The 236,472-nt window shown below is 51.7% G+C and overlaps 11 protein-coding genes and 3 long non-coding RNA genes across 20 annotated transcripts; 4 read left to right on the top strand and 10 right to left on the bottom strand.

Moving 5' to 3' along the window:
* Window positions 1-42,402: 42,402 nt before the first annotated feature.
* HOXB1 (homeobox B1) lies at window positions 42,403-44,935 on the bottom strand. Its single transcript, XM_086685608.1, has 2 exons — window positions 44,246-44,935; window positions 42,403-43,740 (listed from the first exon to the last, which is right to left on the bottom strand). Exons 1-2 carry the CDS (start codon window positions 44,829-44,831, stop codon window positions 43,412-43,414), a joined length of 915 nt encoding a protein of 304 aa, XP_086541734.1. The 5' UTR covers window positions 44,832-44,935; the 3' UTR covers window positions 42,403-43,411.
* A 9,299-nt stretch (window positions 44,936-54,234) lies between these two features.
* HOXB2 (homeobox B2) lies at window positions 54,235-57,029 on the bottom strand. Its single transcript, XM_025917486.2, has 2 exons — window positions 56,085-57,029; window positions 54,235-55,317 (listed from the first exon to the last, which is right to left on the bottom strand). The coding sequence occupies exons 1-2, from the start codon at window positions 56,464-56,466 to the stop codon at window positions 54,659-54,661; spliced, it is 1,041 nt and encodes a 346-aa protein (XP_025773271.2). The 5' UTR covers window positions 56,467-57,029; the 3' UTR covers window positions 54,235-54,658.
* A 3,255-nt stretch (window positions 57,030-60,284) lies between these two features.
* HOXB3 (homeobox B3) lies at window positions 60,285-116,745 on the bottom strand. 3 transcript variants are annotated; one of them, XM_086687082.1, is made up of 5 exons: window positions 116,616-116,745; window positions 85,684-85,861; window positions 67,088-67,175; window positions 63,516-64,114; window positions 60,285-62,638 (listed from the first exon to the last, which is right to left on the bottom strand). In XM_086687082.1, exons 4-5 carry the CDS (start codon window positions 63,961-63,963, stop codon window positions 61,806-61,808), a joined length of 1,281 nt encoding a protein of 426 aa, XP_086543208.1. In that variant the 5' UTR covers window positions 63,964-64,114; window positions 67,088-67,175; window positions 85,684-85,861; window positions 116,616-116,745; the 3' UTR covers window positions 60,285-61,805. The 3 variants fall into 3 exon arrangements, with proteins under 3 accessions (XP_086543208.1, XP_086543210.1, XP_086543209.1); XM_086687084.1 differs by lacking the exons at window positions 85,684-85,861; window positions 116,616-116,745 and adding an exon at window positions 80,644-85,525; XM_086687083.1 differs by lacking the exons at window positions 85,684-85,861; window positions 116,616-116,745 and adding an exon at window positions 75,676-75,839.
* LOC147574307 (uncharacterized) lies at window positions 63,643-65,297 on the top strand. The gene is made up of 2 exons (XR_015244101.1): window positions 63,643-63,837; window positions 64,580-65,297. It is a non-coding gene; the product is annotated as an uncharacterized LOC147574307 (long non-coding RNA).
* LOC147574306 (uncharacterized) lies at window positions 68,012-71,095 on the top strand. The gene is made up of 2 exons (XR_015244100.1): window positions 68,012-68,238; window positions 68,891-71,095. It is a non-coding gene; the product is annotated as an uncharacterized LOC147574306 (long non-coding RNA).
* Window positions 88,588-90,489, bottom strand: HOXB4 (homeobox B4). The gene is made up of 2 exons (XM_086687086.1): window positions 89,805-90,489; window positions 88,588-88,935 (listed from the first exon to the last, which is right to left on the bottom strand). Exons 1-2 carry the CDS (start codon window positions 90,259-90,261, stop codon window positions 88,637-88,639), a joined length of 756 nt encoding a protein of 251 aa, XP_086543212.1. The 5' UTR covers window positions 90,262-90,489; the 3' UTR covers window positions 88,588-88,636.
* Window positions 102,491-118,584, top strand: LOC147574302 (uncharacterized). 3 transcript variants are annotated; one of them, XR_015244099.1, is made up of 4 exons: window positions 102,491-102,724; window positions 112,665-115,565; window positions 116,055-116,177; window positions 116,707-118,584. XR_015244099.1 is itself a non-coding variant. In XM_086687092.1 (4 exons), exons 1-4 carry the CDS (start codon window positions 102,581-102,583, stop codon window positions 116,724-116,726), a joined length of 384 nt encoding a protein of 127 aa, XP_086543218.1. In that variant the 5' UTR covers window positions 102,491-102,580; the 3' UTR covers window positions 116,727-118,584. The 3 variants fall into 3 exon arrangements, 1 of the variants encoding a protein (XP_086543218.1); XM_086687092.1 differs by having other exon boundaries at window positions 112,665-112,761; XR_015244098.1 differs by lacking the exon at window positions 112,665-115,565 and having other exon boundaries at window positions 102,497-102,724.
* Window positions 103,402-107,741, bottom strand: HOXB5 (homeobox B5). Its single transcript, XM_086687085.1, has 2 exons — window positions 105,326-107,741; window positions 103,402-104,640 (listed from the first exon to the last, which is right to left on the bottom strand). The coding sequence occupies exons 1-2, from the start codon at window positions 105,885-105,887 to the stop codon at window positions 104,393-104,395; spliced, it is 810 nt and encodes a 269-aa protein (XP_086543211.1). The 5' UTR covers window positions 105,888-107,741; the 3' UTR covers window positions 103,402-104,392.
* HOXB6 (homeobox B6) lies at window positions 107,901-111,349 on the bottom strand. The gene is made up of 2 exons (XM_086687091.1): window positions 109,864-111,349; window positions 107,901-108,803 (listed from the first exon to the last, which is right to left on the bottom strand). The coding sequence occupies exons 1-2, from the start codon at window positions 110,276-110,278 to the stop codon at window positions 108,544-108,546; spliced, it is 675 nt and encodes a 224-aa protein (XP_086543217.1). The 5' UTR covers window positions 110,279-111,349; the 3' UTR covers window positions 107,901-108,543.
* Window positions 118,585-119,399: 815 nt separating the features above from the next.
* HOXB7 (homeobox B7) lies at window positions 119,400-122,832 on the bottom strand. Its single transcript, XM_025917638.2, has 2 exons — window positions 122,305-122,832; window positions 119,400-120,240 (listed from the first exon to the last, which is right to left on the bottom strand). Exons 1-2 carry the CDS (start codon window positions 122,702-122,704, stop codon window positions 119,987-119,989), a joined length of 654 nt encoding a protein of 217 aa, XP_025773423.1. The 5' UTR covers window positions 122,705-122,832; the 3' UTR covers window positions 119,400-119,986.
* Window positions 122,833-124,121: 1,289 nt separating this feature from the next.
* On the bottom strand, window positions 124,122-130,370 carry HOXB8 (homeobox B8). 3 transcript variants are annotated; one of them, XM_086687087.1, is made up of 5 exons: window positions 130,226-130,370; window positions 129,401-129,459; window positions 126,944-127,170; window positions 126,192-126,663; window positions 124,122-125,292 (listed from the first exon to the last, which is right to left on the bottom strand). In XM_086687087.1, exons 4-5 carry the CDS (start codon window positions 126,613-126,615, stop codon window positions 124,985-124,987), a joined length of 732 nt encoding a protein of 243 aa, XP_086543213.1. In that variant the 5' UTR covers window positions 126,616-126,663; window positions 126,944-127,170; window positions 129,401-129,459; window positions 130,226-130,370; the 3' UTR covers window positions 124,122-124,984. The 3 variants fall into 3 exon arrangements, with proteins under 3 accessions (XP_086543213.1, XP_086543215.1, XP_086543216.1); XM_086687089.1 differs by lacking the exon at window positions 130,226-130,370 and having other exon boundaries at window positions 129,401-129,591; XM_086687090.1 differs by lacking the exons at window positions 126,944-127,170; window positions 129,401-129,459; window positions 130,226-130,370 and having other exon boundaries at window positions 124,122-125,289; window positions 126,192-126,927.
* Window positions 130,371-133,161: 2,791 nt separating this feature from the next.
* HOXB9 (homeobox B9) lies at window positions 133,162-138,569 on the bottom strand. Its single transcript, XM_086687080.1, has 2 exons — window positions 137,946-138,569; window positions 133,162-135,203 (listed from the first exon to the last, which is right to left on the bottom strand). Exons 1-2 carry the CDS (start codon window positions 138,460-138,462, stop codon window positions 134,968-134,970), a joined length of 753 nt encoding a protein of 250 aa, XP_086543206.1. The 5' UTR covers window positions 138,463-138,569; the 3' UTR covers window positions 133,162-134,967.
* A 4,042-nt stretch (window positions 138,570-142,611) lies between these two features.
* Window positions 142,612-147,221, top strand: LOC147574299 (uncharacterized). The gene is made up of 3 exons (XR_015244096.1): window positions 142,612-142,771; window positions 143,399-143,504; window positions 145,062-147,221. It is a non-coding gene; the product is annotated as an uncharacterized LOC147574299 (long non-coding RNA).
* A 64,269-nt stretch (window positions 147,222-211,490) lies between these two features.
* HOXB13 (homeobox B13) lies at window positions 211,491-213,385 on the bottom strand. The gene is made up of 2 exons (XM_086685607.1): window positions 212,746-213,385; window positions 211,491-211,748 (listed from the first exon to the last, which is right to left on the bottom strand). The coding sequence occupies exons 1-2, from the start codon at window positions 213,347-213,349 to the stop codon at window positions 211,495-211,497; spliced, it is 858 nt and encodes a 285-aa protein (XP_086541733.1). The 5' UTR covers window positions 213,350-213,385; the 3' UTR covers window positions 211,491-211,494.
* Between the last annotated feature and the right edge of the window lie 23,087 nt (window positions 213,386-236,472).

The raw sequence follows: 236,472 nt of genomic DNA, 5'->3' as shown, positions 1-236,472 counted from the left end.
ATAAAATCCTGCATTACCAGTAAAAAGGGAAAGAAAGCAAGCAGTGAACTGTTTAAGGGGAAGGATGAGTGGGAGCTCAGAACAAAAAAGGCTAGAGAAGGAGCTAGCTGGGAAGTCATAGGGTTAGTGACACATGAAGCCCTAAAATGTTGGAAAAAAACAGACATTTACAGATCAACTGTAGAGGAAAGTGCACTGGGCCAGGGCCAGAAAATGTATGTTTGAATTTCATCTTCAATGCAGACTTTAGATGTGTCATTTCCCACAATTTTTCCATCTGGAAATTAAGAGGGTTAGACCAGAACTTAAAGTCCCTCCCAAGGTTGACATTCTAGAATTCCTGACTCCCCCAGTCAAAACCACCCTGTGCAAGTCTTTTTCTAGTCCTAGCTCCCCTCTGCGTGACTGAACCAGCCCGGCCCTCCCCACCGGGCATTTGTTTGCATGTCACGTTGCATTTGTGTTCTGGTGGGTAGAAGTCTCTGGTTTCTCCTTCAAGACACAAGCCTCTGAAAGACGAAACTGTCTGGAACTCCCAGCTCTTGGAGCCTCCGCTATAGTGCTTTGCTGGCCTAAGAGGCTCTGTGAGGTCCCCAGGCAGGGATGTCTGTCCTATCACGTGGCCTCCTCTGTGTCCCCGAAGCCGCCCCTGCCCTGTCCCCAGGACCCAGGGCCCGGCTGGCCAAGAGCAGAGCATGTCGGGAGCCCTCCACAACTGCACATTAATCCTCCTGGAGTTGGAGGCCCCAGCACCCCAAGGAGCTGATGTTTCTTGATGAGGAGCCTGGCTGCATTGAGTAGATGAAAAGCTGTCTTCGCAGTGGAGTGAATTCCCTCAGACCCAAAGCAGCTGCTCCTCAAAGTCTCCAAAAACACAAAGTCCTCATGAATAAATATTAGGGGACGAAATGAGGTTTCCCAAGAACAAAAGCAGAGTTGAAGAAGTTACTGAAAGAAGCTGGGATCTTTCATCTCACAAAATATGTCGCTTACGTGTCGCCCCAGACTCTCCTTGCCAACCCCCCTCCCGTTCCACTGATCTGGAGCCACATCCTGCTTCTCCCTCACATGGAAACAGGCAGCACCTAGGAGATCATCTGCTCAGACTTTCCTTCAGAGGAGAAGAGAAACCGCAAACAGCTGCCCCATGAGCCGTCCTGCCAAATTCCAGCTCAGACCGGGGGATCTCGATGACCTCATCGGTATCTGAGCTGGAACTCACTTCTCCGGGGACAGGGGGGCTGCCAGCACCCGTGCAGAGTCCCTGGCAGAAGAAGAGGCGCCATGGTGGGTTCACGTCTGTGCCATACTGGGAGAGGTGGGCCAAGATCTGCACCCAAGGACTGAGCCCTGGGCCAGGCCCTGCTTTGCCAGTTGGCAGCTTGGGGTGAATCCCTCCACCCCACCATGTCTGCCCTGCTCCTTCCAATCAAAAGAGAGCCCAAGTTAGAGCCTCAGTCTCTCTCATCTGGATGCCAACAGAAATGCAAATACCCTTGGGAGAAAATGTGTCTCTGCACTGATGGATTTATCAGAGCCTGTCCAGAACAGTTTTGCTGATCGCTTCTCGGCCTTTCGGCTAAGATCAAGTGCAGAACAGTTTTGCTGAAACAGAAGGTGTGAGAGAGAAGGAGGACCGATAGAGTCAAGGGGTCCAAAGGTTCAAATCTCCTGCAAGGCCAAGGCCAGAGGAGGAGCCTTAGAACTCATGTTAGAACAAACCCTTCATGCCGCAGCTGGGGAAACCAAGGCCCAGAGAAGGAGACCATCTTTCCCGGCGTCTCATGGCAAGTCAGTAGCAGAAGCTAGATCTCCAGGCTCCAGACTCAGCCCTGCGCCAGCTGCAGACAAGGAGAGCCCAAGGCCTGAAAGCCAAACCTCGCCTGCTTCCCGGGTTTGCCAGCTGACCGCTCCCACGACTCTGCCTCCGGAATACTTGGTTCCCCCCCCCCACCCCCCCGGAGTGACCTCTGGTCTCAGCCCTGAGCCCCCGCAAAGCAGCATGAGCCGGCAGAAAGGGGTTGGGTGAAATGGAAGACTGGGGCAGAGATCTTCCTGAAGAAAGACCTAGGGAAGTCTGCATCTTTAACTGCATCAGACTCTAATTGTTGTTAAATCTTGGGGTGCCTCAGTGGCTCAGTCGGTTAAGCGTCCGACTTCGGCTCAGGTCATGATCTCACGGTCCGTGAGTTCAAGACCCGCGTCAGGCTCTGTGCTGACAGTGGGGAGCCTGGAGCCTGCTTCGGATTCTGTGTCTCCCTCTCTCTCCTTCCCTCCTGCCCCTGCCCCCCGTGCTCTCTCTCTCTCTCTTTCTCAAAACTGAATAAACATTAAAAAAGAATTAAAAAAAAAAAAGATCTTAAATCTTGACTCGGAGTGGGGCTCGTGGCTAGTACTTGTCTTTCTGGCCCCAAATGCGCCCTCCAGAATAGTAAGGCTGTTATCTTTGGATGCAAAGATCGACATGCTAATAAATTATTCCTCGTCTGGACTCTTCGAATGATGCATTCCTTTCCCTCCTACCTGATAGTTGTTTTTGCGGTGGAAAAGAGTGGGACCTTAGAATCAGACCTAGGGTATATGGGTTAAACTTCAAAAATTATTTTTAACTGCGGTAAAATGTGCATAACAAAATTCACCGTCATTTTTAAGGGTGCAGGTCAGTACATTCACGTTGCTGTGCAGCCAATCTCTGGGACTCTTTTCATCTTGAAAAACCGAAACTCTATACCCATGAAACCACCGACCCCCACTCTGCCCTCCTCCCAACCCCCGGCAGCCATCATTCCACTTCCGTCTCTTATGAACTCGATGACTTTGGGTATCTCACATAAGGGCAACCGCACAGAATTGGTCTTTTTGTGACTGGCTTATTTCACTTAGCATCATGTCCTTAAGGTTCATCGGAGTTGTAGCACGGGAAATGCAGAATTTCCTTTTTAAGGCTGAGTGAGACTCCGTGGATGCACACACCACATTTTGTTTATTCATTTGATCTGTTGATGTGCACCTAAGTTGCCTGCACCTTTAATAATGCTGCCGTGCACAAGGGCGTGCTTTTCAGTTCTCTTGGGTATATACCCACAAGTGGAATTGTTGCTTCACAGGGTAATTCTATTTTACATTTTTCTATTTTAAATTTAACTGCTATCTGATTGGCTTAAACTGTTGGGGCCTTTAGTTTGAGTATTGCAAAAACCATGTGCATAAAGCTCTTGGCTTGAGGCTCGGTACATGGTAGGAATTTAAGAAATGGTTGCCCCTCCCCCACCATGAACTCTTGAGAAAAGGGCTGTGTTTTGTTTCTGTCCCCTAAGCATGTAGCATGGTGCCACACATATACAGCAGGTGTTCAATATACGACTGTAAGCGAATGAATGAATAATGAATAGAATAATTTCTATACATTGTAAGCACCCAATAAATGTTGGTGGAATGAATGAATGCATGTAATATTTCCTATAAAAAACCCTCCTCCGTCTGCAGCCTACTACGTGAGAAAAGGAATCCGCTCACATCTCTAAAGTTCCTGGCAGAACAATGGAGAATCAGGTATCTGGCTGACTGCCGCTCATGCCAATGCTGATGAGAGCTCCTGCTTTCTGGGGCCCCTCCTTTTCCTTCACCCTTGGCAAGGGAATTCCACTGTGCAAGGTAGGTAAAGGTGGGGGCGCCTGGGTGGCTCAGTCGGTTAAGCGGCCAACTTGGGCCCAGGCCATGATCTCACAGTTTGTGAGTTCGAGCCCCGTGCCGGGCTCTATGATGACAGCTCAGAGCCTGGAACCTGCTTTGGATTCTGTGTCTCCCTCTCTCTCTGCTCCTCCCCTGCTCGCACTCTGTCTCTCTCTCTCTCTCTCTCTCTCAAAATAAATAAACATTAAAAAAAAAAAAAGGATGGGGCACCTGGGTGGCTCAGTCGGTTAAGCGTCTGACTTTGGCTCAGGTCATAATCTCACGGTTTGTGAGTTCGAGCCCCGCGTCGGGGTCTGTGCTGACAGCTCGGAGCCTGGAGCCTGCTTCAGATTCTGTGTCTCTCCATCTCTCAGCCCCTCCCCTCCTCATGCTCTGTGTCTCTCTGTCTCTCAATAATAAATAAACATTTAAAAAAATTAAAAAAAAAAAAAAAAGGAGGTAAGATGGATCTGCATGTGAAAATACGCAGAGCATTTCCAGGCTGCCCTGGGTTTGCCATGGTTTCTCTCTTCCTACCATATTCATACAACACATACCATGAACTCCGAGGTGGATTGCAAAACGGAGCCATCCAGTTCCAATACTGTTGGCCCATGCAACTCAGATGGTTTTTTTTTTTTTTAAGATTTCATTTTTAAGTAATCTCAACACCCCACGCGGGGCTCGCACTCACAACCCTGAGATCAAGAGTCACATACTCCACCGACCGAGCCAGCCAGGCGCCCCGCAACTCCGAGAATTTCAATCACCCGGCCCGAGTCCCACAGCAATGACCAGCCCTCACCTCTCAGCAGCCTCCCCACTCTGGTCAAGCTCCCTCCTTGACCCAGGAGGCTTATCTGCTCTTATGTTGGAGCCCAGGCCCTTTTTCCTCCCCACCAGTTTGGCTTCCACTTTTCTAAGCACTTCCCCCAATGCATCCAATGTAACTAACTACTCAGCTCCCTAGAACCTATTTATACTGCTTTCCTTCTGAAACGTCCTTTCCGTTCCCAGGTATATTGGTCAAAACTTGCCCACAGTGGTGACCGGAAACAGGACCAAAGGAAGGGAAACTCCCTTGCAGGTGCATACATTGAGGACTCATTTAGGGCCTCCACCCATAGGACCTGGCATACAGTAGGAGCTTAATAAATATATGTTAGGGGCGCCTGGGTGGCGCAGTCGGTTAAGCGTCCGACTTCAGCCAGGTCACGATCTCGCGGTCCGTGAGTTCGAGCCCCGCGTCGGGCTCTGGGCTGATGGCTCAGAGCCTGGAGCCTGTTTCCGATTCTGTGTCTCCCTCTCTCTCTGCCCCTCCCCCGTTCATGCTCTGTCTCTCTCTGTCCCAAAAATAAATAAACGTTGAAAAAAAAAATTTTTTTTTAATAATAAATAAATAAATAAATAAATATATGTAAAATGGATAAATACTGGTGTAATATATCATATTCCTATATGATTTTTTAGACTGTAAATTCCCCAAGTATGGGTTTAAGAACTAGGTCTCTCTTCTCAGATAGGAGGTCTCCTGACCCAGAGGCACTATCTATCTAACATACGTGAGGCTTCTGAGAGCAAATTCTTGCCACTTCTCCACGCTCCGTGAACCCCGAAACTTCACCAAACACCTTGCTAAATGATGACTTGGACCAGGGTTCCTCGGCCTTCATATTATTGACATTCTGGGCCAGAGAATTCTTTGATGTAGGGGGCCGTCCAGTACATCGTCATCCCCGGCCTCTACCCGCTAGATGCCAATAGCGACCCCCTCCCCATCGTGATAACCGAAAACCCTCCAAACAATACCAAAGATCTCCTGTGTTTGGGTGGGGGCGGGCCACAAAATCATTCCCACTCGAGAACCGCCAACCTAGACGGAGACAGAAAGAGAAGCAGTCGCTCTACGTTTCATTGCCTGGTGGGAACAGAAAGTATTTTTCTGGTAGAGGGAAAGTTGCATATTTATTCGATTAAGAACTGATGAGTAACGTACTTCCAACCCCAGGGGGTTTCTCAGCATTGAAACGGCGGGCCCTCCAGGTGAGATAATTCCTGCCCGGGACAAAATTTCCATGTCAGGTCATTGGGGTACAGAATGGAATGATAGGAGAAGGAAGTGGAGAAGGATGAGGACGTGCCCCAGAAGTTACCAGAAATGACAATTAAGTACTTATACTCCTCAGCTAGGACCAGCCAGGGCTCCAAACCTGGGGTCAAATACATAAGGGCCTGCTCCAGTTGGATCCTACTTGCTTGCAGAAACTGGCGCCCAGAGAGACTGAATGACTTTTCAGATATTGCACAGCACATGAAAGGGAAAAAAAAAAAAATCAGGGCTTGAACTCCTTTTGAAGTTAAGACATCTGAAAGTCAAGGGGATGGGGTACACCCTCAGCCGCCCAGGACCTGTTCTCTCGTCTGCTCTAATCTGACTCTGGAAACACAGACTAGACCAGGACGAGAGGGAAGAAGCGTCTACTGGTGATCTCTGCTGGGGGTAGGAATGGGGCGGGGGACCGGACAGTTCACAACACCAGGCCGTTTCCCAGGATGCTCTGGGTTGCTGGCTTCTGAGCCCACTATCTCACTTTCTTGTTGCTGCATGGAGATAAGCTATCGGCTTCTGCACAGGATCAACTGAGGAAGTCAGGAGGGAAGGGAGGCCTTGGCCGCTGGCAGGAAAAGGCTGGCAGAAAAAAGAAAAAAACAAAAAAAAAAAGCAAAGCAAAGTATCCTGGGGACAAAACTGCTGACTGGGCTAAGAAGGAGGGAAGAAGAGGCAGAGTTGAAGCAAAGGGGGAAAATGGGAGAGGGAAAAGGAGAGAAAGGCAGAGAGACCCACAAAAACTAAAATGACTCAGCAAAACAGAACATCAGGAGAGAGTTTTTCTCCTCTTTCTATTAAAATTTTCTCGGGGCGCCCAGGTGGCTCGGTTAGTTAAGCGTCCAACTCTTGGTTTGGGTTCAGGTCATGATCTCACAGTTTATGAGTTCGAGCCCTGCATCGGGCTCCACACTGAAAGCACGGAGCCTACTTGGGATTCTCTCTCTCTCTGCCCCTCCCCTGCTCGCTGTCTCTGTCTCTCTCAAAATAAATAAACTAAAAAAAAATGTTTTAAAAGATTTAAAACCAGGTTGCCTGAGTGGCTCAGTCAGTTAAGCATCTGACTTCAGCTCAGGTCATGATCTCGAAGTTGGTGAGTTCAAGCCCCACGTCGGGCTCTGTGCTGACAGCTCAGAGCCTGGAGCCTGCTTCGGATTCTGTGTCTCCCTCTCCCTCTGCTCCTCCCCTGCTTGTGCTCTGTCTTCTCTGTTTCTCAAAAATAAATGTTAAAAAAAAAAAGATTTAAAACTGTGTTTTCTCATCAGTTTGTAGTGTGCCCTTTTAAAATGTGCTTTCCTGCTGTCTTGCCTTCAAAGAGTTAATGCAAAGCAAATATTCCTAAAACTCATTTGTGATCCCATAGAGAATCAAGCCTTTAAGAGTGATTTACTGTGTGACTTCAGGAAACTCATTCAACTATTCTGAGGCTTTATGCTCCCCTCTTATTAAAAAAAAAAAAAAAGAAAAAGAAAAAGAAAAAAGAATGCAGAGATTACCCCAGCCAGCTATAAGGAGAGGCCTCGTGGTCTAACTCACTAGAAGTGCTAAAGAGCTGTTCTTTCATCTGGAACTACCTAGGGAGAGATTTTCTTACCAGGAGCTTTTACATCCTCATTCATTTGAATTGGCGCTCTGGGAGCCAGGCAGGGAACAGGTATTTTTATCTTACTCTAATGGATAAGCAGTGGTATAACCAGTAAAAAAAAAAAAAAAAAGGATCTCTCCTTTGCTACACTCCTCCGAATACTATGGAAAAGCCCCGGACTTTCTCCTTTGAGCAGGATTCCAAGACTTGGCTGAGCAGACTGGATTTGGGGGAAGGGGATCCTGCTCTTTGGAGAGGAGAGGTACCCACAGACTGGCAGAGAGACTGCTGTTAGCATCAAAAAGCTTGAATCAGGAGCCTCTCTCTTAAAGCCAGCTGCCTAAGCCTCTCGCAGTTACACGGGCCCTCGGTATGGACTGCCGTGACTCAGTTTCAATGTTGGAACTAACACAGGCGACTACAGTCCGTAACGCTCTGATAGAACAAGTCACAGCTGGGCTGGGAAGCAAGGTTAGGGTTAAAACTTCCCAGGTCTGTGCTCTTATCGAGAAAGAAGAGTTGCTTCCTCTTCTTGTTCTGTCTTCCATGTTTGCTCTCCTTTTTACTTTCCTCCAGGCCCCTTCTCCTTTCCCATCCAACTATAGGCGGCAGCGCTTTATTTATCCTCTTTTCCAAAGCCCTCATCCTCCAGGGGGCCTACTCAGATTACACCTGCCCTTGAGGAATCCTTCCTTTACTTTGTTATTAGATCCCCAAATTTGTCTCTGAGAACAAGACCCTGCACACACAGAAAGACAGCAGTAAATTAGGGGTGAGTTATATGTCTAGTGTAATGTGCGTGCTCGTGTGTAAGTTAATACCACATGGATGAAATCTACAGCTGCCCCTGGTGATGCACTGCCTTGGGCTCTGAAATTCCCATTTTTATTTTATTTTATTTTATTTTTTATTTTTAAGTATTTTTTTAATGTTTATTTAGTTTTGAGAGAGAGACAGACAGACAGAGCGTGAGAGGGGGAGGGGCAGAAAGTGAGGGAGACACAGAATCTGAAGCAGGCTCCAGGCTCTGAGCTGTCAGCACAGAGCCCGATGCAGGGCTTGAACCCACAAACCTGACCTGATCATGACCTGAGTCGAAGTCACATGCTTAACCGACTGAGCTACCCAGGTGCCCCCGAAATTCCCATTTTTAGAGAACTGGTTTCTGAAGAGTGGAAGGGACTATGATTCCCCTTGGTTGTTATTCCTTTTCTAGGTCAAACACGGCCCTGGCCCTAAGCCCCACCGCCCAGGACAAAGACCAAGCTGGAGAAGGTACCCCAATGGATAAGGACTTCATCCAGAACCATCCTGTGATATCACTGTTCTGGTTGCTGTTGAAGTATCTGCCTCTCTGCTTTGAAGTCCAAGGCAGGAGAGTCTCCAAAGGCAGGAGGACTCCCACATGCAAAAGAGGAAGGGAAGTTCCAAGTTCAAGTCCAGGAACAGGAATGGAGAGGAAGAATCATCAAGCAAAAGGAGCCTTTCCCTCCTTCGTGGAAGGACACAAAATCACCAAGGCAGGAAAAGAATTTTCTCCTTTCTCTACCTACCTGAAACCCAAGACCCCTCCCCTTCTGCCTCTCCTGACCTGGGCAACCAGAGAATGTTCCCGTGACCTTTCAGGAGTCCCCTGAGCCAGGCTGAATCAAGGTGACTACAACCCGAGGAAGCTCCCAGGCCAGGGAAAGCGTGGGAACATCCTGGCCAGGGGTCCTCTCGGGCTCCTGCAGCCGCCGGATGGGTGCAGCAGGTGCGGGTACCCGGCGGGACGAACGGTGCCTCTGCTCTTGGCAAATTCTTTGCAGGGGTGTGCGCTGGTGGGAGCACGAGTGAGCCTGAGTGAGCCTGAGAAGGAGAGAGAAGCGGGAGGGAGGATGAGACGGGGCGCCTGGGAGAGGCAGGCCGCTAGGGTGCAGCTGTGTGCTGACCGGGCTCCGGGACCAGGGCGGAGCTGGGCAGGACAGGGGCTGGCAGCAGCCGAGGCGAGGCCGTTTGGGTGTTGTGTTTCCACTGTAACTATAATTAGGCAGATTCTGTGTTTATTTAGGCTGAGAGCTCTAAGATAAATGACAGCTTCGAAGATGCTTTTCAGCACTTCATAAATCACCCACCGGCCCAGGCAGTTGGCTTCTGCCACGTCTGGGGTCGTCCTCGCGCCCTGCCCCCACCCCCACCCTCGGGGACGAGGGCACACCCGGGGACGACCCCCGCGCTCCCGGCGCGACGGGCAAACGGTGCCCGTCCCTCCCAGAGCTCGCCGCCGCCTCCTGAGGTGGTCCCCGCGGCCGCGCGGGGCTCCAGTTGACAGGCAGGCTTGCCCTCCTCCGGGAGAATATGGTCTCTAATCGGCTCTAATTCAGGCTCTCTTCCCTGTGCCTGGCTGACACATCTGGAGATTTACAAGAGACATTTGAGAAGTATTTATAGCACAGGGGACTTCTCTTCCCCCTCCTATGTATGACTGTCTGAGCCTCTCTTGGGGGCTCAGGGTGGAAGCTTCCTCATCCTTTCCCATGGGAGAGCGCATTCCTGGAGAGGGGTTGCGGACAGCAGGCCCTTTCCCAGTGGGACCTCGGAACTCCCTGGCCATGAGGAAGGGCGAAGAGCTGACGGTGGTGACCCACCCTGTCTAGCCAGGCCTGGGTCAGGTCAGTCCCCTTAGCAGGAAGAGGGAGCAGGATGTGGGGAGTCGAACACCGGGCCTATCGAGCTTTGACGAGCCGCATGCAAGCGGCCCGCGGAGGTGATAAACCCAACGGAGACGTGAACATGGTCTGGACCAGACACCTTCCCGTGCAGGGGTTTCGAACCAAAAAGGCACGCTGCAGAGCCTCGGGTCAGATCTCAGGGCCAGTGACGCGGACTCTTCTCCCAGTTTAGGAGTATGGGTTTGGAAACATTGGCCTTAGTTTAAAAAAAAAAAAAAAAAGCAGACCAACGTGCAGTAGGCAATAAGCCACAATAATCTGATGAGACCCATGCTACCAGGCGTAGCTCAGTCATGGTCTAGGAGGTCCAACCAAACCCGCAAGGAGAGGAAAGGGATTCCCGGCTCCAGACGTCAAGGTACTGCTGAAGGAAGGATGGGTGTCATACCAGCCGCTGCCCAGTCCCCCCAGCACAGTCTTCTCCCCAGGAGGGGTCTGCATTACACCAGCCAACGAAGCCATCTTCCCATGCGGGGCACTGCACCGCCAGGAAACCAAGCAAAGAGAGCGGATGTACTGGATCCTGTGCCCAACTCGGGAGCTCTGTCTGAGTAGACGTGCTGAGCAATCGTGGAACCCTCTGATCTCTACCAGAATTGCGTTCCTCTGTTTATTTATTTGGTATCGATTAGGCACCGTCTCTGAGCCAGGCCCTGGGCTAGGTGCTGGGCATGAAAAGATGAAGACGCAACCCTTTCACTCCTAGTCCAAGTGGGATTTGAAGTAGGCCCCATGCCCAACGTGGGGCTTGAACTCACAACCCTGAGGTGCTTGACTGACCGAGCCAGCCAGGTGCCCCACGTCCGAATTCCAATTCTGCCACTTACTAACTGTATGATCTGGGGCAAGTTCTTTAACTTCCCCGTGCCTCTTCTATCAAATGGGCACAATAATAATAATAACTATGATGATTATTATCGGGCTTACCTCACGGAGTTGGAGTGAAGATTGAATGAACGCATATCGAAGTGCCTGGAACGTAGTAAGCGATCAATAAATGTTAGCAATGGGGAGGGAGGGAGAGAGAGAGAGAATGAGAGACAGAGAGAGAGACAGAGAGAAGGAGTAAGATTGAGAGACACTGAGAGACTTCCTGTTCCAGCAGGAAGGAAATCTGAAAAAGTGCTCAGGTCTCCTGAGTGAGAAGGAAGCAACTTTTACTCAGCCACTGCTATCTCCTCCGTACTTTCTAAGCATTTTCTCATGACTTGGGAGGTTTTGGTTCTTGTCTCAGTTCTTCCACAGCTGCTGATATGTTCTTGGTCTCTGAGCTTCAATTCGTCCTTGGTAAAAAAAAGCAGCAGGTGACTTTCCTTCTACAATCTTCACTTCTAACATTTTATTTTATTTTTTATTTTTTACATGTTTATTTACCTTTGAGAAAGAGTGTGGGGGGGGGGTGGGCAGAGAGGCAGAGAGAGAGGGAAACACAGAATCTGAGGCTCCAGGTTCCGTGCTGTCAGCACAGAGCCCCGACGTGGGGCTTGAAACAGCAAGATCATGACCTTAGCCAAAGTCAGACGCTGAACTGACTGAGCCACCCAGGCATCCCTACTTTTTTTTTTTTAATTTTTTTAATGTTTTTACTTATTTTTGAGACAGAGAGAGACCGAGCATGAGCAGGGGAGGGGCAGAGAGAGAGGGAGACAGAATCTGAAGAAGGCTCCAGGCTCTGAGCTGTCAGCATAGAGCCCGACGCGGGGCTTGAACTCACGGACTGTGAGATCATGACCTGAGCTGAAGTCGGGCGCCCAACCGACTGAGCCACCCAGGCGCCCCATGAAGTTTATGTTATTTATTTTGAGGGAGAGAGAGAGTGAGCGGGGGAGGGGCAGAAAGAGAGAGAATCCCAAGCAGGTTCTGTGCTGTCAGCAAGGAGCCTGACACAGGGCTCTATCTCATGAGCTGCAAACTCATGGTCAGAGTTGAACGCTTAAACCAACTGGCCACCCAGGCGCTCCACTTCTGACGTTTACGATTCTGTTCAAGAACGCACACAAAAATGAACATGAATGTATACATAGGTAATTTTACAAATCAATGGGAAGAGTGTATTGTTGCGAGAGTTTCCAATCAATGCTCTATCACTGATAAATGTCCTTTGTGGCACTCAAAATGATGATAAATTATCAGCCGTCCTCAGTCCTGACAAACATCTTTGTGACGTTATCAACAGCATAGCAACCACACTGAGGCTGTAGCAATGCCAAGGTTGAAAAGGTCAAATGTCCAAACCCAGGACCATTTTGGAAGTTTACCCCGGGTCCAGGCTACTCAGAAGAACTTAGACCTGCTGTTTTTCTGAGACCTGATCGCTCTGATTGATTCATCATTATCCTTTCCACTGCCCTGTTCATCCAATTTAATGAACGCTGCTGAATATCTCCCATGTGCTAGAAAACTTGGCTTAGGCTAAAAACAAATATGACAGGGTGCCTGGGTGGCGCAGTGGGTTGGGTGTCAGACTCGAGTTCGGCTTAGGTCATGATCTCAGGTTCCTGAGTTCGAGCCCCGTGTCGGGCTCCATGCTGGTGGTGCAGAGCCTGACTGGGATTTTCTCGCTCTCCCTCTCTCTCTGCCCCCCCCTGTACAAAATAAATAAAGTTAAAAATACATATATATGACTCCTTCCCTTAAGACATTCATTGTCTTTTACGTGAAAATACATGCAAACATAGCAAATAAAGGCAATGAAATGCTGTTCAATGTGGTGACAGAAGTCTGAATGGAGGCCACTGGGGGTGCGAGGAGGAAGTGGTCAGCCTATACAGCGTTCTACACGTTAATGCTTGTTGGATGAGTGAATCACCCAGCAAATAGCCTGGGGTAGGAGATTTCTTTGAGGGGCGGTAGGGAGGGAAGAGCAGGAAGGAAAAGAAATCTACCTCCCCGCCAGCTGTGCTATGAAACAAACCAACCAACTCAGTTAAAGGAAGTAGGAAGGGGGCTACGCATCTCTGAGAACAACCACTTGAAGCCGGAAATAGACATAGCCTGAAGCTAGTGCTGTCTTTCTTTCTGCTCCAACTCTTCCAAAATCCCAAGGCAGCAGATTTCCTGGCCAAAACAAGTTGAGCAGGGTTGGGGCAAAGGGAGGGCTTTCTTCCACCCACACCAGAAGAGCTGAATCCCAGCCCTACCCACTGTTATGTGGAAGCCAAGTAGTCATTTTGCTGACAAAGGAGTTGGATGAGGAGGAACCAGCCTCTCTAATGTTCAGATGATCAAAGGCCACATTGCATCTTGTTGCATCTGGGGCTCACTCTGTAGCTTAGAATCCAACGCGTACAAAGGAAGACAGAGTTACGGGTTTATCTGTCTTATGGCTCGCAGATTTCACCAGACACCAAGAGGGCTGGATGAGAACATGTGGGTTAAGCAGCACAACCAGCCCTACCCAGGTGGAAGAACCCCCAAGTATGTGTCCTGCTCAGAGAGGGTGAGGATTGACAGCTTCCTTGTAAAAGACAACATATTCCTTTCACGTATGTTTTGGTGTAAGATACTAAAATGCACGCAGAAGTGTTATAGCTGTCAAATTTACTAATGGGATCTGTCTTTATAGCCCAGATCTTCAGAAAACTTCTTACAGGATAACAATTCAGCCCTCCTCGGAGCTTCGCTTCATTTCTGCTCTCCTGGGGAAGCAAGCAAAAAAAAAAAAAACCTAGGCATTTCCTACTCAGCCCTGTGTCATTAGCTGCGCTGAAATCCTCTGTCTGGTTAACTTTAGGTTTTTCCCATTGTCAACAATCTCGGAGGAAGCCTCAAACTTCAGCCAACTTTTACAGGCAGATCGCAGTTCCTGTCACCCAGTAATATCTTTCTGCTGACCCCTGGCTTCAAACTTGGCTCAGTCGATGCTCTTGACTTTTCCCACACTGGATGCTTCCAGTCAAAGAAAATGCGGCAAAGCCTGTTTTCCAGTGTAAGCATGTAAATTCCACACTCATCAACTCCAGGCATTTGCAGCTCCTGGCTTGGTCCCTACTCAGGAGGCAGACACAGACAATGGAATTTGTTTTTAAGATCTGCCTTTCGGGTTAAGAAGGTGGTGCCCCTAATTCTTGTCAAGAGGCCCTGTAATTTGAATGTTTCTCTAGGACGAGAGAGAGGAGCCACAAAGACTCACAACACTCCTTCACCAATGCACCTTGGTAATCAGCAGCTGCAAGCTCTTGCTAATGCTAGGTAATTCTATTTGGCTCAACAAACATTTGTGGAGTGCCTACTAAATGCCAGGCACTGTGACAGGTGCTGGCAATTATTGCTAACAGCCTGCACTTGTGAAGCAGTTGGCCAGGGTTAGAGATGCTGTTAGATGGCTGCAGGATAGAGGACAGAAGGGACGACCGAGCTCATCAGCACAACGCTCCCTCCTTCAGAGAGCATCTTACGCGTGAGAAAAACAGACGCACAAAGGGGTCCCACGATAACTCATTTGCATTGCATCAACCGCTCGTCTGTCCTTCAGAATCATGGTGTAGTAGACAGAGCCAGGGATCTAAAGTCAAAAGATCTGGATTCAAATTCCAATTCCTCCGTGTAGTTGTGTGAGCGGGGGCAAGTAACGTCACCTCCGGGTCTCAGTTTCCACTGATAAAATGAAAATAATAATATCCACCCTGCCCACCTCACAGGTAGAAGAGAAAATCAGATGAGATAATGTAATATGAACCAGCGCCTCTCAAACTTTAATGTGCATATGGATCATCTGGGGGTGCTGTTAAATTGCAGACTCTGAGTCAGATGTAGGTTGGTCTGAGAACCTACACTTCTCACCAGCTCCCCGGTGGTGCTGCAGACCCTGGTCCATGGATCACGCTTCGAGTTGAAGGCTATGGACTGTTTACTAGTCAAATGAAAAGGATGGTGATACCAATGAGCATCGCCGTCTAAGTAAACATCCAGAACTCATTCAGAATTCAGTAGAGTCTTGCTAAGTGATTGGAGATGTATGAGCAGCCATGTTTGGGGCAATGGAAGAAACTTATAGCAGGGCTCCTGGGTGGCTCAGTGAGTTAAGTGGTCCAACTCTTGATCTCAGCTCAGGTCTTGATCTCAGGGTCGTGAGTTCAAGCCCTGTGTGGGGCTCCACACTCCCCTGCTCCCCACAAAAAGAAAGAAACTTATGGTATGTCTTTGCTTTCTTAGGTGAACCATTAGAGAATAATACCAATCCATCCAAACTCTGCAGCTAGGTGAGAAGAAAAGGAGAGAGAGAGAGAGAGAGAGAGAGAGAAATCTCCTATCTCTTTCAGTTAAAAACATTTACCCTAGATGTAAAACATTGAGATTAAAATCAGAAGGTCCTTGATCCTGCCAGATCATATCCTGTACGTTGTAACTATCTCCTGCCAAATTTCTATGGAATCTTAAAGCTGTTGGAACAGATATGCTTGAGGTTAGGCACCTCATGTCATCCCCAGTCCTGACTGGGCGTGGGCCTTATCCTAGTGTTTAAAGACCTTCCTGGGGTCATTTCAACCTGCTTCTGAGCACTGACATTACCCCAGATGAGAAACACATATCTGTTTTTCAAATGCCTTCAGAAGAAGCTTCTTCATTTTCCTAATAAGAATGATGATTCACTCACACCCTCGGGAATATTAAGTGTTAGTTAACATGTGTGTATCTCTTGCAAGCTCATAGCGTAACCTTAGTAGTATGCAACTTAGAAGAAAGGAGCTTGAATCTGCTTGTCCTACTTACCTACAAAGAGACGACCCATTTCTTAGAATGTTCATGACCAGGTCTCCAAGGGCCAAACCAAAGCATCGGGTTGAGAGAATTACTGAGATAAATAGGAGGAGAGATATTATAATGAAATATTCTTGGTGGGAGGCAGGAGTCCCAGATTTTAGTCTTATCTTTACAACTGCTCTGCTGATCTGGGATGGGGCTTCCAACCACTCTAAGCAGAATTGACCCATTTGTAATGTGCAAAGGAGATATGAAGGGAAAAAAGAGTAGTAAAAAGCAAGAAAGCAGAACACAGAAATTTATTTTCACACAATTCCGGAGGCTAGAAGTCCAAGATCAAGGTGTTGGCAGGGTTAATTTCTTCTGAGGTCTCTCTCTCCTCGGCTTGTAGATGGCCATCATTTTGCGTCTGCACATGGTCTCCCCCCACCCCCCACCTGGAACATGTCTGTGTCCTAATCTCCTCTTTCATATAAGAACACTAGCCGTATTGGATTAGGACTCACGGTAACGGCCTCAGTTTACCTTAGTTACGTCTTTAGAAACATGTCCACATGGGTGCCTGACTGGTTCAGTCAGTAGAGTATGCGACTCTGGATCTGGGGGTCCTGAGGTCAAGCCCCACATTGGGGGTGGAGCTTTCTTAAATTAAAAAAAGAAAAGAACGTATCTGCAGATACTCTGAAGTACTGGGAAATATGTTTTTTTTAAGTTAACATTTCCCTAGTGGTTTTTACCTGTATTTTTCAGATGGTTGCTGGTTTCCTGCTTCTCTTCGGGCCTGAGAGTTGGGTTCATTGGGAGCTAAGGGGAATCAGACAGGCTTCTCGTTGGAGGTGACTCCAGAGCTTCCCCGGGACTGGGGGACATTCCCCCAGAACATTCCCCGGAAACCAAGTTTGCTGTGCAAAGTGGAGAGTCCTTCCTGGAGAAGGGAGGGCTGGAAGGAGTAAGTGGCGACAGTTTATCTGAAGCTGGCGCTGGGTTCATTAAGAGGCCTGGTGCAGTTTATCTGCTTCTTGTCCACAAGCCTCGAACGCAGAGTCCAGGCCCTGTCACCATCCCAGCCCAGGCGGCGTCGGGTTGGGAGAGTGCGAACCAGTGGGTCCCCTCCCCCCACCCCAATCTCCCCTTGTCTCCACCGGTCTGTCCTCAAGGGGTCAGATAGGAGCTGCAGTTGTGGAAACGAAGCTTGAAGGCCTTCTGTCAATGCTTCCTACCCCTCAGTGAGGTCCTGGGAGTTGAATTGGCTGCTCCAATAAAGAAGAGACCCAGAAAGCAGCGGAAAGAGGTAGAGAGAGAAGAGGCATGCACTTACCTTTATCAAAGCCACCTTGCCTTGTATGTAGCTGACACTTATTTTAAGGGGTCCCATTTGTCCTTGTCCTTGTCACATTTTAATGATAGGGAACGGGATAAACATCTTTGCTGTAGAAGAGGAGGCCCAGGGATTAAGTCAAGCCCCTTTCTTAATGTCTCGCAGCAACCCAGCAGTAGAATCAAAAATGGAACCCAGACCTCCTACGTCCTAGACCAGCCTTTCCTGGGACTGAGGCCCTGACCTGGCCTGATGTTCCTTCAATGCAGGGGGTGGTGACTTAATCCAGACAACTCAAAACCTCCGTCCCGGGACGGAGGAGACGCCTTCCCGGAGGGACCACGCGTCATTCAACCATTTGGAGTAGACTCCGCAACCTGAGATTATTAACTTCCTGCATCTACTATCAGAGTTCATTTTCAAAGAGTTACTGACTTTTTTCCAGGAAGGTGGAGGGCACCAAGTGGATTTGTCCAAGTGAAAAGGAAGCCGTTGTTTTGATGGGAATCTGCCTCATCAAAACCCCCAACGTTGTCAGCGGCCCCGTGGTCTCCTGCCCCCTCTCCAAATTCAGCTTCCTTGAGAGGCCCGTTTGCACTCCCCCTTTGCTACCCGCTTCTCCGAACTCCCCACCGACGTCTGTTTCCTCAGTCCAGGTTCAAGGACCAGGGTGTCACCGAGTAGAACCAGGCACCGGTGTTCCTAAACGCAGTGGCCACGATCTCTGTACTCCCGACTCGGTGGCCCGCTACACATGCTCGTTCAAGGTCAGCATGGTCGTTCAAGGCTTGGGACCCTGGAGCCGAGCTATCTCGTGTTTAATCTCAGCTCTTCTTACTGGCTGTATACTTAATCTCTCTAAACCCCTATTTCCTCAGCAGCTAAACGGATGCAATAAGAGTATTTACCTCTTGGGATTAAATGAGATCAAGGGCTTAGCACAGGGCTTGGGCGCATGGTAAGCACCCCATAAACGTTAGTTATTATCATGAATGTCTCTTTATCTTCAGGGACTTTTAGGGAGGGGGCTTCCAAGCCCTCTGCGCCCACCGCCATCCTTCCAGATGGTTATATCTTAGTGAGCCTTTCTCTACTTTGTCCTTGTCCTTCACAGACCTCACCCTTTGCCTAGTAGATGCCCTTCCTCTCTTACCCCCATGGAGGCAAAAAGAGCAGATGGGTCATTTGGCTACCGATTTCCCAAATCGGTCAACTAGAGAAGGAGCACAATGCCCCGCCCCCCAGGTAGCCGGAGTCAAGTCCACTCGACCTTCCATCTAAGCCCTCAGCGGCCTCTGCCCCATCCAGCCCTGCTGCCCCCAGACTGGGGTGGGGGTGGGGGCCGCGGCGAGGTACGCAGGCCTGTACGTGGCTCTCCCCAGCCCCTCAGCAAGCTGCTTTTCGGGGACTGAAACACCAGTCCAAGCTGCCTTAGGCCCAAGCTTGCATGACAGCAGGAGCTGCCTGAGAAGAGAGGCTGAGATAATGAAGGATCCTTCAGACCCGTCAGCGTGGGCCAGACAGAAACCAGGTGCGAGGCAGTGAGCCTTCATCTCTTGTAAACAACCTTCCATCGCCCACCGCAGCCGCCTGAGCCCGAGACGGGGATTAGAAAGCACAGCTTCTGCAGGCCTGGGGCCTCTCAGCTGGACAGCAAGTTAAAGGGCTCACAAGATAACTCGCTGCTGGGAAAGATGCTTGAGGAAACACAGCCATTCGTCAACAGGGGGTTTGCTTGACCTGGCAGGAGAGAATCTGATATCTAAACAGTTCCCCGCATCCCCAAAGCTCTGAAAGTTCTCCAGCTAAATATTTGATATCACACCGGATAACAGCCCAAGGCTCTTCCCACTAGTGCGAGAAGGCTCGACCTGAGAGAGGCCGCGCCAGCCCTGAATTTGGCTGAAATCAGGCAGGTCTCAAGGTGGACGCGTCCCAACTAGGATGGTTTTGATGTCCTTTAACCCAGGCCGGTCCAATCAGGGGACAAAGGGCGGTCTCCTGTGAACCCGCGAAGAGACATGGAACCTGGAATCTCTTCCAAAGACAGTCGTCCCCTTCCCGCCCCGAACCACTTGCTTTCCCACGTCTTTGGTAGAAGGTTCCGCTTGCAAGACCTGAAAAGCTAACCGTGACCCCTGTTTTCAGCTTCATCCACCTGAGATTACAAAGCAAAGTTAAGTGCTTGAACCCCCTACGGGAGGTGAGGACAGACAGGCCTGGCTAAATGAAAGAGTGCTTCTGTTTCCAAGTCCTATGTCTCCAGCATCGGGGCTAAGACAGTCTCCAATCCATGTTCAGAGTTTCTCATAGGGGAGGAGAATGAAAGCACATTTCAAATAGTACTGCCTCCAAGAGGGTGCTCCACTGATGATGGTGTGACTCTTGATCTCAGGGTCATGAGTTTGAGCCCCACGTTGGGTATAGAGTTTACTTAAAAACAAAATCTTAAAAAGAAACAAAAAAGGTGGGGCACCTGGGTGGCTCAGTTGGTTAAGCATCTGATTCTTTTTTTTTTTTTTTAAGCATCTGATTCTTGATGTGGGCTCAGGTCATGATCTCGAGGTCCTGACATCAAGCCCCGAAACAGGCTCCACACTGAGCATGGAGCCTGCTTGGGATCTCCCTCTCTCCCTCTCTCTCTGCCCCTCCCCTGCTTGCACTCACTCTCTCAAAATAAATAAATAAACATTAAAAAAAAAAGAATCGGGGCACCTGCGTGGCTGAGTCGGTTGAGTGTCTGACTTCGGCTCAGGTGATATCTCGGGGTTCATGAGTTTGAGCCCCGCATCGGGCTCTCTGCTGTCACCGCAGAGCCGGCTTCGGATCCCCCGTCCCCCTCTCCCTCTGCCCCTCCCCCACCGGCGCGCGTGCTCTCTCTCAAAAATGAACGTTAAAAAAAAAAAGAATGAAAGATACGGCTCTCAGGCTGGACAGATACAAGTTCAAACCTCAGGTGTGATATTTACTGAAGGTGTGGTCTTGGGCAAGTTCTGTGACCTCGCTAAGCTTCAGTTTCCTCATCTGCAAGATAGGGATAGTAGCACAGTCACAGGGTGGTTGTGAGGTTAAATGGTGAGACATGGAAAGAAAGCACCGACCAGAGTACCTCATACAATAAATACTAGATAAATGGCAGCCATTATCAGCAATGAGATCTCAGGCAATCAAGAAGACTTGGAGATGGGAAAGTGAGATTTACCTAAGAAGTGTTTCAAAGGGGTATGATTTGAGCACACAGCACAGGTTTATTCTTTTTTTAAAACTTTTTGAAATATAATTTATTGTTAAATTAGCTAACATACAGTGTATTTAGTGTGCTCTTGGGTTTGGGGGTAGATTCCCATGGTTCATCGCTTACACACAACACCCAGTGTTCATCCCAACAAGTGTCTTCCTCAACGCCCATCACCCATTTTCCCCCTCACCCCCAGCCCCCCATCTACCCTCAGTTTGTTCTCTGTATTTAAGAGTCTCTTATGGTTTGCCTCCCTCTCTGTTTGTAACTATTTTTTCCCCCTTCTCTTCCCCCATGGTCTTCTGTTAAGTTTCACAAGATCCACATAGGAGTGAAAACATATGACACCTGTCTTTCTCTGACTGACTTATTTCACTTAGCGTAATACCTTCCAGTTCCATCCACGTTGCTGCAAATGGCAAGATTTCATTCTTTCTCATTACCAAGTAGTATTCCATTGTGTATATAAACCACATCTTCTTTATCCATTCGTCAATTGATGGACATTTAGGCTCTTTCCATAATTTGGCTATTGTTGAAAGCGCTGCTATAAACATTGGGGTACAAGTGCCCCTATGCATCAGCACTCCTGTATCCCTTGGATAAATGCCTAGTAGTGCTATCGCTTTTTTTCAAGTAATTTTATATTATTGTTATTATTTTTTAAGTAGGCTTCATGCCCAGTATGGAACCCCCTGCAGGGCTTGGATTCCCAACGCTGAGCTCTACACCTCAGCTTAAATCAAGAGCTGGACGCTCAATCAACTGAGCCACCCAGGTGCCCCTAAAACCTTTCATTATAGAAAATTTCAAACAGATACATAAATGACAGGATATAACGGACTCTCATATGCCCAACAATACCCCGTTTCGACAACTTGATCGATCAAGGCCAATCTTCTAACGTCCTTGTCTCCCTAGGCAGTTATAGTCTCTTTCAAGCTAGCTCTTTGGGCCACAAATCTAGGTTGTTTTTTTATAGGGGAGGGAACAGGGGATTTAGAGCCTGAAGACGTGTCCCACTCTTGATTCGCTGTATGACCTTGGGTGGGTCACTTAATTCATTAAATTCTCAGATTCTTCACCTATACAATAATAATGATAATAGGTTAACTCTTGTGGGAATGAGACGTCTTGAAGGGGCCTTGTAAAAGGAAGTGCTATGCAAACACGGGTTAATGCCTCACCTCTCACTGTGTGTGATACCATTTATGCTGTCAACAAACATTTACTGAGGCTGTTGTGAAGTGCGAGGCCATGCCAAAGAAAAACCTGTTCTTCGATCTTAGGTTGTGCCCCTGCGCCCAGCTGGTCACACTGCAAATGCCGTCACGAAGTCACCTAGGCCAGACAGAAAGGATTCCCCCGGGTGTCTCAGCCCCCACCTCGGGGAAGCCCCTCAGCGTGTCCTGCTGGACCAAGAGAGTCACTTCTCATACCACACGTCCCGGTTCAATGTCAAGGCCTGGAAAATGTCAAACCACGTCAAGTCTCCAGGGCTGTATCTCCGTTAAGGTTCAGAGTGAGAATCGCAGAGACAGTGGGACCTCAAAGGTTAAAAACCTCAAAATCACATCTTGAAAAAAGAAGCTGTTGAGGACATAACCCAAATCACCCTTTCAAAAATTATTTGGAGAAAAGTCTTACTCCCAGAATTTAAAGGTGTGAGGGGAAACTAGGAGCGGATGCCTGACCCAAAGGTTGGCCTGGCCTTAAAGCTATTTGGGCGGCAGCTACAGAAGATGCTATTTCTCTCTTGTTTTTCTTCCCTTCAAAAGAAGAGAATTCAAAATTTCATCTTGGCCCCAATCCCTGCCTCCTGGTGGCCCATGAAAACAATATTTTCCTGCTCAGCAGGGCAAAACCTCTTATTTCCCGCTGTCCTTTTCCCATCTCCTAGCTCCACACTGGACTCCTCGCTGCAGACAGATTTCTCTAGCAAGTGATTCTCCCGCCACTGAGCCCTGGCTGTTCAGCATCCCTAGAGCACGTCAGGGCCAGAGCAGAAATGAAAGGACCGAGGCAGTGTCAGCTGCACTGGGGCCCAGGTCACTGGTGATCAAATTTTTTAATGAACATGGAGGCCAGGGACTTGAAAGGAAGGTTGGGGTTCACCGAAAGGCGAGCACAATATGCTTCTGGATTATTAAATCCTGAACGTGCAGACATCAATGTCCTTCCAACACCCATTACTCCCAGGAGCTCAGTGCTGCACTGAGCAGCCAGGCCCCCAGATCTCCTGGGAAGCCTTTGACTTCATGCTGTCAGAGAAGTATGAAGGACATTTGACAATAGGGATAGGCCCCAAGAGTCAGTATCTTGAAGAGATGTCTGCACTCCCATGTTCATTGTGCATTACACACAGTAGTCAAGATATGGACACAACTCAAGTGTTCGTTGACAGGTATGTGACAAAGATGTGGTTTGTACATACAATGGAATATTACCTAGCCATACAAAAGAATGAGATCCTGCCATTTGTAATAACATGGGTGGATCTTGGGGGTATAATGTTAAGGGAAATAAGTCAGACAGAGAAAAACAGGCCCTGTGTGATTTCACTCCTATGTAGAATCTAAAAACCAAACCCAGGGGCGCCTGGGTGGCTCAGTCGGTTAGGCGTCTGACTTCGGCTCAGGTCATGATCTCGCAGTCCGTGAGTTCGAGCCCCGCGTCGGGCTCTGGGCTGACAGCTCAGAGCCTGGAGCCTGTTTCCGATTCTGTGTCTCCCTCTCTCTCTGACCCTCCCCCATTCATGCTCTGTCTCTCCCTGTCTCAAAAATAAATAAACATTTGGGGCGCCTGGGTGGCACAGTCGGTTAAGCGTCCGACTTCAGCCAGGTCACGATCTCGCGGTCCGTGAGTTCGAGCCCCGCGTCAGGCTCTGGGCTGATGGCTCGGAGCCTGGAGCCTGTTTCCGATTCTGTGTCTCCCTCTCTCTCTGCCCCTCCCCCGTTCATGCTCTGCCTCTCTCTGTCCCAAAAATAAATAAAAAACGTTGAAAAAAAAATTAAAAAAAAATAAATAAACATTAAAAAAAAATTAAAAATAAATAAATAAAAAACCAAACCCAAAACAAACCCAGGAACGGAATCATAGATACAAAGAAGAACAAATTGGTAGTTGTCAGAAGGGATGGGAATGGAGAATGGGTAGAAAAGGTGAATGCAATTAAAAGGCACAAACTCCCAGGTCTTAAATAAATAAACCGTGGGGATGAAAAGCATAGGAAATATCGTCTGTGATATTGTAATAGCCTTGTATGGTGACAGATGGTAACCACACTTACCATGGTGAGCATAGAATAATGTATAGAGTTGTCAAATCACTAAGCTATACACCTGGAACTAATAGGACATTGTACGTCAACTGTGCTTTAATTTTAAAAATAGTAAAATAATTTTTAAGTTATATATAGATTGCGATGGTATTAAGCCATAAAAAAGAAAGAAAGAACTGCCATTTGCAGTTCTGGAAGAACCTGGAGGACATTACGCTAAGTGAAATAAGCCAGATACAGGCAGACAGATGTTGCATGATCTCACTGATATGTGGAGACTAAAAAAGTTGAATTCACGGAACCAGAGGGGAGAGTGGAGGTTGTTAGGCACTGAGAGGTAGGGGGCAGGGGGAGACAGTGCTCATAGGATAGTAACCTTCAGATCTAAGACGAATAAGTTCTGGGCAACTAATGTACAGCATAGTGATTATATATAATTAATAACATTGTATTGTATACTTGAAATTTGCTAAGAGAGTAGATCTGAGTGTTCTCACCACATGCGTGCACGCGCATGCACTCACACGCACGCGCGCGCGCGCACACACACACACAATGTGAGGTAATAGATGTGTTAATTAACTTGACTGTGGTAATAATTTCACAACGTATATGTATATGACATCATCACATTGTACACCCTAGAAAATCACGCTGGGCTACCTAAATTCCTACAATCTTTATTTGTCAATCATACCTCAATAAAGCTGGGGGGGGGGCGGAGAGAATGAGATAATATATGCCTACATTATCTGATGATTATAAAACATTGTACACACGCTTTCTAATCATCATCGCTCTCCTTCTTCTTGGTCGACCTCCTCTGGATCGCTTCAGAATATTCGGCTACATTTAATATTTGTTAGTTCACTCAGAACCTGTGAGCCAAACACAGGAAAACAAGGACTAACAAGATGATCCCTGCCTTAGCATTAGATCTCTGGGGCGACTGGGTGGCTCAGTCGGTGGAGCGTCCGACTTCAGCTCAGGTCATGATCTCACGGCCCGAGAGTTCGAACCCCGCATCGGGCTCTGTGCTGACAGCTCGGAGCCTGGAGCCTGCTTCGGGTTCTGTGTCTCCCTCTGTCTCTGCCCCTCCCCTGCTCATGCTCTGTCTCTCTCTGTCTCAAAAATAAATAAAAACATTAAAAAAAAATTAAAAAAAAAAGAATTAGATCTCTGCCGTTAGAATGCATTGCACTAAGGGCTATAGGGGAGGCACATGCAGAAAATAAGGATGTAGGAGAAGAGCTCCTAACTCAGAGTGGAGGAAGTGACAACAGGGCTGAGTCTTAGAGGAGGCATAGGAGTCAAACAGACAAAGGAAACTAGGGGGGCTTTGTAGGCAGGGATGAGACCATGCAAAGCCATGAAGTTTAACTAAGATAAAGGTAAGCTACTTTGAATTTAAGAGTCACTGTTGCATCAAAGGACACAATCAGCAAGAGTGATATCATCATATATCTGAGAAGGATTTAATAACCAGAATATATAAAGATCCCCTACAACTCTACCACAAAAAGGGAACAGCCCTGTTAAAAGTGGACAAAGGACTTGAACAGACATTTCCCCAAAGAAGATGTACAAATGACCAATGAGCACAAGAAAAGTTGCTTAACATCACTAATCATTAGGGAAGTATAAATCAAAACCACAGTGAGAGGGGTGCCTGGTTGGTCAGTTGATTAAGCCACCGACTCTGGATTTTGGCTCAGGCCATGATCTCACAGTTCGTGGGTTCGAGCCCCTCGTGGGGCTCCACACTGACAATGCGGAGCCTGGTTGGTGTTCTCTCTCTCTCTCTCTCTCCCTGTCTCTGCCCCACCCCAGCGTGTGTGTGTGCTCTCTCTCAAAATAAATAAATAAACTTAAAAACAAAAACCCACAGCAAGAAACTATCTCACACCCATTAGGATGGCTACCAGGAAAATAAAAAAAAGAAAATAACAAGTGTTAGTGAGGATGCAGAGAAATTGGAAAACTTGTACACTGTTGGTGGGAAGGTAAGATGATGTAGCCACTCTGGAAAATAATATGGCAGTTCCTCAAAAAGTTAAAAAGACAGTTATCATGTACTCCAGCAATTCTGCTTCTGGGTATATGCCCAAAAGAATTGAAAGCAGGGTCTCAAAGAGAGATTTGTTCATAGTAGCACTATTCGTAATAGCCTAAAGTTGGAAGCAACTCAGGCGTTCATCAGCAAATTAATGGATCAACAAAATGTGATACATATGTGCAATGGTATATTACCCAGCCTTAAAAAGGGAGGAAATTCTACATTTCCCATGCTGCAATATGGATACATCTTGAGGACATTGTGCTAAGTGACATAAGCCAATCATAAAAAGGCAAACCCTGTATGATTCCATTTATAGGAGGTACACAGAGTAGTCAAATCCATAGGAACAGAATGTGGTTGTCAGTGGCTGGGGTGGGGGGGGGGGAAGGAAAGTGATTGTTTAATGGGTATAGAGTTTCAGTTTTTCAAGATGAAAAGAGTTCTGGAGTTGATTGCATATTATGTGAATGTTCTTGACATTAGTGAGCTGTATGCTGACAAGTGATTACGATGGTATATTTCATGTGTATTTCACCACAATCTTTTTTAAAAGGTATGTTGGGAAAGGTAGAAAAACTTGATATGCACTGGATATTATTGCTGATTTTTTTTTTAGGTATGATAATGGTACCGTGGTTATGTAGAACGCTGTCTTCATTCTTAGGAGACGCGCACTGAAAAACGTAAGATCGAAGTACAACCTGTTCTGCAATGCATGGATGGAAGGACGGATGCATAAATAAAGTTACACAAAGCCAACCTGGCAAAATGAGCACAAGTGAATTCAGGCGATAGATGTAGTGTTCCTTGTACTACCCTTTCAATGTTTTCTTAATATGTAAGTGTTTTCGTAATAAAAATTTGGAAAAAGAAATGTTACAATCGCTGTAGGGACCCAGCTGGAGAAAATACAACCAAGCCACCATATACGCAAAAATAACTAGATTTTTCCATGTGCGTTAACTCTGGTATGACTACCAAAAAAAAAAAAAAAAAAATCCAACAAAACAAAAAAATAACCATTAGCTGTATTAATAGAAATGGAATATTTGTGGTGTGACCCTGGACAAGTTATTTACCTTTTGTAAGACTTGGATTCCATAGGATGCAAAATGAGAATTCTTTTAATACCTTTCCTCTTTGGGTTGTGACAAGAATTAGATGACACAATGTATGTAAAGGCTTGAAGCAAGAGCCAATATTCAATAAAGTCTCCATAAGGAGCTGGTGGGAGCAGAAGAATGAGGAAAATATTACAATCCTAATCGACTGTGCTGGTGGTGACACCATGAAACACAGTGTTCTCACAGGGTTGTCCTCTGGGTCCTTCCTGGGTGATACAGTCACGTCCTACAATGAGCAGCTGAAGGATAAGGGGGTTGTTTCACCTGGAATGGGAAAGACTGACTTTCTTCTGGGAGTGGAAAAACAGCACTAGGAGCAAAGGGTAAAAGTTTTAGTAAAACAAATCCCATCTTAAATAAGGAAAAGCAGTCAAAGTAGTGGTGAACAGAAAAGTAACTATCTTGGGAAGTTGTCAGCTCCCTGTCTTTGGTAATGGGTGGGTGGTAATCAGGCTGAACAACCACTCAGTGACAAGGAGATTGGGGGGGGGCACCTGGCTGGCTCAGTCGGCGGAGCATGCAACTCTTCATCTTGGGGTTGTGAGTTCGGGCCCCACGTTGGGTGTAGAGAGTTCTTAAATGAAAGGAAGAAAGAAGAAAGAAAGAAAGAAAGAAAGAAAGAAAGAAAGAAAGAAAGAAAGAAAGAAAGAAGAAAGAGAAAGGAAGGAAGGAAGAAGAGAGAGGAGAAAGAAAGAAAGAAAGAAAGAAAGAAAGAAAGAAAGAAAGAAAGAAAGAAGAAAGAAAGAAAGAAAGAAAAGCAGATCGGGTCAGACAGTCTTTATGGTCCCTTCCAAGCCAGAAGGTCTAAGAATGCTTTTATTTTATTTTTTTTTTTATTTTTTTTTCAACGTTTATTTATTTTTGGGACAGAGAGAGACAGAGCATGAATGGGGGAGGGACAGAGAGAGAGGGAGACACAGAATCGGAAACAGGCTCCAGGCTCTGAGCCATCAGCCCAGAGCCTGACGCGGGGCTCGAACTCACGGACCGCGAGATCGTGACCTGGCTGAAGTCGGACGCTTAACCGACTGCGCCACCCAGGCGCCCCTAAGAATGCTTTTAAAATATGGCATCTGGGGGGCGCCTGGGTGGCTCAGTTGACTGAGCAACTGACTTCACCTCAGGTCATGATCTCACGGTTTGTGAGTTCGAGCCCCATGTCGGGCTCTGTGCTAACAGCTCAGAGCCCGGAGCCTGCTTCTGATTCTGTGTCTCCCTCTCTCTCTGCCCCTCCCCCACTCATGCTCTGTCTCTGTCTCAGAAATAAATAAACATTAAAAATAAATAAATAAATAAATAAAATATAGCATCTGATGGGCACCTGGGTGGCTCAGTCCATTAACCGTCCAACTTCAGCTCAGGTCCTGATCTCGCAGTCCATGAGTTCAAGCCTTGTGTTGGGCTCTGTGCTGACAGGTCGGAGCCTGGAGCCTGCTTCGGATTCTGTGTCTCCCTCTCACTCTGCCCCTCCCCTGCTCGTTCCCTCTCAAAAATAAATAAATGTTAAAAAAAATTTTAAGTATAAAATAAATAATTAAATATGGCATCTGAAAGCGAATGCAATGCAATAGATATGAGTTAGTAAGATGAATATCCCCCTTAATGTAATCACTGGTATTTAAACCTTAAAAATCTTTATATTATATGAAGACAGAAAACCAAAAACTAAAAGAACTTGCTGGATCTGTCAGTTATTAGTATTATGCCATCTATGCTGTTAGATTGGTCTTATCTTTTTTAAAATTTTTTGAATGTTTATTTTTGAGAGAGAGAGAGAGAGAGAGAGAGAGAGAGAGAGAGAGAGCATGAGCGGGGGAGGGGCAGAGAGAGAGGGAGACCCAGAATCTGAAGCAAGCTCCAGGCTCTGAACTGTCAGCACAGAGCCTGATGCGGGGCTCGAACCCACAGGGCATGAGATCATGACCTGAGCTGAAGTCGGAGTCGAAGTCGGACGCCTAACCGACCGAGCCACCCAGGCGCCCCCCACACTATAAGCTTTTAAGTATTTTTTGTCCTTCCAGTTATCGGTGAGATTGAAGATGATTTGCAGATGTAACAACCTGGAATTGGTCTCTTCCTGGTTGCCCATTTCGTATATTTGACCCCTCCTGCTTACTTTACATTTTGATGGGCTTGTGTTGGATCCTACATTAGATCCAATGTACAAGGTTGCCATGTGCAGAGTGCTTGGTTTCTTCCAAGAACACCTCCAATTAAATGAAATTCTTTGGCCTCCATTGCTTTAGTTAACAAGCAACACTGATGATGGGGGAGATGAAAGTAAGAATGGAAAGACTCATGAAGCCATCACGGGACCTTATAAAAAGGAGTGCTAACTGCCTCTCCCCCTCCAGACTCCCACTGCTGTCTAATGATTTTTACTGATTCTCAGCAAAAATTGATATTCCCTTTGGTTAGGGGGCTAAGTGCCTATCCGCAAAGTAAGTGAAATATGGTGTCCTTGGAGCCCCTTAGCTTGTGAAATTACCAAGACCCATTATTTCAGCATGGTTGTCTCCAGGCCGGCTCCAACACATGACAAAGGAACCGGTAAGATGCCTGGTTCCTGCCTTCCCAGAAACTCTTTAATTTGTTTGACACCCCTTACTGGGAAAAGCTCAGGTGGAAAAGATTCTGAAGCCAGACGAGGGCTGGGATCTCTAAATATGTTGAAAATGTTATCTGTCTTTTCTCAAATATGTCTCTCTCATTCAGGTATTTGCTCTGTGATAGCCTTTTACCTTGACAGCCGCTGAGTCTCTGTGGCTTGTATTTCAGAACCGATAAGGAAAGGCAAGATCCCCCCATACCGCTCGCTGAGAGCACCTGGTGAGGAGAAGCCATATGTGACTGGGGCTGTGTGGCCTCACAACCAATGCTGACCCACCTCCCCCTTGTCGTGCGTGCCTCACTCATCTAGAAAGAAGGTAACAGAAAGGAGAAAATAAATGGACTCTCTCTGAGGGTCTCACACACGCACTCTCTCTAGTGATCTTCTCATCTGCAGACTTGGCAAATTCTTTACAACTTCTGATCAAGGAAGGGTTTTTTTAATCTGTTTTGTTTTGTTTTGTTTCTGCACCTTCTCGATTTACTGCCCTGCTGCTGGGCTATATGTATGACGAGATGCCCCTATCAGGAGCCCCTTCAGAACTCTTCAAAGTCTGCGTCTATTGAAATAAACAGAGGGCCAGTCTCAGAATGTAGCTTCTTTGGGGCTAAAGCAACATTTGCGTAAAGCGAGAGAGTAGATGCCAGACCCAAGTGATCTACTGCCCCTAATCTGGCTCTGTGTGCCTCATGTACCTCACCCCTCCTCTTCCTGTCTCACCCCAGCCTCCCCATCATTCTATCGTCAGGACCCCTGACAATAGGTCCCCAGGACCTGGGCTGAGTTATAGGATAGGAAGCTGCTTATGGCCTCCAGGTTTCTGCCTCCCATCTGCTTTGTGCCTGGCTCTCCAGACCAGTGCCAGGAGGCTCACAGGTGGAAGGGGTTGGAGATTTGGACTTTTGATCTGCTTATTCCTCAAAGTCTTCAAAGCCCTGACTATATGTCTGCCATGACCAGGATCTTGAACAAGGCCTGGGGGAGGAGGATGGCGGGGAATGGAGAATGTAGAAGAAAGCTGATTCCAATGAGAGCAGGCACCTGGGCAGTGCTATCGTCTCTAACTCCAGGGCTAAAACCCCCTACTTCTTGACTATCCGTGTGTTATGACTCCCATCTCCTGTGAAGTCCTAGCACCCACACACCCATCATAAGAATTTGGCAAGATATGTCCTCAAAAAGACGCTTTCCCAAATTCACATTAAAAGCCCCTTTTCCAGTTTCCCCAGGCTTTCTATAATATACCAGACTTGAGCCTTTCAGCTTCAAGATCGGTCATGTTCAAAGTGCCTGCATCTTTCCAAACTGGGAGAAGATCATTCCAAGGGGAGGATCCCTAAAGCCAGACCTCCCATCACGGCCAAACTCTGGACCATTAGAGGTTTTCACAGAATCTAGGAGTCAACCGATCTTTGATTTGGACTCTATTTGCAGAATTCTCCATCTTTAAAGGTTATACAGAGGGAGAGATTCCCTAGTTGAAGCTGGTGATCTTGGATATTTGAGTAGTCTGCTTGATATCTGTTCCCTAAAAGGAAAAAGGCAATGACCTAAGACCTTGAACAATAGCTAGGGGTACAGTTGGGGCAGGTGGAATAAAAGCCATCATCCTAAATGCATTGCATATGCCAAATATGTGGACCAACATATAGATTCTTTAGGGCCAGGGACAGAAAAAGAAAATCACATGTTGCTTTTCATATATGCAGTCTTGGGTACTTTACTTCTCTGAGCCTCGGGCTCCCCTGCTGTGAGGATAAAGATCATACTAACCAGGTTTCTGGGTGGCTCAGATGGTTGGGCGTCCGACTTCAGCTCAGGTCATGATCTCCCGGTCTGTGGGTTTGAGCCCACATCGGGCTCTGTGCTGACAGCTTGGAGCCTGGAGCCTGCTTCAGAGTCTGTGTCTCCCTTTCTCTCTCTCCTTTCTTTTTTTTTTTTTTAATTTTTTTTTTTTTTTTTTTTACATTTTTATTTTTGAGAAACAGAGTGAGACAAAGTGTGAACGGGGGAGGGGCAGAGAGAGTAGGAGACACAGAATCTGAAGCAGGCTCCAGGCTCTGAGCAAGTGGTCAGCCCAGAGCCTGATGCGGGGCTCAAACCCACGAACTGTGAGATCATGACCTGAGCCGAAGTCGGACGCTCAACCGACTGAGCCACCCAGGCGCCCCTCCCTCTCTCTCTCTCTGACCCTCCCTCACTTGTACTCTGTCTCTCTCTCTCAAAAATAAATATCAAAAAAAATTCTTTTTAAAGGATTATACTAACCTCCCAGGGATGTGATGAAAACTAAAGGCTAACAGCAAAGTGCTGTCTACAGGTCAATAACAACAACAATTGATCGCAAGAAAGTAACTGCTGCCCTCAAGAAGGGGGGTCAGGGTGAAGCACTGTGAAAGAAGTAGAGTTACCCGGACAGCGAGTGATAAGGACATGCAGACCCTGAGCAGCTGGCTTAGCCCAGGTCACCTGTGCTTCCTGCCCTTGACATAATAGAGCCTCTCCTTCCCACCTGTCCATGTGGTTTCTCTACGCTAACGCTCCTTTCCCTTCTCACAAATTACACAGACGCCACTCAGCAAATGTTTGTTCCCCACAAATGACTGCCAGTGTGATAGTACTGTCCTGGAGCTTGGGGATCTGTATGGATTATGGTACAGATGCCTGATGCAGCCCTAGAGGTCAAGTAGATGGACACAATTTGCAAGAGATAAAGAGTTCCTCTAATTTCTCACCAGCCACCAGCCTGCCCTGTTACCCTCTCCTGCCCAAGCCATGCTGCCTGCATCAACAGAAATATAGTGGCCAGCCCAAGGGTTAAGATATTCTCACTCTACTTAGAAGTGACGCCGTCACACTGTGGATTTTCCGGACACTTCGTTGTATAGAAACTATTAACTAAGGAAAGAGGAGCAGGATGGGGAAAGTTGTGGAAATGAGGTCTTAGGAGAAACAAATGAAGGAATCAGGAATGTGTATCACTCTGGAGAAGGAAAGACCCAGGGGCACACATGAAAGCTGTCTTCAAATATTTGGAGAGGTAGCACGTGGCAAAGGAATTCAGAGTCATTCTGTTGGCTCCAGAGGCAGCAAAGAAGTAAGGTCAGCGGGCGTGAGACCTAAAGAGTCAAATTCCTATTCCATATACAGAAATATTTCCTATCATTTAGAGCAGTCCAAATTGGAGGAATCTTCCTTTACAAATAGCAATTTCCCTATTGCTAGAGGCGTGGGAGCCCAGCACGCGGTCGTGAAGACTGGGTGAGGGTGTAAAGTCTATACAGTCTTTTCCATCTCCACGTTTTTCATTGTTCTTTTGCTTTGATTTGCCCCACCCTCATTCGCTAAGGCCATGTCAGGGGGGTACAAAGCGGAGAATTCCCAGCAATTGACTTCAGCGCTGTAATGTCCCGGGAAATTCACTCACCGGAAGGAGAAATAAAAGACTCTTGGGCTATGTTGAGGGGGTGCGTGGGGAAAGAGAGAAGGGAACAGAAGAGAGCGAGGCAATGCAGATTCCTCAGTTCTATGGGCTAGGAAGCAGCTAGATGGTCAACCAAAGGCAACATTGATCTGAAAGCCAGAGTAGTATCTCATTTGGGGGCAGGAACTTCTCTTCACATCTGCCAAAGGCCAGGAGAAAAACACTTCTCCCTGTTGCTAGAAGCAGATTTACAAGTAGCTTACTCCTCTTCTGTCTCCATTCCCATAAACAACAAAACTCCTCCATTAAGTTTACAGAGTTGGGGAGTGTGTGTATGTGTGTGTGTGTGTGTGTGTGTGTGTGTGTGTGTGTGTGTATTGGGAGGAAGGGAGAGTCCTTTCTCTCCAGGCACACTTAGTATGGAAACACCTGCTATTCAGACCTTCGGGGACCTGTGAGCTTTTCTCTCTCCTCTCCCAAACAAGGGCTTCAGACTCCACTGGGAACCACACCCTGTAACTCAGGAAACTGCTCCCAGAATGAAGTGGGAAGGAGGGACTCTGGGGGTGCTGAGTTAGATCCTCTGTGACGGCAGGAAAATTCTTGGCATCTTAAACCTTGCCTCAGTTGAAAGGAGAGGTTGGGAGAGGACTCCCCCAGGCTTCAACTGACCTGAGAGAAGAATCTGAGTTATGCCTCGGCAACTGAGCAAACATTTACACTTGTCACCAAAAATAAATTTGAAAACTAAATTTAAAAGATCTAGGGGGGAAAGAGAGAGAGAGAATCAGGGCTTCTCTTGTTTTCCAAAGGAAGAATCTGACATTCAGTTCAGCTCAGCACCTGGCAAATGCAGAGGACAGAAGAGCAAGAGGTTTGTGTACTGATCAAATTAAATTCAAACCTAGGATCCTGTTTTTCTGCTCCGCCTTGGAGATTTGTGAACAAGAGAGCTGGAGGCAGAGAAGGAAAAAGAGCAAAATTTGCTTTAATTTTTTTCCAGTCTCCTGTATTCCTTTGACTTAGAAAATCATAAAGAGGTAAAAGGAAGACCCGTATCTATTGTATGGGTCTTTTCTTATTCAAACAGAGGGATTTTTAAAAACAGGGTTTTCTCTAGTGAAATAGAGGGGGTTTTTCATAAAGGCAGGACTTAGGGACACACTGAGGTTATTTTTGTTAGATTAATATAACTCACATTTGATTATCTTGATTTTTTTTTTTTGATGTGATAAGTTTGATTTTTTTTTTTTCCCAAATAGATTAGGATGTTGAAGAACCCGAAACTGGGGTTGGTAATAGGCACTAACCGGATGCTATTTTTCTTGTATTTTTGTATCCGTACCTTTGTTCTTCATCATTAAATTCTAGGGATAAACACAAGTTCTTGCTCTTTTCCCTGGTCAAGGCAGGAAGACACAGGCAAAGCCTCCTAAACTGTGGGTCCAAAGACCCAAATGAAAACCAAGGGGAAGAAAATCAGCTTTGCAGATCTTTGGTATTTGATGAAGATATTGTAGGAGATCAGCCATGTTTGGGACTTTTTGTTTGTTTATCTGTTTTGCTTTGTCTTCATTTTTGCTTTCCCTCTGAGCGCTTAGCCACACATCACCAAACTTGGTGAGCTGATTAATTTCCCACCAATTTCCTTTTCATTTCCATTCTGGGAGTTCTGTAGAGATAAACTCCACCCAGGGATTTTTCAGCAAAAGGCCCTCTTCCTTTTCACCTGTATGCCTAGAACGCTTCTGTTTTCCACTCACACTTCTCAGAAGTTTTGCTTTGCACCACTTACAGTCAAAGTAGAAACTCAAAGAGTGGGAGAGAAAGAGGACATTTTCATGCAGGCAACATTGGCTGTCTCCCCGGGAGCCCGCTTTCTCCAGCTTTTGCAGCCACGCCTGCAAAGCTGTGTACTCGATTTTTGGTCGAGAACACAAGTAACAATGCTTGTTTAAGCGTGAGGGAGGCCAGCGTATCTGTGGGAATGTGTCAAGGTGTGGATTTCAATAGGTTTTGAAATGTTCCCACTGTAGGTGGGGGAGCCTGTGAGCATGCAGGCACTTTCAAAGGCATCTTCGCAATTCTCCGTTTCCAACGCACCTAAATTGCTGGATTTGAATTGCTGAATAGAGACCCCATGCCGGATTCAGCACCCCACCCCCACCATCCTCCGGCTGGCAAAGCCGTTGCCTTCCTGCCCGCCTCTGGCTCTTGGTAGCTTCAACCCCCTGGGTCAGATCTCTCCTGCCAAACCCCAAAGGTGGGGATTGAACACTGAGTTCTGGAAAATGACTGAGTGTAAATGGGAGACACCGTGGAATGACTGGAGGTGGTGGAAGGGGCGCGGGGGGGGGGGGGGGGGAAGAAGTTTGGAACCGAAGAACAATGTGGGATAGCTCGTCCACCATCTACCGGCCTGTGTTTGCTTCCATATACTCTGAAGACTCTTCTCCTGAACAGCATGTTGTCCAGATTTTGCCTCTTCAGACTCCCCGTCCTAAAAAACAACAGCAGCTGGCAGAGGCTGTGGCCTGTTTGAAGTGGGGAATCCGAGAACCCTGGCCAAAGGCATTAAAGCCATGCCCAGGACCCGTGGCCCTTGACGAATCTGCAGGTTGCTGCTGAGGCATTCTTTCCCCCAACTTTGTTCCTCCTAAGGGACCCCTGATCTAGAAATCTAGCCCCAGGGTGGAACAGAGGGTGCAGGGGACTATTGCTTTTCCTAGACGGTTTTCCCTTCCCTTTCCCTTTTCTGTTCCAGGGTGGAACAGAGGGTGCAGGTGCCTGTTTCTGTGATCAGGATCCATGTGTGTACCTCGGTGGTAGGAATGATCAAAAGGATGTCATCAATAGCCAACAATTTCCAATGATAGCAACTGACCAGGCTAGGCTGGGTGATCTTCCCGAGAGCGGGGAACTTCCAACAGGCGGCCATCTTTGCCCGAGTTCCGTTAAGCAGTGAAAGTAATGCTTTCCCGTGTTGTTCCCTTTCAGACCCAACAAGCCCATCATCCCCTGCTCTGTGCCTATTGGTCCCAGAAAGGGAAGATATCCCAAGTGTTTTTAGAAAAGATAAAAGGAAACCTTAGTCTATCCATGTCTGAGTGACCCTAGACTCTGTGGGGTTGAGTTGGGAGATGGAGAGGGAAAAGAAAGGCTTATTTGCGCCAGGAGTGACTCACTGGGATCTCCTCACCTGGATCTCTCTGCAGAAGGACAACTGCTCCATCCCTTTTCTACCAACGTTTCTACAAATCTAAACACCCAGGGGCCCCTGGCTGGCTCAGTCCCTAAAGCATACTCTTGACCTCAGGGTTGCGAGTTCGAGCCCCATGCTGGGGGTAGAGCTTACTTAAAAAGACATCCAGCTGGGCCTTCAAATCCCTTACATTTCCAAAGTTGAGTCTTTTCTTGAGTTTGCTAAACTAAAGGAAGCCCAAATAAAACCTCTGCGGGTGAACCCTGGGAACAGACTAACCCTGAAGCTACAGAAATCAACTCTCTCTGTCATTTGCCAGAGAAAGACACCTTTATCGTACAAACGTAGGAGAAGAAGAAAATGCCTCCCGAGTCCCCTCCCATCCGCAACCTTACTTTAATTACCCTCATGGTAACACGTCGATTATGTTAACAAGCTTGCACTAATCAAACACCTGAAACTGACATCCTTTGAGAGCACCATTTTGGGGGTACCTGCCTTCTAGACAGGAGCATTTTGCTTCACTAGTCACTTTATCAACAAATACAGCATCTACTCTGTGCCAGGCACTAGAAACGGAGCCAGGTACAAAACAGACAAAAACCTCAGCCTTCGTGGACCGTAAAATCTAGAATGTTAGGAGATAAGAGACTGTTCTCATATGTGGCTGCTGGAAACTGTGTGTCGCCTCATTATGTACAAGCGCTTTTAGTGTCTTTGGAAAAAGAGCCCAGACTGTTACGAGTTTACCGAGTGTCTCTACGATTAAACATAGCCCATGATACTAATCACGTGCAGAGACATGACCCTTTGTAGCCCTGGACCGGCTCCCCAACCCAACGGGTCCATTTTAGTCCAAAAAGACCATCGTTTGCTGAGTCGTCTCTCCTCTGGGAGGCCCCGGTTGCTTGCCGGTCCAGCAAGAGTGGAGAGACCAGGGCATGACCCCACGACCGGGGCCCTTCCCCTCCCCTCTTCTGGCCTCAGCAATCCCCTGGACAGGCAGCTCCGCCAGGGCTGGGGGTGGGGGGCTGCTAGCCATTTTAGGGCTGAACTCTCCATGAACCAGGAAAGGAAGGGGGGGGGGCCGCAAAGCAGAGCCAGCAGGAGCAGGCTAGGGAGGCCAGGCTTCTGGGCAAACCTCTCTGGCTGGGTAAATATTGAGCTGCCTCATCTCCAAGGTGGGGGTTGAAATGGAGCTGTCAGACCAGAGTAAACTGAAGGGAGCTTCAGGCCCCAAAGGAGCAGAGAGCACATGCTTTGTGGGGCTCCTTCCCTCCTAGGTCCTCTTGCAGGCAGAAAGGGCTGCAGGACTGAGAATTGTCTGGACTCAGGCCAGTGATCTTGAGAGCCTGGAGGAAATGGACTGGGGGTAGGAAGAGAAAGAGTGATTTTAATTAGCTCTAACTAGGCCAGTAGACTATATCCAACAGGATGATTCCTCCACCCACCCTCCCACCCTCCGATCCCCCCACTAAGCTTAACATTCTTTCTTACTTATGTCTTCTTCTGTCCTCAGATGAAAGGATGAGTCAAGCTGCAGTGGGATAATCCAATTTACATCAAAGACTGGGAAAGCAGGCCCAGAGAGACTGGGTGACTTCCCTGAGGACGCACAGGAGTCTCTCGATAGAGTAAACTTGCGTCTCCCGACTTCTTACAAAATTCTTTCTTTCTCTGAAGTATCTGACCCGTTCATTTCCTAATGAAGAGAACAACCGTGGACAAGGGCCCAGGAGGCCTTTGAGCTAAAGTCTACAGCTGCTCGAGCCTCTCTGTTCTCCCAAGAAGGGACATTAAATAGCTTGCATCTCCAACTCCTGTCCCACCCAGGACTCACTCTGATTATTGAAAGCACTGAGAAAGCCAGGGAAACAACAAAGCTGAAGCCTCTGGAATATTGCGATTGAGTCATGCAAAGGAGGTCATTCAAGGAAGTCCTGAGACTCCGGACTGAGTCATCAGACAAAAAAAAAAAAAAAAAAAAAAAAAATCTAGTACAACTGGAGAGGGTGCCAATGTCGTGGAGTATAGTGAAAATGTGCTCCCAGAGTTCTGCAAGAAGGCTATCCTGCCAAGAGCATGACTCATCGTGACACTGGACCAGTATTCTGTGGGGCTACCCTGAATCCTTTTGTTCGTAATCATTCTATTCCCTCACAGCAAGTCCCGTGGTCATGGTACCAGGTGGGTCTGTGGGTGCAATGCAGGAGGACCACGGCTGGAGGACGTCTGCTGCCATCATGCCAAGACCAAGAACAACTCAGCGCAAGAAAGTAAGAGAAAGGTCTTATGCGAATAGAAACATAACACAGAAAATCTCTGCTGAATCCACTATCAGGCAGTGTTCTTTTTTATTATTATTTTACTTGAGAGAGAGAGAAAGAGAGAGCTGGGAGAGGGAGAGAGAGAGAATCTTAAGCTGGCTCCATGCTCAGCGGGGAACCCGACGCGGGGCTCAGTCCCAGGACTGTGAGACCCCAACCTGAGCTGAAATCAAGACTCGAGACGTTTAATGGACTGAATCGCCCAGACGCCCCTACCAGGCGGTGTTCTAAGTAGGTCTCATATACCTCCTTTATTCCTCAACAGCCTCCATTTTATATCTGAAGAAATGGAAGCACAGGGAAATTGAGTGACCAGCAATAGCTCACCCAGCTAATAAGGGGGGAAGGGGGGGACCGCATTGAAAATGAAGTGACACTTTAGAACCCTTGCCCTCCACCAGTGTAAGTCGGGAACTCAAAATGTCTGCCTTCTTCTTGCCCAGCCTCCCATAATGGGAGGGAGAAAGGTGCGGAGGCCCTGAGAACTGTCCCCCTCCATGGGGGAGTGCCCTGAGACCTGAAGGAAATGAGAGGGTCTTAGTCAGACCTGCTTGAGCTGTTCTCAGCTGCTAAGGAGGGAATCCCTTCTATGGACCCATAACTTGCCCTTAGACCCCTAGACGTATCAGGGATCCAACAAGATCCGAGTGTGACAAGTAAGCGTATGTGTGTGCAGTCCTGAAGGTCCAGATGTGCCCTGGAATAGATTAAGGACCATAGAAGTGGGAGAGGACATGTCCCTTATCATGATGACAATTACTATTAGAGCTCACGTTTATTTATTAGGGACTATTCCAAGTATTTTTCACATATGAACTAATTTAATCCTAACATCAACCCTATGCGATAGGTACAATTACAATCCCCATTTTGTAGGCAGGGAAACTGGTCGCAGGGAATTAGACAACTGGCCCAAGGCCACCAGGCTATGACAGGCGAGGTTTGAAGGAGTTGAACCCAGGTATCCCAGACACTTCCCCAAATCCTCAGCCTTCCTTCCAGACTCATCTGGATCCCCACCCACCCCCATCTGAATCATCCTGAGATGCCCCCAGCCTCCCCATCCCAACTCCCCTCCAGCAGCCCAGCGGTTTGGGTGCAAAGGAATGTTCGTAACAAAGAAACTAACTTAAAAGTAAGAACTTCAGGGTTTTTTAAATCTCCTTTTCTTGTCTCTCTTGTGCAGGAGATCAAAGGGCCTCACGTTGGGAGAACAAATGCTGAAGAAGAAGGCAAATGAAAGAAGAAAAGTTCACACTTCGGGCTGAGAAACAGATGGTGTGGAGGGAGGCTTGGGTGGAGTGGGAAGGCTCCACCGCCCCCCTCCCCCGACAGTGGGGGAGGGGTGCGGAGATGCTTCTCCGAAGCCTTAACAGACTTGCAACCAGCCCTGAGAAGAATTCTGTCTCCGGTGAGGAATCAAGGGGAAAAAATTCTCTTAACATTTTAATTTTCGGGGCGCCTGGGTGGCTCAGTAAGTTAAGCGTCTGACTTCGGCTCAGGTCATGATCTCAGGGTCTGTGAGTTCAAGCCCCGCGTCAGGCTCTGCGCTGACAGCTCAGAGCCTGGAGCCTGCTTCAGATTCTGTGTCTCCCTCTCTCTCTCTGCCCCTCCCCTGCTTGCGCTCCATGTCTCTCTCTCTCTCTCTCTCTCTCTCAAAAATAAAGGAACATTAAAAAAAAATTTTTTAAGATTTATATTTTCAAAACAGGAGATTTTTCTCGAGTTGGTCGTGGTAAATGGAGGTGTGGGGGTGGAGGGCTTTCCAGTTCTGCAGAAAATGCACTTTCAGATCTCCTGGTGAATATAATTCTCCTCGCCCCCTCGAGGGCTGTGAAAAACCCACCTTTCTGAAAGCCACAGAGGAATCCATGAGTAAAGCAGTTTGGCATCTATTCTGGAAAGTTTAACAGTGAAAGCCATCAACATACTTCAATAGCGGAAAAATGTGTTTCTGTTTGTGTTGCCGTCCTCCTCCTCTGTCAGTTTTGATAGGAAAATGCACAGCGACCTTTTCTTTACCCAACTAACTGCCTTCTGTGTAGACCAGTCTGGAGTCCGAGTGGGATTTAGGGGAGCGCAAAGTGGGAACGATGTTTGCATCTAAGGAGATAGGAGACTCAGGCTCATTGTGGATTATTTTGAGGCGCCCCGCTGTTAACAGAGAATCAATTTGCCCCTCACCCTTCCCCGGGGGAATCTGAGGGTTCCTTCTGCTATGACCAAAATCAAATGGGCCGGCCTTCGCCTTCCCTCCTGTCTCCTCCATCACGCTTCCCTCAGGACCTGTCAGCCCCAGTCTGAGGTCCAGCTCCACCACCCCTGTGGTCCTGCTCTAACCACTGCTCCTTCTCCTTCCCTGCATCCTTGCCCGTTTGCTGGCCCCAAGGTTGGAGGGTCCACAAATCCCTCCACCAGAAGGCTCTACCGGCTTACAGTAAATGGCTCCAAGCAAGGGCAGTTTTGTTTCCACAGACACTTGCTCTGTCCCCTCGGTCAAGGTGACCCCCTTTGGGGAAGCCAACCTTGGTGGCAATTTCAATTCAATGCAGAAAAGCAGTTAATAGATTTTTTTAAGGACAGAGGGCAAGACAGCAGCCTCTGGGAAAGCTAAGCACACACTTCCCTTCCCCTCCGGCTGGGCTGTGCAACTCTCGATAACGTTGCCGCTACTATAATGGCATCGTTTTCATTAGGAAGCAAATGCTCAGCGTGTCTTACGGACGCTCCTAGTCCTTTTCGCAGCCTCTCTTCCTCTGAGGTCAGAATTAAGTAGATGGGGTGGATAAGACAACCCCTTGGTCCCGCGCCCCCACCCCCATGCCCAGCTGTCCGCGCTCCGGGGCCTTTGGACTCCCCGGGTCACCGGAATCAATAAACCGGGCCGGAACCCGCAGGCCGATGTCAGCTCGACGGCACTGCGGGGCGAGTGAGCGATGGCGGTTTGGTGGCCGTCGCGGAGCTTCCAGATCCCCGGCCCCCCGCCTCCGCCGACCAAAGGTTTGTCAGTGGGACCGGCCAGGAGACAATAGCTGCCCCCGCGGGCTCGCTGTTGGCTTGTTTGGAAAAGCCCAGAGGCGCTTCGAGGTAAAAAGGTCAGCGCGGGATTGGGATTTACCTCGGGGGGGTGGGGGGGGGGCCTCTGCTCCCCGCCCCCAGGCCCTCCCACGTCCTCCAACAGGCCCGCTGGGCGCTGGGCGGGCTACCTGCCCTTCTCCCGAGCCCCACCCCTCCCGCCCCGGTCGTGGCCGCCTCCCCTCTGCAGTCCAGCGGCCTGGAGACCCAGGACGTTCACCTTGAGCCAGGGAAGGGCCCTTCGGAGGCGGGCCGGCTAGGGCCAGAGTCTCCCAGCTACCCTGGCTTCCTTTGTCCCGATGTCCCCATCCCCGTTGGTTGGGGGCTTGCGGGTGGGAACTGCGGGCGTTAGGGGGTAACCCGTGTGCCCTTCTGGAGTTTGTCATCCTCTTCCTCTGAGCAAGAATTGATTGGGAGGGGGCGCCTTACACAGCCTCCCCACCCCCACCTCACTCCTTCAGCAAACTTTCAGTGTGAAGGCCCACGCCATGCCAGGCCTCCCTCTGGGCCTGGGGGAGAGAGCAGGGGGGAGGGGGTAGAGGGCCTTTGCTTTCCCCCACACTGCCTCCTCTTTTTTTTTTTTTTTTTTTTTTTTTTTTTTAAGCACCTTTTCTGTTCTCTCCAAATAATGTTTCTCCCTCTTCCTGCCTCCCTCCCTCTCAGGACCCTCTCCGGGCGGGCGATTTCCTTCCCACTCTCTTTTTCCCACCTCTTTCCTGGCTGCTCCAGTGACCCAAGGACTGACCACAGTCAGACCTGGAGGCTGGGCTGGGGCCCAGTTCTGCTTTGGTCCCACCCAGTAAGTCCTCTTTATCCAGCTGAGGTCTTCCAGCTCAAATCTTTCCAGCCCAACCAGCATTCACCAAATCTTCTCCCATGTCTCCTCAGGGCTCTTGGAGTATGACGCCTCTTCCACCCCGGGGCGGGGGGGGGGGGGGGGGGGGGTGGAGCAGACGGAGTCGGGAAGAGGGAAAAACACAGACTTTATTGAAATGAGGTAGCTGGAGGTACAGAGAGAACCCGGCTCGCTTGGGGCTCAGGTTTCCAGAAACTCCCGTGGCACCTCCACTGTTTCTAAGGTTCAGAGAAATGCTTGCTGCTTTTGGGAGCTCTCACTGCACCTGGGCCTCCCTAGGCTGCCCCAGGGGTAGAGGTGGATGGGGAGGAGGGTCCTGGGTTTTCCAGGAGGCAATAAATAGGGGAGGAACTAGTGGGGGCGTGCCTGCGCCTTCCTGGTAGAGGCTTGCTGGGGGCAGGCCTCGAACAACGTTCCAGAAGTCTCCGGAGTACCAAGTTCCAAAACACTTTGGTGGCTTAGAGATGAGGTCGCCGGTGGAAGGAGGCAGGTCTCAGAAAACAACTTCTGGAGGCTGAGTTAGTGCAATACAAATGTGCCAGGAGGGGGTTAATAAGGTTGGGGGGGGCAGTTTTTTGGTCTGTCACAAGGCAGCTGGTGCTGTTGTAAGGTCTGTGGTGACTGGAGAGATTAAGCATCGGTAACAGGCCTGCACCCAAAAACCTCCCTCAGGAGAAACTTCAAGGCCTTCCCTCTGTCCCGGCCTAGAAGGGAGAGTTAGGAACCGAGGGTTCCGGAAGAGTCCTTGAGATTCAAAGGCACTAACTGAACACGCGGAAGTTGGAAAGAAGGGAGAATTCAGGAGGGTGTGGCTGGCTCCTACCCCACCCACGTGCTGGTCCCCAGATGAAAGGCGGAAGGAAGCCCTTCCCTCCACAGTTGACACGTTCCGTGTCTCCCATGCCTCTGGTCCTGTAGGGTCCCCAGCCATCAACACCCCGCCCGGACCAGAGAAAAGCGTTTCCCCAGTCTCCCCAAAAGCAGCTGTAAACGAGCGCCCGGCCTTGGTGACGGGTGGCTGGAACGATGAAGTCGAGGCCTGGCTTAGGGAGAGCGGAGGAGAGGGGCTGGACTGAGGCGCTCCAGAGCGGAGGAGCCCCGACGGTCGGAAGGTTTCATTCAGGAGGTGATAGAGCTGGGCGAGGCCTCCGGGGAGGTGCACGTTGACTGGTCGGAGGCGTCTCCAGCCGCCTCCTTGGGACAACCCGGAGGGGCTGGGGGCACCCGGCCTCCCTCCCGCTCGCGCTTCTTCTGCTTCATGCGCCGGTTCTGGAACCAAATCTTGACCTGCGTCTCGTTGAGCTCTAGGGTGGCGGCGATCTCCACCCTCCGGGCCCGGCTCAGGTACTTGTTGAAATGGAACTCCTTCTCCAGCTCGGTCAGCTGCCGCGTGGTGAAGTTGGTGCGGAGGCCGCCGGGCGCGCCAAGGCCCAGCTCAGACACCTTCGCTAGGGGGGGCGGGGCGGGAGAGAGAGGGGGCCACGTCAGTTCTCTCAGCTCTTTCTCCTTCCCCTCTCCTCCTCCTGGGTCAGCTCTAGCTAACCACCCCCCCCCCCCCCCACCGCTTCCTTCCAACTTCAGCTCTCAATGTGCCCTTGGATCACCAGACACCCCCAAATTCAGACCAAGCCCCCTTCTACCTCCCCCATCTCCCCCCCCCCCCCCCAACATAAGCAGGTCCTGGGTCTGTGCTGGGCACACAGATCGAGAAGCAGGGGAGTGCGGGGGGGAGGGGGGCGGTGTGGAGACTTACTCCTAAACGTAACCGGGCACTCGCTGGGCACTCGCTGGGCAGGGAAACCCCAAGTGACCTGAAACTGGGCGGAGCGCTCTTACCTGCCTCTACTGGACTGCTCCACCTGTCCTGCCGTCCCAGGCCTAGGACACCGTCAGTGCAGGAGAAGCAGAGCTGTTTGGGGCCCCGGAGAAGGGGTGGCCACGCCTGTCTCATACCTGTCTTGGGTGGGTTCCTCTTAACCTTCATCCAGTCGAAGGTCCGGGCTGTGGGGGTGCTGGGTTCTGACGGGCAGGGCGATTCCTTGTCCTCGGAGAGGAGATCAGCATAGGCCGATGCAAAGCTCGCCGTCTGCTCGCTCCCAAAAGAGGGCTGCGGGGGAGGGTAGGGCCCCGGGCCCGCTCCACCGGTTCCGTAGCCGTCCGACAAGCCCCCTAGCTGGGCCCCGTAACTCGAAGGATGGTAATAGCCTCCGTCTCCTTCGGGTTGGCCCAGAGGGTAGTACTGAGAGGGCCCGTAGCTGGGGCTGCAGGCGGCCGGGGCGTACCCCGAGGTCGCCGAGCTGGGGAAGGGCACCCCGAGCGCAGAAGGCGGCTGCTGGGGGGGATAGCTTGAGTTCTGCTGGAGCGCGGGGCTGGGCAGTCCCCCGCCATAGCGGGTCTCCCCTGCGTAGCTGTCAACAGCCGGAGCCGAGCTGGGGGGGAAGGAGGTAGGGGCGCTGTGGGCGCTGTGGGCGCTGTAGGCGCTGGGTCCCCGGTTACAGAGTGGGTACTCTAAGAAGGAGTTCATCCTATTACAGTCCATGCGTGGAGGCCGCAGGAGGGTCGGCCCGTCTGGGGGAGACACCCTCTTGCCCTACAACCTTTCGGCAGTATGTCACAACGCTGAAGCTTGCATCCATGGCCTGGCCCAGCTCGCCTGGGCCAGGGCTCCCCCAGGAAGGGGGTAGGGAGTGGGGGTGGAGGGGCGCATGTGATCTCTCCCAGGCCAATGGGCGCAGCGGGCCAGAGTTTGGCAGCCCCAGCGCCCATCCATCACCCCCCAAACATTAGCATGACAAAGACACTTCAATCACCCGCAGCCCATCCATCTGAGAGCGACGTGGAAGCGTCAAAAACATCTTTCTTCAAAGACTTTTGGAAAGAAGGGACCAGAGGGAGAGGGGGTAAAAGTTAGAGGAATATTCAAGACTTTCCTCCCCTCCCAACCCCCAAGGCCTTCAATAGGCTCCTGGGTTATTAGATTTGGACAAATTCAACCCAGCTGCCCCTCACTCTTTCCACCCCCCAAAGGACTCTTCCCCCCCCCCCAAGGCTGTAGACTGGGAGGTGGGGTATCTAGCCTCCTTACTTTGCCCAGAACTCCCACTCCTGGTCTCTGTCTCCCAATTTATCTTGGGGTGATGAGCTAGGACAGCAGGGGGGGGGGGCGGGGGGAGGTATGTTATCTTGGGCCAAATGGATACCTGTGAAGGAAGGGGGTGCAAAACACCCAAGGGCGAGGCAGGGCCTAGAGTCTAGAGGGAGAATTCATTAACCGAGAGGTGGGAAACGCATTTCAGGGAGCAAGACAGGACGACAGAAATGTGCAGAGGGGGGCGAGAAACGCCCCATTTCTCCCTCCACGTCTCCGCATAAACGCTCTCTCCTCATTCACACATCCATTCCTCTCCCTCAGCCTCACTTTATATTCTCTCTGTCTCAATCCATCTCTCCATTCGTCCGTCCGTCTCTCTCCATATTTATATTCGTTCCCTACCTATCCATCACCTCATCTCTCTAGATGTATTTATCCTCTCTCTAGCCATCCATAGCTGTAGCTGGCTCACTCACTCAGACTCAAATAACTCCTTGTATCTCTCCAGAGAGCCACAATGGGCACAGAGCTAGGTGATGTTTACAGGGGGAAGAGGAGGGAATTTTTATTCTCTCTCTCAAGTGTTCGAAACTAGCGTAGCTCCTGTGTTCCCCCTGGTTGCCTCCTCCCCCTCTCTCCCTCACCGCCTTCCATCCCCTGTCCCTGCCCCCCCACCCCACCCCCACTCCCCCACCCCACTCCCATCCCCCCATCCCCCCACCCCCCCCCACCTCCCGCCACCGCCAATCCCAAACCTCAAATTCCCAAATTCAATACCAATTGCAGCTTAAAGATTAGTCCAGTTTTCAGGGAACTTTCTAGAATAGGGCGAGGGAATTTGGAGAATGGGAGACTCAGTGTGGAGGTCCTGAGGTTCAGGAGTGGAGTCTCACCCCTCGCTGCTCCGTGTCTGTCGGGTTAGGGTTGGGGGAGGGGAGGAGAACAGGAAGTGCCTGCTTCTCTCTCTTCAGACCCAGATGGGCCTGGAAGCGAAGCTCTTAGGTAGACCCCATTGATTCTCCTCCTCCAGACTCGGAGGACAAGAGCTTGGCGCAATCCAACACCCACGCTCATTTGTAACCTGTCAGGGTGTCTGCCTGACCCGAGGCCTGGGGCCGGGGCTAGGGCAAGTCCAGGAGGGCAAGAGTTCAGGGAAGGGATCTCTGTAAACAACTGAATTCAGGAGAGGAAAGGAAGCAGGCAGGTGAGACAGGTCCAGAGAGGACCCTCAAAACTTCTCAGGTTTCCCCACGCCTTAAAGGGCAGGGTGAGTACTCATCCTTTGCAAAGAACCCCAAAGCTGGGTCTCTCTCCCAGCCTCCGTCTCCATATTTCTGTTTCCCATTTCCCCTCACTTTGCCTGTGCCTTATGGTCGGTCCCTTCTCCCGCTTTCTATCTTTATCACCAGAATCACACTACCTTTCTCTTCTCTTGATAACCCTTCATCACTGCATCGCTTAGCCCCCAACTATGAAAGAGCTCACAGGCCCCTTGTCCCTTTCGCTCCTTACATGTACTCTGCTTGGGACCCTGCTTCAGACCCGAACAAGTTGGGGGGAGGGGGACCAGCTGGTAACTTCTTTAAGGGAGATACAATGGGGGAGGGGGAGAGAATGTTCACTGCCAAAGGGGTGAGGGCAGACAAAGGAAAGGAGCCTCCAGATGGGGGGCAGGGGTGGCCTGCAGGGGGGTTGAAAAGAAAAGGAGTGTGGAGGTGAGAACAAGCCTATTTTTTTTCTGTTTCCTCTTCTTGGGTTTACAGATGTCCCTAATGGTTCCCTCTCACTTTAAGACATTCTCCACCGAGACCTTTGCAGAAGAAGGGTAGATAGAGGGTTAGGATTTCTCATCTAACCCCAAATCTGATTGAGGCCTGTGTCTGACCTGGCTGCCCAGCCTCTGAGAGTTGTCACTTCACTCTCTACCTTTCTCCCTCTACCCAGAGAGAACCCGCTCATCTCGTCCCTTGCTTTTCCAATTAAGGGAACAATTTGAGGTCTAGGGGAAGCAGTGAATTCCAAACCAGTTTAATAAAACAGCAGAAATCTGTCTGGGAGTTGGGGAAACGCAGCCTCCCTGTAACAGCCCAAGTGACCAATAGTCTATCACTAATGACAAGATGAAAAAGGTTGGGGAAAAAGTGTCTCAAGTGAAAAACCGTGGATTGCAGAGATGGTTTTGGCCTTAGCTCTCCAAATTCAGTATAATCTCTAATTCATCCCTGAGTCTTGCTCCCTTCCCTTGTGTAGCAGAGAGATTAAAACTTCCTCAAATTCCTGCTGGCTCTCCCAGCCCCAGCAGAAATGACTGGGGGGAGAAAAGTAACTTGGCTCCCTATGTGTTCCCAAGTCCCTTCCTCCTCAAAAGAAACCGCACCAGACTCTGGCCTGAGGAGAAGGTCTATGAAGCCTGAATTCTTTGCTAAATTCACAGCTGATTATAAAACAAAACAAAACAAAACAAAACAAACAGAAATAATCCATAGCTGGAAAAAAACCTATGGGTGTAGGATTTTCTGATTGACCAAACTCAATTCACCAGAGAAGTTCTGGGTAGACCCAACACGAAAGTGAAATAAAGCGGATTGATTTCCTCTTTTATATACTGTGTCTAAATAGTGGAGCAAGGGGAACATAGGCATGTTTAGAACTGAAATTATCTTTGAGAGGTGCCCCTCCTTATCACACCCAGGATGCAGGCAGGGGGGCCATTCTAATCAGAATGGGGGCCATTCTAATCAGAATGGGGGGATGTGTTAGAAGTTTACACCTGATTCTGGCCTCTGTGTGTGTGTGTGTATGTGTGTGTGTGTGTGTGTGTAGGAAGCTGCCTTTGCTGGGGGTTAGCAGGAGCTATCTGCACAGTTTTTTCATAAGATCCCCAAGTGTCTCTCTGCCTGCTCTCCCCAGCCCAGTTCTTGAAGGCCAAGACCAAGATCAAAGGTTGGAACTTAAGAATTAAAAGGGTTGTCATTTTTTTTTTTCTCTATAAAAGATGGCTGTTTGAGGAGAGGTTGGAGTCTGAATTCACTGGTGTTTCTTTTAATACACGCTGATTAAATTGTCACAAATCTGGTTGAGAATCATAGACTGTGGGCAGTACATATCATAAGGGAAGACTAGTAGTTTGGGGGCTGGAATACTTGGGTTCAAGTCCTTGCTTGGCCATTTCTTAGCATTATGACTCTGGACAGATTTCTTGGTCTCTCTGAGTCTCAACCTCAGAGAAGAAGAATGGGTTTAATTCTACTGACTTCACTGCATCCTTGGTGGGATTAAAGCAAACAAGAAAATATAAACAATAGAGAACTCTATAAATGTTGATATTAACATTACATTCACATTCTAAAATACTATGAGACAGTTTTCTGCTTTTTACTATAACTGGCATATTAAAATCTGGACAGATGTGATAGGAAAGTAGCATGTGTGCTGTATTTTCATGTAACGGATAACCATATATTATACATATATATTTTATCATATGCAAATTTCATCAAGAATTGAGAAGTTTGGCTCTGTTTAGGCACAGGATTCTCTTTTAAACTGCAGAGTTCTTTGGAAACTAAAGCTTAATATTATGTAATCTACAAAGAACCCAAAGGATTAAAATTATAGCAGGAAGATGAAGTTCGATATTAGCAAGAATTTCCTGATCTTCCAAATATTTGGAAAAAGTTTTCTAAGGAGGATGTTATCTCTCCTTCCTTGAGGAATGTAGCTTAGAAACTGCCTTTCTGGGTGGAGTAGGGGTTGAACCTAACTTCTGTATTCTAGATAGATTTCATCTGGAATGAAAGGTAAATCAGAGAGTTGGAATCTTCCTAAAAGGAAAGATTAGAGTGACACGAAGAATTGAAATAATTTTCTCCTTAATTGGGTTTCTCCAAGTGCATTAGTTGTGGCCAAAATACCCACTTCGAAAACTTTATAGAACAATGACCAAGATGAATTTGTACCTGGATGACTGTCCAGACTGTGATTTTTCTGTAGTGTTTGGGAATTAGAGAAGGTTTGAGGAGGGCTTTTTTACTTTTGACTCTGTTCTCAGGAGGAAGCGGTTTTTTAGATGTCCTTCAGGCACTAAATATCTGCTTCCCAGCTGAGTGTGAAGAGGGGGGTGGGGGTGGGGACAGGAGGGCAGAACTAAGCCTGAGAGGTCAAGGGAGGATTTGGGCCACACCAACCACAGGAGGCGGAGGGGATCCCATGGGGGCTAGAGGCCACTTTCTGCAAACTGAGGACATGTATTTGACTAGAAAAAATACATCTCCAAGAAGATGTACAGCACGGCCACAGAATGCTTGTCAGAAACTTAGGGGAAAGGTGGGCAGGTGAATTCAGCAGGGCTATTTAAGGAGACCCAGAACTTGTACCTGTGCTCTGATGCCCCAGCACTGAGACAAAACCTGTCTAAAAGGGACTTTTAAGATCTAGTACACCGTGTCAAAGAAGAAGTTTCGTGGCTCTTTTTGTATAAAATGTCCTACTGTTTTTGAAACAAGAGGAAACATAACCAAATGTTGGGGAAGGTGACAAGGGACGAAAGTCAGAGGAAATCTTGGTTAGGACATTTTGGAATACCCATATTTATTGAAAACTTGACACATAACACTATACCCAATTCATGCTTGCTGAAAAGGTTTCTTTCTCTACTAGTTTAAGTAATGACTGGCAGGGGGGTGCCTGGGTGGCTCAGTGGGTGACTGGGTGGGGGACTCTTGATATCAGCTCGGTCGTGATCTCACAGGGCTGGGATGAAGCCCCACGTTGGGCTCAGTGCTGAGCACGGATCTTGCTTGGGATTCTCTCTTTCCCTCTGTACCCCTCCCCTCCTTGTGTGGAGGTGCGCGCGCACACACACACACACACACACACACACACACACACACACATTTTCTCTCTCTCTCTCTCTCTCTCTCTCTCTCTCTCTCTCTCTCAAAATAAATAAACATTTAAATAATAATAATAATGATTGGGGCATGATGGTTGGTATTAAGTCACAAATTCAAAATTTGTTAAAAGGGTCCTACCAGATACTTGGGAGGCGGGTTATTGTCAAACATCAAAAGTCACCACCTCCATTTGAAAGCACGTGACACCAGCCATCATAAGTACTTAATACGTTGTTCGCGAAGACTAACAAGTATTACTTTGGTCGGATATTGATGCAGAGGATATTAGAACGCATCTAGCTCTTCCACTTATTGTACAGATGGAGAAACTGAGGTCTGGAAAGTGGAAGGGACTTGGCCAGGCATAAGTTAAATTTTTTTGTCAATGACTCCGGGTTATCATGATTGCAAATAATTCCTCAGTCTAATGGTCGTTTGCTTTCACCATAATATTGAGTCATTCGTCTTAAGAAATGACTCACCGATGATGGGGGGTGGGAGGGAGGAGAGGGTGGGTGATGGGTACTGAGGAGGGCACCTTTTGGGATGAGCACTGGGTGTTGTATGGAAACCAATTTGACAATAAATTTCATATATAAAAAAAAAAAAAAAAAAAAAAGAATGGGAAAAAAAAAAAAAAAAAAAAAAAAAAAAAAGAAATGACTCACCGAGAGCAGGGCAGACTGATCCGCAGTTTTGGGGACTGCACTGAAACCTTCCCACTCCAACCACAGCCAATTTAGAACTAGTCTGTGCTCCAGACCACTCACAATGGTCCTGCCCCAAGAGGAGCCCTGCCCCAATCAGAATGGGATAAGTGAGTGTGGCCGCCTGGTATTACCTTCTAGCTCACCATCACTGGTGGTGGGGCAGAAGGGGGGTGGGGGGGTCCGGGGAGAGGGTCTACTGCTTTATCTGGGAATCCCTACCTCTTCTCCTTCCTTCTCCAAAGCCAGCTGGGAAATCTCAGGCTAAATAGGATGGCCGCAGAGATGAAATAAGGAAAAGGAGCTGATCTGGGACACAGGGGTCCCGAGTACCAATCCTTTACGAATCCCAAATTGCCAGACATTCCTTTGATTTTGAAATTGGGTGGGGAGATTGAAAACAGGAGTCATTTCCTTCTGGAAATGCATTGTCTCTTTGTGCTGCTGGAGGGGCATCGGAGACGGTGAATTTTGTGACTATGGAAAAATAGAGACAGAAAGTGTCCTGGGCTGCCTGTGAAAAGAGTTCCAACTTCTCTCTAATAATCAACCAGGGGAAATGCTGGCAGTGCTCCTGATTCCCTGGATTCATTGCTTCCCACTCTCAGGATACACAAAGTACCTAAGTCTAAACAGGTAGATCCAGCCTTTGGCTGGACTCCCCTGGCCCTCCACTCACACTGGCAGGGAGGAATCAGGACTGGTGCAGCCTCAGGAAGGAGCTGAGATTCCCTATCCTTTGGGTCCACTGCTTTGAGTTGGGGGAGGACTGGGAGGGATCAGCTGGGTAGAGAGGATCAAAAATTCTCAAGCACGGGAGGAAGGCAGGAAGCAAGGTGGCACTATGATCTAATAGTGCTTCTCAAATTTTAATGTGCATATAAATTACTTGGGGATCTGCTAAATTGAGACTTTGCTGCAGCAGACTTGAAGTGGAGCCTAAGGTTCTGCATTTCTAAGTAGCTCACAGGTACTGCTGATGCTGTGTGTGGGTCCGTGGGGCAGCAAGGCTCTAAGAGAACGGAAGCCTCAGAGGCCCCAGAGTGTTACAGACCAAGCCATGATCCCAGGATGTGAATTCTCTCCAGCAGAGCAGATCCTGTATTTTTGGCATTGATGAAGGGTGCCCTCCTCTTGGCCACCAAAGAAAGCTGGAAGGTGGGCAATTAGCAAGATCCTTCTGGTATTCTTGATCCTTGTAACAACCTGCTGTAGCTGAAAGAGCATTTTTAATTAGACCAAATTATCTAGTTTGGCTGTCCATAGAAATCAAAGCCCCAGCTGAAATGTCTGTTTCGTTTTGTTGGTGTAGAGATGTCTATGTGCTGCGATCTTTAAGATGTTAAGCACTGCCTATGGGCATATTTTATGGAGAAATAAACACACAGCCCAATGAGATGTATAGTGTGGTTTTAATATATTGTATATTCACTTATTTATGGGGAAAATAAATACGCGAGCCAATAAGCTGTGTATTATTACTTTAATATATTGAATTTATTTCATACCTATATATTTTATGAGGGAAAATAAACTCATAAGATACATGATATTATTATAATAACACATCTAATTGTTCTATATTAATTTATGTATGAAAGAAATAAGTGCAACTTAACATGACATAAGATTATTTAATGCAGGAGATGAATTCTATATTAAGACAGTTTAAGGGATTCAGTTCCAGCTGAATAAGATGTGTGCACTTCCCACACTGAGGGGCCAGTTAAAAAAATATGCGAGAGCCTGTCTAGTCCTATGTGTCACGACCTGTGCTGGCTCCTGGCTTTTCCTGACAGTTGTTGCCTCCCCGTGCCTGGTACTCCAAGTCCCCGTCCTGCTGGTCCAGGGGAAAGTCTGGGAGGCCCAGGAAATAAACTGCTTTTCGAGAATGGCAGCATCTGCTGGGGAGGTAGCCCTGCGGTGTCTGTTTCTGAGCCAGAGAAATATTAAGTAAACCTAAGAAGGATGGATGGCTTTCCAGGGCCCTTTAAATCTCCGCGTTCCCCGGAACGAACCAGGAGGCAGATGGGGGAGATCGATCCTGGCTTCCCCGCTCGCCGGGTTTGCAAGCAGCCGGGCCGGGTGCGGTGGGGGATAGGAGACAGAGCTGAGATGGCAAATGAAGCTGTCGGTAAGACAGGTAGGCCTGCATCTGGAGGAAGCGGCGGCCGGGCTTTAGATCCCAGAGCCAAGGGTGCACAGTCAGACCCCGCGAGGCCGACCCGGGCCTGCAGACCCGCCGCTCACCCCTGCGCGGCTCACCCCTGCGCCGCCCACGCCGCGCGCACTCCACGTCCCCCGCGCGTCCTCCGCCTCCGCTGGCCTCTTTTTTTTTTTTTTTTTTTTTTTTTTTTAACACAAAAACGAAAAGGAGGCTCCTGGCTCCCTTTCCTCAGGGGGGCCTGGAAGGTCCGGAAAGGAGAAGGCGGGCGCGGGGACAGAGCCCCGAAGCGGCTGTCATGGCGGCCACCGACTCTCCCCGCGCCCTCCCTGCAGCCCGGCCCCAGCGCCATTTTGAGCATCTTCACAGCTGTCCTGTCGCCCTCCAGCTCTCCTCGCTCCTCCTTCCCGCCCCCGGAGGCCTAGCGCCTGCAGAGGCGGCGCGGGCCTCCCCGGGCTGGCGGCCCCGCCGCTCCTCGGACGCCCTCCCGACCCCGAAGCCCTAGAGTGGCTGCGGGCACCGAGGAGCACTGGGGTCCGGGCCTCGCTCCATTTTTCCGCGAGCCTCCTTCCTGGCCCGCTTGGAAACCTGCTTCCCGAGAACACCCCCCACCCCCCACCCCCCACGCCACTCGGCCCACGACCCCTGGCCTCGCGTCCCCAGGCTTCTTGTGTTCCCGAAAAAGCCTTTCCACCCGGCTTGGGGGCACTGAAGCCAGAAGCTTGGGAAACCCTAGGAGCCCTCCCGCTCCGGCTAAACCTCTGCGCCCCCTGCTACGACCCCCGGTCGCGTCCCCGAGGCCTCCTCTCCCTCCACCCGCCCACCTAGATCTCTAAGCAGAGCCCCGGGAACACCGACGCGGGACCCAAGGCCATCTGTTGGAGGGTGTGCAGGTGGCAGAATTCCAGCAAACTCCCCACTCCTCTCGAGCTGCGGGTCGAGAAGCGGTGGCCAAGTAGGGTCGCTTTTGTACCACCCGGACTTAGCCGACGCGGGGTCGGGCAGCCTCGCGCGGGTCCCGAGGGAATGAGGGCCGGCCTAGGGAGGTGCGGGGCAAGGGGCTGGGGTTCCAACACAAACACTCGTTTTCGTATTATAAAGACATTTATTTAATCTATGAAAATAATGTACAATAAATACTTTCCCCTTTTCCTATTATTAAAGAATTTCAATAAATAATCTACGGGTCTAAAACTTAAAAAGAGAGAGAGGAAAACAAGTTCCTCTAGTTCTTTTTTAAGAAAGCCCCCCCCCAAGAGTTTAATTATTCCTGAGATTTCGTTGGAAGGAGTCTACCGAACGGAATTTGTGTGTTTTAAAAAGACACCCGAGTGCCCAATATTTTAGAGAGGAACGAAAGGAAATGGATTAAACACGAATTCAGTAATACCTGAATTTTAGCAAAACACAGAAAGAAGTCTAAGCGACTTGGGGGAGGGGGGGTCCTCGGGTTTTCCAGCAGACGGGACGAGGGGACGGGGGTCGAAGCGGCCGGGAGGAGGAAACAGGTTAGGGGAACTGCAGGTCGATGGCACAGAGGGTGCTGGTGAAGAAATCCAGCTCTTCCTCGGAAAAGGGAACCGGGCTGTCGAGCGAGCCCTGCAGGCTGGGGGACAGGCCTCCGGACAGCTGGACACAGGAGTCGGCCGCGAAGAAGTTGAGATCGGGCAGGAAAGGCGAATCCTGCCGCTCGGGGAAGGCGTCTTCGGGCAACGGCTCGGGCTCCAGCCTGGCGGCCGCGCGCAAACTACCCCCCACGTGAGCGGTCAAAGGCTGGGGGCCCTGGGCGCCCGGGAGGGCCGGCGCGACCTCGGGCGGGTGACAGCAGGCTTCCCGCGCCGGCCGGGAGGCGGAGGGGCGGCCAGGGCTGGCCGCGGGCTCGTCGGCTGGCTCGCCGGCGTCCTCCAGGGCGCCTGGGCAGGCCGGCTCCCCGTCGGGCGGCTCGCGGTGCTGCGTCTGCCGCTTGTGCTTCATGCGCCGGTTCTGGAACCACACCTTGACCTGCCTCTCGGTGAGGTCCAGCAAGGCCGCGATCTCCACGCGGCGCGGCCGGCACAAGTACTTGTTAAAGTGGAATTCCTTCTCCAACTCCAGCAGTTGCGTGTTGGTGTAAGCAGTGCGCAGCCTGCGCGCCCCGCTGCCGGCGGCCTCCGGCAGTCCCGGACCATCTGCAGGGAAAGAGGGCTGGGTGTCAAAAGCGGGCGGTGTCCCCTGCTCAACCTCATTCAGCTTAGGTGAAGACCACCCCAGCCGCCAAAAACAGTATCAGCAGCACCCCCCCCCTTCCCGCCTACCGAAGCGGCCCGCTCTCACGGCTTTTCCCGTCCCCCTCTCGCCGGCAAACCCTGCCCGGGTCAGGGCACAGCATTCAGAGAGCCGCCCACGGACCACGCAGGGGGTAGGGAGCGGCTGCCTTTTGCCCCCAGAACCTCAGAGCCTCCATCCCGAATCATTGGCGTGGAGCCCTCAATTCGGCATTTTCGAGCTTAACCCAGAGAGAGGAGGTTCATTAAGAAAGATTATTCCTCACCTCCTGTCCTCCCTGGCTTTCAAATTCCCCTCTTTGAAAGCAGGGAGAAATGGGACTGAATCTTTTCCTGAGCCCAGGTTCAATCCCCAACACCGCTTTGATTCCTCCGTACAGATAAAGGTGAAAAGCTAAATCAAATCCTTTTTCTAACAGAGAAAAGGCTCTTCCCCAACCAGCCTCCAAAATCTGCTATAGTGTTGAAAGAAAGAAAGAAAGAGAGAAAGAAAGAAAAGAAAAAAAAAAAAAACCAGGCCTGAACCCCAGCAGTGTATTTTTCTTGTTCATCCCTGGACTAGACGGGGCAAGGATCCCCAACAGGCTCGACACCCTTTTTACCTCCCCCATCGCTCTTTCTCCCCCTCTCTTCTAGCTGCCCCTCACCCCACCCCTACCCCGCTAACCGACCTGCTGGCGATCCGACCCCGGAGGCCGAAACGGAGGAGGCGGCTGGAGGAGACGAGGCGGATTGGCTGGGTTTCTTGGCGGATTTCTTCTCTTTCATCCAGGGGAACTCGGGGACCAAGGGGGCGGCGGGGAGCGGCGGCGGCGGCGGCAGAGCGGGCCCATCTTCGCCTCGCTTTTGGCTCCTGGGTCTCTGAAGGGTGGAGGCGCCGGGCTGGAGGCTGGGGAAGGTTTGCTCGAAAGGAGGAGGAGGAGGAATTAATGTCGACTCCTTGATTGATGAAGTTTGAAATGTCTCCAAGACAGCGGGGAAGGAAGTCAGACACTCGGCGAGCGATGGCTGGCTGTTTATAAACCCAATCTCCCTCTCAAATTCAAAATTCATGGCTTTCAATGGTGGGGGAGGGGGCCTGCTGGGGGGGGGCGTCAGGAGGGAGGATCGGAAGGGACCCCCCCTCCTGCCCCCCCCAGGTTTATGTGATGGAGCGATTTTGGGAGGGGGAGATTTCGCTCTTTCTCTCTCTCTGTTTTTGTTTTTTTTGTTTTTTTTTTTTTTATTTTGGGCCTTTATAATTGTATATTGCTGATAAATACAAGCGTATGGGGACTCTCTCTATTAAACCCAGGACTCCGGCGAAATTGCAGGGAATTCATGGTCACGGGACTGGCCTCGGCCAATCGCTTGTCTGGGCCTGGTGGAAAACAGAGAGCATTATTTGCTTTAATTGATTCAAAAACTCTAGAGAACCACGACCTGGACACCGTGAGCCCCCAGTCCTACACTCCCTCTCCCCAGTGCTTCCCTTTCCCCAGAAAAGCTAGAGGAACCTTTCTCTCACCCCCTTCAGAAGATGGGAGGCCCCAAAAGGTGGAAAACAAGAGAATCTAAGGGAGAAGTCTTCCTCTCTTCCAAATATTTTTAATAGAATACATTAGTGCTTTCTTTATAATGCCAGCCGTATTATCTTCCCCACTCTCCCCCCATTAAAAAAAAAAGAAAGAAAGAAAGAAAGCTGAGTAAGGATCTCAGAGTGAAAGAAAAAGATAGTAGAAAGAGACTTCCATCCTTTGGGAAAGGTCGGTGTTAAGGTGCAATAAGGAAGAGGAGAGATTTACAATCATCAGCACCTCCATCCCCATCCCACCCCCCCAAAAGCAACAGATAAATCTTAGAAAATCGACAGACACTCCCAGGCTGACACAGAGGAGTGAGATAGATGGTGAGGGGCTCTTTGGGGCCTCTGGCAGCCAAAGCTGTGTGGTCTCAGTTCCCTTCTCTGCCCAGTGTTTGCAGCACTTGTCCACCTGCCTTCCTCACCTGGAGCCATCTCACTCCTTTTCAGGACCTCACAACAGCCAGGGTGTAAGGTGCCTATGCTCTCCCTCAAGCCTCAAGCCTGTATCTGTATCTATATCCAGGGACATGAACAAGAACCAAGGTAGTAGGAGATTTAACTTAGAGCACTCTCAAACCTCAGGCCAATGTTTGGGGGGAAGGAATCCCCGCCCAGGACAAAGAGAAGCCCCCTTCTATTTTTGCCAGTGTACTAGTTTTAATCATCATCATCATCCCTGGCAAGAAAGAATTCTCTGAGCACGGAGAGGGTGGCAACAATGACTACTGAGATTATATTCCATTTAGGGGGGAAGGGGAGGATTTTTTTTTTAATTTTATTTTGAGGGGATCAAGACAGTCTGAACTTTAGAGAGTATTGTAATGTACTGGAGAGAGGGGACACAAGACTCGCCCCCCACCCCCACCCCGGAGCAATTGGTGGGAAACTAGATCTCAAAGCAGAAAATGAAAAGTCGATCTGGGGGAAGATTTTTAAATAAGTGGGTCAGAGGGACCGAGAGGAGATGAGGCGATCAATCTTAGCCCCCTGACAGCTCCCTCCGATGGCATCAAAGAATTTGGCTCTTTGGGAAAGCCGAGGGAACAGCCGAAATTCCACATCCCTTTAAAAGGCCTGGGGGTGGGGGTGATAGCAAAAGAGAAAGGTGATTCTGGGAGAGCAGGGGAACAGATGGGCAATGGGGACAGAGGGAAGGACGCTGAGTTGGGTGGAAAGTTTGTGTGGAGAACTCCCACGGCTCTGGCCTCCCCTCCCCCTCCTCCTCTCGGCTGCCCAGCAAGGAGGAGAAGGCTGGTTAGCAGAGAAATGGCAACTCAGCCGGGAGCTGGAACTAGAAACTTTCTGTCAATGTAACAGCCGCGTGGGTGGCGGTGAGTATTCATCCGCGTGGGTGGCGGTGAGTATTTAAAAAGGACCGAGAAGGCCAGAGGAGAGCCAGGAGAGAGAAAGGGGATTTGTAGGTGGGGGCTGCAGGGACGCGAGGTGGACCGCTGCGGAGGGCTCGGAACAGAAGGAGCTGCTCTGAACTGGGCAAACTGGCCAGAGACCGTTGTGTCCAACTCCACTCCAAAGAAGGCACTTTTCGCCATTTGGGGGGGGGGGGGTGCGGATGGGGCGGGGGAGGGGAGGTGGGCACAGAAGAATCCGAAGAGTAGTTGTCTGGAAGTTGTGCAGGGAGGCCTGAAAGAGGGTGCTCCCTCCATTCACCCCCTTGAGAAGCCCTGGAAGTTTTTCCGCAGCCTCTCCAGCTGGCTGCAGGGTAGAGCGCTTCTCTCCGCATCAGCTCAGGCCGAGACTGTCCCTGCAGGAAATACGGCTCTCTTTAACCCTGCTGACAGATTTTATGGCCAGATTAGAGAACAGCAGAAAAGTTGGGTGTTAAAAGGGGCCAAGAGAGCCCTCCTTCCCAGAGACACCGCCTCCCCGCCTCCTGTTATGCTGTGAATCTTACAGCACAGATATTTTCCCCCACGACTTTGGCTGCTTAGCTAGAGCCTGGAAGCCCGCAGAAAGAAGGGCGGAGGACACCAAAGCCAAGTGGGCCCTTATTTTTCGTTTGCAATTCCAGCTTCAGGCCAAAGCTCTGTTTTTCAAACTCAAGCTCAATTCCTTCTCTTGGCCTGCCTCTCTCGTGCTAGATAAATAATCAATCCACTCCACCCCCAGAGCCAAACATGGCGCTCCATCTAGTTACATCATTCAGAAAATGTTATTCAGGGAAGAGGAAGAGAGAAAGACCGAAAGAAAGAAAAAACCCTTGAGCGTTATTTGATCCCAATCAAACTTTGCACGCTCTTATGCCTTTAAATTATAGCCTGACCCGATGCTAAATTGCTTGCTGCTTGGATGAGCCGAGTCCAGTTAAAACCCTACTTGGTGAGGGGGGGGGGTAGAATTCAGGTTGCTTTTTTATTGTTATTTATTGTTGCATAAAGACTGTAATTACTAACCTTGGACTGCCAGGATGCAACATAAAAATGAAAATCAGCCCTCGCTTTAAGGCTGAGGGCCTGGAACGATTCTCACTGACACTGCCCCCCCCACCCCACTACCACCAAATATATGCTCCTAATTAAGCAATGCGGGCGCATCGCTTACAATTAGAATTATGCATCTCTTCAGCAAGCAGCCATCGCTTCTCTTTCAACGAATTAGCTCCATATTTCAGCCGCCCTGTCTCTTCGCTCTTATCGGCTCCAGCGACGCGGCGGTGACATTTCATCTTTGACAGACCCTCTCTATCCTCGCTCCGATGTGATAAAACTTTTATGGAACCACGACTAAGAAATGAAGTTTTCCCAAGGATCGTGGAAACGGAGCTGCACATTTGCCTGGGGACCATTTTATTTACGCTTGGATCCCACCGCCTCGCCCTCCCTCCTCCCTCTCTCCCCTTTCCTTGGCAGGGAAAATCTAAAGCGCCTCCTCTCCCTCCGCCCCGAGTTTTATTTAGTGATTTAATTTCACTTTAGTTTTAAGGTTTGACCTGAAAAGTCTAGGCCTCAGATTTTTTTTTTTTTAATCATTTTCCTTTGTTTTCATTTTAGACCCAATGGTGGTTGGGCTTCGGGTCACGTGACGACTTCTTTGTAGCTCCGGAAGAGAACTGTGAAGTTTAGGTTCCTTGGAAGAAGCAGTAAACGGCCAGATGTTGTTGTTGTTGTTGTTGTTGTTGTTGTTGTTGAAGGTGTGGCCAGGAAGTTGTGGCCAAAGGCACGAGAGGACAAAAGGTCAATGAGAAAAACGGAGAGGCCAAGATAGGGTCTTCGACGGCCTTCTTTCCTTGGGGGAAGTTTGGCAGTCAGCAGCCTCCCCCTGCTATGTAAATCGGACCACCAGGACAAGATAAAATTGATAACAGAAAGTTTATTCAAGAATTGTTTGACAGACAACCCTTTTAAGTGAGGAAAAAAGTAACTACGGAAGAACAAAGAAAGTTTCGAGAGGGAATTAACTCTAACTCTACGAATTCAGGACTATACAATGACAATAGGAGCTGAGTTCATGCCTTTTAGAACTAATTACAATTGCTCATAAGTACGCGTTTAACATAAATCTACAGCTCTTTTCTAGAGTACAATAATAACTAAAATAGCTGGTTTTACATGACAGGAAACACAACGTCCTTTATAACAAGTAAATACTAAAAAAGTACAATTTGTCATTTTTTTCCCTCATATAAATACATAATGTAGGGGGGGATAAATAATACAAAAAAGAAAATATTTTAACAGGCTATAACCAATAAATATATATGAAAATGTTCACTAGAACACACACTTTTTGAGCGATGCCGGACTCCTGCAGACCCAAGCATCTCTCACAGTTGTTTTTATATCCATTAAAATGTAAACTCTAAGTGCAACAAAAGTGTCCTGACAGGGGGTTGAGCGAGGCGCACAGGCCCAGCTGCAGCCCCTGCCTGGGACAGACAGTTTGTTAAAATATACCCTGTTTTCACGTTAAGTCAAGAGAGCAACAGAAGAAAAGAAAAGTGTAGAACCTCGTGTCGCCCGATTGCTTTCTGTGGAGAGAGGGGGATGGTCCTGGAGCTGAGATGGGAGACAGCAGAATGGGCAAAGCTTCAGTCCTGACACCTTGCCTGCTCTGACCTCCCAGCGTTCCATAAAAGAAAAAATATATATATTTATAATATAGACAGCTCTGACTTTCAGGATCTCTCGCCATCCCTGAGCCCTCTGAAAACTGTAATAGAGGGGGGCGGGGTGTAGACATGAATGTCCTAAAGCAGAAACTATGGGGCTAAAAATGGAGGGAGCGCCCCCAGAAACCTCACATGGGTGGGAGGAAACTTGAGGCTTCAGGAAAGTGGGAGGGGAGGGTGCTTTGGGCCCTTGGTTTTGAAATGGGCTCTCTTTTTTTGTTTGTTTTTTAAAGGAGAACTGCAAGGAAAAAAAAAATCAAGATTTGGAGGAATTACTCACAGAGATGGAAGGTAAGTTGGTTGGTTGGTTGGTTGGTTGGTGATGGCCTAGCCATCTTGTCTGCTTTTTAAAATGTGCTTCTCTGCCTTGTTTCCCTATCTCCTAACTGGGTATTGCTGGAGGCCTAGGGTTGAGGGGATCATCTCCACAGTCGGCTGTGGATTTCTCTCCAGTGGGTTGGCAGGCGGACCGAACAAGGACTGGAGGACCTTACAAAGCAACTTCTCAGGCCAGGGGGAGGGGAAGGGGCTCCAGCCCGGGTCTTCCCAGCAGCAAGTGTGGCTCTCGCCTCTTTGCCTCCCTATTTCAGACCTCCAGGCTGCCCCCTCAGAGCGCACGGCCTGCGCCCCTCGTAGCTCTCACCCACCCCAAGACCTCGCCCCTCCGCCGCCCCAGCCCCCCCCCCACCCGCCCCTCTCCGATCACAGGTGTGTTAATTTGGGCGCTTCTTGGATTCTACCCTGAGGAGGAGGCGCATGGTGAGAGGAGAGGTCTGTGTAGGTAGGGTGGGGATCGCAGGGTCCGTGGTGCTGGTTGGGGGCCATAGGGGGCGCCCCATTGTAGTCCAGGTTCCCCGAGGGGTGGTGGGAAAGGTGGTTGAGGCCGTAGAGGGAGGGGCCGGCAGGGGGCGGCAGCGGATCCGCGTAGCCGCCCCCGCCCACGTACACGGGGCTGCCCTGCATGGTGGGCGTCCCATAGGCGCCCCCGTTGGCTTGGAGGACGTGGGGCTCGTAATCGGCCGCCGGAGTCGGGGGGTACTTCTGCGGGGCGCCGCAGCCTTTGAGAGGGGGCTGGTAGTTGGAGGGCAGCGCGTAGGCATTCTGGTGGGCTTTGCCGAAGGCGGGCGGGGACGGGCTCTCGTAGCTGGGGGTCATGGAGTGTAAGGCGTTCATGAAGCCGGCCGTGGACTGCATGGGTTGCGGGGGGCTGCCGGCAGGGGAGGGGCCCCCGGACGATGAGGCCAGGCCCTTGGCCTTCTGGTCCTTCTTGTACTTCATGCGCCGGTTCTGGAACCAGATCTTGATCTGCCGCTCGCTGAGGTTCAGCAGGTTGGCCATCTCCACGCGGCGCGGCCGGCACAGGTAGCGGTTGAAGTGGAACTCCTTCTCCAGCTCCACCAGCTGCGCGCTCGTGTACGCCGTCCGCGCGCGCTTGGACGCCGCCGACCCCGGGGGGCTCTTGTCCCCTCCCCCGCCGCCGCCGCCGCCGCCCCCGCCGCCACCACTGCCGCCGCCTCCGCCGCCGCAGCCCTCCGCTGGATCCGAGGGGGAGGGGTGGGAAGGGGACAAAATGAAATAAAAGATAATTACTGAACACGCCGAAATTGAATGCATGGTTTCTTAATAAATCCAGGCCTGGACTCGGAGCCCCCGCCGCCCTCCCCTTCTCGTCCCCGCCTCCTCCTCACCACCACCCCCCCCAACGCCCGTCGCATTAGCGGACACTCTATAATAGTGGCATTTATTAAGAGACCTGTTCTCCTCTTGCTGCCCCAGCTTATGAAAATTTGATCATGTCACGCAGACAGAGCCGCATGGCCATTTATTTAGAGCTGGGTTTTCTCGCGCGCGCTTTCTTCCCCCATCACCAACTCCAGGTTCTGGGAAGACACCCCCCCCACACACACACACACACACACACAAACTTCCTGCCGGGGTCCTGTGGACTAGGTGGGCGGCCGAGGAGAACCCCTGGGGGAATCTGAACATTCGGGGGCAGGGCTCGGAAGTGTGGCTCGAAGAGGCTGCCTTGCCTGGAGGCCGGGACCCCGGGCGGCCCGAGCGATTGTGATTAATACCCACAGTAATCATACTTAATAATAATCAATCGTGGACGACTCTGCGTCTACTGGCAGCGGCTCGTGGCTCTGCGGCCTTGCAAAGGGCTGAGTCCGAGCGCCTGGCCTTCTGGAGCTCTCGGCAGCTCAGGTGAAGGGTGGCTGGAGGGAGAGGGTGTTGGCGGGGTCAGGGGTCATCAGGTGGTGGGGGCTACGGGAAAAGCGCCGCTGCAGGGCCGCCACCTGATATTGTTCCCCGGCCGCCGCCTGGGCGCCTAGGGGCTGGGTGCTAGAATAACAGTGACATTCCTGGCCTGGACAAAAGCTGACGACGAGGAAGGCAGAGAGCTGGTACCTGTGCCGGGGGAGCTGTTTTTCAGCTTGGACGTTTGCCTTGACTCTTTCATCCAGGGGAATATCTGTTTGGTGAGGGTGGAGTTGGAGCCAGGAACGCACTTGGGGGTGCCGGTTTTGCTGGGCCCGCCCCCATTATTGCTGTTGCTAGTGGTACTGGTAGGTGCGGCGCTGGGCGGGGGTGAGCCGGGCGGGGCGGGCAGGGGCTCGGGGGCCAGGCCGGGCCTCATGCAGCTGCCGTTGAGCTCCTTGCCCTTGGCATGCGGGGCGGCGTTGCCCAGGGACTGCAAGGAGCACGCCGAGCGCTGGTAGTCGCCCTCCAGGTGCGTGGCGGCCTGAAAGGGGGGTTGGGGGGGACCTTCGTAGCCGAAGCCATTGCTGCCAGGGTACGAGGAGTAGCCTCCGAAGAGTGCTGCCGCGGCGTTGTCGTAGTAGGTGGCTTTCTGCATCGCTGGGCGAGGCCCGGGCAGTGGGTGGCAACTTGCAAGAGCCTGATACCCTCACGACCGGACATTGGCACCCGCGGGGGTCACGTGAGGCGCCGGACCCCCCCCTCCCCTTTCTGCCCCCCTCCTCCCGAGTCCGTTGGGAGCTGCTGACCTGTGGGGTGAGAGAAGAGACACAAGGGGGAGAAGAGGACTGGGGCTCGAATCCATCTTAAGAGCTGAAAAGGGAACTGACATCAATAGGGTTTTTTCTTCTCCCCAACCCCAACATCTTCAAAGCAGATGCTGAGGCCACTTTCCTGACCTGAAATGGATTTTTCTTATTTCCGTGCTTTAATTTAAAAAAAAAAATTTTTTTTTTCCACTTCAAAAATAAGGATTCTACTCCTTCGGGGACTGCCTAGGTATACAATCTTACTACTGGAAGGCCATTGCTTCTTTCCCGCCTGCAGGCTAGTCCCTGACCTCTCCTCCTCCCTCTCCCTATCTCCCCTTACTAACTCTGGGATAGGGTGGCTCAAGGAGGGGGGGGGGACTAGGAGACTCCAAAATAAAAACATCATCAACACCCTCCTGTGAGCTGAGAGGCCTTCTGCCTGCTGTCTTTGCCTCCCTCCAGGTCCATCTAGGTCTGTCACCCAAGCAGAGTCTAGCCTGGAGAAAAAAAAACCCAAGGATCTCCAAAAGAGACAGGAAGGAGAAGCAAGTTGAGCAGGGAACCTTGTCCTGTGAGGGATCCTCTCTTTCCCTACCCACCTCACGAAGAAGACAACAACAGCCTGACCTAGAAACTTCCTGAACATTTTTAACCTCCAGAGCCAGCAGAACCGAGCCTCCTCCCTGGCCCTGGAGGAACCACCACCTCCAGTCTGAGTCTTTGCTCAGCCAAGTCTGGGACCCAGCAGCTAGTAGCTAGCGGCCCCCATGGGGCCCCCAAATGGAGCAGGATTGTTTCTATTTCCCTGGCCAGACGGATTGGTGCAGTGACCATTTGGCCCAGGTCTCTCCCCGCTCCATTTTTTTCATCAGACCTAATTTTTTCCCACCCTTTCCTTGACAGTCTGTGTCCTTTGATTTCCCCAAAAGAAGAAGAGAGAAAAACTGGATAACTGCTGGACTTTACTACCAAGAGACGCAAAAGTACTTCCTAACTGAGGACATCTTCTCCCAAAGGAAAAAAAGTCCACAGAGCAATTAGAACAATATGATTCTCTGGGTTGGAAACAGGGTACCTTGTTTACTGAAGTTTTCTGAGGCAAAAAAAAAAAAAAAAATCATTATTTTAATGCAGACGCTTAAAACTGTGCAGAAAAAAAATAAAGGTTCGTGCTGTCATAGGATTTTGTATGTTTCTTCTAAAAGTTCTGACTGCATTTTTTTCCTCCCTGTCTTCCCCAATTTCTCATCATCACATTTCATAAAACCTCCAGAGTGACCCTCTCTTCTGACATGTGAGTTTAGACTACTTAAATCTCATTCAGCCCAGCTGTTCAACCCCAAAGAAAACTAAAAATAGGCAAATAAAATAAAAGGAGTGCAGGTGAAGAAGTCCCTCCCACACATAAATCCCCTTCTTAATGGCACAGATACACATTCAAAAGGGAGCCGGGGAGCCCTGAGTTCCGATTGGTTTCTGGGAAGAATTTGTTTCTGGGAAATACACATGGGTCTGCAAACAGCAGGTCCTTCCAGGGAGGAGAACTGGACTTCAATTGACCAGGCTGACCCAATCCCTTTATTATTATTACCATTAGCCTCTGATGATTTAACCAAAATTAGCTTCAGAGCAGCCCTGGATGAAGGGGGAATTAATTAACAGGCGTCAGTTGAGTTTGTTATTAATAGAGAAGAGAATGAAATAAAAACGTTGGAAGGGGTTGGCTGGCTGGGCCCTGGTTTTATTTAGTCTAAATGATTGTTACAGCAGTAATGATGATGATGATGATGATGATGATGGTGATGATGATGATAAAGCAATAATCTGACTAGACGCCTGGGGCCGAAATTCCTGTCGTTCCCCCTGCAATAAACCTGCAAACCATCGCAGGACAGAGGCCAGGCGAGTGTGGGAAGCGGAGAAGCCAGAGACGTAACAGGAAAGAATGGAGACTCCGCTGGCGGCGAGAAAGGGCCGGGAGGTTTGTGGACGGAGCTAGCCCCTGGCTGCCGCCTCCGGGCTGTCTCGGCCACTGCTGCCGCGGTGGCTGGTGACTAGCTATGCTGGCCCAAGGAGGCGAAGAGAAAGCGTTCAGGACGCCTCAACGGCTAGCGGCGGCAGGTTCCAAGCACACCGGGCGGAGGGCAGCAAGTTTGGGCGCTGGAGGTAACCGAATTAAAAGGCGCCTTAGCAACTCCGCTCTGGGACTTTGCCAGGCCCGGATCGACCGGAGGGCGCAGAGGCCTGGCTGGTGGGACAGTGAGAAGAGGTGAAGGTGCTGAGGGGATCTGAGATCTGGGGATCCGGGAGAAGAGGGGGTGGGGAGCAGCTCTACCAAGCCAAACATGTCTATTTCCCTTGCCTCCATGTTGGAAAAATCCAGGCTCCATATGGCTTCTCGGGAGAGAGGGAGGGAGGGAGACGGTGGCTCCCGGCTTCCCCCCAGGGTCTCGTTGGAGGAGGGCGGTGAGCCACCCCAAGAACCCCACCTGTCCAGGCACACCCCTGAAAAGAGCCGAGGACAGTAACAATAGCTGGGGAAGCCCGGAGAGAGGGGATAGGCCACCTTCCAGGACTTAAAAAAAAAAAAAAAATTAGTGGAAGGAAGAAAAATAAAAGAACAAGAAAGGAAAGGAGAGAAAGCTTAGGCTCTTCTTAGCAGCCGGGGGAAATTCAGCTCTGACTCTGGCTGCTGAAAGAAAAAAGAGAAGAAAAGGAGAGAAGCAAGAAGGGAGAGGGAGAGAGGGAGAGAGAGAGAGAGAGAGAGGGAGGGAGGGAGGGAGGGAGGGGGAGGGAGAGAGAGAGAGGGAGAGAGAGAGAGAGAGGAGAGGAGAGGAGAGTCGCTGCGTGGAAGGAAGCTTAAAGCTTGTGAACTCTTCTTGAACCGAGATTGGAGTCATATGGGCCATAAATCATTGAGACATACTCTCCGCCATTCACAAACTGATAGCCTATTTCAGTCCAGCTTACCTTAGCCACCGACGAGGGGAGAACAGGCAGACATAATATATATTCACATCGAGCCCCAGCGCGAGCGGCAGGCGAGAAATCTCCCCTCCTTGAAGGCAAAGGAAAAAAAGACCACTGTTTAAAGCTGCGTCGCCCCCCCCCCCCAGTAGCCACCCCGGCTGGGGAGCCCGAGGGGCAGAGCGGCCGGTGGAGCCGCGCGGCGTCCGCTTCAATTCACTCGGCTTAGGAGCGGGGGTGCGCAGGAGGGAGGGGGGTGGGGGAGCGGGGGAAAAAAATAGAAGAAGACCGAAAGGTGCTGGAGCGGCTCAGCTCGCTGAGAATCCAGCTCCGGGCTCCGGCTTGGCCAAGCCGCCACAGTGTGGTTGCCCTACAAGACTGGTACGCCCTACTCTCCGTAACAATGGCCTCTGCTTTTGCACAGGGAAAAAAAAAAACCACACACACACACACACACACACACACACACTCACACACACACACAAGCTCACACACACACACCCCCACCACTCCCCCTTTAGTAAGCTTAGATGCCAGATAAGGAGGGAAGGTGGTGGTGGTGATGGGGGCGGGGGAAATTTTTTAACGCCCCCCCCCCCGGAAAAAAAAAAGTGAGAAAGGAAAGAAGGCAGAGATGTTTGTTTGTTTGTTTGTTTGTTTGTTTGTTTAAAGAACAGGTAAATTTTTAAATTGAGATTTTGGCGGGGGAGGAAGAGGAGAGCACGGGCAAGGGAAAGCTGGTGGAGTTCACAGCTCCCCCCCCTCCCGCCCCGCACCCCACTAATAAGCCATTATGCTGAGAAGTAGGTGGGGAGGCCTAGTCAAAGGCACCCAAGGTGTCTGGGGGTGGGGGTGCTGGGTGCCTCTCTGCATTCATTGGCAATGGCAACACCAAGGCTTTTTTTTTTTTTTTTTTTTTTTTTTTTAGTAGTTTCACTCCTCTGGGACTGGTGGCTGGGTCTCCCGCCCTCTCACCCTGGCTTCCCCCCCAACCACACTCTGAGTCTCCCAGTCTGTCTCTTCTCTTCCCCCACACCCTCCCTACTCCTCTTCTCTCCCTGCAAGTCTCCAGGCCCAGTTTCCAACCGGTAGGGGGGACAGCCAGACGTTTTTTAAAAAACACCCCCCCCTTTTTTGAGAACAGACAACAAGCGGTGAGTGATTATTTTAAAAATCCAGACCATCTTGCAGCAGGAGGGGGGTTGAGGAGAGGGTGACAAAAGGGGGACTCTGTTTAGCTCCAGCTCCAGACACGGCTGGCAATAGAGAGGCTGTAAGAACTTAACAGAGAAGTTTCTGTTAAGATTCTCACCTCGGGATAGGCAGAAGGGGCTAAGAGGTGATAAGGACATTTGTACTTCTGAGAAGGTGAGAAGAACTACCAAAATGGCTTCATCTTAAATGCGCTGGCAGAAGAGAAGGGTGGTTATTAGTATTGTTCCGAACAAACCTGTTTGTTTCTCTTAGCTCTGCAAGATTTATGACTCTTGGCACAAATGAGGAAGACTACAAAAGCTAAACTTTTCTTAGGGTGTGTTTGAGAAGGGCAGGAAAAGGCAAGGAGGCCTGTAGGAGGGAGACAAGAGCCAAGAATGTAGGTGTCTGCAGATTTGGGGCGGGGGTGGGGAGAGCCATTCCCGCTGGAGGAAACAGACAAAAAAGAAGACCAGGACGTTTCCCAAAGCAGGAGTGTTTGCAAGTCTGCCTAACTGCTGAGTCGGGACTTAGGGGATGAAATAGAACGCAGAGAGTCTCTCTTTTCTACAAAGGCAGCTTGGAAAACTTGTTCTCTTTAACTTGGAGTAGACAGAGCCAGCCACTACCCTGTGACCTCCTGGTTAGAATGCTTGGCTTTTGCCTTCTCCCATCTGGACGCACCAGAGGAGATGGGACTGGGAGAACAAAGGTGAGAGATGGTTCCAGCTATTGTCCCCCTCCGGGAGAGGGTGGCTGTGTCTGGCAAAGCTCCCCTCACACCCTATTGCGCCCCACTCACAAGCTCTGCTTTGGGCTGAGAAAGGGTCCTATTCTCCCAGGGTCTCCTCCAGCTCCTACCTCTTCCGGGCCTGCTAAGTCAGTTTTCACGGGCTGGAGCAGCCAGTTTTGGGGGGCCTTGCTGAACGGGGTGGGTGGGACCCATGGCCTCCCTGCCCTCCAGCAACAGGAACCACATGCAGAACCTCCCACTGTGATGCCCCAAGGATTCTACTACCACCTGCCTAGAGAGCTGGTGGCTGAAGGAAGGGGGGGGGGATGTGCATGAGGATGAAGGGTGGGGGCCATTTTTCTGTTTATCAGTAGTACCAAGAAAAGAAAATGCTCAAGCCAGAGCCGAAGTTGTGGCTCAAGCCAGGACCCTCAAAGAGAGCCATTAGGGCTGCACAGAGCCTGTCCTGAGATTTCCAGACCCTGGTCAGGGGCCTACAGTGTTGGTACCTATGTAGCTTTGGGCCTAGTGGGTTGGGGACTCAGCCCAGGGAGGCTTCCAGAGGCTTAAGGGAACCAGCACCTTTGGGTCTTTTCTCTGACTCCCCCAAATTAAAAGTTGAAAATGGACCTCAGACCCTCCAGCTCTCCTAGCTGTTGCTACCACTGGCTAGAGAAGGTCATTGCAAAATTGAGAGAAGAGGAGAGCCTGGTGGCTATGGGGCTGCACGGCTTTGCTTCAAGGAATAAAAGAGAGCCTAGAGGGCACCCAGCCCAAGGCGGGCCTGTGAGACTGGGGCTGCGATGCTTTCCCCAGACAGTAGCGGACCCCTCCCCTCCCAGAGCCTCCTCAACTCATTGTGGTCCCTTCTGGTGACACAAGGAGCTGGGGCACGGTGGGATGGGGGGCGAGAAAGAGGACTGGGGCTGGAGAAAGCTAACCTGGAGAAAACTTTCAGAAGACACGCACCCCCCAAATGCGGTAAGAGATGGAGTGGGGGCTTCTTATTAAACCTGGAGAACAAAGTCCACTTGAAATGCTTGGGAGGCAATTAGATCCCAGTTTGATTTCTTTCTTGCCTTTTTCCTTCCTTTCTTGGAGATTTCTGGCGGGCCGGTTGCCCCTGATCGGGGCTGGGAGATGGGAGGCTGATGGTAAAGAGGCAGCCTGGCCGGCACCCGGCACCCATTCCACTGGGTGGGCAAAGGCAGGGCAGTGAGGAGCTGGGCCAGGCGACTCGGAGTAGGAGACATCAGAGGGGTGTGAGGGAAGACCGGAGTCTAGAAAAAGACAGGGGAGAGGAGTTTCTCACTCCTGACAACGCAGTGGTGATTTAGGGGCAGACCAGAGGGAGGAGTGGCCAGTTTCTCCCTGGACCCAAGAAGGGAAACTTGGGCAACTTACCGTGTGCGTGTGTGAGAGAGAAATTGAAAAGGAAAACTCGAGAAAAGATCAGGACAGATTTTATGATAATCTAACAAAGGCAGAAATTAATAATAAAGGTAAATATTAGAAAGAAGAGCCCCCTTCATGGGCATAGTTTCCTCTTCCACTCCCTACAGCACTCCCCTCCTCCATTCCTAATCCCTACTCAATATCAGGGGACAAGGAGCACTTTAAACCTCTTTAAGCCATTCCTGGCGCCCACCCTCCCAGGCCTTAGAGGGATCATGTCTCTTTCTCTCCCCCCTCCCAATAAAACCCATTAAAGAGCAAACGAAAATTCTCCTCTCAATAAGGACAAAATGGCTGGCTCCTTTAAAATCGATTTCTGGTTTCAGCTTTGGGGTGACCAAGGATCTGGCCCCCAGCTCAACCAACCCCCGGCTCACTGAGAAGCGGGGACCTGGGAGCGGGGCTGCGAAGCGATTCGAGATCTGTTTCTTTCTGGTCCTGTCTGGGCTCCGGGTCCCACACTCTTCCAGCTTCACTGCCCCAACTTTGTGGCCGCTGCGGACTCGGGGTGAAGTTCACACACACACACACACACACACACACACACGCACCGGAATGTCCATCTCTTCTTGAATATTAATAAAGATTTCAAAGCTGGCGGTTGTAAAATTAAATTGCTAATGAAGATGGCTCTTGGTTTGTGGATTCCCAACCCCCACCTCTCTAAGATGCCCTTGCGGGAGGAAACAAAGGGGAAACAACGGGGCAGGAGAAGATTCGGTGCCTCCGCGGAGGTCAGTGTAGACCCGGCTCAGCGAAAGCCGGGATCGAAAGAAGACGGAGTACGGTCAGAGAAGAAAAAGGCACGCTGTGTTCTCTCTGCCCCGAAAGTGTAGGGGCGCGAGGGGGAAGCAGGAAAAAAAGGGGGGAGGGCAGCCACGTGGGTTCGCAAAGTGTCTCGGTGACCAAGGAGGCCGCCTGAATGCGCTGACCATACGGAGCCGATGGAGGTGCCGCGGGGCCGAGGCTGGAGTCCGGGGCAGGCGGGCGCCCTGGGGGCTCAAGAACCCGTTCTGAATCCGGGGTCCCCGCCGCATCTGGAAGCTCAGTCCCGGCCTGGCAACCCCCCACGCTGGCGGGTGTCGAGACAAAGGTGGGCAGCCCGGAGAAGGCAAGAGGGAGAAGGGCGAATCTTGGACAGCTTGGGGAGGAGGTGGGCTGCTGGGGAAGGGAAGGAGAGGCAGGCAAGAGAGGACAGGGGCCCAGCCTGCTGCCAGCGACTGCGCAGGTCTCTCCTGACAGATTGGATGTCTCTCTCCCTGTGACCTCTGTTTAGCAGACAATAACTCACCGGATTAATGACCAATCAGCGGAAGGCCTTCCCAATTGCCTCCAAATATAACCCCCCACCCCCCCACCCCCCCCCTCCGAGTCAGAATAGGATAGGGCCAGAGTCTGGACCTGCCAGCCCTTTGAGTCCCCGCCCCCCACCTCTCTAAACAGAGCTTCTGATTTCCAGAACTCTTTGCAAAGAGTTCTGCCCATCGCTTCTCACTCCTCCATCAGAACTCATGTACCTGGCCACACTTCCCAAGGCAGTCTGGAAACCTCTGGTCCCCTGCTGGCCTCCCATGTCCCTGACCCTATAAGAAATCTCCCTCTCACAACTATGCAACTTCTGAGAAGCTCTCTCCTCTTTTGAATGTTATCTACTTCCAGTTGGGAAAAGAGATGAAGACAAGAGCAAGAATAGGGCAGGGGGTGGGGCGCCTGGGTGGCTCAGTCGGTTGAGCATCCGACTGAGCGACTGACTTCAGCTCAGGTCATGATCTCACAGTCCAGTCCGTGAGTTTGAGCCCCGCGTGTCAGGCTCTGTGCTGACAGCTCAGGGCCTGGAGCCTGCTTCAGATTCTGTGTCTCCCTCTCTCTCTGCCCCTCCACTGCTCATGCTCTGTCTCTCTCTGTCTCAAAAATAAATAAAAACATTTAAAAAATTAAAAAAAAAAAAAAAGAATAGGGCAGGGGCTCATCCACCTCATAAGCCTCCTGTCTTGGCTGCCTGGGGAGGAGACCTGATACAGTGCTGTGGCACCCTGTGTGTGTCGTCTCCCAAAAAGAGAGGGCTCAAAGGCCCTGGGGTCAGAGTGAGGCTGGGGGACAGACAGTGACCTACCATTACAGAATCTAAATTCTGAAACCGTAATTCAGTCTTTGGGCTGGAGTAGGAAGAATTTCAAAAGCTGAAATTTGAACAGCTCCAGACTCAGCCCGGTGCCTGTCAAGGAAAATGCCTTGCTCTGTGAGGGGAACCCTCCTCTTCCTTAGCCCCTCACCCCCAAATGCCAATCCCAGTCCAACCCAGCTAGCCAGCCCCTCTCCACTGCCTTCTGTTTCTATTGCTCTCAGCCTGGGCTTCTCTGTTGAGAATAAAGACACCTTCAAGAGGAAGAATGGTCCAGATTCTAATAGATTTCCTAGAGCCAGTCAGAGTAACTATCCACTGCTCTGGGTGAACACAAACTCCCTGTATATTGCAAATAAGCGTGTGCAGTAACTTCTATACCCAGATGCTCTCAGGACCCCAAGCACTAGAGAGTTACCCAAGGTTACACCTAGGGACAACTCAGACACTGTCCTGTCCTACCCCTGCTACTGTTACAGACAGGGACACTGAGGCTCACAGCCAGGAAGTGGTTTGTCTAAAAATTTGGCATAGGCGTAGCAGTTGGGAGGCTAGGCTTCTAGGCATTCCAGATTGGCTATGTGCTCTGAAGCAGTGAACTCCTGGGGCCTCAGTGTCCCCTCTATAAAGTTAGAGAACATGTGTGGAGGGGAGGAATTGGGCTTAAATGATCTCTAAGGTCCTTTTTTGGACTGACAGCTTGTGGTCCTCTGTGTGCTAACGTAAAAGCGAATGACCATTATTGCGCAGTAAACTGAGTTCAGACAATAATGGGCACCATCTCTGGCAAAAGCAGAATATTTCTTCTTGGGATTTAAATGGGACACCCCCACTACCCAGCCCCCACCCCACTCCTGGTTGTCCTTGCCCCCACAGAGGCTCATGCACGGTTTTAACTGCTTTTCTGTGTGTGTGTGTGTGTGTGTGTGTGTGTGTGTGTGTGTGTGTGTGTTGTGCGTGAAGGGGGGGGTGGTTTTCTACCTTCATCACCAAATCAAAAGTGCTATTTTTGGACAGCAACCTGAGCAGTAAATAATTAATTTGTATAATTAGAAGGGGAAGGCTTTGACCTGGCAATTTTTAACCAGGAGTCAATGCACCCATTGTACCAGCCTGCCTTTCTCACCCGACCCCCAACTCTGCCCACACACCTACCGGCCTCCCTAACTGCCCCCCCCCCACCAGTTGGAGACCAGCATTCCCAAGATGACCAGCAGGGTTCAGAGTCAGATTCTGCTCCCTCCCCAAGAAAGTTCCATTCTTTGCCTCGCTCCCTCACAGAAACAGGCCCTCTGGCAGCACCCCTCACAGCTTGCTTTCCCGACCCCCTAATGCCCCTAACCCCCTAACACGGGTTCCAGGTCCAGGCTCTCTGCTCTTGGGACACATGAAATCCACCTCCCCAGCTCGAGATGCCCCAACAATGCAGCGGAGTTTGCATTTCAAGAAACTCCCATTAATATCAATTTACTTCACTGAAACCTCGGGTTCTTCATCAAGTTGATGATTTATGATAAAATCAATTAAATTACGGCCACTTAGGGCCCAGCCGCTTCCTCTCAGATTTCATTGGTGCGGGGCCCAAGTGTCTGGTGGAAAAATGCAAGTTTAGCTGGAGGCGAGGAAAGATAATTCTGCGGCTGAGAAAATTTAATGCAAAACAATTTCCAGGCAAAGCCAGGCTTCTAGAAAGAAATGCAAGAGCCACCAGTTGGCCTGAGGACATAACTATCTGGGGTCAAAATATTTCTCTCCCCACCCCCAGCATCCTGCATGGCTCCCGTCCTCTGTTCCACTTTGTGCTCACTTGTCCCTTCCCAAGCAGAGACTTCGGGAGAATTGGAGAAGTAATGGTGAACCCAAGCCTGCCAAGGCCCAGTGTCCAAGCACCGATCTCGGCTACCACCCCAGGCCTTTTTCTTCTCTCCTGCTCCCCTCCCCCCTCTCCACGCAGCCATGCTCACTAATTCCTTAGTCTCCCATAGCAAAGTTAAAGGTTCAAAGGGAAGATCAGGCAGCGTGGGCAGATGGCACAGAGGGGCCAGGGACCAGGCCAAGTGGACTGTGCTGCATGTGGCTGTGAGAGGAAAGAAAGCACGGAGCAGGGGGCAGGGGTGGGGGGAGCATGGTGAGAGGACGGGGCAGCAAAGCGCGGAAAGAGCTATCACATCACAGAGTACCAGGACCAGAGAACACGGAGCCTCCCTCCCAGCTCCCTGTGTGCCCACTCCCAAGGCGATGCTGTACCCCCACAGACCCCAGCCCAAGCGCACGTGTGCCCCAGTGTGCGGACCCTCTCACACAATACACAAACACACCTCCACGTGTGCACGCTTGCACACTCTCCTTCTGCATCACACAGACCCACCGCATCCTGCGCCTGCAAAGGGACGGTTCCCACCATCTCCCCACATCTGGGAAAATAAATCCCAGCCAGTGAGCCTGGCATCGTCTCCCACTACAAGGAGAGGGGCTCCTCCCGCCTCTGCTCTGTTTGGTTTTTGGTTTCCAGAGCAGTCCCGGAGTAAACATAGCTTCTCTGAAGCCATAAATCACCCCCTCTCCTACCTTCTCAGTTTAACACCCGGCCTCACCGCAACCCCTTGTAGTTTCAGCTTCAAATAACCCGCCAGGTGCTAAAAGGCTCACCAGGATGGCAGCTGGACTGTGGGAGCGGGCCCAGCTGTCCCCCCAACTCTAGGAGATGCCCCCACATTTCCTCCACAACCCACAGCTTCCGGCTCCCCTGGAAAACCCTCCCCAGCCTCCAACACTCTCTTCCTAAGCCGGAGAGCCCCCCCCCCGCCCCACATCCCCTAACCCGGCTCCCGTCCACACACCCGCGGCGGGGCGGCGAACAGCCCCACATTCCTCCACATTGCCCTGCACACGCGGATCCCTCTACCCCCTCAGCACCCACCCACCCGCCTCTTTAAGGTGCTCACATCTTTGTCTGCCACGATTCGGATCCAGCCTCTTTCCCGACCCAGGAGAGAGAAGTAGGGGCTGGGGTCTCGGCCGCCCCACACGCACACCCTTAGCCGGACCTCCCCCCGCCGGGCCGCGGGGCTGCGCACCCCCACTTACCTGGGCGGACTCCCGCTAGGGCGCAGGCCGCGGGCGGCCGGGAGCAGCGGACGCGCGGGAGCCGACTGCCAGGCCCGGGTCCCTCGGCCCCGGCTGGGGCGCCCCGGCCGCAGCCGGCCGCATCGCGCTGGTGCAGACCCCGGCGGCCCCCGGAGCGGCCGGCGGCGCGGGGAGAGGCCCGGAAGCGCTCGCCCCCTCCCCGCCCCCGCCCCCGCCCCCGGCTTTGTTCGGCCTTCGGGGCGGCGGGGCGGCGAGGCGCGCGCGGAGGCTGCGCTCTCGGGGCGCGGCCGGGGAGGGGGGCCCCCCGGGGCCGGAGGAGCCCGGAGCGCCCCCTCGGCGAGGGCCCGCGTGGGGGGCGCGGGCGGCCGCGCGCGCCTGGCACCGAGCCCGGTCGGGGCCGCGAGAGCCGGCCGAGCTGCCAGGGGAGAGGAGCCGCGAGTGACAGGGGGCACGGCGAGGCGCGGGGAGCGCCGGGGGCGCCATGGCGGAAGGCGGGCGCACGGGCGGCTCTTCAATGTCACCAGCGAAATGGGTTCCATATGTCCGGCCCAGCGGAGAAGGGAGGGGAAGGCAGAGAGTTCTGGGCAGGACGGGACGGGAGGATGGGGGTGGGGGTGCGCAGTGGGGAGAGAGAGCGGTGGCAGGGGTAAAGGGACTGGTGCGAGAGAGAGGCGCGAGAGGCTTTGCATTTTCCAGGTTCCCTGGAGTTTTCTAAAGCTGCTTAGGCTGGTAGGAGCTTGCTTCCCCTTTTTCCTTTTCTTTCCTGAAAGATGGGGGAGGGAGGAGATCAGTGAGGGCAGCGTCCGTCGGTTCAGGCCGGGGGTTCCAGGGAGGAGATGTGGATTGGAGGTGAAAGGGAGAGTTCTTGGGCGGCTGGCAGATCAACTTCTTCTCCGCGTCCCTACAGGGGGAAAGGAGGGACCAAACCCGCCAGGGGGAAGAGAGGCCGAGGAAGGGTTCCAGGGCCCAGGTGTGAGAGCCTGACCCAAATCCACCGCCTGCTACCCCCCCCCCCCACCGCCGCCGTGGAATTCTGTTTTGGGAGATTCCAGCCATTAAGTTACTGGCGGGAGCCGTGGAAAAGTGCTAAGGTAGTCTTGGCCATTCCCTGACACTTCAGTTCCTGCCCCAGCTGCCTCAGACCTGATTTAGCACCCCCAAGGGCCTACTCGAGAGGCAGTTGCTTCTGGGACGGCCCCAGCTTTGGGCAGCTGCCTGTAAAGAAAGCACCGAGTCTGGAGGAGCTTCCAGACCCCTGCAGCCCTCCCCTCTCCCTGTGGCTGCCCTCCCCAAACGGTTGGGCTCTTTCTCCATGTCTCTCTCTCCCTCTCTCTCCGCACCCTTTCTAATAACCATCTCTGCGGTCTCTGTCCCTTTCTCACGGCCTCTTTTGTCTTCTCATACTCTGCCTCTCTATCTTCAGGGAGTTTGAACTGAGTCCCGGGAAAGACTTAGTAGCTCCAGAAATTCACTTCTGGGCTCGCTTACTAGGCTGCCCCTCTCCTTGGGGGCAACGTGGCCCTTGGCCTGAGGGCCCTTTCATCTGTAGGGGTAACACATCCTTCCATCACAGAGACATTCTCTTTGACAGAGAAGGGGGCAAAGTGAGTGGTTCCCTTCCCAGTTCCCTCCTTGTCACTTAACTCTGTGTGTGTGTGTGTGTGTGTGTGTGTGTGTGTGTGTGTGTGTACCCATGCAAGTTGTGGAGCTCCTTATCCCAGGACAGCCTCTCTGCCCCTCTGACTGGGCTTTGTCTCTCCCTGTCACCCCCTCCTTGGGCTCTGCCTCAACTTCCCCCCCTCAGAAAGGGATCTTACTGCTGCTTCTCTCTCTGAGGCCCTCTCTTTTCCTTTCATCCTCTCTCTTCTCATCTTTTTACTCAGTTCCTCTGATGGCTAAAACATTGGCAAGCCCAGCTTCTTACAGGCAGGGGGATACACACTATAATTACTAGAGAAAGTGGACACCAGCAGAGTTGGGAAAGAAGATGGAAACAGCCAGCAGCTTTCCGAAAGCCCCTGCCACTAAATACGTTCTACTCCATCCCCTGAACAGCACAAAAGCAAATGGGATGGTGTGTGTGTGTGTGTGTGTGTGCACGCGCGCACACACAGAACTGATAAGAGGCAGGATGCTTTGTGGCTAAATAAACCAAGGGTGTGTGTGTGTGTGTGTGTGTGTGTGTGTGTGTGTGTGTGTTTAAACAACAACAACAAAGTCATTGCAAACTTACGGATTTGGGGGTAGGCCTATATGCCTGGGCATCAGGCCTCACATGGAGAGATTCAACAAGGAGCCAGCAACTAAAAGATAACATAATGGTGGAGAGGGATGATCTCCCCGCTTTTGTCTCCTGGGGGAAGACTTGAGTGTGAGTTGGGGAATGGGAAGGGGCGGGGGGGGGGATCCCCAGGGCCAGAAGAGACAAAGACCTGAAGGGGGGCGCTGAGAGAATGGAGAGGATAAGAGGGGGATCAGACATCCACGTCAAAGGCAAAAGCAGCAGGGGGAAGAGGGACAGAGAAGGAAGGATGGTTGGTAACCCGGGGTAGAAGCCTGTAGGACTGGCTCCCAGCTCACCTACCACCCCCCACCACCCAAGCTGTGACCTGTCCCAAGGAGCAAATCCTTCAGCCTTCCCCTCTTTTTCCCCATCCTCCAAAACAGGCTGAATTCAGAAGCTAATAAAACACAATTCTACCCTCTTCCTTCTTCCTCATGTCCCTCCTCCTCTCCAAGGAAGAGGTACTCCTTCTCCCTTCTCAGGGATTCCAAGACTTTGGCCTAAATTCTGGAACACTGATCTGGGGGCGAACTCACCCTCTCCACATTTACACCCGCCTTGCAACTTCCCAGGTGAAGGAGAAAGACATACTCCCCTCTCACACCCAGAGCGAGCATGTATGTGTGGGATTCTCCAACACTGAAAGAGAGAGGGCCTGAAGGGTCAGAGCCTCTGTCCCTCAAGTCTGCCTCCCCCCAGCCCTTCCCTCCTCCCCCACAATCTTCAGTCCTGTCAACAGCTACCCCTGAATCCAGATTCTCCCCAGTCCCTTTTATCCAGACCAGATAACACCCCCACCCATCCCAGCCTAGGGTCTTGATCTCTTTTACCCTAAACCCTTTTCAACCCAGACTCCCACCACGCACCCACAAATCTGTCTATTAACAAGGATGGGGCTCCGTGCCACTTGGAGCAGAGCATGGGAGCGAGTTCCTGGATGCCCCAAGACTGGGGCCTAAGCCGACACTCCACGAGGCTGATGCCATGAATAATTAACACCTGGGCGCGGCGTCACTCTAATTTTTTTGCTCGAAGGTTTACACTAGCAGGCAGAGTTAAATATCACAGATAATCGTGGCTATAAAGTCACTTGGCCAGGCTCCAGCCAGAAAAGGAAAAGCCAGCAGCCCCGATCGGACTTGGCAAAGGTTCTGGCCCTCTGCTCCTCACCCATCACAACTTTGGGGCGCAGTGTAGAACATCCCCAGAAGCTATTTCTGGCTTTGCTCTGGACCCATCAGGCTCTTCCCTAACGGGAAGGGACTGACCCCCCCCCCCCCACATAAAACCCGAGGGGAAAGTTACCAGCTCTCCTCCTCCCAATATGCACCCCATTTGCTCCCTCTTTGGATGGGGGCTTAGGGAGGGGAACACACCCCGTGTTCTGGAACACTCACCAACTTTCTGGGACCACCTGATTCCCGGAACATTTCTTTTCTAGAAAAACTTGGAGAACTTCTCTTTGCGTTAGCCCCAAACACACATAGTCCCTCACTGCTGAGGAAACTTTCTTTGTTTCAGGAGGTCGAAGGAAGGCTACTGGGGTGTGAATTCATTTCCTTGTTTTGTTAGCCAGGAGGGTAAGCAGCCAAGGCTTTCAGCTTCTCTCCCTGCCCTTCACCCTCCGACCCCCACCGCATCTCCCCCAATGTGGGTAGCTCCTTCTTCACCCTCGACACCGTGCCACACACATCAACCCTATAGATGACGCTTCAGTACCATAACTGAATCCTTCTAGCCCCTTCCAATTGCAGAGGGCTTCAATTTGCTCCCCATCGATTACAAAAACCTTTGCCTTCAACTCCAGTAATTTCTTCCTCCACCTGCACTTCTCTTGCCCTCAGGCTCCTTCGGCCTTCAGAGTTGGGTCCTTTACCCTGGGCTGCAGACGGAGCAGCCAAACTCCCGGAGGGGAACCACTGAAAAATGAGGCTCTGTCTGCTGCTTCAGGAATGCTGGCTCTATCAGGCTTGCAAATATAATTTTTATATTAGGTCGTGGTCTTTGACTGGGTTTATATGCCAATGAGGCATTTCTGGTTTACCAAATTTATACAAATCTTGCCTTAATTGATAATCACAGATGCTGTAATTTAAGACCTCCAGCTATAGAGCTTTCATATTAACTGCTGATATATTACTGTAAATCGTCTGAAATAACCAACTCCTGGGAGCAGAGCAGAGGGAGGAGTAGCTCCGAGAGCCAGTCTCTCCCGGCCGCAGAAATGGCCCAGCTTCCACATCATTTTCCGTGAGAAATGATTTATCGAAGACATGGCCATAAACAACACAACTCGCTCACAAACACACACAGACGCGCGCGCGCACACGCGCTCTCTCACACACACACACACACACACACACACACACACACAATGGCTGGCATGCCGGCCGAGAAGCTGACATCCATATTGCTATAAATCAAGAAAAAGGTTGGAGGAGAGAGAGAGGGAGAGAGAGAGAGAGAGAGACAGAGACAGAGACAGAGAGAGAGAAGAGGAATATTCCTAAATTCTCTATGCAATGCCTCAATGGGTATAAACACACAGAGCACCGTGTGAAGAGAAATGGCAGGAAATGAAGATGGCTATTTGTCACATTTTACGACAATAACATTAATAACAAACAATAAATTTACATGGACACATAAGACGCGGTAGGTAGTGAGAAATCCCTTCTACTTACAATACCCCAGCCCGCGGTGTGGCTCCGGCTGCGGGGCTGTTTTATTGCTGCCTCCCTCTCTTTTTCTCTCTCTCTCCCTCTCTCTCCCCCTCTCTCTTTTTTTTTTCTCGGGGTACAGGCTTGTTTTTCAAAGGACAGTTGAATTGCACGTCAGAAACAGGGAGACCGAGCCTGCGATTTTCCTGACGAATACATATCTATTCTGCAACCTCGGCATTAATTATTTAATGAATCACGTGACCAGGAGGGGGAAGGGGGTCTTTCGATTTCAGACTCAAAGGACCACTATGACCTTCCCCTTCAGGAGGAGAAATTTTCCTGCAAAATAGGTTCCCCCCAACCCACCAATGGAAGAGTAGCAAGTTCTTGGTCTCCCACATTCACATCTATACCTACTCTACCTACGGCTCCCTAACCTCCCCCCAACCCCCGCCCAGACACACACTTACCTACAGCCCACCTCTCCTCTCTCCCTTCTCCTCCTGCTTCTGCTTAGTTCGTGGAGGTGCAGAAATAGTCTGCAGGGGCGTCTGGGGGGTGGGGGTGGGGTGGGCGCAGAGCCCTGCTCCAAGCCTCTGGATTTCTCAGCTTCCAGCTCGTCTCTCTGCGTCCTTTAAGATTAGGATTCCCCCCAACTCCATTCTCTCCCTCACTCCTAGGATATTTATTTTAGTGGGACCCACTCCCCCTCTCCTAAAAAAGCAACAACATTTCTAAAGGGACCAGCTTCAAAAGAAGCACTCCCCACAAGTCCGCGGTACATAGGCATGAAGAATGGGGCTTCTGGCTTTAATGCTCTTTCTGATCTTTTGTGGTACATTTTGAAGGGGCAGAGAGGGGACAGGATGAAGAGACGACTCTGGAGCTCCCAGAGCTGAGAATACCCGCAAGGGGAACTCCCCGCCCCCCCTTGTGTTACTACCACCACGAGGAATCAAATTCTACTGACCAACTGAGAGTATGTTCTAGACACAAAGACTCAGACTAGGGTTTCTACACAAAAGAAGTGGGCACTCAGGCTCGGTCTACCTATGTCACACACCATCTCGGTGACCCCCTCCACCCCTGACACACCAGGGAAGACGGCTTAAGATTTGAACTAGAGGGGAAGGAAAGGGAAGAAAGACAAGGCTTTGAAGTCAGTCTGGCAGCCCCAGGGTCCCTATTCCCCAGGTGTCAGTACCCTGAGCTCCCAATCAGCAGACAATGGAGACCGATCAATGGGCAAAGGGGAGGGGGGTCGCATATTAAAGGGTTAAACACAGGGATGATAGGGGAAATCCATTCCCTAGGCCTGGAGAGGGAAGCGGACACACAGTCCTTCACCTCGGATGTAAACAAAACAAAAACAAAAACAAAAACCCAAATCCCCCAAACCTTCACTTACAGCTTGGCCCCAGAATGAGCAGACCAGTAGCAACCAGAATCGGAGTCCTGGGCCATCGCGTGGGGTGGGGGCGCAAAGGGGAGCAGAAAAGACATTCCTGCAGGAGCCCCTGTCCGCACATTCCCAGTCTTATCTTCGGCAGCAACTGGGGCAGCCTGGCCTCCGCCGCGCCGGCTGGAGCAGACACGAGAGAGAATCAATGCGGCTTAGGGTAGGGGAGCAGGGGCCGCGGGGCCGCCACTGGTTTGTTTGGAGAGGTCTGACCCAAAAACAACTCAAAGGGGAAGAGGCTGAGGACCCAGATGCCTTAACCACCCGCAAAGAAACAGCCACCCTGCACTCGCACGCACTCGGCGGCCCCCGTAAATTCCAGCTGTGGCGGCAGCTTGGCCCCGGCCGCCTCCTCGGAATCCCGCTCCCGACGACGCACGGGTGGGGCGCCGGCGGGGCCCAGACTCTGTAGGGGGGTGGTCGGCTTTGATTGTCCCGATACAAAACACAGACTGGGATTGAATTCAGCGGGCTCCCGATGTGGGCCCTGCGCCTGGTTCCAGCCAGGGCAACTCCTTGCAAGGTCCTGGCCACAAATGCATTAAAAACGGTCCCCTATAGGAAAACAGTCCACTAAAGTCTGAAAGAAAAAAAGGAGAGAGAGAGAAAGAGCGAGCGAGCGAGAGAGAGAAATTGGAAGCAATATGCAGGAGCAGGGGAAGACAGCAATCTCTGAAACCTGAGAAATTGTCTTTAAGGGCAAGGAAAAGAAACCGCAAAATGACACGAAGACACGCTGGGCAGTTTCTGTTAAAATGCCCACACTCTTTTCGGATCCTGGGAATGTCCGTGTTCAAATAAACAAGCGCCTGAGCGCGCGCTGAGCGCTTTCTTGCTGCCGATAAAGCGAACGTTCATTCTGCGAGAGAGGCAAGATTGATTTACGAATCTGAACGCGCCGGTTTTATGGCTGATCACAAATCCGTCAGCGCTCAGCTCACGCTGGGAAACTTCCCAACTCCGTTTTCCAAGCAGACTCCCCTCCCCAGCCGGCCACTCTTCCCAGGGAGACCCACCACGGGCGCTGGGGTGGCCTCCCCGGGCTCTGGCAGGACTGAGGAGCCCCTCTGCCCCAGTAAGTGCAAGGAAGAGGGTGAATCCGGAGGGCCCAGGGGCCTGGAGGGAAGAGAGGCCAAAGATGAGGATGGGGTGGCCACCAGAATTGTAGAAGGTGAAGGTGAGTCTGTCTAGCTGGGGAGACTGCCCAGCCCCTGAAAAGACTGGGGTCTGGAAGTGAGGGAAAAGGGAAATCTGGAAGCTCTGGCCTATGGGGCTGAAACGCTTGAATGAACCCCAACTTTCCCTTCCATGGTTTCCCCCCTCCTTCCCTTTGATGGACCCCTCACTCTGCAGAGAGCAGCTTTGTAAAGTCCCAGGTGACTAGATCTTTGCCACCTGGGACTATAAGAAGGCCCACAGTTGGTTATCTGCCCTTATGAGTAATGGGTGCACGTCTCCCATGAACCTCAAACATTTCCAATCCAGGAGTAGCCCAGCTCACCTTTCTACCCACTTCCTCTCCTGCCCCAGGCCTCCAGCCCCTGCATTTATCATGCCACTCAGGGACAAAGGAGATGATACCAACCAACGCCAGTTAGTTCTTGCCTGAGACTGAGTCCCCAAGTGACAGGAGACGATTGAGACGATTTACAAAATACAAACCAACATCCCACACACATCCCAGCAAGGTTCTGTGTCTCCTGGTTTTAAGTGAAGGAACATTTCCTCTCTTCCCAGCTGGAGTCTCAGTCTGTCCGTGTCTCTCTCTCACCCTCTCTCTCTCTCTCTGTGTCTCTTTGTCTCTATCTCCTCTTTAAAAAAAAATTGGTTGCTGGTATGGATTTTCAGACATATCAAGTAGAAAACGGAATTGGAAAGGCTCCATGTTAGCAAATTCTCCACGCATCTCTTAAAATTCAAAGTTGCTAAAACTCTGGTTGATGTGGCAGAACTGTCCTTGGAAATGGTCAGAACAGCCTGTACTGACCCTTCTCCCATCTCTCCTGCTCCTCTGGTGGGAAGGTATCCATGGGCTGTGTGAGAAGCTGGGGTGAGACTGGGGATTAGGGGAAGGGGGCACAAGAGATTGCAGGAATAGTCTCCTAAACAAAGGAACTTCAGAAAAATGGGTTAAGAAGCTGTGAATTTGGATATCAGACCTTGAGAGACAGTAACCTCCAAGGGACTGTTAGTGGGGAGCCTTCCCTCTCTTGAGAACCCAGGGGCTTGTCCCTTAAGCCCCCTGAAGCCCTGTGGACCTGTCATATCGTCTCCCTTTGTCTCTCTTCCCTCCGCTCCCTCCAAGCGAAACAGGAAACAAGAGATGAACTGGACATGGGGGGGGGGGAGCGGTGGTTAGAACCTGGCCTAGGGAAGGAGTCCTACACAGAGATCCAGATCAGCACCCTACTCCCTTCCCCCAACTGCACCCCAGGGCTAAAATTTTCACTCCTTTTCTCCCCAGGGGACAGTAATAGAAAAACAATCCAGAAATTCCCAGTCAGCAAAGAAGGGGTTGGGGGCTAGAGGGAGATGACGAAGGTGGGGCCACGACAACAGCTCAAAGTACCCCTCCCTGCAGAGGTAGGACTTTCCCTCCTGGGCAGGAGGCAGGAGCCAGCCCACTGTCCAGTCTCAGAGAGGTCAAGGGGCTTCCGAGGTCATTTTGTGGTTCTAATACTGAGCTAATCGCCTAGAAAACGTGGCCTCTCCATGAACTTTCCTGCCAGCCTCCTGCCTCCAAACCCTTAGTGAGCCCCAGGGTAAAAGAGCCAGCACATTCGGGCACAGCCCACTGGCTACCTCACCCTCAGAAGCAGGGCCCCAGAAGGGGGAACAGAGACCCCAAAACAAGAGAGCAAAAGGAAACCAAATTGAACACTGAGCCTCCAGGAAGAAGAGGGGGGCAGAGTTGAAAAGGAAGATTCCGGCATCAACGAACGTCGCCTGTAAACGGAACAGTTTCCTGCTCCAGAGTTGCAAATATTTGTCTAGAATCCCAAGCTAGACACAAAAAGAAGGAAAGGAAAAACAACGACAACAAACCGACATCTACCTATACCCTGCTCCAAGCCTGGGGCATTCCATCCAAGAACTGCATTCCATTTTTTCCAGGAGGCGGCAGTGACAACATCTCACCGGTAAACAGACATATGGGACGCAAGCCACCAGTGTAGACAAGCGAAGTCACAGAACACACGGGCCACATGTGCACATCACCACACACGCACACATGCACACACGCTGCCCCCCCCCCCCAGGCCCGCCTGCATTTTCTGAAACCCGAAAAAGCACTTCTGAGAGCTGCCTCACAAACCACCCTCTCTGGGGTTTTTCAGGGGTCCTGACACCTCAGTCCCAAGCAGTTCAAACACTCTCCAGGTGTGAGGCCCCTCTCTCTCCCTCTGACCCGAGCATCAGTCATCATAAAAGGCAGCAAATCTGACCAAGCATCCACCATAAAAAAAAAAAAAAAAAAAGCGAAGAAAGTTGAAAAAGGAAAAGAAGGAGGCGAGAGACTTTCTTCTTTCCTTTGTAAAAAGAGCTCATAAAATGATCAAAAAAAAAAAAAAAAAAGGCAGCCCAGGCAGGGGCTTTGTTACCTTTGCGCCTCTCGCCTCCTCTGGCCTGAATTCTGCGGATCCCATTCATGACGAAGGGCTTCTTCCAAACTGAGAGAAAAAAGTTTTCAACTTTATGGTTCCAAATTTTTTCCCCCTCGCAGATCCGGGAGAGCCAGCTAACACTTTTTTCCCCCAACAGCCGGTCTGCGGAGATTTGCTGTTGAATAATAACAAAGGAGAGAGGATACGTATTTAAAGAAAAGAAGTGATTAATGGTTTTCTGTATAATTCTCACATTTTTCTTAGCTCTTGTCTACACAGAATGGCTGTGAACTTTAAGCTCCATAGAAATCTTTTTTTTATTCTATTCATACCTTCCAAGGAGCAGCTTTGATTTGGTTCTATAGAGACATTCCTGGGGGGGGCATATGCTTTTTAAGGACTATTTTCCCCCTCCACTAAGGGCGGTATCCCTTTGGCAGTTAAACATCACACCGCGATTCGACCAAAACAAAGCTCGCCTCCAGGTCCTGTCAATTTTTTTTTTTTTTAAATGAGACCTCCAGGAGCATTTCAACGGGCAGTTCCAGCGCCCTTTCCCGTGCTGTGGACACCGGCCCTGTGTGTCCCAGGCCCTACCCAGCCTCAAACTCCCGGGCGCTGCAAACCGGAGGAATACAAAAGAAATAACAGTAAAAAACGTGCTGGTGGAATCAGCTATGTTTATTTTCTGGAGGGAGATGGGACTGAAAAACGACTTTTAATTGCATATGCTCTCTCGAGCCCCAAGTTTTTTGGAGGCGGGTGGCTGTATCCTGGGCCACCACAAGACCAGAGACCCCGAGGCTGGAGCCCTCGGACCTTAAGCACATCTCTTGGGTGCTGCCCCAAAACGGCCCAAGCCCGACAGAGCTTGTGAGGGTCATCGGCACCCCCACCCCCTTCCCCCACTCCATTCTAGGGGTGACTGGGACCTCAGAGACAGAAAGCTATTTGGTCCCCGGTCGTACTTTCGATACTTTCTATGAGAAAGAAAATGAAAATTAATACAGGAGCAGGGCTTCACAAAAGAGGCCATTTGTCTTCTTGATTATCTATTTGCTTGTCAGAGTTTGAGCTATGGCACCGGCTAGCTCCTTTGTAATATAAAAATACTCTGAAAACCTGCAAACACCCAGAAACATCTGTGCAAAAAATTAGACTCATTAAAGCTTTAAACACCTCAGAGGAAAACGATACCTTCTTAGGCGGGAGGAAAGAGGCCGGCCTCGCAGAAATCCTCCCTCCGAACCTTAATAAGCAAAGAGCCGTCTGTCTAGAAAGAGACAGCTTAACCGCATTTTATTTGCTTATGACAAATAAATCACGATATGAAAGGCTTTGCCATACTTAAGCCTCTCGTGTCCTACAATGAAACATTTTCCCCCCATTAGGGATTGGAGTCGGCCCTCCCAGTACTTTCAATCCATTTTTGGACTGGAGGGAAAAAATTAAAAGCCCCAAACAAAACACACCCACCCCAAAAGGAAAACAAACCAGCTACCACAATTTGGAGTCCTCTGAGATAGAAATTCTCCTTGGACCCTTCGAAAAAAAATCCTCAACCACATACAATGTGAGGCCGAATGGACTGAGATGCTTAAAATATACGCTGGGTGGCATTCGTCTGTATCTTTACATCAAGGTTTCAACAAAAACACGCCGTGCTGGTCACAAGAAACCAAACATTTATTTCTATTGTCACTCTGTACAGGACACAAAATTTTCACGCCAACGAAGGGTTCTAGACTCAGGCAGCCCCAGAACTAGGAAGGGACCTGGTTTGGAATGTCAGAGAGAGAACAGGAGACAGGACGCGCATGACATAAAATAATAATAATAATAATAATAATAATTAATAATAATAATAATAATCAATGCAAAACAATGATAAACTATGGGAGAGGTCTCTGCAATATGTCTCCCAGACCGGGAGGCCCCACCACATTTTCTGTGCTAGTCTCACATTCATTTGCAGCGGAGGAGAGAAGGCCTGGCTGCACAACTCAATTGGCCAGAGGGTTGCGCCCAGCTTCCAGAACTCAGCTGGCCCCTCACTCTGCCAGGAATGGCTTGACCTTCCAGAAGAAGGCCCTCTCGGGTCTCCGGGTCTCTTTTCTGTTGGACTCAATTTCCCTGCCTGGTCCTGCGGTGCCAAGGCCACCCCCCACCTCCACGTGTCCCCTTCCTGCTGCTGCCCCCCACCCCACCCCTTGGTGGAAGGGGGTGAGCAGTCAGTGTGCCCATGGAGGGGCACCGAGGGGGAGGAGGGTGTGTGTGTGTGTGTATGTGTGTGTGTGTGCGCGTGTTACCGTGGCCAAAACACTGCGCTATCTGGCAGTCACAGGGTGCTTTCGCTGGGTGTCAGGAATGGGGGACAAAGAAAGAAAATCCAGGCTGTCTTCCAGCAGCGGCAGCAGCAGAGGCGGCGGCGTCGGGGCCGGGCCTCATTTGTTAGCCGGGTGTCGAGGTAATGGTCGCCACCGAGGCCCGTCCTCTCCGCGGCAGAGTAAACAAGACAGATGGGCCTGGGCCTGGCGTGATTAAAGATGAAACGTGGATCCATCTTCGCCAAAGCTGAAAACGAGGAGTGCAGCCTCCTATTTCTCTTTCTGTCTTTTTCTTTCTTCCTTCTTCTTCTTTTTCTTCTTCTTCTTCTTTTTTTTTTTTTTTAAGGAAGAAAGCAAGAGACTTGAACCTTGCTTCTGGGGGGCCTCGCCTGGCTCCCTATTGTCATTTCTATAAATAAAGCTTCCCCTCCCCCTCCTCTGCGTTTATTCGTGTAATAGATAAAGTAGGGGGAGGGCAGGTAGCTTTTGCGGACCCAGGCCCCAGGGTCCCCTCCCGCATCTCCCCCTGCCGCTCCCCCCCCCCCCCCCCCCCCCCCCCCCCCCCCGCCCAGCGCTCACAACCCACCCCCGCCCCGAGGTTCGCGGCTCCCGCGCGGGGGGCACTAGAGCGCGGGGGGGCCTCCGTTGGGCCGGCCAGGGGGCCCTCCGGCTGCGCCTGCGGTGCCACCCGAGCGGATCTTGGTGTTGGGCAACTTGTGGTCTTTTTTCCACTTCATGCGCCGGTTCTGGAACCAGATCTTGATCTGGCGCTCGGAGAGACAGAGCGCGTGGGCGATCTCCACCCTCCGGCGCCGCGTCAGGTAGCGGTTGTAGTGAAATTCCTTCTCCAGTTCCAAGACCTGCTGGCGAGTGTAGGCTGTCCGAGAGCGCTTGGGCTCCCCGCCGGCGTAATTGGGGTTTACTGGACACACACAGAGAGAGGGAGAAAGAGAAAGTTTTATTGCCCCGAAAGGGAGGAGGGAGAGAGCCCTTTCTTCCAGCTAACACAGCGTCTCCCTCCCTCCCTCCCTCCCTCCCTCCCTCTCCCGCCACCTCTCCTTCCTTGGAGGGGGGGGCGGTGGGGACGAAAAGGGAAGAAAGCGGCCCCCAGGAAGAGAAAGAGACCTCAAAGTTCTGGAGGGTTATGTTGTCTCCACGTTGTTGTTTGGGTGTCTGGAGAGGGGGGTGGGGGCAGAGAGGAATCTCCACAAGGTTTTAACCGCTCCTCTCTGCCCCCTTGGCCTGGGGCCCCGGGATGGGAGAATGAGGGGTGAAAGAGGGAGGGGGGCTTCCCTAAACCTTTCTTCTGTTAGTTCCCACCCTCTGTGCTCAGATTCCAAGCAGCGCCTGCCCCCAGTAAAAACTTTTGCCCATTTCTCGAGCCAAGGAGCCAGACTAGAGGAAAGAAAGGAAAAAATAAATACTGGGAGTTGACTCAACTCTCCGCTCAAATACAGATTACCCCCTCCTCCTTCTCCTCCCCCACCTCTCCCACCCCTCCCCAACTTCCAACTTCACTGAGACTGCATCTCCCTGGCGAAAAAGTCGCTGGTGAGAATGGCAAAGAGGATGGGGAACCGACTTCAAAGGCGCGGGGCCCACCAGGCCATAAAAATTTATGGGGGATGTAATTATGTGGCTCTGAAAACAGGCGACCGTAAATCTCCGGCAATGGCGAGTTTATAGCGGGGACAATTGGCTTCCCCCAGGCTCCCCCCCCCCCATGCCTCCGAGGTCCCTTTGGTGTAAAGCACCGGGGGTAGGAGGGGGAAGGGGTGCCCACGCACTCACCCGTGCTCACGTGAACTTTGCGCATCCAGGGGTAGACGACGGGCTCTTTGCACGCGGAGTGGGACGGGCTGGGGTGCAGGGGGTTCTGGGCGCAGGGAGGCGGCGGGGGGCTGCTGCTGACCGCCTCGCAGCGCTGGCCGGGCTCCGGGAGGAGGGCCCCAGAGGGCGGCGGCGCAGGAGCCCGAGGGGACAGCCCGGGCGGCGGCGGGGGCGGCGGGGGCGGCGGCGGAGGCGGCGGGGGCCCGGGGTCCCGGCAGGCCGCGTAGCGCTGCACGGTGCACGCCGCGCGCCGCCCGAAGCCCGCCTCCGGCTGGAAGCCGCTCTCTCGCCTCTGGCCGCCGGCGTAGTACCCCGGCGAGTGCTCGCTGGGTAGGTAATCGCTCTGTGAATATTCCTCGCACGGAGGGAACTTGGGGTCGACATAGTTTGAGTTGATCAAAAAAGAACTCATAGCCATTAATTTCTGGGAATTGCCCACAAAATATACTAAAATTTATTCCGACCCCTGACTCGTTTTCCTGTTTCCGAAAGCCCTCCTACTTACTGTCAAGTGAACAAAGTTAGGGGCCCACGTGATCCCCGGAGCCAATGGCCGCCCCGCCTGCGATTCCCGGATAAGGAAATCTGCTCACCCGGACCCTACTCCAGCCAAAGAGGTTTATTTCCCCTTCTTCTCTTTCCTCCTCCCCACCCACCCAACACCAGGATTTACATAGGGCTCCTGCGGGGCGACCGCCTCCTCGCCAGGCTCTCTCCGGGATCAGAGAGAGAGAGACAGAGAAGGAGAGAGAGAGGGAGAGGAACAGGGCAGGTTGCCGCTGGAGGGCCTGTTGGGGCGCTGAGCAGAGAACAACCCCGGATCCCCTCGGAAGTTGGGGCTCCCGGTGCAGCCCCTCCTGTCCTGCCTCGCCTCCACCCCGCATTCTCTGCCTTCCATAGGCCCCCATCCCCTCCTCAGGACGGAGTTAAGTGAGAGACAGCCTGGGGGCTCTGCCTGGAGAAGGGAACCCACATTGGGGGCGAGAGGCACTGAGCATGGGGCTTTTCTCTGCAGTCGCCTGGGGAGGGGTAGGGAGTGAGAGAGGAGGCGTCGGGAGCAAGCAGGCGGGTGCACGGAGGGACTTGTCAGAGATGAATGGAACCGCGGGCGGATCGATAGGAAATTCATGCACTAATTCGGGGAGACCTCGCCTTCCAAATCGCATTTAGCTGCGCTATTAGTTTGGTTGTGTCAGTCAGTCCTTCCGTTCCCTTCTCCTATCCACTCCTCCCCGCGCCCAACGCGGCCCAAGCGGGGAGAAATGACTTGGTTTCTCACACTGAACACGAGCGCTGGAGTAAAAATCTTGCAACTTTTGAGAGCACACTGAATAGCAATTTGCTAATTCCAAAACCACCGGAGCAATGCTAATCACGGTGTGCAGACTTTCTAATTGCCGCTAATGCAGCCGCCTCTGCAGTGCAGAGAAATCTCACATCCTTATGATGCTGGGGGTAGGAGCCCTGGGGGTGACCCACACACAGAATAACACCCCTTCGTAACTGCATATTTCCAGGCCCTCTCGTTCTGATCCCAAACGAAAAGGAGACCTCAACATCCGTTTGAAAAGCGATTTTCTGTGCCTTCGCCCACTGACGACGATAGTCGTTCCCCGCCCCCCCCCCCCCGGATTTTCAGTAAAGCCTCCCTGATCCCAGAGTAGAGAATTAGTGGGCTTGAGGGAGAGAATAAAATTAAAACACCACCAGCAATATTAACCTATTAAGAGAAGCGAAAAGGGACCAAGCCTTCCAGGGGCAGGCGTGGGAGAATTCAGGTAGATGATTCCTCTGTCTCTAACCAGTAAGGGAGGAAAAGAAAGAAGAAAGAAAAAGGAAGGAGTCTTCGTGTGGTCAGTCACCGGATGGTCCTCATTTGGGAAAAAAAAATTTTTTTTTCTTCGGGAAAAAAATGAGCGGAGTGTTTATGTCAACTACATATTCCCCTAGATACGAATTTGTGACCACAAAATTCCTTACACAAATTCGGATCTACAGGGTATATACAGAAGACAGACAGATCTTCTTGGCCCAGAAATTTTCCAGTTCTCCCACTTTGCGCGCCTTCTTCTCGTTTGGGGTGTGATTTCAGTGCTTTGATTTTATTTCGTTTTGTTCTACTTTTGAGTTCTGGGAGCAGGAAAAGGCACTGCGGGTCCATTTTGGGGATTACAAGGTTTTCAACTCTCTTTCTCTTCTATCAGAGAGAAATTGAAACCGCCGGTTCCGCAAAGGGACGCGAACCTCGCGGCCGCGGCGCAACCCTGGGCGGCGCATGAATTATGAGATGTAAACATTAGCTAAGCACAAAAGGAGGAAGGGTCATCCTGAGGCTGCAGCATAGTCAGAATCAGGCCCTTCTGGGTGCCCTCGCGCCCCTCCCCTCCCCCCAGGACTTTTATTTTTTTTTTTTTTTAAGAAAAACAAAACCCCAATCGGTTCCTCCATGCCCCTCGAAGCCTTTAGTTTGCCATCAAACGAATATCTAGATATTTTCCAAGGCGCCTCTCAGCAAAGGGAGGAGGGAGAGGCGGCTGGGTGTGAAGGAGGTGTCATAAAAGTCCTTTTGGAAAAATTCAATGGTAAAAAGAGAGAGAAACAGCTGTAAAGAAAAATGCTGGGAGACCAAACAGATGGGGCCCCGGATATTTAATGACGGGCAATTCCATTTACAACCTGAGAAAAAGATCAAAGGCGTTTCATTTCCGAATGAAGGGCAATGAGGAACCATAAAAGATGCAGCCAGATGATATTCTGGCCCCTCCCAAACTCCCATACCTCCTGGGGCCAGAAAAGGGGGATAATCCCTGAAGTGTGCGAGGAACCCCGCTTCTCCCACCACCCTAGCCCCAGGCAGACTCTCTCTGTCTAAATTTGCTCATTCTGCCACCTGCTAGGGTCGCTGGCAGTGCGACCAAAATGGGGATCTGGGAAACCTGGGGGAACCTGGGGTTTCTGAATGAACTTCCTGACGGTCCCAGTAACTGCTGAATATACTAAACTGGGAGACTGGGGACTGGGCTGGAGGGAACTGGGTCCTAGACTGAATGCTGAGGGCCAGCACAGGGTTAGGGGAATTGGCGCAGAGAAAGCCTCCACCTTGCCCAGACTCCCTACCCATCTCCCTGAGAAATACTTGCATCCCTGGTGAGCAAGTCAGAATCATATCAATTTCATTAACAAATACAGCCATAACACACACACACAAAAACAACCCTCTAACCATCACATTCCAGAAGTCTCTGCCCATCCACAATTCTGGGACCCTTGCAGGTGGGTAGGAGGAGTGCTCCCACTTGCCAGAAACTATGTCCAGAGACCCTCTGATTTTCTATCCTAAATCCAGATTGCCAATTTTGGCCTCCGGGCCTGATTTCTAACAACAACACTCTCCCAGCCCAGCCAGGCTGACTTGCATATATTTGAAAAATCACACACACACACACACACACACACACACACACACACACCCCACACCACACCACACTTATATTTTAATGATCTTTGCCAAGAGAGGGTCCAATAGACCCCCCCACATGGGCACCTAGAGAGACTACTAGAGTCTGGCCCTGGGCCCACAGACAAAATGCCTGGGTAGGACCCCCACCAGCCCCGCGACCTCAAGCAGGGATCTTTCCAAGTTTTATCAAAGGCCAGTTAGTCAGGGGTTCCACGACCCATTCCAACTGGCCAGGCCCCTCCCCCACCCCATACCTCCTGTCCTTCTCAACTCGCTCGCTCTCTGAAACCCGTCCAACTCAGTCGGCTTTTCCGAATTTGGGGAGGGCCGCTAGGCCGGCCACCGGGACTCTCTGTTGCTCTGCACTTCACAAAGGATGCAGCCCAGGTGCTCGGAGCACCCCAAGAGAGAGGTATGGGAGACAGAGACACTGCGGGGCTGGGTATGGCTGATCTTAGGGACAGAGCGCAGAGATTTTCTCTTCTGCGCGCTGGGAGCCACCACCTGCCCATCCCACCGAGGCGCCGCACCCCCCCCCCCACCAGCCGAGTGCAGCCGCGATGGGTGGACGACAAGGTTTATCAGCCACTCCCTAGACGGATTTCACCAAAACCGGGGGCTGCCTCTCCCTTCCACCCTCAAAAGAATGCTAACAGGAGTAGTCATAATAAAAATAAGAAAAAGCAAAAAGCTTTGCGCGCGCATCCCGAGCCACCTCCCCTGTACTCCCCGCTCGCTCTCTGGCTCGCCGGCCGCCTTCCCCCCCGGGCAGCCACAGGTTGCTAGAGTGACCTCTCACTGCTCAGCCCCCTTCGCTGTCCCGGGCGTGCCCAGCCCGCACGGAATCCGTCTACCTTTTGTCGCCCGGGAGAGGGCACAGAGCGAGGGAGAGAAACCGAAGGGTCGAGGAGGCGAGCCCCCAGCCGGCCCGCGCACCGGAGGCCGCACCGAGGAGTGGAAGGCCCAGAGAGGGAGCGGGCAAGAGTACTCACCGGCCCTCCCGGCCGCAGACCCGCCCTCGGGCCCGATCGGCCACAGAGGAGCTCGCTCTTGTCCACTATTGTGTGTCCGGAAAACCGAACCGCGGCTGCGGGCACAGCAGCTCCGGGCCTCCTTGGAGGCCGGAACAAGACTTTTTTTTTTTTTTTTTGATGTGTTTTTGTTTTTGAGGCGCAAGTTTTCGTATTAATCTCATACTTTGTCAGTCTTTGTTAAACAGCTAGGCGCGTCACGAGGCTCTCGAACATTTTAATAATTTTTAGACGCTGTGACCTACGGTTCACCCCTCTCCGGGCCTCCCCCACGAGCCGGCAGTTACTATAATATGCTGGCGCAGTTCGCTCGGTCATATTGAATTTTGCGCAGGTCATTACTTGGGAGAAAAATGACGGAGCAGGAATTTGATTCAGCTCATCCTCCCCAGCTCTACTTTTTTTTTTTTTTTTTTTTTTTGCCAGAACCTTCTCTTCCCTTCACCCAACCCCCACCCCCAAAAAAGTCCCATTCCGATAGGGCTCAGCCTGCCCCACCTTCACCTTGATATTCCATCACTCCTGTATTTTTGCCAGTTCTGGTTCCCAGGGAAAAGTGGGAGAGGGTAGGATGATTCCACAGGGGCTCCTTTTGGGGCCTATGAGGGAGGATGGTACCTGGAGAAGCGGCCTTCGGGATCTGGGTCCCTGAGAGCAGGCCTGAGCCGGAGCCCCCTTCCCTCCTGCCTTCACTATTAAATGGCTGCATTGGTAGGGCCTGTATGCCCACCCCCTTGCATACTCAATCTGCTTTATTCCATTCCCCAGTGCCAGAGACAGCCCCCTTTCTGCCCAAACTTTGGAGGCTCCAGGGCCCCAGGAATGAGTCCTCCACCTCGTGGGGGTGAGAATTGGTCCATAGGCCAGCACATTTGGGAAAGACAGAGAACCCTGAGAGAGGAGCTGGACTGTGCTGGTCAAAGCTTGGGACTTGGCTTTCAGAGGCCTTAATTTCCCTTTAAAAACAAAACAATGCTCCACTCCCCCCCCCCCCCCGTTTTTTGTTTAAAACCACTTCTCATCTATACAGTAACTCTTTTTACCTACCCCCATCACCACCACAAGGAGGTACTGGAATAAAGCAAGGAGGCATTAAAAATACTCAGAGACTTTCTTTGATTTGTCTCTCAAGGATTAGAATTGGTGGATTGTCAACAACACATTTTCCCCTTTCTCCAGCCTCCAACGGACCAGCAGAGGTAGGTCAGGTGACTCCCCTTCCACCCAGTTTAAGTCTAGGGCGAGTGTCTGCAGGGAGATATACCCCCCTAGCCCAGGGAGATGGGAGAGAACATCCCCAAACACCTGGTTTGGCCAGGATGGCTGAGGACCCTCTTTTCCCCTTCCTGAGGCCTCTCCAGCCCAGGCCCTTTGGCTGCTCCAGGCTAGTCCACAGAACCATAAATTTGCTAGCATTCTGTCCTGGAAAGGAGGAAGAAGACACAGAGGAGGAACAGGAGTTCCTGTTCAGGCTTTGACCTCTACCCCTTCTGGACTTCAGGAATTCCTTCCTGGCCTGACTCCTCAGAGAAACGTGTCCCAAGGCTGAGTAGAAATGGGGACCCACACCCAACTGGTTAGGCAAAAACTGGGGCAAATTGATGTAAAATCTGCCATTAAGTTGTTGTCTCTTCCGGCCATATTTCAAAAGGCATCTTTATGAAAACTCTCAGGACAAACACCCACAGCGCACCTCCTATACCCAATGCTTAGAACAGAAGATGAAGACATTTCATAACACAACAAACACTCATTTAAAGACCAAAAATAGGCATATGCCCTGGTGCTATAATTACAGAGTCCCTGTAAACATGTTACTTATGAGCGCAGCCTAATGCATGGATTGGAGGTTCATTTCAGGTCGCTTGTTTCAACTCCAGTTAAAAAGATCTCTGTGAGGCCATTCAGTATTTTTCCTTCTCATTTCCCCTCCCTCCTCCACTTAGGAAGAGAGGGATTCTGGATGAACACACAAGTGGAGGTTTGGGAGAGTGCGAGGATTAGCAAGCCAGCCTTCTTTCAATATCCACCTTCTTAAACCCAAGCAATTTGGAAAGAGGAATGGGAGTTCAGAAACCCTCCAGTCCTAGCCCATAGGAGTCATGGACTCCAGCTGCCTGGACCCAGCCTGGGGGCTAGGAAACCCTGAAAAACAGGCCTGCCTGGGGGCAAAGAGGGAGTTGGGGGAGTCAGCTGTTTGGCCCCTTTAGGGGAAGCAGGGTGGGGCTGATGTTGGTGAGAATCAGGCCTTCACCTTGGAAGCCGTCTTTGGCCCCATCAAATGTCCTGCAAGGACGTGTGGGTAATTGGATTTTTTTTTTTTTTTGATGTGTGCGGCTGGGTAGGTTTTAATTAAATTTTATATGGTGACTCAAAGGTTATCTTTGGGAGAGAAAATTGCGCAGAGGATTCCATGCCCCCAGCGCTCTTTTGTGCGGCTCCCCCACCCCACCAGCTCCGGGGTTTGGAGAAGGGTTTCTCCTCTACTCCAGTGTCTCCCTTCCCAGGTGTCAGTCTCTCCACCCCACTTCTGCTCCCCCACTCCCCAAGCACACGTCTCCCATACCTCCAGCACCCCTTGCTCCCTCGCTTCTCCCTCCACTCACACAGCCTCCTCCCCTTGCCCAGCCCGCCCCCGCCGCTAGACGCCGCCGCCCGCTCACGCACGCTGTAAACTTTTGACCCTCCAACTTTGCGACCCCTCTGGCAATAACACTGGCCTCACGGCCCAGGGTCTCATTCTGCTGCGCCGGCTGCAGAAATCCAAGCGCAAAAACGCTTTTCGTGCCCCTCCCCCGCTCACCACCGTCCCCAACCTCCACTAAGGGCCTTAGCACTGGGGAAGAAGAGTCTTGATTATTGAATAGCTCCTTCGGAAAAAAACAAAAACAAAAACGCCACCCCACTTCCTGCATCGACCCCACTTCCCGCATTTCCACCGGTCTCTCCTGTGGAGTGCCTGGAAAGGCTTTGGATGACCCATCCTCTCCATTCTTGTCCCCGAGTGGGGCCGCGGGTGCTGGGCGTGGGGACACACAGGGCGCGGTAAGACGCGTCGGCTGACCTGGAGGAGGGAGTTTCTGGGGTGAAGAGTGGAGAGAGCTTGGAGCAAGGGTTCCTTGAGAGCGGAGGGAGCCACAGTCCCCAAAGGGCTGGAAAGAGAGCTCAGTGTCCAGGCCGTGCGAGACCCAGCGGGCCCGGGGCCACCTTGCACGGCCGCTCGCTGGCGCCTCAGAGGCCCCAGCCTGGCTGTGAACTTGGTCTAAGGCGGACTCTACTGGCAGCTCGGGGACGTTACAGCCTCTGCTTCTCGGCCAGCGCAGAGGCCATACCGGCGACCTGCGCTCTTTCGGTTTCCCTTGTGCCCAAATATCCCCTCTCAGGACCCCACCTCTCACAGGGACAGGTTTCCTTCCTCCTTCCCTAGGGGCCCGTTGGGAGTCAGAAAACAGAAGAGAGCAAATTAGAGAGGCACAAACACAGAGAATGGAACAAGCCTGCAGAATTTCCAAAATAGAGACATTATCCTGCATCCCGCCTTCAAGCTCCAAGGGGAGATGTTCTCACATGCTGGCACTTTCCCTCTACTTTTCCTCCAGATGCTGCCTTCCGAGCTGAATCCTTCCCTTCCCACCTGGCCCCGGGGTCATCTTGACCAGGCAAGCCGGACTGGGGCCTGCGAGATCCCTTTCCTCCCTGGGCACATTCATCCCTACCCCACAGGGCTCCGAGGTCAGGGATCGCTATAATCAAAGACAGCGTCAAGGCTCAGAGGCCGAAACCAGGGCCACAGCTATGTGGGCTCAGCCTGTAACCACGCGGACTGCAAGGCCAGAACCCGGCCGGGCAGCCTGGGAGCCTCTTCCCCGGGGAAGAGAAGCTAGAAGAAGCTGCAGCGAGTGCATCTTCCTCTTCAAGTGGAAATGTGGGGAGAGAAGAGACAGGACAGAAGACGCCTGAAACAGGGAAACGGAGAAAAAAAAGGTGGAGAAGAGATTAAAACTTGGAAAGGTGGTGACATGCCAGGTGCGACCAGTCCCAAATCGCTCCCAAGTCCAGTCCTCTCCCGTCTCCTAAATCCCCCACATCCTCTGGGAGCCCGAAATCTGGGGTCTCAGTAAATTCACCGAAAGGAAGAACGAAAAATCCGAAAATCAGCCTAAACCTGTCGGCAGGCGCGTCCCCGGCCCAAGCCGCCGCGGAGGTGGCGGCAGCGCGGCCCGCGGCGCGTAATGTATGCGGCAGCGGCTCCAGCGGCTCGGAGCCCCAAGCAGGCCGGCGCTTCGGCCCCGTCTGCTGACCTCTGCGTGATCCCGGACTCTATGAATTATTGATGAGATATGAGCGTTGATTTCCCCTTTCAGGATGCAAACTCCATTATATTGTTAAAATGGCGATTTAATCGTTGAGAATAGCTTTGGTGTGGGTTTTTTCCCCCAACTCATTTGCGCCTCCTTCCTTTTCATTTAACTGTCTTAATTAAATCCTTTAACAGATTTTAATCACTTTTTGGAGGGAGGGGGAAGACGAAGGGGAAGGCCATCACCACCACCACCACCACCACCAAACACTAAAAACAAAACAAGCCCCCAAACCATAAAAAAGCTTCTACCTGGAGGAAGTTGGAAGGAAGGTGGGGAGGAGGCGTGAAGCCCTCTAGAAAGGTCGTGCTGCGAATATCCACCAAAGGATCCATCCCTTGGAGGGCCAGGGCAGCCTACCTCTGACAAGGAAGAGTCAGGCCTGAGGGGTGTTTAATTCCACCCCTGAGAATATTTGTGTGTGGATTCTGACTGTGGGGAGGAAGGCACGCTTGCCCCTGCTGAGAAGTGCGGGGACATCAAGCTTGGGGAAGGCCACATGATTCTGGTGGAGAAGGACTCTCCAATCTGGGCCCTGGGGGCACTTAGGGAGAAATGTCCATTTTCCTTAAGGGGCCCCTATTTCTCCCCTCCTCCTCCTCCCCAAGCAGCTCAGTTTCCAGGCCGGTGTCTGGGTTAATTAATATGGATGTGTAACAGCGCTGCAGCAATGGATAAATCCTGCTGTGGGCAGATCCCAGCCTCGAAATCTGATTACTTCTAGAAACTCCAAAAATGGAAAGAGTGACCCTAAAGCATGGGAGGGGTTCTCCCTAGCTCTGTCCTCCTTGGTCGATCCAGTTGGTCCCCAAGCTGAAAAGCCCATGCAGGGAGAGCCTTCTCCTCACTGCCCTGGAAGGGGTTGAGTTTGGGAGAGCGGTCTGTTTTCTCTCTTGCTCCGAATCCTTGGTTTCTGCCCCAGCATTCAGACCCCAGGGATAAAGGAACCGGGCCGGGGAAAGGAGCTTCTACTTGGATCTTGCCCCCACACCCTGTCCCCACCACCCCCAGGGAATACATTCTCACAGCCAGGGAAGGGTTAAGTGTCCGTGCTGCAGTTATGGAGAGGAAGCCGCCGATGAAATATGGGCGCTAAGAACTCCAGGGCCGGCTGGCTTTCCTGTTTACACTTCTTTATACTTCCTCCCGCCCCGTGGCGCAGAGAAACAAACCAAAACAAAACAAAATAACCAAATAAAACAAAACAAAAAAAATCAAAATCAAATTGTCTGCAGAGTGCTGGTCAGGCTGGCCTTGGGGGGGAAAGGGCAACTGCGGCCTCAATCCCTGGCTGCCTCCTCCGCCCTGCCCGGGGTTGAGGGTGCTGGGCAGTTGCAAGGATGGGCTAGAGGGTACCAGCCTGTAGCTCACAAGGTTGAGGCCTGGGCTCAGCCGGGGAGGGGAAGCAAGTGGGTGAGAAGGGAGAGAAGAGTCCTCCAGACTGGGGAACAGCTTTCCCAAAGAACATCTTGGAGGGAAGGGCGGGGGGGGGGGGGGGGTGAGAGGGGGGCTATAGCAAAGGAGAAGAAGCTCCTTGCACCAGAAACCCCTTCCCACCTCTCACCCCCTCCCCCAACACATCCTTGTTGGGTTTTAAGGGAGACCATTGCCCAGACCACCTAAAGTAGAGAAGAGGAAAACCCAGCCGGAGGGTCTTCAGGAGCTGCTTAGAGGAGGAGACCAGACCCTTCAAGGGTTTTGGTCTCCGGGGAGGAAGTGGGCACCCCCGCCTCAGGCTTCTTTTTGCCATTCCGGAAAATCTGTCTAGATATGCCCAGCAGATGTCCCTGGGACACCAGCCCCACACGTTTCTTTATCAGAGTTTGCAGAGCTGACATGGAAGGGGGCAAAAAAAAAAATCTTCAAGGCGGGCCTGGTGGTCTGGGGTTTCTGAGAGAAGGAGGCGGCGTTGGAGGGAGGCCAGGGCACATGGCAATGGGGTTTCCCAGGAGGCCCCAGGTCAGATTCTGCCCCTGCTGCACTCTTCCTCTGCACCTTACTCAACTCATTTGCCTTGTCCAGAGTGGGAGCGTGGGGAAGCTATGCCTCCAAAATATATTGGTATCTTAAAGGATGCTGAGGATCCTTTGGGAACTGACCGGAGTCTCCTTTCCAAGGGATACCAATGCCTCATCATTCTTGGGGAGATTCATCTTCAAATCAGGGTGAGGACACCAAGCTCTCTGTCCTCTTTGCTCTCAAACCTGTGAAGGCTCTCCTAAGTCAGGCCTGGGCAGGGACTGGAGAGCTCAGGGAACAGAGAGTGGCTGCAGGGAAGAGAGGAGAGAGGCAGAGGGCAGGCATCCTTTAATGGGAAATGAAGGGAATCTTGTGGCCCTCTCCTTGTCCCAAAGATCAGAAGCCCCTTAAGGCGCCATATGTCCAATTTGAGGAACTATCTACAGGAGTTGATAAGCTGGCAGGCCGGCAAAACCAGGAGTAACAGGGTGGCAGACCCCGTCGATCTTAAAAGGGGGGGGGGACGGTGGTCAGTTTGGTGGAGAGGAGGCCTCTGGTTTTTAGAAGAGGGTGACTTACCCTTAGAAAATAACAGGCCCCCTGGGGGTCAAATGATGAAATCCCTCTGGTTTGTGGTGCCACAAAACAAAGGGGCTTTTAAGGGTCTGGTGGAGAGAAAAGAAGAGGGCGAGAGAGGAGAGGAAAGAGAGAACCTCTGATTTTTCTCTCCCAGCTCCTGCGTCCCTTCTTCCCCCCCCCCCCCCCCTCCGGACAGTTGGGGTCTGTGTTCTGGAGCAAGTTTTATTTATGGAGGGACTGCCAGGGATCTGCTTCAACATCTAACTCCTCCAGGCAAGGGAAGAAGCGCTCCCCTTCCCCCCCCCCCACTCCTGGCCAGGAATTAGGTTTGGAATTTGAGGGGATTGTGCCCCTCTGACCCTACTTAGAGCCAAGCAGAAGGGTCGGCTTGGAATTAACAAGCTGAAGCTGGGTGCAGAAGTGCCGCGCTCCCCATCCTGAGTAACCCCCTCCAACAGGCCTTGGAGAAAAGGCAGGGACCCCCTTTCATAGGGTTCAAAAATCTGAAAGCCAAAGAGAGCCCCAGTGCAAGGCAGCCCCCAGCAGCTGCGCTAGCCTTGCGGGTGCTTTTTCTCAGCTCAGATGTATCCAGATAAAAGTGCCCAGCCGCGCGCGCCCCCACACACCCCTGACAAATGAATGTCATAAAGTTTCTTTCCTGGGGGTGGGGAGATGTCTGTCTGAAGATATCCAGCAGTGAAGTGGCCCCCCCACAAGGGGCCTTGCTTCAGTAATACACACCCTTCCCTCTTGCCCCCTAAATTTCCAAGGGCACCGAAGGAGCCCCCACGAGCCCCTTTCCCCACAAAGAGCCAGACACTCCTGCGAATACAAACCAGGCACCCCAACCGCTGAGGCCTTATGGAACCGAGTGCCCCCACTTCAGACACCCAGCCTGTCAGGACTCGGTGCAAAACGCAGACTAAATTTCCCCCACCTTATCATCTCACAGCCCTGCGGCCGGAGGCAAGATTTCCTTCCCCAGTTCCAAGCCCCAAAATTGCGAGGGGAGAAAGCGAAAGCTGGAAGCCACTTACCGCGGGAGCGCCGGGGGCCTGGGCTGCCGCCACCGCCTTCTGGGCTGGGAGAGCGCTCACCTACCTCTGCCCCCTTCCCCACCACAGCGAGCAGTTAAAGTGTCACTTAACATTCTGGAGAATGTGAAATATACCGCGCGGTGTCAACTCCCCAAAACCATAAAACTAACTTTATGGACCTCACGTGACTTTCTCGAGCCAGTGAGGGGTATCTGTCTGACTTCTCGGCGATTTTTACGATCTAACTTCGAGATAAAACCCCTATCCATTTGACATCTAAATGTCATAGCGACTTTTGGGATAGTTTGCTATGGACAAAGGGGGACAAAGTCAAGGGGTGAGGGGGAAGGAGGGCCCAGTAGAGCCTCTACGACCCTTGGCTGCCTCCTCACCAGTTCCCCCTCCCCCCCCAAGTCCTGTAAGAAGTTGGGCCAAGCTGGAAGGGATTGACCGGGTAAGTGTCCAGACTTGACTCTTGTACTCAGGGTGGAGGCGGACTTGGATGGAGGAAGACTGGGCCCTAACCCTGGGCCACTCGGGCTGGCAGGGGAACAGGGGTCTTTCAGGAGGGACCCCAACTCCTAATGAAGAAGGAAGGTCAGCTGGGCCCCTGGAGAGAGGGAGCCCTTGATAAGTATAGAGAAGACTGAGGTTGAGAGAAAACCTTTGAAATTGAGCTGATTTTTTTTTTTTTTTTTTTTTTGGTCTTAGTGGGTGGCAGAGCTGAATTGGGATTTGGGCCAGGAGCCAGGGGATCTGAGCAGGCCTGTACCACTCCCAAAAGGCCAGGAGCCTCCTAACAGGACTTAGGCCTAAACTGCTTTCCCTGAAGAGGTTTCTAGAGGCTTTTCTGGCTGGCTGGTGGAAGGCCAGGGTAGAGTCCAGCTCGGCCTTTCCCTTACTCCAGCCCCGTGTGGGATTTCTGGGCCTCCCAGTCCCCCAGACGGGGGGGAAAACCTATCCCTTGGCCCAAGTACCGCTGACCAAGCCAGGGATGTAGGTGGCTAAGAGAGGCTGCTGGCAAGCACCCTGCTTTCCCTTCCCTACACCCCAGATCTGTCAAGAATGGTCTAGGGTGTGCCCAGTGATGGGAGAGGCAGGCCCCCAGAGAAAAGACAAGTGGGAGGGCAGTGGAGTAGGGGAAACATTTATTTGACTTCAAGGAAAGCTACAAACAAATACCAAAAGCGAATCACTGAGACAGGCCCGGCAAAGGCAAAGACAGATTTCACACGTAGCACAGCATCCACTCACTCACTACAAATGGTCTTAGAAGCGAACTGGGGGTGGGGGGTGGGGAGGGGATGGGTCTGACCCAGACTATCCCCATATTTACAAGGTTCGGGCCCTCTACTCCAGACCCATGGACTCACAGAGAAATACACAAGACATTTTACACTGAGGATTATTTTTGTTTCCCTACACTCCCAGGCCAGGCCTTGTGGGGCCTACCCAGGCGGCAGGAACCTTACTCTCAAGGTTTACCTTCCCTCTTCTCCATATCACCCTCTTTGGCCCTCCCTGCCCCCTTCCCACCCCAGGACCAAGCCACTGGGAGACTTGGGCCTGGGGAGTGGGGAGGGAGGAGGAGGAGGGTGGAAAGAGACAGTCATGGACTCCATCGCGGAGGCCAGCTCAGCTGGGCCAGGGCGCTGCTGCGGCACAACCCCACCTCAACTGCTGCCCCTTAGAGAAGTTTCAAGCTGAAACTCAAAATACAGCGACCATCCTTTTATAAATAAGTTAGAAGAACACAGATGGGGAGGGGAAAGTTCACATTAAACATGCGAGTTTCTTTCTTTCCTGGGGGAAGAAGTGCAACCACAGACACGAACATTCAGAAATACTGGCGGATTTGGGGTGAGTGGAGGGGAGTGGGGAGCATGGAGGGAAAATAATAATAATTATTATTATTAACAATAATAACAAGATTAACCAGTCCAGGAGAGAGGGAGCCACAGGAAGACCTAAGACCGAACGAAAAATCGTAACACAAGGCCGGGGCGAGGCAGGCTCGTGGGAACCGGTCCCCAGCGGGCAGTGGCAGCGCAGGGAGGCTTGGAGGGGCCAGGGCTGGGGGCGGCAAGGGCTCTTGGGCCACCCAGGGCTCCTCCCGGCGGGCTCAGGGCTGGAAGGCGCTGCCGGCTGTAGCCAGGCTCATACTTTTCAGTTTGTTGTCTTTCTTCCACTTCATGCGCCGGTTCTGGAACCAGATCTTGATCTGGCGCTCGGACAGGCAGAGCGCGTGGGCGATCTCGATGCGCCGCCGCCGCGTCAGGTAGCGGTTGAAGTGGAACTCCTTCTCCAGCTCTAGGGTCTGGTAGCGGGTGTACGCGGTCCGGGCCCTTTTCCCGTCCGGCCCGGTCATATCTGGAGCAGACAGAGTAGAGCCGCGAGGCAATGTTATTCCGGTTAAGGGAGGGGGGCACTGGATGGGAGAGGGGCGTGGAGCAGGACCCAGGCGTCCCTGGCACCCAGCTCACCGCAGCTCCAATCCTCCCCACTCCAGACGCCCGCATCCGAGCTCGCTTCTGCACCCCCTTCTCCTGCAGCCCCCACTTCTGCCGGCAGTGAATGCGCCCGGCTTTGTCTCTTGCTCCCTCCCTGTACCTCACCCTTCGCTGGGCTCAGGCGGCCGCTCGCCCCGGGAGGGAGGAGAGCGGCTGCACTTTTGCCCTGGAAAGCTCGGTTTACTGCTCGCCCCTCCTTTGCTAGCAGCAGCCTCAAAATTTCGGGGGTAAGCACGACCCTTCCCCACGTTACATAAACCCCATCCTTCATCCTATAGCTAGTACAGCTGGGCGAATAAAACCTTAGCCGAATCTGGAGACAAATGATTAAAAATACTCCTCCCCAGCTAAAGACCTAGACCTTCTTTGGCTCTATCCCCCGAGCTGTGAGGACCCTCTTAGAGACTTCTCCCCCCCGGAAAAAAAAATAAATCTATATTTGAGGAAAAGCCAAGCTCTCCTCGCCTCCCCCCCCCCCCAACCTCCCCAAACGCAGAGAAGGAAAGCCGGGGGAAGACAAAAAAGGGAGCGAAAGCGACAATTACCATGGCTGATGTGAAGCTTCCTCATCCAGGGGAATATCTGCGGAGTCTGCCCCTCGGGCGCGGCTGTGGAGGTGGCCATGGGCTCTGGCTGTGCCCGAGCTAGGCTCGGGCTGCTTAGCTGGCTCGCCGCTTCCTCAGGCTCCGAGGATGCGCTGGCCTCGTCTATTTCGGTGAAATTGGCGCTGGAGCTGGCCGGGGTCGCCTGGTCGGAGGGGGACGAAGCAGAGGGCTTGGCGCTGTGGCTGTCGCCGTTGGTGCAGGGCAGGGACTCGGGCGAGGACAGGGAGCAGCTCGACGCCGCCTGCCTGAAGCGGGGCTCCTGGGCGGGCGCGGGGAAGGCGCGCGAGCTCTCGCCCACCGCCCCAAAGTGGCTGGAGGAGGCCGAGGAGCGGTTGACGCTGAGGTCCATCCCATTGTAATTGTAGCCGTAAGAGCCGGTGTGCATGGCAGCGGGATCCCTGTAAGAGCCGCTCAGAGAGCTGCCACTGCCATAATTTAGCAACTGATAGTCCGGGCCATTTGGATAACGCCCCGAGAAGGAGTTTACAAAGTACGAGCTCATTTGGGTGATTTTGGAGGGCTTGATTTGTGGATCGTGGTCGTTATAACCCTGTGCTTCACGATTTATGATGTATTAATGAATTATAGCGATGCACTGTACTTCGTTTTGCTATGTATGCGGCCAAATATGGGGGGGGGGGGTTGGAAGGGGGATGGGGGGGCGTTAGAGAATCACGTGCTTTTGTTGACCAGTCGTAAATTCTCGCTGATGACCTCAAGAGGTAATTCATGCTCTATGGTTACAAATAATGACGATCCGAGAATCGTTAGGGCCGATTCAATGCGAGCCTCCGAGAGAGGGGGAAAAAAGGAGAAGGGGGAGAAACCGGGAGAAGGTTGGCGGCGGCCTCTGAGCAGAGCGCGCCACCTCCCGGCGATCGGCGGGAGCGCGGGCCGCAGACTGCCATGGCGGCGACCGCTGCCTCCCTGCTGGCTCCCTGCAAACGCCGGGCGAGAAAAGAAACCTGGGCCAGGCTCACCCGCAGAGTTGAGTCTTTTAGAGGAGGGACCCAGTTGAGCCTTTACCCACTTTCTTGAAAGTGGTGTTAGACTACTGGTGTCCTTCTCCTTGTCATTATTATTATTATTATTTTCACTCTGGATGAGATGATCAAAAACTGAGTCGCTTTTCCCTTATGTGGGCTTTGCAAGTCTCCGAGTTGGGGAAGGAAATGGTGGGGGGAGGGTTGGAAGATGTGTGAAAAACAATTATTGCAATGCGTTTCCCCCTGAGTTCAGCCCGGCCTGCTTCCTGCCTGGACTGCTGTGGCCCATGCATAGCGTCCAGGCGGAGCTGGCAGGGCTGGGCCGAGGGTTCCACGGAGAAGCTTTCACTTCTGTGCCCTTTAGAAGTTTGGAATCCTCCTCCTGACTTCCTCTTCATCCTTAGCCCAGGCCCGGAAAATGGCAAAGCAGGACAGGGACCCCAGAGGAGGAACAGAGCTGGGGCTAAGCGGCCTAGTTTAGGGGAAGACGGCAGCAGAGTAGGTGCCTGGGGTTTGGGGTTCTGAGAGTCTGGGATGAAGGCAAGACCCTTTCACCAGATGCCCGCTATTGCATTGGGAGGCCCCACTGAAGGCCCCTTGCTGGCATCTGGGTAGTTTCAGAATGTGCTCCACGGCCCACATCTTCCCTGGAAAGGGGTTCCGAGGACCAGCGGCGCCTTGCTGAGCACGCTGGGCGGCCAAAGACCGCCGCAGCTGGGCTCCTTCTGCCGGATGGCTATTTTCTTTAAAAATAAAAAAGCGAGAGAGAGGGAGGAGGAAGAAAGGAAAACAGTGTCCGCAGATTGCTGCCTGGGTGAGGGTGGGGGTGGGGAGAAAATGGGTCGTTTTTTTGGTTGAGGGCATGAGACCAAAATGCCCCATCACCTGGCCTCCTGCCCTCAAGTGTCCAAGGAGCAGGGGAAAGTCGTGCCCTCCACCCCGCGCCCGCCGGCGCCTTCAAATTCCCCTACTTGTCGATGAGCTCCTGCTTGAGGCAGGAAGGGGCGCCTGGAGCCTTCAGCTGCGCGCGGAGAGATACCCGGTGGCCCCGATTTTAGTCTCCAGAGGCACGGGCCGGGAGCCGAGGGCCAAGGCCGGAGGAGATCAGGCCATGTGGACAGGCCAAAGGCTACCGGCTTCGCGATCGTGAGGACAGCAAGGCGCTGCTGAGGCGCCAGACCCTCCTGGCTGTCTCTGCAGGGGCTCCGGGCTCGGGGCCTCGGTCGTCCCTCGTGCCACGGACAAACGAGGAAAAGCTAGAGAATGAGAGGGAAACGGCCCTTCTCCGTCCCCCAAGTGTGCACCAGGAGAGGCTGTTTGGAGCCTCAGCACTGGCGAGGCGAGGCGCGGCGCGGGAGCCTGGGCGGGACCGCTCCAGCCTTTATCTCAACTGTAACTTCCGAGTCGTGTCGGGCCCGCTGGGGCCGACCAGGGCTCCAGCCTTTGCTGTGGAGTTTCCGGCACTGGGACGATGGGGTGGCCTTGGGGGTGGGGGAGTGGCAGGGGAGGAGCAGAGGTGACCGAGCGGCGAGTTTTAACGTCTTTATTATTATTATCATCATCATTAATAATATTAATATTATTACCGAAGTATTTCACGTCCAGAGCTAAGACAAGACTACAAACACAACACATAGAAAATTAATAAAATAGAACTTTGTTTTCTTCTGAGGCTCCTCTTCTTACTTCTAGGTAGTATGTGCTCCTTCCAGTGGCTTTAGGGAGGGGGTGGGAGAGAGGTCTGGGGTCAGGGAGTCTTCGAGGCCCCCCGCTGAGGGGACTGCGAATCTACCATTGAACCGTGCACCGGGGACATGGACGAAATGAGACGCGACACGGACAAGAGCATTTTGCTCTGCTTCCAGGAAACATCAAGTGAGTCCGGTCCTCAGTTCTCACAGGGGAGCCTGATGGGGCTGAAGCGGGTCCCGCAGGGATGGAGGGGGCGCTCAGGGTGCTGGGTGGGCTCAGGCGGCAGGGCCTCCCAGCACCCAATGAGAGCTCTGCGGGCGGGGGCGTCCAGAGAGCGCTGGGGCCCCCCCCCCGCACGTGTCGTGCGCTAGAGAGCAGGTCCCCCGGGTCCCCCGCCCGCAGAGCCTTCTCGGGGCTCTCCGAGGCCCTCGGCTCCCCACAGGCCGCTCCCTTCGCGTCCCCCCTCCCTTTCCAACGCCTTCACTCCGCTGGCTTTTCTTCCTCCTCCTCGGCACTGAGCTGAGACGCGCTGAGCAGTTTGCTCTCCTTTTTCCACTTCATGCGCCGGTTCTGGAACCAGATCTTGATCTGCCGCTCGGTCAGGCACAGGGCGTGCGCGATCTCGATGCGCCGCCGCCGCGTCAGGTAGCGATTGTAGTGAAACTCTTTCTCCAGCTCCAGCGTCTGGTAGCGCGTGTAGGTCTGGCGGCCGCGTCGGCCGCTGGGCCCAAAGGAGGAACCTGTTACGCAGAGAGAAGATGCTGAGGCCTGGGGTCAGCGGGGCCAGAACCCCCTCCCCCACTCGACCCTCAGACATGGACTCTAGCCTGTCCCGGGATGCCCTCCGCTCTCCGAGAGTTCCCTGCTCCCCCCGCCCCCCTCTTTCACTCCTCCAGCGCCCCCTCCAGATTCCCTCCGGGTCTCCCAGGCCTGTGCCTCTGGTCTAGACTCCAGGTGGGGGATGGGAGGAGGGCTTAAAATCCCACCTGAGCCGAGGGGGAGGGGCTGGGGAAGCACTGGCCAGGTGTGTCTCTTCCCAGCCTCATCTTTTCTTTCCATCTATCTGGCACCCCCACCACCCTGTGATAGATTCCAGCCCTTAATCCGTAATGACGTGGATCGATCCATAGTCGGCATTAACGGCTCCTCACTTTCGTGTCCCGCTAATGGACATCAATTTGGGACTTCAGGCCGACAAATAATCCAACCTGAGACCCAGGCGCCTGCTTCTCCCTCTCTCCCCCTCCGCCTGCCTGCGCCTGCTCCCTCTCCCTTTCTTCCCCTTATTCGCCCTCCCTCCTCTGACTACCACCCCTTTCCTGGTGCCTCCTCCTTCCCCAGCCCCGGACCCCCAGGGAAACACAGTCCGGGACAGACTCAACTCTCCCTCGCCAGCGTCACGCCGCCCCCCTTCCTATGACGCACTCCGTTTTTAATGGAACCGTCTTCGGGTGGGGGACCCGACCAGGGCTGGGGGCACGAGGGAAAGCCACGCTAGTGGCTGCGGCCCCTGCCCCCTCCCCTGCCCCGGAATCCGGCTCTGGCGTGGCGCTCCGGGAGAGCCCACTCGCTCCCCCTGGCTCCCAGTGCAGCTGGGACTTTGCAAACTTTGTAACTCCTGAGGGCCAGAGGGCAGAGCGGGAGACCCGGGGCAGGCGCCCAGTCCTCCCTTAGCTCCTAACAGATGCCCACCCAGCACCCCGGGGGGGAGGGGGGGCGGGAAGGAGGTGGGGGCGCTACTTCTGTCCCCGGGGGTGGGGGCCCGCGGGGGTCGGGGCGGCCGCGGGAGGGCTCACTCACTGTTGCACGAATTCATCCGCTGCATCCACGGGTAGACCGGGGTGGAGCACTTCTGCTCCTCCGCCTCGCCGAACACGCTCTTGTCCTGCGCACAGTCTGACTTCCGCGGCTCAGGGTGGAACCGGGGCGGCTCTTCGGCTCCCGAGAGCGCGCAGGCCGACTCCTTCTCGCGGTAGAAGGCCGGCGCCGGCCCGTAGTCGCAGGGCGCCGCTCGGCCGTAGCCGCCGCCAGCGGGCGGGTAATAGGAGGAAGCGGCAAAGCCCTTGTCCTGGCCGGGCCCGGGCCCATAGGGCGCGGGGTAGTGCCTCAGCGGGTCCGCATAGCCCGACGAGTAGAGCGGTAGCTGGCCCAGGAAGGACTCCTGCCCGCTGGCCAGAGTGACGGGGAAGGTGGAGTTCACGAAATAGGAACTCATTGGGAGGGGAGGCGCGCTCGGCCGCTGCTGCTCCGCCGGGTTTATGATTTGTTGTGTTTTATAGTCCGAGCGCCGCGCCTATTAGTAGTATATCTGAGATTGGGTTTTAGCTGAGGGGGGATGGCGAGGTGCCAGTGAGGGCCAGAAGGAAATACAACCATCTGATCCAACACTGACCAATGGCAGAGGCAGGAATTGTCAAATAGCACCCAGGAGGAGCGCAGCCCGCGCGAGGGACCCGCGCACAAACCTATCAACCTTTTTTTTTTTCCCTCCTTCTTCTCCTTCTCCTCTCTCTCTCTCTCTCTCTCCCCGACAACACAACGCGTCCTGTTCCACCTACGTAGGATCTGCGAAAGAGGCGTCTGTGCCTTGGAGGGAGGAGGGAGCATTTGGATTGAGACCACCCCATCCCCCAGTGATTAAATAAATATATCCCTCCCCTCCCCACGCAGGATAGGAAAAAGTTAATTGTGTTTTCAGAAAAGTTAACCCCTGCGTGGCTTGAGCCCCGTTCCCTCAAGGGAAGGGTGGGTAAATGTCCCCCAAATGAATCTCTGCGTGGTGAGGATAGAACTAAAAGAAAAGGTTTGTTTCTAAGGTTTTGTGTAGGTAGAAAAAGAGAAGAGTTCACTGTTTAGCATCGCTTTCAGAAAGAGAGGCGAAGAAGAGGAAGCACTCTCCTTCCCAGGTGAAAACTGTTTTTCCTGCTTCTCAGGTCTACTCTGTCTCCTCCAAGCTTGGGTTTATTATTCTCGCTTCTTCACAATTCTTATGGTCTGAAGGGCAGGCCAGAGCCCAGAGGACCCAGAAGTCTGGGAAATAGGAGGGTCTGAGCCCAAGGTTCTCCCTCCGGCTCTGTGGCTAGGTTAAGCTAAGCGAGGCTAGGAGCTTCTTGGAAGGCTACAGCGGCTGCCCAAGACGTCCTGCCTGGTTCCAGCATCTGCTGCTTGCTCTTGGAATGGGAAGGGGCACTGGGGAAAGGGAATAGCCTTCTCTTCACTTGTGGGATAGGGAGAGGAAGAGGAAGGGACATCCCCCAGCCTAGGTTCCCCTGATCCCTACCCTGCCTGCAACCCTCACTCCACCCCCACCCCCTACCCCCCAAATCATTAGAATATCCTGGGCTACAGATTCTTAAGAATCAAAGATATCTCAGTACGTCTGGGTACAGGAAAGAAATTGTTCCCCCTCCAATTCTGGGTCCTCGAAACTGCCTAATATTTGAGGCAATCAGAGACAGCGGGGAAGAGAGGGGAACTTGCTCCTTTTCCAGGTCTCTCCAGAAGCTGGCAGGTCTCTTTAAAATGAATTTTTTCCCAAGACTCGGTTTGGGCTTCGTTTTATAAGGAGGGAGAGGTGTTCAGGTCCTCCTGGGGACTCAGCAGGCAGCTTACAACTATCAGCCCGAATCCCCTCTCCAGAGGATCACCACCCTTCTGTCAGACTCTCAGTGTCTCTCCAGTCCCTCCCACGTCTCATATTTGTATCACCAGCTTTGCTGCTGCACAGGCTTGAGTGTGAGAAAGAGTGCTCATCTCTGTTCCTCTCTCTCTCTCTCCCTCTCTCTCTCTCTCTCATCTAAGGAAAATGAGCCTTGAAGCCAGGCTGGAAGACTGAATCACAATATGTTTTCAACATTCTAACTATGCCCATGGAAGCCAGGCACTAAAGGTCGATAATGTTCAGACCTGAGTTCAGGAATGAGTCAGGATGTGTGACAAAATCTGATGATGAAGGGGCCAGCTGTCTGTCTGCTATCTCATACTTTGGGTTCCTTTTTGTGGGCCAGGTTTGCCCACTAAAGATGACACAAGATACTAGGGAAAGTGGTTGGGATACTAGGGAAAGGGCTGAGCTTGGTGACCAAAAGTGGGAAATTGGTTGGTTGCACAGTGGCCTACAAGGATCCCGGAACTCGGGAATGCTTCTAGGCTATACCTTCATGGCCACATAGTGATCCCTGGATGTCCCACCAATCACTTCCTAGCCCAACTTGGGGGGGGGGGGGGAAGGGGGTTATCAAAATTTAAGAAAATAAACTCAAGTCTTCTAATGATAAAGAATCCTAAGTGCCCCAATCTAGCTGTGATTGGGCCAACTCCTAGAGAGGAATAGGGAACATTTGGGGTGGGGGAGCAAGGTCAGGAGGGTGCCTGTATGCACCTCCCTCCTCCTTGCCACTGAGGCTAGGCCTTGGGCCATATCTGTCCTGCCTCCTCCCTGGTCACAGTGTCCCCTTCCTAGAAATGCACAATGTGGGCTTTGCTGTGGAGTCGGGACTAAGTAGGATGCTGTAAGACAGGGAGACTTCCATGATACAGAAGCATGAAAATAATCTCCTTATCCTTAGAGCCACAGCCCCAAATTAACCTCACCTCTGCAGGTTGCCTGTCACGAGATGGAGCCCGAAGCAGGGCCTGGGCGCCTGGAGTCCGGCATGAAAAGAAATAGCGCCTCATCGCTCTTATCTAAGCCCAGAGGTATTTATGAGCGTTTATTCGTCTGATCCGTTTGTTTGGGAGAAAGAGCAGACAGGGCCCGGCCAGAGGCCGCCTGGTCTCTGGAGCCAGATCTCTACGAATCTGTCTGTGGTTCGGTCCACTGCCGTCTGTCTGTCTCCAAGGGGGAATATGTAAATACCCAGCAGGCACAGCCGTCTGCCAGTCTGGGGTGTCTCTCCCAGCCTCATTGAGGAAGTGTGTATATAGAGAGATGGATATAAATGTGTACCAAGTCTTGAGTACGCAACAGAAGGATTGTACAGAAACCCCACAGGCAGAATTTATAATTGTAATATTCTATGCTGTAGATCCGAGCTCCTCTGGATGCGCACGCATTTTCATTTCCCAGGGAAATGTCCGAGTTGTGCTCAGCAACCGAGTAAAATTCTCCTGCACCGGTAACCTCAGGGAGGGGTTTTTGCCTGTATGTGTACGGAGGAGAGGAGGATTGAGACACTGTCCAAGTTTCCCATTTCCTCACAGCTACAAAGCTCCCCCCACCTCCGGCTCATTGGGTTGTGGACATCTTCCCCCAGCCCACTCCCAATTCTGGCTGGGATGGAGCGAATGAAAATAACTCGACTCAATTCTTCCCCTAGACTCTGTGATTCTCTGAATTTGGGAAACATAAATGTTCCCAGAGGGAGTTCCCAACCTAGGGGAGCTGTTTACTAGGGATATTGCCTTAAAATTAGCCCGCCCAAAGCGCCGGTACAAAGACCTCATTTCCATTATGCAAATGAACGGCACCGTCTCTGATCTTGGGGGGTGGGATGGGCGGTGACGCTCAGCTCACTCTCCCTGTTCCGGGCACCCAGGTCCATGGGCACCCCAGGAGCCCCAAAGTGTTTCAACCCCCTGTACCAGCCACCTTCCCTCCCTACCTGTCCTTCGGATTGCCCACAAGAAAGAGGGGCCCAAGACTTTCCGGGCAGGCTCCCTCGGGGCCTCCGCACTGGGCCGGGCCTTCTGGCCTCGAAAAGTCACTCTTTCTGCCCAAATGCTGAAAGGGCAGCTCTCCTGTGGTCCAGACTCTGGAGGCGCCACAGCCGCTGGGTTTGCCCCCCAGCACCGCCGGCCCCCCTCCACCTCGGCAGTTCTGGCCCAGACCCTAGTAACACCTCGGCCTGCCTGGCACCGCAGGCAATTTCCTGGAGCCCCCGCCCAGGAACTGGGGCCACAGCACCTTGAAAGGAGCGGCCAGAGCTTCCTCCTGCGGCTTGAAAGCCCGAGCTAATCAGTAACCCGTGAGACAGGGGCCAATATTCAAACTCGGCAGCGGAGGCCCCGTACCCCTGCCCTCGCCACCCCCTTCTGGGAGAGCAGTCGGGTTAAGCGGCTGTGAGGGGTCCTGCAAGAACGGAAATCACAATGGTCTGGTTCCTTAATGATTGATCCCTGCTCCCACTCCCAAGTTTCACCCAAAGCATATTTGTGTCGATTTTGCTTGAAACGGTCGAGAATGGGGGAGGGGACCCACACTCACTTGCAGACACCAACAGTTTCCAGAAAATTCGGCTCAATTCCTCCACCACGGACTCACCGGCCAACCCGGAGAACACAGACCCGGTCTGTCTTTAGACAGCCGAGTGGAACTGCGGGACCGGCGCCTCCCCTGCTGGCCCCCTCCTTTGGCCGAAAAGAAAACCAAATAAACCTTGAACAGCCTTGGCCTCGCATCTCCCGAGCGGCCCGGATGATCCCCTCTGTAGCCTTGGAGGGGTAGGAGGGTGAGGACTCTCGACTCTGATCCCCCAACCCTTTGGTTCAGGGCCCCCTGCCCGCGGGATGCAGTATTAGTCCTTTTTAAATATGTCCTAGAAAAAACCGCTTTCCCAGCCAGCCGCTGGGTTTGGAGCTGGAATGGGGCGGGCCAGGAGGAAGGGACACTTGTTTTCTAATCCACACGCGGAATGGCGGGTACCAAGATCCAGCGGAAAGCGACAATCTGGGCCCGAAGTCCCCGCAACCCGCCGAACCTGAGCAGCAGGGGCTCCGGGCGTCGCGCACGGTTCAGGCAGTGAGTGTCGCCCGGCTTGCGGCGCCGAAGCCGCATGTCTCCGAACGGACGGTAGATGGCAGCAAACCGCATAATTTGGGTCAGAGCAAACTGTCGAAGGGATGATTTATAACCACACCAAGACTACAGGAGAAAAAGACCTTCAGTCTGGATGGGTTTGGGGAATTTTTCCTTTGAGAATAGGCCCCGAGTACCGTGGGTGCTGGCCGAGAACTTCTCTCGCTGTGCAGCCGAGGGTCCCCGCAGGTACCCAGTCCGGGCCTGCTTCTAGGCATCTACCTGTGCCTCCAGGGACCCCCTTCCCACGCCACAAGTGGCCTGCATCCCTCTCTTCCCAGCTCAGGATCCAGAATGCCAATATCCCCCTACCGACCCCCATCCCCCGCGATCCCTGGGCCACCAGAGGCCCCAGGCCGAACGCTCTGCATTTGGTCTTTAAAAAGAGGAAAGCAATCACCTATTCGTGCAAACCAAACTAAATCATAGTCTCTCCTGCCCTCCACGCCCCAAACCGCTTATCTCTCTCCGCTGGCAGCTTCCCCGGAAGCCCTCCCACTCACTCTGTTTTTAGGTTCTCACCAGCTTTCCCCTTCTTCCACCCCACCAGCTACTTTAGGAATTTTGGTCTCCCTCCCCACGATCCTTCTCCCCCCTCCTCCCCACCCCCAGGAGGCCTGGCTGGAGAATGAAATCAGGCGCCGGAGGGACAGGACTAGCTGTCTGAGCTCAGCGCCAGGCAGCTCTCCAGTCCGGACACCATCAGGTTCCCTAACTGGGCTTTCTTTTTGATTTTCTTCTGCTGCTTCTTCTTCTTCTCTCTCTGTCCCTCCCTGTTTTGTTTTTGTTTTTGTGTACAAGCCTCAAACACAACAACACACTCCACAGCTTCTCCACAATCACCACGGTTGGATCCGGGGAAAGTTTGAGGTGCTCCCACCTGAGACACACACATGGCAATTTCCTCCACCGAAATCCACACACCCATAAAACACAAGTAATAGAATCAATATTGCACAGACACCAACACGCTGTGACCTACCGCGTTAAAAACCACAAAACTGTCTCCCTGCAGAGCGACGCTCCCTCCTGCGGGAGTGGCGACAGACCTGGGCATTCTCAGGCTGGCTTCCTGGGGGGAGGGGGTCTCCCTCGATGTTGGTGCCTCCACCCACAGCCCTTGAATTTCAAAAATGTCTCCGTAAGGGAGATAATGAGCATTTCTCTGTGAATTGTTCTTTCTGTGTCCCTCTAGCCGCCGCCTCCTCGCCCTCGCGGGCCTCTGCGGACATTCCAGGCCCTCCAGAGACCAGAACGTCCCTCGGCACCACCTCCCCTTGTGCCAATGCCGCCGGGAAACCGCCGATACCCATGCCGGGCAAGAGAACTGCGCGGGGGGCAACTGGGGGAGGCCGGAACAAGGGGGGGGTGGTGGGAGGGGGAGGGGGCGCGCACCCACAGAGGCCATAGCGACAGGCTTCTAGGGCGCCCTGGAGCCCAGACGCCCCCATCGTCTCCTTTGCAGCCCCCTCGCTTGAGCCTCTCTTCCCAGCTTAAAAAGGCGACTTAGAGCTCGCCTCCGTGGTCCCTTTTCGGTTCCTCCTCCCGTCTTCCCTGCCTTGGCTCCCCCTCCAGGAAGCAGCCACCCCTCTCTCTCCGGCCACCGAATTTCCTGGGAAGCCTCTCCCTGAAGTGCCCAGAGGTGGGGTTCAGCCCCCGTCTTGGAGAGAGGGGGGGAGACAGAGACAAACCCAAGCCCCACCCCCTACAAAATCGATGCAAAAGAATAAGAAGAGAATTGTAGAATCTCCCTTACCTTTGTAGACCTTGGGATTTCTCTCCTCCGACTGATAGGGGTGAGGAGGAAGGAGGGGGGAAAAGCGTTCTGTTTCTTCTTCATCTTCCAGATAATATTGTCCCAACCTGAGAGCCGTCGCTTCTCCTTCTCCGACTTGGGAGAGAGGGTGTTTCGCTTTTCTGACATTTGCATAGAAAATGGAGTAAGTTCTGGCTTTGAAAAATGGTATCAGGCTGCAGTCCTGGGCAGATTGTCCATTTACCCTCCATGATGACTAAAATCCCAGATCAGCAAGCAAATCAACTTAGAAATTAAAATTATTTTTGGTTCTCTCTTTTGTGTAATTCCCACCCCTCCTTCCCTCTCTCTCTCTCTCTCTCTCTTCTTCTTTCCTCTCCCTCTCTCTTCCTCTCTCTCTTTTTCTTTATCGAGTGATACTGAAGTATAAAAATATCAAGAGGCTGGAGCCCTGAAGGACGACAGTGCTCCGACCTAGGTGTGGTGTCCAAAAGAATGCTGCATTATAACCACCAGGGAAATGATAAAAAGTTCATGTTCACGATCGCCCGGCCACATGACCGGCGCCGGCCAATCGCTGGATTCAACCACTCATAAACTTCTATCACAAAGTTGTAAATTTTCATAAAACAACAAGGAATTTATTGCATTTCTTCATGGCTGCTCCACCAGCAACCCTTTTCTCAGTCGCCATCTTCTTTTCTTCTCCTTCTCGCTATTTGGGGAAACCCCAGTATGAGAAGGGGTGAGATTTGGGGTGCAGGGAATCAGGCAGAGGAGCCACAAGGGTCCATCTGGGAAGGGGATTCTTTCCAGAACCTCCCTATTCTCACAGGAGCTCTGCCCCCTCTTCTAGTAAGAATTCACCCCAAATCCTCCACACAGGGGCCATTCTAAGATAGTTTTGGGGTGAGTCGGGAGCAGCGGCAGGGATCCAGAATTGCCACTTGCATCAGGGCAAAATGAAAGCTTCAGTGCCCCCTCTCCCCTTCTGAATGCCCCCCTCATTCCCAGCCCTCTAGATGGCAAGACCCCCACCTGTGAGGCTTGTGGCATTGCGGGTGTGGGGGCCCTAGATCCCCCAGGGCCTAGTTTTTGCCCGGGGAAGAAAGGTAGTCCTGATAGAGGCCAAGGCAGACAGTCTAGCAGCCAGATTCTCGCCTCTGCACCCCAGAAATTAGAAGAGGATGAAGCCGGATCCCTGCCTTTCGCGCCCAAATGCCTGCACACCCAGGTTCCCAATGACAGCTCTGTGTGCTCTCAGGGGGTTCTGCGGTCATTAATGGGGGAAACTGCAGGTCCAGGGGACTTTTACTTACAAATTCAAATTAAACAGATCCTCCTAAAATGCGCTTCCCTTCCAAACTGCTTCCCCCCCCCTCTGTCCCCATACCTGTTCTTTACATTTAAAGGATCCAAGGCTTATAATCGAATAAATTCTAAACCTCAGCTCCACAGGTCTAGATGCCTAGGCGCCGTCTTCCAGGTTTACGTTCCTCAATCAAGGGGTGTTTTGGAGGAAAACAAACAAACAAACAAACAAACAAACACCACCAACAGCCAACAAAATCCACCCCGTGTTTCCCAGGTCCCCTGAAATACTCTTGTATTTTGAATTGAGCTACCAGCGCCCAGATGCAGGAAACGAAATTACATCCCCCCACACATGTTTTTTTTCTCTTTTTTCTCTTTCTCTCTACTCCGGAGAAGATTCCAGGTTGCCGGCCGCGCGGACCGCGGGTAGCAAGGCGCGGAGGAAGCCGGCGGAGCTGCGGCGGGAGGCGCGGCCGGCTCGGAGCGGCCCGGCTGCGGCCACACTAGCCGGGTAAACTTGCCCCGCTCAGGTTCTCGTTCTCAGGGCTCATTCCCCACCATTTTAAAGTATTATTCGGATCGCTGTGTTAATTTAGATGAGAGAAATTAAAATGCACGAAAGCAAAAGAAGTGGAAATAAAAGAACCGAACGGGTCTTGCGGAAAATGTGTGCCTAGTGAGCGGAGCGCCCTGGCTTTGGAGGCCGCCTTGGGCCGGCCGTGCGTCTCTGGTCGCCGGCCCGGCTTCTGCTCAACGCCGCCCAGGAAGCGGGAGGGGATCTGGGGGGGGGGGGGGGGTCACCTTCCCTTCCCTTCCCCTCTTCCTTCCTATGGGGCCTAACACTTTGGATTTCAGCTCTGCGTTTGGGCCCCAGCCTGGTCTGAAGGCCCGGACGAGGAAGAGTTCGCGTAACTGTGGGCGTTTTGTTTTGCGAACGTGTGCGACTGGGCGTGCGGGCTCGTGGATGTGCTTCCTTGGGGGGGCGAATGTGAATCCGTGTTTATAAGCGAGCGTGTGAATGTACGTTGGTATGCATAAATGTTTCTGTGAGTGAGTGTGAATGTTTGTTTACTCGTGAGTGTGTGTGAACGTGAATGCGTGCGTTCCCCGGGTCGAGTTGGGGATGTGTGGATGCCTGTATGTTTATTTATAAACGTACGAGGAGTAGGGGTGTTTATTGGCGACTGTGTGTGGCGATGTATATATTTCTGTATGTGTGATGTCAGCCTGTGAATGTGTGTCACCCGTGCATTTGTGTATGTCAGAGTGTGTAAGGGGGCTGTGTGTGTGATATCAGGGTTCGCTGGCTAGTAGCCCCCAGAGCAAGGAGGAGGAAAGAGAGCCGACCCCAAGCACAGAAAGAAACGACTAGCAGCAGAAGTTGAAGCCAAGAGGCTCTGGGATGCATAACCCTGACCCTCTCTGTCCCCCACCCCTGGTTCTGGGGAAACACAGAAAATAAGGCATCTGTTCATTTTTAAATTGTGTTTTATTTCTCCATCCTTCAGGTACACATACAACGTAAAGAGGATCACGGGGGCTCATGGGAACAAGGAGCATCGGGCAGGCCAGGTGCACAGAGGGGACACTTGAGCTAGTCGGTGGGGCCATGGGGCTCCCTAAGGCCCCTTCAGTGCCGCTACTGGGAAGTCAGGGGGGCTCAGGAGGACGGAAACCACACACTGTAAGTCCAGACCCACAGACCACAAAGACAGCGTCAAAGAAAGGGGTTTACAAAACAGCAAGATTTTACAAAGACCTTACAATAGCGACATAGAAAAGGGGCGGCAAATCCCAGAAAGCTACAGAACAGGTAGATGATGTCCTCATATCGTACAAAACAAACCCGACGGACGTTTCTATAGGTAGTATTTTTTTTTCAGTGTTAAGAAACCAAAATTTCACCTTCTCTCCTTAAAAACTTTTCAACTGCTTTCCACTATTTAAATAGTTTTCCCCCCTCCCGATTTAATTTGAGTTTCCTGGATCAGTTCTCAGAGCTGGGCTTCACCTCTCTCCCTGTCTCAGCTCTCTTCCTCTGCCCTTCCTCCCGGCTCTCACTCTTCCTCGTCCTCCTCCACCTCGGCCTTGTCCTGGCCTGTGACCCCAGGACCCGCCGTCTTGTTCTCCTTTTTCCATTTCATGCGCCGGTTCTGGAACCAGATCTTGATCTGTCTTTCGGTGAGGCAGAGCGCGTGCGCGATCTCGATGCGCCTCCGGCGGGTCAGGTAGCGATTGTAGTGAAACTCCTTCTCCAGTTCCAGGGTCTGGTAGCGGGTGTAGGTCTGGCGCCCTCGCTTTCGGTCAGTCCCTGCACATAATATTTAAAGGAGAATAATCAGTGCATGTAGGAGAAGCCACGAGAAGTGGTTGGGAGAGCCCATTTCTCCACGAAGCCAGACTCTTATTTTCCATACCCCCAGCGTGTGCAGGCTTTTCTACAGGCCTCCTGAGGCAAACATCCCCACTTTCCACCCAGAAAGTCCTCCAGCCTCAGGCTTCTGGATGAAAGATTTAGCCTGCTGGCTCTTGTGGGATGAAGGAAGGTTAATCCTCCCATCACCCCTGGGACCAAGGACCCCAAGCCTCCCTTTTGGGATAGTGACTCTGATGTCTTTAGGGCAATGGGGCAATGGAAACCATAGAAGTGACCCTGGAGTGGGGCTCTAGGCCTGACCTGAGTGCTTTTCCCAAAAAGAAAAGGAAACAAAGGAGCCTTATAGACCCAGTCTCCCTCTCTCTCTCTCTCTCTCTCTCATACACACACACACACACACACACACACACACACACACACACACAGACACACAGCCTGTTGTATGAGGCAGAGGTGAGAATTTGCAGATTTCCTTGGAGCTCAGAGTTGGCCTGAGAGCAGTTGCCCTCTGATGACCATTTTCCAGTGAGTGGCTGAGGTTCAGACTGTCCTGCCTGCCCACCTGCCCAGACGACCCAGTTCTCCAAATCAATATTTGGGCCTCCAGGAAGGAAGGCACAGGGGAGACAGCAGCCTGGTTTGGGGTGGAACATGGAATATCAGGGTGGTGGGGGCTGAAGGCCAGAGGAGAGCTTTCCAGGTTAGGCCAAAACCCTGAGGAGCCTTGGGAGAGGCTGCACTGGGGGTGGTGCCGATGCCAGCCCTCCTGGGAAGTAGACGTGGGAGGAGGGACTAGGGGCCCTAATTTCAAGTCAGATAAAAGCCAACGTGAAATGTTTACGAGCAGAAAAACTTGGGCTTTGATAAATCAACTGGAAAGGCAGTTGAATTATGGAGCAGGTAATGGGGACAGTGACCGCCAATACGGATGGTGTAGGAGCTGGGCTGCTTCTGGCTGGATTAGGAGCCTCTGACCACAAGTCTTGGGCCTTCTGAACCTTGGGGTTGGGCCCTGAGACCAGGAAAGCATTAAGAAAGATGTCTGGTTTCGGGCTAGTCAGGAGACTCTACTCTCTTGGGGCTCCTGCAGTAGCCTCTTCAGTGGCCTGCACTCTCTAACATCTGATTTGGCTCCATGGAGACCCTCTCCTAAGAGGACATTCACCCTTCTGGAATGACACCTGCAAACTTGCTGGCCACTTCTCCAGAGGCACTTAGGAACCCTAGGAGGGGGCACCTGAGGAAGCCAGCTGTACTCCTATGAGGCTGCTCACCCTTTCTCTAGCTCTGCTTCCCCCTTCCCAAGTTCACTGGGGGGTCAGGAGCCTCGTGTCTCTTGGTCTCAGCCCCCCTGTCTCCACCTGCCTCTCTGGCTCTGTGTCCCTGGCTGGATCTTCATCTCTTCTCATACCCCCTCCTCCCGCCAAGCCTCTAGAGCCCACCTCTAATTGTCCAGAAGGGAATAATGGGGGAGCGGGGTTGGCTGGGAAGGAAGGGGGAGGGGAGAATTGCTGAGCGCTGCGGCCCCCCTCCCCCAGACCTCCAAGCTGGGGCTGGGGGACACACCCAGAGCTGAGATCCCCGGCGGGGGAAGGGAGAAGGGAGGGGGGGAGACCCTAATGGCTATTCTCTGCAAACCCCAGCCTTCCTCCACAAGACAAACGGCCTCGTCTCCAGCCCGTGCCGGCGCGGCTGATAAATATTTAAAGCTAAAAGGCCGGGAGGAAAGGTGGGGGGCGGGCGGGGGCTCGGAGCGCCACGGCGTCGGCGGAGAGAGATCCGCCAAGGGAGCAGAACGAGCCTGAGAGCACCGATCAAAAAATGGGGGTGGGGGCGGCGCGCCGGGCTGCGGCCAAGGGGCTGCCGCGTCCCCCCCACGGCCGACCTCCTACCGGAGCATTCTGGACGCGGAAAGGGGCACTCGGCCAGGAAGGGGGCGCCTTCCGGGGAATGTGCCCAGGCCACTGCGGCTCGGGATGGCTCGGTGCGCGGCGTTACCTGAGCTTCGCATCCAGGGGTAGATCCGGAAGTTACTCTCGGCCGCCAAGTCCGAGTCCCTCTGCTCCTTGGCGCCCGCCGCCTTGGCGGAGTCGCCGGGACACACCCCGGAGAGGTTCTGCTCAAAGGGCGCGCAGTGCATGTTGAAGGAACTCGGCTCGAGCCCGTAGCCGGCCGCGTAGACGCCGGCTGCACTCTGGCCCGCCATGCCCCCCCCGCCGGGGTACAAGCCCTGCATCGAGGCGGCGAAGGAAGCGCCCGAACCCGCTCCATAGCCCGGGCGCTGGGGGTTGGAAGCAAACGCGCAAGAAGTTTGTTCAGGGAAGGCTCCGGTAGCGAAAACCGAACTTGCGGCTGGATATTTAGAAAATAAAGCATTCGCATAATACAATGAACTCATAATTTGGCCGGATGATTTGTAGGCAGGGACGTTTTAGTGTCGGTTTTACGAGATTCCTTGATATATTACAGAATTAGAGTCCAGATTTACACCAAAAAGGACCCCCTTTTTCCTCTCCGGACCACGTGACCCCGCCCACGTGACGTGCCCTCCGCCAATGGCCGGGCGGCCTCCCCACGGCTCCCGGTAATGTGGAAAAAATTGTGTGGCGTTGGATTTATAAAATATGATCAATAATGAATGGGAAAGCCAAGCTCTGTGGATTGGGGCTGGGGGCTCAAGGGCCGCTGCCGACCCCCTTGGGCTGGAGGCAGCTTGCAGGCGAGATTTGGGGAGGAAGGGATTGAGTAGAAGGGAAAATAAATAACCTCGGAGCGATCCGTGTTGTCACCCCCCCCCCCATACACCCACCTCCCCAGCCGGTTACCCAGCGAGAAACAAATGCAGGGACTGCCCGCAACTGGGTGGGTGGGTGGGGGCAGGGCAGGTCTTTATTAATCTGGGCCAATTCAGCCTGGCTGGGCCTTTGGGGGAACTTGGTCCTGTTCTCCCGAGGTGAGGAGCGGAGGTGAGCCTGGCTTCCTGGCTCTCTCTGGGTGCCCCCGGACATACGGGCAGGGATGGAGTGAGGCTTCGTGGGTGCTCCTACAGGCGCGGGATCCAGCCCACAGGCGTTGGATACTGCGGTTTCTGTTGGCTTAAAAAAAAAAAAAAAAAAGGTTTGAAAATAAAAAAGGAAGGGGGTGGGGTGGGTGGGAAGAGAAAGGAAGGGAGGAGGGCGGCCTGGGTATGCTGCTCTCCTGGTTCCGGGAGGCGGATGCCTCAGTCGAGCGTGGCTGCCGGAGAAGCAGAGGCAGCGAAGGAAGGAAGGCGGCGAGCCACGACCTCGGAGCTGGGCGAAGGTGGCCAACTCTTGGAGAGGGAGAGGTGGGGAAGAGCATCTCCCCTCTCCTCCTCCTCCCCCCCCAAACCCAGTGGGGGGGAGGGAATAAATATATAAGCTTGTTCAACGGCCCTGCGCTCCACTTTTACCAGCCACCCCCCCCCCCCCCATGCACACACAGGAGACAGGAGAGGGCCCACAGAAACAAAAGGGGAGGTGGCGAGGGATAGAGCCACCAACCGGGCGCATCTCTCCAGCTTGGCCTGGGCGCCTGGGTCTCGGGCAGACAGCCTCAGAACACGAAGGGAGGGGGTTTCTCTGGGCTCCCCTCCCCCGTTCCTCTCTCCTCCAATCAGGCGCAGCCGCCTCCCTCACCCCCTGCGCCCCTGGGCCAAGGGACTCGCACCACCTGCCTCCAGCCCCCGCCCCCTCCTCTGGGCTGCCTGGCCTGGAGGGCGCAGGAGCCCGGTGACCGGCTCCCCCCCAGCTCTGCAAGGCGCCGGGGGCAAATGAGGAGCGCGGGCCGGGCCAGTCTCGGGTTCTCGCTTGTAAACTTTATTGTAACTCTTCCGCCCTTTTCAGGCGCAGACAACAGAACAAAGTATAGAGGAACAACAAAATATATAATTAGCCCTCCCACCCCCCAATAAAGCAATTCACGGATACAGGATACATTCTCTTCACAGTAAACCTAAGAACACTTTTAACAATTGCCCACAGCGCGCATGCTAACTAAAGTAACCTCTTTTGAGAAACACTTAAGACGAAATTGCCAAACCAAAGGGGGCGGGGGTGTTGGGAGGAAAAGAGAGAAGCAAGAGAGAAAGCCAGCGAGCTAGGGAGGGCAGCGGGGAGAGAGGGGTTGGGAGGGGGAAATGAGGACGAGAGAGAGAGAGAGAGAGAGAGAGAGAGAGAGAGAGAGAGAAGAGAGAAAGGGAGGGAGACAGAAAGAATTACGGCGTGAATAGGCAGTTTCATGTTGTTGGGAGAACTTAGCAGAAATCGGTACCTCGGTCATTACAAAGAAGCACGTTCAAAGGAAAAAAGACCATTGCACAAGGAGGCTTTTTACACGGGGCGGGGGCGTGGGGGGCTCAGCCAGGCCGCAGCCGCTCACCCTCGCAGGGCGAGGGAGTCCTTGCTTAAAATCCTTTTCTTTTCCCTCCCCCGGCCCCCAAGAGAAGGGAAGGAGATCCACGGTAGCTCACACACAGAAGCTATTACGAGATACTACCACTAGCGGGGACTGGCGCGGCGGGGGACGCTGCGGCGGGAGGCCAGGCTCCCGGCCCCGCTCGCGGGGCCAGAGCTCTCTCGGGCGGGGGCGGGCGACGGCGGCGTGGTCGGGGGACCCGCGGACGGAGGGCAGCCGCGGCCCTGGCAGTCCCAGCTGGAGCCTACTTCTTGTCGCCCTTCTGCGCGTCGCCCTCGTCCGCCGCCTCCGGGGCCCGCTCCAGCTTCTGTTTCTCCAGCTCCTCCTGCTCGCATTTGCTGCTGGGGAACTTGTCTTTGTTGTTCTCTTTTTTCCACTTCATCCTCCGGTTCTGGAACCAGATTTTGACCTGTCTCTCTGTCAGTCCCAGCGCATGCGATACCTCGATCCGCCGCTTGCGAGTCAGATAGGGATTAAATAGGAACTCCTTCTCCAGCTCCAGGGTCTGGTAGCGGCTGTAGGTCTGTCGGCCTCGCCTGCGTCCGGCGGCTGCTGGGAATGGGGGAAAGGGCGAGACAGGGGGGAGGGGAGGTTGGGGGAGGGGGCAGAGATGGAGAAGGTTGGAAGATTCGTGAACCAGCCTAGGAGACCAGTATAATAAGGGCAAGGGACCTTCTACCCCGCGCAGGGGCGGGGGCGCTGGGAGGCCGCGGTCAGAGGAGCGAGGGGAGGGGGGGTGAGGGGGGTCAGACACCACTGAATCTAAGGGAGCCAGAAAGGGGGAGCCCCCTCCCCTGGTAAGGAGCACCAGAGTTGGGTAGGGGTGGTTCAAATCTATTAAAAGTGCCATAAACTTTAGAAGGAAGGATGTGAAGGGTGGGGGGGGGGGGAGGAGGAGGATATAAGAATTTAAAAAGCCAGGATGGGGACGAATGGACCCACCTTGAAAAGCCCCCAGAGCCTCTGCCCCAGAAGAAAAGTTTCTTCAGGGTAATTAAACTATAAAGCAATTGAGAAGTGCAAAAGTTGAGCGCCCCCACTCCCACCACCCTCTCTCCACTACCCCCATAAAACACTAAAAGGGGAAAAAAAGGATGAGAAGAAGAAAAGTAAGGCAGGGTGAGGGGTTTATGGATTCAGGAAATGTCGCTTAGCGACCCCCTTTCAAGGGAAACAAAAAAGAAAGGAAGGAAGCAAGGGAGGGAGGAAGGAAGGAAGGGAGGGAGGGAGAGAGGGAGGGAGGAAAGGAGGGAGGAAGGAAAGGAGGAAGGAAAGAAGGAAGGAAAGAAGGAAGGGAGGAAGGGAGGAGGAAAGAAACGGGAGGCGATCGGAACGCAGCAGGCACGTCTTCCAGGAGCTTCAGGAAATGCTCCCGGCCTTCCCGGCCCCCTGCCCGGGCGTCGGGCCCTCCGGTCTCCCTTCCGCCCCGGCCGTCCCCGCCGCGAGCTCACCTTGCGGGCGCATCCAGGGGAAGAGCTGTGTGGGCGACGGGCTCTGCTCGGAACCCTCGGCCTCCTCGCCCAGGCCGCTGGCGGCGGCGAGCTTGCAGTCGGCGTACTGCACCAGGTCTGGATCCTGCGCACCGAACAGGCTCTGTCGCTGCAGCGGGTCGTAGCCGTAGAAGTTGCCCGGGTCCCCGTGGCACGCCACGGCGCACGGGTTCTGCTGGTAGGGAGCGGTGGACAGCGACGACGGCCCGTGGTAGAACTCCTGGATTTGCGACGGGTGCTGGAAGCTGCCCCCGCTGCTGGGACCGTACACCACGGTGGGTCGGCCGCCCAGGTCCTGGGCGAAGCCGCAGTCATAATAATTGGGGCGCAGGGACTCCCCGGTTTTGTATTTGGAGAACAGTGAGTTGACGAAATAAGAGCTCATTTTATTGAATTTTGAGGCGGCGGCGGCGGCGGCGGCTGTAGTTGGGGGCTGTTGGGGAGGGGGTGGGGAGGGGGAAAGGGAGGGAGAGAGAGAGAAAAAAAACGCGGATTCGCCGGCTCCTAGTCACCCTCGCCAGGAAAGGAGAGGGAAAGGGAGGAGGGGGAAAAAAGAAAAGAAAGAAAAGGCGAAGAAGATCTCGAAGCCGCCTCACTTTTTGTGATTTCCAGGAATAGAAAAGGGCAGCGAAGCCTCCAAAAGTCTAAGCTTGCATGGCAGCCGCGGCTCGCTCGCCCTCCCCCCACCCCCCACCCCCCAAACAAAAATATACCGCCACTTAAAGAGGTCCTCGCTTTACATTTCGAAGAAGGGATGCCAGTTCATAAACAGTTTTCGGTGATTTACTTCCCTGCAAATGAGTTGTTTCATATTTTGCACTGTCTTTTCATGATCATTTGCATCCATTAGAGACCCCGCATCCTATTGGCTTCTCCGTACTCCTCCCGGACAGAACGCAGAGCGAGGGTGCGAGCGAGAGAGAGCGAGCGCGAGAGAGAGCTAGAGCGAGAGAGCGCCAGGGAGTGAGGAGGGCGCGGAAAAAAAAAAAAAAAAAGAAAAGGAGGGGAAAAAAAAAACACCCAGGGAGAGCGAGGGGGAGAGGGGGAGAGAGGGGGAGAGGGAGAGGGGGTGAGAGAGAGAATGAATACGGATTAAATCTGTTTAACTACCTACATTAATGAGATATCTCTCGCCTCACAACAAATCAAATACCTTCGCAGACCACCCCCAAAGACTGATGTGGGGGAGTCACGGAAAAAAACACGCACACACACATACACAGCGCGCCAGGCGGAGGCACGCTGTTAATTTCGCGATTTTAACGAGGCAGTTGGAGTCTTTTTAAATGTCAGGGTCGCTTCGGAAAAATGTAAAAGAACACGGTTTAATTGCGCCGAGTTTTAAAAGGTCCTATAAATGTAATTGGTATTTTAATACAAGTTATCAAATCATACAGCTTCCTCTCCTAAACATATTTTCAAACAAACGAGGTAGTCATATTTAAGGCTTTAATGATCAATTTCCTTATTATTGATAAAGGTTTAACTATCGTGTGGAGGGAATTGGCTGGGTAACCGGCCCCCAAAAAACGGCTGTAAACTCTTTAACAAACTATAAAACGCAATAAAGCCGGAGTCTGTTGTTGTTTATGCCGCAGCGCATAAAAGCTGTTAGCATTTTACGAGTTCTTTCCTCTACAGCTATAAAACTGCAGCTTCGATCGCCCCACCGCCCGACTGCAGCGCGGTGGGGGTGACGAAGCCGAAATGAGAACGATTATGGGTTTTTTTTTCGGCGCAAACGGTGACTTTTCCGAGATTTTCGCCTCCTTCAGCTGTGGCCAGCACCTGCCCCCATCCCCTTTCTGGAGCCCCCCCCCCCTCCCCACACCACCTCCTCTCTGCCCCATCCAGGCCACTCACCAACTTTCCCTCATTAAACAAACAAGCAAGGATTTTCTTTAGAGCAGGGGTCCCGGAAGACATGAGAAGGGACCAGGAGGGGGGAAAGAAACTTTCTGGTTAATGGGCACTGGTGAAGCAGAAAGCAAAGTTCGCCCTGCAAAGGCCAGTTCTGCAGTTCTGCACAACCCTCTTGACCTGGAGAGCAGTGCTGGGATGGGGAGGGGGGCACTGACTCTAGTCAGTGCCTTGGGGGACCATCTTTGTGTGATGGGAGAGGGGCCTGGTGTTACTAGCAGGATGACACCAGGTTGGGCTGTCCCACTCCTGCACCCAGGCCTTGGGACCTTAACTAACCAAGCTCAGTTGGCTCCTGGCCTTCCCAGGCACCTTCTGCAGCACCCTAGGGTGAGCGGGCATCACCACGCCCATCAGCACATCAAAGGGAGGGAAGGGCCGTGGCGGCCGCTGCTGGGCGCCCACCAAGGCCCACGTGCTTGGTCTTGATGTCCCGTTCCTGTGCTGTCCTCTCCTCTGCTCTAGGTAGGGGCTGCAAGAATGTGTGTGGGGGGGCAGGGGCACCTTGCGGCTTTCAGCATCCTTTGAGCCACGGTCACTGCCTAAACCGACCTTGGGATAGAGGGGATTTGGATGCAGCAAGGCCACAGAGCTCTCCATTTTCTCTCCTTTCCCCTTGGGGAGCCTGTATAGTTAAACCCAACTCTCTCCACAGACCTGAGGACCTGGGGCTCCAGAGGCACAGCATACAGGGCCGAGCTGAGTGGGTGCCACTCTCTCCTGCCTTAGCCTTTCCCAGCCCACTGGCCTGCTGGGAATGGTGGCCTGGTTTTAGAAGGCCCCAGTCCCAGGGTCCCAACCAACGGCCTCCTGAATCAGCTCACTGGCCAAGGAAAGGAAAGGAAGAAGGGAGGGAGAGACAGACAGAAAGAAAAATTCTAACAACAAAGGTTAGAGGCTTTACAAACACAGTCGAGCCATTGTTTATTCACCAGAGTGCTTTGCTTTGGGAAGGGTGCTTTTGGGGGATCCCATTTACCCTAACCTTTGCAAAAATGAAACCATCAGCTTTTGCCAAGGGGAAACTACCAGTCGGGCCCCTTGGTCCTTTAAAAGTGAATCAGGAGAATGGGAGAGGGGCTGAAAGGGAGAGAGAGAAAGGAGAAAAGGAGGGGAGAGAACCAGGGTCTTGGGTTTTCAGTGCAAGGCTGAGGGGGCGGTGAGGCAGCAGAAGGCAGAGTTAAGTTGTTGCCGAAGAGAACATTTTTATCAAGTGCGGGGGATTTTATGGTCATGATTTGAGGACTCACCGGTGAGGTAGAAATTCAATGACTTGTTCTAAATCATCCCTACACCGTGCCAGAAATTCCTGATGGAAGGAAAATGTTTCTATTATAAGAAAAAACAAGAAAGAGCGAGGAGATCATTTATAAACACCCAACGGAGCGCAGATTTATTAGAGAAACTCAAGTTGAGTAACTCCGCTGGTCTCTCTGCACCCGGTCTTGGGGGAAGAGAAGAGAGACCGCGGCGAGGCTAATTTTAAGGAAGGGGGGGGGTGTGTGTGTGTGTCTATTTCTCAGGCAGGTTTGTCCGGATTGGGGGACACGCATCAGGCCGGGCCAGGAGGAAATGGGAGATTTGGAATCAGAAGGGTTATCGACAGACAGCTCTTGGGTCTCAGAAGGAAAATTACCCCCAGTCCAAGCCTCCAGCTGCTAAATTTCGGAAGGACCCTTGTCCCCGAGGTTTGCCAGGAGCAGGGCCGCACGGATCCGGAGCTCTCACCTGGAAGCCACGGACCGGCCGCGGAGAACCGAGCTCCTGCTTCACGCCGCCGTGCCCGCCCCCACATCCAGCCGGAAAACGCACACTTTTTGGGCTGCCCAACTTGGGGCGCGCAGAACAGCCGAGAAAATATACGAGAGCTCCCGCGCCTCGCCGTTCTGGGGAGCCCCTGCCCCGCGCCTGGATCCCCCGGCGCGCGCCCAGCCCCGGACGCGCACAAAGGCTCTGAAGCCTCCGTCCGTCCGTGCTGAGCCGCCCCGCCGGCTTTGGGCACCGACGAATCCCCACCAACGCCAAGGATCCATTTCTCCCCCACATTGCAACCCCCAAACCCTGGGCTGGCTCACCCGGTTCCCTCTCCTGCTGATCCCGTCTGGGGGCAGCTTCCTCTTCATCCGACCCTCTTCTACCCGCTCGCCCCTTTCACCTGACCTGCTCACCCGCATCCGGCTAGACATTCCTCTAGCTCCCCTCCCGGAAAATCTCATTTTTCCCAACCAGTTCTCCTCTTTTATTTTGCCCATTTCCCTATTATTATTATTATTATTATTATTATTATTATCGTTACTACTGCTACTGCCCGTTTTCAGGCATTGGTTCCCCTACCGACCACAGAAACTGGGTGAGAAGCGCTGAGACCTCCTCCTGGGGGAAATTCAGAAAATTGACCATTTGAGGGGAAGGGCGGGGGAGGGGGGGGGAGAAACACACTATATCTGAAATCTATAAAATGGGGGAAACGGCCATAATGAACCCTATATTTTTATTACGCGCAAATTATTCATGACTTTTGGTAGCGCTCAGTTCATAGATTGAGGGCCGACCAAGGTGCGCGGTGCCGCCGCCAGAGTCCGCAGCCGCCGCCGCACCGGGGATTTTCGCGTGGAGCAAGGGTGCCATCTAGCGGCCGTCCTGAGAAAAGGCGCCGCCGCCACCGGCTCGGCCAGTTTCTCCCGAGATGCAGCCGCCTGCAGCCGCCGAGGCGACCTGCGGGAGAAACTTTCATTATTAGCAGAAAAGGGGGAGGGAAACGAGACCAGGCGAGAGACAAGGCATCGGAAATCAGGAAATGGCTCATGAAATTGTACAGATAAGCTAAAAAAAAAAACAAGGAGGGGGGTAGGGAGGAAAAAAAATGAAACCATAAGCTTTTTTCTTCTCATACTTACCCCCGACCCCCCCCCCCCACCTCAAGCCCCTAATTTCTAGCAGAGACCGCCAATCGGTGCGTCGTTTATGGCCCGTAAAAGGGGGAGCCGAGTACTTTTCAAACCCAACACGATTGTTTCAAATTCTGAGGAAGAAACAATTGGGCTTTTTGTGGGGGGGAGAGGAGGCCCGGGAGGGTGGGATGGGGCTGTAAAAGGATCAAGAGGCTGCCCGCGCCCAGACGTCTGGCCCCGCCGGACTTTGTGTGTGTGCGTGTGTGTGTGTGTGTGTGTGTGCGCGCGCGCGCGCGCGCGTGTGCGCAGGGGGCTTCTCATTTATGACGCCTGATCCTGGAGGGGGTGTAGGGAACAAAGACAAGAGTCTGAATTGTGACAACAAAGTGTTCTTCCCTCCCCTGTCCCTCTTCTCCCCATCTTTGCCCCCCTCCCCCGAGCCTCCCCCCTAAACCCCAAGCCTCCGGGAGGGTGAGGGTGGGGGCTCCGGAGCCAGGCCCACCCATTCGGCCGCCAGCCCCCCGGAGCCCAGGCCCAGCTGCGGCTCCCTGCGCTCCGGAAAGTTTCCCCTCACTGTTTGCTTTGCTGCTGTTTAGTTTCTTAACCTTCAGAAATTTATACGCTATAAACTTTTATAGCGGTCATATTCTTTTATTGCTGCGCACACGGCATTGAATTCCTCTCCCGGCCGCTCTCTGTCTCGCACTCTCGCGGTCTCCCGCTCCGAATCTCTCGCTCTCTTTTATGACAACAGATTTCCCCATCTCCGGCTTCCCGGCCTCCGCATCTTCGCCTTTGTTTGTCTTTAAAGAAGCCACCCCCGGGCTCGGGACCCTGACGCCGGCGGCGGCTTCCCCGGGAGGCCTCGCCCCCCAACCCCGCAGCTCCGCGTCCCGCTCCCGCCTCGCCTTCGCCTTCCCTCCCGGCGGATGCTCGCCCGCTCGCGGCGCCGGGGAGCCCAGGATGCGGAGGGAGCCTAGTCTACACAAGCTCTAAAGCCAGATTCATTTCATAACCCGAATGGAACCCTCCTTGGAGGATGCGGGTCCGGGGCCCTGCCAGACCCGGGAGCTTCGCTTTTCCCCTGCCTTTTGCTCTCTGTCCGACTAGTTCGTGCTTTCGTTCGCTGGAGAGGGGTTGGCCTGGCCTCTTCACTTCCAGGCGCCTCTCACTTGGGCCACGCTTTGTCCCCACCGCTACCCCCAACCCGCAGGGTCTCCGCGGGCTGCTGCGCCGCTGGGGTGTGCCCGGCGGGAGGCTCCGGGGGCGAGCGGCGCTTCCCCACCGCCCGGCGGGCAGAAGCCGAATCCCAACGCCTGGCCGGAGACAGGCAGGGCTGCGCGGGACAGCGGCCTTCAGAAGAGGTCCTGGCCGGGACCCCGCAGTCTGTTAGGGACCGAGAGGTGCCTCTGGAGACCGAATTTAGTTCTGGGGTCCGACTGGGGAGGGAGGTTTGGTTTTCTCCTGAGACATTTCTGTTGCATCCGGCCACCTCTACCAAACTCCACCCGCGTGATACCAAGGCTGCAGCCCTGTGGCTCGAATTGGAGCCTCACACTCCTGGTGGGGGCCAGAACCCTAAGGGGCTCACTCCTTCTGAGGGCAAGAGAGGACTGTCTGGCCTTCCTAAGGCCTCCGTCTACACCCGGTCGCCCCACTGCAGGGAATGGCTGCAGGAAGCTGGTGCCTTCCTCACTCGCATGATATTTTGAAGTGGCCAAAGCAAGGCGATGCTCTCAGCCAGCTGAGAGAGGAACTATTTCCAGGAGTGGCGGGGCTCTGGAGTTGGTGGGGAGGCCTCCTGTGCAACTTGGGGGGGAAGATCTCATTGCTCCCTGCAGACCCAGACCCCTCTCCAAATCACTAATCTTTTCCTTCCGTCCCCCTCGGGTCTCCCGGCTCTCCTGTGGGAAGGCTCTTGCTCCCTTTAAGCAGAGGTCTTGGGACCTGGGGTCCAGACCAGTTCTCAGCCCCACCAGGAAGCCCTGCCCTGCAGGGTCTAAAGGAGGCACCTCTTCGGCTCAGGAGTCTCTCTGTTTTCCAAGCTGCCCTCTTGGAACAAGGACCTCTACCTCTGGCCAGGTGAGGAGAGCCAACACAGAATGAGACACAAGGAGAGATTTATTTTCTAGAGTGATATATATTTTTTGTTCTTTTTCTTGTTTTTTTTTTCTTCCAAAACAAACAATCAGAGCTCTAGGCCCCTCACCCTCCCACTCCCACCCACGCCCCCCTCCCATATAAGCGACAACTGAAAACAGGCGAGACAATCACCCCCAAAGAAATCACGAAACACAGCACAATTTCACGACAGCCACCGACAAAGCAAAGAAGTTCTACTGGAGTGTCCCCTTGCAGGGTCGGGAGAAGCAGGAGCAAGAACAGTTCATGGAATTGAAGGGGGACTGGACAGTTCCGGGGAGCAGGGGGGGGGAGGGGAAGCAGGGAAGCACAGAGTTAGCTTCCGGCCTGCTGCTTAGGTGCGATTTCGCCGCTTTCCTTTGCACACGGGACCGCGTTCCCCAGAAGCGCGCGCCCGGCAGGCAGCCGCGTAGGCCACCATCCAGGCCCGAGTCGCGGGAGGCAAAGCCCGGCGCTGGGGCAGGTCTCGTTCTGCACTGGGGCGGGCAGCCGCGAGCCCCGAGGCTCCTCTGCATGGGTCGAGACGTGGGCAGGATGGGGAGGCATGCGCCAGGCTCCGCGCGCCCGCCGGAGCCTCTGCTCCCCCCTGTCCACAAGTTATCCCCGGAAGGGCGCTCTCGGGGAATCGATTCACAATAAATTCTCCATAGGACTCTCCGGACCTGGCTTTCCTGCCTATAGTAGGGTTGAGCCAGCAGGGGATGGAGGGTGGAGGGGCTTTTCTACAAGGGGCGGCTTGATTCGCTGGTGCAAGGTGGATTTGGCCGAACAGAGTTGATTTCAGAGCTGGGGAGGATGTGCAAGAAGGCAGGGCCTGTGTAGAGCAAGAGAAGCTAGTCTGTGTCAAGCGGGGCACAGATGAACAGACAGACGACATTGTCAAGGCTTACGACCCACGATTTGACCTCCTTTTGTTGGAAGGAGAGGAAAACAACATGCGGAATTAAACATTTCCTGCAACAAAACGTGTGTGTGTGAAACACCTTCATAAATCCTAAGATGCCTCCATAAGACCACTGCTGTCTTTCCTCGCCCCTTCTAGCTTTGCAGCTTGGGGGCTGAGTTTACCCCATTTGCCCTTGGGTCCAAATGGGGTATAGTTGGGGATTCCATAGAGACGGTGACGTGATGCCGAGCCCTTTGGGCTACAACGCCTCATTCAGGAGTGCGGCTCTAGACATCTTCTGGATGTGGATTTGTGTCAGGGGTAGAATCTGGGCTTGCTGGTGGTCTGAGGGCTGTTCTGCCAGATTTGGGGTGCGATGGTCTGCATCTGGGGTGTCACTTCATTTGAGTGTTGGCTGTGAGCTTTCCCCATTATCACTGTGGGCTCCAGGCTTTAAGTGTGTGGGCTTCTGTTGGGCTGTATGCAGCTGGAGTGTCCCTGGGTGACTCAGGATAGGGACAGGGCCGGGGGGGGGGGGGGTGCTGCGTGGAGACAGGTAGGCTGGAAGTGAGGGGCTGGGGCTTCCCAGAAAAATTAAGGGGATTGCTAGGGGCTCGACTAGGGGCTCTCTTTCCTTGCGGCCCATCACTTTGTTAGAAACCAACTACATGTCTAGCTTCTAAATCAACAAAACTTCCTTCTGAGGCTCAGGGAGAAGAGAAGGAGAGGTAAGGGCAAAGGAAAGATGCTTGAGATGCAGAGAAGGACTTTGAAGAGAAAGACCCCCTTCCCCATTCACTCGAATACATCCCAGACAGCGCTGGCCCTGCAGCCATCACTTATAAATAAGCGTGAGATGGGGAAGGGGCAGGGAGGGCCGGGCGGGGGTGGGGGATCTTCACTCTTTGCCCTGTTCCTTATTCATTTTCTTCATTTTCATCCGCCGGTTCTGAAACCAGATTTTGACTTGTCTCTCACTCAGATTGAGGAGTCTGGCCACTTCGTGCCTACGGTCCCTGGTGAGGTACATATTGAACAGAAACTCCTTCTCTAGCTCCAGCGTCTGGTATTTGGTGTAGGGACAGCGCTTTTTCCGGGAAGAGCGAGCGTGCAGCCAGTTGGCGGAGGGGTTGGCTGAAAGAGAAGCAGCGATAGAATCAAAGAAAGGAAGGGGGGCTGAAAGGCCCCCCCCCCCCGTGCTCTCCTTCCAAGAGGATGTCCCCCTGGTCTCCACTCCCCCATCTTGCATTGCGGAGGGGGGCGCTGGGCCTTCCAGTTCCCAGAAGGGGTCCCAGAGATGGGCCAGGAGTTGCTGTCGACATCGCCCGCCAGGTGACAGTTACTGGGACAGAGTGGGGCCAAACAGGCTTGTCAGCGCTTCCAAAGCTCTGCCTGTCTCAGGTTCTCGCTCAGTCTCTTTCTCCACTTGGGTCGCCACTGGTTGGGACTCAGGTCAAAGCCCAGCATGGCTAAAGCCCCTCCCCCCTCCCCACCGGCACCACCGGACTAACCAGAGGTAGCTGACCTGGAGGGTCCTGGCCCTAGGTCCGGGAGGTAAGAGGAGGGTTGGGCCCAGGGGGAGGCGGCTTCTGTTCGGCCACGCCAGAGAGACCTCCTGGCCCCTCCAAGTCCAGTCAGGGACACCCTGCCTTCATCACAAGTTTGCATCTCTTGGCCACATGGCAGCAGGCCTGTGTGTCTGTAGATACCTTGTCGGCCCCCCCCCCCACCGCCACACACACACCACGCAAACATGGGTCTGCACTTAGAGACGCAAACATCTAGCATACTCCAATTCACATGCAACCCAATTGCAACCATTTATCAACTCCAGCCTGTGGACAAGGGAGCGCCAGGGGCTCACAGATAACTTATGGTTGCAATAGTCTCTCCTTTTCCGCTCCTGCTCAGCTCGCAGTTTGGTTAAAGCAAGTTCAGGGAGATTGGGAAGCGAGACTGCTCCGGTCCCAGGGTGGGGGGCCGTGGATGATGTGGGGGTGACAGAAGGCCCTTCACAGCACACCTAACTCCAACTGGCTCCGTGTAGTGAGGACGAGCAGAGAAAGGGGTAATTGAATGGAAGAAGGGGAGGCGGGGGGTGGGGGGGGGAGAGAAAACAAAAATATACACGGGCTTGTCTTCCTTTCACTGTCTCTCTCCCTACCCTGGAACTCAGAAAAGTTGCCAAACAAAGCAGAGCCAATTAAAAATAACAGTCACCCTTTGCTAGATTCTCCTCCCTAAACGAAAAGCACTGAATATATTTTTTAAAAAAATAATCTGGCTCATCCTACACTAAGTACCGTGTCTTACCAATTTGCAGTGCTATGTCTTTAATGTGATTGCCTGGGATGGGACCTACAGCCGCATTAAATATGAAAGAGGGAAAAAAAAAACTGTTAATAATTGATCCCAGCCCAACCGCCTCCTTGCAGTAATGGGCTTTCCAGGCAGAGTTTGGGGGCTTGGTGTGGGGGGGTCTGTTTGGGTGTGAGTCGGGACGTTTGGGGAAGAGCCCGTGTTACCCAAACGGTAGTTCTTGTTATTAACCCTGGCAGGCTGGAGGTGGTAGGACCCGGCAGGGACCTCAGGGGAGTGGGGGCAGCTCTCTACCCTCCAGCAGACAAGGGCGCCCCAAAGGGCCCGCGGGCCACCACGTTGACAGGAAATCTGGCAGGGCAAGCAGAGACCAAAAAAATCTGACCCTCGCTCCCCCAAAAGAGTGAGGGGTGAGGACTTGTTCCGGTCAGCCTGAGGCTTATTGTTCGGAGCTAAGAACCCCCAACCAATTTGCTTCTTCTCAACCTTAAAAACGAAAACGGTGAGACTCCCCCTACCCCACATCCAGCCAGCAGCACCTCCTGGAAATTAGCCAGACTTGGGCTCCTGGCGGGGGTGCTTCTGGAGCAGTGGGAAAGATGAGGAGTAACTACCATCGGAGGGTAAAGTTTTCCGCCTTGCCGCAAGCCTCTCTTCCCCCCACCCTTCCTCTCCCCAGGGTCCCTTCGGGATCTCTCCTTCTCCACTCTGGCGGTCGGCCCCCGAAGTTCAGAAGCGATCCCCGGACTCCCCGAGAGGCGGACGGCTCCGGCTGGGGCTATAGGGAGCCCCGCGGAGCGCAGCGGGGGCTGCAGAAAAGGAAGCTGCAAGCCGGGCGAGGATGCCAAGGAGGGGAGGGGGCGGCCGGAGGGAAGGCTCCCGGGGAGGGGCCGGCGCATCCGGGGAGGGGGCTCAGTCACCGGGTCCAGGGCTTCCCCGCCCCTCCCGGCGCCGGCTGCGGACCCTGAGCGGCTACTGCGCGAGACCTGCTAGGAACAATCCTCCGCCAAGCTGTTGCATCGCAAATAAAATCCTAATGAGCCCCCTCCCACTTCCCCTTGGCCGGCTTTTACGGTCTGCGCGTGGCGCGGGGAGCTCTGCCAGCCGCGCGGCCCCGGGCAGCCCCGTGCGCTCCCGCCCTCGCCGGCGCGGGCTCTCGGCCTCGCCGGCTGCCGCCCGGGCCCCGGCCCCGCCGGCCCCTCTCCCGGCCGGCCGCCGACAGCCTCCTCCCGGGCTTTGAGCCCGAGCCCCGGGGGAGTGGGGGAAGGGAGGCCGAGAGGGCGGCGAGGTGGTGCCTGCGCCCCAGTCCCCTGCAGGACGTGGCAGCGGTGGGGGCGGCGCTCCGCCAGCGGCCTCAGTCTCCCCTTCGGGGGGCACCCGGCTAGCTTTGCCTGCTTCCTTCCTTCCTTCCTCCCTCTTCCCTCCTCCCCCGCTCGCTCTCTCCGGCCACCGCCGCGGTCTCCCCTCCACATTGTCCGCAGTTTATTGCCTCTCCCCTCCCCTCCCCCCACCTCGCCTGGCCTTCGGCCTGGTATTTCCTCACTTTTTATAACTTACTTTGATCCGGCCTCTCTTTGTCCTCGCTTCCTTCGCAAATTTTATTGTCCCCGTAGCCGGGTCTTTGATTAGACAGGACGGCCTCCCTGCCCGCCGAAGTTTCCAAACTGTACTCGGGCGTGCCCTGTTTGAGCAGCTCCCCAGGCGCGCCCAGCAGCGGCTCCGCCTTCACCGCCGCCTGGCCCTGCCCCGGAGCAGCTTCGCCGCGCGGCGCCGGCTCCAGCCAGGTGCGGAGGTACCTGCTCTCGGCCGGCGGGACGCCCTGGGGCTGCAGGTAGGGGTGGTAGACGGACGGCAGGCTTCCGGACGCGTGCGGGCTCAGCGGCGCCCAGGAGGCGCCGAACACCGGCGCTTTGGGCTGGAAGCTGCACGAGGGGAACTCCAGGTGCTCCGCGTGGCCCGGCTGCCGGGGGCTCGCGTACTGGCCGGAAGGAAACTTGGCTGGAGGAGCGTCCTCACTCTCGTGACTTATGATCGAGTCGACATAATAGCTGCTAAGCGTCCCAGAAATGGACATTCTCAGACATTATCCGGGCGCTCGCAGGGGGAAGGGAAGCGCTCGCGCGGCGGCGCCCAAGCAGGGAGAGGTGGCACCCAGACCGGTGTGAGGGCTTTCGGACGCGACCCCCCCAGCCCCCCACCCTCCCACCCCCACCCCCTGCTCAACTTCTCAGCCAACAAAGTACAGTGGAGCAGCCCGGCTCAGCGCTCCTTGCAAAATGATTGGTCAAAGTTTTTCCGACTGCCTGATAAAGCGTCAGCTCCAACATAAATCAATCGGGCGAGGGGGCTGCGCTCTCGCTGTCATCCGTCCGCACCGCATTCCATATCGAGGATGGATTGTTTTATGCTGATGCAATGTGCTATCACGTCAGGGCTCCGGCGGCCACGTAACCTCAGCCCGAGCTGCCGGCCGCCCTCCCTCCCCCCCCTCCCCTCCTTTTGCAGGAAGGGGGGTTGTTCTCGACATGGGGCGGCGGGGGCGGAGGAGAGGCGGAGGGAAAGCAGCGGGCTGCCTCGGGAGGGATTCAGGCTGTGGAGCCCTCTCCCCAGGCGGGTCCGGGAGGAAGAGAGGGAGAGCTGGGCAGAGGGAGGGAGAGAACCCCAGCCCGGGGAGCAGACCGAGAGGCCCACAGCATAATTAAAGAGGGGGTGGGGACAGGACCCCCAAACGCCACTCCACCCCGCAGGCCTCCTTTCCTCTCCTCTGTCCCCTTGACACAAGATGTTTATTAAACAACAGTGAGGCAGCAATCCACTGGAGATGAAGTAAAGGGGATGGGAGAGAAGTTGGGGGGTTTTATAGGGCATTATCTGCTTTGGAGGGCTCTCTGTTGACTATGTTGGGAGGTTTACAGGCCTGGGAGCTTCTCCTGACCCCTCGGTAGCTGCCAGAGGAGAGCGGGGTGAGTGTCCAATGACCTGGTCCTAAAATTTAGCGATCCTAAAATCAGAACCTACATGAGGTTAGAGGTATTCACCAGGCCCTGAAAAGTTGAGCCTCAGAAAGAGTTTAATACAACTAGCCAAAGGTCCTTTAAATTCCTGGGGCCTCTCTCTGGCCCCGGTCAGAGGGAAGTAGGGGGTGGGGGGGGCATAGCCATTACTCTTTTTCTCCCCTGATAACTGCGGGGGGCCCTTAAAATTGCCCCGTTGCGGGAGCCGAATGTGAGAAAGGGTTAAGGGAAATTCCCTAAGGTGTCAGCAGAGCAGAGGTGTGGGAAGGGGTCCCGCAGTAATCTCCCCTTACACCCAGTGAAGAAGGGGCCCAGTTTTCGACTCTTCCGGATGGCTCTTCTCACCCGGCATCGCCTTCCTGATAGATTTCCAAATACCGGTATTGGGCACCAGTGTAGACCGAGGGCCTGCAGGTCAGTCTCCCGGCCACCCGCCGCCTCCCCTCCTGTGAACTCTCTGGCTGGAGCTTTCAGATAGCCGGTTTTATTGGTCTCTGCTACGCGGCCCTGCGCGGATTCTCCCCTGGGGCCACCGGCTGGCTTCCTGGCTCATCTCCCGGCCGCAGCTCCTCCAGCTTCTGCCCTGGGTACAGTGGCTTCTTGTGGTGTAGAGGCACAGGGACACGCAACCCCTGGACAGAGCGGGCTTGCCTGCGGTTGGGGCTGGGAGCAGGCTGGGGTGGGTTTTCTCAGCATTGCCGGGCCCTGGGCCCTTAAACGATCGGCTGTCCCCAGCCCTGTCCTTTTACCGAAAGCGGGGCCATTCTAATTTGAGGTTTTATCTTTTTGGCCATGTACCCCTCTGCCTGCAGAAAGCTGCAGATCACCTCCGCACACACACAGACACGCTCCCGCCCGCTTTTCTTTCCAAATGAAGCCATCTCGTGTCATTACGTGTGAAATACGAGGGCGAAGCGCCATATTTCTTCACATTATGGCGATTTCAAAATGATTTTTTAAAGATCAATGCCAGCGCCCAGCCGGCCCCCTCCTTCCCCACCCCAGCTCTCCGAGGGCGACAGCCCAGCAGATCCGGAACCAAACAGCGTGAAGATCTGCTTTTTTCCATGGGACCCAAGTGGGGAAACAAAAATCCGATGCAAATTCTTCTAAGTAGCGGTTGGACGCTTGGGAAAGTCAAGGGAGCTCCCCGGACTCAACAGCGAGAAAGCTGGGCACAGAGCGAATGAATCACAGTTAAGGCAAAGCACCTGTTCTCGATTTGCCAGACGTATGGAGTCTGCTGTTGGCTTTACCTGTAATAAATATATTCTTCAAAAAAAAAAAAAAAAAGCGCCTCTCCTGCCATAAATAATGGTGTTATGAAGCATGGAGGGCTGAGTATATGACTTTCTGTAGTATATAAATTAGGGCCCAAAAGGCCATGTGGAGTGTGGGCAGGGCCTTTTTATTTATAGAAAAGTCACAGTGCTGGGCTGCTCTGATGGACCCAGGCCCGTGCAAGCGCTGGGCTCTGACTGCAGCCCTCTGGTTCCCATCCCTGGCCCAGACTTTGTTGCTGCCTTTCTTTGCAATAAGAGAGAAGTCAAGAGGGACGCTTCCTTTAGGGAAGAAGTTAGAGGCAGCACATTTGAGCTCCTGACTTGTGCCCTACAAGGGTGGGGAGGCCCAGCAGACAGGGTTTAGGTTTCTGACTTGCCCGTCTCCCCTTGTGGCTCCTAGGTGCTGGGTAAGGAGGAGACCCAGGCCTCTTTTTCTGAGACCAAAGCTTAGCCTTTGCTCCTAACACCAGAGTGTGGGAACAGTTTCAAAATGACAGGTTTTGAGGTCTCAGTCTTCTCAGGAGAGAGGGCTCTGGAGGGAAGAGAACGAACCAGCACCCCAACCCTGGGTCTTGCACCCCAGCTCATCTCCCAGGTGGGGAAGCAAATGCACCAAGCGATAGTCCCACCCCAGCCAGCCTTTCTAGCAAATGCTGCTGTCCCAAACTGGAGCTCAACTCTAGTTCAGGCAGAGGGCTAAAGGGTCAGTGGGGAGGGAGCCCCCTGTTTGGGTGCTCTGAGGGTCTGTGGACGCCCTCAAAACCTTGTTTCCTCTCCCAAACAATGGTACCCACCGTGAGGGAAGGAGGCAAACAGGACTGCCGGCCGTCCCTGGAGCCCAGCTTCTAAAGATGCTTAGTAGAGAGGTTGCTTGAGTGGGGGTCACTTTGTCCGGAGACAGCAAACTGCTCCCCACGCCACTCCTAATCCTAAAGAGAAAGAAGGAAAACCTTGCCTGCCCCCCGCCCCCCAGTCTCTGGCCATTCCCAGCACAGGAGCTGCCGCCTGAGCACAGCTAGGGCCAGTAGCTGGTGGCTCGGAGAAGGACAGGCAGGGAAAAGCTGCAGCCCTTGGCCACACTGGGGCCCAGAGCAGCCAAGAGCGAGGCAGAAGTGGGGAGAGCAGAGGCCGACCCTGGCCAGGACCAGACGGTGAGTGGCTGTGCTTGGGAGGGGGGGGGCGGCTTTGGGAAAGATCCTTGTCAATAAGAAGAGAGAGGAAAAAAATCTAGACAGAGGGAAGGAAAAGCAAGAGAGGAGGAAAAAAGAAAAAGAAAAACAATAAATGGGAAAAGGGGGAAAAGTTTGTTTTTAATAGATAAGCTAAGCTGAAACTTAGGCATTTTGTATTTGAATAGATGTGGATATCCTGTATGTAGATTTCAAACCGATATTTATTTATGGGGACCCAGTGTGCAAATGTGCTGTACTCTAGGTTGTGTATAGAATATGTAATAAATAAATACACCCTACTATGATAGCGGATGTGCTTGGGTGTTCACACAGAAGACCCAATGGTGCATATGTGGAGGCATGTATAACCCCTGTGAATGATGTGAGTTTACGATTCTGTTCATAGAAGAAGATCTGTTACCCAAAAGCTTGTGCATACATTTTTATAACTATCACACACCTACGGAAAGGGCAAAAACTTGAGTATTTGTGTACTTGAATTTTGGCTATAAAACATCAGTTGATCAGGAAGCCTTGCTTGAAAATCTCCTGTTGACTTGATATTCAGGCAAAATATATACCGTATCCTCAAACAAACGCATGTGGCTTACATCTGAATCCTTTGATAACTTTCTTCCAAAATATTTGTGTGGAAGGTAAAGGAAATGCCTCAGACTGGCCCAGGGGAGGTCATGAAATTTTGTGACTTTTTTTTTTTTTTTTTTGGTCCGACCATGACCTCCTTTACTGTGTATCTCACCCCAAACTGCAGGAACGATGTACATCGTGTGATGTTTCTTTCATGGTAGTGATGGACACAACGATGTAGGCACCATTACCTGCACACAAGCGTGTCCCTCACAAGTGTGAATCTGACCAGTGGGCAGAGATGAGCTGAACGTGAAAGCCCTCAGGTAACTGTGGGGGTCACACAAAAGCACTGCTATCTACAACGAAATTACAAAGGTCCCCAAGCCTATGTCTCCAACCACCCAGAGATATTTCTTCTGACCCAGAACCAGAGTCCAGACCCACTCTGGGAAAGAAAGAGGGGTGGGGATGTTTGCTCCAAGGGGGAAGAAATCAAGGTCCCCAGAACCTTCAGCCTTTATACAAAACCACCTCTAAACCGGGATCACATCGAATCCACACACATGGGTTCAAATCTCAATGCTGCCACACCCTCCAAGTGGGGATTTTAATTGCAAAGTAACGAAATCTCCTGCCAAATCTCCCTCCCAGGATGTCAGAGGTGAAAGGAAGACCGGAGAGGTCACCGGCCCAAGCAGACCTCAGGAATCTTCTTCCCAAGTGTCAGCCATCGGGGATATGGAAGGCGGTGGGGGTGGCTGACTCTTTGGGAGGGGGCATCCAGGAGGCCAAACGGGGTTGGGGGCAGGCGGGGCGGAAAGTTGCTGAGCAGGTAGAAGGTTATTACGGAATTGCTTCCATAAAACCTGAGGCTGTTGTAAAACCCTCTGCTTTCCAAAGACTTGATTTCCTCTTTTCTCTCTAACATCCCCCTTTTTTTCTTTTTACAGCACTGTTCCTGGGAGGGGGTGGCCAAGAGACGCCGGGATGGAAGACAGTCAGGCTCCAGGCTCCGGGTGGCTGGGCAGGTTTGTGAGAGGCCCAGAGAGAAGTAAGGTAAGGCAGAAAGACACCCTAGACCACCTTCACCCAGGCTGGAGGACAAGAAAATGTCAAGGAGTTGTGCTGTTGGCCTTTGCTCACCAGGGGGGTGGATTGAAGGCTGCATTTCTCCCAGGGCCAGAGGTGGGTCTCCCAAGGGCCCTTCCACTCCTAGCAGATGCCCCTTGTTCACAGACTGCCCCCCCCCATGTCAGCTTGGCGCCAGAGCCCCATCCGGTCGGGCCTCTTTCCCGGCCCCTTTCCACATTCCCTTGCCTCAAGCAGGGGGGAAGAGTTTGGGAACAAAAGTTAGCTTATGCTTTGGACCGTCCCCTCCTTCCGCCAGTACTTCTAGCTATTCCTCTCCTGGGCCGGGAGCCAGCAGCCTAGAATGGGTTGGAGTCAAAGAGGGTATCATGGCTTTGCCCCTGCGCCACCCCCCCCCCCCACCCGCATCATCTCCTGTCAGACCACCAGTCTGGAGTGAACTGCCCAACAGCCTGGGCTCCCCATTTAGCCTGCACATCAGGCCCCTCTCCCAGGAGGTGGCCTTTAGGACCGAGGTAAACCTGTAGCCCAGCACAAGGGTCTATGGGGAAGCCTTGGCCACTCTGTGGAACAGGAGCTGAGGGATTGGGAAACGTAGGACTTTTTCTGCCCCACCTCTGCCCCACTAGGGGGCCCTAGGAAGGACCCTGGAGGCGTACAGGCTGAGGCTACATGGGATCCTGACATTTCCCCTTTAGAATGGGACATACTGAGCCCTCTTCAAGGACCTGACGTTTCCTGTTGAAGTGGAGTCCTGTCCCACCCCCCCCCCACCAAGGGTTGCAAAGATCTCAAGGATCCCCTGTATCTCTTGAAACCAAGCATTTGCCAAGTTGGAGAGGCTTTCCTTGGAAAGTCTAAACGTAGACAGGAGCCCAAGATCCCAAGGCAGAAAGCCTGAAGCCCCAACCAGCATTCTTTGGCTCTGCAGAATAGCCCAGCAAGGTGCCTCTGGAGAGTAGAATGTTCTCCATTCCCGCTTTCCCTCCCAACACCCACTTAAAAAATACGGAAGTAGGAAAGACACCCTAGGGCTTCCCACCTCTTTTCTCTGGGGAACATCTTCGCTGTTTCTGGGTGAAGGATCTCGAACCTCTTCACCATTTGGCAATAGTGATACACTGGTCCTTATGCTGCCTCCCTGCCCAGCACCCACCCCCCACCCCCCACGCACACTCCTCCAGCTAAGCGAGGAGCAGTAGCTGCCGTGAATCGGGTGGTTTAATGTCGTTGTGTTCAGAAATCCAGGCCCAACAACATGAAACTACCTAATTCACTCAGCAGCTCCAGGTCAAGGGCTCACTGAGGGGGCAGGCCCCCGTAGCCATCTTATGGGCCAAAAAAAAAAAAAACAAAAAACAAAAAAACGGCCAACTCACTTCATTTTCCTCCACCACTTTCCCAACAGAACCCAGTTGCTAGTTAACAACCCATCCAAAGAACTGGAGGCAGGACTCCAGGCACAACCATTCAGGAGCCGGTGCCACCAGCTCAGAGATTCCGGGAACTTTTGTTCTCTTCCAGGAGCCCCCGTGGAGGAGGATGGGGACCCTAGGCCCAGCCCAGACCTGGACAAGGCCTCACGGCTACACCTGCCTGGTCACCACCTCTCAGCCTCCGTCTCTGCAGCTGGAGGTCTCCACAGATAAGATTTCTCAACTTCAAACTGTCATCAAGGTGCATCTCCACTCCCCGTCGTCGGGCTAGTGCCTATATTCCAGGGTCACTCGGGGTAGTTCCGAGAGGCCAAATCTTCAAGCCCTACACCACCCCCCTGCTTTGAGACTGGAGTAGAGACCGGAGAGTGGAGAGGGAGAAAGTGACTGCTGGAGACATAGGTGGAAAAGCAGAGTGTGAGAAAATACCAGGAAGACTAGGGATGACAGGCAGGCAAAAGCGGGTTGGCCTGGACAGTCGCTGCGAAGTCGCCCTGCCGGAAACGTCCGGGGTAGGGGTGGGGGGACCTGGTTCCGCAGAGGCTGAGCCGTCCCAGGTAAGAGGATCCGCTCCGAATTCACAAATGAAACCTGGAGGCTCAGCTTGGGACGCAGAGAGCAAGGCTGCTTCTTGCTTCCTGACCTTCAGCTTGGGCCCTTCGCTCTCCGCCCCCACCGATCTCCCCTGCGGCCACCTCTACCCCTCCAGACGCCCGCGTCGTCGCAGGTGTTCAGGCACACAGCCCACAGCGGGCGGGCGGCCGCGCGAGCCGAGGCGGCGGACTCACCTGGGCGGCGGCGGCAGCGGCGGCGGGAGCGGCCGTCGGAAGGCGCGGCGCCAGCGGCCTGTCCCCCCGTCCGGCCCGGCTCCCTCCCGCCCTGGCGCCGGAGGCGAGGGTCCGCGTGGCCACGTGTCCGGCGGGGAAGTCCGAGGGAGCGGAGGAGTCTGCCCGGCCGCCCGCTCCCCCTCCCGGGTATAAATCTTGGGGACCGGAAATACAATAAAACTTCACCGTGTTGATGAACTTCAAATGGTTTACATCCCCTCCTGTCCTGAAAAGAAAGACGGCCGGGGGGCGGGTTAAAAGGAAGGGGAAACAAATTTACGAGCCGCAGAAGCGGCCGCCTCGGCCCCTTTCTTTCGTCCGAGCAGACTGTGTCCGCGTGGAGAGAAGCAGCCTCGGCCCCCGGGACTTTGCGTCGGCTGTCCCCGGCTCCAGGGACTCTTCTCTCGCAGGAGTCGCCCGTGCGGAGGCTGGCAACTCACCGGGCCGCACGCACAGGCCCGGGCTCTGCGGACCCGGCCCTTCGCCCAAGCGGAGTTAGGCGCCCCGTCCTTCCTCGCTAAAGCCTGGCTCTGCCGGCCACGCCCTGTGGCCTCGTTCTTTGCGTCTTTCCGCTGAAAGCGGGTTTTTTTTTTGGTTTTGTTTTTTCTTTTTGCGCCTCTAGCTGCCAGACCTTTGCCCTGCCCCACCCGTTTATTGCCAGGTACTTGCTTGAAGGGGAGAGAGGGTCAGAAGGCCTGAAGGGGCTGAGCGGGGCAGGCGCTCCCAGAGGAGAAACCGAGATGCTGGTCTTGGCCAGAGTGGAGGTGACGGCCAGCGCTGAGTGGTGTCCAAATTGGCCTCTGCCGAGGCCTCTGCCACCGTCTCCTGTCTGGCTCCTTCAAAGCCTCCAACAACAGCCACTACCTGAACCTCCACTGCCCTCTCCATCGCTCTTTTCGGCTCCGGACCTCTTGCTTTTGTTTTGTTCTGACCAAACTTTGTGGAATCCGGATTTGGAAAATCGCTATTAGGCCGTAGTGAATCAAAACCAAAACCAAGGAAAGGGTCTTTTCGCTGTGAGCTCCAGATAATTGGGAGCGAAGTTGTTGATTTCCTGTTCACTTTGTCTGCTGGAGGGGCATGGTTAGGTGCACTTCTGGGCGGGAGAGCAAAGGAATTCGATCATGCCTCACAGTTATTCACCAAAAAATAAGAAAGAACTAGTTCTAAGAGGCGCTGGAGGGCTAAGATGAGCTCAGGCGCAGTCAGGGCTCGGGTGCAGAACTGAGGCTCAGCCGCAGACCCAGGCTGGGGCTTAGTGCACTGGCGGCCCCTTCCTCCCACAGACACACACAGGTGCGCCCTGTGTGACCCACCGGCTCCACGCCCACCCCCCACTTCCAAGGAAAGGCCCCAAAACATTACTGGGGACTTCTTTTTTTAAGTGATTTAAAAAAAAAATGGGGACATCTGGTTGGCTCAGTCTGTACAGCAGGTGACTCTCGATCTCAGGATTGTGAGTTCAAGCCCCACATTGGGTGTGGAGATTATTTTAAAAAGAAAGAAGGAGGGAAGGAAGAAGGAAAGAAAGGAAGGAGGAAAGAAAAGAAAGAAAGAAAGAAAGAAAGAAAGAAAGAAAGAAAGAAAGAAAAAAGAAAAGAAAGAAAAGGAAGAAAGAGAGAAAGAAAAGAAAATTCAAAATAAAGTTATAAACAAATGGAAGGGGCAGGGAAAATACTATGGTCTACAGTTCGCAATTTTTTTGAAAGGCTAACTCTGAGGCAGGCAGTCCTCCTCTGCCCCAGCCAGTGGGGGATGGGAGCCGCCGTGCCCTCTGGCTCCTTCCCTGCACCAAGGAGGAGGAAGGCGGGGCTCTCATTAACAGCTGGAGGACAGGAAGTAGCTTGTTTCCATGCCCATATTCATATTCCAGGATATGCATGAGGAGGCCCCTCCGGCGGCTCCCTCCTTATTACATGCCCGAACTCCCCCATTTTGCTCTTTATCATGCTATATTTTTAATAAAAATACTGTGATGGCAGCTCCTGGCAGTCACCCCTGCTATGAGGATTTGCCTCCGGGAGCTGTTAGCGAAGGGCGGAGGGCAGGACTGAGGGGCCAGCAGTTTCCACACCATTCGAGACTGTTATCACCCGCCCCCTTGCCCCCTCCCCCAGAAGCCTGCAGTGGGGGCAGGTCACTGTGCTGGCTCCCTGCTCATTGCTGACCTGGGTCTCGGGATTCCCTGGGCCGAGGAGAGGGGATGGGACCATTTTAGTCTTAGACGCTGGAAAATCTGAAGAGGCCACGGCTGCAGAACAGATGTATCTGTGCACACACAAGTTTTGCACATACTTTTCAAGGGCTTTGTAGCTGCCCCCTCCCCTCGCCCAACTGGTACCCAGAACCCAGGCCATGGATCCCAGTTTAAAACATAAAATTCTCTGCATGGGACTGGACTGACACCTCAAATACATTCCCATAAATGCCAACTAGCCTCTTGCTTCCGAGATTGCTGGCCCCAAAGGAGCCAACTTTCAATGCCCAACACAGATACCCACCAACAGGGGAGCTGCTGCCCACAGGCACCCTTCTCATACACTGGTTGAGCTCATAATGGTCACTCCGTGAGTAAAGGCCATTGAGGCGGGGTTTCTTTTCACCCTCAAGTGTCCAAATCCTCTCCCCAAAGCACGTCGATCTCCCAAGTTATTCAGAAAATTGAAAATGTAGATGATCAAGCTGCAGGATTTAGGGGTAACTTTTCCCTACTCTTGTCCCTTCTTGAAGATACAGCAGAGTTCTAGCATAACTGGAGGGGACTGCACATGGGATGTTGAGAGGAGGCAGTGTAGACACAGATGCAGAACCCAGGATCCTCAAAGAAACCGAAATTGAGACCCCCTTCCATTTAGTTAGAGTTGCAAGGAGAATAAATATTCCTGGGCCTTCTTCCTCCGTCTCCCTTCCTAGGTAGGGTTCAATATGTTGGCGGGGTGGGTTTCAGAGCAGGCAGAGGTGCCGGAAGCACCGTCCCTGAGACCTAGGCTCGATGTTTTGCCCCCAGATTTTTTTGCCCCGGGCTGGGGGAGCGGCTCCGCGGTGGCTGGCGGGTGAGGCTGAGGCCGCCGCCGACCTCTAGGCGGCGCCCTGGCGTTGAGTCCTCACGCAGCTCTGTGTCCCGCGTTGGTGAAGGGGCCGGTTCCTGCAGACGCACTGGGCTTGGCCTGGAGCCGGCCGCCGGCGCGTCGCCTTTGGCGCCCTCTGCCAAGCAAGAGAAACACGATGAAACGAGTGAGGGCTGGGAAAGGAATCGGCAGCTAATGGTGGCTTCATCCGCTCCCCACCCCCTACCCTCCTTCCCGACTCTAGGGAGCCTTCCACAGCTCAGTCTCCTTTGATCTCCCCAGAAGCCTGCTCAAGGGCAGCGCCGGAATCCTGAACCCCTCCCCGCAACTTGCAAAGGAAGACACTGAGGCCCGAAGAAATTAAGTCATTAGCCCAAGATCAGAGCAGCTATAAAATGGTGAGGCAGGCCTGGAGGACAAGTCCTTTACTCCAAGTGAAATGCTCTTACCCCAAAATAGGACGACCCCAGCAAAAAATGTCTGTCTTGTGAGCAAAATTCATTTCAGGAAAGGCAGCCTTTGGGGGGGTTGGAATTAAGATTTGGGGGAGCACGTAAGGGAAGTGGAAGCGAATATAGGAGAGTCTCAGCTAAGATTGGGAGACAAGATGAGTGCAGCCCCCTCCCTTCCAAGACAGGTCAGTTCAAAGCTTACAACCTCCCCAGATGTGTGTCATCGAGGGCAAGTGCCCGAGGCCTTCAAACACCCAGGTGAAAACGACCCACAGGACTGGGGGACACTGTGAAGTTTGAATACTTTGTAAAAGAGGCCCTGATGACAAGAGAAGGTGTTGGACACAGGACTGCCCCATAAACCCAAAAGAGAAAAGCCTTTAGGGCAGGCAGTCAGGTCACTTTCCTTGGCTCAAATGGCCTGTCGGATTCCAGGAAAAGAAAACCTTGCTCGGGACACAGTCCCTTTGAGTCTAAGCTCAGAGACCCCCCCCCCCCAGAACCCGAGAAGCACGGGGTAGGAGAAACGGGGGTCCCTCTTCCCCTCCTGCCAAGGTAGAGACGCCATTTTACACTGCGGGGGCCCACTTGGAGACATCTCTCCAAAGTTCCTTGTAGGACAGAGGTCCCAGAGAATCCCCTGGGGGAAAGGCAGGGAAGCAGAGGGGCGAGGGGGGCTGCGGGGCTGGGGCAGCAAAGGGCACGAGCCCACCGTGCGGCAGACTAGGCCCCCCCACCCCGCCCGGGTCTGCAGCCCCGCGAGACGCACCTTCCCTGCATGGCAGGGGCTCCCGTGGACGCCTAATTACCGAGAGCACATCTGGAGCAGCTGCGCCCTAGCTGGCCTCGGGCACATTATTCTGCTCCAAACCCTATTTTCATTCCCGAGGCTGAATCATAAAAGACTCTAGAGGCAGGATAAATTCGGGTCTGTGTGTGTCAGCATTCTTACGTGCGTGTGTGTGCGCGCGCGCCCGCCCGCGTGCGCGCGCGCGAGTATGTGAGCGTCCGGGAAGCGTCTGTGCGTCTCGCTGTGATTTTGCCCAATCGATTCGCAAAAGTTAGGGGGAGAAATGGTGCAACATCAGGCGAATTCAACTGCGAACATACTGTCGGCCTCATTATCCGCCCATTTCCAGGGAAAGCATTTGGGGCTGGGAATTAGCCAGTTAATTGCATCACTTCTTTTGTTCACTTTAGGGCAGGAGAAACTATCTGCTTTCTATTAAAACATTCCATATTTCAAAAACTTTAAGATCTTCTCATTGTCAATTTTCTTTATTTCCATCCCCATTACACCACTTGAACATTCAGATATGCCAGTATCACATCAACATTATCACACACACACACACACACACACACACACACACACACACTTACACAGGGTTTATGCTGGGAAAAGTCACCCAGTTTCTGCATCTGCAAAATCTGGATGTCTTAACTCTTAGGGTTGTTGTGCGGATTAATTACTGTACAAAGTGTCTAGGATTTAGCACAATGCTTGGTGAACAGAGAGTATTTAGTAAATAATAACTATTAATAACAAGGAAGGGGAGGGGAAAAAGAGGTGGAGGAGGGAAGGGGGGAGGGAGAAGGAAGCCTGCTTTGTTCTCAGAGAACCAGTCTAGGTTGGAGGGTATGTTCTCAGCCTGTATATGTATAATGTATTCTTTTGACTTAAAGCAATGTCCATAAAAGCGAGGCCCCTTGAACCCCTTGGCCTGTAACTACCTCTTCAATAAGGAACAGAGAATTGGGGCAATTATCTGGCTCATTTCAGGTTCAAACTCCCTTTAGCCTGAAGTATCTGGATCTGGTGGGGGAAAGGTCTGGGGAGTGGTGGCATATTCTCATTCAGCTTCTCAATAAGCCTTTTCCCTTTGCTGGAGTTGTTGAACAAGATCCCTGCCTCAGAGAATGGGTGGAAAAGAAATAGGGGGCCCAGAAAGATGGAATTAAAGCAGAACATCTGAGAAATACTTCAGAAAAACCACGGCTTGCTCATTTCCTGGGCATTTCCTACTCATTTCCTTGGAGTTTCTCCATGTTATTGGCCTCAGAGACTCCCTAAACAAATCACAGAGCTTTGCCTGGTGGGAACCTTCATTTCACATTCCACGGATATCTCCTGAGTGCCTACTGTGTGCCCAGCGCTGGGCTAAGCTCTGGGGCTCCAGCGGGAGCTGCACTCCACCAGTTAGCAGTGCTGAGTTGCAGGCAGTGAGAGGTCTCTGCTCCCAGAAACTAGTCCAGGGATCTAGGGAGGGTAAGACCCTGCTGGGCAGGAACTTCTGGCCAATGACTGCATTGCCTTTTCAGGGCCAAAGTTCTGGTGCAGGGGCGGAGCCAGATGGTCTGAGGGCACCCCCCCTCCCATTGTCTGTGGGAAAGAGGCCAACTCCACGGTGGGGATGGCCTTGTGGGGGGAGGGGTGGGGCACAGGGAATTGAGAAGGGGTGAAGAGATGGCTAGAGGCTCCTGACCCTCAGTTGGAAGTTCCTGAGAACACCAATTAGCTTTTTTTTTTTTTTTAATTAGTAAAGTAGGAAACAAATGGGCATATATTTCTTCTGCTCTGATTAAAAGCATTTAGGTCAGGTGTTCCCAGCCTGAATTATTCAGTTTAAGTTGTCCCAAGCAGAAAATTGTTTATTTTTTTCTTTTTATTTTCAGGCAGGGGTCTGAATACTATCAGCCAGCCATTGGCTTCTGTGTGACAGCCCAGAACGGTGGGGGCTGCTAGGTGATGGTTGTGTCAGCCCAGAGAGAGGCAACTGGCAATGGGTTGAGGTCTTTCCTTCCCCAGGTCACATTTACTTGAAATGTGTAGGCAATTGAGGATGAGCCAGGAGGGTAGGGCAGTGTGTGAGTGTGTGTAGGGTGTAATAAGCCAGACAATTTCCTGTTCCCTTAATTTGTCTGAACACAGTGCTGAAAGAAGGAAATTGGTTCACTTCTCAGACCCCAATGAAACCTGACTTTTTCGGGGAGATCAATTCACAGGAGTGGGGAGAAATGCCAGGAAGGTTTTGCTGGGCCGTGGACGACAAAGAGTCTAAAGAAGCCAAAACTTGGGGTGAAACTCGGGGGTCCCCCAGGCTCGTCAGGAGCTACCTGATAATGTGTGGCTCCTACCAACAAGGTAACAAAAATATTTGGGAGCAAATCCTTCCCTTTTCAACCCAGAATTCATTATCTCCAGACTCTAACCTTGGCTAAGCCCTCAGGCCCACGCAGAACTGGGGTCTCAGAAGAAACTGAATAAGCAGATCAATAAGGGACACAAAAGAACATTACATTGCCCGATCTCCATTTGTGTGGCTCACAGACAGCATTATCTAGAGGGTTGTCGCCAGACAGCCTTCCCCTCTCCGGGAGTTTCATTACTTTTTTTTTTGTTCCCTGATATGTTTTTTTATTCCTCAAGTCCCACTTCCTTCTGGCAGCTGGTCCCACCCTGGGCCAGCCCAAGATCAGCTTCTCACAGCAAACCTCTTCCCTCTTGAGCACCCCCCCTGCTCTGAGAAACAGAGAAAGACTGACTCCCACTGGGAACCCAGCCCCTATGGTAGTGGTGGGGAGAGGGACACTGCCGGATGGGTGTTTTTAAAGATAAAGGATAACCTGGTAAACACCAAAGTATCAGCTACAGGCAAAACAAAGTGAAGACCTATATTAACTGACCACATTTGGTCTCGGCATTTTCCAGACACCGGCTTCTTTGATCAGTCCAAATAGGAGTCCTTAACCTGGGGTCCAAGGGGCCTGAAATCCTCTGAAATTGTGGGATTTGGTGAGTATTACGTAAGTACTTCCCCCCCCCCCTTAGGGAGGAGGGAACCAATAGCTTTCATCGGATTTTAAAGTATCAATGAGTGAACCCCAAAATGTTAAGAATCCTTTATCCACCATTCACAAACAAATACCTCCAATGTGATGCAGAGGGAGGCAGTGAAATAGATTTGGGTACCTGACAGGATAAAGTAAAAGAGAGGACAATTTTAAGTGTGTCACAAGGTCGGGTGGATACTGTCATCTGGCCTTCCCCGGAACCACGGGCACCTGCTCACAGGTGCTAAGGACTCCAGGACCAAGACCGGTGGCCCACAAACCCATCCTGACCTCCTTGCACCCTTGCCCACACACACAACGAGTGTGCAAGGTCTCTGTGTCTCTAACCAAAATGATACGGAGCTTTTCTCCACTGGGGCCTGGATCTTCTCCAGCCTGAGTTGGTCCTTCTCTTGTCCTGAGTTGGTCCATACCAAAAAGGAGCGGAAAGTTTCGGGATCCGTTCCCCAGCCCCGCTGAGAAATGCCCTCGCTCTTGGGGAAGGTGCTTCGGACACTTCCCTGGATATTTCGCAGGCCTGAGGTGCCTTGCCTGCGACCTGAGAACCTAGACCGACGTCCAGGCCGCTGTCATGACCTTAAAATTCTCTTGGTCTCAGGTTGGGCGCCGAAAGGGGAGCAAGAGACAGCTGAACAGGTAGGCAGACGGAAGCAGACACAAAGAAAGGGACCCATGAAGGCAGCCAGAGAGAATGACAAAGAGCGAACCGAAACAGCCAGACAGGAGCTGGAAGCCGGAGCGCGGGGGCAGGTGGAGCCGGCAAAACCCGTGTGCTGAGAAGGGCCCACAGGGGCCGCGGAGGCAGCCAGGCGCGGCTCCTTTACCCTTCCTTACCGGGAGGTTAATGACTTTGTGAGCGCCCCCTCGTTCCAAACTGCCCATTTAGAACTCCTCGGTCTCCTTAAGACTCTCTGATTAATTAGCAGGTTCGGGAGGATAGAGGTGGCCCTGGTGGGGTTTTGCTGGATCTTTGGTTAATTGTGGGGAGGAAGGGCGCATCCGGGAGGGGAAATCCAGGGCCGGGAAAAGAGGGCAAGAGGTGCTGGCGCCGGCAACCGGAGGGAGCAAATGAACTGTTCGTGCGCCGGGTAGCCGAGCCTAGGACCCACTCGCCCCCTCTCCCCCGCCCCGGAGCAGAACAGCGGAGAAGATGCTCCCTTGGCAAAGGTGGCCCGTCCCAGCCCCTGCCGGGCCCCCGCGCCCAGATCCCGCTTGGGGCGAGGTGCTGGGTCAGCGATTACAGCCGCTCCCTGCGCCTCCGGTGGCTGGACAGAACCCCCCACCCCATCTCATGTCTTCCATTGGACAGCCGAGGCTGTGAGTCCACAGGCCCTTGGCGTTGCGGCGTCCGAGGGGGCACCTGTGTAACTGCGACCTCCCTTCGCCCCTTTATTGCCGCTTCCAGCCGCCTCGGCGGATTTGAAAGCCTCCTTTTCTAATCCCTCTGTCACGTTCCCGCCTCAGGAGGGCCGGGGCTCAGAGCTTGGCCCTCCCAGGCTTCCAGATTCACCCCTGCGGCGCCAGCCTGCGGCTGGGCTGTCGGCGGCTGGGGCTGGAGGCGCGCAGAGTCTCTGCGGCTAGGCTCCCCCCGCCTCCCTGCCCAGCGACCTCCCGGCCCTCCTGCCCGCAGCGGGGAGGCAGTCGCCGAGCTGGCCGGCGGCTGGCACTGAGACCGTCGCTCCGCGCCCGGCCAGGAGACAAAGGTGATCCCCAACTGAGCACCGCGGGATGCGTGCGGCAGGGGACTGCTGCGCCGGTCCAGCGCCAGGGAACCCTGTACAGATCTTGGGTACGTTCCGCGCAGTTCCAAGCATGTCTGGAGTTGGGGGATCGATGGGGTGCAGCGGTCTGGAGCCCCTCTCATGGAGGGGCGACCATCCCAATCCCCAGGAGACCTGGTTCCACAGCGGTGGGCAATGACGCGGTCTCTCCCAGGAGCTTGCACGAGTCGCAAGGCAGGGACATCGCAGACCGCAGGAGGAGCCGCGCAGGGAGAAGGTTGCTGCGAGGCGCTTCCTTCCCTCGGCTTCACCTCCCAGCCCAGGAGGTCCCCGGCCAAGGAGCTCACCGACTGGGGAAGAGGTAAGAGGCTTAAGGAGTAGAAATCTGGCCCCTCTCCTTTTTTGTTGTTTTAAAGGATGAGGTCTCTGGGTATTGACTTCTTTTGCCATCAAAGAGTTTCGGGCAATTTGACTAGTCCTGGCGAGTTTTGGGCTGAAACGTGGGTCCTGATTCATGGTTTTAAAAAAAAATTGTTGGATGGCGGAGGTTCAGGAGTTCATGGTTATTTTTCTCGTTATTATCCATTAATATCCAGGTTATTTTAGATTAAGTCCTCTCTTCCACTTCAGCCGAGATTCAGCCTTGAACAGCTGCCCCGGGGAGTAAGCAGAGGGCTGAGAAGGAGGGCAACTCAGAGCCGCCCCAATGGGCGATGGGAGGGGGATGGGGGCGCTTTGGCCTTAATTTTCCCCGCAAGGAAAGTCTGTTGGCTCTATAACTGGGGCTAAGAGGGGGCGGGCGGGGTGGGTAGAGTGCGATGGGAAAGTGGGCTGAGAATGGCCCCAGCGGCCCTTCCTGAGGAAGAAAGAGTTGAGATTGGGGCAACTCCTAGGCCCTAGTGGCTTTCGCCCTTTGCTTTCCAGACAGTGGTGGGGAGAAGAAGGCCGCCTGGGTGCTTTTGCAGGTGAAAGTCAACCTGGGAAGCACCGAGGTACCAGCTCAAGGGGAAAAAAACTAAACACCTGCATTAATGACCATAGTTGGTCTCAACATTTTCCAGACACGAATTCCTCCGATCAATCCAAATAGGAATTCTTAACCTGAGGTCCAAAGAGTCTGAAATCCTTGGAAAATGGGGGATTTCATGGCTCTACAAAAAAGCCCTAGCCATTTCTGAGGAAGGGAGGAAGCAAGGGGAACACAGGAACAGGAGGGGAGTGACCACAAACCCTGCAGTCTAGTTCCCTAGCGACTGAGCCCTGAAACCCCAAATCTGAAACCTCAAGCTGATCCCATGTATGCAATTGCCAAACTGAAGAGCGGAAAGTTGCAAATCAACCAAGGAGAAAAGTTTCCACCACTGTGTTCAGGATGGGTCTGGATGTCTAAGTAGATTACGAATCTGGATGTTTTCAGGGATTTTTTTTTTTCCTTTCCAGCTATTCCTGATTTTTGAGTGGGCTCTGGGGCTCATGGGGCAGCCAGGCAGGAGAGAGATCTGGACTGCCAGTCCCCTGATCTCACCTCCACCTTATGAACAGCCCAGGGTCCCCTGCAGGCCAGGTCAGGACCAAGCCTGCCCTCGCCAAGGCTCTGTTGGTGGCAGGCCTTGCCCCAACCCCCTTGGCCCTGAGGACTCACTTCTCTGTGAGCCCAGACCTGCTGCCCAAACTGCACATCCGGCCACCCAAATAATGGCAGCATTTTTAATTCTTCCTGTTTTTGAAAACTGCAGACGTCCCACATCCTCAGTTCCTCTTAAGGAAGATGGTACCGTTGGATCTTGGGGTGTGGGGGACTGTGGAATCAACCTCTAAGCATTGGAGAGCAGGGCCTACTATAATGACTTGTCACCCCCAATCACAGTGCTGCCCAGATGGGTCAAACATTCCCCCTTTTTTTCTCTCCGTCCCTACCCTCCAAGCCCAGAAAAAAAAAAAAAAAAAAGTCATGGATTTTTCTGTCTTTCTGTGTTGGGGGAGAAAGAGAAGACAAAACCCAAGAGTCAGAGGGCAAGCCATGAGGGAGGAGAAAAATGAGGGCGATGATTCCAGGAGATTAAAATAAGCGACCCCCCTCTTCCTAAACCAAGAGCCTCTGAAGCCTGATGTTTGTTTTAATCAGGCCAGGAAGAGAAGTTGGAGGCAGGGTGGGTGGGAGACAAAGTGCCCAGCCTAACAGATACTCCAGTCATGGGGGCAGTGGCTTCTGAGGCTTCTGAGAAGGCAAAACTGCCAACCAGCTGCTCGGGATGGTCTGGGCCTCCCAAATCACAGTGTGGAAGAGTAGAGGGCTCTCCTTGAGGGCCTCTGAGGTCTCCTACAGTGCCTTGCCTGGGGCTAGTAAAGCCTTTCCTTGCATTTCTTCTGGGGCAGTGTGCAAATGTATGTGTGTGTTGGGCCTGCGGGTGCGGTGGTTCTAAACCATGGCGGGGGTGGGGAGCAACTCACCTCCTGGGGAGTCTATGGTGATATGGTTGGGAGTGGAAGGAAGTGTCATCCTTTCTGGGCTGGGGGACTGAGGAGGCCTCTTTGGCACTTGAAGCCAAGTGCTCCAGACCCCAGGGAAAGGGAGGAGCTGCAGCTCCAAAGAGGGGTTCGCAGGGCAGATCAGATCAGGAAAAGCACCAGACTTTCTTCCTCCAGGGGTCTGGGAAATACACTGATAAATGTGAACTTTCACTCAGAGAACACCTCCTTTCCAGGATGGGTCATTGTGCTTCTACTAATACTGGAAAGTCCGGTCCTGTGCTGTATGTTTCCACATTTAGCAAATGTGGAATATGTGAAATATACCACGCACTGATCTAATTAGGAAGAGGGGGTGTATACAGGTGAAAATGTGAATTTCCCGCCTGCTACCTTTATTACTGGGCACAATTGGGAGGACGTAATTTTCGGTCTCTTTTCCATGTTTTCACCAATCCTCAGTCGCTACACAGTGCTTAAATACTGGCAAAGGCACAGCCTGACACAGGATCCCCCACTGATTACTGAGGGTTACTAATTCCTAAGATACCCCATAATCCTACATACCCCTTTATGCCTAATTCTCTCTACATGCCTTTTCAAAAGCAGGTATTGACCCCTGAATCAATCCAAACAAATTGAGATCCTTCCCCTGCCTTCTGCCCCTTACCATAAACAACAGGGCCCTCTACAAAAATGCACCCGCATCATTTTTGTGAGTGTGAGTTTCTAGTAAGATGGCGGCGCCAGGCATCCCTCCAGATTCGGATACACGCTTTCCCAGGCAGATCACTCGAGTCTCAGTATAATCCAGAGGGCAAGGAAACCTGGGTCCCCTTGCAGCGGTGGAAAGTGGTTAGAAGCAAGAGACTCCCCCAAGCATTCTCTCTCCATCGCTTCCAGGGGACTTCTAGAGAGCTGATTCTGCACCTAGGGGGCCTGGCGCTCCCGTCTGGACCCAGAGTTCCAGGCCAATTCCTAATTTCCGTGGAGAACGAATAACCGTTGTCCCTTTCCAAGCTACCCCCACCCACGAGGCTGTTCAGCCAGCCAGCCCGGGTTTCTCGCTGCATCCGCTTGGAATCCGGAGTTGCAAGCGGGCAGACCTGGTGGAGAGGGCCTGAGGCTGCGCGGGGCATTCGGGACCCGGCTCTGGGGAGCCAGGGTTGCGGGCAAAGGATGGGGGGGGTGACCCTCTGCCCCCTTACACACCTTCGCTTGGAGAGTGAGAGTCCAGTGGGAGCGGGGGGAGGGGGAGTGAAGGCGTTGCGGGGGTACCCCGAGGCCCTACTGGGGAGGCTGGATCCGTCCGGAGCTCAAGGTTAACAGGCGGCCCGGGTAGCCCACGCCCGCCACGGCCGATCAGTCCTCAAAGCGCGGCCGAGGGACTGCGCGGCCCCAGAGGGGTCTTTCAAGCCTCCGTTGTGATCTGCGTGGTCGCGGCCCCCATGGGCGAGAGGCAGGGCTGGGAGTGTCTCACCTACCTCTCCGAACCGCGCTGTCCTCCGCGCGTCTTCAGAGGCTGCAGGGACCCGGGGCTTGGGGCGCTCCAGAGCCTAGGGACGCTGGTGATGACGCCGGGGCCAAGGGCTCATCGGCTGTGGGTCGCCGCCCCCCGCCCCCGTGAGGCCTCTGGCCGCAATGTCTGGGTCTGGGGCGCCGGCGCCGACGGCGCTGGAGGCGCGAAGGGACTCGTGCGTCCTCAGTCCCCCTGGCGCCGACGAGGGGGTGAGAGGGGAGAGGACAGGACCCGGGCGGCGGATTGGCGCAGGCGCCACCTTCCTCCGCGTCCGCCCGGGCGGGGCTCCCGCCGGTCTCACCTGCCCCCTCGCTGGGGCGCCGTCGGATCACCGCGCGGCGGTTCCATGAGTGGGCCTTGAGCCCTCTGGAAGGCCAGAGGCGCGGAGGAAAGGCGCCGAGATGGCCGGCAGACAGAGGAGAGACTGTGTGTGTGTGTGTGTGTGTGTGTGTGTGTGTGTGTGTGTGTAAGAGAGAGAGAGAGTGAGAGCTAGAGAGAGCGAGCGAGAACGGACAAGAGAGAAGGAGATCCGGGAAACGCTTCCCAGAGAAGCCGTCAAATGCAGAAATAGACAAAAGAAGTAGGGAAGAAAGAGTCTGGGGGACAGAACGAAGCCCCGGGCTTCTGAAGCGAGCGACAAGTTGTCCTTGGGAGTTGGGAACGTGAGAGGGAGGGGCGAGGCCAGAGGAGCCTGAGAGGAGGAGGGGGCGCGCAGACCCTTGGCTGGAGGCGACTGATCCACGTGCAGGACCCAGAACCCGGACAAGGAGAGCGCGGGACCCTCCTCCGCCCCCCCCCCCCCCCAGTCCCTCGCCCTGTTGCAGCCGGTCTCCGGCTGGATGCAGCGACCCGGGGACTTCCCTCGCTCCCCTCCCGCCGCCCCGCCTGTCCGGGGCTCGGTCCCTCCTGGGGGGACAGCACCAGGCTGAGGGCTGCCTACTACCTCTTCCTTTCTTCTGTTCGCTGCGCCTTGAATGGGATTCTCCCCCTCATGACGTGATAAGGACTCGCGAGGCCAAAAGGAATGACCTTGGCCAAGGTCAAAGGAAGAACTTGGAAGTTTTACTTTCCATCCCAGCCCTTGGGATCCCTTTCCGGGTTTGCCCTGCTGGTTACTGGAGTGGTATCCAGGCTCTTCTCTGCATTTCGCTCTAAGGCCCAAATAGAGATCCCAGCTTACCTCCGGCCAGCCGCCAGCGAATGGGCCACAGATGACCCAGCGGGCTGGTCTCCACGTGTTATCTGGCCTCAGACCTGAGACCTTTCTCCTCAGCCAGCATAAGGCTGGGGACTCACTCATAATCCAGCCCCTTGCTACAAACGGTTGTCCAGGATGGGGGTGGGATGTGTCTGAGATCTGAGTTCTAGGCCTGGCTCTGCCACTTTAACTGTGGAACTTCAGCCCCACCCCCCTCTCTAGGTTTCAGTCTGTTTCCTCTGTATATGGGGGGTGGGGGGGGGGGAGGCAGGCTGGGTCATTTATGTTTTGTTCCTGTACCCTCCTCTGGCACGCGGGTTCTGCTGAACTTACACTTCTGAGACAAACACGCATCCAAGTGGTGATTTCATTCTACAGCCACTTAACTACAAGTACAGAAATAACGATACAATTACATTTTGCTTCCATGAGTCCATTTTTCTAGTTTCCTTTCCTGTACTTTTTACGGATGATAGGATGAATGCCGCAAAGGGCGCTGCTTTCTAATGTCCACTTGGATCATGATATTTATTGCCATGTTCCACTTAACATTTTTTTAATGTTTATTTATTTTTTGAGAGAGAGAGAGAGAGAGAGAGAGAGAGAGAGAGAGAGACAGAATCCAAAGCAGGCTCCAGGCTCCGAGCTGTCAGCACAGAGCCCGACTCGGGGCTTAAACTCACAGACCGCGAGATCATGACCAATTGCCGAAGTCGGACGCTTCACCGACTGAGCCTCCCAGGCATCCCTCCATATGTTTTTAAAAGAAGATCAAAGAGCCTTATCTTTTTTTTAAAAATAGAAACTTGGGGTCTCTGGCTTTGTTTAGAAAGTTCTCCCCCACCCCTAAGGTGTTCCTGTAGATATCTTGTTAGTTCTTCATTGCTACCACAAGTAATCATCACAAATCTGTCATCTTACAATTTGTAGGTTGGAAGTCACTCACACACAGGTTTCACTGGGGTGACATCGAGGCATTGAAAGGGCTGCATTCTTTTCTGGAGGCTCTAAGGGAGGATCTGTCTGGATCATTCAGGTTATTGGCAGATCCGTTTCCTTGCTGTGTGCCGATAGAGGGCTGTTCCCGGCTTCCAGAGGACGCCCACATTCCTCGCCTCTTTCTTTCCTCCATCTTCAAAGCCATCAATGGCCTGACCAGTCCTTCCTATGCTTCAGATTTCTTTTCCTTCTTCTTTTTTCTCATTTCTCTGATTTAGCCAGGGAAGTTTCTCCAGTTCTAAAGATCCATGCAATTAGATTGGCCCCACCCAGATAATCCAGGATAATCTCCCCATCTCAAGGTCCTTAATCTGTATACAAAGTCCTTTCGCTGTGTAAAGTAGCATATTTACAGGTTCCAGGAATTAGGTCGAGGACACCTGTGGAAGAGGGGCGGGGAGGGGGGCATTATTCTGTCGATTACACTTCAGTGTTATTTTTTCTTATTTGAAAAAAATGTAAGCTTTTAGTATACCTGAGATTTATTTTTATGTATGGAGTGAAAACATAAGTTTGGTAACAGGCTTGATCAGCTTTTCCTATGATTATTGGCTCTTCTGTAAATTGCCTGTTTAAAACCTTAGCTCGTTTTGGGGCGCCTGGGTGGCTCAGTCGGTTAAAGCGTCCGACTTCAGCTCAGGTCACGATCTCGCGGTCCGTGAGTTTGAGCCCCGCGTCGGACTCTGGGCTGATGGCTCAGAGCCTGGAGCCTGTTTCCCATTCTGTGTCTCCCTCTCTCTCTCTGCCCCTGCCCCGTTCATGCTCTGTCTCTCTCGGTCTCAAAAGTAAATAAAAAAACATTAAAATAAGTAAATAAAAAAAATAAAACCTTAGCTCGCTTTACTTATTTATGTAAAATTAAAAAATTTTTGAATCCAAGTTCCTTAATATATGGTGTAATAATGATTTCAGGAATAGAATTTAGTGATTCATCACTTGCTTCTAACACCCAGTGCTCATCCCAACAAGTGCCCTCCTTAATGCCCCTTGCCCATTTAGCCCATCCCTCCACCCAACACCCCTCCAGCAACCCTCAGTTTGGTCTCTGCATTTAAGAGTCTCTTATGGTTTGTCTCCCTCTCTGTTTTTATATTATTTTTGCTTCCCTTTCCTTATGTTCATCTGTTTTGTATCTTAAATTCTACATATGAGGGAAGTCCTATGATATTTGTCTTTCTCTGAGTGACTTATTTCGCTTAGCATAATATGCTCTAGTTCCATCCGCATTGTTGCAGACAGGAAGATTTCATTCTTCTTGATTGCCGAATAATATTCCAGTGTGTGTGTGTGTGTGTGTGTGTGTGTGTGTGTGTGTGTGTGTGTGTACATATATTTGGGCTCTTTGCATACTTTGACTATTGCCAATAGCACTGCTTATAAACATTGGGGTGTATGTGCCCCTTTGGAACAGCACTCCTGTATCCTTTGGATAAATACCTAGTAGTGCAATTGCTGGGTCGTAGGGTAGTTCTATTTTTAATTTTTTGAAGAATCTCCATACGGTTTTCCAGAGCAGCTGCCCCAGCTTGCATTCCCACCAACAATGCAAAAGAGATCCTCTTTCTCTGCATCCTCTCCAACATCTGTCGTTGCCTGAGCTGTTAATTTTAGCCATTCTGACTGGTGTGAGGTGATATCTCATTGTGGTTTTGATTTGTATTTTCCCGGTGATGAGTGATGTTGAGCATTTTTTTTTTTTTTATGTGTCTGTTCGCCATCTGGATGTCTTCTTTGGAAAAGTGTCTATTCACGCCTTTTGCCCATTTCTCCACTGGATTATTTGTTTTTAGGGTGTTGAGTTTGATAAGTTTTATAGATTTTGGATACTAATCCTTTATCTAATATGTCATTTGCAAATATCTTCTCCCATTCCATCGGATGCCTTTTAGTTTGGCTGCTTTTTTCCTTCACTGTGGAGAAGCTTTTTCTCTTAATGAGGTCCCAACAGTTCATTCAGTTTTGCTTTTGTTTCCCTTGCCTCTGCAGACACGTCAGGAAAGAAGTTGCTGTGGCTGAGGTCAAAGAGGTTGTTGCCTGTTTTCTCCTCTAGGATTTGGTCGGCTTCCTGTCTTATGTTTAGATCTTTCATCCATTTTGAGTTTATTTTTGTGTATGGTATAAGACAGTGGTCCAGGTTCATTCTTCTGCATGTCTCTGTCCAGTTTTCCCAACACCATTTGCTGAAGAGACCGTCTTTATTCCATTGGATATTCTTTCCTGCTTTGTCAAAGATTGGTTGGCCAGGCATTTGTGGGTCCATTTCTGGGTTCTCTATTCTGTTCCATTGATCTATGCATCTGTTTTTGTACCAGAACCATACTGTCTTGATGATTACAGCTTTGTAATACAGCTTGAAGTCCGTATTTATTTATGTTTTAAATATTTTATTTTTAAGTAATCTCTACACCCAACCTGGGGCTTGAAGTCACAACCCCAAAGTCAAGAGTAGCATGCTCCACCAACTGAGCCAGGTAGGTGTCCCAAAACCTTGGTTCTTTGATCATTGTTCTTTTCTTTCTTTTTTTTTTTTTAATTTTTTTTTTAACGTTTATTTATTTTTGAGACAGAGAGAGACAGAGCATGAACGGGGGAGGGTCAGAGACAGAGGGAGACACAGAATCCGAAGCAGGCTCCAGGCTCTGAGCCATCAGCCCAGAGCCCGACGCGGGGCTCGAACTCACGGACCGCGAGATCGTGACCTGAGCTGAAGTCGGACATTTAACCGACTGAGCCACCCAGGCGCCCCGATCATTGTTCTTTTCATTGTCACTTAATGAGAGCTCTTAGTCTTTTTGGTAAATACTAATCTTTAACACTTTATCTGTTAGTCATCCTGAAATTGGCCTTTTGGGGTTTATTTATTTATTTATTTATTTTTGGTTTTTTTTTTTTTTAACAAAAATAGACACATTTCTTAACCTCATGAAATTTACATTTTGGGGGAGACTGTAGATGTTAAATAAATTCATTAACATAGTAACCAACATTTATTTACAAATTCATAGAAAGTATTTGAGGGAAAAAAAAAAGGAACTGGGTGCTATGATAGAGAGTAATGGAAGAACATAATTTGTAAGAGTGGTTCAAGAAAGTTGTCTGTAAGGATGTGATACTGAAACTAGGATCTGAAAGATAAGATAGGGGCCCTGGTTGGCTTAGCCAGTTAAGCCTCTGACTCTTGATCTCAGCTCAGGTCTTGATCTCAGGATTGTGAGTTCAAGCCCCTAGTTGGACTCCATTCGAGGTGTGGAGCTTACTAAGAAAGAAAGAAAGAAAGAAAGAAAGAAAGAAAGAAAGAAAGAAAGAAAGAAAGAAAGAAACAAGATAAAGAGTTATCTAGGAGGAGCATGGAAGGCAGGAGTGTTCCTGGCAGAGGACAGCTAGTGCAAAGATCCTGAGGTAGTGTATCAGGCTAATTAGAGAATAATTTTCTGTCATTCGGTAAAGCTATCTTTATAACAGGTTATTTAGTCTGGCTTGAGGAAACTTGGATTCATAGAACTTTTTTTCTGGAATGTTTTTGTCAGCTTTATTGAAGTAAAATTTATATATAATAAAATCCACTATTTTAAAGTGGATGATTTTTAAAAGTGTGTATATCTGTGTCACAACTACCACAATCATGATATAGAACATCTCTATCACCACGAAAAGTTTCCTGGTGCCCTTTTGCTGTCAATCTGCTCCCCACCCATCCCCAAGCAAGCACTGATCTATGATCTTCTAGTCACTATTGTCTTGATTTTTCTAGAATTTCCTGTAAATGAAATCATTGAGAATGTAATATTTTTGTCCGGCTTCTCTCACTTTGCATAATGATTTTGGAATGTAACTACATTTTGTGTTTCAGTAATTGGTTTCCTTTTATCACAGAGTGTATTTGTTCTTTTTTATGGATACACCACAATTTACTGATTGATTTAACAATTGTTGGACATTGAGGTTGTTTCCAGTTTGGGGCCATTGTGAATAAAGCCGCCACAAATCATGCGGGCAGACGTTTTCAATTCTCTTGGGAAAATACCGAGGCGTGGAATTGCTGGGTCATCTGGGTGATGTGTATTTCGCTTGTATCCTGTGACCTTGTTAGTATCTCTTATGAGCTCTAGAAGCTTGTGTGTGTGTGTGTGTGTGTGTGTGTGTGTGTGTTCCTTAGGATTTTCAACCTAGATGATCATCTCGTCTGTGGATAAAGACAATTTTATTTCTTTCCAATCTACATGCCGCTTATTCATTTCTCGAGTCTATTTCCCTGGATAGGACCTCTAGTACAAAGTCAATGGTGAGAGCAAACGCTCCTGTTTTATCCTGACCCGATGGGGAAAGCATTCAATCTTTCACTAGTCAGTATAACGTAAGGCTACATGAAAGGTGTTCTTAGTTGCTCTTCATCAAGTCGAGGAAGTTTCCTTCTATAACTAGTTTTCTGGAAGTTTCTGTCATGAGTGGATGGAGAATTACATCAAATGGTTTGTATGCCGGGGTGCCTGGGTGGCTCAGTTGGTTAAGTGTCCAACTCTTGATCTCAGCGTAGGTCTTGATCTCAGGGTCGTGAATCAAGCGTGTTGGGCTCCACAATGGGTGTGGAGCATGCTTTTTTTTAAATTTTTTAAAATTAGTTTTCTTTATTTTTGAGAGGCAGAGAGAGAGAGAGAGAGACGGAGCGTGAGTGGGGGAGGGGTAGGGAGAGAGGGAGACACGGAATCCAGAGCAGGCTCCAGGCTCTGAGCTGTCAGCACAGAACCCTAGCGGAGGCCCGAACTCATGAACTGTCAGATCATGACTTGAGCCAAAGTCAGACGCTCAACCGACTGAGCCACCCTGGCGCCCCGGAGCATACTTTTTAAACAAACATGCCTCTATCTTTTGGGGGTACCTGGGTGGCTCAGTCGGTTCAGCATCTGACTTTAGCTCAGGTCGTGATCTTGCAGTTTGTGAGTTTGAGCCCCACATTGGGCCGGCTGTTGTTAGCGAATAGCCCGCTTTGGAGACTCTGCCCCCTCCTCCGGCTCAGGTCACGATCTCGCGGTCCGTGAGTTCGAGCCCCGCATCAGGCTCTGTGCTGACTGCTCAGAGCCTAGAGCCTGTTTCAGATTCTGTGTCTCCCTCTCTCTCTGACCCTCCCCCGCTCACACTCTGTCTCTCTCTGTCTCAAAAATAAATAAACGTTAAAAAAATTTTTTTAAAAAAACATTAAAAAAATTTTGCATGCCTGTCTCTTTTAGTTCTTTGACGTAGCGAATTGAATTACATTGACTAGCTTTTCATGTGTCAAAGTCAATCCTGCATTCCCAGGATGAACCCCGCTTGATCGTGATGCATTAGCCTTTTTATTTATTACAGCATTTGATTTGCCTAAGTTTTATGTTTTTCCCCCCTGAACAATATGCTTAGAGGTGGATCAGTTTTATTGATCTTTTAAAAAAGTGTTTGTTTTCATTGATTTTTCTCTATTGTTTATACATTTTCTATTTCATCGATTTCTATTCTTTCTTATTTTCTGCTGTCTGCTTACTTTAGGTTTATTTTGCTCTTTTATTTTTTTTCTAATTTCTTAAGGTGCAAGCTTAGACCATTGTTGTTAGACCCTTCTTTCCTTTCTACTGTAAGTATTGAATGCTGTAATTTCCTTTGAAACACTGCCTTAGCTGTTTGCACACATTGTGATATACTGTATTATTCAATTACATTCAGCTCAAAATAGTTTCTAATATCCTTTGTGGTTTTTCATATGATCCGCGGGCTATTTAGAAGTGTTTTGTTTAGGGGCACCTGGGCGGCTCAGTTGGTTAGGCATCTGACTTCAGCTCAGGTCATGGTCTCGCAGTTTGTGGGTTCGAGCCCCACGTCGGGCTCTGTGCTGACAGCTCGGAGCCTGGAGCCTGCTTCGGACGCTGTGTCTCCTTCTCTCTCTGCCCCTCCCTCTCTGCTCGCGCTCTGTCTCTCTCTCAAAAATAAACATTAAAAAGAAGGAAGTGTTTTGTTTAGTTTTCAGAAAGTTTGATGACCTGTCAGATCTGTTGTTGTTGATTTTTAGTTTAATTCTGTTTTGGTCAGAGAAACATACTTTGTGTAATTTCAGTCCTTTTGAATTTATAGGGAATTATTTTATTGCCCAGATGATGAGCTGATAATCCCATGGATTATCCCAGGTGGATTAACATACACCTGGACTCTATTACAATTCACCCCTGATGTTTGATAACTAAAATGTGTTGTCTCACTTAATTAAATTTGAACCTATTTAAGTAAGCCATCCTGGTGCTTTATGAGGCCCACAGCCTCGTAGTTGAAAGTTCTAGTGCACGTCTTGTTTAAGAGCCCGCTGTTATGTATTTTTAGAAGTGAGGGGCGCCTGTGTGGCGCAGTCGGTTAAGCGTCCGACTTCAGCCAGGTCACGATCTCGCGGTCCGTGAGTTCGAGCCCCGCGTCGGGCTCTGGGCTGATGGCTCGGAGCCTGGAGCCTGTTTCCGATTCTGTGTCTCCCTCTCTCTCTGCCCCTCCCCCGTTCATGCTCTGTCTCTCTCTGTCCCAAAAATAAATAAACGTTGAAAAAAAAAATTAAAAAAAAAAAAAAAAAAGAAGTGAAATGAATGCCTGAGCCACTCTCATTAATGTCTGCAACTCTAAAGAGGGTAAAAGGTGTCTTGGTGAGGCCTCGTATTGTGGCTTTAGTACATGTCTGACCTTGGTTTGTATTTTGGGATATCTCTGAAGCAAGAACATGTCCAGAGTCTTTTTTTTTTTTTTTTTAATGTTTTATTTATTTTTGAGACACAGAGAGACAGAGCATGAGAAGGGCAGGGGCAGAGAAAGAGGGAGACACAGAATCCAAAGCTGGTTCCAGGCTCTGAGCTGTCAGCACAGAGCCCGATGCAGGTCTCGAACCCACAAACCGTGAGATGGTGACCTGAGCAGAAGTCGGACGCCCAGCCGACTGAGCCACCCAGGCGCCCCACATGTCCAGGGTTCTTTACCCCAAAGGGGGTGACCCTGGATAAGGGGACTTTCCCAGTAGCCCAGGGGTCTGGGACAGGGACGGCCTTTTCCCATTGTGGTGTTTGATCAGGAACTGAGGGCAAGAGAGGCCACTTGATGGCCATGCCAAGCTTGTGGTCAATTTGTTATGCAGTAATAGGTGATTGGAACAAATAATCACCAACATTTATTGACTGCTAACCACTATACCATCCTGACTCTTATATGGCTATAATTTTTTTTTTTTCTGTTTTTAAATTCGCTTTTCTCTGTGACCCAGGAAGAGGTCAGACATTCTCTGGTTAGGCCTTAGGGTAGTCTAAGAGCGAGGTCTTTGGGGACAGGCAGACCAAAGTGTGACTATGGCTCTGTATTCACTGTGTAACCTTGGGCACCTTAATCAACTGCCCTGAGTCCCAGAGCAGTTTAAAAGATATTTAAGGGGCACTTGAGTGGCTCAGTCGGTTAAGCATCCGACTTCAGCTCAGGCCATGATCTCACGGTCCGTGGATTCGAGCCCTATGTTGGGCTCTGTGTTGACAGCTCAGAGCCTGGAGCCTGCTTCGGATTCTGTGTCTCCCTCTTCTCCCTGCCCTTCCCTGCTCTTGCTTTGTGTGTGTCTCAGAAAAATAAATAAACATTAAAAAAATATATAAAATTATTTTAAATATTGTAAACAAATTAAATATTTTAAAATGCTTTTAAATATTGAAAAATATTTTTTAAATAACTTTATTTATGTATTTAAGTAATCTCTACACCCAACATGGCTTGAACCCACGACCCCAAGATCAAGAGTCACTTGCTCTTCGGCGCACATGGGTGGCTCAGTCGGTTGAGCATCTGACTTATGATCTCACAGTTCGTGAGTTCGAGCCCCTCATCCGGCTCACTGCTGTCAGTGGGGAACCGCTTTGGATCTTCTATACTCCCCTCTCTCCGCTGCTCCCCGACTTCCACCTGTGCGCGCTCTCTCTCTCTCTCTCTCTCTCTCAAAAATAAACATCAAAGAAAAAAGAGTCACATGCTCTTCCGACTGAACCAGGCAGGTAACCTCCCCCGTTTCCTTAACTTTAAAACTCAGCTGATAATTCTTCAAGACAACGACATGCAATAACATATGGAAATGGTGTGACAGTGCCTGTCATGTAATAAGCCTTCAGTAACGGTTATAGTTTTTATTGCCTGCTCTTTACTTGCTGTGGCCCAACCTGAACCTCAGTCTCTTCATCGGTTATGTGAGGGAAAGAATAACAAGCATCTCAGGGCTGTTTTGAGATCTTGCCCAGTGTCCCACAGATACCCTCAGTGTAACAGATCAGGGCACAAACACCAAGGACCCACCACCCAATTAATTGTCGTGTTACCTCCAATACTCTGGAACTCAAACATCCCTCTAATGTAGCAGCTCCTACATACAACTCAACACACCCCCTCCTCCCCAGTGCATCAGCATCCCAGCACTCTCAGCCCTGGATGCCAACAGAGAATTCCTTCTGTATAATACAGTGGTTAAAACTCGCTGTCCTGGAGGCAGGTTGTCCTGTGTTCAAATCCCAGGTCTTTCTCCTATTTGCTGTGTGAAATGGGGCAGATCACCTAACTTCCTTGCAACTCAGATACAAATCGGGACTAATTAATGCCTATCCTCTTTCTGTGTACCACCACAGAGAAGGCTAACTCCGACCCCTGACGTTTAGAGAAAAAATTAATTGCATAAGCAAGTTAGATGTAAAAAATAAGCTTACTGTTTTAGCCACAGGTCCTTGTCACCAAAAAGAGAAGAGATCTAAATCATTCATTTCCAAAACAAAGAGAGGCGTGGCTGTGGTATGAAGAATTTGATTTACACCCAAGATAACAGTTTTGGCAGCATGGATCATTCCAGGAAAACTGGCCTGATTATAGTCCTGCGCAGGCAGTAAGAGAGCTTTAGAGAGCTAGATCAGTGGTTTTTATATGGTCTGGGGCAGATATATATCTCTAGATATCTATATATATTCATAGATCTATAGTATATATGAATATATGTATGTGTGTATAATATATATTTAGATGTGTGTATAATATATATACAGGTAGATATAGATCTATAGATCTATGCGAATGATTGATATAGATAGATCTATATAGATATAATATATAGATAGATACATATAGGTCTATCTATATAGATTGATAGATATAGATGGATCTATATAGATATTATATATATATAGAGAGAGATATAGACCTATATCTATCGATAGATAGATATATAGATATATCTATATCTATCTAGATATCTAGATATATCTATATCTATCTAGATATATAGGTCTATATATATATATCTATAGGTATATAGATATATCTAGATATATATATCTATAGGTATATAGATATATCTAGATATATCTATAGATATATCTAGATATATCTATAGATATATCTATCTAGATATATCTAGATATAGATATATCTAGATACATATATCTATAGATATATCTATAGATATACATATATCTATAGATATATCTATAGATATATATATATCTATAGATATATCTATAGAGATATCTATATCTATCTAGATCTATCTATATCTATCTAGATATATAGATATATCTTTGTCTATCTAGATATATCTATATCTATCTAGACATATAGGTATATCTATATCTATCTAGATATATAGATCTCTATATATATATCTTTAGATATCTATATATATATCTCTATCTCTATATATATATCTTTAGATATAGACCTATATCTACCGACAGATATAGGTCTATATCTATCTATAGATATATATATATTATACACACACATACATATATTCATGTATATTATTACTTATCCCCAAACAGAATATGTACTGGGTTATTAGGCACCCTGGTGTTTTCCTGGTCTATTGCATTTTTGTTTTTAAAGTTCTGGTCACAATCCACTAAACTGTTTACACAACTCATCAATGAGTCACAGCCCACAGTGTGAAAATGCTAGTGTAGATTATTTCTTTCTGTCCCTTTCAGTAGGAACCCAAGAAAAGCTAGCTCTCATCCATATTTGATTCCTCAATATAAATCTTCTTGATTAACAAAAATTACAATTCTCCCAAGTAGCCAGGAGAAATTTGACTAGAATTATCTTGAGATCGCCATGGTTATTGCTTTTCTTTGACAGTAAACCAAAAAACAAATGAAGAGCCTGGTTAGGAAGTCTGACCACTTGGACTGAATTCTGGCTCTGCCTCTGGCTTGCTGTCTCACTTGCCTCAGTTTCTTCATCTGTATACTGGAAATAATTAAGAATAATAATAGAATCCTCCTTGTACGTAATTAGATAAGCAATTAACACAGGGCCATAGTGAGTTTTCAAAAAATGTTGACAACTACGTTATTATTTTTTATTTTTTAAACTGTCAGTGTTTTTGTCTTGCAGCAGATATCTGAGAGCAGCTTATCCATAAACAGCACTAAACTAAGAGAAGAGACTCTTGGGCAGTGGATAGGGAATCTTTGGAAAGTTTCACGCTGGACCCGCCTTACCCTAGATAGACACTAGAGGGAGCTCCACGCCCAGAAAGCCACATGTTTCCAGGCCCAGGGACCCGCCAACAACTGCTGTCCCTGAAACTTTCCCTTTCAGTCTGGTGACTTACTTTGGAGAAGTGGCTGCTGCATTGGGTCCCAAACTAAGGGCTCTGTGGGAATCCGGAGGGGACAGCAAGTGGCTGCGTGGAGCAGAAATCTGGTTTCCTCAAATTCACCAATTGGCTTTCACCGGGGCTGAGACCTTCTGGAGTACTGGGACAGCATACTCATCATCCGTGAGCCCCCCGGGGCCGAACGGATGTCGTGTCTGACATACTGTAATCACTTTGTAAATATTTATGGGATGGGACCATCCAGTGGGAGAATATGAGACCTAAATAACTATAATCACAAATGGAAAATGCTGGTATGTATGGTCAGTGAGCATCGTGGGACCTCCCAGTGGGTTGGGGGCTGGGGAGGGTTGGTCCGTATGGCTTCCTGCCAGTCAGGGGTCCTGGTCCTCTCCGGTGTACAGAGAAAAGATTTGTCATATTTTCTAGCCAAATCAATCTTGAAAAAGAGCAGAGCTGGAGGACTCACACTTCCCAATTTCAAAATCTGCAGTAATGAAGGCAGTGTGATACTGGGATAAGGACAGAAATATATATAGGTCAGTAGAATAGAATGTATCTATGGTCGAGGTGTCAAGAATGTCTTGTGAGGAAAGTGTGGGGACAACTGGATATCTACATGCAAAAGAATGCATCTGGAACCTCTCCCAGCCATCGTCTACAAAAGCTAACTCAAAAGGGGCAAAGACATACATGTAAGAGCTAAAACTATAACTCTTAGCAGAAAACATAGCTATAAATCTCTTTTTGGGTTAGGCAATACTTTCTTAGATGTGACACTAAAAGCACAGGAAGAAAAAAATAGGTAAATTGGACTCCATCGTAATTAAAACCTTTGTGGGTCAAGACACTATCAAGAAAGTTGAAAGTCAGGGCCCCCTGGATGGCTCAGTTGGTTGAGCATCCGACTCTTGGTTTCAGCTCAGGTCATGATCCCAGGGTCATGGGATCGAATCCTGCATTGGGTTCTGTGCTGAGCGTAGAGCCTGCTTGAGATTCTCTGTGTCTGCCTTTCTCCCCCATTTGCATGCTCCCTCTCCCTCTCTAAAAATAATAAATAGATAGATAAATAATCTTCAGGACTGATAATGCTGAATTATTATTGTTTTGTTTTTATTTTTATTTTTTTAACTTTTTTTTAACATTTATTTATTTTTGAGAGACAGAGAGAGACAGAACATGAGCAGGGGAGGGGCAGAGAGAGAGGGAGACACAGAATCTGAAGCAGGCTCCAGGCTCCAAGCTATCAGCACAGAGCCTGATGTGGGGCTCGAGCTCACAAGCCATGAGATCATGACCTGAGCCGAGGTCAGACGCTTAACCAACTGAGCCACCCGGGGGGCCCCATCTTTTTAGTGTTTATTTATTTAATTTGAGAGAGACCGAGAGCACGAGCAAGGGAGGCAGAGAGAGGCAGAGAATCCCAAGCAGGTCCCATGCTGTCAGCCCAGAGCCTGACTCGAAACCCAATCTCACGAACAGTGAGATCATGACCTGAGCTGAAAAACTCAAGAGTCAAACACTCAACTGACTGAGCCACCCAGGCATCCCTAATGCTGAATTATTAAAAGAAGAAGAAGAAGAAGAAGAAGAAGAGAAAAGAAAAGAAAAGAGAGAAAGAAAGAGAAAGGAAAGGAAAGGAGAAAGACAAACCACAAAATGGAAGAAAACATTTGCAAATCCTACTCTGATAATGGTCTTATATCCAGAACAGGTAAAGAGCTCTTACAACTCAACCACAAAAAGACAAATAATATAAAACTGAGCAAATGCCTGGAACAGACATTTCTCCATGGAAGATATACAAAGGGCCAAGAAGCATGTGAAAAGATATTCAACATCATTGGTCATTAGGGAAATGCAAATTCGAACACAATGAAACCCCACTTCCCTGGCTACATCAAAAAGACAACAAGCGTTAGCAAGGATGTAGAGAAATTGGAACCTTCCCGTACTGCTTGTGGGACCATAAAAGGGCGCACTTTGGAAAGCAGTTTGACAGGTCCTCGGAAACTTAAACATGGAGTCACCGTAAGACCCAGGAATTCCATTTCTGGGTACATGTCCAAGAGAATTGAAGACATCTATGTATATAAAAACTTGTACATGAATGTTCACAGCAGTATCCATCATAATAGCCAGAAAGTGGGAACGGCTCAGATGTCTACCAACTGATGACTGGATAAATAGGATGTGGTATTTCCCTGCGATGGAATATTATTCTACCACGAAAAGGAGTGGAGTATAGATACATGCTACCACACGGATGAAGCTTGAAAGAAGTGAAAGATGGCTAAGTGAAAGAAGCTAGCCACAAAACGTCATAGATTGTGTGACTCCGTTTATATTCAACGACCAGATAGGCAAATACACTGAGATTTGTGTTTTCTGGGGGGCTGGGGAGAGGGGGGCAAGTGGGAGTGACTGTTTCACTCTTTGGGGTGGTGGAAATGTTTTGGAATTAGATAGTGGTGATAGTTGGACAACCTTGTGAATGTGCTAAAAACCACGGAATTGTATGCTTCAAAATGACGGATTTTGAGGCACCTGGGTGGCTTAGCAGGTTAAGTGTCCAGCTTCGTTCGGCGCAGGTCATGATCTCATGGTTCATGAGTTCGAGCCCTGCATAGGGCTCTGCTCTGCAGTCTGCTTGGGATTCTCTCTCTCGTGCACTCTCTGTCTGTCCCCCACCCTTGCTCTCTCTTTGTGTGCGCTCTCTCTCTCTCTCAAAATAAAGAAACTTTTTTTTTAATGGTGGATTTTACGGTATGTGAATTATGTGTCAATAAGAAAAATAAAGAGGGGCGCCTGAGTGGCTCGGTCTCTTAAGTGTCTGACTCTAGATTTCGGCTCAGGTCACCATCTCACAGCTGGTGAGTTTGAGCCCTGAGTCGGGCTCTCTGCTGTCAATGTGGAGCCCACTTTGAATCCTGTCTCTTTGCCCCTCCCATTCTCTCTCTCTCTCTCTCTCTCTCTCTCAAAAATAAGCATTTAAGGGGCGCCTGGGTGGCTCAGTCGGTTAAGCGTCCGACTTCAGCTCAGGTCACGATCTCATGGTCCATGAGTTCGAGCCCCGCGTCGGGCTCTGGGCTGATGGCTCAGAGCCTGGAGCCTGCTTCCGATTCTGTGTCTCCCTCTGTCTCTGCCCTTCCCCATTCATGCTCTCTCTCTGTCTCAAAAATAAATAAAAACGTTAAAAAAATTTTTTTAAATAATAAAATAAACATTTAAGGGTGCCTGGGTGGCTCAGTCGGTTAAGCGGCCGACTTCGGCTCAGGTCACGATCTCGCGGTCCGTGAGTTCGAGCCCCGCGTCAGGCTCTGGGCTGACAGCTCGGAGCCTGGAGCCTGTTTCAGATTCTGTGTCTCCCTCTCTCTGACCCTCCCCCCGTTCATGCTCTGTCTCACTCTGTCTTAAAAATAAATAAACATTAAAAAAAATAAACATTTTTTAAAAAGAAAAAGAGAGAAATTAATATTCTTCTCATCTCTAGCTCAGTGGCTCTTAAACATTTTGGTCTCGAAACCCCTCTATATTCTTAGTAATTACTGAGGGCCCCAAAGAGCTTTTGTTTATGTGTTTTGTTTCTGTTTTTATTTATGTGTTCATGTCAAGTATCCATTGACATTCGCCATGTTAGAAATTTAAAAAAATGCTTAATGTTTATTTGAGAGAGAAAAAGAGAGAGAGAGAGAGAGACAGCATGAGCGGGGGAGGAGCAGAGAGAGAGAGGAGAGAGAGAGAATCCCAAGCAGGCTCCACGCTGTCAACACAGGGCCTGATGTGGGGCTTGAACTCAAGAAACCATGAGATCATGATCCGAGATCAAGAGTCGGATGCCTAATCACCTGAGCCACCCAGGCGCCCTACAAAACTGAGACATTTTAAAAACATTTACTGTTAATTCATTTTTTTAATAAAAAATTAAAAAAACTTTTTTTAATGTTTATTTATTTTTGAGACAGGGAGAGACAGAGCATGAACAGGGGAGGGTCAGAGAGAGAGGGAGACACAGAATCTGAAGCAGCTCCAGGCTCTGAGCTGTCAGCCCAGAGCCCGACGCGGGGCTCGAACTCACGGACCGCGAGATCGTGACCTGAGCCAAAGTTGGACGCTTAACCGACTGAGCCACCCAGGCGCCCCCCCCCAAATTTTTTTTTTTAGAGAGAGAATGAGTTCAAGTTGGGGAGAGATGGGCAGAGGGAGAGAGAAAAAGAATCTCAAGTGTGTCCACACTCAGGGCAGAGCCCCACACGTGGCTCGATTCTATGACCCTGGGATCGTGACCTGAGCCAAAATCAAGAGTCAGACACACAACCGACTGAGCCGCCAGGTATCCCTGTTAAATCATTTAAAGTAGCATTAATAGGGGCGCCTGGGTGGCGCAGTCGGTTAAGCGTCCGACTTCAGCCAGGTCACGATCTCGCGGTCCGGGAGTTCGAGCCCCGCGTCAGGCTCTGGGCTGATGGCTCAGAGCCTGGAGCCTGTTTCCGATTCTGTGTCTCCCTCTCTCTCTGCCCCTCCCCTGTTCATGCTCTGTCTCTCTCTGTCCCAAAAATAAATAAACGTTGAAAAAAAAAATTTAAAAAAAAAAAAGTAGCATTAATAAAACATATACATGGTAATATAACGTGTATATAGTTTCCAAATAAAAAAAATAGTGAGGAGAGTGGCATTTTTGCAAATCTCTTTAATGTCTGACTTGACGGGAGACAGGCAGACTCTTGAATCTGTTTATACGTACAAATTCTTGTGATGTGTTGTTTTGGCTGAAATGTATGAAAAAAATCTGACTTCATACAGATGTGTAGTTGGAAAAGGGAGGAGTGTTTCATGGCCTTTCCAGAACATTGTGGATATTTTTTTTAGATACCACACCAAAGCTAGACAGGTGGTAGTTTCCTAAAGGTTAGTTGCAAGGTGAACTCTGAAATCGCGCCAATGAACTTTTCGTTCTTTTACGTTACAATCCATTAAAATCCATCGGTCTCATGGGGCGCCTGGGGGCTCAGTCGGTTAAGCGTCCGACTTCAACTCAGGTCACAATCTCGCAGTCCGTGAGTTCGAGCCCTGCGTCGGGCTCTGGGCTGACAGCTCAGAGCCTGGAGCCTGTTTCAGATTCTGTGTCTCCGTCTCTCTCTGCCCATCCCCCGTTCATGCTCTGTCTCTCTCTGTCTCAAAAATAAATAAGCGTTAAAAAAAAATTTTAAAGAAATAAAAACCCATCGGTCTCCAATGTACTTTGAATAGATCTTTTATCCATGCGTGGTGTTGGGAACATTATGCATTGGTCATTCGGAAAATATTTGTTTCACTGAGTTTTGCTGCTCTCCCAAACGTGGACTCATTTTATGACTCAGTACCACAATATCCAGTCATTGACATCAACCCCAGGCTCTCCAGAACAGTCTTGGGGTTTGGGGAAGCTGTCAAGCTCTCGGTGGCAGATGTAAGTTTTCCAAATTTCCAATATTTGTTTTAAGACCCGAATTTCAAAATTGGCCATAGATTCTGCTGGCTGCTCTCCTTGGAAGGGAAAACCCACTTTGTTTTCCCAAAAATGTCTGCCAATAACCAAGTGGGAATTACATCGATTTTTTTTTGGGGGGGGAGGTCCGTCACTCTTTCAAGGAAAAATGGGGTTCCCTAAGAAACGGGATCAGCTTAGTTCACAATTCAAACAAGTGCTTTTCCTCAGGACAACTGCTGTCCTTTGGGGTGCAAAAGTACTTTCTGACTGCCTTTTATTTACTCAGGGATTGGGTTTTCACAAAACTAATATTTTTATCGCTTCATCAAGGATTGCTTGCTTGCTTGATCGATTGATTTATAATTCCAGCAAAATTAACACGCAGTGTTCTATTAGGTTCAAGTGTACAATATAGTGATTCAACAATTCTATACATTACTCAGTGCTCACCACAATAAGTGTGCTCTTTTTAAAAAAAAAAAAGTTTTAACGTTTATTTATTATTGAGAGACACAGCATGAACATGGGAGGGACAGAAAGAGAGGGAGACACAGAATCCGAAGCAGGCTCCAGGCTCCGAGCTGTCAGCACAGAGCCCCACGTGGGGCTCGAACCCACGAACCGCGTGATCATGACCTGAGCCGAATTCGGATGCTTAACCGGCTGAGCCACCCAGGTGCCCCACAATAAGCATGTTCTTAATCCCCATCACCTATTTTATCCATTATCAAGGACATTCTTTTTTTTTTTCTTTTTTCTTTTTTCTTTTCTTTTTCTTTCTTTTTTTTTTTTTTTTTTTTTGATCAAGAGAGAGGGAGAGGGACAGAGAAAAAGAGAGAAAGGGAATCTTCAGAGAATCTTAAACAGGCTCCACGCCCAGTGTGGGGCTCAATCTCAGGATCGTGAGATCATGACCTGAGCCAAAATCGAGAGTCCAAGAGTCAGACGCTTAACCGGCTCGGCCACCCAGGTGCCCCATCAAGGACATTCTTTAAGTGCAACTGGCTTTTGTCTCGTTCCACTGTCAGAATTTACTAGCGGTTTTGTTTGTTTGTTTGGTTGGTCTTGTTTTTACTGTGAAGAAGGCAATGCCTACTAGAACAATCTGGTGCCGTGGGAGCTTCACCCACCACCGCCCTTGCACCATCATTGCAAATGATGTCAGCGTTTGACTTCACAGCCCCCCCCCCCCCCGGAAGAGCCCCCAGGAATCTAGGGACCTGATGCTTGGAACCACTTCTCTAGTTTGTTTATTCGTTCAGACATTTTAATGGAGCACGTGGGAGGGGCTAGGCTTTATTCCAGGCCCTTAGGGACACAGAGGGAAGCAAGACGAGGCCTTGCATCCTCCCTGGGGAGACAGACAAGAAACGTGTGCAACACACAAATAAACCAGAAATTTTCAGGTGGTGGCGCTGTAGAAGTGCAAGGACATCCCTGGGGAGGGGAAAATACTAGATAGGTCAGGGGACAGGTGTCTCTGAGGTGACATATGAGCAGAGACTAATTGAAACTGAGGAGGAGACAGTCTGAGGACCCCCTTGTTAAAAGGCAGTGCTCGAGGGGCCCCTGGGTGGCTCCGTCGGGTGAGCGTCTGGCTGTTGGTTTCAGCTCAGGTCATGATCTCACGGTTTGTGGGTTCAAGCCCCACCTTGGGCTCTGCACTAACAGCGTGGAGCCTGCCTGGGATTCTCTGTCTCCTCTCTCTTTGCCCCCCGCCCCTCCCCCGCTCTCTCTCTTTCTCTCTCAAAATAAATAAATCAACTTTTTTTTTAAAAGCAGTACTCAAGAGTGCGAAGGATGTGGAGCATCTCCCCTCTGAGCCTGCAGGTCACGTTAAGAAGGCATCAAGAGGGGCGCCTGGGTGGCGCAGTCGGTTGAACGTCCGACTTCAGCCGGGTCACGATCTCGCGGTCCGGGAGTTCGAGCCCCGCGTCGGGCTCTGGGCTGATGGCTCGGAGCCCGGAGCCTGCTTCCGATTCTGTGTCTCCCTCTCTCCCTGCCCCTCCCCCGTTCATGCTCTGTCTCTCTCTGTCCCAAAAATAAATAAACGTTGAAAAAAAAATTTAAAAAAAAAAAAAGAAGGCATCAAGAGGGGCCCCTGGGTGGCTCAGTCGGTCAAGCATCCGACTTCGGCTCAGGTCGTGATCTCGCGGTTCGTGAGTTCGAGCCCCGAGTTGGGCTCTGGGCTGATGCCCCAGAACCTGGAGCCTGCTTCAGATTCTGTGTCTCCCTCTCTCTCTGCCCCTCCCCTGCTCACGCTCTGTTTCTCTCTCTCTCTCTCCAAAATAAAACAGTAAAAAAAAATTTTTTTTTTTTTTAAAAAGAAGGCATCAAGACACTGGGTTGGAAAGAAATAAAAACCTTCACTCTGATGCCATCTCTTCATCGAGCTAATCTCCTTATTCTGTCTGAACTTCAAATTCCAAGTCCTTATCTGAAAATAGAATGGCAATAGCCACACAGCCCACTTTACAGAGCGGGAGTTCAGTTGACCAAGGATGCACTAGAAAGTTCTTTTTTTTTTTTTTTTTTGTAATGTTTATTTTTGAGAGAGAGAGAGAGAGAGCATGAGCACACGTGAGGAGGGTAAGGACAGAGAAAGGGAGACAGAGGATCTGAAGTGGGCTTCTCGCAGACAGCTGAGAGCCTGAGGTGGGACTCGAACCCAAGCGGGACTCCAACCTCCAACCGCGAGATCATGACCTGAACCAAAGTCGGATGCCTCACCGACTGAGGCCCTAAAACTGAGCCTCCCAGGCACCCCTGGAAAGTTCTTAATACACTGTCGATGTGAGTGCTGCTTAGTCAGACTCGGCTACCTTCCTCTGCAGGTGCGTGGGCTGCAGGACTTCTTTCCCAAGTTCAAGGTCAGCTCCGTTGGCTCCGCCCCCTACTCCCTCTCCTTACAGGACTCCTGGTTGAGCCAGATCCCTTCCATTCCAAGTGGGGATTCTTGATTTAGAGAGAATAAGATAAAGAACCGAATGTCAATCCTTATTTTCGAAAATATGTTGTTAGTTTCTTAAAGGGAATCCTGACTTATTGAAATCCTTTAAAACCTTGCCTCCTGAAGCAACATACCCGCATTGCTAATGAGCCTTTCTTCTTTGTTTTTTTCCAAGTCACGAAATAACACGCCAAGCCCTGCACGGGACACTCTTACCAACTTCACATTATTCTGTGGGTCATATGTCCATCTCTCCAGCGAGTTCTCAGGCTCTTGTCTGATGTTTGGCTGCGGTCAGAGACCAGGTTCCCTGCAGATTGCACCCCCCCCCCCGACTTCTCTTTTTATAAGCAATGTACATGGTTACATTAAGATACACTGTTTACTTCCTTCTCAGAGTGTTCAACTCGCTTGGTTTTGCAGAGAGCAAACGGAGGCACAGAGCCAGGCAGGAATTAAAAGCTGAGAATCCTGGCTTTTAACTTTTTTTTTTTTTTTTTTTTTTTAGCGGCTCTGGCCCCGGAAAGCGGAAAGCAAGGAGACAGGGTGTGGGATGAAATGGGGAGAAGCCTGATCTCTACCTCTGGGCTAGCAGCCTAAAGAGGCCTTACTTAGGTCGCTGCTCTGCAGAATTAACCCCTCTAGATCCAGATCCGGGTGGCGTGGCCCATGCCAGGAGCGGGAACGGAAACTGGCCCCTGCCACAGTGTCTCCTTAGCCGGAAAGTAAGTGGCATTTGGGCCAGAGTGGGTTGAAGTGCCCCACTCGAGGCTGGAGCTCAGCCCTAGGGGCTGTCCCCCGCCAGCGCCTGGTGGCCGGCACCCTAGGCTGGGGTGAGGCGGGCGAGGCCCAAACAAGGCAGGGGGAGCTGCGCGGCAAGGGGAGGCCAGAGAGATGCTGGGGATGGGACGCCCCCCCCCTCCCCCCGCAGGGAAAGTCCTCAGCTCTGGCCCCTTCTGGTCAAAAGCTGAGTGAATAGTGGGGAGTGTTCCGACGTTGCCCGAGGTGGCCTAGGACAGCACCGGAGGTCACACGGTGCGGCAGCTTCTCCAGCCCTCTGCCTCGTCCCGGGAGGAGGGACGCGGTCCCCAGGGCTCTGGGAGCTGGGCCCCGCGCCTCCGCCCCACCCCCCCCCCCCACCCCAGTGGCCGGCAGGGGTCAGTGTTTAGCTACGGGTGAGCCGGCGGAAGCCAGACGCTGAATCTGGTTCCTTGGCCTTGGTCTTGCCCCTCCTTACCAATCCGGACTTATCTGGGTTCTTGCATACCTAGACCCCACATCTTTCCTGGTTCCTCCGGACTGCCCCTCCGAAGGAAGATGCCTGCACCCCTCCATAAGCATACATCACTCCGTCTATGCATAATTACTTCTTGGCCTCTTGCCAAACAGTGGTGACAAATGTGGATGCAGCTTGGAGTCAGATTTGGGTTCAAGTTCCTGCTCTGCCAAGCGCCAGCTGTGTAGCCTTGGGAAAATCACTTTACCTCTCTGGGTCGAGTTTCTCATCTTCGAAAATGAGCTAACGACCGTGAGAATAGCGGTTTCGTAGTGTGCTAAGGACTCCTGTGTCATATGCTATGCATATTATCCTCTCAGAGCTTAAGAGGAGGACACTGGTTGCGAGAGATAGTAACAGACTCGGCATCTGAACCCAGGTCTGGCTTTCCCCACCGCGTGACCCCCGGCTGGCAGGGCTATCGTGAAAATTAAAATGTGAACATTTTATGATTTTTCTCTTCTGACAGTTTTGCCTGGATTCTGGTGGGTGTTCTCTCCTACTAAAAGGCATTTAATTTTTTTTTTAATGTTTATTTATTTATTTTTGACAGAGAGAGCGCGCGCACGCGCGCCTAAGTGGGGGAGGGGGAGAGAGAGAGACACAGAATCCGAAGCGGGCTCCAGGCTCTGAGCCATCAGCACAGAGCCCGACGCGGGGCTGGAACCCATGAACCGTGAGATCATGACCTGAGCCAAAATCCGACGCTCAACCGACCAAGCCACCCAGGCGCCCCCTAAAAGGCATTTTTACATTTTAAAATTTTTTAAAAAGAAAGGCATTTTTCAATTGCTAGAAATGTTCCCAGTTAGCGAAACCAGCCCATTAGACTACGACTTGCAGAAGGGTGGGGACCTCAGCTGTCTGGCTCCCTGCTCCGAGTCTGTTGCTCACCGTACTTTCTGATGCATCGCAAACACACAATAATAATGAAGGAAAATACAAATTCATACACTTCCTGCGTTCATTCCAAGACAGATCCTAACACGGAGCCATTTTTCATATCAACCATTCAATTACCAGGCAAGTGACACTAATTACCAACTCTAATAGCCGTTGTCTAATTTAATTAAAGGGGATTATTGGAGCTCCTGAAACTCCTGCCATCCTCCCATTATCTAAGTCATGGGGGTTCAATAACAGTCTTTTTATTAGTATGTTCACAAGATAAATTAAATAAACCAGCTTAATGACTCATCTTTGTGACTTATGACACTGAGAATAGGTGTAGGGAAATGATAAGCGTGGCAAAACTGAAGTCTCTGAGAAAATGCTGTGGGTGTGTGGCTCCAAATGTCCCAGAAGCTCTCCCACGTGGCCTCAGGGCTTCAGCAACCCTCAGATTCCGCCCCCCCCCCCCCCCCCCCCCCCGCCTTCACTCTGCTTACATGGTGTATTTGCCTTTGCCCAAATATTTTTGAGGACGTTGATTTCCCTTCGTGCTGATCGGGTCCATACGCCTAAACTACCAAATCTGCTGTGAATATTGACCGACAGGATGGCAACCAGAGAGGACAGAGGAAAGGCAGCCTTTAGTTCAAAGCCAGCCATAGAACTGGAGAGGGAAACTGGAAAATAAAACAGCTTGTCTATACTGACTCTCTCCCTAAAAGTGCATTTTTGGAGGGCGCCTGGGTGGCTCAGTCGGTTAAGCCTCTGACTCTTGGACCTAAGGGTGAAGGCCAACCAGAGTGGTGAGACTGAAAGTTCCCAGGGAAGGGAGAGGGGCTAGTGATTGAGTTCAGTCACCAATGGCCGGTGATTCGATCAGCCATGCCTGTATAATGAGGCCTCCATAAAAACCCAAAAGGACCGGGTCTGGAGAGCTTCCGGGGTGGTGAACTTGTGGAGATTCAGGAAAAATGGCGCGCTCGTGTTTGCATCTGGCTGTTCCCGAGTTCTCTCCTTTCATAATAAACCAGTGATCTAGTAAGTACAATGTTTCTCTGAGCCGCTCTAACAAATTAATCGAGCCCAAGGAGGGGGTCGTAGGGACCTCTGATCTATAGCTGGTTGGTCAGAAGCATAGGTGACAACCTGGGCTTTCGATGGCTGTCTCAGTCAGGAGGTGGAGAGCAGTCTTATAGGACTGAAGGCTTAACCGGTGAGAACAGTGTCAGAATTGAGTTGAATCCGGAGGACCGCCAGCTGGTGTGCTGAGAATCGCTTGGTGGCGTAGGGGAAACCCTCCCCTCCATACACATTGGAACCCAAAATAAGCCAGTACTCTCTCTGTCTCCTGATTTTCTTCCTACTTCTCTGAACAGTCTTTTGATTTCAGCTGGGGAGTCTTCTTCTGTTGCTCTCTCCCTAACTTTTGGTAGATTCCATCCTCAGACTTTTATTTCTCTTCCCATATGCCCTCGTGTTGGAAAGTGTTGTCAGAAAGTCTCATCCACGGGGGGCGGGGGTGCTGGGCACCTGGCCGGCTCAGTCAGTAGAGCATGCGACTCTTGATCTCGGGGTGGTGAATTCAAGCACCTGCTTTGGGTGTAGAGATTACTTGAAAAAACAAAAAGTCTTGGAGCGCCTGGGTGGCTCAGTTGGTTGATCCTCCAACTCTGGATTTCGGTTCAGGTCGTGATCTCACAGTTTGTGGGTTCGAGCCCCATGTCAAGCTCTGCACTGACAGTGTGGGACCTGCATGGGATTCTCTCTCTCCCTCTCTCTCTCTCTCTGCCCTTCCCCTGCTCACATGCTGTCTCTCTCTCTCTCTCTCTCAGAGTAAATAAAATAAACTTAAAAAAAAAAAGTCTCATCCATTCATGGATCTAATTCCTACCTACTTGGGGTGATTCCCAAATTTATTACCAGTACTATACTGGTCAACTGTAGCTAGAGACGTGACATCTGAAGGAACGTAGCAATCTGCACCAGAATCATAGAAATGGAACCTGGGAAGGAGTATTTACCAAAGGAAGTCTGGGCTGGGGCGGAATGCTGGCTGGACCACTTAGAGCTACTGGTTGAGGACCTTCCTACTTGAATGCCCCCATAGGCATTTCACCGTCTTCCCCCAAAACCTAAGTCTCCTCCTGATCTCCTAACCTTAAAGTGAATGGGACCACCAATCACCAACTCATCCCAGCTAGAGAGTCATTCTACAATCTGAGAGTCATTCTACAATCTTCCTTCTCTATCACCAACCCCAGTACGTCTACTTACTCTCCAAGACTCTGATTCTAACCATCTAAATATTTCCCCTCTCCATTCCCGCTGTCACTTTCTGAGTTCATGCCGGCCTCATAAGTGATCTGGAATATTGCAATAGTTTCTTAGCCGGCCTTCTCCTGGCCTTGCTCCCCCTAATCCACTCTCCACACTGATGGCCTTTGTTTTCCTGAGTGAAATAGATTAATTTCTGATTATATTAAAAATAAATGATGATTTAAAATATCATCTATATGGAAAAAGAACAAGGAAGCATGTAAGCATTGCCTGAAATTTCACTACCATGAGATAATTGTGCTAGCATTTTGGTGACCATTCTTTTTTGCATTTCTTTACTCCTATTTTTTTTTAAATTTTAATCTTTATTTATTTTTGAGAGAGAGACAGCGTGTGAGCAGGGGAGGAGCAGAGAGAGAGGGAGAGAGAGGGAGACACAGAATCAGAAACAGGCTCCAGGCTCTGAGCTGTCAGCACAGAGCCTGACGCAGGGCTCGAACTCACAGACCACGAGATCATGACCTGAGCCGAAGTCAGATGCTCCACCAACTGAGCCACCCAGGGGCCCCTCTTTACTCCTATTTAAATATGTGTGTATATGTAGAAGCATCTGGCTGGCTCAGTCCGTAGAGCACGTGACTCTTAATCTCAAGGTCGTGGGTTTGAGCCCAATCTTGGGTGTGGAGCCTGCTTGAAAGAAAGAAAGAAAGAAAGAAAGAAAGAAAGAAAGAAAGAAAGAAAGAAAAGAAGTATGTGTAGGTATATATTTGATTTATTTTTTGTGTTTATTTATTTATTTTGAGAGAGAGAGCACACGCGTGTGTGAGCAGGGGAGGGGCAGAGGGTAGGTGGGGAAAATCCTAGGCAGGGTCCATGCTGTCACATGGAGCCCGATGCAGGGCTCCCACGACCCACAAGATCAGGACCTGAGCCGAAATCAAGAGTCAGATGCTTAACTGACCGCACCCCCCAGGTGCCCGTATATTTGATCTATGAGAATCATCTATCCCAGGCCATCTCCTGCTTTGAATACTATGACTACAAATAGGGAGTTGCTTATAGTTTCTTTGCACATGTGATAGTATTTGTTTCTCATTTCCTGGCCTTCGGCTATGCCCCCCAAAACCCTGTGTTCATTTCCTAGGGCTGAAGGGCTACAAACGGGCAAGTGGGGGTGGGGGTGGGGCCTAAAATAACAGACATTTTTTCTCTCACAGTCTGAGAAGCTGGAAAACTGATACCAAGGTGTAGGGGAGGATCCTTTCTTGCCCTTTTCAGCTGCTGATGGGCCCAGGGGTTCCTTGGCTCATGCAGTATCTGTCCAGCCATTGTCTCTGTCTTCACGTGGCCATCTTCTGTGTGTCTCTGTGTCTTCACGTGGCGGTCACCCTGCGTCTCTGTCGCTGTGTCCAAATGTCCCGCTTCTTAAAAGGCTACCAGTCATGGGTGACACAGGTGATGGGGATTAAGGAGTGCACCTGTTGCGACGAGCACCGGGCGACGCGTGGAAGGTGTTGAATCACCGTATTGTGCACCTGAAACTAAGATAACCCCCGTATGCTAACTGTACTGGAATTAAAATAAAGTTTAAAAGGCGCAAAAAAAAAAAAAAAAATCATACACACGCAAAAAGGCTACCAGTCGTATTGGATTAAGGGCCTATCTTACTCTGGGGGCGCCTGGGCGGCTCAGTCGGGTAAGCATCCAACTTTGGCTCAGGTCATGATCTCAAGGTTCCTAAGTTCAAGCCCCGTATGGGGCTCTGTGCTGACAGCTAGGATCCTGCTTGGGATTCTCTCTCTTCCTCTCTCTCCCTGCCCCTCCCCCATTTGTGTCCATGCGCACACGTGCGCTCTCTCTCCCAAAATAAATAAATAAACTTAAAAAAAAAGAAAGGCCCATCTTACTCTAGTATGACCTCATCTTAACTAATTATATCTACAATGACCCGCTTTCCAAGTAAGATCATATTCTGAGGCCCGGAGGAGTTAGGACTTCGACATATCTCTTTTGTTTAGGGTGACACAGTCCAACCCATAGCATACGCTTTTCCATTTTCTTGCCTGACCAGCTCCTTTTCAGCCTTCATACCTCAGCTGAGACGTCATCTTTTCAAGGGTGTTTTCCCTGAGTCCCCAGTGGGGGCCTGTGTTCTTCCGTCGTGGCTATATTGCCATAGCACGTCTCATAGGAATTATCTGTATCGTGAATGATTTTCCTTCCTTAAACTAGAACCCCCTTGAGGTGAGGGACTATGTCTTCTATCTTTAATATGTACAGCACTTGTCTTTATATTAATTAGTTCAAGGCTAAGTTGGGCTGGAGACTCAAAAATACAGCGACTTAAAGAATAGAAGTTTCTTGGGGCGCCTGGGTGGCTCAGTCGGTTGAGCGTCCGACTTTGGCTCAGGTCGTGATCTCGCGGTCCGTGAGTTCAAGCTCCGCGTTGGGCTCTGTGCTGACAGCTCAGAGCCTGGAGCCTGTTTCAGATTCTGTGTCTCCCTCTGTCTCTGTCCCTCTCCAGTTCATGCTCTGTCTCTGTCTCAAAAATAAATAAACATTAAAAAAAAAAAAAAAGAATAGAAGTTTCTTTCCCATGTAGCAGTGCTGAGTTGAGCTGTCCAGGTTAGTTAAGGGTTCTGCCCCCCACATGGCCATCTGAGAACTCTGGTTCCTTCCATGTTATTGCTCCATCAAGAGGAGGGAAAAGTCTTCATGACTCTTTCCTCATTTTTTGCAAGTTTATTTATTTTCTTTTGGGAGAGAGAGAGAGAAAGCGGGGGAGGGGCAGAAAGAGAGGGAGGGAGACACAGAACCAGAAGCAGGCTCCAGGCTCTGAGCTGTCAGCACAGAGCCCAACAAGGGGCTCAAACCCACCAGCCGTGAGATCATAACCTGAGCTGAAGTCGGACGCTCAACCGACTGAGCCACCCAGGTGCCCGTAGTTGGTTTTTATAGATGCTCGTTATCAAGTTGAGGATATTCCCTTTTATTCCTATTCTTCTGAGACGGTTTTTCTTTTTTTCTTTTTTCTTAAATTTTTAATTAAAATTTTTTAAAATTTACATCCAAGTTAGTTAGCATATAGTGCAATAATGATTCCAGGAGCAGATTCCAATGATTCACCCCCTATGTATAACACCCAGTGCTCATCTCAACAAGTGTCTTCCTTAATGCCCCTTACCCATTTAGCCCATCCCCCCCCCCCCACCCAACACCCCTCCAGCAACCCTCAGTTTGATCTCTGTATTTAAGAGTCTCTTATGGGGGCACCTGAGTGGCTCAGTTGGTTGGACGTCCCACTTCGACTCCGGTCATGATCTCGCGGTTCCTGGGTTTGAGCCCCATGCTGGGCTCTGTGCTGACAGCTCAGAGCCTGGAGCCTGCTTCTGATTCTGTGTCTCCCTCTCTCTCTGCCTCTCCCCTGCTCGCACTCTATTTCTCCAAAAAAAAATAAATGAACATCAAAAAAAATTTACAAAAAAGAGTCTCTTATGGTTTGTCCCCCTGTTTTTATATTATTTTTGCTTCCCTTCCCTTATGTTCATCTGTTTTGTATCTTAAATTCCACATGAGTGAAGTCATATGATATTTGCCTTTCTCTGACTGATTTCACTTACCATAATACCCTCTAGTTCCATCCACATTGTTGCAAATGGCAAGACTTCATTCTTTTTTTTTTTTTTTTAATTTTTTTTTTCAACATTTATTTATTTTGGGGACAGAGAGAGACAGAGCATGAACGGGGGAGGGGCAGAGAGAGAGGGAGACACAGAATCGGAAACAGGCTCCAGGCTCTGAGCCATCAGCCCAGAGCCCGACGCGGGGCTTGAACTCACGGACCGCAAGATCGTGACCTGGCTGAAGTCGGACGCTTAACCGACTGCGCCACCCAGGCGCCCCGACTTCATTCTTTTTGATTGCTGAGTAATACTCCATTGTATATGTATATCACATCTTCCTTATCCATTCATCCATCGGTGGACATTTGGGCTCTTTCCATACTTTGGCTATTGTTGATAGTGCTGCTATAAATATCGGGGTGCATGTGCCCCCTAGAAACAGCACACCTGTATCCCTTCGATACATACCTAGTAGTGCGATTGCTGGATCACAGGGTTGTTCCATTTTTAACCTTTTGAGGAGCCTCCATACTGTTTTCCAGAGTGGCCGCACCAGTTTGCATTCCCACCAGCAGTGCAAAAGCGATCCTCTTTCTCTGCATCCTCACCAACATCTGTGGTTGCCTGGGTTGTTAATTTCAGCCATTCTGACTGGTGTGAGGTGGTATCTCATTGTGGTTTTAATTTGTATTTCTCTGATGTTGAGTGATGTTGAGCATTTTTTCATGTGTCTGTTAGCCATCTGGATGTCTTCTTTGTATTAAAATTTTTAATGTTTATTTTTTGAGAGAGAGACAGAGAGAGAGAGAACGTGAGCAGGTGAGAGGCAGAGAGAGGGAGACACAGAATCCGAAGCAGGCTCCAGGCTCGGAGCTGTCAGCCCAGAGCCTGACTCAAGGCTTGAACTCACAAACCGCGAGATCGTGACCCAACCTGAAGTCGAACACTTAACCGACTGAGCCACCCGGGCGCCCCTGAGAACGTTTTTCTTAATTATTAAATGGATGTCAAATTTTGTCAGATACTTTTTCTGCATCAACTCATAAGATCATGCAGTTTTTCTTCTTTATGTTGGTAGTATGATAGATTACAATGACTGATTTTCGAATATGGAATCAGTCTTGCATCCCTGAAATAAACTCCACCTGGTCATGGTATATATTTCTTTCTATATTTTGCTGAATTCTCTTTGCTAATACTTTGTTAGGCATTTATACGTCTACATTCATCAGGGATTTGGGTCTGTAATTGTGTGTGTGCGAGTGTGTGTCCATGTGTGTGTGCGTGTATGTGTGTTTTAAGAGTGGTCTTGATCTGGTGTTGGTACCAGGGTATTATTAATTTCATAAGTGAATTAGTAAGTATTCCTCCTCTTCTGTTTCCTGGAAGAAACTATGTGGATTTTAATTTTCCTTTAAAAGTTTGGCAGAATTCTCCAGTGAAACCATCTAGGCCTGGAAATGGCAGGAGTCAGGCGTTCATTATAAATGCAATTTCCTTAAGAGTTATAGGACTAGGGGCGCCTGGGTGGCTCAGTCAGTTAAGCGTCCAACTTCAGCTCAGGTCACGATCTCACGGTCCGTGAGTTCGAGCCCCGCGTCGGGCTCTGGGCTGATGGCTCAGAGCCTGGAGACTGTTTCCGATTCTGTGTCTCCCTCTCTCTCTGCCCCTCCCCCATTCATGCTCTGTCTCTCTCTGTCTCAAAAATAAATAAACGTTAAAAAAAATTTTTAAAAAACTTTTAAAAAAAGAGTTATAGGACTATTCAAATGACCTCTTTCACACTAGATGAGTTGTGGTCGTTGGTGTTGAGGAATTGGTACATTTCATTTCAGTTGCCAAATCTATGCATGTGGCCATAGGGTATTAGTTTCCTGTGACTGCTGTAACGAATTAACATAACTTAGTGGCTTAAAACAGCATTAAGTTTATTCTCTCCGGGTTCTGGAGGCCAGGAATTCAGAACCAGTATCAGTGGACCAAAATCAAGGTGTTGATGAGGACACACTCCCTCCAGAGGCACTGGGGAAGGGAGCATTTTCTTTTTCTTTTTCTTTTTTAAGTTTTTACTTATTTAAGTAATCTCTACACCCAACGGGGGACTCGAACTCACAACCCCAACATGAGGAGTTGCACACTCTTCTGACCGAGCCAGCCAGGCACCCCCATTCCTTGCACTGTCTATCTTCTGGTGGCAGCCAGTCCTGTTTGCCGCTGGCACATCGCTTCAGCATCTGCTTCTAGGGTCACATGACCTTCTCTTCTGTGTGTCTTCTGTGTGATTGTACTAGAGCCTCCTGGGATAATGTCATCTCAAAATCCTCACTTAATCGCCTCTGCAAAGACCCTTCTTCAAAATAAGGTAATATTTATGGGTTCCAAGGATTAAGACCTAAATCTTTGGAGGCCATTATTCAACCTGTACACACTATTCCCCTGTTATCTTTTTTTTTTTTTTTTAATTAAAAAAATTTTGTGGGGTGCCTTGGTGGCTCAGTCTGTTAAGCGGCCGACTTGGGCTCAGGTCATGATCTCCTGGCCCCTGAGTTCAAGCCCCACATCGGGCTCTGTGCTAACAGCTCGGAGCCTGGAGCCTGCTACGGATTCTGTGTCTCCCTCTCTCTCTGCACCTCCCCTGCTCACACTCTGTCTCTCTCCCTAAAAAATAAACATTAAAAAAAATTTTTTTTTTAATTTTTTTTAAGTATATCTCCATGCCCAACCTGGGGTTCAGACTCATGACTTTGGAGATCAAGAGTCACACGCTCCACCAACTGAGCCAGCCAGGCGCTCCTCCCTATTATCCTTTGATGTCTGTGGTGTCTGTAGTGATATCCCCCATCACATTCCCAATATTGGTGGTGTGTTTTTTTCCTCTCTTTTTTAATTTGTCTATCTTGCTAGAGTTTTATTGATCTTTTCAGATAATCAGCTCCTTGTTTTATTGACTTTTCTCTTTTTCCTGTTACTATTTTCTTTTTTCCATTTTCCATTTTATGGATTTTTGCTCTTATCTATCATTTCCACCCATTTTGGATTTATCTTACTCCTCTTTTTTTTTTTTTTTTTTCCCCTAGGGTCTTGAGGTGAGAACTTAGATTATTGATTCGAGACTTTTCTTCTTCTTCTTTTTTTTTTTTTTTAAAGTAAGCTCTATGGAGGCGCCTGGGTGGCTCAGTTAGTTGGGCTCAGGTCATGATCTCACTGCTCGTGGGTTTGAGCCCCGCATCAGGCTCTGTGCTGACAGCTCGGAGCCTGGAGCCTGCTTTGGATTCTGTGTCTCCCTCTCTCTCTGCCCCTCCCCTGCTTGTGCTCTGTCTCTCTCTCAAAAATAAACAAACATTAAAAAAATAATAATTAAGTAAGCTCTATGCCCAACAGGGGGCTTGAACTCACAACCCTGAGATCAAAAGTCACATGCTCAACCAAATGAGCCAGCCAGGTAGTCCTCCTCTTTTCTAAAGTATGCATTTATGGGGCACCTGAGTGATTCAGTCAGTTAAGCCTCCAACTTCGGCTCAGGTCATGCTCTCACAGTTCCTGAGTTAGAACCCTGAACTGGGCTCTGTGCTGACAGCTTAGAGCCTGGAGCCTGTTTCAGATTCTGTGCCTCCCTCTTTCTCTGCCCCTCCCCGTACACACTCTCTCTCTCAAAAATAAACATTAAAAAAATTTTTTTAATAAAAATAAAGACAAAGTACGCATTTAGTGGTGCAAATTTATTTCCCAGTACTGCCTTAATTGTGCCCCGCAGATTTTAATATTATACTTTCATTTGCACTCAGTTTAATGTATTTTTTATTTTATTTATTAAAACTTTGAAAAATATTTATTTATTTTTGAGAGAGTGAGAGAGAGAGACAGAGAGAAAGCAAGGGAGGGGCAGAGAGAGAGGGAGACACAGAATTCGAAGCAGGCTCCAGGCTCTGAGCTGTCAGCACAGAGCCCCACGTGGGGCTCGAACCCACGAACCATGAGATCATGACCTGAGCCGAAGCCAGATGCTTAACCGACTGAGCCACCCAGGAGCCCCCAGATTAATGTGTTTTTAAATTTCCCTCGATACTTCCTTCTTTGGCCCATGGATTATTTAGAAATGTGTTGTTCGGTGTCTAAGTCTGGACATTTTCTGTCGCCTTTTTGTTATTGATTCCTATTTTTTTTTTTTTTTTTTTTTTAATTTTTTTTTTCAACGTTTATTTATTTTTGGGACAGAGAGAGACAGAGCATGAACGGGGGAGGGGCAGAGAGAGAGGGAGACACAGAATCAGAAACAGGCTCCAGGCTCCGAGCCATCAGCCCAGAGCCCGACGCGGGGCTCGAACCCACGGACCGCGAGATCGTGACCTGGCTGAAGTCGGCCGCTTAACCGACTGCGCCACCCAGGCGCCCCGATTCCTATTTTAATTCCACTATGGTCAGAGAACACATTCAGTGTGATTTCCATTGCTTTAAATTTGTTGAAGTTTATTTTAGGGCCCAGGATATGGTTTCAGTCGGTACGCATTCCACGGACCCTTGAAGACAAGTGTTGTGCTGTTACTGGTTGAAGCGTTCTGTTAAAATACATTAGATGCTTTGGGTTGGTGGTAGTGTTGAATTCTTGTATATCCTTTTGATTTTCTGTCTAGTTGAAGCCTGAGGACAGGACTTTTTTTTTTTTTTTTTAATTTTTTTTTTCAACGTTTATTTATTTTTGGGACAGAGAGAGACAGAGCATGAACAGGGGAGGGGCAGAGAGAGAGGGAGACACAGAATCGGAAACAGGCTCCAGGCTCTGAGCCATCAGCCCAGAGCCCGACGCGGGGCTCGAACTCACGGACTGCGAGATCGTGACCTGGCTGAAGTCGGACGCTTAACCGACTGCGCCACCCAGGCGCCCCCTGAAGACAGGACTTTAAGTGAGAGAAATCAGGCACAGGAGGAGGAAGTGACTCACTCAGCAGGGGGTGATGGGGCAGAATTATATTCACCCAACTGGCGTTGACTGAGAAAGACACCTGGATGGGGCACCTGGCTGGCTCAGTTGGAAGAGCATGTGAATCTTGATCTTCAGGCCATGAGTGCGACCCCCACATTGGGTGTAGAGACTAGTTAAATAAATGACTAGCTAACTTAAAAAAAAAAAAAAAAAAAGAGGAAAGACACCTGGAACTTTCCCCTTCTTTACCAAGATGCTATTGAGCTCCTTTCTTTTGTTCGACCAATGGAAGGGAAGCAGTTCAGACTGGGCAACAGAGGCCCTCATCCTGCCTGGAATCGGACATGCATCCCCTCATCTCTGGCTGGGTTCACAGGGACACACCTAAACCTGAGGTCAAAATCCCAACACCTTGGGGCGCCTGGGTGGCTCAGTTGGTTAAGCGTCCGACTTTAGCTCAGGTCACGATCTCACGGTCCATGAGTTCGAGCCCCGCATCGGGCTCTGGGCTGACGGCTCGGAGCCTGGAGCCTGTTTCGGATTCTGTGTCTCCCTCTCTCTGCCCCTCCCCTGTTCATGCTCTGTCTCTCTCTGTCTCAAAAATAAATAAACGTTAAAAAAAATTAAAAAAAAAATCCCAACACCTTTAACTCTCACCCAAGCCTCCTCTGTCCCTTTTCAGAACCCTCCCCACCTAGGAGGGGGAATCCGGAGCCAATTCTGTACCGGCCACACCTCCCCAGTTGTTAAGTAGGGAACCTGAAGCTGGAGGTTGGACTGTCCCTTGGCAACTTGCCCACTACCTAGAGCAGGCCGGATGTGTCCCCGCTGGACCGTGTTATCCCCCGGGGGCCGTGCGATTCAGGCTGTGGGGGGAGCCTGCCCTGGGGATTCAGCTCCGAGAGGCAAATGGGTATTGGGCCCTGGGAAGATTCCAAGGAAGCCTAGAGACCCCTCCCCAGTCTGTTGATTGGGGCTGTAGATGACACTCTGCCCCAAGAGCGTGGAGCCTCCTCATCGAAGAGTCTGGCAGGTGGCGTGGGCCGGTCCTGCCTGGTATGTGGGCCCTTCCGTGGCCCGGTTTGGAGTCACCTTCCAAGCCTTTCCCAGACACACGCTCTCTGCTTCTCTCTGAATCTGTCTCTCTCTCTCTCCTTTTTCTCTGTCTTTTGAAGTCTGAGTTTCTTTTTTCCTTTCTCTCTTGTCTGCTCTCTCTTCTTTCTCTCTGCCCGCTTTCGCTTGGGACACACAGGTGAGTTAGACTCTTTCTGTAGGATCTGCAAAACATAATCTCTTCTCAGAGCTGATTCTCTGAGAGACACGCACGGATTGGTCCAGGGGAGCAATTCTTTGCATGACCTTAAATCAGTCTTGCTAGTAGTCAGTTAAATTCTTCCTGCCGAAGACTTCAATATTCTTTCTAGCTTTTCATTGGAAAAAAATGATATATATGCCTTAAATCAAAAGAGCTGCCATTGATCTGGTTAAAAAGAAAAGTTCCTCTTTCTATGATCTGTAGGGGCGCCTGGGGGGCTGTCGGTTGGGCGTCCGACTTCGGCTCAGGTCACGATCTAACGGTTCGTGGGTTCGAGCCCCGCGGCGGGCTCTGTGCTGACAGCTCGGAGCCTGGAGCCTGCTTCCGATTCTGTGTCTCCCTCTCTCTCTCTGCCCCTGTCCCACTCATGCTCTGTCTCTCTCTCAAAGATAAATAAACATTTTTAAAAATTTAAATATTTTTATGTAAAAAGCATTTTTTATGTAAAAAATATTTTTATGATATGGGGCGCCTGGGTGGCTCAGTCGGTTGATTTTGGCCCAGGTCACGATCCCAGGGTCGAGGGGTCAAGCCCCACATCGGGCTCTGCACTGAGTGGGGAGCCTGCTTAGGATTCTTCCTCTCTCTCCCTCTGTCCCTCCCCCAGCTCACATTCTCTCTCTCTCTCTCTCTCTCTCTCTCTCTCTAAAAGAGAAATGAAAAACATTTATTATAAAAATGATTTGCAGTTTTCCTTTCGAAGGCAATTTCCGTTGTGTGATAGGTGACTGAATCACGGTTTGCCTGGAATATACTGATTTATTCACTCCCTGTTTATTCATTCATCCAACCAGTATTTACCCAGCACCTACAGAGAGGTAGGACTTGTGGCCCCAAAGTCAAGTTCTCAAGCTATGCTAGGAGGGCTGAGGGAAGAGGGTGATGTCCACAGCCTCTCAGCTGTACCTGTTGTCTCTCCGGAACAACATGGCAGAGAAAGGAAAACCAGACCCCGAAAGAAGCTGTCGTCTTTCTTGGATATCAAGATCAGTGATGGTCACATTTTTCTCAGGCTTCTGGCTGCCTGCAGTTGAAAGGAATCAAGGGACACCTGAGGGGCTCAGTCGGTGTGACTTTGGCTCAGGTCGTGATCTCATGATTCATGGGTTTGAGCCCCACATTGGGCTCCACGCTGACAGGTGCGGAGCCTGCTTGGGATTCTCTCTCTCTCTTTCTCTCTCTCTGTATCTCTCTCTCTCTCCCTCTTCCCCTCCCTTACTTGAACTTTCTCTCTCTCTCTCTCTCAAAATAATAAGTAGGGGCACCTGGGGGGCTCAGTCGGTTGGGCATCTGACCCAGGTCACGATCTCGCAGGTCGTGGATTTGAGCCCCGGGTTGGGCTTTGTGCTGACATCTCAGAGCCTGGAGCTTCCTTTGGATTCTGTGTCCTCCTCTCTTTCTGCCCCTCTCCCGCTCGTGCTCTGTCCATCTTTCAAAAATAAATAAACATTTTTAAATATTTTAATAAATAAATAAACAAACCTAAAAAAAAAAAAAAGAAGGAAGAAAGAAAAGAATCGACCTTTTGATTCTCTTCTTTTGAATTGAACTTTGGCAGGGCTAAGGATAACAGAAGAGTCAGGTCGAGAGGGTGACACCAAGACGTCAACCATGTGGATAATGAGGTTAGCCGTGAGAAACCCAGGAAAGAAAGTTCTCTTGCAGCTAATTGGGACTTGATGGCGTATCGTTTACCTGGTTCAGTTCTCCTTTTGGAGGTTCCAGACTCCGGGCGGGGGGCGGGGGGTGGATAATGCCTCCTTCCCCCTTGCCTTTCTCCCCAGATTCGCCTCAGCTTTGCAGTTTCCCCGCTCCTACAGAGCAGAGGAGAGGGGTTGAGGTGTGGTTTCAGATTCAGAGCAAACCCCATCAGTGCCTTTACTGAAGCGAGGTTAGCAGAGATGGCCCACTTAGCCCAGCCACTAGAAAACCCCTTGGCAACCTGGGGGCAGACTTCTCCGCTCAGCGAATCATGCTTTCACCCAACAGCTGTGCCAAAAATGAATCTGGGGCACAGGAACATTCAAGAGTACAGATGGGACACCAGCTGTGCGATGCTTCCAAGGAGACCTTCTTGGGGACACATAAAATGTTTTTATTGAGAAAGGGCTTGGGGCGCCTGGGTGGCTCAGTCGGTTAAGCGGCCGACTTCGGCTCAGGTCACGATCTCGCGGTCCGTGAGTTCGAGCCCCGCATCGGGCTCTGTGCTGACAGCTCAGAGCCTGGAGCCTGTTTCAGATTCTGTGTCTCCCTCTCTCTCTGCCCCTCCCCCGTTCATGCTCTGTCTCTCTCTGTCCCAAAAATAAATAAACGTTGAAAAAAAAATTAAAAAAAAAAACAAACTGGAAATTTCGATGAGTTCATTTTGTCTATCCAATTCTTTGAATAAAGGGGTAGGGGCGCCTGGGTGGCTCAGTTGGGGAAGCATCCAGCTTCGGCTCAGGTCATGATCTCACGGTTCGTGGGTTCAAGCCTGGTGTCGGGCTCTGTGCTGACAGCTCGGAGACTGGAGCCTGCTTCTGAGTCTGTGTCTCCTTCTCTCTACCCCTTCCCTACTTGTGCTCTGTCTCTCTCTCTCTCGCTCTCAAAAGTAAATAAACTTTAAAAAAATGAATAAAGGGGAGAGGGGATTGAAGAAAATACTCATGAGTCCTCAGCTAGAGTGCCGGGCACATAGCCTGTGACCCCAAATTCCTGGAGGGACAAAACTTACTAGGGCAGTTTTTTATAAGTCATATAAACCATGAAAGTACATTAAATCAGCCATATGGATTATGAAACATCTGACATTCCCTGGCAACTATGTAAGATCCATGTTATTTGTTAAAATAGAAACCTAGATTCAGAAAATTACGAATACTTTCCTGTGATGCAGCTGAAAGTGATTCTTCAGCCTTGCCTCTTGGGGAGATCCCTGGCCCCATCACGTCTAGGTAATTGGGTTTCCCAGTCCCCACACCCCCACACCAAGAATCTCAGATGAGATATCTACTGACAGGCTGGACTGTTAAGTAGCTGTACCTGGTTCAGTCACGTGGCTAATTCTTGTCCTGACCATTTGGACCATTTGGACCATTTCCTTAGATCTCCCTGCATGACACAGAAAGTTCATTGACAATCTGGGGCGTCTGGGTGGCTCAGTCGGTTAAGCATCGGACTTCCGCTCAGGTCACAATCTCACGGTTCTTGAGTTCGAGTCCTGCCATATCTCAATATCAAACACCCAAACATCGGGTTAGCTCGTGCCCTGCTTCAGGTGAACACGAGTCCAGCTTCTCTCTCTGCTCCTTGTGGGATTCTCTGTCTCTCTCTGCCCCTTGCTCACTTGTGCCCTCTCTGTCAAAAAAATATATATACAATAAATAAAAGTTCATTGAGGGGCGCCTGAGTGGCTCAGTCGGTTGAGCGTCTGACTTCAGCTCAGGTCACGATCTCAGCTCGTGAGTTCGAGCCCCGCGTTGGGCTCTGTGCTGACAGCTCAGAGCCTGGAGCCTGCTTCCAATTCTGTGTCTCCCTCTCTCTCTGCCCCTCTCCTGCTCATGCTCTGTCTCTCTCTGTCTCAAAAATAAATGAAAACATTAAAAAATTTTTTTTAATTCAAAAAAAGTTCATTGATAATTTGGACAATTCAGCTGGAATGGGAGGAGAGAAACTCGGTGGGGGGGGGGTGCATAAAAACGGGCTCAACCTTGAGAGATCTTCATGAAATTTCTCCTGCTCTTTTTGTCCAGACTTCTCTGATCCACTCTCAGGGCACGGGAGCCCAAGGTGGCCAGTGACAGCCTGGGAGCTGTGCCAACCTGCTGGGTTGGGGGCACGGGACCTCTGCCTGAAAAATACAGGCAGCTCCTAACGCTCCCTGGGCTCAGGGTGCAGCTACAGAAACAGCACTGGGTTTCGTTCCTCTTGAATATTAAAATGCTCGTAACGCTGTCTCCACGTCCCAGATGACGGCAAGCTGGAAATTAGCATTCTGTCCCAACACGCCGTGGCACCTTCGCTTTGGGGGTTGAAACGACAGTTTTTTAATAAGCTGGCTCCAGGCACCTGTCACCGGTAATGGAAGTTCTGCCCGGGGAAGATAGATCACTTCTTGTTAAAAGACCAAAGGGCAATAAATTTCCCAAGTCATAGCTCAGCTTCCAAATCAGGACTCTGGAGAATTGCTTCCATCTAAAAGATGGAAGTGCTAAAAGCACTAACCCCCGAGCTGCTGGGCCCTGCTGATCCTGACCATTGACCCCAGCCACAGTTCTTCTGTGCCCTTGCACCTGGGGGTTCAGCGCGATCCACACAGATATTACTTGAAGATTCCACGGTGCCTCAGGACTGGACCAGCGGAGGGAAGCCACGGGAAGAATAGAGCCTGAGTGTTAATGCTCTACTATCAGCAAACCCACATTTCTGCTCTCCCACGGATCCCGGTCCTCAAGACTTGAAAAGAATCTCAGTATCGAAATTCAAGCGGATGTCATCAGATCCATCAACGTTGGGTTTTTCTTCCTCTTAAATCTGAGCACTTGCCCCAGGTGTGGAAAATTGGCACTGGTTATAAACAATCTGATTTTTAAAGACAAGCAGGCTCCAGGCTCTGAGCTGTCAGCACAGAGCCTGACGCGGGGCTCGAACCCACAAACCACGAGATCACGACCTGAACCGAAGGCGGACGGTTAACCAGTTGAGCCACCCAGACGCCCCTAAACAAATAATTTTCTTTTTAAAGGTGAGTGGATAGGGGCGCCTGGGTGGCGCAGTCGGTTAAGCGTCCGACTTCAACCAGGTCACGATCTCACGGTCCGTGAGTTCGAGCCCCGCGTCGGGCTCTGGGCTGATGGCTCAGAGCCTGGAGCCTGTTTCCGATTCTGTGTCTCCCTCTCTCTCTGCCCCTCGCCCATTCATGCTCTGTCTCTCTCTGTCCCAAAAATAAATAAACGTTGAAAAAAAAAATTTAAAAAAAATAAAAATAAAAAAAAAAATAAAGGTGAGTGGATAAACTAACTGTGGTATGTCCATAAATGGAGTAGCATAGAGCAATTTAAAAGAATAAACTATCAATACACACAACAAATAGACAAATTTATATCAAGTTCAAGAACACGCAAAATTAATTCATAGCAATGGAAATCAGAATAGCAATTATCTCTGGAATATTACACTGGAAAGGAACCTACATGGGTGCAGGAAATGTTCCTATCTTGGTCTAAATCATGGTTACATGAGTAAATATTCCTTGAGCCATCCACTTAAAATTAATGAGCTTTACTGAATTATGTTGTACCTCAAAAGGGGAGGAGGAAACTTTTTTTTTTATTTTTTTTTACGTTTATTTATTTTTGAGACAGAGAGAGACAGAGCATGAACGGGGGAGGGGCACAGAGAGAGGGAGACACAGAATCGGAAACAGGCTCCAGGCTCTGAGTCATCAGCCCAGAGCCCGACGCGGGGCACGAACCCACGGACCGCGAGATCGTGACCTGAGCTGAAGTCGGAAGCTCAACCGACTGAGCCACCCAGGCGCCCCAGGAGGAAACTTTTTTATAAAACACCCAGCGTATATTTGTCTGACTTGGAAAGATGTCTTTGGTGTCTCCGTCAGATATTAAAAATCAACTTCATCTTGATCCTAAATGAAAGGGAGTGAAATGACAATTAAAAAATAACAAAACCACAGGGGCGCCTGACTGGTAGAGCATGTGACTCTTGATCTTGGGGTCGTACGTTCAAGCCCCACGTTGGGCGTGGAGCCTACTTAAAACCATTAAATGAAATTGATAAAAATACATTTTTAAATGAACGAATAAAAAATAAAAAGAAGTGAAAAATCCCAGCTGAATACTGGGCAGTGGCTGTGATCGTCTTCCATCGTAAACACAATAGGAAAATAACATGCCAAGTAGGTTGAAGGGTTTTTTTTTCCCTCTCCTCCAGCGTCCCAAGGATTAAGCATGTGTTCTGGCCAGCACACGGCACGGCACAAAGTGCCAATAAAACTCCACTCAGAGACCAGCCACTACTCCAATCTCTCACAGGTCCTCCTGGTCATCCGGGAGGGGCGTTGTCCCTACAGCCTCCAGGTCCTGCCTGCTATCTTTTGAAGCGAAAACATAGATTATAAAGTAGATCCAAAATGAACCGTTTTCCTGAGTTTTTTTGTTAAATTTTTATGTGATATAGAAAGCACCCCACTTCTATTTCCCAGGACAATGATGGCAGGGTCAGCTGTTATATGTTCATTTTTACTCTCTTTGTAAACCTCTTCTACCCTATTTTTACTCCTCTTCTACTCACTCGGGAAATTCAGAGCCTCAGGAGTGCAACTATAATAGAAAAGCCATCTTTGCTTAACAAGGGTTAAGCACAGGGGTGGGGGAGGAGGGCCAGGCTCTTGCCCTGCCCCCGCCCCCAACCCCCGCTCATCACAAGCTGTCAAATATTTACTTTTGGTCTCTGTGAACCTAGCAAAGGGGTGAACCGATCCACTTTGGGTTGGTCCCCACCCCTCGTTCATTTCCTTCACCCATTTATTTCCTGCATTGTTCTTTTTCTAAGTAAACAGACATAGAGCTTGCAGGAGTGAGAGAGCAGTTTAAAATGTTAAAAGTGCACAAATTCTACATGGTCAGCTTAATTAATCTTTCACACACCCCTGTAACCACCACCCTGATCAAAACACAGAATATTTCAAGCATTCTAGAAGGCTCCCCTTAATGTTCGCTCCCAGGCAATACTGGGAAGGAGGAATCTGTTACCTAAAAAAGACAAGCATTCTATTCCTTGAATTTTGGAGATTCAACTCTCATCTCCCTGTCAAACTACGTAGGGGCATAGCAGTGTTCTCTTTCTCACTTGTGAATTATTTTGAAAAGTAAACATGGGGGCGCCTGGGTGGCGCAGTCGGTTAAGCGTCCGACTTCAACCAGGTCACGATCTCACGGTCCGTGAGTTCGAGCCCCGCGTCAGGCTCTGGGCTGATGGCTCAGAGCCTGGAGCCTGTTTCCGATTCTGTGTCTCCCTCTCTCTCTGCCCCTCCCCCGTTCATGCTCTGTCTCTCTCTGTCCCAAAAATAAATAAACTTTGAAAAAAAAAATTAAAAAAAAAAAAAAGAAAAGTAAACATGGAAGCGATCTAAATGACCAAAAGCAGAAATGCTTTTCCATCTGAGGCACACCTCAAGGACTAGATACTGTGCAAGCCTTAAAATCATGCTTTTGGAGAATATTTAGTGGCACTGAGAATAATATTAAATTTAAATGACGCTGAGAATATACTAATTAATATTAAATCAAAAGGCAAGGTGCACCAATGTTCATGCAGAAGTTCAGTTTTGACATCATACACACAGGCAAGGAAAAACGACTGAAGAAAATTCTCCAAAAGATTAGCTTTGGTGAACTCTGGGTTTTAGAATATGAGATGGTTTTTATTTTCGTCTTTATATTTGTTATCTTTGAAATTCTTGACGATGAAAAAGTGATACTTTTCTAATAAGGAAAAAAAAAACCCTGTTTTCAAATGTGGGTTAACCGAAATGACCAACATTGGGGAAATGATTTTCTAAACTATGACAACACATTTTGTGGCATATTATGCATTTTTACAGGGCATTTTGAAGACTGGAATAACTTGGAAAGTTGCCTGCGGTGTAATCAATGTATAGTGTTTTTTAAAGCCATGGGGCATCTGGCGGGCTCATTCCATAGAGCATGTGACTCTTGATATCAGGTCCTGAGTTCAAGCCTCATGTTGGGTGTAGACCTTGCTTCTAAAAAAATAAATTAAAAAAAAAAAAAAGAATAAAATAAAACCAGGACAGGATGCATATAACTAAGTTAGGGAGGGGGAGACACGACTAAAAACAGTGGTTGCAAATTGTAGAACATGAACATTGAAATCATGAATGGAAAAAAAAAAACTTTAAGAAAAGGGTTGTTTATTTAAAAGTTTTTAAAGAATGTGTGTTTAAAGCCCCATATATTTATTTCTGTGATCTGGATATATTTTTTTGGTACGTTGAGGGTTTTTTTTTTTTTAAGCCAGGAATGTCGGGGGTAATCATTTCAATGTGTTTTAGTCTGAAGCTTTTGGGGAATTGTAAATGTGGCCTCTTTTACTCTGAATCAGATTCCACAGAAGCTGTCGGGCGGGAACACTCTAAATCCTTAATTTTCACAAATGCCGGACCGAACTAACACAAAACTACCCAAGTGCCAGAGACTTAATTAATGCCATTTCTGGGAGGCTCACTCCATTAGACCTTTGCATTTATTTTTTTCAATTAAACGTTTTCGTTTCGGCTCGGGTGATTCCTCCCGGAAACACAGCTGAGTGGAGGGGAGGGCAGGGATGTGAGAACCCAACAAACTAAAATTGAGAAGCCCTTCTCGCAGCTTCGGCCTCCCCGCCACCCCTCACCCCCACCTCAACACACACAAAGTCCCAATATAGGGTTCTCTTGGTCCAGATAACAGTAGTGGCCCCACTTGCTCTAAAAGACGTGGCCCAGCTCAGTGAGATGTGAGCCGGGTCTGTGCACTTGCCCCGGGTGCCACGCCTCTCCCCCACCCCCAAAGTTAGACAAAGGGAGAAGGGTTGGCCGGGTTCTTTCCAGGGCCCAGAAAGCCTGGGGATTCCAGGTTGGAGAGAAAGAGAAAACAACAAACCCCTTTGATCCACGTCCAGGAGCAGGTAGAGCCAAATGGAAGGGCTGGGAAGAACTTGGCGAGCATTATCCGTCCAACCCCCTCAGGCCTCTTTTCCGGGTTGCCAGTTGCGGACCTGCCTCCGGGCATTTCATCTGGCCCAAATCGGGAGGCCAGGGGCTTTTCGTTGGCTCGCCGGGATCCGGTGCCTTCTCGGCGGTCACGGGGCTCCTCGCTGGAAGGGACGCCGGCCGCGCACAAGACCCGGAAGAGCCGCGCCTCCCGGCGCGCTGTTCCCATCACACTGGATCTCACGAAGCCGGGAGAAGCCCGCAGATCGAGTCTTTGATCCTCCCAAGCTCCGGGATCCCAGAGTCTTTAAAACAGACAGAAGAAGGAAAAAAAGAGTAACTGACTCCGTCTCACCAGGCCGCTCTGCGCAGCCTCGGCCGGCGGGTGGCTGGCAAGTCCGCGCCACCTTCGCGGCTCTGGCGGCGCGGCAGGCCTGGCTTTCCTCCGCCACGGGTGCGGGCGTGGGGAGGAAGCCCCATCTACCAAGTTCAAGTTTCCAGAGCCTGAGGGGACCGCGGGCTTTTGGGGCCTCGGCCACCGCCCGCTGGAATGACCCCGCCGACGGAGGGGCGCTTTGAAAATAGATCGCGGCATGACCTACTGGAACGTTCTTTAATAATTCACCTTTTTTTCGCCATTATTCGTTTGCTATTTTTTTAAGATTTAATTTTTAAAGTTTTTGTAATGTTAATTTCTGACAGAGAACGGGGGAGGGGAAGAGAGAGAGGGAGACTAAGGATCCGAAGCGGGCTCTGTGCGTTGACAGCAGAGAGCCAGCCCAATGCAGGGTTCGAACTCATCAAACCGGGAGATCGTGACCTGAGCAGAAGAGGCATGCTTAACCGAATGAGCCATCCAGGGACCCTAAGATTTTTTTTTTTTTTTAAGTAATCTCTACACCCAGTGCGGAACTCGAACTCACAACCCGGATATCAAGAGTTGCAATCTCTACCGATTGACCCAGCCAGGTGCCCTTCTTTGGCTATTTATGCATTTGTTTTCCCTACTCATTAAAAAAAAAAAAAATTGGAGATTCTGCTGCCTAAAAATAAGGTAAGAAAACATGAATTACGAAAGAGCGAAAATGAAAAAATTACATTATGTTGATCCTGACTGAAATATTGCTCTAACTTGCCGTGCAGCCTCGGTAACTGGGATTTTTCACGCAGATCAGGCAAGTTTTCCGAGAAAGACAACAGATACTCGTTGATAAAGCAATGAAGGCTTGGCTAGAAGCCAGGCCTCTCGCGTTCCGGATCCTTCCACAACCCTCCCCAGGCCCCTTTCTCTCCACCGGCTCCGCGTCCAGGTCCGCCTCCCCGAGGGGTGAAGGAATGTTTATAGCCTGACTCAAGTTCAATGACAAAACCCTGCCTGGAGGGGGAGGGGCACCGAACTTCAACCTTCCATCAGACAAAGGCAGAGCGCAGGTCGGGCGGGGGGCGGGGCTGGGCCCAAGTAGACTCGGGGAGCTGAGGGCCCTCAGAAAGAGTATGGATCTCTTTGTCCCCTGCCTGGGGCCTCTGGTGTGCGGCCCGTAGCCCCAGACCAACATTTGGTGCGTGTCCCCCTGGGTTGCAGTGGGGCGGTCACAGTCTGAATGGCAAGTAGCTGTCTGATCCCTACTCCGGCTACGCCCACCTTTCAGGACCCAGTGCTAAGGCCCCTGCCTGCTCTACCCAGCCAGAGCCCAGACCAGACCATTCTCTGGCCACGACCTGCGTTTTCCAGCCCCCTCCCCAAGTTTTACTGGCATCCTCCCTCCTGGATTTGATATTCTAATCATCTTCCCAGGTTCTACTCCAACAGGCCCTTTTCTGGGGCATTCCAGATGCCAGGGGATGAGGGGGCGAATCTCGCACACTCCTTGTTCCCCCCATTTGTCTTGGTTGTGATCATTTACCCCACCACACAATGTCAGAGGTCACAACTGAGGAAGCAGCAGACCCAGGATGTGGCAGTAAGCAAGAGGCAGGGCTCAATGCGATGGGAGATGGCCTCTCCAATGTCTCTCCTCCAGCCTCCCACCCACCCCACCCCCCCACCCCCCCCCCCCCGTGGAAGATTTTGCATCCTGTAGGCACCGGGTAAACGAGTGGTGGGTTTAACCAAATTTCTATTTGTCTTTAATCCTGGTGTGGTTTTGGTTTTTTTTGGTTTTTTTGCATTTATGCAAATCTCCCTGGTGCACCCAAGAGGGGCCAGGTCTAGGGAGTTTAAGTGCACCTGTGTGACATCAGGGCTCGGCTCCTGATGGAAACAGGCATCTGTCAGTGTCTAGTGGGACCTTGTGAAAAGAGGCATGTTGGGGATGTAGACAGAGAAGCTTAGACATTAAGAGCCCCTGCCACTGCAGGCTGGGTGCCGCTGACCAAGTAACTTACCCTCCTTGGTCTCAATGCCCTCATTTAAAAAAATTTTTTTTAACGTTTATTTATTTTTGAGACAGAGAGAGACAGAGCATGAACAGTGGAGGGGCAGAGAGAGAGGGAGACACAGAATCGGAAGCAGGCTCCAGGCTCCGAGCCGTCAGCACAGAGCCCGACGCGGGGCTCGAACTCACGGACCGTGAGATCATGACCTGAGCCGAAGTCGGACGCTTAACCGACCGAGCCACCCAGGCACCCCTCAATGTCCTCATTTTATAAGCTATATACTCAGTTGTGGGTTTTGTCATTGTGACGGTAGTAGCTCCGGAAGGAAACATGAGCAGGGGTCAGCTTGGGGTGGAGGGAAGAAGGGCAGGTGAGTCCTTGCCCCCCACCCCAAGACCAACGAATTAGCAGTGTCAGTGGCTAAGGTCTTGGGCATGGGCCCCACCTCCCGTGGCTGTCCTTTGGGGCTCTGAGCCCCTGTGCGCGTGTGCCAGCAGCATCATGTGTCCCCTCCAGTTGCTTCTCGGATCCTGGCACTCGCCAGGCTTCTGAAAAAGATGCAGGAAGGGGGGGGGGGATCGAAGGTAGCGGCTCCCAGACAATGGTATGCTGATTTATTTTTTTTAAAGGGCCAGGGCCTTGCCCTTTAGGGTGAGTTTGTCAATCATCCGTGTTATCACTACATTTCATCCTCACGGAGTTTCCAAAACTAGGTGTGTTGTAAAGAATTATGATTTTACATAACAAAAACAATAGCATTAACGATAATATTAATTTTGTCTGTGCCAGGACACCACCCAGTCGGGGACAGACATAGGTCACGTGGGGGGCCCCAGCGCTGGAGCTTACTGCCACCTGCCAGCCTCTCCCGGGCCCGGGGCCGTGTCCGTCCCGCGTGCTGCGAAGCGCTTTCTTTGTCCCTTCCCGCTCAGGCAGGTGTGCCGCTGTCTCTCCAGGAACCAACGTGGAGGTGCCCTCCCCAGGTGGTCGGTCTCTGGTCTCAAGTCCCTTCTACCCCCCTTTCCCTGCCCACCTAGACCGCGGAGGCCCACCCATTCCTGGGGAGACCCCTCCAGGGCCTCCTGAGGCCGGTCCCAGACTGTGAGAGCGGTGACGCCTTTGGCCCACAGATTAGCTAGTTTACCTTATTAGGGAGAAACGCACTCTTGAAGGTAGTGAAACGGGCCGGTCCCTGGTCTGAGAAATGGGCGCATAACACTCTTGTTCTCTCTGCAAAGGCCAAGCCCGGAATTCAGCTGGCGTCAAGGGCCTGAGTTCGGCAGTCGCTGACCTGAAGGCTCAGCCTCCCGAGTGGCGCAGGACTCAGTTTGCGCACTCTGGGCTAGAGAAGGAAGGACGGGTGCCCCCCTCCAGGCAGAGTCTAGGGCGGGGCTCAGGGAGAGGGCTCCCCACTGCGGGCGAAGGCTGGGGTATCTCCTTCCCAGTGCAGACCGAGGCCTCCTCGCCTGCCCGCCAACCTCCCAACCTTGGTGTCCCCAGCAGGTCTCCGGGTCTCTCCGGCCTTCCTCCCCGGCCCCCACCAGTTTAACTTTCTGCCTCCCAAGGCCGGAGGTGCCCCCCCCGCCCTTCCCCCCACCTTCCTCCCTCTTCCCTGGAAGCGTTTAGGAGAGTGGGGCGGAGGCAGTGGAGACCACCAACCTGAAACTTCAAGTTCAACGGCAGCCCCTGACCCTTCTCACCCCTCCCCTCCCCTCCGGGTGCCACAGACTCAATTTCCCTCTTAATCATTCTAGGGGCGACTGAACGCAAGCTCCCCGCGTCCCCTGTTTCACCTTGGGGGCAATTTAGGGGAGGGGAGTCAATGGTGGGATTCTTTCCTTCTCTGTCTGCTCGACCATCCCACCCCACCCCCTTTCCACACAGAGATAACTTGTAGCGGACAAAAGAGGAAAGGCCCGCATCAGTTCCCCACTGGATGTTTTTTAAATCTCTCTCCAGGCCCAGATCAACGCCTGGGGGTGGAGGTGGGGGAGCGGAGGGGTGTCCGACTCGGGTGAAAGGCCGAGGGCCGCTCTGGTGCTTTCTCCCCCCGCCCCCTTCCTGGAGAGGAACTGTTCAGGTGGGTGAGACTATGATGTAAATTTCTTCAACAACAGCGGAGCCGCGCTTTAGTGAGGTTTGAGTATCCAATCCATGATTGTAGCTCCGGGGTTTCTACTAGACCGGACGCGGCCCGGGACACCGAGAGTTTCTCCCAAAGGAAACCTAATTAAAGTGCAGCACTTAGGACCTCGGATAAAACTTTAATGACGGGGAGGAAGGGGTGGGGGGGTAGGCACTCTTCTTCGCGTTGGAGGAGGGGAGCCGGGCCGCTGGGAGAACTGGGGGGGCTCGATCAGAGCCTTTCTCCTGCCGCAAAGGGCAGTTTCCGGCTCCGGAGCGGCTCAGAGCAGGGGTGGCTGGGGTGGGGGGCCGGGGGGGGGGGGTGGCCGCTGTGCGGATTCTCTGCCCGCCGCAGCCTCGCGGGCTCCGGAGCGGTCGGAAGCGTTTACCAGCGTGAGTGAAGGACCCCAGGGCTGGAGCCCCGGCCTGGCCCTCCTCTGGGCGGCCTCGGGAATTTAGATTCGAAAAGAGCTTCCGGAGGTTGCGTCTACGCACTTCTCCACCACGACCCCCTAATTCGGCCTCTGGAAGCCTAATAAAATACAACTGCTTTGGCGTTAGAAGTGATTGCGGTCCTGGAGCCAGCGTAGACGCGACCCTACGATCCCGTTCGGACGCTTGCTGCTGAGACTCTCAGCCCGGGTGTTTGGGGGAGTACGGACCAGGGCGTGGAGGGCCGCTCCGAGAATTCCGCCTCGTTGGCGGAAACACACCCGGTGTGTTTTCGGGAGTGTATTTGTGCGCTTCTACATGTATTTTGTTCGTGCAAATGTTGTCTGAATTTACCGATTTGGGAACGTGGCGTTCACATGCTTCAGCCTGCATAATTTTTTAGCAAAACCCGCTCTCCGGTATCTAAACATGGCCCGATTTAAAAGCAAATCGCGGGGCGCCTGGGTGGCTCAGTCGGTTGAGCGTCCGACTTCGGCTCAGGTCACGATCTCGCGGTCCGTGAGTTCGAGCCCCGCATCAGGCTCTGGGCTGACGGCTCGGAGCCTGGAGTCTGCTTTGGATTCTGTGTCTCCCTCTCTCTCTGCCCCTCCCCCGTTCATGCTCTGTCTCTCTCTGTCTCAAAGATGAATAAACATTAAAAAAAAAAAAAATTTAAAAGCAAATCGCTGCAGACAAGTTAACGTAGGCGTATGGATTTTGTCGTCAGTTAACACAAATTGGTGAGAGGGTTTTGTTTGTTTGTTTGTTTGTTTTAAAGGCTCGGTCTGGGTGGGAGGGAGTAAAATTGCCTCGGAGTAAAATTGCGTGTTTGCAAAGGGATTTCACGAGAGGCTTTAAAGCCAAACGCAATTAAAATGTTTTGTTTTGTTTTGCACAGGTTCCTTATGTAAATCACTCCGGCTGGGGGTGGGGGGAGGGTGTCGCCGCGAACTGGTCTGCAGAGGAAGATAAGTAATATTCCAGTGGAACGAAGACCCAGACCCAGGACAGATGGCGCCGCGGCCTTGCTACCCAATGTTGTCTATATTTAAGATCAATGCTGCTGCCCACTTTGCCTTCCTCCTGGGTCTCTCGCTGGCCGGACCGATACAACTGACGATACCTTGGCCCCATTCCAGGCGACTCCGGGTCCCGGCGCCCTCACAAGCAGCCCTAAACTGCACTTACTCCGGAGGCCTGAGACCCCCAGGCATCCGAAAGCCAGCGGCCCGGCCTGGGGGGTTGAGGCCGAGCCGACCAGCGGGTTTCCCTGAAATAGCAAACTTCTGCCGGCAGGGGGCGTCCTTGCCTTTTTAATCGTGCACAAACTCCTCGGTAGAGAAATAAATCTCTAAACTCCCGTATCTTTTGTTCGGAAATTGTCGCAAACAAATAATAGAGGAGCCCCCGAAACTTTAAGTCCCTTATAGCGGCGTGGAAGAGTTAGAGCCCGGGGGCTGCAGAGTCTCGAGGCCTCTGACTCCTTCAGGCCTCCCCCTAGGCCCACTAGGCCCGTCCTACCAAAGAGTTTAAACTGGACCATGGGGCTTGGGAGGGTTTTTTCATTGTTTTTTTTTTTTTTTTTAATCACAAAAGGGACACCTCCCCCAAGCAGACACAGTCTAAGGAGACCCAAGGGGGGGAGGGCGACCGGCCACCTTTGGGGCCTTTCCCCTCGACCCTGGGCTCCTCTTTGGTACATAGATTTAGAAGACTCTGAGTCGCTTCCCAACTCATTCCCAGGAGAGGAGCCAGAACTGGGATTTCACCCGATCGCCCAGCTGTAAACGCCCCAATCCCTTGGCTACACTTGGAGAACTATGAGCCTGAGCCTGCTTGGAGAGGCCATTGGGACAATGACTGCGGCCCCCACAGGGTGCTCCTGGTGGCGTCTGGGATCATGGGAGGTGCAGACCCTCTCCACTTGGATCACGAGAAGCGTGCCCGCCAGGATGCCCCAGCCCAGGCTGCAGGAAGACCCAGGGCAAACCGGCCCACTTTGCTGCACGGCCAAGGTGGTGAATCCCGCAGGGCACTGAGCCCAGGTACGACGCGAGGGAGCAGGCACAGCGGGCAAGTCCTTGGCTCTGCAGCTCTTCGAGCAGCCAGTCTGCCCCAGGCTCGTGGAATTCTACATGCCAAGTCTCTACTTGGATGGAGAAAAGGGAGTTGACACGAGCACCAACCTCATCCTCCACCCACCCAGGATTCAGGGTACTTGAGCCAGCACAAAGGGAAAAGGGGGAAAAAAATCTGCAGCCACCGTTGCTGAACATGCCTGATCCTGGGTCTTTGGGTCTCTGGCACCCACTGTTCTTTTACCCACAAAGGGCCTGCCCCGTCTCCCAAGCCTGAGACCCGCACGCTTCTCTTGGTGGGGGCAAGCGGGTGGTGAAGGGCCATTTTCTGGTTTTCTCTCCAGCCTGGCTAGTCCAGCGGTTTTGGGACGTGTCTGCCCCGTAGGGTGGGACGGGATGCGGTTCTCTAGTTCTGTAACCTTCTGTGCCTGGGTGGGGCACATCTACAAGGCCACAAATACCTATTTCCTGTGGCTTCCAAACGCCCGATGGGATGGATCGTAACCTGGACAGAACCACCGGGAACGCTAAGGAAAGACTTGGGAAGTTTGGGGGAGGAAATGAGAGGTGGAGAATTATCCGGGCGCTTTCTCGAACTCAGTTTTTCTCCAGGAAGGAGGACGGACTCGGGAGGGCAGCACGCTGGCTTCATTTTCACACAAGGACAAAATCTAAGCGTTGAGGATGGGACTTCTGAGACCACTCGGTACCACCTAGGGGGTGGGCGGGGAAGGGAGGGAGTGGTGCCCACCCGTGTTGTCCGTCTTGCCCGTGTGTCCTCTGAGAAAAATGCTAAATGAGCAACGGTAGGGTTAGGTAGTCGCAGGGATGAATGTGCCTTGTCTCCTCTCTGCCGCAGTCACTGGGGTGGGGGGTGGGATTTGGAAATGGAAGGGGATCCAGAGGAAGCTTCCCTGCCAGGGGTCTCCTTCCAAGTTTATTCATAATCAGCTCAATCCATGCAAGTGGTTTCTAAGGTGCTCTTCAGAGCTCTAGATAGAAAATAGGAGACTAATTATCATGGGAACTCATACTGGTGATAGTAATTACTGTCACCGCTAAGATGAATGATTATGACCGCCACAGGTCCCCGTAGGTGGTGGCTTACTCTGGTGGGTTGGACTGTAACTCTGGGCCTCACTGGCTCCCTAGAACATATGGGGGTACAGCAGACCATCCCTGAGGAACAGCCCAAGAGGTGTGGCCTGTGACGAGTGTAACCTGTGGGAGCCCCTCACTAGAGTCCTGCGCTCCAGCCTGGCGCTGGCAGTCTCCCGGTCTCCCCAGGACACTCCCATTTCTCGCCCCCCCCCCCCCACCTCCCCAGGCAGGGATCTCCCTCACGGAGTGGTGCTGGTCTTGACCTTGGCGAGGACTTTCTTCTCCTTAACCCGGCGGTTCTGAAACCAAATGGTGATCTGGCGCTCTGAGAGGCTGGTGGCCGCGGAGATCTTGCGCCTCTTGTCCTTGGTAATGAACTTGTTAGCGGAATACTCGCGCTCCAACTCGCGCAACTGCCCCTTGCTGTACGGGATGCGCTTCTTTCGGCCCCGTCGGAAGGCGCAGCCTTCTGGAGGGTGCTGCGCGCTTGTATCTGCGCGTCGACGGAAGGAGGGAGAGAAAGCCACGCTCAGACCTCTGCCCCCAAGCCCACGCGCAGACCCAGGCCCTACAAGCTAAGTAACTCTCCAGGAGCACCCAGATCGCCCTTCAGACACACGCGGGCTCCCACTCCCCCAAAGCACAGCGGGACACCTCGACTTCCGGTTCCTTTCTAATTACCCCTGAGGCTTGGAAAGACCAGGATCCTGCGGATCACCCTTACCTAACACTGTCCTCACGCTTGCAGGTCTGGAAACACACCCATCACACACGGCCAGACCTTTGCCCAGGGTCACATACATACATCCACCCTCACATGCATTTTCACACTCCTGGCCACTCTCCTAGAGTCTACAGCCAAGTTATGTACAGAAGGGAACACATTTCTGTCCCCGCTCCCAACACACACACACACACACACACACACACACACACACACCCCACACATACCCCTAGGTTATGACTGCAGGAAATCTGAATTTTCCTGTGGAAACTGAAAATTCATTGGAGAGAAAAGGAGGGCTTGTATTTTTTACAGAACATCCATTATCTCTGTTCCGACACACCCCACCCCCATACTCGCTAAATTGAGTCATTTAGCCTTTTGGCAGAAGTAAACCTGGGATCTTTGAGGTAGGAACAGCCTGAGCCCCTCAGAGGTGATAGGGGAACCAAACACTCTGACATATTGAGAAGCTGGTCCCAAAGCCTCCTAGGGAGGTGAAGGGGCCTGGTGGCCCGAAGGCTTTAGAAAACACCCAGCTCAGCCACCCCCACCCCCCACCCCCGCACGCACACTGACCCTCTGGGGCTCCACCAGGCTCTTCAACCGCCTAAAACCCTCCTTCAGGGTCCTAATAGCCAACAGAGGACCACAAGCTCCTCCTCACCAGCCCCAAGTTTCCCTTCACCTCCTCCCATGCAAGTGCCCGCGGGGCCTACAACCCACACTCAGCACCAACGGGACCCAAAGTAGTGGGGCAAGTTACCTGCAAATGCTGCCTTCCAGAAGGGCCCTGGCGGGTTCTGTTCTCCCTGGCAACACATCTGGCTGTTCCAGCCCCCGGTGAGGGCCCAGGACTGGTAACTGTCCACAGGCAGCAGGGAGTCGTGGCGAGGCTCCCCGGGGGCCCCCAGAGTCTGCACCACCGACACATCCAGGTAACTGGCCATAGGCTGGTAGGGTCCCGAGTACCCCGGATAGAAGGCAAACTCGGTGGGGCGGCTGGGGTACTCCTCCCCGGCCGCGGCAGTCTCGGCGGGGTAGGCAGCTAGGGTGGCCGCCTGGGCACAGGGTTTCAGCGAGCTCCGGGACACTCGGCAGGAGTAGTACCCGCCTCCAAAGTAGCCGTAAGGCACCGGAGCCGGGGCCGCCCCCTGGGGCACCCCGGGGCAAGGGTGGCACTGCTTTGGCGGTTCCGCAGAGCCCGGCAGGTCCAGGGGGGCATAGCTGACGGCGGGCATCAGCGTAGGCGCCGCTGCTGGGTGGCTAGTCAGTGGGGAGTGGGCGACTAGATTCCGACTCCCTCCCGCCCCGGGCAAGCCATCCATGTCCTTGGCCCCGTCCAAGGTGGCATAATTGCCGGGCTCCATGGGGCCGCGGGTCGGCTCATGGGGTGCCGGGGGTGGGGGATACAGGGGGCACCCAGCTCGCTCTCCCCACCCAGGTCCCGGGAATCCAAGGCGTTTTAAATCGCTCCCAGCTCGCCCGGCGCCTGCATTCGCTCGTCCCGGCCGTCTTGACGCAGGAGACGCAGGTGCCAGGGCACGCGCGCTGATTGGCTGTGGCCTTGGGGAGAGAAGCTAGTAAAATCTTCATGGCAGAAATTGCGAAAATACTTTACCCTTGCTTCTCTCCCAGTGTGTCTCTCTCCCTCTCCCTCCCTCCCTCTCTCCTCCTCCCCCTCCTTCTCTCCCTCCGCGCGCCTCCCTCCCTCCCTCCCTAAGTCCCTCTCTCCCTCTCTCCCTCTCCCTCGCTTTTATTGCATTTGGAAACCAGAAAAGAACCGAGAGGAAGTGTCCTTTCTCTGCTTTCCAGTTTGGAGCTACCCAGCTCCGCGTCCGGGGGGAGGGGAGAGGCGGGAGGGGGAGGGAGAGAAGACAACGAGCCGGCCCCCCACCTCCGCAGCCCCCTCTCCCTCCCTGGCTCTCTGTCTCCGGTGCTTTGGCAGGTTTAACGAGAGAATAAAAAGCTCTCCCTATAAAGTGTGCATCTCATGGTGGGGGTGGGGTGGGGAAGGGGAGTCGGGGGTGGGGCCCGGAGGAGGCCGCTCTGTGCCTGAAAGGGGAACCTGGGAAGGTGCCTGAACCAGAAGAGGCTGGGAAATGGGGATTAGAGGGCATTTCTGGGAGCCCCTTGCTTTAGGTCCCGGGGGCAAGCATCCCAGTTCACTCCAGGTGCCCCTCCTATTCCGGATGCGCGTAATAGGCTGCCCAGGGAAGTGCCTGGGAAGCCCTTCCCCCCCCCCCCCCACACACACACCCCGGGATCTCAGCTACCGCCCCGCCGGCTCCGGGAGTGGGGTGGGGCAAGAGAGGGAGGGGGACAGGAGCTGGGGAGAAGACGGGAGATCTGGAGCCTGGGATGTGCCACGTTCAGATCTGAAAGGGAAACGGAGTTTCTAGCTGTAGCCTGCGAAAGGGGGTCCTGATTTCCGTTTCATGGTGGGGAAAGAAGTACGGAGAGAGCACAAAGATGCCTTGTATATTCAGAGAGAGGCAGAGGCCGAGGGACGACAGCACCAAGAGGGAAAGAGAGAATTGGGTTGCAGGGGTGGGAAAGGGTCTTATAAAACCCCGAAGTACCAGCCAGAAAAGAGGATCTCTTTTCCCCCTTTGCTGGGATCTAAGGAATTTCCAGGAAACCAGGCCTAACTGGCTAAGCGCACGAGTTGCAGGGGTGCTGGGCCCCAAGGAAGAAGGAGCCTGCCCTGTGCAAAGATGTCCAGCCTCTCTGCCCTGCGGTTCTCCTCTTAATTCCCAAGAGGCCCAGGTAACTCACCGTGGCCCTGGCACATTCCTACCCAAGCTGAGTGTCCAGAAAGCCCAGGACCCCCTATTGGCTTCCTCCAGGATTTACATTTCCTTGGAAAGCAGGATGGGAGAGAGAGAGCCCGAAACACCGCAAGGATTGCTGGAGGTCCCTCCGTTGGGCCCTATTGTACAGTGTAATTCAGAAGACTCCAACCAATTTGTTTCACAGTTCCTCAGAGGTTTTTCTGTTTCCTTTGCTACCCCTCCCAAATCAAATCCTTCCGGGTCCACTTCTTCTAGAACCCCCAGTTTTTCTGGAGGAGGCAGGAACTTTTCCATTCCACACCAGCGTCACGGCGATTATACGAAACAATCCACCCTGACTCTCGGTGGGCTCAGCCATGCCCAACCGTACCAACCTGAACCTGAACTTGAGCCATCTCTCAGGAAAGCACCCATACAAACTGGAATTTCCCCCAAGCTGTGGGGCTGTGGTGGAGATCATAGCTCGCCCTCCACGGACATTGCTAATAACAGAAGACACCAAGCACAAAATCCTCACTAGGTGTTATTTTATTTGAAAACAACATGAGAGAAAAGAGAGGAGGTATCTCTTTGGATGCTTTCCAGTTTCTTCTCATAGCCTCTTGCTTGTGTAATAATGAAAGACAGAACTGCCACGATTTTTACCTAAAGACTACAATTTTTTTCAATGTTTTTTTTTTTTTCAGTATGTTCTACACCCAACCTGGGGCTTGAACTCACAACTCGAGATCAAGAGTCACGCACTCCACCGACTGAGCCAGCCAGGCACCTCTTTTCACTGGTTTTTACTGTAGGTGACAGTACAGGTATAAGATCCCTAAACTTAGAAATACATAATTCTTTTTTTTTAATTTTTTAATGTTTATTCATTTTTGAGAGACAGAGAGAGTGTGATCAGGGGAGGGGCAGTGAGAGAGGGAGACAGAATCCGAAGCAGGCTCTGAGCTGTCAGCACAGAACCCAATGCAGGGCTCGAGCTCACAAACTGCGAGATCATGACCTGAGCCAGTTGGACGCTTAACCGACTGAGCCTCTCAGGTGCCCCCCAAAGTACTAATTCTAGTCATACCTTATGACCCAGCAATTCCATTCCTGGACATATTCCCAACAGAAACGAATGTTTATGTCCATCAAAAGGCAGGTACCGGAATGTCCAAAGCAGCTGAATTCATTGTAGTTCAAAGACAAAAACAACCCAAATGTCCATCGGTAGTACAATGGCTAAATACACTGTGCTATAATTAAAGAAGGGAGTACTACACAGCAATAAAAAAAAAACCCTACTGCTATTCACAACATGGATGAATCACACAGATATATGTGATTTGGGGATATGTGGTGTTCTGGTTCGTGTCCATGGAAATGCACTGAGCTCAGCATTATTCTGGAACGCAGAGATGATTCACTCGAACCTTGCCGGGGAGAAGCTCTCCAGCTGTGCTAGAGACTCCCGTGTAAACAGATACATTTCAATACAAATACTCTAGGATCTTTGTTTTTGTTTTTGTTACACTCTGCAATTTAGTTAGTAGCTACTAGATCCCAGGGAATCCTTCTGGATGTCATATTTATTAGCATATGACATATGTTCCCGCTTCTTGTACATGTGTATGCATGTCCGTCTCTCTGTGACCTGTCATCGACGTTTAGTGAATTCAGATAAGGTGCGACGAACTCCCTCATCCGTAAAAATTATGTCTCCTTGCGGGGACAATAATTCCTACTTCACAGAAATGGTGTGGAGATTAAATGGAATTTAAATGGAATGCACTTGAGAGCATTTTATAAACCGAACACCTACGAGTTCTGTATGTGTATCTGTGTCTAAGGAACTACAGCCACCTTTTCTTATTTGAAGAGAAAAGGACAGTTGCCCTAAAGACAACCGGCCTCTCCTCACTTGCCTCTCCCAACGCTGTGTACGCCTGAGATTTCCACAAAGAGAAACTGAGGCTCAGAGCCTCCAAATCCTCTCTCCAGCCCGACGTGAGTTCGGTTGAGGTCTCAGGGGGCCTCCTGACCTCCCAGCCGGCCCAGGCCGAGCCAACCCTTCCCCCCCCCCGCACCCCCCCCCGCCCCGCCCCACAGACTCCTTTGTGTCCTGCTGGGAGCCTCCACGCAGACCCTCCAGGACCCCCGAGCCGTCCCCCCACCCTCCCCCCCAGGTCCCTTTACGGACCCAGCCAAACGCGCTGAAAGCCTCAGCTGCTCCTTTACATACCGCCCAGACACCTCCGGGAAGGTCAAGGCCAAGTTGAAAGTTAAGAGTCTGTTTACCTCCGGGAGCCCATTCAGCGCGGCCCCACGGACCGCCTTTGACCTTTACAGCCGGGCCTTTGAGCGCGGCCGCCGCGCCCCCAGGGGTTCCGGCCACGGGGACTTGGAACCTCCTTGTCAGCTCCCGCCCCCGCCCGGGCTCGGGTCGCCGGCGAGGGGGAGGGGGCGAGCGGCGCCCCCTCGGCCCACTTGGGGCAGTGGTTAAATTATGTATTATGTTTTGTAAAGCAAGGTGAGCGCCGCTGTCTTCGTTCTCCCACCTGGAACAAGGTATATGATCACGACGACCGAAGGCCTCAGGTCGGCCGTGAAGAGTAAGGCGAATTTATCTGTGGTGGCCACAGTTCTTTTTCTGCAAAGGTCAGGGCTCCGCTGCTGCGACACTGCTTGGAGCCGCTTCCTTTATGAAGAGGGCCTAATGGGGTGTGTGCTCTTTTCTCTCGTCTTTTCTAACATCCTTTCTTTTCTTTCCATCTGTATTTTCTTTTCGTCTGTCTTTAGTCTCTTGGTATCTTTCTTTTCTTTTTTTTTACATCTGTATTGTCCTGACTGCCTTTCTTTCCTTCGATTTTAATTATCTTTCTTTTCGTGCGTTCTTTCCCGCATTCTTTCTTTCTGTCTGTATTGCTTCCCTTCGCCCCCCTCCCCATCCCCGTGTACCTTTATGTAGCCTTCGGTCCCTTTCTCTCTAGCTGCCCCTTACCCTATTTTTCCTTTGTTTGCTTTCTCCTCCCCTCTTTTTTCTTTCTTTCGTTTTCTCTCTTTTCCTTCCTTCCTCCTTTTCTGTCTTTCCTTCTCCTTTATGTCTTTACTTTTTTTTTTTTTCAATTTCTTTCTCTCTTCTCTCAGATTTACTTGTCTCTGCCCCCTGCCCCCAACGCACACACTCAGTTTCTCCTTTTCGGATCCTCTCAATTTTCCATTGTTCTTCTCCGGAGTCTGGAAGGGGCCTCTCCGCAGGCGGCCGGAGCCGGCCCTTGGCAAGGTCGGTCTGCAGGGCGGCCTGGAGTGGGTCACCGGCTTCGGGGGCCCTGCCGGCGGTTGGGGATGACAGGGGGCCCAGGCCCTTCTCTCGGAACTGAAGTCAGGCTGGGCCTCTCCCGACCTTAGAGGAAAGTCTTTCGGGCAAATTGACGGCCTGGTCCAGGAGCTACAAGAATCAGAGATTGGAGGCACGGCTCTTAAGAAGGAGGCCGCGGCCACCTCCACTGTCTCTCCCCACCCAGAGAAGCCTGGAGACATCCCCAGGGATTAGGACCCTCTCAGGACAAACTCAAGTGCTTTCGAAGCGGAGACTGTAGGAGAGAGCTACAAAATGAGCCGATCACGGCCTCGGGCACGGAACACTGGATCTGAGGAGTGATCAAAAGACGGTCGGAACACTGGATCTGAGGAGTGATCAAAAGACGGTCTGCTAAGAGGAGCGGTGCGCCCGCCCTGATGGCTCCTGGAAACCAGAGAAGCGCTTAGCGAAGCCCAAGAACCGTGAGTGGGGGTCTGGAGCAGGGGGAGGGAGGGAGAGAGTGAGGAGCGGGGGGCCGGGGGGCAAAACTGAGGGTCGCTGAAAAGAGACCAAGAGCCTCCAGTCCTTTGGTCCTGCAACTGTAGGCCAGAAGCATGCTGTTCCCTGCCTGCCTTGTGTGCTGTGTGTCCAGTTGGAGGCCCTGCCGGCCCCCAGAGTCCCCAGCCTCTTCCCACCCTGGGCTTTGCTGGGGAGAACGACCTCCGGCACCCACCCCAGCACCCAACCCAGAAGAGCCCAGTGTGGATCTGGCCCAAACCACTAGGAATTTGGGGCCTAGAGGGCGGCACTGCAGAGCAAGGTTTGGGTGGGCAGAATCATTTCCCCTCTCCGAGCCTCTGTTTTCGCCTCTGCCTGTGCAAGGAGCGGAGGGCTGGACAAATCTCTAGGCCTGCTTCAGCGTTCACTTTGGGCAGAAGCACGAACAGGAAAAGGGAGCATTCCTGGAGGTCGAAGGCGTTAGTGGGGAGGGAAACCCTGGAGAGAGCCACAAATAGGCCACTGGGCTGGCCACTGATTATTCTGAGAGGATCTAGGGCGGGGCACAGTTATTAGGTCCTTGAGGGAGCCCTGCCCTGAGACCATCGCCGGCTGACTCAGTTGGGGCAGTCAGCCCCAGGGTATAAACTCCACAGTAGCCCATTAAATAGGACCAAATTGATGTGGGAGATCACCTCCTCCACCCCTCATCCTGTAATGCCCTGCGGAGCCCTCTAACCTCCTCAACGATGCACCCACTGGGAGTAGAGTAACAAGAGTGACATCCTCAAACGGAGAGGCACAACCAACGTCTTTGGGATTTGCAGCGGCTTCCCGGGTCCCCAGAGACTCGGCTTCCTTTGTTCCCGCCCCTGTGATCCTGGATGGGACTCAGGAATGAGGAACATAAAAAAAAGAAAAACAAACAAACAAACAAAAAAAACAACTTACCTGCAAATTCAAGAAAATAATTTCAGTCGCTTACGACCTCCCCACCCCATCTCCGCCTTGTTTTTTTTTCTATCAGGTGCATGTGGTTCTAGATGATAAATGGCTGGCTACTCTCAGGGCTGCTGGTGGACAGGCAGTCAAGTGGAAAGTCAGCACCAAGGCCCCTTCAAATCCAAACCCACCTCCTTGGCCTAAAGTGGAGCTGTCGGTTTGAGGCTTAGGGGAGAGTCCCGTTTGAGAGATTTAACTTCTTGCCCTGATTTCCCCCACTTCCCTTGCTGACAGGCCTGAGACCCCCTCCAATAGTCCAGAACTTGACCGTCTTGTGGCCCCACCTTCTTTTTCTCTCCCCCACCTCTATAGCAAAAGATTTTCCCTTTGCTTTCCACTAAGTTCTTTGTTCCAAGAAACAAAGTTGGGGGAGGAGAAAAGTAGGCATTTCACACACACACACACACACACACACACACACACCATCTGCTTCTCTGAATCTCAGCCCTAGCCTGAGATGACCGTCAGATGATTCCTGGTTACTACCTAAGTATTCTGACCTGCAGGAAAGTCCATCTTGGACAGGCCGCCAAGGTTCTGGGCCAGCCATTTACCCCAGACACCAGCATGTTATAAATCGGGAGGAATCTGGCCGATTGTCTGCCGCCTGTCTACACTGACCCTCAAGGTCCAGAGCCAGTACTGGGCCATACACAGGGAACCCCTCCATTAACATGGGATCTGGGATTGGAGCCACGCTCTGAGCTCTGGATCACCAGCTTAAACTAGTACCTCTCCCTCTCCAGCTTCCTTCAGGGGTTTTCTAAGCGCTCTGAGAGGGTGGATGAGATGCCCTTCATTTTAAATTGGAAAATCTCCTGCCAAAAAAAAACAACTTTTTTTTTTCATTTGGTCTCCACAGAGTCTATGGCTTGGTCCACAATTAGAGGAGACTGGTATCCGCTGTTGGCCCTGGAGGCCAGAAATCTTTCCCCAGGGACCTGAAGAACTTTGCTCTCCCTTCAAGTTGCTTATATGGCTGGGGGAGGGCTTGGGAGCGGATTCTGATCTTGGAGGCTACTGTATAAAAACTAACACCAGGGGCTAAGGATCTAGGAGCTTAAGAGGGTAGAAAAGCTTTCTCCCAAGGAATCATTAATCAGGGCCATCTCTGATTGGGGGGTGTGGGGGGGGCTCCCTCTTGTCTCTTCTCCCCTTGAAGGATCGGAAGTCCCAAATTCTGTAGTTACTCGAACTGGTCAGTTGGTGTTCAGGGTGAGGAGGATCCTCAGAGATCATTCAGTTTTCGCCAGCCGTGTGCTCAAGTGGCTGGACGGCAGAGGCCAAGAGAAAGAAGCAGTTTTGCTCACACCAGAATGCACTGACCTCAGAATAACTGGGGGTTCTCTGGTTCCAGTAAGCTCCGAGCTGCCATGGTGGGAGCGGGACGGAGAGATGAAACCAGAAGGTAGACAGCTATGGCAGCTGGATGCAATGTGGGAACTTCCAGTGACGCCCTGACTGTCCCTCTCGGCGCCTGCCCCGGGGGAGCCCCCAAAGCCAGGCTGACTGGGACATGATTATGGAGAAGCTCTACAAGTTTGGCTCCATTATCTACCAGGTCCTACAGGGCCAAAGCTTGGCCACAAAGGCACGCCCTCCCAGGCTGAGGGACTGCTGGTCGGGCTGTTCCAGCCCCACTGAGCAAGACCAGGGTTCTCGGTTTCCTATTCCTAGGGTTGGCCTGGAAATTTTCCCTTAGAACAGGGCTCAGCCTTAGAGGCCCAGATGGAGGCCTGGGGAAGAGCCATGGTAAGCAGACCCTCGCCCCATGTCTTCGCCACCACCAATTCCTTAATAACCCCGGGGATCTAGCAAGGCCCAGTTCAGATCTCTGGCTACGTGTGTGTGTGTGTGTGTGTGTGTGTGTGTGTGTGTGTGTGTGTGTTTGGCCGATGCAGACAGGGATCTGGGTGGGGGGGAAGGGTGCCCTCCAGCCTTGGATTGGAATCCCCCATATCAGCCTACCTTCAGGTTCTGCATCATTCATTGTCCCCTGCTCCCCCTCTGCTCTGCATGGTGTTTCTAGCCTCAGCAATCACCGGTCCCAGGGGTGCTGGCCAAGGCTGGAACCAGGGCTGGCAAAGATGGACAGTAGACCAGCTCCTCCTCCAGGGGCCCTTTGTGGTCTCAGATGCGGGCTAGGTGGATCCTCCCTCCAGAAAGGAAATTTCATAGGAACAACTCTCCATCGAGAGGAGGGGTGGCCTAAAGACTTTCCCCCTTTAGTCCAAGAGCCTTTCTTCCCTTACTGACATGGGTGTAAACACCCCATCGGGCAGATTTTTCAGTAATGTGGCCGAACACACCCGTCCCGCAAGGGTTACCCACCCGCTTTTGGATGGCAAAGCGTCCCGCGCGGATGGGTCGTTTTGACCTCAGAGGGCGCAGCTGCAGAGTGTGGGAGCCTCCTCCCAGACCCTCCTTCCACCCACCCAGAGACCTCTGTGCCGTTAGGTGCGCCCTCCTAATAGGGAGTCCTTACCCTGAGGCAGAGGCTCTCCCTCTAGACGGAAGTTCCCGCCAGACCAAAACCTGCCTAGTGCTTCGTCGGAAGCGGTGCGCGGGAGCAGTGTGGGACCGGCCTGAGGACCGGCGATCCCCGGGGCGCCACTTTGGCCAGCACCTTACGTCCGGCCAGACCCCTACATCCCTGCCCCACTGCTTCTCCGGGGTGGGGGTGGGGGGCCGCTTCAGAATTCTTGTTAGGATCCTAACCCAGTGTGTCCTGTGCTGGGGACTGTAAGTGCCCTGTATGTCACTTTCATTTAATCCCCCCCAACAATAGAACTGGGTAGAGGGCGATTGTTACTGCCGGAGCTTTGCTTGTTTCTTTGTTTGTTTGTTTTGTTTTGTTTGTTTGTTCATTTCTGTTTTATTGTAGATAAGAAAACTAAGGTTTAAGAGATTATTGTGTCCCATTTCTAGAGGCTAATGGATGATGAAGGCTGGACTCCAACGCGTGTCTTTATGGCACCAAATCCAGGCTCCAACCCTTTCAGTCTCTCTTCCCTATTTAAACGCCACGCTGTTTCCAGGTTTTGAAATGGAAATAAATCTCATTAAAAAGTACAAATGGATCCTGAAAATAGACAAGCTATTTGAGGAAGTTAGGGAAGGGTAGAGGGAAAAATAAAGCGTTCGGGAAGAACTCTTTCACACACGGTAAAGGTTGACTAGGGACACCGACCCCCCCCTCCTGATTTTTAAAACTACAAGGGTGGGGAGGAAATTCAACTCCCCTATTTCTACCCCGCTCTCACCATTCTGTCTCACTTCAGAGCTGAGTCTCTAGGAGCAACAACAGAGCCGTGCTGGGAAATTTTCACCTATACCCCAATGTCTGAACCCAAACTCCTTAGCGCCTGGGCTAAGGACACCTGGGCCGCCCACACCCGCGGCACCGGGGAGAAGAACGTTCTGTCGTTGCTCTGCCGCTAAATCATTTTCCAATTCTCTCCTGTCCCCGGAGGAAAGTAGGTGTCTGGTAAGCCCGAAGATTGTAAACCTGATTCCATGGGCTCACGCCTTGAAATTGGGGGCTGAAAGTTGGTGCATGTATGTGTTTCTCTGGGATAGGGATCCACACTTTACTGACTTGTTTTCTAGTGGCAAATTTCACATATCAGAAAAGTAAATAGTAAAAAAAAAAAAAAAAAAGTAAAAAGTAAAATTCACATATGCAGAAGGGGATAATAATGCTTTCCTTATACTTTTCATTTGGCGTCCACAATGATCAACTCATGGCCAGCCTTATCTCAGGGTGTTGGTTTTTTTTTCGAAGTATTTTATTTATTTATTTATTTATTTTTTTAAATTTTTTTTTTCAACGTTTATTTTTGCGACAGAGAGAGACAGAGCATGAACGGGGGAGGGGCAGAGAGAGAGGGAGACACAGAATCGGAAACAGGCTCCAGGCTCTGAGCCATCAGCCCAGAGCCCGACGCGGGGCTCGAACTCACGGACCGCGAGATCGTGACCTGGCTGAAGTCGGACGCTTAACCGACTGCGCCACCCAGGCGCCCCTTTTCGAAGTATTTTAAAGTAAATCCTACACGTCATTTTACCCAAAATCACTTCTGTTTGGATGTTTAACAGATCAGGATTTCTTCTTTTTTTTTTTTTCTTTTAACAAAACCTCCACGTGATTATCATACATAGCAAAATTACCAATAATCCCTTAATACTATCCATGTTTCAATTTCTTCAACTGTCTCAGTTCTTTTTACAATTAGTTTTTCAAACAAAATCCTGACCTAAACAAACTCCACGCCTTACATTCGGCTGATACATCTCTCAACTTGCTTATAACTGATAACAGCTTCCTCTCCTTTTTCGCGTGCCGTTTATTCATTTAAGACCTGGGTCAACCCCATTCTCAAAGGTATTGGTCATCGACTGCTCTAGGGGTGCCCGGTGGGGGGGGGGGCTCCGTGGGTTAAGCATCTGATTCTTGATTGCCGCCCAGGTCATGATGTCAGGGTCGTGGGATCGAGCCCTGAGTCGGGCTCCTCGGTGCTGAGCCTGGAGCCTGCTGAAGATTCTTTCTCCCTCTGCCCCTCTCCCTGCTTATGCTCTCTCTGTGTCTCTCAAAAAAAAAAAAAAAAAAAAAAAAAGATTACTGCTCTATGTTGGACCAAACAAAGGTCCAACATATATTCTTATAGGCTTCTTATTCTCATAGGCTCCTGCCCCACTGTCCACGGCAGCTGGCTGGGGACAGGAGAGCTACATAGTTCCCTCTGCTCCCTCCCAAAGAGAGAGGAGCCTGCCAGGCAGACCCCCCCTTCCCCTCCCCCCACCTCCTGACTGGATTTGGTTCCCTTGTTGCTCTCGGAATGGGAGACAGCCCCCCTTCCCTCTCCCACCCAGCCGCGAATAGGGTCCTCTGATGAGTCTTTGGGTTATCCAGCCTTCAGAGAGTGTCAGAGACTGAGTATATAGTGCCAGGCCTGGGGACGAAATTGCTGCCATTGGCGCAGGACTGTCCAATTCCTTCCACGGGGATGTCCCCAGAGACCTCCAAGCTTCCCAAGGGAACCAGAGCCCGGTCTGTTCCTGAGGTGGGGTAGCCAGACTAGCTTTGCCACACCCTCCCTCCTTTCTGCCCCTAGGGCATCCCTGACAGGGGCAGCTGGAACTTCTGTCCCTGCTCTGTCACCTGTTGACAGCTGCGTGCCCTTGGACTAGCCATCTCCTCTCTCTGACCCTCAGTGCCCTCATCTGCAAAGTGGAAGCGATCTTCTCTGCCCCACCTTCCGTCCAAGGCTGCTGGGAGACCAAGAGGAAGGGAGTGAAGACTGAAAAGAAGACTATAAATATGTAAATAACGGGTCGTTTCTTTCCTTGTCCGCGGTGGCTGGGAAGGTGATGATTTCTACAGGGAGGAGAGGAACCAGCCTACAACTTTGTTCTGGCCTCCTGCCCATGGAGAGGCACTGCCCCCACACCCACACAACACCACCTCCCCAACTGGGAAGAGAGACCTGAGCTTGGTGTTGTCCAGTCAGAGAAGCTGTGACCTCTAGGCCTGGAGAAGAGTATCAGAACGCCTGCTCCACGTACCCAGGGACTGCCGAGGAGGCGGGAGCCAGGATCTTGTCTCATCCCTGGGCTCCCTCCCTGCAGCCCACGCCCCTTCCCTCTTTCCAAGGCTCTCACCTCTGCTGCATCAACCAACCCAACACCTCGACTTGTTTCCAGGAAGAACTCCAGAAAACACTGGCTGGGACCCTGGCTACGGAAGCTGAAGGGGGTGGGGGGAGGAGGGCAACCCGGCTGCTCCGCTCTACCCTTGCAGGCTGACGTCCCTCCCACCACCTCTGGGACCTGGTGAAAGGGAGTCCCCGAGAGTCCAGTGCAGAAGGCAGGGCAGACATCATGGAACAGCACTCACATTTTTCATTTCCAAACTACACCTAGCTCATAAAAAGCCAGCGAATGTAATAAATTGTCCCCTGGAGGACATGGTTTTAATTAATTATTGGGTTATTCAAGGTGACTCATGTGTGAGACCCAATTTGCCCTCATAAACTGAATCTCACATAATCCATCCTGAGTAACCGGCTGCTTGTGATCCGCAGACACAACTTGTATTTATCCTTTGAAAGTCTTGGGGGGAAATAGAAGTGTGACTTTAGCTTAGAGAGAGCTTACTCACTCCAGCAGCAGTGACGCCAAAAGAGAGAGAGAGAGAATGCCTGAGCGAGGGAGAACGAGTTTACATAGCTGGCTAAGGGGATTAAGACATTGAGTCTTCTTTTCTCGACTACTTATCTGATAGGATTTCTTTCTTAGAAAATCTGGTGATGGGGCACCTGGGTGGCTCAGTCCGTTAAGCGTCTGACTCGTCTGACTTCAGCTCAGGTCACGATCTCATGGTGCGTGGGTTCGAGCCCCGCTTCGGGCTCTGTACTGATGGCTCAGAGGTCATTTCGGGTTCTGTGTGTCTCCCACTCTCTTTGCCCATCCTTTGCCAGCAGTCTGTCTCTCTCAAAAATAAATAAACATTTTTAAATAAAAAAAAGAAAATCTGGTGAGATATATATATGTATATATATCGCGCATATATTTATATTCCTTATTCACTTGTTTTGCAATATCTGCAAGGGACACGCGTAGCCATCTCATCGCAGAAGAGAAATTTGTGCTGAATTTTGCTTCTGCTGACCTGGTGGCAGCAGTTCCTCTGGCCTCTGGGTCTTTATCATTCAAGATTCACGTCGGCCATACATCACAAAGGTCTCGGCTGTTCAGCGTGGAGTCTCTGCCTGGGATTTAAACTCCTTTCCAACTAACTTAAACGCTCTTTACTCCTTCGGCCCCTCCCCTCCCCCCCCCCCCCCCATCTACAAAACAAGCTCCTTCCTCAAGGAGGGCAGGATCCCCATAGAGCCATTAGCATTGCAGGGATGGTTCCTGGAATCAGGGAATCTACATTTTTAAAACTTTTTTGGACTTGCTGGGGTTGGAAAGCTGAAGCTAGTTCTTTAAAGAGAATCTGGGGGCGCCTGGGGTGGCTCAGTCTGTGGAGCACTCGACTTCGGCTCGGGTCAGGATCTCAAAGGTTCGTGAGTTTGAGACCCACATCGGGCTCTCCACTGTCAGCGTGGAGCCCGCTCCGGATCCTCTGTCTCCCTCTCTCTCTGCCCCTCCCCCACTGGCACACACACTCTGTCTCTCTCTCTCTCTCTCTCTCTCTCAAAAACAAATAAATATTGGGGCGCCTGGGTGGCTCAGTCGGTTAAGCATCCGACTTCAGCTCAGGTCACGATCTCGCGGCTTGTGGGTCTGAGCCCCGCACATTGGGCTCTGTGCTGCCAGCTCAGAGCCTGGAGCCTGCTTCAGATTCTGTGTCTCCCTCTCTCTCTGTCCCTCCCCCACTCGTGCTCTGTCTCTGTCTCAAAAAATAAATATTAAAAACATTTTTTAATCAAATACACATTAAAAAAGAGGATAAAAAAAGAGACTCTGGAAATACAGTGGCGGGGGGTGGGGGGTGGGGGGGGAGGAGGCAGTCCAGGGACTCTTGGCCGTGACCCCTGTGGGCCAGGCTCCTTCTCCCTGACCAAGGCAGTGCAGAGTGGGGGGAAAATGTGAGAGAGGGGCAGGGATTCAAGCCAGCCAGCCACCCAGAGTTCAACAACAGAAGGGGTGGGAGACACAGGCATTGTGTCTTGGGTTCCTGCCCCAGAGAAGAGTCTGGGTCTTTGAGGGGGGAAAAGGAAGGAGAGACTTGAGGACACTTTCTCTCAGTCTTTGGCCCCCAAGTTGAGTGTGGAAGGCCCTGCCAGGGGCCCTGGACTGAGCCAGTTCTGAGCTGAGAAAGCAACCCCCCCCCCCCAGCTTTTTTCTTCCCGGTTCTCTTTTCCCTTTTGCTTCCTTTAATTTCCTTCCTTGAGTTGGATGCCAGAACTTACGTATTTTTCAGTAAAAGGGAGACCGGATTCCAAAAACCCCTCAGCTCCCTCTGGCCCCCAGAAGTCTGTCCTAGCAGGTCCCTACAGGTCCCCCGCGTCCCTTCCAAGTGGCAGGCAAAGTCCGCATCTCAGCTGGAGTCTTGGCCTGGACATTTTTTTTCCCATTCATGGCCAGGCCAACGAGGCTACAAACTGGAACAAAAGAAAATCGTCTTCCGTCTCTGGCTCACTCGAGTTTCTCGTTTCAGGAGAAAAGAAATTTTGGGGTCATTTCAAAGTGTGTGGGGATTTCATAAACACAGGTGGTAGTGGGTTACCCTTCCCACGAAGACAAGCCCTACCCCCAAGCACCCCCCCCCACCCCCGCGAAAAGACAGAACCACAGACAGCAGCTGCGTCCTCACACACAGACGCCCTGACCCGGCATTTGAAGGAGCCAATTAACCAGGAACCATTTAATTCCTTCACCAGACCCGAGGGACTGATTCCAGAGGGACCCCACCCCCAGAGAAACGGATTCAGTCTACGACAGACAGAGAGAGGAGAAGATAGAAGCATATATGGGGGGCAGGGTGGGATGAACACTGAAGTTTAAAAAAATCAGGGAATTTCAGTGCACACTGAGCAAAGGAACGTCCTAACAAGCTGGACGAGAGGGCAGCAGGGGCTGGGATCATCCAGCATCCACGGTGACCCAGGTACACATCACCCAGTTCAGCACCCGCTAGGCTGGCTTTCTAGGATGCCAAAGTAACCAGCCAGTGCAGCCAATTCGGGGAGAAAGGAGCCAGGGAGTCATTGTTTGGCTTTTCTTTGACCAAACAATAATTGATTGGCTGGAATCTTCCCTTTACCTGAGTTGTTAACTCCTGCAGGGGAGTCGGTCAGCCCCCCCCCCCACCGTCGCCCTTATCCAGGAGGAGACCCGCACCCACCCCCCCCCCATGGGGGGAAATCTCTCACCTTTACTGATTGAACCTCCGAGAGAAAGTTCAGTTCGTTGCCCATAAACCAAACCAGCCAGAGTGATCCCGAGGTTTTATCAACTCTGATCGTGTGTCCAGAAGCAAGACCAGAGGCCCACCCACAATTTTAGAGTCCCCCAAAGCCGATGCGGTTTTGTTTTCATTTTTTGTATTAGTCTCATTATTGATCCTCTCCTTCTGTTTACTGTGACACAGCCCCAACCACATTTACCCAAAGAACGCTGGAGCATTTGGGCAAATACTCAGATTCTAAGCTTCCCCCCCTCCCGCCCCCCTCCACAGCCACTTCTCCCAGTTTTAGCCACACCAGTCTAGTGGGGGAAGAGGGGGGAGTGGAGGGGAAGGTGACAGAGGAAGAAGATTCCAAGGGCCCTGCTCAGCTGAGCCAATCTTCCTTCATTTAGCAGTTTCTTTGGAGGGAACGGACCGCGGAGAGCAGAATCCCCAGTAAGGGAGAGAAAGGAGAAAAGAGTAAATTGTTGGTTTGAGGGTAAATCCAGTCCGTTTACAATTCCTGTAATGCTTGGGTCACTTCAGCCTCTGCTTTTTGAGAGGACACCAGGAGCCAGGGAGGTCTGCCTGCTGGCTCTCAAGTCAGAGTCCTCCTCCCCAGGGCTCCTTGTCGGGACTTCTGGGGGTGGGATCTCTTTGTCCTCCAGTCCCTCCTCCCCCCACCTCCTAGCCCTTAGGTTCCTCATCCCCAACTTGGCCCACCCTTACCTGTCTGTTCCCCTTCACCCAATGCATCTTCCAGACTTGCCAACGATGCCGCTGACCAAGAAACCCATCCCCAAGATCTCCTAACCCAATTCCAGCACATCTCTTTCAACTTCTGTGCCTCGGTTTCCCTCTATTTTTAGCGAGGGAGACCCGGAAGATAGCCGAGGCGTCGTCGGTCTGGGCAGGACAGATGTGGGCCGAGTGGTGGGGGAGGGGGTTTGACCCCGGGCCCGCGCACGGGGGTCGGAGTTGGTCGCTGGTCGCTCCAGGGACATGGAGAAGAAGAAAGGGCCCAGAGTCGTCCCCAACGGAAAAGGGTGGAAGCAGCGTACTCACAGGCGCCCCTCGCTCGCCCCACGTTTATCCGGGGGGCGGGGGTGCCCAGCTCCGCACAGGCAGCTTGAGAACCTCGGGCCCGCCGGCTTCCTCACCAAATCCTTGGAAAACCCGCACCGCCCCCCCCCCCCCCTTTCCAATAAGGCGCGGGAACCGGCCCAACCCGGTGAGATTGCCCGAGGCGGGCCGCAGCGGGGGCCCGTCGGGCAGAGCTGGGCTCACCTCTCTCCTGGGGGGTCGGGGGAGGGCGCAGAGGGGCGCGGAGCGGGGGCATCTCCCTAGGGGAAGCATTTCTTTCCGTCAGGGGTAGAGGCACGCTCTCCCTGCCCCGGCTCCTTTCGCAGACGTCCTGGGCCCCTGACACCCCGCGGCCCAGCGGCCCAAGTGGCCGCCGCCGCAGCATCCCCGCGGCCCGGGAGGGGGACGGAAGGTGGGGAGATCTACAGAGCCACGCCGCCCCGGGGAAGTCGGAGAGCCCCCCAACAGACACACGCAGTGCCTGGGTTTCCACTTAAAAAGCAACGGTTAGACTTTGGCTTCATTTTTGGTCTGAATGGCGCAAATGGTGTTTCCTTTCCCTTCTTCATCCGGAGGGCCTCCGCTGTGTAGACCTGGCCTGGGAGCGAAGAGTGAGTTCTTCTACACCCTCCATCCCCCCCCCCCATGTGTCTTTTCTCCCGGTCTGCCGGTTAAGTCGCTGCTTTCGCATCGTTCTCGTTGCATTAAACTCTGCAAACTTGCTTCAGAAACAAATGACTTTGTTTTTATATTTTTGTAAGGAATTAAGTCAATGACCTGATTTTTGTCAGTTCTGCTTATCTGAGAAAAGTCCACCCTTTCTTTAGTGATTGCCAAGATTGAGTACACGAGACCGCACAAACAGAAAAGTAATTCGTCTTTAGTTTTTCTATTTTCAAAATGTTTTCGTAATGAGCTTCTATTACCTGTGTAACTAAAAAGGAACACTATCGAAATAATAATTTCCGGATTTTTGTCTATCTTTTTTTTTTTTCAGTGGATAATGTTGGCTAAAGGAAAAATTCAGAAGTGACCAAAGGACGTTCGTTGAAAAGAAAAGTAGTTCTTTGTCCCGCTTCTTACCTTGGTTCCTTCCCAGAAGCAACCACTGTGCGGAGTTTTCTGTACCCTTACAAATATAGCCTTTAACACAAAGGGCAGCAGCTGGTAAATACGCAAGGCTTTGTATTTTTGTCTTTTATTTTTTAATCATGTTGATAATGGTTCGGTATCTTTACTAACGCCTCCTTTTTAACGGCTCCACTTTATTGTATGGATGTGCTATAACTAGTTTAAGCAGGTAACTATTGACAGAGATTTAAATTGTTTCCAATGTTCCCTTCCCCTTTTTTTCTGCCGCTATATGAAATATACACGACCCCGTGTATATACGCAAGTGTATCTGTAGGATATATTCTTGGAGACGGGTGGGATCAAAAGCCTTGTGCATTTTTTTTTTTTCTTTTTTTTTTTTTTTTTTTTTTAATTTTTTTTTTTTTTCAACGTTCATTCATTTTTGGGACAGAGAGAGACAGAGCATGAACGGGGGAGGGGCAGAGAGAGAGGGAGACACAGAATCGGAAGCAGGCTCCAGGCTCTGAGCCATCAGCCCAGAGCCCGACGCGGGGCTCGAACTCACGGACCGCGAGATCGTGACCTGGCTGAAGTCGGACGCTTAACCGACTGCGCCACCCAGGCGCCCCCCTTGTGCATTTTTAATGTGCACTTATTTTCACAGTGTTAAAAGCAATTTGCATGTCCTTTTTCAGAGAACTATCTTTTCCTGTCTCCCCCCTCCCCATTTTCCATTGCTCTTTGTTGATCTAGAGTCTTACTAATTTGTTTTTACGATACTTTATTACAATGTAAGATTCTGGTTTTGTTCTGTTGGTAGGGTTATAAATGTGACAGAGGATTTAAAGTTTTTCCATCTATAAGGTATCAGAGTGTTCCCGACATTTTTTTCCTGGAGATTCAGGACAGAATGGTGGGAATGGGGTGTTGATTTTGGATTATTGCCCACTTGGATTTCCTCTTGCAGAATTCCACCCGTATTGGAAAATGGAGGGAGATTTTTTTTTTCTTAATCATTATCTCCTCTTCTTTGACTCTCCTTCAGATTAGAAGACACAGAAAAGTCCCAAGTTGGACGGTGATGGAAGGTTCAGCACTGCAGAACTGAGACCTCAGGCCCAGTGTCGCCGCAGCAGCCTCTCTCCCTCTAAGCCCAGGGCAACCCCCCACCCAGGTCTCCAGACTCTCACCCAACACTAGAATGTGGGGGTGGGGTCTAAGATATGGCTCCTCCAGGCACCTGGCAAATGGGCTTCTGGAAATTCCACCCTTCCATGAGGGGTGATGGTCTGCCTTCTCAGCCTTCAGTTTTCTGGGGAACTGAGAAAAAGCAGCCAGGGCACTTAGCTGCTCCCTCCCATGACCCAGTGGTCGCCACAAGCTTGTTATGACCCGGGAGAACACATGGGACAGCAAAGACTGGCTGGGGACAGGAGGGTCGGTGGGGCTGGAGTTGGGAGGGGTGAGGGAGGAGAGCGAGGAGGAGTCAGAGGGATCGGAGGGGCTGTAGAGACAGCTCTTTCAGCTACGGGGTCCCTGCAGTGAGCTGACCAGCCCCAACCCCCATCGTGCGGCACACAACTAGGATGTCCCAGGCTCAGTCGTCGGGGAACCCTGGAGCGGTAGCCAGCTGGGGAAGGGGGGAGGCGGCCGGGGGGGGGGGGTGTCACTGCTCAGCCTCGCACTCCCACCACTTCCAGGAATTTTTTGGAAGACAGAATGGTTTGCGTCCCTTTATGGTACCTAAGACAGCAGTCAAGAAACCGGGCAAAAAACCTAGCAGATCTTTAGAGGAAAGGTCAACAGAGAATTTGGACCCTGCAGAGTTGCGTGGATAGGAGCCAGGCGGGCGCAGCGAGGAGAGGATATTGCAAACATTTTCTGAGCGCCTACAGCATGCCAGGAACTTGCTAACAACTTCGGGGGGTGCGGGGTCTCCAATCCAGATGTCTCAGGGCCGTGTTTAAGGTTTGACAATGAGATCTACGTTCCCCCAAGGTTTTGTTACTAAGTTTGATCCCCTCAGAATTGTTGGAAGTGACATCTAGAGTGGGCGTGCTAAACGTTGAAGGTTTTTAAGAACGTTATTATGGGATAATAACTTATTATCTATTTTTTTTTTTTTTTTTTTGTCAGAAGATCTCTCTGTCTCTCCAGAGAAGTCTAAGGGCTTTTATTACCTAATTTCTGACCAAACGACATTTCACTCTTTGGTCCTACGACTGCATTATTTTAAGTTAGGAACTGTTGGGGCGCCTGGGTGGCTCCGACGGTTAAGGGTCCGGCTTCGGCTCAGGTCGTGATCTCACGGTTGGAGAGTTGGAGCCCCGCGTCGGGCTCTGTGCCGACAGCTCGGAGCCTGGAGCCTGCTTCCGATTCTGTGTGTCCTTCTCTCTCTGCTCCTCCCCCACTTGTGTGTGCTCTCTGTCTCTCTCTCTCTCTCTCAAAAACAAATGTTAAAAAACTCAAGTTAGAAAATGTTGCAAGGCATCCAAGGGATTGCTGGAATTGGTATCAACCTCGCACTTGGACTTAAGACCTCAGTTCCTGTGGAGAAAGGGAGGTGGCCCCTCCACGAAGGACGAGCTCCCATCCCCACCCCTCTGCCCTCTCGCGTGGAGGCCACTTTCCCACCCCACCCCCACCTGGCCTCTGTGACCAGAGCCTGTCTTCCAAGGGTCTTTTCCAGGAGCCCTCTCTTTCTTGGGAGAAGGGATGGGGAGAAGAGAGCTAAGAAAGGATTTGAAGGCAGAAGCCATGTCGGCAGTGGCAGTGGCTGCTACACGAACGAGCAGCTTTCTAAGCCTGGCTCCCTCCACCCTGGACAGATGGTCTGCGGCCCTGGGGCGGGACCCACACTTCGTCCGTGCTCCCCCACACCAGGGGAAAACTACCATCCCGCTGCTTCCCAGCAACCGGTGGTTGGGGTGTAGACCCTGTCTCTGATCCGTCTGAGATCTCCCTTTTCGCGCGTGTGCGTGAAGTTTTTTTTTTTACAGGCAAAGGGAACCGAGAAAGAGAACGTTGTTCGGCAGGGCGGTCCCAGAGGACAAATCCAACCCTTCGCCCCGGCCCCCTCACATTCAGGGTTGAGCTGAAACTAAGTTTCAGTTTCTGAAATCGTTGTTGACATTCTCCGAGACATCAACGCCCCCTTTCTCTCTCTTGGTTTTTACGGTTTCCTGGAAGTCTTCTAAGACAGGGGCCAAAGAGGCAAGAGGAGCTGTGGCGGAGTAGAGGGCGAGGGAACACTATTTTACACCCACCGAGTGGCACAGAAAGTCGGCCCTTGGGCCAAAAGCCTGAGGATAGGGAGGAAGGGGATTGCGTGGCGGGGCGGAGAGGGGAGGGCCCGGGGGGGGGGGGGTGTGTAGGATTCCTGGAGGAGCTACTGGCACACACCCAGGCGACCCCTGGGCCCGAGGTCGGAGAAAGGACAGGCAGAGAAGTCTAGAAAGGCAAAGAAGTTAACGATGTTTGGCCGTCTGGGGGCTTATCGGTGCGTCGGGGTCAGACGGGGGCCGGGGCTGCGCAGGTGAGGAGCCCCGCCCCCACGCTGGGGACCGCGTGGCGGCTGTGGTCCCGGCCCTTCCAGGTGGAAGGAAGGGGGGGGGGGTGGCAAGCTGGTGAAATATTAACCACTTCTGGGTTCTGAAGTGGGGACATCGGTCCTTGGAGGACGTGGAGAAAGGGGGGGGGGGACGCTGCCCTCCTTTCTCCCCCGCATCCTGGGATTCAAATCCAAGCCTTTGAACCCCCAACCCGTGGCGCGTGGGAAGGTGCAAGTTCGCGGGTTTCCTCTGCCTCCCGGCTCCTCCTTCCCCAGAGTGAAGAGCCTTTCAGCCCGAGGCGGGGGGCGGGGGGGGGGCTGTCGCTGAGAGCAGAGACCTCTAGCCTTTCCGCAGGGGGCGCCTCGGTCAGGGTCACCAAAGTCTTTTAGTGGATTGGGGGTGAGGTGGAGCGGATTATGGGCACCCCTTCTCCACAGCCTTCGATCTCAATCGGGACGGGGACTAGGGGTGAGGGGCGCCCAGCCCTCTCCCCCTCCCCCCGGAGTTCTCCCGCGGGGTAGCGCGCCCCCCCGGGGCGTAGCCGGCCGGAGGCGGGAGGAAGGGCAGGCCGCCGGAGGGATGCCCTCGGGGCTGGGAAGTCGCGGAGGCATTTATGGGCCGGGCGGGGTGGCGGTTCCCAGCTTCGATCGCCTCACCCGCCGCCACGCTCGCCGGGGACCGCTGGGTGGGGGCCGGGCCGGGGTGCCTCCCTGCGGTGAATCAGGCTTCTGACCTCAGCCCCTAGCCCGCCGCGCTCCGGAGGGTAAACATCCTCGGCACTTGGCAAACTGGTGGGACCAGAAAGGCGAGGGGATGGCCGGGAGAGGGAACGGGTTAGGAAAGAGGCCCAGAGACGGGCAGGTTCTGAAATCCTGTGTCCAGCCAGGAATCCAGGGATAGTCTTCCTGGGGGGGCGGGCGGCGGGGGGGGGGGTGCAGGGGGTGTCTGCTGAGCTGCCTCCTGGAGGCCGAAGAAGGCGCATCCCGTGGGGCGATGTTTCTCTCCTGCTGGATGAAGAATCCCTTCATTCAAACCTTGGAAATGCCACTTTGGAAGAGGTCCCAGACTTGGGGGGGGGGGTGCAAAGGAGAGCAGGAAGGGGCTGAGAGGCGCCCACCCTGTTCCCATTCCCCCCAGGATCACTGGAAGAATACCCCTCTGAAGGGATACGGGGCATCTGTGAGCTGTTATGGATGGAAGCAGGGCGCAAATGACATCCTCACTCCTTCGGGAGGGACGGGGGTCACTAAACCTTAAGAACTGTGGTCGCCACAGCTCTCCTTTGTTAACGCTAAGACGGCGTGGAAAGAGCCTGTGTAGGGCTCCCAATTCAAAGCCATCCATAGGCGGGTAGAGAGGAGCTGTGGAGTCACACAGATCCATCGTGCCCACTGGCTTCAGGTCCTGGCAAGTGTCTCCCCCCCCCCCCCCCCCCCCCCGAGCAAAGTCTCCTTGCCTGTAAAAGAGGGCTGATACTACTAACAGCTACAGAGTTGATGCTGGACTCAAGAAGTCATACTCAACTCTACTCCTTTGCCACAGCATCCCCCCCACCCCCACCACCCACCCGAGGGGGGCGGCTCAGTTCCCTTTCCTCCAGCACCCAGGTGGTAGAGCTCCACATCAAGAAGTCCGATGGCTCTGAGAAGAGGGAGGTCTTAGCTACTAAGGTCCGGAGACACTCCGCAGCCTGTTTTCAGCACCCTGTTTCCTTTTAAAATGAAAGTAATTCAGGAGAGGGACTGGCTGAAAGCTCTTCCTGGGTTTAGGACAGCAGAAGACTTTTCTTGGAGCTGGTCTCCAAACGAGCTATGGCCTGGATGTGGTTGAACCCGCTCCTACTCTGTAAACCTGGCTGGGGTAACTGCCATTCCTACCCTGTCTTCCTCCGGGGGGGCCTTATGGGAACAGTGACAGAGTGGAGGTGACTGCACCCAATGCTCTGTTCCCCGGCGTGGTATTACATTGATCTCCACGCCGGAAACTAATTGCAAGGGTGCAGGTCAAGTTCAAGTAACCGTGGCCCTGGAAGGATCTCACTGAGGTTTCGGGTGGCCTTGGAGTCATGGCGGAGTTCGGTCTTGCCTCCCACCCATATTGCTTCTAACATTACTCGGCTTCCCAGGGCCTGGTTTTCTCATCTGTAAAGGGGAATTGAACCCCCCCACACGGGCACACATCACCACCAGCACCACCACCATCGGGTGGTTTGGGTATAATAAAGTTCCTAGAGCACTTGGTCCTTGTGCCTGACACCTGGTCCGCACTAAATAAACAGCAGGGACGTAGATTCCTAAGTAGATACCGGAGGAAG

Source organism: Puma concolor, chromosome E1, assembly GCF_028749965.1.
Source record: "Puma concolor isolate L17-30 chromosome E1, mPumCon1.1.hap2, whole genome shotgun sequence".
NCBI classification, from domain to species: domain Eukaryota; kingdom Metazoa; phylum Chordata; class Mammalia; order Carnivora; family Felidae; genus Puma; species Puma concolor.
This window is presented reverse-complemented; position numbering and strand designations above follow the sequence as displayed.

Coding starts and splice junctions, on each gene's coding strand:
- HOXB1 (XM_086685608.1), bottom strand. CDS start 44,831: ATGGACTGTAATAGGATGAACTCCTTCTTAGAGTACCCACTCTGTAAC. Junction 43,741..44,245: donor GAGGAACCCACCCAAGACAG/GTATGAGACAGG, acceptor CGCCCCCCCTAG/CGAAGGTGTCTGAGCTGGGC.
- HOXB2 (XM_025917486.2), bottom strand. CDS start 56,466: ATGAATTTTGAATTTGAGAGGGAGATTGGGTTTATAAACAGCCAGCCA. Junction 55,318..56,084: donor CGGGGTCGGATCGCCAGCAG/GTCGGTTAGCGG, acceptor CTTTCCCTGCAG/ATGGTCCGGGACTGCCGGAG.
- HOXB3 (XM_086687082.1), bottom strand. CDS start 63,963: ATGCAGAAAGCCACCTACTACGACAACGCCGCGGCAGCACTCTTCGGA. Junction 62,639..63,515: donor AAACAGCTCCCCCGGCACAG/GTACCAGCTCTC, acceptor CCTCGGATCCAG/CGGAGGGCTGCGGCGGCGGA.
- HOXB4 (XM_086687086.1), bottom strand. CDS start 90,261: ATGGCTATGAGTTCTTTTTTGATCAACTCAAACTATGTCGACCCCAAG. Junction 88,936..89,804: donor CAAAGTTCACGTGAGCACGG/GTGAGTGCGTGG, acceptor GTGTGTGTCCAG/TAAACCCCAATTACGCCGGC.
- LOC147574302 (XM_086687092.1), top strand. CDS start 102,581: ATGGACAAAGGGGGACAAAGTCAAGGGGTGAGGGGGAAGGAGGGCCCA. Junction 102,725..112,664: donor AGCTGGAAGGGATTGACCGG/GTAAGTGTCCAG, acceptor TCACCTCTGCAG/GTTGCCTGTCACGAGATGGA. Junction 112,762..116,054: donor GCTCTTATCTAAGCCCAGAG/GTATTTATGAGC, acceptor GTGTCCCTCTAG/CCGCCGCCTCCTCGCCCTCG.
- HOXB5 (XM_086687085.1), bottom strand. CDS start 105,887: ATGAGCTCGTACTTTGTAAACTCCTTCTCGGGGCGTTATCCAAATGGC. Junction 104,641..105,325: donor GAAGCTTCACATCAGCCATG/GTAATTGTCGCT, acceptor TGTCTGCTCCAG/ATATGACCGGGCCGGACGGG.
- HOXB6 (XM_086687091.1), bottom strand. CDS start 110,278: ATGAGTTCCTATTTCGTGAACTCCACCTTCCCCGTCACTCTGGCCAGC. Junction 108,804..109,863: donor GCGGATGAATTCGTGCAACA/GTGAGTGAGCCC, acceptor TCTGCGTAACAG/GTTCCTCCTTTGGGCCCAGC.
- HOXB7 (XM_025917638.2), bottom strand. CDS start 122,704: ATGAGTTCATTGTATTATGCGAATGCTTTATTTTCTAAATATCCAGCC. Junction 120,241..122,304: donor CCCCTGGATGCGAAGCTCAG/GTAACGCCGCGC, acceptor TATTATGTGCAG/GGACTGACCGAAAGCGAGGG.
- HOXB8 (XM_086687087.1), bottom strand. CDS start 126,615: ATGAGCTCTTATTTCGTCAACTCACTGTTCTCCAAATACAAAACCGGG. Junction 125,293..126,191: donor CCCCTGGATGCGCCCGCAAG/GTGAGCTCGCGG, acceptor CCCCATTCCCAG/CAGCCGCCGGACGCAGGCGA.
- HOXB9 (XM_086687080.1), bottom strand. CDS start 138,462: ATGTCCATTTCTGGGACGCTTAGCAGCTATTATGTCGACTCGATCATA. Junction 135,204..137,945: donor CAAAGAGAGGCCGGATCAAA/GTAAGTTATAAA, acceptor CTTCTCTTTCAG/CCAACCCCTCCGCCAACTGG.
- HOXB13 (XM_086685607.1), bottom strand. CDS start 213,349: ATGGAGCCCGGCAATTATGCCACCTTGGACGGGGCCAAGGACATGGAT. Junction 211,749..212,745: donor CTGGAAGGCAGCATTTGCAG/GTAACTTGCCCC, acceptor GTCGACGCGCAG/ATACAAGCGCGCAGCACCCT.